The sequence below is a fragment of the Filicampus tigris genome, chromosome 1 (genome assembly GCF_054856515.1).
Source record: "Filicampus tigris isolate MCC_2025a chromosome 1, RoL_Ftig_1.0, whole genome shotgun sequence".
Classification (NCBI taxonomy): domain Eukaryota; kingdom Metazoa; phylum Chordata; class Actinopteri; order Syngnathiformes; family Syngnathidae; genus Filicampus; species Filicampus tigris.
Genome location: NC_141217.1, coordinates 24,132,384 through 24,420,741, shown reverse-complemented (window position 1 = coordinate 24,420,741; position 288,358 = coordinate 24,132,384). Strand labels below are relative to the sequence as shown.

The 288,358-nt window shown below is 40.5% G+C and overlaps 8 protein-coding genes and 1 long non-coding RNA gene across 24 annotated transcripts in view; 1 reads left to right on the top strand and 8 right to left on the bottom strand.

The window, feature by feature from the left end:
• LOC147153352 (neuronal acetylcholine receptor subunit alpha-4-like) overlaps window positions 1-17,973 on the bottom strand; it is a 35,776-nt gene extending 17,803 nt beyond the window's left edge. Inside the window, exons 1-2 of one of the 3 annotated variants that reach the window (XM_086028558.1) lie at window positions 17,883-17,973; window positions 1,738-1,825 (exon numbers count right to left, since the gene is read on the bottom strand). Coding sequence is in view for 1 of the 3 variants with exons in the window: in XM_086028550.1 (XP_085884676.1) it covers window positions 531-612 (82 nt within the window). In the remaining 2 variants the exon portion in view is untranslated. Of the gene's footprint in view, window positions 1-530; window positions 848-1,737; window positions 1,826-17,882 lie in introns of those variants that run through there. The other 2 variants (XM_086028568.1, XM_086028550.1) reach the window with 2 other exon arrangements.
• An 8,922-nt stretch (window positions 17,974-26,895) lies between these two features.
• On the bottom strand, window positions 26,896-42,479 carry tm9sf4 (transmembrane 9 superfamily protein member 4). The gene is made up of 18 exons (XM_086028536.1): window positions 42,412-42,479; window positions 38,627-38,737; window positions 35,401-35,500; window positions 35,162-35,318; window positions 34,791-34,932; window positions 34,247-34,370; window positions 34,054-34,175; window positions 31,677-31,788; window positions 31,332-31,402; window positions 31,109-31,241; window positions 30,598-30,679; window positions 30,432-30,507; window positions 29,797-29,880; window positions 29,456-29,631; window positions 29,294-29,357; window positions 29,016-29,135; window positions 28,527-28,616; window positions 26,896-27,937 (listed from the first exon to the last, which is right to left on the bottom strand). Exons 1-18 carry the CDS (start codon window positions 42,427-42,429, stop codon window positions 27,788-27,790), a joined length of 1,932 nt encoding a protein of 643 aa, XP_085884662.1. The 5' UTR covers window positions 42,430-42,479; the 3' UTR covers window positions 26,896-27,787.
• Window positions 42,480-43,165: 686 nt separating this feature from the next.
• hck (HCK proto-oncogene, Src family tyrosine kinase) lies at window positions 43,166-58,889 on the bottom strand. Its single transcript, XM_086028524.1, has 13 exons — window positions 58,660-58,889; window positions 55,291-55,419; window positions 53,521-53,554; window positions 52,309-52,402; window positions 52,113-52,208; window positions 50,473-50,576; window positions 49,045-49,194; window positions 48,605-48,757; window positions 48,340-48,522; window positions 46,943-47,019; window positions 45,937-46,090; window positions 45,594-45,725; window positions 43,166-45,296 (listed from the first exon to the last, which is right to left on the bottom strand). Exons 2-13 carry the CDS (start codon window positions 55,408-55,410, stop codon window positions 45,094-45,096), a joined length of 1,500 nt encoding a protein of 499 aa, XP_085884650.1. The 5' UTR covers window positions 55,411-55,419; window positions 58,660-58,889; the 3' UTR covers window positions 43,166-45,093.
• A 1,784-nt stretch (window positions 58,890-60,673) lies between these two features.
• On the bottom strand, window positions 60,674-79,237 carry rbbp8nl (RBBP8 N-terminal like). 3 transcript variants are annotated; one of them, XM_086028496.1, is made up of 14 exons: window positions 79,140-79,237; window positions 72,271-72,349; window positions 72,118-72,160; window positions 66,953-67,048; window positions 66,683-66,795; window positions 66,210-66,285; window positions 65,975-66,132; window positions 65,832-65,881; window positions 64,959-65,023; window positions 63,656-64,394; window positions 63,448-63,553; window positions 63,287-63,348; window positions 62,580-62,757; window positions 60,674-62,060 (listed from the first exon to the last, which is right to left on the bottom strand). In XM_086028496.1, exons 2-14 carry the CDS (start codon window positions 72,329-72,331, stop codon window positions 61,999-62,001), a joined length of 1,809 nt encoding a protein of 602 aa, XP_085884622.1. In that variant the 5' UTR covers window positions 72,332-72,349; window positions 79,140-79,237; the 3' UTR covers window positions 60,674-61,998. The 3 variants fall into 3 exon arrangements, with proteins under 3 accessions (XP_085884622.1, XP_085884631.1, XP_085884640.1); XM_086028505.1 differs by having other exon boundaries at window positions 63,287-63,351; window positions 65,975-66,042; XM_086028514.1 differs by having other exon boundaries at window positions 63,287-63,351; window positions 79,140-79,218.
• A 3,690-nt stretch (window positions 79,238-82,927) lies between these two features.
• LOC147153346 (uncharacterized) lies at window positions 82,928-239,767 on the bottom strand. Its single transcript, XM_086028484.1, has 2 exons — window positions 238,822-239,767; window positions 82,928-83,053 (listed from the first exon to the last, which is right to left on the bottom strand). The coding sequence occupies exons 1-2, from the start codon at window positions 239,510-239,512 to the stop codon at window positions 83,037-83,039; spliced, it is 708 nt and encodes a 235-aa protein (XP_085884610.1). The 5' UTR covers window positions 239,513-239,767; the 3' UTR covers window positions 82,928-83,036.
• On the bottom strand, window positions 108,745-121,367 carry gata5 (GATA binding protein 5). 2 transcript variants are annotated; one of them, XM_086044131.1, is made up of 7 exons: window positions 121,115-121,367; window positions 119,783-120,477; window positions 116,652-116,821; window positions 115,087-115,215; window positions 113,476-113,560; window positions 111,917-112,047; window positions 108,745-110,206 (listed from the first exon to the last, which is right to left on the bottom strand). In XM_086044131.1, exons 2-7 carry the CDS (start codon window positions 120,324-120,326, stop codon window positions 110,084-110,086), a joined length of 1,182 nt encoding a protein of 393 aa, XP_085900257.1. In that variant the 5' UTR covers window positions 120,327-120,477; window positions 121,115-121,367; the 3' UTR covers window positions 108,745-110,083. The 2 variants fall into 2 exon arrangements, with proteins under 2 accessions (XP_085900257.1, XP_085900266.1); XM_086044140.1 differs by having other exon boundaries at window positions 115,087-115,212.
• LOC147153347 (uncharacterized) lies at window positions 216,591-222,610 on the bottom strand. The gene is made up of 3 exons (XR_015088569.1): window positions 222,496-222,610; window positions 222,072-222,189; window positions 216,591-217,458 (listed from the first exon to the last, which is right to left on the bottom strand). It is a non-coding gene; the product is annotated as an uncharacterized LOC147153347 (long non-coding RNA).
• slco4a1 (solute carrier organic anion transporter family, member 4A1) lies at window positions 224,980-253,229 on the top strand. Of its 8 annotated transcripts, XM_086028425.1 has the most exons (14): window positions 227,479-227,519; window positions 232,062-232,103; window positions 232,350-232,422; window positions 239,901-240,955; window positions 241,771-241,861; window positions 243,069-243,190; window positions 243,435-243,546; window positions 245,730-245,884; window positions 246,085-246,346; window positions 246,968-247,133; window positions 247,763-247,941; window positions 248,133-248,197; window positions 249,372-249,520; window positions 250,038-253,229. In XM_086028425.1, the coding sequence occupies exons 4-14, from the start codon at window positions 240,157-240,159 to the stop codon at window positions 250,194-250,196; spliced, it is 2,259 nt and encodes a 752-aa protein (XP_085884551.1). In that variant the 5' UTR covers window positions 227,479-227,519; window positions 232,062-232,103; window positions 232,350-232,422; window positions 239,901-240,156; the 3' UTR covers window positions 250,197-253,229. The 8 variants fall into 8 exon arrangements, with proteins under 8 accessions (XP_085884569.1, XP_085884560.1, XP_085884540.1 ...); XM_086028434.1 differs by lacking the exons at window positions 227,479-227,519; window positions 232,350-232,422 and adding an exon at window positions 225,033-225,122; XM_086028414.1 differs by lacking the exon at window positions 232,350-232,422 and having other exon boundaries at window positions 227,414-227,519.
• An 835-nt stretch (window positions 253,230-254,064) lies between these two features.
• On the bottom strand, window positions 254,065-286,326 carry kcnq2a (potassium voltage-gated channel, KQT-like subfamily, member 2a). Of its 4 annotated transcripts, XM_086028364.1 has the most exons (17): window positions 285,888-286,326; window positions 275,536-275,626; window positions 275,315-275,441; window positions 275,045-275,220; window positions 273,533-273,658; window positions 273,307-273,417; window positions 270,572-270,667; window positions 270,382-270,476; window positions 268,325-268,384; window positions 267,915-267,944; window positions 264,617-264,822; window positions 261,546-261,563; window positions 260,799-260,904; window positions 260,188-260,319; window positions 259,306-259,374; window positions 257,147-257,240; window positions 254,065-257,046 (listed from the first exon to the last, which is right to left on the bottom strand). In XM_086028364.1, the coding sequence occupies exons 1-17, from the start codon at window positions 286,193-286,195 to the stop codon at window positions 256,225-256,227; spliced, it is 2,667 nt and encodes an 888-aa protein (XP_085884490.1). In that variant the 5' UTR covers window positions 286,196-286,326; the 3' UTR covers window positions 254,065-256,224. The 4 variants fall into 4 exon arrangements, with proteins under 4 accessions (XP_085884490.1, XP_085884498.1, XP_085884508.1 ...); XM_086028372.1 differs by lacking the exon at window positions 261,546-261,563 and having other exon boundaries at window positions 285,888-286,325; XM_086028382.1 differs by lacking the exon at window positions 259,306-259,374 and having other exon boundaries at window positions 285,888-286,324.
• Window positions 286,327-288,358: the final 2,032 nt, after the last annotated feature.

Genomic DNA, 288,358 nt, shown 5'->3' with positions numbered 1-288,358 from the left:
GGCCAATAGTGCATGAGCAGCAAATATCTATTAGCGGCGTTTGCACTCCGTCGTCGGCAACGCTTTTTAGCAGGTCACCAAAGCAACAGAGGTGCTCATCCTCATCCAATGGAAACTCGAGAAAATTATGCAAATTTTGTATTGTTGTTTATTACACTCTCCAAAATGATTTAGAATAAGCAAGAATAGAGGAGGGTGTTAAACAAATGTTCTTTGCTTTTTAAAATTATAGATGAAAGAAAAACATTTGGGCAAAGGGACAAAAAGAAGCATGGGTCGTCCCCCCACCAAAAAAAATATGATTAATAAAAATCCAACAATCTGCAACAATCTCACAATGATGCATTAATATGATATTTAAGGAAAACATAACACACTTCTCAATTAGTAAACACCTCCAACCAATCATAAAATGACTTTTTTTTAACATGACTGAAAGTTTTAAAAGGAGGGAGGATACCTTGGAAACACACAGTAAATATATAAACACATCTCTTGTTGCACTGTAGTATTTGATCAATAAAAATTACCTTGTGTGCCGAGAGTGAGCAAAAGTAAGATGAAACATTTGTTTACACCCATGGTGCTCCTCAAGCCGCAGGACGTCGCCATAGAAACAGTGTGGTCTTGCTTCAGATGATCTGATTAAAGAGCCAAATATTGAATGAGTCAATGTCAGCCTGGTGCTGCTCGCCCTCATCCATCTGTCCTCTCCTGTCACTCTGCTGTCCACTTTGAGTTGAGACAGAAGGACGCCCGTCCGGATTCAACACTAGCAGGTGCCTCTTCGCTCTGGTGGAATCCTCGAATCACATGAGTTCGCTTCTCTGCTCCTCTACATGCATGACTCCCTCACGGTGACTCTCGTCCCTCAGCCTCCTCCCTCCTTCTCTATCTCTCGCTCTCTTTCACTCTCTCTCTTTCTCACTTGAGCCCTTCTCTAAGAATGTGCGATGGACCCACTGAGGATGAACGGAATTCATTGCACTCCTATTTTGAAACAATTTTCCTACTGGAAATGGAAATAATGCTTTTTCTGGGTCAGATTGCGGTAACAACTGAGTGATTTCTTGTTATGAAAGCAAGTCCCCTTGGAAGAAAGTTCACATTCTATGTACAGTCGACTTAAACGGCGCTTGATGTCAAAAAACAATTATCTCAAGGCAATTTTCATTGGAGTATAAAAAAAAAAAATCTAATTTTCTTTGTTGTTCCATGTACAGCAATTACATGTTGCTCATTAAAGATTATTAAAAACTGAAAAGAAATCTCCCCAGCTACATTTATGGAATCGGTTGACAAGAAAAAAAAAATAAAGTCAAAGTTGTGCATTCGAATGAGGATTAAATGTTTTATTTCTGTCGGGGTTGTGTTGGAACCGGAAATGGGTGGGTCCCACAAACGTAGACAAAGAGAAGTATACAAACAAAAAGTTATTAACAGAAAAATGACTACCGTCAAAAGTACAAATAAAGTCACAGGCACAATGATAGGAAAAACAGGATAACCAAAAACGCTTGCAAAGAAGGCAAGGAAACGATTAACGCAAAATTATCTGCCACCAACAGGAAAACTCCAATGGATGAACAAACAAAACACACTCGACAAAATAACACAACCAAACACTATACTTGGAAAAAACCCACGGACAAGAGAACTAGGTGATCAACGGTGGCAAAGTCAAATCAAACCATGGAGCAATGAGAGCAAGCAAGGTGGAATAATCTGATGACGAACCTTCGACACCTCAGTCCTTTTAAACTCCTTGATGGTGATGTCGAACAGACGCGATGCCGAAGGACACGCCCGCAAATCAGCTGACTCACTGAAACAGAGCAGAACCATGGCAATTTCTTGTATGCAAAAAAATGGATTCTCTGAAGTTTCTTCCCACCAAATAAGTGTAAACTAATTAAATTTGGTTCTTCTGTGACATAACAGTGGGTGAATTTTAAAGGGATACGCCATTTGCAGCAGTAAAAAGTTACTATTTTGTCGATAATTAATTAGATAACTTCATTATTTTTCCTGAACATTTAGTAACTCTAAAAAATGCTTTTAAAAATAATATAGCTGGCTGCCATGTTCATTAGTGCCAGATGGCCTGTGACTGTAAATCACTGCTTGTCCCCGAAATGTTCACACGCACGCCTGCCTGGCCCTTCTTGTGCACACGAGTGCTGGATAAAACTTGCTTAAGTACACTTTTTGTAAAAATTGTGGAATAAAATGCCAGTGTGCAGATTAGATTGTTTGCTGTTTCTGGTCAATCCCTTGCAATCTTTAGCTATGCATTATGGCATTGTTTTTCTTCATGTGCTCCTCGTTGTCCAATGTGTATCTATTGTCCAGCAATACACACGTCACATGACGTCTTGTTGGACCCATCATGGACGTACCTGTGTGTTGAAAGTGTTGCCATATAAGTAAAACATATTAATATAGAGGTGTATTTTTCAGCCCATATGTGTTGTTCCAAGCTAAACTAATTGATTACTACCAATCCGCCGCTCCTTCTTGCCTGCTGCTGTCAGACTTTAACAAGAACATTGTGTAGTCTCTTCAAACTGGCGGACCTTAGTGCAATCGTGCAGTCCTGCACCTGAGCTTATATTGTGCAATACTCAACATTCCCTACTACTGTTAGTCTAGTTTTATTTTTATCCAATGCTGTTCCTTACATTTCGCTGCAGCACTGCAGCACTGTCACTTACTTCCTCTGTACTATGTACAGGCTAAAATGAGTGTTCCTCATACTTTTTATGTAGATGTATGTTGGTGTGTATATACAGGGGTATATACACATAGTTACTGCGTATATTTACATAGGTTTGATCCTGAATGTTTGCCGTTAATGTTATACATCAGTGGCTACATTATGACGCCGTCCCTGTGTGACCTGTATCTTTGCTGCTGTAACACTGAAAAATTCCCCACTGTGGGATCAATAAAGGCCTTCTTATTCTTATTCTTACACGTAAAAAAATGGGTTGCTTTACTTCATAAGTAACAGTTTGGTCATGGTAATGCAAAGCATTATTCTTGGTGGCACACCCCACAGTCGCAGGGGATGGGGTGAGCAGTGGTACATTGTAAAGACAGGACTGCCCCTTCAACAAATTCAACAATTCAACTCAAGAGCTTGTTTATCTGCCGGCTAAGTAGAAGCACCTGTGGCTAAAGACAAACTGTGACAGGGTTTACTTTCTGGACCTGGATTTAGAACAGAATAGAATAGAATAAATCTTTATTGTCCACCGGGGTGGAAATTAGTCTTCGGCTATACAATGGGATACATAGAGATACAATTGGATACATCATAAACACTGATTGTTATTTATTAAGAGCAGTTCATGTCAGGTGTGGGCCGCACCCTATCCAGTCACTTTTCTGTCAGAGGAGGATTTGCATTTTGGCCGTCAAATTGGTTTATTTCAACAGGGGTCGCTAAGGTGTCCTGTATTTCTTGAATCTTGATATATTTTGACTGAAGCATGGCATACACTGAAAAAAAATAAGAATTTTATTTCGTCAAGTGGTGGCACCAAAAATCTGGCTCTGGATGCATCCAGATTTTATTTGGATTAAATTCAACATTTTTTTTCAGAGTAGGCATGTTGTTAAGGCATCATTGTTAAATCTCTGAAAAATGTGCACAATAAGGATGTCTCACACACACACACACCCACCCCCACACACATTTCTTTGCATTCTCAGCCTCCCACATATTGTCTTTTCTCTACAATCCAATCTTCCAGTTGTCTCTTTCTTCTGTGCGTGTGTCTGTGTGTGTGTGTGTGTGTGTTGCAATGTACCTGCCAGCCTATATAGTATACAAAAACAGCAAACCAAGTATGCATGAATGCAGTGAATATCTGTCAAAGTCCTCACTGTTCAAAAGACCAGTGTGTTATGCATAAAATAACAACTTGGATCAACAACTTGAGGCTGAACCCAATATCACCCCCTTATTTGCCGCCCCGCTGACCCTCACTGCTAGCAGGCACCACCCCTCTCTCCCACTTAGAGATGTTTGTGGTGTCAGGCAGTGCCCGGTAGGTTCTACCTGTAGAGAAATGTTATTTACCTAGGTTGCATGAGCAGTGTTACCACAGTTACTTTGAAAAAGTAATGTAGTAAGTGATTACTTTCTTTAAAAAAGTAACTTAGTTACGTTACTGATTACTTGATTTTAAAAGTAACTAGGTTAGATTGCAAGTTACTTTAATAGCTACTACATTCAGCAGATACCGACAACCCTGCTTAGCCCCCCCAAAAAAAAATGACACCCTGTTTTGCCTTGTAATTGGAAGTGCGTTTTTAACAGTGACATTTAGATAAGATAAAAGTTAGTTTTTTATAAAAAATGAAATATAGACAACCTTTTTGACTTAACCTAATTACTTTTATTTAAAAAAAAAAAAAGTCTTCTGGATTTCGCTTAACAAAAAGGTGATAGTTTATATATATTTTTGAAGAGGCTTTTTAGACTTGGCTCAACACGAATGCTAATTTAAAAAATAAAATTAACACAGTATTTTAACTTGAAATATTTATCTATTAGTGTAATTATAAGGAAAAACTCAGCATTTATATTCTTATGAATATAACAAATTTGTGAACCTTCTGCAATCACGCAATGTGGTGGGACTTTACGCTTGAACGCAGACTGTGCTGCTATGCAGCTTTTTATTTCTAATGTGGTGTTATTGGGGCTAGATAACACAGTCATGCAACAAACCTTTATAGATTTTTTTGTTTTTATCCGGCACAAACTCCAAATAAGTGAGACTGTTATTATATAAATTTATTTTGTATCATGAATATGCATCATCGGTACATGCATTCGATCATATTTTTCTCCAAACACTAATGCTGATGCTATTTTGGGAATAAAAATAGAAAGGGCATCAAATGTGTGTTATGTGCTCTAACACATTGCGTGAACATGGTCGATAAAATGGTACTTTAAGACAACTTGTGGACCTCCTTGACCAAAGGAAAAACTGCTGTGTTCAAGTGTTTATTAATGAGCTCATTCCCACCCACCGGGGTTACCAACTGCTGAGTTCCTTTCTCTAATACACTCCTACTGGACTGCTATCAGCTATCAACACACATAATCAGCCAATGAAAGCGCGGTAGTTGTGTTCCTCGGGGACGGCAAGGGGGTGAGAGGCTCACTTAATCTCGGTCACGTCACTGTTAGTCAGGACTGGATCAAGTGAATTGTGTCTTTGATTAGAGAAATATTGATGTGTACACCGCGGAGGCTTTACTCTGTGGGTGCATTGAAAATGTGTTGGAGATTTTTAATGGAAGTAAAATATAGCTGGACTACAGTAGGACCTTTTTTCGTGAAGGGAAAAAAAAAATCATGTAACGGATGTTAGAAAGCAGCAGTGCTACCAAGTTAACTGCTGGCTCATAAAGCTTAGGTTGTTTTTTAAGAGTATCTGCTCTCTTTTTTTCCCATCCAAACATGTTGGGACTGATAGAACAATATAAGGATGAGTATTGGGATGCAATTCTGTAGATCCATTTTCTTACACTTATCAAGCTCGAAGATGTATTTGGAGCCAATCACAGCTGATCAAACTACTCTCTGCATTGGTCTCTAACCAATCAGAGGGCACATACGGACAAATATTCTGCCATGTCTGTGTTTTTTGTTGTTTAGATTATGTTTAGTTTTGTCTTGTGTTATTTTTGCTCGTGAAAGTCGGCCGAAGTTTGCAGTCGGAATCGCTAACGGACGCTCCGGATTAGAGCCGAAAGGGGCAAGACGAGATCGGTCTAACAAAAAACGAGTTTTTAATGTATTTTTTTTTTCCCGTACAAAAATGGTTACACGGCGTACACAATTTGAAATGATCAAAAAACGTATAAAATACGGGGAAAACGTACAAGTTGACGGGTATGATTTCAAACTTGGAATCAACTTACCTGATGCACAAACGCCAGTAGATAACATCACTGCCTCATTTTAGACATGAGATCAGCACAGTTTGAGTACACTGGGGGAAACAGCTGCATTTCATGCAACACATTTTATCTACTGCTGATTATGAAAAAATGGAAAAAAGCAGAAGCAAACCTTTTTTTCCCTGGTGAAAGGAAAGAGCATATTCTTTTATTTGGTAATTTAGTAATCATTGACCACAATATCCCCTGGGTCTTGAAAATGTCAAAATGCTCTAAAATGGTTGGCAGTGAATGTTAATTATAATAATTATCCCAATTCAGAAGCAACTTACGCGTCCACATCATTTCTTGTTAGGAGGAACAGCTAGCCTACCCACTGGGAAACATTATCCTTACATTAATGTAATGTAATGTAAAGGATAATGTTCATGTTAATTATCATCATAATTATGATGATAAGTGGCGACCTGTTAGCATACCATAACATTATGTATTTTTAATAGACATTTGAAGGTCCCACAAGCATATCTGGATGGTGCAGAATGGACAAGCGCATATTACTCTAAAAACAGTTGGGTTATTTCATTAACCCAATTTTTGGATTGTTTGTGTTGGGTCAAAATGCTGGGTTATTTCTTAGAAATTAACCCAATTGTTGGTTCAAATGAACTATATATTGGGTTATATGCCAGTAATGTTTTATGTTGGGTCGAAAATCAACCTCACAGGCCCATACACAGGTGCAGCTGTACACTTGAATTAAGTATGACTGGCGGCCATGACAGCCACCGACATACTGTTCATGTCTACACACGCAGCATCGTGGTCAACGACACTTTTGACATTTGGATTTCTTCATTTATCACACTGTTTTTGTAAGTACTTAACACATTGTAATCTTTTGAAAACGAGATGCTTGTAATTGAGTGTGTGTGTTGGACAGGACGAGTGCTGGAATCGTAAAAAAAAGAAAAAGAAAAAAAAAAGCCATTAGTCTGATGCCATTGTAGGATGTGATACTTCACAAGAACTGTGCGTCCAAATAATGTTCCATATTAACTTTATGTGTTTACTGTAATCCACAGGAACATTTCTATGATTACCAGAGCGGTTCTGGTTACCTTGCTTGGAGATTGAAAACTGTTGAGCGCAACTCTCCTCAAGAGGTCAATATATCTCAACACACTTTTCAAGATGGACCCACAACTCATTACAGCCCGTGTGAAAGTGTGAGGCAGTTGTCTGGTGATGACCGCAAGGAAGCAATGCTTGGTTTAAAGAACTGAAATAAATTGTATACCATTTTACAAATGTATCTATCTCATGCACTGATTTGCATTTCCTGGCTGACAGCCAATCGGAGTGATTGTCACTGACAACACTTTGCAGACTGCTGTTGGTGTCTTATTCATTCAATTCATATGCAGTAGCACCATGACACAAAATATATGACTTTGCCATAATTTTAAACACTACTTTTTCATTTACATTTGTTCTCACTTCCACCGTGAATGTGCTGAACAAAATTCTGGACAGGTATGCATTCTACTTTATGTAACCATGATTGAGGACCGCACAACAAACAATGACCTCCCTGCCATGTTAACATAAGCATATCACTGAGAAGGCTGAGATGAAATTCGCCTGCCTTGTGACCATGTCACACAAATGAGGACCAATTAGTAGGCCGGACTGACATCCGCTTCTGCTTCTGCTTCTGCCCTTGCTTAATTGAGCCCTTTTTTTCAAATGTGTCACCCCTAAAAATGGGTGTCTGACCAGTCTGGCCCTGGGAGGGAGTGCTCAGCTCTAACCAAATGTACATCATCCACAACTGTTATTGTTGCTGAAATGATGTCAATGTCAGGAGTGATGTACATGAAGATAGATAGCCATTTTTTTTTTTTAATTTCACTTGTTATAAATACATTTTTGGAGAAGGGGCAGTATCCTTAGCATTATAAATAAAATGAATAAATAAATAAAAAATAATGGAATAACCCAATTATTTGCATTGTTTTGACCCAATTTGTTGTGTTCATGTAACCCTTAAAGTTGGGTCAAAACTGAGTAACCCAATTTTTTGGTTCAAATTGACCCAAGTCTGGGCCGGTCCTTTTTTAACACAACAATTGGGTCAAATTTAACCCAAAAATAGTTATTTTCGACCCAATTGTTTTTATAGTGTATTATCTGACAGTTCTGAGGTTTGGGGTGCAAATCTCGGTGGTGGCCTTCCTGTGAGGAATTTGCATGTTCTCCCCGTGCTTGTGTGGGTTTTCTCCAAGTACTTCTTCCCACATCCCCCGAAAAACAGGCATGCTAGGTTCATTGAAGACTTATATTTTCACAGAACTCCGGATGTAATGTGAATGGTTGTTTGTCTTTGTGTGCCCTGCAATTGGCTAGCTACCAGTCTAGGGTGGTCCAAGCCCTCGCCCAATTTCTGCTGCGATGAGCACCAGCTCAACCGTCACTCAAGTGAGGATAAGCCGGACAGAAAATGGATGGATGGAAGCTTTATGGTGACAGATGTTTAAATGAGAAAGGAACACTATCATAACATTGAAATGCTCGCTGTCTGTCTGACAAATCAAAATATACAGTATTTTTGGCCTTAGCTGTTGCGAGCAATGAATAGGAGGGTTTGACAGCCCGTGAAGATTATTGGCAGTGTATCCTCCATAGAAATGGGAAAACGAAGGCCACCATTGCGGGTTGCATTTGAAGTAGCCTTCCAATTGGGGCACTATGATATCTGCCTTCAAATGTAACCTCTGAAGGATGCTACCACCTGAATTTAGACACAAGGCAGGGTAGTGGGGTTATCAGTAGTGCCGCATCAGATTGCTGAGCCCCAGCAATTTATTTTCCCATATAAAAAGCAGTGGGAGTTCCGTCCAAGCAATCCTTTACAGACAGGTGACAAAAATGAGCTTTTCTGTCACATGCATACAGTCTCTAAAATGTCCTCGTAAAATGAAGACTTTAGATTTAAGGGTAACTAAGGATCTAGCCATTGACTTCAACAACAATAGTGGGAGTGTGGCTATAGATTTAATGATAATCACACAATGCTCAGAAAGTCCACAGGGAATGAATCGTATGTGACAATAGTTGAATTATTGATGAGTGTCCCATGAAGAAACTTTGCCATTGATCACAACACAAAGAATGACATCCCACTGAAGCCATTCTGTGTGTGGACTATTCCCAAATAAAAGCCCGGGGGAAGTGACATCACTGCAAAGGGTCACATACCTGTATATAGCGCTCAACAATGCATGAATTCTTTCGGCCTTCATGATTCATACCTACTGCTTTCTTTGTTTGTATTCTCCCTCAGCATACACAACACACACATAGGGATACATCCATGCATGCATAAACTTTACCGCCCACTAACACTGCCGAGATCACCTGTCAATCACGTCTTTAAAATAAACCCTTTTCTGCACTTTTTCAGAATTATGGGCCAAACATAAGAAGGTGTTTGCTTTCTACTATGAATGTTAAGTAGTAATATGGCTCCAATAATATAATTGGACTTGACCGCGTTTACTTAACCCAATATATGGTACTCGATGAAGTGGAACCACAAGCCTTTTTACTTTTTACAACATGACTGGAATTGTCGATTTGTTGTAATAAGACAGTGGTGATTCATCACATAGTATTTATTTTTTCGTAGCGAGTGTACCGGTATACCTTGACATTTCTGTTTCTCAACCAATTTTTACTAAATGTTTTAATCACAAGCAAGTAAATTTTTCTAGATTATTTTACCACGGCAATTAGTTAATTAATGAATGAATTAAAGTTAAAAAAAACATGAAAAAATTCACAAGTACCCTATTCTGTTCAAATACAGTTCATGTTCCCGTGTTTGTGCTGCAGCCCTACCCGGCAAGTGAACGTGAGGGCGGGAAGGGGCGGGTTAAGTCTTGCAGTTACTTGCGCATTCGGTTAAAGTTCGCACACATTATACTGTGTGATAATTAATACTGTGCAGAAATCAGCAGCTAAATTTATGTGTGTAGGCCTATTTACTATATAATCCTTAATGTGATGTTTTGGATTCATTTTGTCAAGACTATTTTTTTCCCCATTGCATTGAATAGGTATGGCTGAGCTCCATAAAATCTGCCAAGCACAATGGGTGACTGTATAAAAAATCTGAGCAACTCCGTATACATTGATGCAACTGATAGACAGATACATTTGTGAAGAAATTTAATAAATTATTGTTGCTGGTATAATTACAGATTATGCATTGTTGGCGCAAAATTGTAATTAAATCAATTCAATTAAAAAAATAGTACCGTTTTGCTAGTATATTTTTAAGTGTTTTTTCTAGAAACACCACTTTTCCAGTGTGGTATATTTTAACATTATATTTTCAATATTACCGGTAATATTTTTTAAATAGTTATTGACTGGGAAAAAAATCTATGCTTCTACTGCGCCCCCGTGAGCTGTGTTTGTCCATTCTCATTACCCACTTGACGTCACTAATACATTTGGTTCCCTGAGGATAAAGGGTTAATATTCTTGTCAACACTCAATGTGGACATTGAAGCGTTCATGCATGCTGAGAACTAAACTAAATATTGACGTAGCTGGTTTCAAATGAGAGGAGCTGACATGGCCGCTAAACAGGTATCACCGACAAAGGACATGGAACCATGGACCATGTCCTATTTATTTATTTGTATTATAAAGCAGAGCCTGTTGTGAGATGAAAGCGATGAACGTTTTAAATACTGGTTATCATGGTGTTCATAGCAATTATGATGACCAATAGCTTTGGACCTGGCTGTTTGGAATCAATATTATTTTGATTAAGGTGGAGGCAGGAATCAATCATCGAGCTAAATTAATGCTCCATCCATGTGCACCATCATTACCATGTCTTTATGTGTTCTGCTCTATTGATTATTGCATTACATTAATTGGCTGATTCTTTACATGCTATCACAGATCTTCAAAAACATTACATCAATTGATGTCACATGTTTGGAAAAGTAATTATAGATACAATAGAAGAAAATATCCAATATTGATTTTGGCTACACATATAACGAGGGGAAGAAGACATGACATTTTCGCGTGGGTTATGACTTATCAAAGACAAGATGTATAAATAATATATTGCCATGTCCTTGGTTTGCTATGGGGACAATTCATTGAACTATTGTTTTTTATTGTGGTTACAAAATTGCTTTCTAACTGTTTTGAACTCCTGTTTCCATGTCAGTGTTGAGTAGAGTAATACTGCCTGAGGGAGATGTGACATAGCAGAGGTCTGTGTAAATCTAGCATAACTTCCCATAGCTCATGTTGCCCTTCTTCAGAGGGAAAACATAGTTGATACCAGTTCAACAGTGTCTCTGCCGGTTTTTGTCATGCAGTGCACTCCATTTTGTCTGAATTACAAAGTACTTCAATACATTAATGCCACATGAAATTTCTTCTAATATAATCTAATAATGATTCCAGCCATCCATACATTGAATCAAATTAATTTCTATTGAATTGCAATCATATTTTTTTAATACATCCATAGTTGATACATGTCACCCATATTTGACATTTGAGGTTCATTTATCCTATAGCTTTGAATGTAATTTATCTCCCAGAATATTTATCACAGTTTGACGGCGCTTTGAGCTAGACGTGCGCTGGGCATGAAAATAGGGCCCAGAAACTCCCAAATGGCAATTCATGGAATAGGCTTTGTAAGACCAGGGACGGAGCCAAAATTGACAGACTCGCCCACCCAGTGAGATTCATGAAAAATGATATACTTTTATTTTTGTGTTAAAATCATTAAATTATTTTTGAATTTGTGTTTCATTGTGCTTTTTTATTTGATTAAATATTAAGAATGGAATAATTGTAGTTGTCTAAGGAAGATCTGAATTCATATTATTCAGTTTGTCATTTTAATAGAATATATGATTTGTCGGGACAGGAGCATTATGCTCAGTGAGAGAAATATTCAGGCCCGCTCTAATTTTTCCAGGCACACCCATTCGCCACGTTCGCAGACAGGCAATTTCCTAGGTTTAAAAGTTGGTTAAATAAAGCAATAACTACCACTTCCGTATGTAACTGTGTAAAGAGTCTCTCATAGTTTAATGATTATATGTGCAGCCATCTTAACCAAATATAAAGAAAAACAAATTCTATGTCATGGTTTCGGGATGGAGGACCCAAATGCAGTGAGGCAGGAGAAGCAGGGGGCACTGAAGAAAATATCTATTAACAAAAGCAAGGACTAACAAATCTTGAAAAGTCCAAAACTCAAAGTAGCGAAGAAACAAAACATAACACTGGGAGAAACAAAACAACCTGACAGCGACAAGGACAGAACAAAAACTAGGAACTTAAATACAAGCATACTGACGAGACAACGAGAAACACCTGGACGAGACACACAAGGTAGGAGGGAGCTGATTGGCCAACACTAGGATGTGGAATGCAGACAGGTGGACACAATAATCATTGATTGAGACAGACATACTGAGAAAAAAAAAAAAAAAAAACGCCCAAACATAACATTCTGACTATGATGAACTAAAATTGAAAATGGAATGCGAGTGACGCTGATTGACTTGCGCATGTTCTCCTTGCACAGTGTTCTATTGGTTTTGAATATATATGCTTTCAAAGCTGCAAAATTGCCTCTGATGACAACTTTCCACATTAACAGCTTAACAGCCACATGAGGTATACACCAGCAAAAAACACATCGTAATAAGGAGCAGTTTAAATCCATCTTAATTACTGTACACAATCCTTCTAATCCTCAGCACTCTCTGCTTAGTCTGTTTTTTTCCTTCCAGGTAAAGGTGCCATTAATTATTGCTAAACTGCACAGCGCTTGGAGTGTACTCCTGACAGTAGTGGGATTTTATTTGAGAAAGTTTATTGTAAATCTGCTCATCATGCTTATCCTGTTCAGGGTTGGAGGGGAGCTAGGATCTATCCCATTAGGTCAAAGGCGGACTAGACTTTGGATCCACGAGAAACAACTGATATATAAACAGATTAAGCACCAGGAAAACAACATGTATTTATTTTTTGTTCTCTGCTCAAAGATGGTAATGATTGGAAATACTGTATATACATTTTAATTGGTTGTTTAGCAACAGACTTTTAACCAGAGTTGAGCATTTTACCCTTTTTTGCCAGTGCTTCCTCCGTCCACGACCTGGGTACGCTTCCATCATCGTCTCTGTCCTTATTCATAAAAAGAAATCGTACTTCGACCCTGTCCGTCCTCGTCCTCGCGTCAGTCCTTACATTCCGTCGGTCTGCCCCCCAAAACCCACCTTACTATTACTATTGTTACTACTACTATTTGTCAGTCCAAATTCTTCAGCTCCTATTTATGCAAGAGGATCAAGTGTTAGATAGCCTACAGTTATTGATAATGCCATGACATTGGCCAAGTCACTCGGTAGTCCAATCAGATCGTGCTGATGTCATCACCATACTGCTCACGGGGACAAGGGGGGTAAAACACAATTACAAATATTTTATGGTACAACAAGAGGAGTCATTCAAATGTGACAAAAGTCAAATAAGAATCAAATTTGGTGGTTTTTGGATCCCCCTCCTGAGCCGTTATTTACCATTTCTAATGCCTTAGCCCATCCTTCAGAAAGTTCTTCAAATTCTTTTTTTTTTAAATTTAATTCCGCTTTGGATCATAGATACCCAGATGAAGCGTAGAGGGAGTAAAGCAATACTTTTTTTGCATGCATGTTTCCTATATAGAGACATTTCTCATCCTCTTTTATTGCCTTCTAACATAATAAAATATCACATTAGCCAGCAATATACATAAGCAGCAGTCAGATTCCAATTTTGCCCACATAGTAAATCACAATGAGAAGTGTTTCTGCCAAGCCTCCTCTCAATGATATTACTGCAGCGTGTGATACCGTATAAGAATTGGAATACTGGGGAAGTGTTAAACATGTGTCAGCAAAATGTCAGAAAACGAGAACCAGAGGAAGGCATCTTGGTTAGATGCAAATCCCCTTAACCTTCATGGAAATGACATTCTATTTTTATGAAGAGCCATAAATCCAGTTTACTTCTGTAGTCTATCCTTGCAGACTTGGGGTAAAAGGCAGACGACACCTTGGGCTGGTTGCTAATCAATCACAGATTATGAATGAGGCAAGTGGAAATGTACCCAATAACAGTACAAAGTAAGGCAGTTGACTGAACCACTACGTAACCATTGGCCTTATGAAGATCTTATTCCTAATTGTGCCACAAAGGAGTAACAAAGGCATCCCCCCAAAAAACGTAAACTCCCCTAATGTCACCATACAATGACGTGAGGATGAAAATGTACAGGTTGCATTACTAATGGAGAGCTTTGGGAATATCAGTCTACAGGGTAAAATCGAAACTAAATCCTTACACAGTGGAATCTTTTCACTGGGTATGGCTTGAAGCGCCAACAACCTGTAATTCCGCCACTAGAGAAAATGCTTCCACCAGAATCAAAAATGGAGGTTGCGGCATCAGCCTATTCTACATTCATGGCAAACCAAATATTCAGCTCAAATCTTCATATTTCTTGCCCTTTTTTGTGTGCCCATACAAGATCGATATTAATGGTTTCACACTGGCTTCCCAGTAAATCCCAAAAAGTATATATAGGTATACTGAAATAATAATGATCTCATCTAATTTATTCACAAATGTATTCAAAAGGTCACTCACATGCTCCATTTATACTAAATATTTAAAATGAAATTGGTAGCTCAGGACTGTTTCTTTACGGATTCGCAGGAGACGTTTCCGAATTAACAAGGCATTTCCAAAATGTCAAGTGAATTAGGCGAAATCTCCAGCGCATATTAAAAGTCACTTGTCTGGCCTAAAGGGAGTGACCCAAATGACACGCGAGCTGGAGCAGCCTCCAATGTTTGTGGCATGTTACAAGAGGCGTTCTCATCCATCACGAGTTAAAGGTGGCAGTACACCATGTGCCTGGCGTCTGATCCCTCCTCCTTGCACATCACTGTGGCTTCCACAGCATCCCCCCTACCCCCAAATGCTCATCCATCAATGACATCATTAGTACATGTAACATTTCCTCATGCCACCACCTTTATTATACAAAAGAAAAAGAATGGATGGGAAAATAATCAGTGTGTCACTAAAGAATATCATTTCAATAAATCACTCTTTTTTTCCTAACTCTTAAACATGCAGTAAGCATAATTTGTATTTCGACAATCACAAATTTACAAGAATATCAATAAAGCATTTTGGTTTGTAACCTTCTGTTTGAAAGTGAATCAACCCTTCCACTGCGCCCACCCCCCGAGTCCTTGTTTGGGTCATAAAAGGACAAGTCTTAACTTGTCACCACCCACATTCTTCCATGAAAATTAAATTGTTAAAATTTTGAAAAGTGTCAGATGAAATTGTGAGGAGAGACAATTTCTGCAATCAGAAGTGTGTACTCGAGGCAGTCGATAGCAACGAATGGCTTTTAGCGAGCAAAACACAATAAACTCAACGTAAGTCAACACATACATTGAACTAAATTCAATAGCACCAAAAGGTTCAATATTAGGTTTATTTTTGAGAGGCTGAAATTCCGAGGATTTGGACAATTTTAAGTTAAACAAAGTCTCTAAACAATTAAACAACTATCACAGTACTTGTTGATTGATTTCATAACTGATTAGTTGTTGATTACTCAGTTCATTGTTGCACCTCTACTTCATATTGTGGCCCATAATTAGCTTCCCAATTAATACCATTAATCAATGGTATAAAACGTGTGGGCCGAGATATCCGTGTTAAGAGGCTAATCCTTCTAGTTTACGGAGAATGATATAAGGTAGAAGGTGATGGACGACAGAAAGTGGTCCACCATATTTGCATTGTGTTGTGGAGATAATGGAAGTGGTGGCGGTTCAAAAGTGACTTAAAAGGCAAAAAGAGAATTAAATTCCTCTATCCACTGCCAAAATAAAGTGACTCTTCCTCACTAGTTCACGTAGTTTCCTAAAACATTGTTGTGTAGCTTTTGTTGAATCCTTTTGAACAAAGCAACTCCAATCAAAACAATACCTCTATGCTTCACTTGGTACAGGGAACGAAAGATACTTCCAGGACCTGAGTGGGATTAAAGTCACGCATTGTTTTGTCGCACATTAAGGAGGAATTAAATACTTGCCTATTTGCAGATCTGCACCCACATTTAAGAGGCTCTCCCTTGGCTAGTATCCCACACATTACAAACGTTTCAGAGATATTTGTTGGAGTTTGTATTTTGTATAATACTGCTGCAAACAAGAGTGATACAGATGGAAAACTCACATCGACTTGAACACAAGTATGTCGTAAAAGGATATATGTTTCCTTCACGTTTGTCAATCCATTCTTTCAACTTCAAACTCGAGGGTGTCAGTCTGTCTGTTCCTTCCTTTCTCTTTTAATTTAAAGTTACAAAGCGAGTTAAACTTTTCGTTGCCTCTTTTCATCCATCTCTCATCCTTTCAAAATCCATCCATCACAATCTGTCAGGATGAAAGCACCTGCTGCTGTTCTCATGGCGACAAAGGGTCAGGGGTGCACGTAAGCATGTGTGCCCGCATGCGTGCTTGTGTGTGTGCGTGGCCTATTTTTAACAATGTGCTGAAGACAACAACTAACAACCTCACCATCTGCAAAGCGTATCAGTAGCCCATGTCAAAAAGTTTTCTTGAGGGGAAAAGTAAACTTAGAAACATATTTGAAATCAATCCATCTATTTCCTGTAGCGCTTGGGATTGGATGAAATAGAGCCTGTCCCCGTTGACATTGGGAGAGAGGCGCCATACTGTACAGCCTGAACTAGTCGCCGGTCAATTGCAAAGCACATATATGCAAACAAACATTAACAGCCATGGAGTTTCAAATGAAACAAATAATATCCATGTTTTTGCAATGTGAGAACCTGAGGGAGATTTGAACATCTTAACTGATTATTTTAAATGTGAGCGACCCCAAACATGAAAAGGAAAAAAACTTCATGAGTACTCAGAGTGTTGCGTACTCAAGATACCTACGCTAACAAACGAGTGATCTACCCTCAAAACGGGTCTGTTGTTGTAGTGCCAAAACAGACCAGTGAGAGGCAGCATGGTTACACAGGGTATCCAGAAGACCAGCAAATACAAAGAAAAGAAACACTTGTTGTAGAAGAAGAAATGGAAGAAGCTAAGCTAACTATCTGCTTAGCTAGTAACGTCTTTGCTGTTTCAAACTCTTCTTACCATTTTTATTGTGATTAAGTACTTGGGATCAGCGTCAAACACAATACAAACAATACAAAGTGTCAATACAAACAATTATTACAAACTAGTTGCTCCTATATTTGTGTATCTGACAACAGCCCAAGCTTCAGGTGTCTAATTGTCTAATGTTCTGTTTCATGTCACGTTCAGAGTCCGTGCCTCAGCCAAACATCGTGTTGTCCACACGGTAAGCTAGCCCATTACAAAATATGAGAGTGTGTTTGTTTGTTTGTGTATTTATTCATTTATTTATGTGCTTTTTTTTTTACACAAGCTAACAAAGTGTATATTCATATAGTACTTAGTTGAAACGTTATTTTCATAAATTTAATTGTATATTGCTTACTAGGATTACCAACTTTCTCACTCCTAAATAAGGGACAGGTGCACAGTGCCACGGCGGTGTGAGCATGATGTATGAATTTTGGAATTTTTTTCAAATTTTCACGTTAATGCTGAAACCACATGCACGTAAACATAAGAAAAAACGGAAAGAAAAAAAAAAGGACAATCTTTTTCACAGGACAGCAACCATGTCACCTCATATGAAACCTCATATATGAAACCACAATTTGGCTCTTTTCATCAAAAAACAGGGGTAAGAAATCTGAAATGTAAAAGAGGAGTGTGACTCACCAAATTAATTTTTTCCATGGATATTTCTGGCTGCTTTTGACTGACTCATGTAGTCTTCTGTCATTTTGCGCAGCCAGAGAGAAGTCCTTACATGACAGGTGGAGTGATTGCCGCTTGTTCTGAGGTTGACGCTTTATCTGATCTAGGATGTGTCATGTGTAGTTCCGAGAGTCTCCATTAGGAGCGCAAGTATACAAGTAAAAGACATTGAGGTGACAACCCATCTGTGTCCGTCGTTATTGACAATCGATCGCCATCCAAAGCTTTACTAAAAGCATCTTATATTGCAGGATCGGTTGATTGCAGTTTTCTGTAGTTGCAAGAGTTGATAGTCAATATACGGGACATTTAAGGTCCCGTATGGGACAAACCAAATCAGCCCAAAATACGGGACGTCCTGGCTAATACGGGACAGTTGGCAACGTACACACAGAAGAGTCTCAAAGGGCTTCACAAGCCCACAGTTGACAAAGATTAGTGACATCCCCTGATCACAACTGTCAAACCGGTCAAGGAAAAGCTAAAATTGCCAAGGGGGAAAAACAACAAAAATACAGTAATTTGTTCGACCAAATTACTCTCACCATTCCATGACTGATGGTTGTATTATTTATTTCACACTAACTAGACACACTCAATACTCTGGCAATATGTGTGTTATATTTAACGCAGTGTTTAATTACTAAATCATGCTTGGAAATAAATTAGTCTCATCATTGCTTTTAATTACTTAATTTCTTTTCACTTCCAAGGGGCACAGCACTGTGAGTCCATAATTTCTCATTCAAAGAGCACACTGGGCGTGACTGGTATATGCGGGCCAGTGGCTGCTCAAACATTTGACGTGACCAAGAAAAATAATGTTTGTTACATCTGTTGGGCGACAAAGATGTAACTCATGAAGTTTCATATTGAGTCACAAAATATGTTTGGGGTCTGCAATATGTATTGAAAGATAACCTGAAACAAAAATAAAAAGCATATCATGGGTTGTAGTAAATGTTGATGCCCCACCTATTTTATTATGATTATTTTTTAGTCAAATAAATTACATTTTTGTAGCCATGACAATTATTCTCAAGAGTCAAAGGCTTTTCTTTAGTGCAAGAACAATGGAATCCCACATAGAGTTCCAATTAAAGTAACGAAAGACATCCAGACAAGATTCTGTGACCTGATGAAACGAGGTTTGAACTTTTTGGCTTCAATTTTAAACTGGATGTGTGAAGGAAACCAGGCACTGCTTATCACCTGCTCTCCTGCAAGCACACCATGAAAATTTCTCCTTGCTACTGCTGAACAATGACAATGCATTTTAATTGTTTTAAAGGCAATTGTGAACTCAAGCACTGTTCCATAATAGCATTTGGAATGGCATTGGGGGTAGCTGTTAGGTGTTAAAGTGATGCTAAAGTCTGGACACATAAGCAATTGACGGCAACGTGGCGTTAATCTTGCCAATCATATCACTATTTGGAGCACAAAAACCTACCGAATATGTTATTTGTTGGCAGAGGTGATGAGTTTACATTATCTTAGATATGTATTGTATAGGTACGAGAGCCACAGCTAAAACATAGTCAAGTGAAGTGAGAGAGATGACTAAATGGGACAGGACATTTGGAACATTCCTTCTATATGTGTATTAGTCACCAGCAAACACATTACTGATAACAGCTATCATAAAATTGCAGTTGATTGGTTACATTCAAACTTTGCGCTTGTAGCAAACGCGAGTGACGTCATGCATGCTGTGATAGTGAGATTACAATTTCTGCATCCCGTAAAACTACTTACAAGATTATGCTGAATAGTAAAGAAATTATGACTTTGTTTGAATCTAAAGAAAAATAAGATGTGTACTATTGTTAATTTATATGTTTTGTTGGGAAAATTTCACATCCATAAATGTACATTTCTAAATTCTACCCCGTTATTTAAATTATTTTTGATTGACGTAAATAATTATTTTAAGCCTCTTGATCTAAAACATAATAAATGTAAATCAATAATTACTATACACGCTGAAATGTTTAAAGAGTAACTCAGAGATATCCCTGTTTTGAAAGATGAATTTATTTCATTTTAATTTTATTTTTTTGTAATTCTTGTTTTAATGTAAAATTGTATTTTGGATGGTATTGTGTATGTATGCAAAGATGTTAATTGGAATGCCTGATTACTATGTTGTACTTTGTTATCTAGATTCGTTATATAATATATATATTTTTTTTTAATGCTGCATCCCGGTGCCCTCAAATTTGCCAGTGGACACTGCTTTTATGTTTCTCTCTCTCTTTGACCAACAACTTCACATAATGTGGATACTGTAAAACAGGAGGAAATACAACTTTACACCCTCCTGTATGCAAAATGCCAATATGAAGCGAGCTCTTGTATTTTAATCAAGTTGAGTTGAGAATTTAAAGCAGCGATGTTGATTTCACCTTTTAATGTAGCCCACCATGCAATTGTAAAACCATATAACCATATGAGGAACTGTTATAAAAATCCCCCCAAATTTTACCCACAAGTATTCACAATATAGAAAAAAAAACTTGATCATGAAAGGAAAATTCTCCCTTGGATGGGTTCCCCAGACCTGATTTAGCGATTTGCAGGGTCGAGTTTAACCTACCGACTTAACTGCCAACAGCTTTAGATTAGATCCTGCAAACCCCATTTCATTTCCCTGCTGAAAGAGAAATGTCCTTGTCTATTATCAAAGCAGTCTGCTGTAGCAAGTCAAAGAGTATTTTTTCAGCGAGGTGTACAGTCTATTTCAATGTCAAACACCCACCTTTTTTGCGTTGTGTTCTCTCTGTCAAGGCTGATCTAACTCAATAGAGCCACATGAATAGCACTGCAGAAGTTGACATTTAACTGGAAATTGAATTTAAAAAAAAAAAAAAACTTTTTTCTTTTCCTCAAACTTAACCATAAAGAGACGTGATTAAAGCGTCAATTTGACATATGACTTATTAGTATGGCTCGGACTGAAGTATCTATGCATTCCAGTAGCTCTGTGGTCAAATAATTAATCTAAACTTGAAAGTCAAAATGTCAAAAAGAACTGCACGTTATCAAGCACAGTTAATTGTGTGCATTCTTTTAGCAGTACATGGCAATTAACTTGGCTGAAAGTTACTAAAACATTAGTGTTGCTGTATTTAAACATTGTTTTTAAGATGATATGTCCTGACTCAGTCTACAGTAGTTTTAGATTTTACATCATTGAGTCTTTATTTTGTTTTGACTTTTTTTCAGTCAGTTTTATGTTCGTTATTTTTACTTAGTTTTTACTTTTTTTAACACGTTTGTTTCAGTTTCGTTTCAATTAGTTTTAGTATTACTTTTTTTTAATACATGGAGTATTTGTCAAGTGCAAGATTTTAAAAGGTCAGTAAGTATTGTGCAATAAAGTAAAGTAAGCTACTATTCCCAAACTAGTGGCCTTCCTTCAACTAAAAGGATGCACAGCAAAAACAAATACCGGTAAATGCATTTAAAAGGAACCCCAAAAGCTCATGTGAGATATTAACTGACAACAAAAACAAAGGACATTTTCGCTAGAATTAGAGTTAGTTTTAAACATAAGATGAAAATTGAGTCCGTTTTCATTTTTTTTTCAAAAGCAATTTCATTTTTATTCAATTTCGCTTTCAATTTTAGTTTATTTTTCTAATTTTTGTTAACTAGAATACTCTTGCTCTGAAGTCATAAAATTTATAATTCAACCAGCACATGACAGTAAAGCGGGTGCCTGTAGAGGTGGGCATTGGTCAGTGCTTTATTCCATCTGTGAGTTCTTGTCTATGCTGTATTTCAGGCCTGCCCGGTCAGCGGTCTGAGTCAGCCAAACGGCTGTACCGGTACCACGTCACACGCAGGTGGCGCACTGCTGACACGCAACCAAATAAATAAAAAATAAAACAGTGTTGTATACCTTTCAGTCCCACAGATGCAATGACATTTTGTTTTGATTTCACCAATCACCACGCTACGCTGTGCTTGTGTGTGACTGTTGTTTTTATCTGATATGTTTTCTTTAATCGGCAACGTGTCTGCTTGTGCGGTGTGAAATGATGTTATCGACGCCGATTGGCTGTCGCCGAGGAGGGACGGACTGGGACCACGCACGTCAGCCGGAAATTCAGATGAGAATTTAGCGATGGATAGACAATGCCCACCTCTACGGGTGAGACCTTGACAGATGTGACAAGCAGAGATGGGCCCTATTTTGCTGGTCAGTCCGCCGTCCGCAGCCTGGGCACCCTTCCATCATCGTCCCATCGTACTTATTCATAAAAATAATCATCACCCGTCTTCGTACTTTTAAAGCGCTTCTGCCCTTACATTTCAACAGTCTGTGCCCCCTGAAACGCTGTCGACTGAAAATGACATCACAGTTGCTGAGAGTTCAGGAAACGACCAATCATGGCTCACCTGTTTTCTGAGTTTGGTCATGTAACATTTGCAAGCCGAGCCATGATTCGTTGTTACCTGAGCAATTGTGATGTCATTTTCACACATTTGCGTTTCCGCTGCATTTCCATTATTTTCTTAATGGAGTAAGGATTTTTAAAAAAACAATGTTTGTGTCCCAAGGGTAAAGCCAAATGACTTTTCTCATTCCAAAGGACGTTAGATAAGATGCTCTTTTAATAGAAATGTGTGTTTTTAATGGATTGTTATGTAAATGTAGTGCAGACATCAACATCCCATCAGGATTAATAGAGATATTTGGTGCACCCACTTGTCCAATGGTGATCATTGTCAATATTACCAACTAAAAATGTAGTCTGAAACATCACAGTGGCTCGGTGAACCATGACTCACAATGGACACTTTTGTGGTAGTTGGAACAGAACAATGCATGTAATGTTTTTTATTTTATTTCATGTCATTGAATCCTAATAGACAACCATCATTTTGAGCATATCAGTCATGTCGGTGTTTGTATCAGTACGATTGATGTCTGACAACTTCTGAGAAGAATTGCTTCAGGCCAAAGCAATGAAGGGAAATGAGATCAATCCATTTTGGTAATTGTCTCATGATAAATGCTCCGCTCTGCACACTCATTTAGGTTTAGTCCTCAAAAACCATTAAGTGCATCCAATCCATATGTTAAATAATGGGCACATTTCTATTGTAATCGCCTGCTCCTCACCCTCACAACCTCATTTTGTTTTTTATTGTGTTAGGTACTAAAGCAATGAAATGCTTTTCCATTATATGTTATATAAATAAAGTTGCAGTGAGTTAATGGCAGAAGGCACAAATAACCTTTGCATCCACCTGTTGCCTCTCATACAACAGAACAAGTCATGGCTTCCTGTGAGTGTTTTCGATCACATGATCAGTATTTGTTAGTCCACTACTGTACATTGTAGGTCCAGATGGAAGGCTGAGCTTGGCTTGAAACAGAAAGACAAGTTGACTAACTTGTGCTCCAATCTCAAAATCCGAATCAAAATTTGACTTCATGGTCCAGTATCATTGGCAGCATGGCTTACTTACTAGCTAAAACAGTAGTTACTTTGCCTAACATTAGCCATGGCTAGAAAGGGATCATTAGCATGGTGAGCGTCAGCTGTATCGGCACCAATAGACTGATATACAACGTAATATATCAAGTGTTACTGAAGGGTACTGAACTAAAATTTAAACTGTGAAAATGGAGTTACGCACTGTATGTACAGGATGTTCTCTAACATTGCTATGCTAAGCATCAACGCTTGCCTTCAATGAAGTGTTCAGAACAAACACAGATCTGGATTGGGTGTCTGGCCAGAGTGAGCCAGCTCTGCTAATTCATGAAAGCCACAATATCCGTCTTTTCCTTGACAAATGTTTAGCCTCACCCTCATTCCAAATTGATGCCAGTAAACAGTGAAATGAGACTTTGTCCCTCCCACCTGTATTGATGCAGTCAAACACCAATTTTCACTAATCAAACAATCAACAAGTACACAGACAAAACAATGTACTGTACAGAACTCCAGCATGAGGTGCGTGACGTCACGGAAAAGCCATAAACCAACAGTTTTGTGAAGCCAGCAAAAAAATGTTTGATAAACTATTACTCAATTTATTTAAAAATAAAAAATTATAAGACATAAAATAAAATAAAATAAAATAAATAGATAAATATAATGCTTGCACTATACCAACATTATTAAAAGTGAAGATAATTTGCAATAGGCTATTTATGGTGGCAAATATAAAAGGACTATATTGTTGTCGTGCATTTTTTTACACGTGTATCGTATATACTCTATGTACTGTAGTTTGTGGTATAATGAAAAAGAGTTTCTCTTGTGTTGGCCGTGTTGCTATAACGCTAAAATCAGTAAATCAACACAGCTTGTCCTTGTCACCAGACGCTGAAGCCTTCCACCAGTGTGCCATAAAACTAAATGATGACGTCTGCCCACCAGTAATATTGATACAACTATTCATCCCAACTCCCTGTTGTCATTATCTTCACATGCGTGTTAAGAAAGTCAGTTGTGTTGGCCCGCTTTATGAATTTGAAGCTGATTTTTCTTATGGTAACTAAAACCGTAAAATGTTTACAAAGACAAGGAGGATCAGGCACGCACACAAACACACAGCTGGTGCCAAGGACAAAAAGGTCATCCCGGTCTCAGCTGTGATTGCGCAGAGGCATTTGTATAGGGTCGGAGCTCATTTACAATGATGGCTAAAGGTTATAGTTCAAATAGACAATGAGGATCCATATTTATTGCCGAGCATGTCAGCGCACATAGCATGAGGCTCAGTCCATCTGTTATTTGGGTCCCTCTTTGGACAAGCAAGAGTTGCATCACGAGCTTTCATTGATCACTGCAGGGCCTTTTCATTCATCACCCAAGGGTCATTATGCTGCCTCCATCTAATGACATTGTTTAAACGCCAATCCCTCATGTCTGAACAAATAGCCTGTGCCACTTTGTGTGAGCACTGCGCATATCGTGACAGCCACAAGAAACAAACAAAACAAAAAAAATCTGATCTGTATTTTAATAGAACTATACAGTTGTAGACAATCATTGCCTATCCCACTAGACAGGTTGGGATTTTTTTTCCCCAAATGAATTACAACATATGTGAAGGCAAACATTTGTTGGATGGGTGGATACAAATGGATGGACAGATAGATAGATAGATAGATAGATAGATAGATAGATAGATAGATAGATAGATAGATAGATAGATAGATAGATAGATAGATAGATAGATAGATGGATAGATGGATAGATGGATAGATGGATAGATGGATAGATGGATGGATGGATGGATGGATGGATGGATGGATGGATGGATGGATAGATAGATAGATAGATAGATAGATAGATAGATAGATAGATAGATAGATAGATAGATAGATAGATTTTAATTATTCCAGAGTCAGTCTGTCGTTGCCATCTTAAAGCCTTCATGAACAGGCAATATTTATGTAACCTTTTTATTGTTATACAAGTGCAAAAACAAGTTTACCACTATACTATTTATTGAACAGAAAAAATAACTGTGCCCTCACTTGTGGGAACCAATGTGCAGAGAGAGGATTTACACCCCAAAAATTGTAGCATGCTTTTTCTTTTGTCCAACCCATGTTGACGTGTCTAAATACTGTAGTAAGCATACAAAATGTGTGAAATCGAACATGTTACATACGTGAAAGTAGATAAGCTTTAAACTATTTCCTGCCATTCAAATTTCGTTAATAAGCCTGTGAGCCAACCAAATCCCAATCATCCTTCAATACTTAAACTGGCACACAGGGGGCTGAGCATGTGGCCACTCTCCTGTTCTGCGCAGGACTGCTGTTAAATAGGCTGTTAAGTAAAATGTGTCAGGGTAATGCAATAAATACACCTATTTTGTGCTGACATACAACACAAATGGGAAAGTGCGGATTAATTCCGCAAGAGAGTGTGACCATCTGGCTGCCTGCTCTCCCTCAAAAGAAGGCCCTTGATTGCCCCCTGGTGATAAATGATGTGTATTGCACAATGACGTCTATGCGCCCCTTGACGTTTGAAAGCTTGATCTAGTCTCACATTGATTTATTGCAGTCGTTCTCGACTTTTCTCAGCAAATACCACCTAACAGAATTACTCAGCTGTTCAAGTACCACCCTCGTGATTCATAACATTTGAAATCTAATGGATTTGAGTTAAGTAGTAGATTGTAGGTTCCCAATCGTTGGAGATCCCTACTTTAGAGTTTCAGAGCTGTAATCTCGCGAGATTTGCTCAAATCTTGACAGTCTGACCACTACATTTCAGATGACGTTTACTTTTTCGTGAAAACAAAACCGTTCATGCGCTACATACGTACAAGTGAATTCGCGAATAAACTGAAAGCTAAAACTGCTTAGTTCATTTTAAAGTATTACCACATACTCACTGCGAGTCCTTAAAGGGAAATTAATTCGGCAGCTTGTTGTATACAGGTGCCTCAATACATTAAAATATAATAAAAGTTATTTTAGGAGTCCATTTCAAAAAGTGGAACTCTATTACTGTATACAGATTCATTACGCATCCTGAGGAATAGAAAGCCATTTGCTAGCTAATTTCTATAGTAGTGTATTTATTAAAACAAATTGTAGCATAAAATTCAAAGTTCTTCACATACTGAATTGTGTTGTTTCATTAGCTGTAAACTAAAGGCTTTTAAATTCAACTAGTGAAATCTACGTTTTCCATAATATTTTAATTTTAGATACCTGTATTTTTTGTCTGCGTGCAATTGAAGGGATAAAAACTGACTAATTAGTTTCATTGAGGTTCGGTGGCTTTCTCAAGGGCCTTTTATCAATAGTGAGGACAGGAATCTCTCTGGCAACTGTACAATACAGTACATTTTGCTCACAGCAGGACTTTGTGACTCCCCAGTTCCAAGGCCCCATATGAGTTTATATGATCACACCGTATAGACAAAACAGGTGGAAAGATAATGATCGTCAATAAAGCGTGATTAATTAACTGCCACCAGCTGTCGGAAAATGTGTAGCTTTATTCAAACCCAAAACCATGGGGAAGAAAAAAAAGATTTCTGGATTAAAAATACTGCACCTATCATTTAACGTGCATTAAAACAAATGTTCAAGTTACAACTGGGATGCTTCAAAGGCGTTATTGTATCCTAAACACATTCGTAGTATGCATCTTGAAGAAACCTCAGGCCAGTGCTTTCACAACGTGCCCCGTCCCCAGGCAACACACCAACATATTTGGTACATTGAGATGCTTTAGAGAGCAAAGTGATAAAGTTATGATTTACGTGGTCACACAGATAATGTATGGAATCATGATTTAAAAAATAAGAGAGCATTTAATACATCGTATGCATTTTGCGTCACAATGTAGATCAGTTCAACATAAGACACAAACGCACCACACCACAGTCCACCTCTCTTTCAGCAAAGTCTTTCAAATGAAACAGAGGTGGAAATGAAGAGACTGGGAATATTTGGATGAAAAACAAAGTCAGTTTAAGATGAATGGTGATAGCACAACTGAAAACAAGGATAAATTAGGTTCAAAACACGAGGAAAAAAAAGAATGTGCAGTAAACTATAGTTTGGCCCACTGTGTTGTGTGCAAGGTGAACCAGCTCAGGACGCAAGCAGCTCCATCAGAAGAAACGTCCTCTGCGTCTCTGTCCCAAAAAATACAAAACAAAAAACAAAAAAAGCTGGGGTGGCAAAGAAGGAGACACCGTTTTACCAAATCCTGCTAGTGGGTGTAACTGTTTTACTGAGGGAAAAAAAAAAAAAGCTTTTGCTTTCCCGCCTCAACACACAAGTCAGTGCTTGTTGGACAATAAAAATACTTGTATAAAAAAAAAAAGTGAATATGACAAAAAAGACGACAGCAGCAACTGACTCAGTCTATCTTGACTGCTGCGTAAATCTTCCTGATGAACATGTAGGCGGCGTAGAAGCCGATTGTGCCCGTTAGCAGCCAGAAGGACAGAACCATCAGGGTGGTGTAGCCAAAGTACAACAGCGAGGGGATGAACTCCACAATGTCCAGCTACGGAGGAACCGAGAGGGGAAAACCCGTCAGATCACATTTTGTATATTATGGTTTGTCTTTTTGTTCAAAGTCCTTTCTTTTTTTTTAGGTTAAAATCTATGGACAATTTAGTGTCCACAATGTACAGTGGGTACGGGAAGTATTCAGACCCCTTGAAATTTTTCACTTTCTGTCATTTCAGCCATTTGCCAAAATCAAAAAAGTTCATTTTATTTCTCATTAATGTACACTCAGTACCCCACCTTGACAGAAAAATACTTTTTACTTTAACAAATATGCAAAAATGCCTATATTTCTGTTTTTTTCTGTCAGTATGGGGTGCTGAATGTACATTAATGAGAAATACAATGAACTTTTTTGAGTTTGGCAAATGGCTGCAACGACACAAAGTGAAAAATTTCAAGGTGTCTGAATACTTTCTGTACCCACTGTACGCAATGTGCATGCCTTTGGAATATGGGAGGAAGTCAGATTACCAGAGAAAACCAGCGTGAGCACAGGGAAGAACATGAAAACTGCACACTAGCATTCCAACAGATATTCACTGGAGTAATTGAGCCCTTGGTAACACAGTGTGAACTTTTACCTTGTTGACAAAGTAGAAGATGGCATACACAAGGACATAGAATGCTGACCCTCCTGAAACCAGGAACGTTCTCCACCACCACCGGTAATCCTTTTTGGAATGTTGGGAGAGAAAAAAAAGAAAAAAAATGGTAAAAGTTGCATATGGCAAAAGCAAAATAAGCCCTTTAGGTCAAAGAGGATGACGTAAACAAATCGTGAAAAATTCATTCTGAAATTTCATCCAAAAGCTGAATATATGAAAAATGTATATATAAAATGTAGAAAAAACAAATAACAGAAGGGGTCACTAGGTGGCTTCTGGTTCGCTAACACAATACAACAGTATATGTACTGTATATAAAGCTTTAAATAAATGAAACAATATGTAATACTATATCTTCGATATAGTATATATAGACATAGTATAATAAATACTGTACGTATATTCATATATTTAAAAGTATATATATTTATATATAAAAAAAAAAAAAGATTTTTTTTTTTTTACCTCTGCACATAGCTGGAAATAAACCATGACAATGCTGATCTGAGAGCAGGAGACCACCAATATGATGAAGACCAGAAACAGGAAGCCAAAGAGATAATAGAACTGATTCTCCCAGATGGCCTAAAGATGGTGACGTACACATGGACAATGTACATTATTGCAAGGCAGTGCTTTGCAACAGTTAATCTACCTACTGTCTGTGGGGCGAAAAAACAGACTAAAATGTACATAACAGAGATAGGGCTTTCTTCACAATGTGTAACAGGAATCACGCTTACACTGAAAATGAAGAAGAGCTCTATAAACATGGCACCAAATGGTAGGATCCCAGCCATCAGGATTCTAATGAAAGAGAGAGATAATAAAAAACATTGCAGGATAAACAGACAGGCCTTGAATCCGCCATTCAAAAGAGATGAGTGGAGTTGTTCAACACTCACCCCACAAACTTGTTCATGTACCAGCGCTGCTCTGGGACCTGACGAGGGATCTGGTTGGTGCGTACGGGGTTGTCATACGGCTGCTTGCGGAAACCAAAGTAGTAGCCCAGGTAGACCAAGGGCATGGAGATACCAAACCACATGCACAGCAGAGCCAGCATGGTCGTGAAAGGCACCTGAATAAAGCACAATAAAGATGTGATTGTTCATTTTGTCTTCATGTAGTATACTGTGGGTCTTCTGTTTGTGTTGTATCACCAAATCGATAATATGTGAAATTTTGAGAAGCTATGCTAATAATTCAGCGTTATTAGAATATGAGGATCAATTGGTCTCCTCACCGCCCCAGAGGAGTGCTCTCCCCAGATGAAACAGTTGAGGATGAAGCAGATTCCAAACACCACAGCTGGATACAAAGTTGCGGTCTGCAGGAGATAACACAAATCGTTTTAGGGGTACAAATAGCAAACAGAGTATACAAATAAGCAATCATACATTTCATACATTTAGTCCTTTGAAGCGTTACTTCAGTGAGTCTTAACCCTAGCACCACCTCGACGGCCGCGAAAAACTTAAGCAATATACGTGCATCACTCCTTCCTTGTGATAAAGCTTTACACGCAGCAACTTCAGTTTATTCAAAGGCTTGAAGCGGATGGGGAAGATTATGATGCCCATTATTTTCTCGCGTCAATAAAACTGGCTTGATGCGTTACATTCGTTTGCTCCATTAATAGTTAGCCTGTTTGCCATCTTGTTCTATGCGCAGGTTTATATACATCACACAATGCCATTGTGATATTTGTTATACTTGCAGTGGAATAGAATTTATTTTTAGCTAGTACAACCAGGTTTTTTATTTTATTTTATTTTTTTAACTAAATCAGTAAAATCAAAATAAACTTTGTGCAGGAAAAGTTGGGACTCAAAGTCCAAAAGGTTAAGGGGCCCAGTGATAAAAATATAATACACTCACACAAAACGCTCCTTTCCTCCACCGATGGCCTTTCAGTGTGCGGTACAGTCTTCCAGCGAAGTAGCCTCCAAATACACTACACACACAAAAAAAAAAGAATACAGTTAAACAACAACATCATTCTTGGCAAGGTCTTGTTAAGGATCCAGGAGTCAATCGTTCTCACCCCATAAACATGAAGAGGAAGCATGCAGTGGTCATCAAAGCTCCCCTACTCGAAGGAGACAACATGCCCAACATGGCAACAACTACACGGAAACAGAAGAGAAGCAATCATTCATTATTCACAGATATTTGTTGTAAATGGAAAATGATTTAACATCGAAGACATTTTTATGCAAAGGCTTCATTTAAAAACTAAGGATTTTTGCAAGCTATCCCAAGCTAATTTATGTAAATGTATGAACATATGTACATACCCCATTAGAAATGATGCTGACATTTAGTAAAGGGTATGATAATTCCGATGATGAAGCTCAAGACACACCTTTTTAGTTTGGCTTTCAACAACTTTTAAATAATTTATCTTTTCTTTTGATTGAAGATAATTCTATGTTTTGCTTTGAATGTTTTAAAGCACTTTGAGTTGCATTTTTATGTATGAAAAGTGCTATATAAATAAAATGTGATTGATTGATTGATTGATTGATAATTCCGATGATGAAATAAACACTCACAGATGACAATAAGGATCATGCAAAAGAGCTGGATCCCTGAACCCAGAAGTGAGCTGAGAATCATGGGATACTGGGGAGGCCTGAAGACATCACCATGGACATTCTTCCATCCTGACTCTTCCATTGTGTCTTCCTGATTTATGCCAGGAGGGAAAAAAACAGTCACATGGCTACAACATCCTGGTCTAGCATGCTGAACAATCACATTTCACCACAGACTTACTATATCATCCTCTCTGTTGTAATTAGCAATGTCCTTCCTTAAGGTTCTGATGATGATCATACTCAAGATACCTGAGAGAGAAAAGACGGACACATCACAGACACTTATTTAAAGCATTTGAGCGAGGCGAATTTTTCTGAACAATTTAACCAAACATCCCTCTACTGATGTCGGAAAGGGAAGAAAAAAAGTTTAATAATTTTCATTAGTAACGATGTCTAAGTATCGCACTAACCCAGAAAAACAAACGTTATGGCATTCACTTATGGCCTCAGCTTCACAACGATTTCTACAATGGGGCTGTTGATCGAAAGCACACATTTGTGCAGAATTTGACAACCATACCAGAGAGGAAGAAGACAACCACCACAGAGTTGACAATGGAGAACCAGTGTATCTGCACATCGCTCATGGTCAGGTAGGTGTCCCATCGAGAAGCCCATTTCACCTCACTCTCCTGCACGGGTCACAAGACACTCAGATGTCCATATCATATTTTAATATTTGTGTAACCTGGAAAATGTAAGATGCTTTATCTTTTATATTTATGATGTGGCTCAACAGAACTGGAGCGCCATTACTCATAAGCAGTTTGAGTGCCGTTTAGTGCTTTGGACAACGACACAGCTCTAAAAAATAAGTGGCATCTCACCACAGCAAATATATTTAGCCCATCAGCCGTGTCGTGGTTCGTTCAGCTTCATTTCACTTTCCAGAGGGCCACACATATCCTGTGCTATTTGAGTGCACACTATAATGGTACTCCACTGCCAAAAGTTCTCCAGGTGTACTCCTGCAGGCATTGTGTACTTTGACAATAAAGTTCATGACTGTCAAACTGCTAGGACAATTGTCTTACATACGCTATTCAATCATAACATTGCGGTGGTTATGTAAATGAGGTACATCTCAAACATGGCAGCCTCCATGAACTGGTAGTCGAATCAACATTTGTCCTCTTGAAATTGCTTCTTTTCCAGTGTTATGAAGCCGAAAAAAAGTTGTCAATGTGTATTCATCAAGGATGTGGTAATGGGGAAACAGTGAGTGTGGGAGATTTTATCAGAGTGCTGATAACTGGTTGACTATGGACGGGTCACAGGACTGAACGATCGCTGGAAGAGAGCACGTGGCAAAGGATTCCTCTTTCGTGACGCCTATGTGATGAAATTCAGACTGGGGGGGTTTCATAATGTGTGTTACAAACAATTTCAAGACTCTTGAGCAGGGGTGTCCAAACATTTTGCGAAGAGGGCCAGATTTGGTGAGGTGAAAACGTGTGGGGGCCGACCATTTAGATTTCAGTTGCTTTAATTTTTCACGCCATTCGTTACCAGTCACCTTGTCGTAAATCTGCCATCCTTCATTCATCCTGGAAGCAACTATCATGTCAACTTTTTTTTTTTCCGTCACTACAGTCTCTCAGAAATGGGCTGGAAAGGGCCACACAAAGGTCATGTAGCAAGGGAGTACACGCTGACACCTAACGACTTTGAGAGTGGTGTGTTTGTAGAGGCAGGGCGAGCTCGGAGTGTATTTCCAAAAGCACCCAGTAGAACGCTATGTGGCCAATCAAGGGGTAAGAAGTAAAAAAAAAAAAAAAAAGTAAAAAAAACAACAACAAAAAAAAAATCACTTTTGCTAAATCTGAGACAGAAACATCAGGTTTGTCCCTATCTGTAGTGAGATCTCACATGTAACTGAGAATGGATTACTTTTCTATTGTACTGCCCTCTCAATAGGCCTCATTCACTTACGTGCGTGCATACAAATCATGCTTAAATCATGCATACGGGTGATTGACACACAAATCTGTGATTCATCATTATGTTTGTACTTCAATATGTGTGTACTCTGAGAACAAATTTGGAACCTCCTCAGACCATGCGTGTGCATATACTGTATAAAATGATCGATTAGCTTTTGAAAAGAAACATCAAACATGTCTTTGATGGTCATTTGTGAACTGTACATCTCTAGAAATGTTACTGTGGACAGACAGAGGCGGATACACACAGTAGCATATGTGCACGTGAACGCACTTGAACGGTACAAAGGTAAAAGTCATGAGAAGTTTCCATCATGGTTATTTTAGGATTTGGTCAGCTCATTAGCAAACTCCTGGTTCAAGTTAGTATCATTGAAACCATTATTGATCTTATAAATGAGGGTAGTTCCAATATGTTGTGCATCTTTCATGGTATTAGTGACGCTATGAGATGCGCCGACGCTTCGGTGCTTCTGTCGCGTAATTAAAGGGGCATTTTTGGAAAGTGTGTTTTGATGCTGCTTCATTTTGGGGTGAGGTCAAAAATGATTACATCTGAACTCTCGTTGGCAGTTGCACTGTGTGACTCTTCAGGAAAAAAATGTAATCACTTTAAATCAAACAGTTGAGAATACATTATTTCTGAATAAAAATTAATGCATTATGCTACAAGGTTAGGATGGCTAGCATAAAAAAAAAACGCAAAGATTCCGGTAGGGAACTTTTTGCATAGTGTACTTTGGGTTATCACCATAAAAAAAAAACGCATAAACGGGGGCATCAACAAGGTAGCCCGGCGATAAGTGGAATGAAATCTTTTTAACTGCAATATGCTTCGAGGCGGATGGTCTAATTGTGCGGAAAACAAAACCCTATTGGGCCAGTTGTTGGGTTATCTCAGATCTAAGTAAATGTGTTATTCTGTTTTCAAGGAAAAACTCAACAGTCACTGACCTCCCAGTGCACAGAATACGTGAAGAGGACTTCATTCTCCTTGGTGGGGTCAATCTCCTGTGCAGCAGAGCTGCTGGCCTCCGGCAAAGTGCAAGTCTTCTCTTTTTGCACAGCCATCAGATCTGGGAATACATACAGGCCAAATTCTCATGTGGATTCAGACAAAAGCAAATCAAGAAGTGCTGACAACTACCTTCTACTTTTACACTTTGGGGTACGACCTCAAACCGCACCACTCTGTAGTTGTGCTGGTCCCCCTCTTCCAGCTTCTCCCGATGGAAGTACAGGATGAAGGAAAGGTGATTGTGCAGATAAAACTGTGAGGGAGGGGAGAAAAGGCACAGAATTAGTATGTAATATGCTCTTGTCAAGACCAAAATAACTTTTTTTTTATTTTAAACCAGAATACTCAAAGACATTTTGATTCTGAAGTTTCAAAGTTTAGAAGGCTGCTTTAGAAGTTCACTTTCATTAGACTACTAACCAGAATTGACTGTGTTATGTGTGAGTGCACAGTGCAGTTTCAGACAAAGAAATAAGTAAAGTTACAAAATGGAACTGGAACAACTTGCACAATTGTTGGCATTTTAGCTATAAGAAATGTATGCATTATTACATAAAAACCCAGAGAAATTCAATAATCAACCAGAATATAATAGATGAAATCAGTTAAGACAAGAAAAAAAATACTAAACAACATACAGTACTCGGCATTCCCAAAGACAAATACGATCTACCTTGTTGTTGTCCACAAAGCCCAGCCTGTAGCCATGTTCAAACTGGACATCTTTCACGTCCTTCCTAAGCTCCTCTTCTGCTCCCGCTTCTCTATTGAGATACACCTCCAACCTGGTGGCCACTGGCAGATTATCTGCAATACTAAATGAGTATAGGAAGGTTTTGGGCTTTGGTTTGCTTAATGGAAAACATCTTCAAGTCCCAGGATATGTCCAACATTACTAGCGTCATGTTCATATGCTGCAAATCGCTTGGGCTATTGATGAAAATGTGTTTCATGTCAACACGGAGTTATTGTAATGCAATGTAGTGTAGTCATTCTATTTGCATTGGGAGTTACCGGCTCTGGTAACTGATTAGAAATACTCACAGGTGAACATAATACTCCTCCTGTATTCTCTCTGCAAACAACTTGCTCTCCGCTTTACTGAGTTTTTTCTTGTCGCACACCACCTCACACTTCTTGTCCTTGTTCATTTGCACATTGAAGGGAGTGTTCACAATTCGGTCCCCACGCAACACCTCACCTGCAAAAGAAAAACTATTTTTGAGAGTTGCAACATAAACACAACCTTACTCAGGACTAGGGAGGCTTTGGCCACCACTTACCAAGGTTCTCTCCTTTGTAGACAACAGAATTTGGCTTACAATATGGCAGAGAGTAGTATTCATAAGGAAGCTGAGTATGAGAGCTTGTCATCTTCACAGCCTGCAAAACAAATGAGGAGAATTCAAGCAGGTCCAACACATAGCCAGTGAGTTCTTCACATTCAGGTTGACAGCAACGAAGCAGTTTTGACTATCCTGAGTTGTAATAAATTACCTTGGGAAAAAAAACAGAACCATTATTCGTATGCTACCCAGCAGTTAAGTTTCCACGAATCACACAATGTCAGTTTGTTATGAACTGGTTGAGATGGCAGGGCCTTCTTGATAGATGACTGAGTCTTCTTCATTATTTTCAAATTTTATCAACAGCCATGTTGATAAAACATTACTCTTACAAATATGGTTTTATTTGTTCTGGTGTTTTATATACAGTAGTTGTTATGAAAATATGGATTCTTTACAAGCTTTTCCCCCATTTTCAGAGGCTTTATTTGACTCGTGTTGGATTAGCATTTGTCTCATTATATCAAAGGTGTAAAAAATAAAAAAAAATACCAGACTTGCACTGTAAGACAATCTAAGTGGGATTGTATCCATGTTGAAAGTCCCTGTAAAGTGTGTGTGTGTGTGTGTGTGGGGGGGGGGGGGGGGTATTGTAAATTTGACACCACAGAGAAGGGGGTTGTTAGCAACCCTGCCAAATTTGAAGGATAAATGAGTATTTTTTTGATCAACAATTAAATAAGACTCTTCAAAACAATGGAAAAATCAAGCCTCTCTGCTGTCAAATGCTCTGGGCATGTCCACTGAATGAACTGAAGCCACCCCAGCTCAACTGTCAAATACCACACATCTTTCTTATGCCGACAAAAACCTTTCCATGTTTGAACCATGAAAATATATCCACTTAAAGCCACAGGAGGTTGGAATACATCATACTGGGTGCTCGTGGGACGTTACACGACGCGACGACAGGCACTAGCCATCAGCTAGCTCATAAAATAACGGGGGGGCTGCTCACAGCTGGTGGATGGCAGTGGGCTGATCAGTGACATCACCTCCTCGCTTAGTGCTGTGTCGGTATATGGGTCCACATAACAGGGACACTTCGGGTAAAGTTAACCATTTATTAGACACGTTGGCACACATCATTCAGCCTATGGCTCATACTCCATGACAGATATTTGAGGATATAATTCCTACAAGTTATATAAATGACAAATCACTTTTGGCTTGCAAGGTCTGATATAACTAGCTAAGCTAGCTAACTGTATGCTGTAATGGTGCAAATGGGCCAGGTACTTAAACTAAGGAACTCGCAACTGGTTCATATACTGCTGATGTGAACGAAGAAGCTCAAGTCTTGCATAGTGGGGGAGGGATAACTCAGGCGAGATTCCAAAGTACGTCACATGGCACAGAGTATGCAACACCCCCAAAGAATCAGGAAGACTGAAATGGTGAAAAAATCAGCAATGACATCATACCCAAAATGGCTGACAGGAAGAGGACAGGCTCAACGAAAACGTAACTTTTAACTGCTTTTTTTTAATGGTTGAAGAGTGTTCGACAAAGTTCCACATGCCAGACAGCAACAGACCTTTGCACATCAACGCAAATAAGATTAAACTCATTCACTGCCAGACATTTTCAGACCCTCTTTTACCCTAATGTTTGAAAAATTTTGAAAAAAATATAAATAGGTTCCTGGGATTGACTGGCTGGACTGTGAAAAGACAAGTGAATTTGTCAATGTCTGTGAATGAGTTAATTTCCGACTTTCGTCATCTTAACCCATAAGCCCGAGAGCGCTTAACCGCGTTTCTACCACTAGAGCCGGGAGCGCTGTTGCGTCTTTCTACCTTTCAAACCGGGGGAGCGGATACGTCACAGTCCTTTTTTAATACAATTCTCCGTCTCTTAGCCAACTTAATACCTCAGAATATACACGTGACGGTGTCGCGAGACAGTGGAGGATGCCGTGGAATTTTTTCGAGCCGTAGGTAGGCTAATGCCAGACGCCGTCGATAGCCGGGAGCTCTGATTAAAGTAAGTATAACGGCAGTGATATATAGACGACGTGCACGACCAGTGGAACCAACGTGGTATGATATGGTTTGTAGACAATTACGATATTGATGTCTTTGTAACAGAATAGAGGATGGTAATTACCACTCGATTTTTTGTTAAATTAAAATAGTGCTTCTTTTGCACTGACACATTTTTACATCTTCGATTGAAACAGTAAATAATAAATTCTGCCTGTGTGAAAGCCACATGTCTAAGCTCTTTAATTCTTTTGGAATTATGTTTCTGTCTGCTACAGGGGTTGAGATATTAATCATTTTGTAAGTGTTGAATTTCTGGGAGAACTTCAGGTTTTCAAGGGTAATTCCAAAGGTGACCTTAGGTTTTGGGGAGCTGTTGAGAAAGGCGCTTTAGGCCTTAATGGGTTAACGTACGTCGCTGTCCTGTGAAAAACACGCATGGCCAATTTTTGATTTTGTATTAATTTTCACGTTAATGCAATGTCTGTAACGCTGAAACCCCATTCATGTAAAAATACGAAAATTGAAAAAAAATGGACGTGTTTTTCATAGGAGAGCGACGTTATGTCTACCAACACCGTACAGTGCGCTCCAACAAGCTATGTAAGGTAACAGTATGTTCTAACCAGCGACTATAAACACTTTAGTCTAAGGCTGAGATGTGCAATGGATTGCCAAGTGGATACCTTTCGTCGCAATGGACCAGGATTCAAATCTCGGTCACGAACAAAAACATCTTAGTGCGTATGCTAGACCCCAATTCCCAGTTACTACCGATCACAAACCCGGAATAAAACAGGTGGGTTGCGTCATGAAGGCCATCCGGTGTAAAAACTGTCCCAAACGTATCATTGCTGTAACGACCCATGTCGAGACATCATTGGCTGCAGTATTAATTTTCACCAATAGAGGGTGATAACAGTCTAAAAAAAAAAAAAAAAAAAGTAATTTAGACAGTAGAATGGACGTTTATGTAAACTGTAAATGTCAGTGTGGTTGGTGTACATGGTGTGGGCAAAGCCTTGGTAGAAATATTTTGTGGCGACCTATTTCTATTACGTTTTTCCCCAGCCCCTAATTGGACAGATAATCACATTCATTTCCCCAGTTACTTTCTATCCATAGGAAAAGGAAGATGCATGACTAAAAAAAATGGTTGTAGTTGAGTGTGTTCATACCTTAATATCTACAATATCCCCTTCATGAAAGTTCCGTGGAGCAACACCAGGAACGTAGAAGGGCAACACCACAGGCAACAAGGACAAGAGCAGCAAGGCCCACCACGTCTCCTGTAACAGACACATGACAAGTGATCTCAGGAATCATATTAAAACAAATTTAACAGCGGAAATTACAGTATGTGGTTGTTTAATGCTCTAATCCTCTGTTGTTGAAGGCTGGCTCTTCTATACATTAATTGAGCAATGTATTGAAACATGATGGTAGCAGCAGAATGCATTTTGAAGTCTACAAAACATTTTTTTCTGGAAATTTACAGAAAACCGCATCCAAACTAATTGGGAGAAGCTTCGTCATGCAACAAGACAGTGACCCAAAACGCACTGCCAACGCACCAAAGGACTTCATCAGTGGGCAAAAAGTGGAAGGTCTTTGAATGGACCTCAACCCAAGAGAGCTTTCGTTTCACCTCCTGAAACGTAGACTGAAAGAAGAAACCCCCAGAAATAAGCAAGAACTGAAAGAGGCTGTAGTAAAAGCCTGAAAAAGCCTTTCAAATGAGAAATGCAACAGTCTGATGAAGTCAGTGGGTCACAGGCTTGACCAAATATTATGTTATTCACATTAATTTAATAATCCGTTCCAATACTTTTGCTCATTTGAAAAGTGGGTGGCTTCAAACAAAAGGTGCTCTGTTGATCGGAAACCCAGATATCTTCAGTATACAAAAAAAAAACCCAAAGGAATAGAACTTGTCGCCACAATACTTTTGGAGGGGAATATACATAAAACATAACATTTATGCAACTGGCTGCGACGTCCAAGGAGGTCGCTAAAGTTTGGGTGGGAATCACGGGAGGAGAGCTGGTCAGTCCCTACAGGCTTCCTGAAGGTGAGAAAATGGCCTCTGAAAAATGTGTAGCATTTATGACATTTATAAAAAAATTAAAAGAAACACTGCTTCTTTGCTGATCACAGTTAGGACGAGCAAGGCATTTAACACAAGTCAGAATATTCACAGAGACTGAAGTGGAAATGAGTAGACGTGCACATTTATTTGGTTGAGGAATGGCCCCATTTTCTCAACCGACAACACGCCGTCAAATTTGGAACGTAAATAGCCGAAAAGGTACGTTCCTATGCCAATGGGGCCACACTTGGTTGTGGAGTCAGCCTCGCTGGAACTTTTTGTTCGCTGAACATTGACGCTTGTTCGATGAGGGTTTACCTCACTCTCTGGCGGCTCTCTGTCTGACAACGCACGCGACTGCTTGGGAGGCAACCCCGCGACTTGAAGATCGACGCAGGATGAACGCAAAGTAAGGAGCTAATGTTGTTGCGCTAACACCATTTTTTTAACGACCTATCCTACCTTTAGCCGGGGAGGGAAGGGTGGGGCGTAAAGATCCAATCTGACTGCTGCTGCTGCAAGCCGCCGTCTCTCTCCCTCCTGAGACACTTTATGTCTTTATGAAATTGTATACACTTTTTAGGCATTGATATCTTTGAATGTTCAAAAGCATATTGTAACGAATTGGGTTATGTATCTGTGTTGTGGTCGGATTTGTGTGTTGCTGAGTTGTGATGTTTCCGAGGTTCCTGAATGCAACGTATGGCAAGCGAGTGGAGCAGCGGGGAAAGAAGAGCGCGAGAAGTTGTATTTGGATTAATAAAAACGTGATAATTAAACTACGTCTGACGGCGTGTTCCTGGAAGACGCTACAATATGATAAATCTCGCTATTTAAGGTTGACGTTTTGCTCCCTCGTCTAAAAAACATTCACAGTCGGATCATGCCATGCATTAGACGTGCTACCTGCCGACCATCTCATATAGCAATGTCGGCACACAACTTTGGGACTCCTCAACGTACCTTTCCCCATCTGCGATTTTAACAGGACAGCCAGAATGTTCCCAAACAGGAGACCTCAGTGTACGGGGGGGGACCTTCGAACTCTGGCTCTTTTCTGGCTCTCACTTTTGTGCCGCCACTCTCCTCTCCCGCATGCAGTCAATAGCGCCCGTGCGCAAGCTCGCGCTAATAAGTGAACCGAACCGAACGCAAGAGGACCGAACCGAATATGTCAAACCGAAACGTATTAATACACCCACGTGTACCGTTACACCCCTAGTCAATACAATACACAAATATGTTGTGTATTGTATTGCTAATATTTAGCTTATAGGATACACAGCAAATACATACATACTGTACATATAGTATACACATACTGCATGTTTTCGTAGACTGCTTAGATTAGATATACATTTTCCTTGAGTCCCCCTCAAACGCAGCGTTTGTGTTTGTCTTGTTTTTTTTATTTCTACAAAAAAGGTTAGCACATCAGTCGGTGTTTTGAAGCATGCGTGAATTTACGCTCATTGGTTTGATATTAATATACTGGTTAAAAAGAGCCCTTTGATGAATTCATAGCACAGTACAGTACAGTACAATACATAACACATCGCTGGTGTCGGACCAAACCTTTAATAATAGTAACTAACAAAATAGTAACTTTTCAGGAGACCCCAAAAATGGCAAGTTTGTTCAACCATTAGCCATTTTCAACACTTCAGATTGGTCAATAATGTTTAAAAGTAACATCCACGCATGTGGACTGACCAATAGTATAGATTTTTGCAAAAATATGAAATAAATATAAACATGAAAAAGCTCCTGATATTTGTGTGTGTGTGTGTGTGTGTGTGCGTGCGTGTGTGCGTGTGTGTGTGAGACGGTTGATGGAAGCTCTTTGACGGGCAACACTGTACTTCGGCAATCTTTGCTGACTGGAAATTGAAATTGTCGCACGGTATGCATTTGTAACATCACCAGCAAAACGCTCAGTTTGTGCATCAGTTTTTGTGCCAGAAGTGTCTCGGCTAATTAAATGCCTATTTTGTTGTTTCCTTTGTGTTGATAGTCATTCTTCTCAACTGCAAGTTGATTTAAATCTTAACAGCATTAACTCTTTGTGCCGCTTCTGCCTCTTCATTTCTCCTCCTTATATTTTATGTATTTTCATTGTGTATAGTACTAAATTTAAAATGTATGTGCGGCCTGGTACCAAGTGGCAACAAGTTTAGGGTGTTACTAAAAAATAAGTTATTTACGCTACAAAACAAAATTGTGGTGGTCTATTTTGATATTATAACTTATAATTAAAAAAAAAAAATTACTATTAGATGACAATTATCAAATTTGCCATTTTATTGTAGATGAGTGTTCTGCATTTCTCCATGTATTGCTTCAGTGTGGAAGCTTCATTTAAAGCGGAATATCTTGCATTTTAGCTCACTAAATGTCCAAGTATCTTGACCAACACCGGTTGTGGGAGCACCTTCGGCAACAACTGCTGCACTGTCAGCAATATGAGTGATGCAGCCTGGGATGATAACAGCTAACACAGATCCCAAGTTCGGCTGCCTGTTCTTTTTTGATATATATACTTGTTCTAGAAACATATATGAATGAATGACAGTTTAACTAAATCGTCCCTAGCCTCCTGTACTTTGTCAGCACGGTCCAATGGACCTGACAAATACATCGGATCCGTTTTAGCAGCCACGATGAAAGAAGCTAAGTGACGTTAGCTAACTACCAGGAAGTTAGCAAGCGCGTCTATTCCAAACAAGAGCCAACTCGCTACTAATTTGCAAGCTGTTATCTGCCGAGTCATATAGACACATAAGTGACCCATCAAGACATTGCACCCATCTTATAATTGAAAGAGACAATTGGGAATGGGTGGTTAAAAGAAAAAATATTAGTTCCTACACTCACCACAGCCGCGGCCGCCATTTTGAATACGTGTCATTGGTGACGTCACAGAACTATTTTTATTTTTTTTTTAACCGCCCATGTCCACGTCAAGTTCCATACCCACTGACTACTTTTAGCCATCGCATTTTTTATTAGGTTTTGTTTCATTTTTACAGATTTTCTTTTTTTCTTACAATTGGGACTGCAACTAATGATTATTTTAATAGTCAATTATTGCTGATTTCTCTTTTTTATTATTATTAATCGGATTTTTTTTTTAAAACTTACATTACTTTATTAAAAAACAGGCCATTATTTTGGAATTGGCAGCGCAATTGCACAAAAATTATTGTCTTATTCGTGATCATATACATAACAGGGTTGCATGAGAGACATTCAGTCAAGGCTATTTATGTTATAAAAATCAGAAAAATAGAAATTTGTTATACCCATTCTTTTTGGAAAACAATTTGATGGTGTGAAGTCCAGTGTATCATGTAATTCACTGCTTTTTTTCTTCTTCCATGCTCAAAAGGTTATGGTAACAGGATTGTGTGCATGTAGTAAACATAATTCTATGTTTTGCTTTGAATGTTTTAAAGCACTTTGAGTTGCATTTTTATGTATGAAAAGTGCTATATAAATAAAATGTGATTGATTGATTGATTGATAGCGGGACACAAGGCCCATATTTGAAATATTATGTTTATTAAAACAAATGTTCCCACCGTTACAGACAGCAATGAAACAAATAATACAAAAACTGGAAAAAAAATCATTTTAACTCTTTTATTTGAGATTCAATTACCGGGTAGGTCATTATGGGGGTTTAACAAGAGAAAAATACAATTTTATGGGATACTCCAGCATTATTTGGTATTTTTCAATATATTTTCAAGCTTTCTTTTCGTTTTTCTTTTTTTTAGAATTGGTCTCAGGACAAGTAAATTTACTCAGAAATGACATGTTTCACTATTTGGTATGCAGATTATTTAAAATTTGATGGGTGGGATGTAAAATATCCCCCAATTCTGGAATGACTCATATCTCCTTTCATTTGGTATTGGTTAGTCAGGAGGGCATGCTATGGGTCAAAGGTCGCATCCTTCCATTCTCTGTTCCACTCATCTTCATTAGGGCTAGTCACGTCACGAGATGTGTAACAAGACAGGCAAGAACACCCATTAAAACGTAATAGTTTGGAAGTCCTGTGTAGTACTTCACTTTACATTGTCATCTTTGAAAAAAATTGCCATCTTCCATTTTCCTCCTGTCAAGCTCACACTTCAGGGATCAGTCCTCTGACAACAGGCAGTTGCATGGCTTCCATACAGTTGATTTCAGTATATATGAAGCAGAAAGTAACTTTTGTCAGTTTAGTAACCTACACCGACAATGAATTCACATTCTGCCATCGGTCTCTCCGATCAGCAAGATCTCAGCAACACTATCTGCTTGCGTTAGAATTGGTGCTCCTGTTGAGTTGCCATTCATCGCTGTCCCATCTATCTCAGGAGTACTCGCTGTCCTTTGTTCCCGTTTTCGTGTCTGGAATAGTGAAAGTCGTAGAAATGATGCCCAATCTGGATGTGATTTATAGAGTGTTGTAGACTCCTCATATATCAAGAAATAAAGTATAAAGTATAAGTATGGAATTTCAAACCTGGAACAAATGTTTCTTAAATACTAAAATGTTTTATTTGAAAAGTATTAAGGTCCATTGAATTGCTGCTATGAAAACAAGCAAAGGGACTTCAGGTAAATATACAAAATAAAAATCTGGGCTTTTGATTCTACTAAGAGAATCAACATAATGTTATTCATCACTTGTTTACAAATATTACCAAAAGATCATTGAAAAGCCATATTGTTTAGTATTTTTCTTACTGTGAGCAATTCATTAGAACTTTACATGTGAATATAAGTTATTTTTCCAAAGAGCAAAATGAAGGCTATAGTAGTACTCTATGTGACCGATCTTCTTTTGTTCCCAAATGAATGACTAAATGTTAATTTAAACATAAAAAACATGAATGTATATCTCAACTAAAAGAAAGCAAAATATAATTTAAACACAAGAAAAGGCACAAAGGCGAAGAAATGTTGAAAGCTAGCACATAATAAACATAGTCATAAAATAAACAGATTTTTTTTTTTACTTTTTACTTTACTTTGTTCACCAGTATGCAGTTGAATGCTCAGTTTCAGATTAACAGTTCATTCATTTAAAAATACATTTATCGTGCCATATATTGGTCTTCATTATTTTTTAATTAGATTGGATATTTTTTTTACTGAGGAGTGTTTCTGTTTTGTTACACCTAATGAAGTGCGTATAGTTAAGTGCTTATTGTGCTAATTACAAAAAAGGCCTCATTCTTTCATTCAAAATTTGGATCAACTAGCTACCCTTGAGCTTTCACTACTGTTTTTGCAATTCATACTCCCACATACAATTTCAATCTACAAAAAAAATGTGCAAATTGCGGTGACATGCGACTCTTGAGACTGACGTCTGACAACACAATCTCAGAAAATTAATTGTTAATAATTTTTTTTTTCCAATAAATTTTGTCCACAGCCTGCTGAGACATCAGGTTTTTGAGGGTTACAGAAAGATGGACAGACGACACGTAGGAAAACACTAGCAAGATTTTGTACAAATACTGCATCATCAAATGGCACAGAAACAATGACTGTGAGTCATGGTTGCTGCTGGTACTGGCTCTCTGTGGCTGTGTAGAAATCCTCCAGGACACTCTGCAGGTAATCAAAGGTTGGACGGTCATCTGGTTTGTTCTTCCAACACTCCAGCATGATGTCATAGAGTTCCTTGGGACAACTGTCCTGACGCTGCATACGGTAGCCCTTCTCCAGTGAACGGATCACCTCTGGGTTTGTCATCCCTGCAAACAAGTACACCAACACGATCAGGGTGGAGGGCAGTCTTCAGATGCCCACTTCACAGTAGTGATCTGTGATCGAGATGAGAATGAAAGGTGCCATTTTTGCAGGGACGTAAGACAGCTGTGTTCACAACCACAAGGGCTCAAATGCCCTTTTCTAACTGCATGTGGTTGTGAAAATATCAAACGAAATAAAAGTCCACCCATTGTTTGGTTATATAGAGTGGTGGCTGGACCGATGAATCGTGATGTCTCAGGAGAACACTGTATACACTGCATTAACATTAAAGTAGTTACCTGGGTACGGTGTGCGTCCATAACTGATGATCTCAGTCAGCAAAATGCCAAAAGACCAGACATCTGACTTAATAGTGAAACAGCCGTAGTTGATGGCTTCAGGGGCTGTCCACTTAATAGGAAATCTTGCTCCTAGAGAACCGTGAAACAATAGTCAAGCTTGTAATCCACACATCTTCTCGTACATCAATGGTAAACCTCAGATTCAGGTTCAGCCATTTCGCAAATCTCTCTTCCTTAAAATTAGAAACCCAGGCTGCTGCCGAAAGGTCACTACCGGTATACTCTTCTGCATTCCCAGCTAGTTTAAGACCAAATTAAAGAATATTGTAGTATGTCGAACCTTCTCTTGCTGTGTATTCATTGTCTTCAATGATGCGGGCGAGGCCAAAGTCAGCAATTTTGCATACTAAAGCCTTATTGACCAGGATGTTGGCGGCCCTCAAGTCTCGGTGAATGTAGTTCCTCTGCTCAATGAAGGCCATACCCTCTGCTATCTAGGAATAAACACATCACAATAAAAGAGTAAGAAGCAAACTCCTTGCACTCAGTGTCACAAAATGAAAATAGAAAATTGTTCGGTTAACTGCAGAACATATTTTTAAATTTTTTAGGCCCCCTTTTGTTGGTTTACTACTGCAGTGATACGGTACTACACAATGTGTGTTATCGTATAGAGCAAGGGTCCCCAACCACCGGGCCGCGGAGCTGTACCGGGCCGCAGGCCACTTTGGACCAGGCTCCACCGGGTTGCACAGAAGAAAGGGGAAAAAAAAAAGAAAACGTACAGTACTTCCAGTTTATTTATTATTTTAGGCTGAAAACTATTTTACTTTGAAAAGTGACCGGTTTCTCTCCGTTACATCCATCTATGACTGACTCTTAACGAATGTCAAGTTGTCTCCATCGCGTAACGCTAATATTAAATGCACAAACTAGCAACTGAGTGAAACAAACAGACATATTTGGAAAGTTTCCCCCCCCCCACACACTGAATTATTTCAAACATTACGGTAAAAGAGGGTCTGAAAATGTCTGGCAGTGAATGAGTTAACACACCTTTGGTGAAATCATAAAAAATTAATCACAATCTTCCATGTTTGGAGAACTGATAATAATAAGCACAGCTGACCTTTCAAGGGAATAAGACATGAAAAGCTAATTGTTTTTTTGTTTTTTTTCCTCAAATCATACCTGATGATGGCAGGAAATGTACATTGACGCCTTATTTTGGTCTCATTATGTGCATGGTTGAGCTAATCCCACACAATCATATGCACATTTCAACATTAACTGTGGATATGTTCTAATTTGATGGTTGAAGCTTAGTGTGACTGAGGGACTCTTACCTGGGCAGAGAAGTCAATGAGCTTCGGAAGTGGGATGCGACTGCCTTCATCACTCTTGAGGAAGTCTAATAAACTACCTGTATGCATGAGCGCAAGCAAACATCTTCAGGAAAATGCATGTAAACTGGGCTTCAAATGCATGTTGTAACTGCTAACTTTCAACAGTGGCAGTGAAGAGAACGTTTTCATCTTTGTCTTCTTACATTTTTGTTAAAGGATTGAGTCATTGTTTACCATTTTCCCCAGTAGGGTAAGAACTTACACACTGAATTCAAATTGGAATCTAATAATATGTGTATTTATCATTTGTTGTTTGGTTTTGTTTGCAGATTATGAAAATAACTACATAGACAATTTACAAGGAACTTTGCGAAAGGACCACTTTGTGGTGTCAGGACCGCCTCTATATTTTTGGTGCAAATCCACAGCAGATACAAAGTCAGACTTTCTCTGCTATGGAGCAGCCCCCTGCACTACAATGAGTCAAATATTACAAAACACAGAAAAGAAATTGAAAAAAAAATCTGTGGATATGTGACTCCACGAGTGCCACATTGAGTATGCGGGGGTAGACTGTATCACCATTCACCACTAGATGGCAGACATAGAGTTGTGCTTGCACTGGAATGCTGAATCATTTATACATGCATTGAGAAATGTAACATGAAAAATGACATGTATTCAGATCACGTTTTGCACGTGTGCAGATATTTTGTCCACATTTTTGTAATACATCTGCTAAGAAAGTTCTTGTTACAGCCCTAGCTGTTATGAAATGCGCTATATAAATAAAATTGTATTTTATTGTATTGTAACAAACAAATTTGTCACTCACAACACCCCCACCCCATACTTTTGTTTGAAGAAATGATTTTTCACTATTAGTTCAATCTTGTTGGAGCATTGAGACTGCTAATACTGTGTTTAAAAAAACTAGGAAGTTAGAAATTTCTGACCTTTGACTATATAAACGTACAATGAAATATCCCACAAGAAATAGAAGCCAGGAAATCATTGCGATGAAGAAATCTGACACCACAATGGCAGTTTACATAGTAAATGCAAAACTTCAATTAAAATATAGACTTAAATATATCTAACAACAGGATTTATTACAATCTGTTCTGCATGGAAATTGTATAACGCTTATTATGGTTGGTATGAGTTTTTTTTTTTTTTTTTAATTGGTTGGTCCTCATAAGTTCCAAGTGGGATCCTATTCCCCAGCAGTTTGGAATGCAGCACAAATGCCATTCTGGTTGAGTATTCAGAATATGTTAGATGAAGGGCATATACTGTACAACCTTGCATTTGAGTTAATTTCATTACAACAGTTCTCTGCTTGGGTTTGAACTACAATTAAAACTATAGTTTAGTGTGACAAGCTGTACACATACCTTTTTCCATCAATTCAGTGATAATATAAATGGGCTCCTCCTTTGTGACCACAGCATGGAGTCGCACCAGTTTGTCGTGCTGTAAAGTCTTCATCAGGTTGGCCTCAGCCATGAAGGCTTCGACCGACATGCTCCCAGGTTTCATGGTCTTCACCGCTACCTTGGTGTGTTTGTTGTATGTAGCTGGAGACAAAACATTTAACGCAAGCTATTGAAATGCTTCCCTCCAACAGCAGAGTGGGAAAGGTGCTCTAATGTGTTGTACCCAGCCAGACTTCTCCAAATTGGCCAGCACCAAGCCTCTTCTCCAGCTTAAGAGATGACCTTTGGATTTCCCAGGCATCTTTCTCCCAGGGCTTCTCTGGTTTAGGACTCAGGCAAGGGTTGGTCAGTGTTTGGCAAAGACCATCGCCTTGCTCTGGAGGGAATAAGAAATAGATTTATGATATATGATCTGTTACAGTATATCTTTATTTTATCATATTGACATAATAGATCTTTTTGTCAAAGTTTTATAGTTCACTTAAAGTCAGGTGGGACTGTCAATTTAGCATCCTCAAGTACAACAGATATTGTAACCACAATTGGATTTATGTTAATTTATGGGCTCATGAATGAATTGAATTGTTGTCCCTACTCTGACGAGTCAAGAATGTGTTTATGCCTGCTTCTTCAAGGTTAAAATTTGTTAAAAGTCATACTCACTCTTGTAATGTTTAACCATGTCCTGCAGGGTGCTGAATGTGATCCGGGGAGAGATGTAAAATCCTCCATTGTCCAGCATACGGATCTTATAATGTTTAACAGTGTCACCGGACGGGCCATCACTGTCCCTGACGGACAGGGAGAAGCTTCCTGTGGCCAAAGGGAGAAAAACACAAGACGTTTGATGCTAATGCTAATATTCTTTATCAGTCATTCAAGAATCATATTAAATCAAGCTTTTTACATTGCTGTGCTCACCATGGAAGTCACTTTCCTGGCTTATCTATGACTGCATAGAGTAGACCCATTAAATCACTGCTCAAAATCCACCTGTTCAAACTTGTTTTCAAATATTTTAACTGTATCTGCTGTGTATATTATCTATACCACTGTCCTCTGCACTATTGATATTATTTGCTCACAGGAATTCATGCATTTTGCACTTTTCTATTTATTTTTTTACTCATTCACTCATTGGTGACTATTTTGCCTTTTCCCTCCCACTAATTTTACTTACCGGTCATTGTTTTTGTTTTGTAAAACAAATTTGGCTACTTTGAAATTAAATCAAATACTGTATGTTAATATTTTTATTATTGTATTGTAAGGTGTTTCAACATTGATTCAAATCTTAAGACCACCAAATAATCTATTTAACACAATGGAACTCAGAAATCCACCGATAACTACAACACATTATTTTAACCATAACACTTGTCAGCCAATCATCCCCTTCGTGTCTTTTGTACTGCTCACCCGTATGTATGTCATTTTCAGTTGACAGAAGTGACAAAATGGCTGAGATGGCTAAAAACGGCTAAAAAATATGTTTGGGTTGACTTCCACTTTAAATATTCTAAGCCTGCAACATTGCCTTGCTTTGCCTGCGTCCACCTGCCTTTGCTTCTATTCTAGTTACACGGAACTCCTGAGAAGTCTCAGTTAACAGACCCTTTTTACATACCGTAACTTTATACAAGCATACTGTCTTACGCTTAACAAGAGTTATAGACATGTATATGTCAACTCTGTGCATATAAACTGTTCAAACCAATTGCTTGTGCTTGTAAAACAAGAAAGAACTACAATGGTTATGACTCTACTTTTTATGACCGTCAGATTTTACACTGCTTTGTTTGCACTCTGCATCTACAGGACTTATGTACTTCCTCAATTATATTATTTAATTGAAATTAAAATATGAATAAATATAATACAATTGCAATTTGGTTCAGTTTTTCATGTTTTCTGAAAAAAAATAAAAATGACTTAGGCCATTATTTTAGGAGGGTGACGATATGCAGGAGTTAGGTATCGATCAAGTTGCAAACGTAGTGTGCTATAACAAGTTAGGATCGTTTAGATTTGGTGGAAGTCTTGGCTCTGCTAAGTTTTGAATATACTGTAACTGTACCATACTTGACTCACCCTTGTTGGTTTCACTGTCTCGGATCATGAACGATCCTACTCTGTTCCCGGGGGCCAGCAATTGCCTCTCGGCATCTCTCCTGCTCACGCCCTTAAAGAACCACCTCAACAACAGAAAACACCCATTAGAGCAGAAACAACATTTAATCTATTTAAATACAATCACATTTGAGCTCCCCAAAAACGCAGCGTAATACAAAACAAGAAATGCATGTAGTTTATTCAATTAGGTCTACAAATACCGGGACAGGGGTTTTATGATTTTGTGACACAAAGTAACCACAAACCACTATTTGTAAAACCATGACAAACAGGTTGTACATAATGATTCCATTAACAGCCTTACATGCTCATTAAATAACATAAACAGAACCTCACCATGCTGTTAACCACTGTTGGTTGTAAAATGTGTATTTATACAATATATTCATTAAGGCATCTCTTGATTATGCATTGCAGGCCAAATCTGTCATTGGCTGATCTGTATCTCCTATCCATTACCTATACCGCTTATCCTCACAAGGGTCGCGGGCATGCTGGAGCCTATCCCAGCTGTCTTCGGGCAGTAGGCGGGGGACACCCTGAATTGGTTGCCAGCCAATCGCAGGGCACACAGAGACAAACAAACATCCACCACCTAGGGGCAATTTAGAGTGTCCAATCAACCTACCATGCATGTTTATGGAATGTGGGAGGAAACTGGAGTACCCGGAAAAAACCCACGCAGAACATGCAAACTCCACACAGGGAGGCCGGAGCCGGGATCGAACCAACAACCTCTGAACTGTGAGGCGGACGTGCTAACCAAGTCGACGACCGTGCCGCCCTGTATATCCTAGGTGGTCGTAATTCCTTTTCATTTTTAGGGGTGTCCCGATTCGCTATTGATATTGGTTAATGGTATGAAAAAACACTATCAGATTATAATGGTCTATATTGCGAATACTAGCACTTATATACAAGCAGTCCAATCCAGACTCTGCTCTTGCTCTTCTATCCAGCAGCATCTGGATCTAGCAAGCAGAATTGGAATAAATGTATTTTCTCATACCTACTGTTGCTGACTATTGTTCTTTGTTTGAATAGTATCCAGTGTCTTCTAACATTTCATACTAAAAAATAAATTCCTGATGATATCGTATCGGATGAATATCGGTTTCGGACAGTACTTTAGGCTGCAATATCGGAATTGTATCAGAAGTGCAAAAGTTGTATTGGGACACCCCTATTCATTTTGTGCTCTTCTGACTCACTATATTAAAGTAAAAGTAAGGGACGATAATTGCTATGTAGTAGTGTGTTTTTACTTTTTAATAGCACTGGGGTAAATACACATGGAGAATGGTAAAATACCAGAGCTGGGCATTCCGTCACAGGATGGAACGGTCCATCCGTCCATCTCAGATGGACGCCCATTTTCTGGACAGTCGGATGGAGGACGAGAAATCTTTTAAAAAGGGCAGACTATAAGCAAGGACGGAGGTAGGTTTTCGTTCATTCCTCTAATCGTCCCTCACCGGGTCAAGTCCCGGCTGATGTTTTGTGTTCTTTTTAAAAAGCAAGACTGCCTTACTAAAGCATTATAATGGTTTTGAAGTTATTATTGTAAGGTAATATTTTACTTGTGTGCGTATACTTACTCCTCCGCCTCCAGCGTATCTTTTGCAACATAATTGCTGGGGATGAAGCCTTCTTGACCTGAACAGATGGACATTGCTCGCCACCACTCCCCTGATCTATAGAGTGAGAAAATCAAGGATATTTATTGAATAAAATTCATTTCTATCAACCAATTCAACAAGAAAGCAAAGAAATGTCACTGGAAGCTCTACTCACTCCTCCAAAATTTTAAGTCTGTCTCCCTTCTTGAAGCCAAGGTCTCCATCATGAATGGCCTCATAATCGTACAGTGCTATAGCAATGTTGTCTCCTGCGTCAACATGGAAGGAGAGAATTTCATCATGGATGAATATTTGTTTCATAACAATGTCCACACATAGCAATATCCAAACATAACCCCACCCGCCACCCTTGTGCTAAAGTATTTAGTGTGAACTTCTCTTACACTTAAGCAAAAGCCGGAAGCTGCCTCTGTTAATCATAAATGGAAAAGGAACCTATTTAACATCATTATTGACATTTAATTATAGCTGTAGTCCAGAGAACTACCAAGTCAGAAATTTCAGCCCTCCAACAAGAAAAATATGCAATGGAACAACACCTGAATCTGACTTTTGCTCAGTATAGTAAATAACAGTATTTTGGTTTAAGGGTTGATACTACCTGAAAACTCTGGTGTCACCATGCACATCCCTTGTTATCAAGTAAAGAGAGAGTTGTTTTTTTTGTTACTGTTGTTTAACATTTTATCTGTAACACTAATTAACTTATTTTTCCACACTGTATCAATTCATAATATACCAATATGTGAAGCCACTGAATTTAATTCACATTATGCACCCATCTTCATTTTTTTCTATTGAGATTTTTAGTTTTATTCACATTAAACTTATTTTAAGCTACTTAGACTTGTATAACAATTAAGAATGTTAAACTCCATCCATTTTGTACACCACCTGGCCTCACTTGGGTCACAGGTAGCTTCTGGAGCACATCTGCCTCATGTTTTTTGCCTCTTGAGTTGATAAAGGTGTTATTAGTTTTTTCTAATTCCATTATTATTATTTTTTTTATAGAAACAATGATATTGAGGCGGCCAAAAACAACCAGCGATAAATTATGTTCAATGTTAGCCGTTCCAATGGACTAATGATAGGCACTTGTCACTCATACAACTGACTATCATTTTGTGCTGGCGTCTGTCTGTTAGGCGATGATACTGTATATGATGCCATCCCGTGGCTCAAAGTGCTCTCTTTCCTTAACGTGCTGAACTTGCTTACTTGTGTGTATTGCCTTACATGGTGCTGAGCGCAAGGTTGCATACGTGCTAGGCCATGCAATGTGATACATTGCAGAAAATGCAAATACAAGTAGCCGAGGGTGACAATAAAGCAGAAGGAGAATGTAAAACAGGGTGGTACAAACCATCTGTTATGTTTGCATTGGATGGCGTTTTGCCCTGTGGACCAAAAGTAAAGAAAGAGTCAACTCAAAAGGCGAATTTCAACATTATACATGACATTTGAGTACATGGCATCATGTGAAACAAATATAAGTACAAACATATATTTGACAGACAGGAAGGACTCACTCTTATCAACTTTAAATGTCAGGGTCCTGTTGGTAGTTTTTCACATGCTAAGTATAGGCCCTACACATATAAAAAACAACCAGGAAGTAAAACTAGCTGTGTGTGCTATATCATACTGCATCTACAGGTTGACTGATTTTGGTTGTTGCCTAATAGTGAGGTTTTAATCACGCATCTCCTGCCTTTCTGACACCCTGCTTCTGCTTTCGTCAATTCTTCTTTCTTCACTTTGGGTGAAAGACAGGAAGCAACAGCCAGGGGAACCACACTTAATAGATAGTAGCAGTGCACTGCCACCCATGACACGCACCAAAGTCCTTCCACTATCCAAATTCCCTGGACATAAATCTAGCCATTCTTAATTTGCAACACAACAACCAATTCATACTGACTACCTTTTTGTCATATAACGACATGTTTTTTTTTTTTTTTTTTTAAAGCAGGACAAAGAATAAAAGTGGGGAAATTCCAATGTGTATCTTAAGGGAGGTCTGTATCTTTCTCAAGGACATTTCACAAGTCTGAGCAGAAGTGATAATTTGAAGGGAATCATGAAAAATGGTTGGCACGGTGGCTGCCTGTTAAGGTCGTGGGTTCAAAATCAGGCATCAGCCTTCAGTTTTGGAGTTTGCATGCTCTCCCCGGGCCTACTTTGCTTTTCTCTGAGTACTTCGGTTTCCTCCCACATTTGAAAAACATGGATAGTGAAGACTCTAAATTGTCCTTAAGTGTGAATGGTTGTTTGTCTAATATGTGCCCTGTGATTGGCTGTTTTGGGTGTAAGCCTTTAGTCCAAAGTCAACTTGGATTGGTTCTAGTGAGGATAATAGGGAATGGATGGACGGATTATGAAAATTTTGCTTTGCAATAGCTTAATATAGTATAAAATTTGACAATGCATATAATCAATGCGTTTACCATCTGTATGTGTCCTTACTTTTTTCTTCACACTGTGGACTAGAAGCCCTGGAATCATCACAACCCCCTGGTTTTCATTGTAACAATAGTCATGCTCAGTAACAGCCTAGCTGTAGAGTTTGGCAGTGTGAGCACCGTGGTTCTTTTCTATGAGACGGACCACACTCTCAAAAAAGGCGAAGAAAAAAGGTACTATGAGCTATGCTGAAGTCTCAGCATTTGCGGAGATTTTTGCAGTAGTCTTTGCTTAGAAAATTTGATTGTATTCCAAATTTTACAAACTTTATGGCATTTCGACTGTATTTCAACAACTTCTTTTTATATGTGACAGACAATTACCTAGGCTACAATGTTTGTCGAAAACACTATAACCTATTTCAATGTTTTGTAATGGCAACAGTTCGATGCCAGGAAAGGGTACATTTCTATTACTTCTTATGGGACAATTCTCATTACTTAATCTGAAAACAATTGAAAGGTTGACTAGCTCCCTTGAATGGATTCTTTGAGTTTGTTGAATATGCATGCCCCAACAAGATACTCTGTACAGCGTAAGCGTAGATGGATGGATTACGTCTGCCATGTGAGTTGGGATTGTAAAAATGTACAGTCTTTCAAATGGCTTGGATGGATGTATTTTTCTTAGTCTTAGATTTAACTACATTTTTATCACAGTGATTGCTTACAGCTTTAGAATTTCCTGCTGTGGGATCTTTGACGTAGTGGGTTGTCTGTGCACTTTTCTGCACCTCACTGTTCCCTTTCCCAAGATGCTCCCGGTCCTTCTTTGAGCCCACACAGCCCATGGTGACGTTCTGGTGGTGGGGAAGGAGAGCAGAAGAGATTTTTAGATGCCATCATCTATGCATATTTGTTTGTTGTTGTATGTATCAATGGTTGGATGATATATGAAATGTTATAATATATATACATATACATATATACATATATATATATATATATATATATATATATATATATATATATATATATATATATATTAGGGCTGTCAATTTAGCGCGTTATTTTCAAAATTAATCCAACCCCCTTTTGACGCCGGCATTTTTTTTGATCGCGTGATTAAGGTTTCCATAGCAACCAGCGGCTGCATTGATAATGGGGCGGCATGGCTCAGTGGTAGAGTGGTCGTTTCCCATCCCTTTGATTACCCAAGGTAGAAAAGCGCGATATAAGTGACAGCCCATTTACCATTTACCATAAAGGCTGCTGGTCACCATGATCTATACTTGTATCTTGAAAAAAAAAAGCTTTAAAGTAGAGGAGGCGTTACATCTGCTTCAAAATATTGACGATAAGGATGAATTGCTCGGCAAACACATACACAGCTGTCACTTGCTTAGGGTTGGACACCGAAACCCGAGTGGAATCAGTTCCATCATTCCGGTTCACCAGGAACCGTTCATATTTGAGAATGTCGGTGCTGACTTTCGATTCCTAGTTAGCCGAGTGGAAGAGCTACGAACAAAGTACGACCGATGAAAAAAAAAAAAATGTGTGCGCGCATCCGCGCAGCCTCGGGCTCCTGCCACCAAAGCTGCCTAGCAATGTCATGTTAGCTCGCCACCACTCGTGCTTAACTCTCGGCTCGCTTCGTCCCGGCCAGCAAGCGTGGGCAGCGGCGGCGGCGGCGACTCTGGGCGGGCCAATTCCCACAGATCTCCACAGTTGCGCGGCCGCTGGGAAACCGCTGTGGCAGCAGTCGCCCTTCACGGAGTCTGTCATCCTGCCCGGGCCGGCCCGGCCGGCTCATTCGGCCGACGCCTAGCCATAGAATGACGCAATGCGGCTCATGACCCAAAGTCAGAATCGGCTAAGTACGTCTAATTGCAACGTTGAACCAACAAGTTCAACACACAAATGCACATATCCAGCTAATATTTAGCTTAGATCATACATAGCTGCAGCATATACATAAATACTGTACGTAGAGATACATCCTACGTTGCATAGACTGCTTAGATTAGATAGACTTTCCTTGCTTGCCCTTAAAATGCAGCGTTGTGTTTGTCATATATATTTTCTCTCTAAAGCAAGACAAGGTTAGCCAATCAATTGGTGTTCAGTAGCATGATTTTAGTGACAGCTGAAAGACGCACATATGCGTGTGTGTGAGTGTATGTGTGTGTGTTTGAAAAGGGCTGAGGGGCTGTTCACGTGAGTTCAAACTTTTTTTTTTTTCAAGAATATGTTCTATGAAGGCCCCCAAGTTCAAACAAGGCATTCTGATTAATATTGTGTTTGTGGAATATGAGTTAACTAGTAAAATCCATCCATTTTTTACCATCTCAGGGGTCGGCCATTTTATTACTTCTGTCGACTGAAAATGACATCACAGATGCGCTGAGGGCTCAAATAACGACCAATCATGGCTCAGTTTCAGAAAACAGGTGAGCTGTGATTAGTCGTTACGTGCTCCCTGAGCAACTATGATATCATTTTCAGTTGAAAGACGTGACAAAATGGCTACCCCCAGTGTTGACTAAAAACAGGTGGATTAACTCTTATTCCACAAACGCAATATTTATCAGAATGCCTTGTTTCAACTAGTGGGCTTGCATGGAGCATATTCTTAAAAAATATGTTAATGTTTGGTTTGACTTCGCTTTAATAAAGTATTTGCATAAGAAAATCAATCCTCTTATTCATGTTAAGGGTATTAAAATTCAAGAAAATAATGGGACAGAAAAATCAAGAGATTTTTTTTACAATAAATAAACTGGTGAGCCTATGTGAGCAATGTACTTGCGTGAGCCCGCAGTTCAGTGCTGCCGCCATTTGAGATATTACGTAGTCACGTTCTAAGTGTGGTACGTTCAGGGACACTCTGTAAATGAGGGTGAATGTGTTCTTTTTCCCTTTTACTGTAACTAATTGTAGAATTGTATTCCCAGGAAGGTTGTTGCTTGTAATAGAATGTTCTGGTTAAAACACTATACTGTTATAATAAGGATTTTATTTAATTTAGTTTTATAAGAGCAGATATAATTAGTTTGTAGCGTCAGTCAGAGCTACGAGGAGTGCACAGTGATGACTATCAGACTGAATGCAACTTCATTGCTCCCACCATACTGTGTTGCAGTGTTGAAATAAAGAAACCATCTAAAATCCAGTGTCCGTGGTGTGTTGAAGCGACAGCGACGTGGGGCTGCAAATTGCCACACACAGGAGTGGCCCGTCACATATACATATATATATGATACATATATATATATGACCCGGAGCCTATCCCAGCTGTCTTCGGGCAGTAGGCGGGGGACACCCTGAATTGGTTGCCAGCCAATCGCAAGGCACACAGAGACAAACAAACATCCACACTCACACCTAGGGGCAATTTAGAGTGTCCAATCCACTTACCATGCATGTTTTTGGAATGTGGGAGGAAGCCGGAGTACCTGGAGAAAACCCACGCAGGCACGGGGAGAACATGCAAACTCCACACAGGGAGGTCGGGGCCGGGATCGAACCCACGACCTCTGAACTGTGAAGTGGATGTGCTAACCAGTTATATATATATATATAATATATATATATATATATATATATATATATATATATATATATATATATATATATATATACGATATGATGTTGGCACAAAAAGAATAGTTTTCACAACACACATATAATTTCTCCCATTTGAGATAAATATAGGCTACGTGTTTTTTCAGAGATTAATCTTCCAAAGGTTAAAGCAGGTCTGAGAGAGATATAGTGACTATACAGCCTCATATTGCATGACATACAGTATATAGTCATTGGTAACATTGCTAAAACAATCAAACTCTTTCATGAAACAGAACGTCTATTTTAGTCTCAATGACCTGATAATTTGGGCTCAACCGGTCAGAATCTTTATCCGGTCAGATAAAAAAAAAAGGATAAAATCACTTGAAATTCCTAATTATTATTTCAATCTATGTGTTATTGATTACAACTAATGATGCACGATGTTAATAATTTAATTTTTAGGATATTTTGGCTTCTTTGGCTCAACCCTGACGTCACAATAAAATAAAAAAAAAAACAAGACTCACCGCCGCTTTTAAATGAGCACTCCTACGTCGACTACAAAACTATTTAAAAAAATAATAATGATATAATAGTGATTCCTCTGCCAGAGTCCCGTGGCTGAAATTATTCCTCATTTCGTTTCATTTCGTTCGAGAAGCTTCCATTATTTGCCAATGCGCTTCAAGATGAGTAGCACAGCAGCACAACTGCTACTTGGACAAGGAAGTTGGGAGTGTGTTGCTGTTAAGCTTGAGTGCGCTAACGAAAAGGGGAACCAGCTCTCCGAATCTGCCACTTTTACATTTTTTTTTTTTTTTTTTTTTTTTTTTGCTTTCGTTACATTTAAATACACGGCTGTATTTCAGAGTGCACTTTTACTGGTTGAAAACCAAATTTTCAAAATGTGGTCTTAAATGTTATCTTTAGTCTTTTGGTTTGACCCATTGGACGTCGCTAGACTCGCTACAGAGTCAACATTTTCCATCTAATCTTCCACCTAGGTCTTTCCTCACTACAGTGTACTGTATTGTATAAACATTCCGTTCGTCTTAAGAACGACGCTGTCTTAAAGTCTTCCTAAGTCTTGAGCTCCATCCTCATCGTCCTCCTACCAAGAGATTTACTGTCTCTCTGCTGAACGTGTCCAAATCATACCGCACACTGTCTTACAAACCTTTCCTGTAATTTTGTAATGTTTCTGTTTTCTGTGATTTCAACCTCAAATATATTGTATACATATATAGGCTAATATATATTATACGGTTAATATATTTAATGAACCATGAGTTTGAAATACACCACTGAATTGAATTAAATATTTGCAGGACAAGTTTTTTTTTTCTATGATGCCTTGACAGCTATCTCTGGTAAGTAAACCTGATGTGGGAGGGGTGTTGCATGTGATGTGCAGTCGCACAACAGCAGCTCACCAATGGCACACAAGAGAAAACCACCAGATCACAAGCATAATCCTTAATCAGCAGTCAGGATTAGAAATTCCCCTGAAACCTAGTGGGGGGAGGAGGATGGAGATATGAGCGGAAGGGGGATGAGGGTACAATTTAAATGAGATGAGAGAAATGGAGAGGAAGAGAAAAAGCAGTGAAAGGTAGAATGTAAGCGTTTTCAAATTGTGAAAAGATAATAGAAGATGGGTCAAGGGATAAAGAATTGTGGCCCTGCAGCTGTTTACCAATGCTGATGACCTCATGTTCCCTCAACCACAATGAGCCTGTTGAGTCAGTGCTGACCTGGGGGGTGATGATTCCAGAACTATGGCAATTTAACACTGCAATTTAGTAGTATTGTGGTTTGCATTAATAAGAGGGATACTAGCAGTACATAACTAGTGTCACCACATATAAAGTATTGAAAGGATTAATTATGGCTATATATTTTGATTTTCGTAAGTTTGGGCTGCTATGTCATGCGGGACAGCAGTTCAGCAAGGACCAAAGCAGTAATTCTGCATGTGTTTTTTGTGTTTTCTTTAGCTTTGCGTATCTTTTTTGCAACACCTATTCCAAAAGAAGAATGTGGGAAAAAAAAGTATTTTATTAATACATTGTATAGCCTACTATATAATATATTAAGTCTAAAATGTAACACATATTTTTTTTTTTTTTAAATTAGAATAATGACATCACATCACTTGTATCAAAGGCTTATTCAGAAATATATTCAATTATTGTGGACTCCGGTCTCATTGGGCTCAGTTCCTCTGGACAACAACTTTAAGGAACCAAGAGTCCTGATGACGCTGAGTGCAGAGATGATCTCCTTTCAACAAAGTTCCTCGACAGGTTCAGAAACTTGATGAGATTTAGCATAATCCCCTTACGAAAAAAATGAATTGGGCTGTTACTTCTGCTTCATAACTGTAATTCCCACAGTGTGCATTATGTTGCATTTGTGATGACAAAAGTAACCTGGACACAACATTTCAGTGCATCCAGGCAACATATAATAGTGTATAGATGACAGTATGTTACAGAGTCCTAATTGACTGTTTCACAGTAAACAGATGAACAAACAACAGTAAGTTCGCAATATATCTTTAATTGACTGAAATACAACAGGAAAATATTGACTGCTTATCCACATAATGCTTGCTAATGTATTTGGAAAGATGAACAGATTAGTATCACAGCATCAGGGTTGCTCACGCAAAGGCTATAACGAAGTGCACACAAATACAAAAAATAAGTCAAAAAGTGCAAATGTTAGAGCGAACAAAAATAATGGCTGCTCTTATGGAACCTCAAATGACACGGCGAGTAGACTGAGTACTAATTGCCTAGGTGGACAACAGCCACAGTGACTTTGCAGCAGTCTATTATTAAACCAACATCATAACTGTAGTTTTATCACACGCACCCTTCCGCTTGAACAGATGCTGTCACAGCTGTAAGTGGAAACTTAGTAGTTGCAAAATATGTGCATTTTGAAAATGAAAAAGAGGAAGAGGAAGTTGTTTTACTCATTTTTTTCCCTTTTCGTGGGCCACTTAAGACTCTAAAGGCAGCAGCAGGGGGACTTTATGGTAAGAATATCTAAGCTGTGACACCAATGCCCGGAAAGTGAAATAGTTACAAACATGTTTCATAAACAAGATGACGGTATGTACTGAAACCTAGTGAGGGTGTCTGAAACCATATAGTTGATACTACAACTCTTGGTTAGTTACAACATGGCTAAATGTGAAGTACAATTATTTACAATTACTGTATAATATTACTGCTAAAGTTTCCTAGAGCAAGATAGTGAACTCACAGTTACTCCTGATGCTGTGCCATCAGTAGGTGAGTTAGGGACTGCGTGAAAGCATTTTGAGTAACTTGAAGGTAAAAGAGCACTATACATGAGAAAGCCCATCTACCATTTAAGTGCATTTAATAGACAGAGATCAGCAATCGCACCGCATCCTGCACTGGTGTGATTACAATCTAATACAGTATTTAACTGTGGAAATGACAAGTGAAGATTGCTCCTTACAGCCTCATTTCAACCATTCAAGTCACAGTGAAAGTTTCTTCTTTGCCGTTAATAGTGTTGCATAAGTTTCATGGCAAGAATGGTAATTTGCAAGAATCTCCAGAGAGCTGTACTTTTGAGACTCTTGGGGACTGACAAGGTCTGTTGTCATCGCTAACTAGCTTTATGGTTCCCTTTATTTTTTTGGGCAATCTGGCTGGGTATGAGCCTAACCCTAACTACTTTGAAAATGGCAAAATGTCTTATATACGACTGAAGAGGAGGTACTGTAATGATTTGTGTATCCCTGATTCCAAGTAAAATCTTTCTTTCACGCCTATGAGTTTTTGTTTTTTCTTTCAACGTGAGAGCGCTCCAGTCCATGCCAGTCAGCTGGATGTCTTCTCCGGAGTTCTCACTGTGATCTTGACCTTCTTTTCTTTTGCCATGACTGTGAGGAAAATAGAAGAGCATTAAAAAACTCTGTGTGGACGAGATGCTTTACTTAAAAGGGAACTCAACCCAAACATATTTTTTTCAAGAATATGTTCTATGCAGGCCCACTAGTTGAAACAAGGCATTCTCATAAATATAGTGTTTGTGGAATAAGAGTTAATCCACCCGTTTTTAGCCATCTCTGTGGGCGACCATTTTGTCACTTCTGTCGACTGAAAATGACATCACAGTTGCTCAGGGGTCAGGTAATGACCAATCATGGCTGACCTGTTTTCTGAAGCTGAGCCGTGATTGGTCATTACCTGAGCCATGAGCAGTTGTGATGTCATTTTCAGTCGACAGAAGTGACAAAATGGCCGCCCCTGAGATGGCTAAAAAGGGGTGGATTTTGCTGCTTAACTTATATTCCTCAAACACAACTTTAATCAGAATGCCATGTTTCAACTAGTGGGCCTGCTGGGCGCATCCTTGAAAAACATGTTTGGGTTGTCTTCCGCTTTAAACTGATACTTGCCGTCGGTGTCCGAGTCTTGGTCAATTTCTGTGTCCACAACTAATTTCTTCCTCTTGTAGCTATGGTTGGTTTCCTGTTCTGACATGTTTTCCTCCTCCTTCTCCTCTTCTTCCTCCTCTTCCTCCCCCTCCTCCACTTGCTTCTCTGAGCTTGCTGGCTCGACTACTGGCGGTGATGACTGCGATGAGGCAGATATAATTATTTTATTTTTTGATATAATTGCAAAATCTGTTGCCTGTTGCCAAACATGTTCATAGTTAAAACAAGGCTAATAACAAAACAAAGTGCTTTTGTTGTTGTTGTTGATGTTTCTGCATTCATGTACAGTACGAAGGAAAACACAAGTCAAAAGACACACATACAGGCACATACAGACAAACAACAACATTCCTCATAGCATTTGTACAAACGGTTCATTCACTTTCCTTCGGCAGAGTGATGGGAGAAAGCTCAGATTTTTGCAACACTGTGCAAGTTCATGCTCACTAACGACCTAATTTCTGACACGCCAGAAAATAATGCAATGGCTGGTATTGGTCAATCGATCCTTGTCCCCTCCAGTACAGGTCACACACAGCAATTAATAAGACTTGAAATCGACCCCAAGACAACTGTGGGTTGGAAAACCCGAAATAGGTTAACTTTCTCATATGGTGCCCCTCAACTTATTTTAATATAAAAAGACGACTGGTCTCAACTCATCTTACCTTGCCATTTGTTGATAAGGGGCCATTCATTTGAAGAGCGGAATTCATACTCTCCAGCACTACTACTGTTCCAGAAACAAGACATGACTGCGTAAAAGATCTTCACATGGCGAATGCATGGATTTCAACACACTTTCTCATATTTCTAAACAGTGGGTTACCTGGACGTAATGATATAGTGAGGGCAGGGACCTTCTTTCCATTACTTTGCTCTGTCTTTCCATTGGCCTCTTTTTTCTGCTCCACATTCTCTTTTACCACCTGCGGCTGTAAGATCATTATACAACAGACCAAATGATCTCCATGTATTCTCCCTTTCACTCTTACACAATACAATATTTGTTATCATTCATTGATTGGATTGGGTACCTTGTGTTTTTGTTGCGTAACTTCTTCTTGTTGTGTGACCAGAGGTAAAGAGGGTGCAGAGGATCGAGAAGCGGGAGGTGATGCCGCTTGACTGCGTGCAGGAAGACTCTGCATCAATTCCTTGTCAATTCTCTTGTTTACACCCTCTCCCTCTTGTGAGAATAGAGAAAGTTCTTGTTTCGTTGTTTGGCTGGGTTTTGACTTTCCTCTATCGGACAGATCTAGAGGACCATCGCTGAGATCTCTGAGCCCATCGCCAGAAACCCTTTCGGAGCTGGATGGTTGGATCTCCTTCTTCTCCTGAGGCTTACCCAGTATCCCCGTGTGATCTGGGAAATTATTCAACCTAAATACCACAGTTGGTTCTTTGATGGGTCCTTGGAAGCTGCTATGTTTGTGCCACTGCGACCCATAAACGTGATCTTGATTGCTGGAGAGGCCAGTGTGCTGGCTAGTTGGGACCAAGTTTGGAAATCGAGGAAGGTTTGATTTGGGATAAGGGTGCCTCACTAGGTTTGTGCCTGAAGTGGCCATGGAAGCCCAGGCAGAAGATTCAGGTAGAGCCCAAGGAAAGGGAACAGGGCTGCTTTTGATTGGATGAGGACGACAGGGGACAGGGGCTTTGATTGTATGTCTGGTTGGATTCATATCAGCATTGAGTGAGGACGAGGGCATCCTTAGAAGAAGAGCTTGAGGGGGGACCGGGGGTGGCTGGTCCAGAGCTCCCATGACGTGAGACCTAAGGGAAAATATCACCCATGAGAGGAAAAAAAGACAAACAAAAATTGTTTAAACCAGTTTACAGGATATTTGAGTGAAAGGTCTCAGGGAATAGCTTGAAGATGGGAACACCTTGGAATCCCTTGGGAAGAGCTGTTTGAAGTGGCTGGGGGGAAGGAAATCTGGGCGTAACTGCTTAATCTTTGGTCGTGACAACCTAGCCCAGAATAAGGGGAAGAAAATGGATGGATAGATTCTATTAATTTGGAACACACTACTTCCTTGTCGCTCTCTCGCACTCTGTCTGTCTACTGCAAGATAGTGCTCTCTATCACTCTCTAAACCCAACTGGTCAAGGCAGACTGCAGCCCCACTCTGAGTCTCCGGTCTCTTCGAGGTTTTTTCATTTGAGGAAGTTTTTCCATTGCTCCATTGCCGGTTGTTTGATCATGTGGGTTTCAGTTGGCCCGTTAATGTGTGAGGGGAGTGGTTCAAGACCTGTTCCATCTGTAGTTCCTTGAGATAACTTCTGCTGTGAAATTGCAGCATATACTGTAAATGAAATGTAACTGAAGTGAATTACCTCCTCTCGCCATGTGTGGCACTATTTTCTGTCTTCCAGGGTGGTGAAGTGAAAGTTGATAGAGCCTTAAGGAAAGGCAAACATAGATAATTACTTCTTTTTCACATCCAGAAACCTATATAATGTGTTAAATAGCATTTTTTGTACTGATTGTATTTCCTTATGACTTTCTGTAAATCACATTGAAAAGCAGAATGCCATGACTGTCTTATAATTCAGAGTTCGACCAAAATACCTCTGTCTGTTCAGTATACAATAATTCCACAGTAAAAAAAAAAAAGGAAGATAAAGTAGGCAACACGGGAAACTAAGCTGCGATTAGTCTTTCTGTGTATCGACTCTCCTTCCGGGCACCAGGCATCTTTCTCTGTACATATCATTGCTGTCATCACAGTTTACTAATTTCCCCCTTAGAAGGTCATCCACTTGAAGGATGGCATCCACAGTCCCCAAATCCCCACTCCCATCGATGAAAAAATTTCAGGGCATGTCTGTCAGTGATCATTGATGAAGGGGCATGAAGTCAGGAAATGTTCAACGTAAACGTCAAACACATTTAATGTACTGAGAAACAAATCACTAAAAACACTTTGCAGGGTCTTTAACGTCTTTGTATACATATATGACAGTTAGGAATGTTAAAATGTTACTTAAAACCATACCTTTAAAATTAATAATGGGTTCTATGCTGGCAAACGTTTTGCTCTGGAAGAGATTATTACAACTTCCTTTATTTCCAAAAGTGAATTTCTTTGTTTGAAATTCCCAAACAAACCGATATGGCATTTTATCCTTGTAATCAGTTTAATAAATATAAATAATGACATTTGCGCATGTGGAACTGTATATAGTCAGTGTAAGAATTAAACTTACAAAGTGGCTCTTGTTTATTGCTTGCAGCTGTCTGAGCTCTGACTGAGGTTCTGTTAGGTCAAAAAGAAACAGCTAATAATTTAGAACATGGAAAAAAAATAAGAGAAAAGCTTCCCTGAGTGCTCGGTCATTTTCAACCACACCTTCAGCCATTTGGTTCGTGTCTGTCTTCACTGCAACATTGCCATCTATTGGCTGATCGGAGGTGGCTCTGCCAGTCGTCATGGTGATAAGAGACACGGGTGCAGATAAAGATGAAAGGTCAGGGGAGGTGTTTGGTTTGGCCTCCAAAGGAGTGTGGCTGTATGATGATAGGTCGATTATTGAATCTGTTGCACACACTTTAAATAAGATATCGCGTTGTTACCATGTACTTACTTTAATGCTTCTCTTAGATTATCAATCTCGTCTCGTAGTCTCCTGTTTTCCTTTTTTAGGGTATTAGTCTCTCCAGCTATGACACAGCGACATAGGGAATGCATGAATAAATAAATACATAAATAAATGCGACTTGTAGAACTCTGACTTGCACTCAAAATCCCCGTTCCCTAATTGTCGACGACATCGAACGAGTTCCGTCAAGATTTAAAACCTCCGTGTTTAACTATGGAAAATATTTTCTTTATGGTTTAAAATGGCTTAAAGGGGAAGTCAATGCAAATTGTTTTATTCAAGAATATGTTCTATGCAAGTCCACTATTCTGCATTCTGATAAATATTGCGTTTGTGGAATAAGTGTTAATCCACTCGTTTTCGCAACTGCTCACAATGCCCAATCACGACTCTAGACTCTAGAATTTAAAGACATTCATTCAAGACTATGAAGTTCAGGGCCATATGAGAAAGACTACCCAGTAGTGTGATGTGCTGGATGGTCTGCATCTGAGAGACTTCAAACTCCTGTTGTCTTCTCTTGGCCACCTCCTGAGTGACTGTACATCTGTCACACAGACCTGCTCTCAGCCTGCGAGTTGCACCACACACAAGAGGCCAGAGTAGCATTGAGGAGGAATTAAATGAAATTGAGATGTAATCTAAAGAAACTGATGTTGCATATGTTTGACTGCTTGTTCACTTTCAAACCTTTATTCAAAAGTGAATAAAACATGTATATACTGTACCTGTTTTCAAGTGACTTGATGTTTTCAGTGAGTAATCGCTGCTGCTCCTTCATTTGCTGGTTCTTTGTAAACAGCTCCTCCATTCGCTTTGTGTCACTAAAAACACAAACAGACACACACTCTTATCATATCAAAGCCTATTCCAATTGATTTGGGCAAGAAGTGGGCTGTGCCCTGGACTTGTCACCAGTCAATCACAGGGCACATATCAACAAACATGTCTGCGTCCTGATAGAGATGTCCTTCCTTAGAATTAAGTCACCCACCCACCCCCAGTTCAGCTCAGCAGAGGGCGCTCCTTGATTCGGAGGCTTTGCCATTGCATATCTGCAGTGTGTGTTGGCTGCATCCCTATGTGGTGTGCTGTGTGCAACAAAATACTGTATACACTAGATTCAAAATTTCTTAAATACATCAACATGATTCCATGAGTCCATGATTTCTTACTGGATACCTGATTTGTCAACATGAAGTGTTGGAAGGTTTTTTGCTGATCATTCATTCATTCATTATCCATACCGCTTATCCTCACAAGGGTCGCGGGGCGTGCTGGAGCCTATCCCAGCTGTCTTTGGGCAGTAGGCGGGGGACACCCTGAATTGGTTGCCAGCCAATCGCAGGGCATTTTTGCTGATCATGAAGCAGGTATACAATCCATCCATCCATCCATCCATCCATCCATCCATCCATCCATCCATCCATCCATCCATCCATCCATCCATCCATCCATCCATCCATCCATCCATCCATCCATCCATCCATCCACCCATCCATCCATCCATCCATCCATCCATCCATCAACCCATCCATCTATCCATCCATCCATCTTCTATAGAAGTGTTTCTCAACCTTTATTGAGCCAAAGCACCTATTTCACATCGGAAAAAATCGGCACACCACTTTGCAAAACGATTCAGAAAAATTGGCTGTACAAGGTGATTATGAGCTCTACTCTCTTAAAAATGCTGGGTCAATTTTTTAACTCAACACTGTTGGGTCAGGTGTTGAGTCACTTTAATAAAATATTGGATTAAAATTGGACTAAATTATTAAACCATCCGTTGGGTCAAAGATTATCTGCCCACAACACACAACAAGATGCATTGATTTCTTAAACCAACTACTGGTATAAACTGTTGGCTTTGATCATCAAGATTGGTTTAGGTACACCACTTGTTGGGTTGACAAGATCCCGCCTTCAAGCAAGGTGACTTGTATTTTGGAAGACGCCATTTTGTCCCCTCGCGTTTCTTTTACCTGGGGGACCAGGATTTCAGCTGCTGGTAGCAGTAAGTACAAGAGTGTAGTTACACCGCATTTTACATTAATATGATATAATGTACTAGTTGTCTGTTTTAACCCCTAAACAACCACATCGTAGGTTGAAATCGCGGCAACAACAACTTGTTTAAACCGAGAAGAGTAGAGCGGGGTTCCGCACGGGAATAGTCCCGGAGTGTTTGGTGACCGGCCACGGCGACGGCGTATGACCGGGCCATGGAACTCGTTGTAAAATTAGCCGTTGGAGGAGGAGGAGTGATGTGGTCGTTGGGTCAGTGAAATGAACTAAATTTCATGAATTAGTTATTCTTTTGGGTGAACAACGTGTATTTCTGCTCTGTGAATTATTTTATGAATGCGTCTCTGAGTGTGTTTGAAACGGCAGTTCAGTTTCGCTGGAGTGTGTGTGGGGGTGTGGGGGGAGGGGGGCTGTACTCCGCGGCGGTAAGCGTGTACCACAGATAACTGTTTAAAAATAAATAAATACGTGACTAGTCCGTAAGTCTGTATTGATGGGCACCGGAGTGGTTATTTTATGGCAACGTTGTTTACGAAAATATGTGATTCTAGCTGTCCTGTGGTTCGTGTCATTAGTGAGAAATGCCCCTGTCGCCCTAAACATGTTTGTATTCCTTTCCCAAAGATGGACGACTTTGTAAAGGAGAAGACCAATGCTTGGAATTGGACTGAATACGAGTGCCTCAACAGACCAAGGTTATTTCGCCAGGTACAGCAAGATGTGTTGGATGAAATGGAATGGGCAAATTGCCCATCCATTACAACAAGCACAATTGTTCTTACTTGAAACTGTAAATTGCATTAATGTATTATCTTCTCTCTTGATCAGATGAAACTGCAGCTTTGCAATATGAGTGACTAAAAAAATCCAAGATTGACTAAAACTTCTAGTGCACATTCAAAGCATGGTGATTTTACATTTTATGGAACAGATTTGACTAAGTACACTAATTCTTCCTTGTTACTTACACATTTTTAAAAAAATATCTGCGTCCTATCCATGGTGACGTCACATTTTATGGACTCAGCAATTCTTCTTTCTTCCTTATACGTGTTTTTAATATCTTTCCAAGCATTGTGAGTTTACATTTTACAGAATAGGTTTGACTAAGTAAATTAATTCGTTGATCCTTATACATTTTTTAAACATCTTTGTCTTATCCAGCAGACAAGACATTCTCAGTGTTACATGCTGCAATCCAAGCTTTAAGAAAAACCTCTACACTCCAAGTATGGTGAGTTCACATTTTATGAAATAAGTTTTTTAAATTAAATTAAATTAAATTAAATTAATTCTTCTTTGTTCATTATACATTTTCATACATTATTTTACATTTTTATTTTCATCTTTGTCTCTTTGTCAGTGTTACATCCTTACTGTACTGTAAAATTTCCTCAAAACTGGAGAACTTGAGTTGTCTCCGACAATCAACACATGGCCAGGAAGGAGAATATGCAACTTCTTTGCCGACATAGATTGGCTCTCTGCAGGTATGCACATGACGCATGTCCCTTAAACTGGTTGTAGACATTGCTCTGTATCAGGCCATCATCAGTGTTCAAGCGGTGTTTTTATTTTGTGTGTGTGTTTTTTGCATTAAAATCACAATCATAAATTTTATATGGATTCAGTTATACTTAAATGTTAACTGCAGAGCTGCGGTCCCACAATGACGTGCCCCATATTGTTTTTGTTTTACCAATCACCACGCTGTGCATGTGTGTGTCAGTTGTTTGTGTTTGATATTTTTTATTTGTTTGGCGGCGTGTCTGGTCGTGCGGCATCTGCGTGTGATGGGAATATTACGGTCTCGATGGCGATTGGCTGTCGCCAACGAGGGACAGACTGGGACCACATGGGTCATTTAGATATGCAGACGGGAACTCGGTGGCGGTTAGGCAATGCCCAGCTCTGGTTAACTGTAGGAATTCAAAGAAAAATAGCACATTTACAACCTCACTGTGTGGCACAAACCATCACACCGTGAGCTTTCACATCTAGTTTACAATGTGACATGTAAACAACTGTTTTTAGAGTGTGTACCTCCTGTCATCTAGTCGAAGAAAATGTTATTGTTTTGCCTGTTACTATACGTGGTTGGCTAAACAGTTTTTTATTAGAAAATATATATTTGTAGTCAAAATTATTGACATTGGACAATTTCCCGCGACACACCTGATGATCCGTCACACTAATGTGCCACGGCACACTGGTTGAAAATCACTGTTCTATTGCACTTATGCTCAAGAGGTGGGGCACACACTGTAATGGTTGTCAGCCAATCACAGGTCATATACAGTCAAAAAAGCATTCACACTTACTGTGCCTAACGACAATTTTAATACTTTAATAAACCTACTATGCATGCTTCTGGAATGTGGGAAGAACCACAGCGCTGTGAGGCAGGTGTGCCAACCACTAGTCTGCTAATTACTGTTACACACAAGTGAAATGTATAGAATACACCAGGTTATATGTAACAGGTTAACTTATGTATATATATATATATATATATATATATATATATATATATAAAAAACACAAAAGCACGGGGAAAGCATGCAAAAATAACAACATACAGGACTCAGAACTGTGTAGCGGATGTGCTAGCCACTTACACGTCATGCAACCCATTTTAATGAATTGACGTTGCGTTTCTGGTCAGCATCAGAGTTTTGCACAAACTTTCTTATGTTGTTGACAGTGTGTGTTCAAACTCTACCAACACTACCAACTCTTACTAGAACCAAATTGCTAAATTAATTCGGGTTTTGAGTTCAAATACTGGAAAACCCTGCCTTACTGGAACAGCATTTGCTTCTTCTTGGATACCAATGTGGAGTTGACGGCTCACTTCGAAGAACTGATAGCAATTCAGAAAAATTAATGGCCATTGAAAGCTACAGTTAAAATCTCAAGGTTGACTGAAATTATTGTCAGGCTGTTCCCAAAACTGGACTCTTATCTCCTGGATGTTGATGCTACTGGACACTGGAGTATCTCCCTTACCCCCTCATTCTTCTCCGATTCGAGTCACTGTTCTCCACGGCAACGAGACAATGTGTATCGGCGTGCTGGCTGGGATAGGGGATACAGACTTATGCACACACACTCATATGGTCACACAACACAATACGCAACACTATTCATCAACACATTTTTGTCGGCTTTCCCCCAGTCATAGTTCAGGTGCGCTGTGGATGCGGTTCGTCTTCAAAGGCCGCAGTTACTGTACAGTGTGTCTGGGTTGTTAACGTCAGCCCAACCTCGACAACTCCTCCCCTACCAGATGTATTTGAGTCGTGTTGTTTATGTCTCTATTCATGTGGCATTCATGTCACAGAGGGTTATTTTTGCAATGCCATATTGCAATCCCATACTGCAGACCTCAAAACCTCTCTCTCATTTTATGGGAGCAAAGCTTGGGAATATTTTTTTCCCCTCACCCTATCTTTATGTTTTCCTTTCCATCTAAGGAAATAAGGGCACTGTTTGGTGACTCATCAGACTTCTCCGTTCTGTCTGTGGTCTGGTTCAGGTCTCTGTCTCCCTCTGTTGGCCATTGTCTTTTTATGTCTCGTGTTGCTCTGTACTCGCGCCTGGGAAATGACAATAATTTCGATTCCATTCCATTCTTAAAAAAATGTCAACTTCCAAAAAGGAATCAAATATTTTTTGTGACTCTACACTGGACCCCTTTGAGCAAGAAATAGGCTACCTTGAGAGTTGAACATGACCAAATGTAACAGGTGGAGTGCACAACTCAGTTCCAGTGGCCCTAGTCATCGATTTCTTATCTTGAATGTCAATGTGGAAACAAGATTTTGTCTGCAGACAAGACTGTGAGGTTGAAGCCTTCACTCACCAGCCCTTCTTGTTGGACAATTCTTGCACCTTCATCTGCCACCCTGAAAGTTAAACACAGCACACTCAATTGTGGGGCATTTGAAAACAGAAGGAAAAAAAGGCTTTCTTAAAAAAATCCAATAAAACCACAGTTATTGTTATTTCTTCTTACCCTCAAGCTCTCGCTCATGGACCTCCCTGAGTTTAAGAAGCAGCTCGTTGAAGCTCTCCATCGCTATAACAGTGTCAGTCTGTGGAGTGTCAAACAGCAGAAATATACCGGTGTATATATATTCATTATTTCTGTCAAAAACAAACTCACTTAGCTATAATGATTTTCAGAGCTGGGCATTCGTCTATGCTTTATTCCATCTATGTGTTCCCATCTATATTTCAGATCTGAAATAACTGACACGTTATTTTTACATCTTCGATTGAAACAGTAAATAATACTAAATTCTGCCTGTGTGAAAGCCACATGTCTAAGCTCTTTAATTCTTTTGGAATTATGTTTCTGTCTGCTACAGGGACTGAGATATTAATCATTTTGTAAGTGTTGAATTTCTGGAAGAACTTTAGGTTTTCCAGGGTAATTCCAAAGGCGACCTTAGATTTTGGGGAGCTGTTTGGGAAAGACACTTTAGGCCTTAATGGGTTAAAAAGCAAGACCATTGCATGTTCTCTTCTTCGGAGCCGCCTTCATTAATTGCGTGCACAACGCTTTTCATGTGCTTCCCAGTAGTCACATTGCATGTGCATATTTTGCCATCTAGTGCTTCAACACAAGTAATATCATAGATAATGCCACAGGAGTCAGGACACCATTTAGAAACACGCCCAGCCTGTCTTGTGTGCGTAATCCGGGATAGTAATTTTGTTTTGTTAACTAACTGTTAACATTTAATACATTACCCTTTTGGATGCGAAGTATGTGTGTGGGACATTTTTCTCTACCAGTATATATATTTAAACGACCCGGAAGTGGAAATGTGTTTGTTTCTTCTTAAAATAACCTTGCGTTTTTTTGCAATAATTATTTTAGAAAAACTGAAAACGTCTTGCGTTAAAACGCAATGTTTTGCAATAAAACGCAAGAGTAGTGTGTACTGTACTTAATACTAAATATTTTTCTGAAGTCCCCTGGCTTGCTCCAGTCGGCATCATCATCGTCATCGTTATCTTCATCACATCACGACGGTCTGGTGTTTCAGCTCAATGCTATCTTGGTTATCCATCCATGATCCATACCGCTTCTCCTCACAAGGGTCGCGGGCGTGCTGGAGCCTATCCCAGCTGTTTTCGGGCAGTAGGCGGGGGACACCCTGAATTGGTTGCCAGCCAATCGCAGGGCACACAGAGACAAACATCCGCACTCACAATCATACCTAGGGGCAATTTAGAGTGTCCAATCAACTTACCATGCATGTTTATGGAATGTGGGAGGAAACCGGAGTACCCGGAAAAAACACACGCAGGCACGGGGAGAACATGCAAACTCCACACAGGGAGGCCGGAGCTGGGATCAAACCCACGATCTCTGAACTGTGAGGCGGACGTGCTAACCAGTCGACCACCGTGCCGCCTGCTATCTTGGTTAAACAGTTGTAAACAATTCAATCCACTCACGATACGATACTCCCAGGCGGTAAGTGGATGTGCACAGGAAATTAGCCAACTAATGATCTTTATCTTCAGGAGTGCACAGAGGTTTTTTTTGGGGGTGGGGGGCGGGTTGTGGGTTGTACCGACAGAATGAAAGGACGGAAGCGGTTTGAAAGCATGAGGATGGACGGGGTCGGGGGACGATAATTTTTATGAATAAGGACAGAGGGACGAGGACGGAAGAGTAACCAGGTCGCGGACGGAGGACAGAGGATGGATCGGCAAAAAAGGGTAAAGGTCTGGAAGTACTTAATAAACATCAAAAAACAACATTAATAAGAAACAGGATGAGCAATAGATTATTGAATGAATACATGAGTAAAAAATGTATTTCTCTTTGTAACTCTAGCATGTTCTTTGATGCTATATAACAAAACGTTACGCCCCAGGACTTTGTCATGCACCTGCGTGTATGCACTGCACCACATTTTGGTTGTCAAATTTGGTTGTCATATTGACAATGATTACAACTGGCTGGACCGGTCTTGCCAGGCTTGTGGAAAGCGAGTGTGAACTTTTGTGTATCAAGTACACAAAACTTGTTTTCCCCGAATGTGCAAGTGTCAGCAGAACTATGTGTGTGTGTTTGAGTGTGCGCTGGTAATTTACAGAATGTCTTCTGTAAATAGGAATAAACTTTACAAACTGGCTCACCAAAGCAAAGGCAGAATGAAACATAGAAGAGAGAACTTGACATTTGATGTCATTGCTGTGTTTTACATGTGGCTTGTCGACTGCAGAGTGTTCTGACTCAAGTCACACAATGGAGCACTGCATGTGAGTTGGCAGTGGTTGCAGGTGAGGGGCTAATTAACTTCCCCAAAACTGCTATGATGCCCTTGAACAAGACAGCAAAGACCAAATTGTTTGGGAGCGTTTTTGCATGGAGCCCCGCTCTTGGCTCAACATTAATGGTCTTACGCATGACCCTGATTATATAAGTACAGAGCAGGGGCGGAGCCAGGACGTGGCTAATGGGTGGCCCTGGAAAAATCAGGGTGGGCCTGAATATTACCCTCACTGAACACAATCCTCCTGTCCCGACACAACGGATATTTAAATAAAATGACAAACTCAATAATATGAAGTTCAAATCTTCCTTAGACAACCTCAACTATGCCATTCTTAATATTCAATACAATAAAAAACACAACGAATCACAAATTATAAAATAATTTCATAATAATTTACAAAAAATGTAAAAGTATATATTTTTTCATGAATCTCACTGGGTGGGCAGTCTGTCAATCTGGGTGGGCCTGTGCACACCGAGGCCCACCCATGGCTCCGCCCCTGGTACAGAGTCATACTCAATGTATCTTGGTAACAAGGCATTGACCTCTGCCAAGGCCAGGCAGTTCAGAAATGTGATTTCAAAATGATATGTGTAATACCTCCACCAATTGCCCTTAAAGGGAAAATCAACCCAAACATAGCTTTTTCAATAATATGTTCCCAGCAGGCCCACTAGTTGAAACACAGCATTCTGATTAATAGTGCATTTCGCATATATCCGACATTGACGTCATCCGAAGCCAGGCAGAGGGAAAGTGCTGGCAGCAGGGAGATCGAATCTGCAAAATTATTTTGAGTAACAGTATTGGCTTTATATTTGACTTTAATTTAATCCCACTTGAAAAATGAAGCATAAAGTGGACATTTATGCGATCGTAGTAATTCAGCCACGGTTCAAATCGATTCATTTTTTACGCATGGTTATGGCGTGACGTCATCGTTAGTGATGTCTCCATGAAATAAGATATTAAAGCCTCGCCTCATAATTTCCCTAAAATACTGTATTTATTTCTACCTAATCGCTTCACTGTAGAAATGCCCCGACACGCTGGACCACATTTACTTGGCCATTACAACGTCGGGAGTGACGATATCTCTTCTTCTGCGCATGCGGGTCACTTTGGCGACTCATGTACTGTACTCATACAGCAGAGAAGGTTGCATTCATAATGTAATCTGAACGCTTACACAAAAAAAATCTTTTTTCAAAAAATCTGCATTAAGCATTAAGACCTCCAGTGTGAACCTAGCCTAAAATGCCAACAGAACTGAAGTCAATCCCAAATGTAAATTATTTTAATTCTAGGTTAAAAATGATACTTTTTTTCAGGCCATACCTATGATGAAGGTCTTTCAGAGCAGTTCTACAATCATTTTTTCCCCAAATCATGTTCCTGTAGACCTGCACTGTACGTCTTTTACGTAATTTGAGTGAACACATTTTTACTTCTCTACTTTGCTTTTAAATGTCTTAAATTATTCTGTTTTTTCAATGTCTTAAATTAATTTGCCTTTAAATGTTGGATTTTGCTATTAAATTGCCTTTACATTTTGTTTTGTAACTCTGTGAAGCACATTGAGTTATCTAGTGCAGTGTTTTTCAAACTCTGTGCTGAGATATTGTCAGGTGTGCCGTGGGAAATTATCTAATTTGTGTGCCTGTGCGGTCTAGCGCCTGGCAGCGTAAACATGTAGTTACTACATTGTAGTACTCTTCCATACCAGTAGGAAGCAGCAGCAGGTAGCTAATTGTCTTTGTTTAGAGACAAGCGAATTAGTGACGCAAGTTTATCCAACCAGGCCCATGTTTCACACTGAGTATCAATATGGAACATTATAAAATACTTTTTTATTTGTGTTTATTTAATTCCTATTCAAGACATTATAATATAACGTTATTCTTCAATGTTAAAAAATGGTTATACAGTATAAACAATATTACATTAATTTTGTTAAAATACGTTTTTTTTTTGTTTTTTTTCACAATTTCAGCTGGTGGTGTGCCGCGGGATTTTTTCAATGAAAGAAATGTGCCTTGACTCAAAAAGTTTGAAAAACACTGTGTATGAAATGCACTATGCTGTATCTGTATTCAGGGCTGATAAACAACGGGCTTACGCGGGCTTGAGCCCAGGCATCTGCGATACTCAGAACAAAAAAAAAAAAAAAAAAATTACAAAAATCCAAATTCGTTGATTTTTTTTGTCAATCACTTTACATACTTGGAATGAGCCGACCGACCCACAGGTGATTCTGTGACACGCCGTGACCGTAATTACTGTCTTCATTTGATATTATTCTGCCACTTTGTGAACTTTATGAAGAAGCCCGCTGTGTGGGACCTATAGCCAATTGCCAAAGGGCCTATCAGAGGGCACTAAACACACATATTATTCTACCATTTGTATATTTATCAGTCAGACATATAGTTGCTGCATCCGCAGAGCAATCACAAACCCGTACGATAGGCTCCACCTGCATTTGTTTACACAGGCAAGCTGACAGGACCGTAGTGGCGGCAGTTTATCAGTCAATATTCTGTCCAGGTAAATTCACATCTCACTTTGATAAAAAGGACATAAGGAGTGGACAGGTTGGAATACCAAAGATACACCTGGAGTGCTTTTTCAACTATCACAATGGCAGATGTAGCACTGGTGAGTCCTTGTGATCATACAATCAGAGGGTTACAAAGTTTAGGTTACGGGCCGCTTGGATTTAGGATTGAATGGCTTTAATCATTGAGAAAAGCATACTACCAGGATCAACCGGGTTACTAGCTGCTGAATAAAAATGTTTGAAAGGAATGAAAAAAAATGTTGTATGTTAACAAAACGTTGAATGACTGTCAGTATTAATGCTTAAAACTGGCAATTAAAATCAATGAAAAAATATTTTTTTATAGCGAATTTCCCCATTTCCGAACTGTCATTTTCGGTGCGCCAGCATGGGAATGTCTACACTAGGGTATCTATGTCTACCCAAAATATAATACAATACAATACAATTTTATTTATATAGCGCATTTCATAACAGCTGGAGCTGTAACAAAGCACTTTACAAACAATACATAATAATAATAATAAACAATAAATTATAATAATAATAAACAATAGAAAGGCTATGATACACAAGTGTTGGTCAATAAATTAACATAAACCACTATCTGATCAAAAGCCAGCAAAAAATATAGATATCGTTGGATCTGCTAGGCTTAATCAGCATTATGTCAATCCTTCAGTAATGGCTTGGGTGAAAAAAAAAATAGCAGGAAGCTTATACTTTTAATATAGCATCCTCACAGCCATGCTTTTTGTTGAAGTATGTGATCCATTTAGACTTATTAATTTTGATACTGAAACAAAAATTACAAGCAGATTTACATGGTTTGCCTGATAATTTCACAATCTTATTATTTATACCGTTCTATTTTTCACCCCATTAAGATTGCATGACGATTTGGACTCCATCTGGATAACTGTCATATTAATTAATGTGCAGTTTTTATGAGCTACAACACAAAGCTTTTAATCAGGACAAACACTCACTGGGAACGATTTTAGTCATTCTGAAGGGTAGACATTAATCATATGCAGGTGATAAATGTAAGCTTTTACTATTAGTTTCCATTTAGATCAGTGAGCTGCACACTCCCTCATCAACAAGTCGGGATATGTCAGGCAAAGGCTCATCTGTGTGCTGCAAGAGAAGACCTGTCTGTCTTTCTGATGATCCAACAGAAACACACACACACCCATACAGATATGCGCACGACACTGAAACCACGTATTGACCAGAGCACTATCGCGTCAGGTATAAATTGTAATATTTCAGAGGTAAGCAAAAGTACCCATCCCATCCTTATCATGGCTTTTAAAAGTTTTGATATTCTGACCTCATTCACCACTGATGCATGGTGGGCTAGGGGGAAAAAAAGACACAGTACTGGACAACGAGTTACGACTTCCTTCCAGCCATCCATTATCTATACCGCTTATCCTCACAAGGGTCGCGGGCGTGCTGGAGCCTATCCCGGCTGTCTTCGGGCAGTAGGCGGGGGACACCCTGAATTGGTTGCCAGCCAATCGCAGGGCACACAGAGACAAACAAACAAACGACCACACTCACAATCACACCTAGGGGCAATTTAGAGTGTCCAAACAATTTACCATGCATGTTTTTGGAATGTGGGAGGAAACCGGAGTACCCGGAGAAAACCCACGCAGGCACGGGGAGAACATGCAAACGCCACGCAGGGAGGCCGGGGGCGGCATCGAACCCACGACCTCTGAACTGTGAGGCGGACGTGCTAACCAGTCGACCACCGTGCCGCCCAGTTACGACTTCCTCTGTATTGCAATCATTGACCACCCATTATTGATAAAATTAGAAAAAATGCACAGAACCAGAACTGGCTCTACTTCACCTGCAACACACGTGCTAATGAGCATGCATACTGATGCCTATCGAGTCCATAAATATTTCCTGTCCTCACACCACCAAAGCAGATATTGCCGTTTGTGCTACACACCTGTCGGCAAAGGTGCGACCCTGGCGGCAACACCTTAGCACCTAACAACTCACCTCACACAGTGGGGCGACTCTCTCGGCTCCCCCTCTTTTTTCCCTTACGCTCCAGAGATGGACTGAGTGATCCGGACACGCAGAGAAAAGTACGGCGAGTGAGATTGTCTTACACCCTCCCATCCTTCACCTCTCCACCCCAGGAAACCGGTCCGAGCGGTTGTTCCCTTGAGGAACACAAACACCGAGGCCTGGGCAAGTTCTCCCTTGATATTCCAGTTCTGCTGAAATCTCACATAACCGGCCAAACCGGTCCCATAAAGCCCTGTGGTGATAGAGGGACAGGACCAATTGGGTAACTGGCGCAGGCTAATGCACATCCCTATTGTTGTAAGATATACAGTATATAGATATAGAGTATATTGAAATCATTTTTTAAAGTCATGTTTAATACACTATTCTCTAATAAAACAAAACAAGATACAAATAATCTACACAATATCACAAATTGGAAGAGACAAAAGGTGATTTGCTGATTCCCAAAAGTGATTTTCTCATGACCAACTTGACTGGGATCACTTAGCATCAATTAATGAATGCCTCACGCCATAGTATCCTGTCAAGGATGGCAATTTTTACTCTTGTGAACATAAAACATGACAAGAATGACACTGTATAGAGTGCATACCTCTGCCATAGCTGAACGTTCCTAAATGTGACGCATTAACTAAGTTCCTGCTTAGTGTTTTTTTTCCAACTACTACTATTTCTCCTGTGAGATACCAGTAAACATGTTAAACATGTTTTGATTTGGTGGGACGGAGTAGAACAGCGGTGGAAAATTAATTTTGCAAATGGGCCACATAAGAAACTAGAACACTTGCCAAGTCAACTTTGTCTATATTATTTTTTATGTATTTAGAAAAGCACATTTCATTTAGGACCGCGACCCTCGTGAAGATAAGCGGTTCGGATAATGGATGGATGGAAGAATATTTTATGTATTGTTATAATTAGAAAATATGAATTTCAAACCAAATTATTAGCCATCATTAAAATGATATCTTTACACTTTAAAATTGATATAATCAACTCATATTGCCCGTTCCTCAACTGAAGTCAACTCAAGGGGGCTCTTGAGGACCAGACTTGAGCACCCCTGAGTTAGAACATCTTGAATCCAAATCATGGCCCAGGCCCTCCTGTATGGTATTTGCCTTTGCATTTGTCAACTTTCTCCCACATTCCAAAAACAACCTTTTTACCATTCTTCGAAGGCTCTAAATCAGGGGTCACCATCGTGGTGCCCATATAGGTACCAGTTAGCCCCAAGTAACACATGAGTAGCCCGAGGCTTGTTCCAAAAATAGCTCATCAGTAGCGAGACATTGAGATTTTTTAGGAAAGTTGTAGACGTAATCATTTTTAGGAATTGTAAACACTGGCAGAGAGTTAAAGAAATAAAGTGCTGCATATTGCTATTTTTCTGCTTCCATTATTGTGAAAAATTATTGAAATGAGCTAAAATGTCGCCACATAAATGAATATCATTAACAATTAATAATAACATAATAACACATGATTAATGGTAATTTCAGAAGTGTGTATAAAAATGATGGCCCTTCCCACTTATCAGTAGTCAAGAAGTAGCTCTCACCCTCATTGAGGTTGGTGACACCCGCTCTAAATTGTCCATAGGTGTAAATGGATATTTGTAGCCCATGTTTCCTAGTAACCGGTTCAGAGTATACACAACTTGTTGCCCAAGATCACCTAGGATAGGCTCCAGTGACCCGAACAAGTGGCACCGAAAATAGATGGTTTTCCGGTTCGGTTAATGGATGGATGGAAGCATGAATCAGATTAATTTATAATTTGCATATTTCTTCGTTGAAAGTTCAGTTTCGTTTAATGCAGTCAAATGCCAGCAGATGTCAGTGCCTCCAAATGAAACGTTTTCTCAATCAGTGACTAGGCGGCGTTGATGCAATGGAATTGCTCGGGCGATACCTTTTGCATGTTGTAATTTCACTTTTCTTTCACCAGAGGGCCCGATTACCTTGCCAAAATAAATTATGGGGACGGGACTGCTGAATCCTCTATTTTAAAGGCAAGTTGAAGCTATTTCTGTTTATCTTTTGAGGTGGGGGGTGGTTCCAAGCAGAGAGTTTGGCGTGTGCAGGGTGAGGCCAGGGTGAAAGGTCAAGACTGCAATTGATCACCAAGCAGTAATTCTTCCCATCTCCCAACCTACGGAGGACTGTGTTGAAAAAAACAACAACTTTATAACACGCAAAGGGTAAGATCAACATGCAGTTTTTCAGAAATAGACTGTCAACACATTATCATTAACAGTGTCTTTGCTTGTTTATTTCCCCTCCAGATAGTCATTAGATGATGTGAGAAATGCAACTGGTGAAACGCAACTAAAAAAAGGAACTTGAGAAATTGGAACACTGCAAGTACACAATCCTATCAGAACACGTGTGTGTTTTACAGGGTGAGTCTGTCTCAAGAGCTGTGGTGGCATGCTGTTTGCTGTTTGAAATTGTGCAACATTGTGCATGTGCTCTATCGCGTGAAAAGAACGGTCAATTTCATCTGGGTTGTCACACTAAGCAGAATTTGGTTCAGTAATGTCAACTTTACTATTATGTTTACTGTTTTGTATGTTGTTGAAACAAGAACAAGATACAGCATTTATTTTATCATCACTTTGAATGACAGATTTTACTCTTGAGCTCCTCAAAAGCACTTAACTGCTCCCTGGTGGTTGTGTTGAATGCCTCACAAGTCAATCACCACAATAAAATGATGCGAGGATTAGACAACAGTTAGTCTAGCTGCTGTTTCTTCCTCTTTGCATTTTCCAGGAGCCTGGGTGCTCCGTGGCACCAAGTTGCCTCACAAAGGTTAGTCTTGGTACAATGCCAAACATTTGGTCTTGGGGGAGGAGACCAGAGCTGGGCACAAAAAATTCACAGTCGGTTCATCACCTTCCGCCTACAGCCGGGGTACCCTTCCGCTGTCTGTTTATCCGCCACTTTGTACGGCCGGACCAAATAATAATCTCCAGAGCTGGGCATTTACTAAAAATTGAGCGTCCGTTATTCGTCATCTGTCTGCAGCGTGGGTACCCTTCCGCCGTCCGTCATTCGACTTTTTTTCCAGGGGGAAAAATATAGTAACCGTCTATAGGCCGGTCCACCTCCAATTTTAAACGTCTGTCCGTCAGCGAGTCTGACTAAACTTTCAATAGCACTAGCAATAATGTTCAGTATTTACAATGAATTACCTGAGTAAAACGTTTGACATTTGACAAACATTATTAACTATTTGCACACTATTTAGTCATAATATTGTATGAAGTGCATGCCTGCTATGCATGTGTGTGCGCGCGTGAATGTGTGCTTTTAGGTAATTGCTTCTAATTCTAAATTATCCCTGTCATCTTTTCTCTCTTTTAGTACACTCCCCGTCGTAGATTTAACGTGACAAACACAAGCTGCTTGTCAAGTCAAGTCAAATTTATTTATATTGGCCTTAATCACAGGAAAGTCTCAAAGGGCTTCACCAGATCATATACACGACATCCCCTGATCTTAACCCCCAGGAGGGCGAGGAAAAACTCCAAAAACCCCAACTGGGGAAAAGTGAGAAACCTTGAGAAGGTACCACAGATGGGGGAATCCCCCTTCCAGGATGATCAGGCTTTAATGGATGCCGAGTGGGCAACATTGAACACACATTATAGTACTGTACAGTGTTTGTTAAAGTGATGTGAAAGTTAATCAAATGAAGTGCTGCAGGAAGATGACATCGATGAAGTGACCTGGGGCCCAATGGTCGTCAATGTTGAAATCTCCATAACAGCGCCTCCGAGGATGTGGTCAGCCTCCAATCTTGTAGCAGTCAGTTGCTGTTGGATCGAAACAGCAACCTCCAATTCGGTCGTCATCACCTAATTCCCAAGACTGGGAAAACGGTGCAGAAAAAGAATAGAAGCGGCAGTAAAGAGGTCAAAACACACAGTTCAACTAAATGCAGAATCGTACAAATAAGTCTTAAATCATGTTGTAAACATTTCTACTGAGGTAGTGCCTCTAATATCCGCGGGTAGGGAATTCCAAAGCATCGGTGCCCGAATAGAAAACGCTCTAGAGCCTACGAACTTCTTTTTGGCGCTCGGGATCACTAAAACGCCGGCATTTTGTGACCGAAGGTTTCGGATCGGAACATATGGTATCACTAAGTCGACGAGATAGGAAGGCGGTAAGCCGTGCAGTATTTTGTAGGTAAGTAGCAAAACCTTGAAATCGCATCTCAAGTGGACTGGGAGCCAATGCAAATTGGTTAATATCGGAGTAATATTATCGAACATTGTCGTCCTTGTCAAGGGTCTTGCTGCGTCATTTTGGACTAACTACAGACTTTTAATACTAGACATGGGAAGACCAGAGAGCAAAACATTACAATAATCAAGGAGTGACGTAACAAACGCGTGAAATAAAATTTCTGCTTCACTATTCCACAGAATTGGACGAATTTTAGCATTACGGAGATGGAAAAATGCGGTTCTAGTAATATTCTTAATGTGCATTTTAAAAGACAGAGTTGGGTCGAATATAACACCGAGATTTTTTGTTGAATCACTTTAGGTAATAGTACATTCATCGAGTCTCAGAGTGGTGTTCTTGAATAGGTGCTGATGACGAGCAGGGCCAATAATCAACATCTCGGTTTTATCGGAGTTAAAAAGCAAAACATTGAGAGACATCCATTGTTTAATCTCGACAATGCTTGCCTCTAAATTACAGCAATTAGCCGGGTTTGTTATCTTGAGCGGCATATATAATTGGGTGTCGTCAGCATAACAATGAAAACTAATGTTATATTTACATATAATATCACCAAGCGGAAGCATGTAGATGCTAAACAATAGGGGTCCTAGTATGGATTACTGCGGGACTCCACGTGTAACTTTACAAAACTCAGAAGTCGCATTGCCATGAATTACATGGTGCGTCCTTTCTGAGAGGTAAGAATTACACCAGGAAAGTGCTGAGCCTGAAATACCAACACATCCTTCAAGGCGTTCTAATAGTATGTTATGATCGACGGTGTCAAAAGCAGCACCAAGCTCTAAAAGCATCACTCATGCCGCGCCGCAGTAACTGCGCCCTCCCGCGGGAACTACATTGACTCCAATCGAAACGCGCCGCCAGAAATGCTCCCACCACAGTTGGTGTGAACGTAGCAGCCTCGCCTCCGCAGCGAGCAGAGGGGGAGGGACACAACACGGCTGTAGGCTGCGAAGAATGAGCTGCGGGTGATCGGATGTTTTGATCGGCAATAAAAGGCTTTGATCGAATATTTCGATCACGTCATTTTTCACGAAAATCGTCCGATCATGATTGTTGCCCGTTCGATCGGAGCATCCCTACATTTAACCTCTGAAAATTGCCCTATGGGTTGGTTATTTATTGTTAAATCTAGTTTAATCGATGTGGTTACATTTTCTTGAGGAAAAACAGATAGACATATACTTAAGGTCTTTAGTGTATTGGTGCATGATTTAGATGACAGTTTATTTCATAAAACATATATAAGGTAGAGATCATTGAGAGCGGTGGCCTCACACAAACGTGCTGTAAGTTACGACACTCACGGCCTGAAGGAATTTGAACTTGTACACTTGTTATGACGTTCATGCAGCCTCTCTTCGTCCCCCTTCTCTCCTGCGCCTCTTATTTATGATCATTACCTTGACCCGCACATGCTTGTAAATCACCACCGTCCTTCCCTCTTGCTCTTATGCTTACATAAACAACATTTAACTCATCTATTGAGCAGGCTGCAAGTTTGAATGAGGACTCTCAGAAAAACATTATCATTTGGTTTGCTGGGTCTATGAATGAACATTTTGACCACCTGTAAGAGTAACATGCTTAACACAGAGCTGGGCATACCGCCTATGTGATAGACTGGTCCGCCTATCTATGACTAAAAGATTAGTCGGACTAAGCATAGTCGTAAGCCCATTTTTTCCCATCTATCATGTAATCGGCTATTTTTACGCCCCCCCCCCCCCCCCCATAGTACGTGGTATGAATGCAAAGCTCTGCTTCTCTGTTTTCAGAATCCGTTAGGATTACATTGCTAGCACACACGTTTCATGAGTTACGGTGATATGAAAAACATGTCATCTTTGTCACTTTCCACGATGACGCACTGCTTCCCCCACATAAAAAGAGTGTCAGCTACCATAATGTATGTGGTATCGACAGAGAGCTCCACTTCTCTGCTTAGAATCCGTTGGAATTACGTTGCTATCTTAAACGGTTCATGAGTTACGGTGATTTGAAAAACGTGTCATCTCCTGTCGGAGAAGACAGGTTCGCATCTAGAGGGATTCATTTAACAAGCTTACCCCCAATTCTCCAAACCTGCTGCTTCATTGTCATGATACATTGTTGTTTCACTTTTTTTTTTTAAATTTCACCACAACTTGTGTACGTGTGTGGGTGTGTGTGTACGTGCGTGGGTGTGTGTGTGTATGTTGTGTCCTTATGCATGCACATTGTGTTATAAACAAAATAACACTGCACTGACTGAATTATCTTGTTGGTAACTGAGATCTTTGGTCACGGACCTGACGTGAGACATTGTAGATACGCTGTTGCCGTTCAAACAGGAGTGAAGAAAAGCTATCAATAAGCTCACAGCTGTCCCACATTTTTATTCGTTCAATTAAAGAACACGACATACGACATGCGTGTCAAGAAGAACAAGAAGAACGGAGATGGAATAGTCGTAGGCAGAAGAACTCGACATTAACGTCAAGCAGCTTAAACTGTGAACATGAACATTATAATCAAAGTTTAAACAGTCACTTCAAAAGCACTTTACTGACTACCTTTTGTCTTACTCTTTCTTACTCTTCTCTTTTGTATGCTTTTACTTCACTCAGTATATTCAGTAGAGTATTTTGTGTCATGTTAACGCATCCATCCATTTTCTCTTCCACTAAGTAAAGCCTTGGCCAGCTGAGCTCGGGCGGGAGATACGGTACACTCTGGACTGGTCACCAGTTGAATCATAGGGCCATTCACACTTGCACTGAAATATTACAACATAAAGTACCATAAAATGCATAAAGCTGGTGCTACAGAGGCGAGTGCAAAGCAGACAAGTGTTAAGCTTTCTTTTGAATTTATATATTGACCTTGCATCCTGGCACAATAGCAGCCTTGTTCTGCCCACCGTCTTTTAAAGGTTAAATCACTGTGGAGCTCATGCAGAATTGCTGCATCATATATCACACACAAAGATTTATGGAAGGAGGGTAGTTGCTTAAGGCAGTGATTCTCAACCAGTGCGTGTGTGTGCGTGCTCGGGGGAAAATCTTCAAATTTTACTTCAATGGTCAGAATTTTGGCTCAATAGAGGTCAGGAATTGCTGTCTTAAGGGCAGTCCAATGCCACTCAAGGGTGAGACTCACATTACTTTAATAAGTACTAATATATCGTCGCTGTCATGTGGAAAACACTTATGTCTATTTTTTGTAATTTTCTTGTTTTTACGTGAATGGTGTTTCCATATTACAGACATCGCATTAACGTGAAAATTTATATTTTTTCCAAAATTGGACATTAAGTGTTTTTCACAGGACAGCGACGATATGCTATATGTACATGCTTGTTGCTGAGACTTCTTACTTTACAGGGAACGGTGATAATATGGCGATTGCACGGCTGGCAATGGCACGCATGCACACAGCAGTACTGTAGATAAGGCATCAAAGCCGTAATCTGATTTACAAGACACCATGGAGGGCCTTTAAAAATTACTGCTGCGTAAATGTTTATGCAGCTCTAAGCATGTCAGGCACTAAGGGGAGGAGAGCATGGCTGTGCTGTGAACAACCAGACACTTTGCAAATTAACAGCCTGGAATCAGGCGTTTGCATTTCTGCTCAAGAGGAATGATCACGGCTTTAAATGGCTTTAAATCTCTTCTGCTTAAAAAGGTCTTGAGGCTTTGACGCGAGCATTCTATGGAGGGCACTTTGGACTGAGAAGTGGCAAGTGGGATATTCAAGCTATAGGGGAGCAGAGAGCCATTACCTAAAAAAGTACTTCTGTGGCAAAAGCATCATGTGTGATTCCACTGTTTCTATATTCACAGCACTATGTCTAAACTGTGTGTACATATAATGACAACTAACACATTAACACTTGACAGCTATGGAGCAAATCAACGAAATATATCCTCCTTGAGTGTAAATGACCCACTACCCCCCAACATTTTAAAGCTCCAGTCAATGAGCTCATCATATAGCGGTGCAAACACTGCAAGTCTTTTAAGCAAAATGATCGATTTCCAGTATTATACATTTCAAACCCAGTATACATTGTAAATTGGCTATTCACGCACACATTTTTTTGGGGGGGGGGGGGGGGCGTTCTGTGTGCCTCTAACATACCATATTTAGGCAATCGGTGCTTTGACTGTAGGTAGGATTTACCATGTGTATGCCTCATCGGTCAGCATAGTACGTTATGTCAGGCTTACGTTGACAGGGTAGTATATACATTTATGCTACAGTCACATTGACAGGTATCTGAATAATATCACAATTTAATCCCCGTTTGGATCTGAGGATAGTCAATTCAATGTGTTTTCTCTCTTACACTTTCATGACCCACTCAGACATCAGGGACGTGCTGTCAGGATAGGCAAGTGAGGCAGTACCACCCCCTGCTGTCCTTTCCCCTGCATGTGAGAGTAAAAAAAAAAAGGTTAAAAAAAATAACTTATGATTACCTGGTACATTAAATTGTGTTCAATTTTAGTTGATGTTCTTTTTCAATCCAATAATTATCAATGATCTCATCATTAAAATAGCTGAATGTGCGTTTTTTTTCTGTCGAAATACATGGGCAGGATGTGAAGAGAATCATTGCACGTTCCGTGCCTCTAGAGACCCCGCACACATTAATTGCCTACCCAGGCAGTTGGCACGAGCACTCACGCAAGAGATGTTGCTGTTTGTCTTTTATCAAATTCTTTTATCACACATGTACTGCACATGCTTTGCTTTTTGTAGTACCACATAGTCTACTTCTATCTCCTTCAGTAGTGAAATGTGCGTGTTGATGTGTCGTGAGGAGACTGTCACAAAAAGAGGAAGAAAGTAAACATCACTCCAGTTTCCGTGTGCACAGCTGAGTAGATCTCTCGGAGAACAAAACTGATTTGAACACTCCCCCATCCAGCTCAGTACCCAACAAGTGAAAACCAAACAACTTTTCCATTTGCAACTATGACAGGTTCATACAAGGAAATGCTACTGTCATATGTCTGAAAGCAGGGCCATCAACACACATTTAAAATTGGGTCTAACAGCTTGACAATCCTGTACTGAACATGCCACCAAAGAACTCTTACGTGGTATCCAGATTGTGGACCCAAACATAGGGCCATTCATCATCCCAGTGCCTCTGGGATCAATCAAACAGGTTGGGCACACAGTTAAATATGTCACTTCAGACAACCTTTGTCTACTTGTGTCTGTGGAGCAGTACCCTTAGCCTGGAATTGGGTTGAAAATTCTCTTCGCTAACCACAACACCAAAGAGTTTGGCTCATTAGCGCGGTGGCCAGACTGTGTCCCCATTGCTTGTGATGGCATGCTCCATCATCATCCATTTTCTTATGCCTGAATGGGTCTGGGTCACAGGGTCAGCAGTCTTAGGGATGGACAGACTTTCATAGGCTCTCTTCCCTTTTGCCAGCCCGCTCCCCAGTTCCAGTTCGACAAAGTCATCCCCTGACCAGCTAGGAGACGTAAGCCCATTTCACATCACCAATTAACGATGGTATACGTTCACATTTATCTCAAGTCGCTGACTGTGAACAGATCCGGAGCAGGGACAGAATAGGGGGTAGAAATTTCATAGCTTTGGAGGTACTATGAGAGGAATAACATCCAGAGCTGGGCATTCCGCCTATTTGACGGACTAGTCTGTCTATCCGCCAATGCCTGTTTTGTAGGCGATAAACAATAAACAGGAAACTAAAAAAAATAGTCGGACTAAGCATAATCAGAAGCCCATTTTTTCCCGTGTATGTAATTGTCTATTTTCGAGGCAAGGTTTCTCTAACAATACTATTGTTAGATTGAGTTGTTGTTGTTGCTTGGGGGAAAGATTTGAGTGAAGGAACCGGCGAGAAGTAGTGACGTTTTCCATATGTTGCGAGACTGAGGGCTGGACTAAATGCATCTCCTTAAAATGCGGCAAGACTTCCGAGGTCCTTAAAGGGACATAAAGCTCCAAAAGGTGCTAAAAGGAGATGCATTGAGTCCGGCCATGGTGAGGCTTCCATGCCGCAGTGAGTCAGTCTTTTGTTTCAAATATCGGCCAGCGGGGGGTGGAGTGGAGGTGAGGTGAAGCTTCCATGACATGGTGAGTCTTTCGTTTCAAATATCGGCCAACGGGTGGGGTAGTTTGTCGAAGTTGGCAGTCGGAAAAAGGCGGTTAGACGGATGGCGGAACGGTACCCCGGCTGTATGCGGGTGATAAACGGACCGTGAATTTTTAGTAAAATGCCCAGCTCTGCTAACATCCCAGCGAATGCAAGCAAGCTGCATACCTTTTTGTGCAAATCCCACTAACTACTAGTGACAATGTTGTTTCCATAGCGCTACTTCTGGTAAAGTCTAACTTTCTCAAGCGTTATCAGCCTTGACCCATTCCTGTCACATTTTTGCTATATGCATGCACATAGCCCAGGCACAGTCACCTTTTCAGTTGTTTGTTTATCAGCAGTTTACATTCATGAAAAAATTGCCGACGTTGTTGTGCGACTCCTGCTCGCATCCTGCCCGATACCACCCCATTTCCTGTGTGCTTCCGCCACCAGGACGCCTGTGAACTTCCTGCTTGGGATTACAGTAATGTGTGACTGCTGATAAAAGCACTCTGTTTTTCTGCGTCACTCTATTGCTTTTTTTTTGTTTTTCTTTTGCACTCTCATGTGCGTCACCAGATGATACTCAATTTTGTTGTTGCACCCTTTCAGTGAGGAAATCATGTGAAATGGATGACGGGTGAGAGTATACCATGTCCGCATCCATCTTTATTCCACATAATAGAGATGGGCAGATGGCCTGGGAGACGGCGTACGTAAGTCGCTGTGACACATGTGGCTTTCCAGCAGTCCGGACTGATGGACTGAAGACAGGCTGAGAGAGGTGGCTAACAAATGGCTATCTGATGGTCAATATTAGGCACTCCTTATAAAGTTCCCTGCACCCCCATCATGTTCCCTTCTGCCTGGACAAGACAGATTGCCTGGCCTTGGATGGGGTGAACATGCTCAAGTCAAGGGAGTGTTGGCGGAGGGGAGAAACCCTGATTTAGTTTCTAGGCCATGGCCTTCAGGTCACACCCATTCGTTCCATGGTATTAAACCAGAGAGAATTGCTACCTTTTGCAAAATGTAGTATTAAAAGTCATCTTTGTTGAAGTTTGACACTACAGAAAACCAAAAGCTTGAGTGAACTCAAAATTTCCAGGCAACAAACTTCGATGAAATTTTCAGTTGGGCAATCGAGCAAAATATTTCAAGTTTTGCTAATGTAAAATTTGCCTTTCCTGCATTTCAAACAAAGAAATAAGAGTTTACAGAACTGATTGTTCCTTCAATTGTCGAATTGTTCCTTCAAGATATAAGTAAAAGCAATTGAGAAAATAGTTTTGGAGCTAACAATTTGCTTGCATTGTTTTGCTAACTAATATTGTTGCTATAAATGTCAATAATTGATATGTTAAGGTTGTTCCAACTTAAATGACTGTTTTAGCCCCCCAAAAATACAAGTTTTTTTTTACAGTACAGTCTTTCTTTTCTCGCAGTGATTGTTGTTAATTTTACATCACTCTAAAATTTTCAAATGGAGACATGACTCAGAATTAGACATTGAATGATTACCCCACTTTCATTTCTCATCACAAAAACAAATAAAGCAACATACTGCTTTAGAATGTATATATCGGTTTCCACATTAATTTATGCACCCGCTTGCCCTGTTGGGGCCTCATTGGCTGTCTTTAAAGTCATCTGTCCTGATAGCAGCCAATGAGCAATGATGTCTAAGCTAAGCCAATCAAACGGCATGAGAGAGTGACACTGTGGGAGAATCTGGGAATATCTGGCCTGTTTAGAGTCTCCTGCCTCACTGACAGAAAGCAGAACCCCCGATGGGAGAGAAAAAAAAAGCAATTAGGCAATTACACCACAGAGTCCTATAAGGATCTCACATCACCCTGTTTTCATAGACTCTCTGTGGGCCGATAAGGGACAGCCACCACCATGGTTGCGGTCCGGCTGACAAATGAGCACTGCAAGGGTCTGAGGATGGCAAGTGAAGAGGGATGGCAAGCAAAGCAGGATATAAGAAGCAGGGAGGAAGGCAGGGAGCAAATGGAAAGAGGGAGAAAGTGATAGATCAAGGAAAGGCTCAGAGGAGAAAGCTAAGGAATGCAATAGTATCGAGAATTCAGTGAAACAAAGCTCCAGGAATGAATTGTGTGTCTCGGCTTGACTGAGAGGCTTGAATAGGTTGAAGTGTTCTCATGTGACTCAATGAAAAGTACACATTTTACTTTGATAAGCAATTGCCAGCAATTTCACTGCACCTGTGCTAACACTGTGCACATGCACAACCATTAACGATGATGCACACCGAATACAAGTTCCCTCTTTTCTAAGTGAACAACGCAAACAAAATTCTGGCAAATGCAAGTGTTGAGTGTCTACAAAAGTGTTCAAATTGGATCTGAACACAATTAAAATTGCTTCAATTTCGGAAAAGATGATGATATTCCTTCCATTCAGTTCAACACTGACCAGACAAAAGATTGCTGTGGTGCACTGCCACAATTGGTACTCCAGCGGGAGTGATACCCTCCTAGATTGTATACGATCCGATCCCATTATACTGCACATAAACGTTTAGAAAACACAGTATATGTGGCCTAAAGAGGTACTTTTGAATTGGCCTGCAGATGTTTGACTGAATGAAAGCATTACATGTTTATAGTCCAATGCACAGTTGCAGTCATACGTTCCAGGTAAATGCTGCTGAGTCAGAGAATCAAAGTGAGGTTGGCGATGCACCTAGCAGAATTCTTTCTTGTACTTAGCGAGGAGCACACTTGGGTGGTCCACAAGCATCCATCGCTCCTGCGCTCCTATTATTTCTCCTTTCCTCTGTATTATTTCCTCCCACGTCTATCCAGCTAGTACATTGTCAAGCATGTCGATACAAACATTGCAGTGCAGCATCACAATTCCGATAGAAGCCATAAACACGTTCCTTCAAAATTCCTTCATTCAATTTCTTTGGTCCTCTCCTCCGCATCCCATCATTTGACGCTGTGTTTCAAAGGCAAACTTTCTCCCTTTATGGCGAGAAATATGAGGTCCGCAAAGAGCATCTCCAATGTAATAAACAATTGTCAAGCGAGAGGGAAAGCAGAGCAAAAGCATGGGCCACTTTAAAAGCACATCAAAGGCTTGGTGTGAGACACACATTCGCACACACACACACACACACACACACACACACACAAATGAATTTGTGTCCAGAAATAACTTCAAAGCCTTTGTATGAAAATCATAATAGTTTATGTTTAACTTTGTCACACTTTAATGCGATCCCACTGCAAAGCCACAGACATACAACCCTTTATACCGTATACAGTACATTTTCACGGATGCTACATGTTGTATTATACTGTACGTCGTCGATCTCAGTTATTCCAGGAGATATTCCAGGAGCTCTTGAACAGGTGGGATTTTATTTGACTATTAAATGTGGTGAGCGTGTGGCAGTTCAATGTAAGGGAGCAGGGCGTTCCAGAGTGGCAAAGGCTCTGCCCACTCTTTGTCTTGGGGACGGGGGCAACGAGTGGTTGAGTGGCAATGGAGAAGATCACTCAGGTATGAGGTTACTCAGAGCTTTGTGGGTAAAAACATTTTTCAAAATAAATGGTCCGGATGCTAACTTTGGCACATTTACGCAGATATTTTAGAATCATATGATGACGTACCACATGTAACCCCTCAATCGACTCCCCAGCTCGCTCCTGAGCTACAGCCATTTTCCAGGACAGGTGGATGTCCCGTCAAGAAACACTCCCCTCACACCTCTGTTGGTGTTTTGAACCACACCCACATGATCCCTCCTCCCTGTTGGAGGAGACAGGCTGGCTGAGGAGGAGGGATCCATCCCTCTGTCGGGCCAGCGGAGAGGAGGGAGATAAGTAGACTTCACAGCTTGTGACGTAAATCACATCAAGACATGACAGTGGGACATTGAGCAGGACCACTGATAAACCTCAGCAGGGAGGCAGACAGTGTGAGCATTGTTGAGGACAGAAGAAGAAGGAGGAGAGAAGCTCTCTCCGGTTATTATTACTCCAACAAACTTGAGGTGCTCAGTGAGTGGGTGGCATTGTTTTGGCTCTTACACTCCACACGCCTAAACCAGCATAGTTTAATGATGTCACCTGGAAAGTGATAATATGGTGTAAATTGAGGTGCTGTAGATCTTTCAATGTTTCCACAGCAACATTTCAATATTGGGACCACACCGTATATATCTAATGATAGTGTTATTTGAGAATCTTCAAACACAATCTTTATAGCTAAAATGTAAAACATGTAAGGTCCGTCATCTATTTAAATAATGAGAATTTACCTTTGTGAAGTATTAAATGCTAATCAAATAATTTAAATAATGAAGTCCTATAAGCACATGTGTTTGTGATTGCAACAACATCATAATGAAATTGATGGAAAAGACTAAAGAAAGTTGGGGGATTTATATTTATGGTTAACAAAAATCATTGACTACATTTGAAAAAAAATATTAACCATTAGAAAGTCATCCCCTTTGGAGAATACAATTATCATTTTGCAATTAATTTTACTTATATACAGTCCAATACTATCAGTTTGCATAAAACACTTAAATAAATGTATTTAAATATATTTCAATTTTTTTTTTAATTTTCCTCTATAAAATCAACAATTCTAGAATTGTATTTCTGCAGTTTTTCTTTGTCTTTTCACTGGCCCATAATACAATTTCATAACCTCTGACCACCTATTAAGAGCAGATATAATCTTCACCCTGTTCTTACTACACCAGTGAGGTTGGTACTCAAATTCGAGGCTGCCAAAAAGTGGTGTGGTACACATCAGTTACCTGTATATCTGTAGCCTTTGAAAATGTCACATTGGAACCACCCGCCCACCCAAAAAAAAAAAAGAAATGTGTACCCTACTGAACTCATTTGTACTGTTAGGTGGAAATGAAACGTGACTATTCTCATTGTAATTTTCCCTCAATCTCTCTTTCAGTGTGTGTGTGTGCGTGGTGGGATTCTTCATGCCTGTCTCATTGTCCATGGGCCCTGTAAGACAAAGGGTTAAGTAAATGTTTGGGAAAGATAAGACCACTCAGCCTGACAGGCAGCAGGCCCCACAGCGAAGGGGGACCAAGTCCTACACACGCACACACACATGCACGCACGCTCACAGGTCACATGGATAGTTTCCACTCTGCCCAGCACGCAGTTCTGCTCATCCCTCATCCCAAATGGACGTAGATCAGTTATCATGGTGGCGAGTCATTAAATTACCTTGGTGGGTGATTTAAAGTTCCTGGTGCAAAACGTTTGTTGGGGCGACACATCAGGGTGTTCTGGATTGGTGGTTTGCTGCTTTGTTCCATATAATGTCCATGCATGAACCAGCATTCAAACTTTTACAGGGCAGTAATTCAGCAATTGCCATAGAAAGCTATTAGGAAACTATCTGTTCCAGTGTCAAACTGTGACCATTGTACAACCTTTCTAAACAATTCAGGCAATATTTGAATTAAGGTTTTAAATGTCATATAATTCAATACAGAAATTTGCCAATGCCAATAGTAACACATGATAACAATTAAACATTCGATCTGCAATGCTGAACGAACAAGGTGTAACGTGAAGGTGATTTGTGTTGCAGATGTGCCTGACTTATGTCTGATGTTTTTAACATTCTTACAGGTCGCTCAAGTGTAGGAAGACGGCAATGCTGTAAAAGGTAAAAATGATCTTTACTTTGAAGTTACATATGGTGACAGCAGTGTATATTTTTGTCATCGTCTCACATTCTCACACCATTTGTTGAGGCTGTTTTTGTGGGCAAATGATTGGGAAAAAGTAAAAGACAAAGAAAAACTGAGTTGCTGAGTTAGTCGTCTGATGGTTGCTGAACTGAGGTCTTTCTCCAGACTGTATTTTCAGAAGACCTTATGCATGACTGCAGTTTGAGTTTTGCGCGACTTAAGAAGTGAACTTTTGTTTTCTGACGTTTTGATCAAATTCCGGTTATCTACACAATAATAAACACAAGAATAGACATCTTAATCAGCTTCTTGTTGACTCAGAATATGACTTCATTCAGGTTGAAACATCAGGCTTCCACATAATCAATAATTTGTACCACATTTTCAATCGATTTCAAAATTTCCAAATATTTATACATGCATATAAAGGTGCTTGGAACACTTTTTTCTCAATGGTCTCCCCACAATTATTATGGGATGTCATGTGACTCTAATCAGGCCATTTTGTTTAATTGCTGTCTCTTGTTCTGGATGAGCTGACTGGAAGTATTTATTTTTTCTTTACATTTGGCTGCTGTAAAGACCCTTATCTGTATGTTTTGCTGCTGTATGGAAGGAATGCAGCAACTAGCCTTTGTTCCTGTGTCAGCTTAGTAGTACTGGGATGCAGAGTTTCAGTACTCTGACGAAGTCACATAGACGGAAATACACAACGGCCGGTGCGATGAATAAACACATTATACACTATACTAAGTCACTTGTTAGTGTACTCACTTTAGTTCAGAGACGCAAATGAACGCCGCAGCTCCGAACACATCCTACAATGACTACGACTAATGCCTTTTTCTTTTTGTTTACGATTCCCTCAATCGTCCTGTCCAACACACACGCACAGTTACAAGGCAATTCGTTTTCAAAAGATTACAATGTCTGAAGTACTGTACTTACCAAAACAGTGACAATTGAAAAAAATCAAAATGTCAGAAGTGCCGTTGACTTGACCACGATGATGTGTGTAGATGTACGAACAGTATGTCGATGGCTGTCATGGCCGCCAGTCATACTTAAAGTGCACACCAGCAGAAGGCACATGGACATGGGCCTCTAATGTTGATTTTTGACCCAACAAAAAACATTACTGGCATATAACCCAATAAATATTTAATTTGAACCAACAATTGGGTCATTTCATAAGAAATAACCTAGAATTTCGACCCAACACAAATAACCCAAAAATTGAGTTAATCAAACAACCCAACTGTTTTTAGAGTGAATGATTAGATAATGAGCAAGGTCTGCAGAAGCTGGATAACGATCCGGATCATTTGAATCAGCTGTGTGGCAGTCGAGAGAGATGGAAAACAGGAAGGATATATCATTTTTAAGTTGCATAAATCTTTATTTGTTTAACAAACAATCGCATGTAGCTTTAAGCAACTTTTAAGTCACTTGGCCACGATTAATATGATTACAATACAACGTCAGCGTCCCACTTCACTTGAGCCACAGCTGGGGCTCATAAGCCACATGTTCCTCATCAAAATAAGTTTGAAAAGGTTCCAACTAAATTATTTACTCTAGTTGTAATTCTATGTAATGCATTTAATGAAGGATCAAGCTCTGGTCCTTTGTTAAGGAATAAACGTTTCGTATTCAAATCACAAGCCTTGTTTTTAATTTCATTCTGTCCTTGGGAGCATGGAAAATATTGTTCAACATGGGCAAACATGCTTGAGAATATTGGATTTATACTTTAAGAGCCACAGAGTTTCCTTGTCTCAATGGCAAACTGGATTTCATCCCTTTTATTTACGTTCTCTTTTGTAAGAGGATATTGTAAATAATTTTTATACATTAATCGTCAATTGTAATTTACACTTAGTAATGTAGTTATTTTTGGAGTTTTGCTGATTAGTGTGTCCAGCCCACATGTGACCTACTTGTATAAAAGCAATACCATGACAGTCCACTCAAGTTTTCCCCGACAAAGGCCTACAAAAGCTGAAATGCGTGGGCAGTTTTTTTTTCAACTGGCCATGTTAAATTAAAGACCTTTTAATTCACAACTACCCTGAAAAAAATGGTTAAATTCACTCAATTTCCTTTCGTCAAGTGGTTGGACAAAATAAAATCAGTCAGTATCCAGATACATTTTTAAAGCAGATGTATAGTCTGCATCTATTTGAATTCAGATTATTTTATTTAGTGCAACCACTTGAAATAAAATTGAGTAAATGACACACAAGATTTTTTGCAGTGTACTTTGAGTGTCTCAGTTTCCTATTTTTTTTTTAAGTCCTGCGCTGATTTCTCCACCGAAGAGCACCAAAAAGATTTTTTTGAGAAAATGTAACACATCCGAGAAGCACACCTGTATGCTTTGACTGCTTGAGAAAATCCTATCATTTAAAGTTTAGAATAAAGTCCTTCAACTCAGTCTGCCGTCTAACACAACAATCCAACTCCATTATCCATCTGCTTCATCTTCTTGTTCTGTCTGAGTCACATTTCCACATTAATTGGATGAACCCTGGCATCAAGCCAGGCGTCAGATGTTTTGGGCATATCAATCGCAGCCAATAAATTATCCATCCATCCATCCATTTTCTAAACTGCTTATCCTGTTCAGGGTTGCAGGTTTCAAATTGTGCAAAAGAGCATGTAGCTTTAAAGGTTCCACTGTACGACACTGACCCTTATTATGGTAAAATATGTACACGCATACAGTAAGCACACATCATCATTGACACCTCGTTTGTTGCTGCCCTTAAGTAAATAGCCGTAATTGAACTAGATTGTGTTCAGTTGAACTGGCAGCACACATAGCATAACTTTTTCTCTATAAATCAACAATATCCATTAATGCTACCCGTGATTTCTTGTCCAAAGCTGGAAAAGCTTCAAATGAAAATAAAAGACCAACTGCCATGTACACTGTTGACAGGATACTTCTGAAACGATCCTCATCAGAGTATTAAGCTACATAGCAAAACAAAAACGTTCTACCCACTGAATCCCATCTCGCTCTTAAACTACACCTCGAGAATTGTTTTACTCCATAGCTTATAGGGGCTATTAACTGTATTACATTACTGTTGATCTTTTTCTGCAGCGTGGAGTATGAGGTGCTAGCTGGCCTTCAAATATGCTAATAGCACCTTTACTGATTGGATCCAGGAACATTCCTCGGGTTCTTAAATCAACATGTCCTCACCACTGCAGAGATGTTTTTGTCCTAAAAGCCCACTGATGCATTCCTGTGAGCTCTTGAAATGGAAGATGGAGAAAAAGGAGTAAATTGGCCAAAGACACAAAGTTCCCACGCTATGCTATCAACCCCAGCATGACTCATGAATATATATCGCTCCACCCCAAAAAAAAAAAAAAAAAAAAGAAAAGGAAAAAAGTATCCCATCCCTACTTTACTAAATCCACTGCAGCCAGTCAGTCTTTGGTCTGCACATTCTTCCCCTCAGAAAAACTACTGAAACAAATAGGGTGCATCTCAGCACAGGAAACATTGGGGAGGCTGTGCAGAGGGTTATCCAGAGTGCACATCCAGAAGCTGAGACAGAAACAGATGACGCTAAGAAACAAGAGGCAAAGAAATGAGGGAGACGGATGGAGATGACTGCCAAAGGCCGTGAAGAAATAAATGGAAGAACGTTAACGGAATGTGGAGATCTGGAGGAAAGACAAGAGGCATAGACGAGCCATAGAACCATGAACCAACATAAGAAAACAAAATTGTCAGTTTTGCTCTTTTTTTTATGCTTGCACGATTACCAGCGAGTGTCAATCTAGCCATCCATTTTCTTATTCAACTGTTTTATGTAAACCTGCGCACAAACAATGTTGTGGTCAGGAAAAAGTTACCTCCACTATACCACAGCCATGGACATCTCTTTCGTTGGTGAGACTCATCATCATCAGCTGGAGAAGGAAATACAGAGAGAGGAGGGCTGGCGAGGAACTGATGGGGGAGATAATGCAGAGAGATGACTCTTTACGACGGCCGTAATGATGATTATTTAGTGTGGTGCTCAGGCGCATGCAAGCGATGACTGGAGCTCTGTCAGAAGATCAAACGATGCTTGTCGGGTGGCTGAGAGCCCCCAGCTTCACTCCACTGATGTATCTTCAAAGCTTTAGTGCATCACTGAATACACACCAGGTAGCCTAAATGTGTTTCCCCTCATGCAGTTGTCTAAGAAAAGTTGTTACGTGCGGACTTTTGAGAAGAATTCAATTCGATTTTAATACTTGAGCTCAAGTCTTCTCTCAGACTTAATCTCAGTGTAATCAACCCGACCAGTGTTTAATTGCTCTTTTGTTATTTCAATGTTTAAGTAACCTTAGTCACAGACGTTTCTAAAAAGTGTTGCGCTCTCCTTCCAGAAAGGTTGGAATTATAATGGTTAAAATGTACTAGACAGCAAATGTGTTTTGTTTTTTTCCCTTGCTGATAGACTGTATAAACGAGTGTCTACTAATGCTGTCTACATGTCCTGGTCATTAGGACATTGTGACATATCAATGCATATTTGTGGAAATCTTGAATTTGGGGTAAAAACCATCTGTGCGGAGCCATTTTCAGGTTAAACACTGCACTGCATGTGCATTTGGCTTTCTGTGTTCTGACTGGTCGAACAGGGAATCCTGATGACACTTCTGGAAGCTTGCCGTAGTCACTCTGCCACTGTGGGGTATACAAGCGGCTCAGTCTCGTAAGCGTCTCCATTGGGAAAAAAAAAAGAAAAAACAACTTCTGTGCATGATGTCATGCTGTGGGAGAGACAGTAACGGCAGAGGTTTCATAATTTATAAACATTATTTAAAGCTCATTAGCTGGCTAATTTTCTGTTCACGTCCACTTACCGGCGGGAGTATCTTGTGAGTGGATTGGATTGTTTGCAATTGTTGTCCAAGGTAGCATTTAGGCAGCTAGAATATTTATTTATATGGCCATCACAAGAATATTTAAGTTTGCATTATAACGTAATACTGTTTTATTGCAAAATCTTTGCGTTATAACACAATAAGTTTTCAGTTTATATGTTATCATTATGTTATGTTATTTTAGGAAGAGAATGAAAGACTTCCACTTCCGGGTCATAGCTTTAAGTATACGGCAGCGCTGGCATGAGCATGAATGACAGCTTGGAGATTTTTACACTCTAGAGACGTCCCAGACAAGGACATACTTTGCATGCAAACGGATAAGGTATGTAAATGTTAACAGTTAGTTAACAAAACAAAACGTGTTGAACCACTAGAGGGCAGACTATGCCTGTGAGTGTGGTATCGCAGTAGAGAACATTGGTCTTTCTTTTTAAAAGAACCCAACGCAACATGTGAGCCGGTGCTTGACCCGGTTAGGGACGATTACTGGGACGAACGAAAACCCACGTTTGTCTTTTTTGAAAAACATCTCGTCCTCTGTCCCCAAAATGGGCGTCCGTCTCAAGGACGGGGGATGGAATCTCTGCTTTTTACGTTATAATTTTAGTTAGAACATTGCGTGAAGAGGTAATAAATATGTTTTAATGCCTTGGAACAAACTATTTGCATTTACATGGTAAGAAAACGGGCATTCTGGAATGGATTGTGCTTCAGAGCTTCCGCTGTATTTTATTGTTGTTCTTTAAGTGTGCTTTACCTAAAGATGCATTGGCAAAACACATTCTGCGAGGTCTTATTTTACATCTGAGTGAACCATGTTGCTCTGCACTGCTTCTGGGTTGTGTGGAGATCACGATGAGTCGTATGTGTGTGCTTGTTTGTGTGTGCGTGGGCATGTGTGCGCTAGAGTATTTGTTAAAAACACCAAAATACCCGCAGACGCTTGGAGCCGGTCATCGCTTACCCCACCCTGACATCACTGAGCTGGTGCTTTGAGAACTGTGTGACTGAAGGCTAGTGCCTGGCACACGTCACTCTACACCTCTCTCTCTCTCACTCACTCTCTCTTTCTCTCTCTCTCTCTCTGTCTCTCTCCCTCCCTCTTTCTCTCTCTCTCATGCTATAGAGACAAATTTAGCTATCTTGCCTTTGTACCTATAGGAAGAAAAACATGTCTTTACAGCTATAACATCTTCTACTCTTCTGGAAAGCCTTTCTACAACATGTTGGAGTGTGCCTTTGTGAGAATTTTTGCCATTCATCCAGAATAGGTCAACTGAAAATTCCAGAGAGAGGGCCTGCTGTCGTGCCATCTCTGTTCTAGTTCATCCCAAAAATGAGCTTACGGTCAGGGCTCTCCAGTTCTTCCACGCCAAGCATGCATTTCTTGACCTTACTTTGTGAGAGCATCACACTGGTCATAACGCTGGTGTGCGTGCACAGCGCCATGGAATATTGCCAGCCCTTCCACTCCTGCATAGTCACAACTTAAGCTACCTGTACATCAGAGAAGATTTGGAAAAGACCCTTGGAAAACTATCATCTCACATCTGATCACATTTAGAGGCAAGTTAAAGAGTTTTTAGTCACAGCCAAGTCTCAGAAGGAGAATTTACAAGGACTGTGAAGGCATTTTTCATTTTCCCACAAATGCAATTTTTTTCCATCATCCTCAGTCGCGTTTTCACCAATGTTTGCCCTTCGTCCATGCTACTCTTGTGATATGTTGGCAATGTTTCCTTTTTCCGGTTTTGTTAGAGCTTGGTTGTTGGTTGTGTCACATCACTGCAAAGACTGAAAGACAAGGAAAAGACTGATCCAAAATGAAAAAGTTTATCATCTTCCACTTAAAGATTGACATGAAGGACATGGGAGCACGCTGTGACTCCAGTAAAACTTCCTTCTGACTTTCAGTTTTTAGTCTTGAGACTGTGGAAATAGTTTGGTGTAAGCCCAGCATTAGTAATACCCTCTTTGATTTCACCTGAATCGACAGAAATGACAAAATGGCCGCCCCCTGAGACGGCTAAAAAGGGGTAGATTTTGCTGCTTCATATTCCACAAACACAATATTAATCAGAATGCCATGTTTCAACCAGTGGGCCTGCTGGGTACATAGTCTTGAAAAAATATGTCTGGGTTGATTTTCGCTTTAAGATGTTGCCACTTCATTCAGTTTTTCAATGACTTACCACATACATGCAGACAAAGGCTATTCAAAAGAATGTTTCTATAAATAAATAGTTGGTGTCTCTCTACAAAATGACATTACACCTAGGGGTAATGAAGGACAAGTTTTTGTGGTCGACTATAATGTGATGAGAGTCAAGTTGAAGTCAATCGATCGATGATGTCATTTACATTGGGGTTTTTTTTATCAGAGTTACAGCAGTCCCCAACATTATTTGCACCATGGAGCGGTTTCACATAAACAAGCAGTCGTACGCACTTGAAGCATAGTACATTTATGTTGGTTCATGTTGTATTATGAATGAATTTATCGCATTGGCCACGCCGCTGCCCTTATAGCCCATCACGTGGTCTTGCTGGTATGGCTATTTAAAGTCTAGCGGCAATCAGAATAGCCAAAGCTAGCCATGCTAACCGCTATTCTCATTCAACTTATTTTTCCTGACTGTGTTCTCATTTCTCTTTTACTGCTCCTTCTCTGCTCACACATCTCCTCCTCCTCTCATCAGCTCTTCTTTTGACCTATTCCACACCTCCTCCCCCTACTCTGTAAAATCAACTAGTTCTCCTCCCTCCTTGGCCCTTCATCCTTCATGTGAGGGTGAAGGAGAGAGGAGGAGGAACACCTATGTGGGGGTTGAGTAAGCCTGGACTTGACCCCTGCTTTTTGGGCTCCGAGTAGTCTCCTCTCCACCCGAGCCAATGACTGATGGAGAGACAACCAGGCACGACACAAGCACACACAGACACGCGCGCATGTACACACGCACGTACACACCCCTGCATGCACAGGATTTCTTTAGTGCAAGCAGGAAACATGAAACTATGGGATCGGCGTGCATTTGGGGCCAATAAATCCAAGCCTGTATTCATGTGTATGTTTGCCAGATTATGAAATATGGCTATTTTTAGAAACATAGCCAGGTATGTAGGCTACATGGCTCCAACATAAATGAGTGTATTGTACACTCAATTTGCTCTCAGAATTGATATTTTCTGATCATAAAAATTCTGAAAATCGCTCTTGTGCACACTGAGAAATGAGAATAATTAAAATCTTTCAAAGGGGGTTTATTGTATCACATATTTATGTTGAGCGCTAACTATGTAGAGTATATTAGTGTTTTGTTTAACCGCAAACTGTATTTTAGGCCACAGACTAATGAATTTGTGGAAAACTCCATCCAGGATGGCAATTATCGTTGTTTGCATGATGATGACATAAAACCAATTTGATGTGAGGCAGCTGTGCTCTAACTATACTCTTTTTATTTATTTATTTATTTATTTATTACACAACTAATAATAATAAAAATTTGGTTTGGCATGGAAAATGTTTTCACCCCCTAGTAAGGACAAATAGTTGAGAATAAATGTTTGGACTTTGACTGTGTAGGTGTGCGTGTTCATGTGTGTGTGTGCGCGCGTGTGCCTAGAATCCAAAGCAAGGACATGAATCTTGCTCACAGGCACTTTCACATTACCTCCCTCAAGGCTGACACTGTCAATATTACTTGAGGTGTCTTGGAGGTAATAAGAAGGCGAGGTGTGAAGTAGATATTTGTGAGGAGCGATTCATCTGCGTCACAGCTCTCGGTGGTGTACAAACCTCCGCCAAGGGTAAACAACTTCCACTTTCACCATTCTCTGTAACTTGCCGCATCCACGCGAGGTGGAACAGTAGCATCACAATTTATTCCCTTTCAGTCCGAATTCACTGAAGCGGGACAGCGCCATGTCTGAGAGTATACATTCACAATACTAGAGGTACTGTAATTAGATAAGTGGTGAATTCCAAATCCTGTATTTTACCACTTTAAGGGTGTATATGCATATTTTTTTATGTGCTGAGTGTTTCTCAATTGGTCCCTGCACTCAAGGATTGAGTTCACATCCCTCCCTTCCCTTGTAACTTTTTTTCTTCCTCAAGGAAACAATCAAACTCACGGACACGGAAGTCATCGTTCACAAGTGTCACCGAGCAATCCATCATCCTGCTGTTTTCAGCTCTTATTTTAGGTCTCTCAGACGTTTATAATACGTCTGTGAATAGCAGTCTGAGTTCACGACTAATTATATAAAAGGTTTTGTGATTCATGGTCTTTTCATAGAGAACATAAAAACATCTGCATGTTTCCAGCTCAGCAAATAGTGGAAGTCATCAAGCACGTTGGCTAGCATGTAGGCTCTCTGCTGTACTGCTGCTGTCCAGGTTGAGTATTGTTGACTCAACCTGATAAAAGAGTGAAGGATCACATAGGTTCACTGTGGCCTTACAACAACCTCTTGAAGGAGCTTGACGGGTCTGGGCTTTGGGTTACAAGTTGTCCCAGGCTTTGTTTCTGGCTAGTCGTTTATGCATTCATTGTGGTTGTTGTTGTTGTTTTTCTCCCGCAAAGGAGGCTCTTTTCATTGGCATGTTTAGGTTTGTACGCTATCCGTTTACGATTTAACCAGCAAATCTCGATTTTGAAACCTGTTGGTAAATTTCAGCAGGTCACTCACTTGGGATGTAAGCTCAATTGTCAGTTCACAAACAACAACCATTTTCCAATGCGTGTTCGTTTAATAGTTCAATAAGCATCCAATGTAAATCAAGACTCACACAAGTTGATTGCATTTGCTCATCCATTTCTTTCAATCTCTGAAATACAGGAATCAGACAAAGTCAGATCTGGGCTTCTTTTCTTACCTCGCGAACACTCACACCCGTGGGGGCGAAGTGAGAAAAGGGCGCTGTCTAAGATGCAACCCCCACATATATAGTGTGCTGCTGTCAGATAAGTCTAGTCAAAAACGTTGGTTCTGATCTTCTCAATCTATGGTTAATCACTTCAAGGACCAGGTCGTCTGGTCCGGAGACATCCTTGGCCACAAGGACTTCTAGCTCTGTCAGATATCCCTCAAAGCCACATTCCATTACATTAGACAAAGCTGTATGCGAGCAGTTATGTGAAGGCTTGTTGGTGTGGTTGTTACACAAGACACAAATATTTTTCTTTCTTCTTTTTATTGATCTTTATAACTGCTTATGTGTAAAGATATTTAGCTAATTGTGTATTATGACCATAAATGTGTAATGCAATTACCGTCTGATCAACATATGGCTAATCTTCAGCCATCCATCTAGAGCCAGTAATTACCAGCCTGATGCTAATATTGGACAAATGCTAACGTTACAGTTTTTGCATGCTAGTTTTGTTAGTTGCTGTGTTAACTGGTCAAGAACAAACTTAGCTATGCAGCAAAGAACAAAAACATTTAAATTAATGTCAGTTTATGATTATATGAGTAACAGGTTGGAGTTGGTAAATCCATCATGGCTCAAAGCGTTGAGAAAAAATGAAAAGTTGAAGAGAGGAAATTTGAAAATTTAGGCAGTACTGATATGTTTTGGCTTAGTTAGAACAGAGCACGCTGTCTCTGACATGCAGTTAGTCACTTGGGCCTTGACTTGGGTTGCCAACCCCCTGAAAAATAAATAAGGGACACCTAATCGGCTGGGACGGCCGACCTGACTGCCTTCAACGAGGGATGGGCGTATCGATACCAAAATATCGATATTCCAATCCATAGTGCTCAATTTTAAGTATTGATCCTCAAGATAAAGTAGTGATATTTGCAATGAATTCATATATAATATATTTATTAATCAATAATTTCGAAGATTCTATTGTTATCCAATCGGAATATTCACTGTGTTGGCAAGGGCAAAGAGTTTTCTGCCTTGGCAGAAACGTCTTTGACAATTGCAGAGTAAAACACAGAGCAAGACATGACATAGTTGAGGCTTAAAATGAGCTCACCTTTAATCAGTTCAGCAGAACATTTTCACATATTTGTCCACTTATTGTTTACTATATCTATAGTTTAAGTGTAGTATATCGACTGCCCGTACAGTAAAAATTATGCATATCTGTTTGAACTTGTAGTTAATGTAAGGCTGTGTGTGTATTCTTTATATATTATTCATCAATTTATTACTTTTATGTATCATTAATCTATTTAACATACTTGTCAATCAATTGTACTTGTTTATTCTACCCCCAAATTATTATATGTTGTTTGTCCATACAATGCTGACATTCATTGTACATTCCAAATATTAACAGGGGTGCACATCATTTTTTTTCATGGGTTACTCACATTAGTACCAGGAGATTGACTACTCACTAGTGGTTCAACGGATCACATAAGTCACGTTCAGATCGGTCACGGATTGTGTTTCGGATCAGCAAAAGAAAAAAGGGAAAAAAGATGATTAGAACTTAATTTATTTTATAAAACACTTTTGCCCATTAAAAAAAACTCCTAATGTCTAATATGGTAATTTAGGATTTAAGAATGCAATATAAGGTAGGATACCTTGTTATTTTATACACTGTGCTACGTATAAAATAAGAATGTTCTTCTTAAAAGGTATTATATAAGGTATTATGCCAGACATTTTGAGCTGATAGTTTTAACTATTTAATGAGCAAAAGTGTTTTTATAAAATAAATGAAGACAAGGTTTTGTTTTATTTTTTCGACCTTGAAGTGCAATTTAAGGCACCTTCCTTTACACATGGACAGTGCATTACAAAATAATCTCCACAATATTGAAAAAGGAGTTTAAAAAAAGCAAGGAGCAGCTGTTGAAGTACCAGCCAGGCACTTGTTGCTAATGAAAACAGCTGCTTGCTACTAACACCGGAGGCTTGTGCCGTATCATACAATCACAGCGTAATTAACTAGCGGTTTGTTAGCGACCTAAAGTCGCGACTGAATATGACTTCCGCATGGCGTTGCGTTGATGTAGGTGGCAAGTTGAGACGTCGAAAACGAAAGTCAAGTTAGCTGTCACGCCACCACGGAGGTCAACTTCAAAGTAAAAGTTTTACTAAGGCTTTTGCATTGGTATCAATGACGCAATGTATTATTTGGTAAGCTTTATTTTGAAGTTAGCCTTTGCGGAGGTGGTGTGTTAAAGAACTGTTGTTCCATTAATTTCATCGACATTTCACACATTATTTTTTACTCTGATGATATTACGGGACAAAGTGCATCCCTTTACAACTCAATACGGGACACGTACTTACGTTCCTAAATACCGGGCGATTCCGTTTTTCAAGGGACGATTGGCAACCCTAGCCTTGACACCTGGCCGGGCCTTGCTTTCAGGTCCAAACTCAGTTCAGGGTTTATTTATCTGAAGAAATGAACCAAAGGCAATTCCATATTTTTGGAAATACTTAGAAATAATGATACATATTGGCATTATGCATACTGACTTGAATGGCTAAACTTGAGTTTAATGTTGATGTTGAAATGAAAATACATGTCACCAGAAAAGGATAATAAAATAACTGAAGTTGTACAGCCGCAATCTTAACAGATTCTCCTGAAACATATTTTTACATACTGGCTTCCAAAGGCTTGAACTAACTCTGCTGAGTTTGTGATATGAAAAATGTGGCCTTAAAGAATTGTTTTCTTTGTAGTCTACACCAGTGTACATTGCAACTTCATTTTCTGGTGTGGTGACCGCAGAGCATCTCCTGTACTCGCTGCTGCTTTTCCACTGAACACTACCCACATGGCTCAGCTCTCAGTTCAGCTCGCTTTTGAGCACACTAGGGAGCCGAACTGTATTTGAGAGGAAATTGAGGGTAGCAAAAATGCAATAAAGCGAACCAACATTGTGCAGACTTGGGGTACTATACTGCAGCATCCAGAGCTATGTTGAGTTTTGTCATTTCTAACTGTATCTCCTCAAAAGTTACAATGATGTGAAGATGATGACCAACTGGAAGTGCACGAAAAAGGTTAGAGTCCTGCTGGGCCAGGTGGGTATCTTGCTGTGTAAGGTTGAGTAATCTGTAATATTGTGGAGTAGCCAAGTCACCTCATGCTACGCTAGTTACAAAGAGTTTATGTTAATATACATTATACATCAATTGTATAAGAGATATGTGGTGGCGGGGGGGACGTGATGCTAAACATGATAATGCAACATCTTCACAAGTCATTTCAATTGATTGGCTCCCAACTCCTAAAAACGCCGCTCTTCATTTCGAGAACTTAATTTATTACCCTTTGCTTGACAAGCTGATCACGCTGCACCTGATGAGGCCTCTCCCAGGACTAGCAAGGATGTAACATCTCGCCCGGCGCCATAAAGCAGGGCGGTGTTGTTGGCGCAGTGGTGCCTGCATGTCGCCATGGTGGCAGTAAAGCAGCCTTGTTGCTGACTGGGATGCATTCTCCTCATCAGCATGGATTGATGCCATAAAGCACAGTTGGAACACAACCTTGGAACACAACCTTTGGACAACCACTTGGCACACACACACACACAAACACTTTTCTCTCTGAATGAAGTCATGCGGGTGTGTATTATGCTGCAATTGTGATGTGCAAGTGCTACACTTGCTGAATGTGCATGCAAACAGAGTGAAGTGACTCGAAAACAACAGGATAGTATGCAATAGGATGTTCATCTTTTATGTTATGTCATTTAACACATATCACTGCATTTTGTAGACCAAGAGGGATCTCATAAATATATATATATATATATTTATATCGTTCTCACCAAAGGCTGACGAGCAAAAGCGGAGAAGCCATGATAAATGCTTAATTAACTTAAACTAACCTGTGTTGCCTGGGGCTTTTCTTCATTTTTTATGATTGTTATTGAACACATTTGTAAATGAAAATAAATTATTATGTAAATCAATTACAAACAGTTCTATCCCTAAAGTTTTGAAAAAGCAAATATGGAATGAACAGAAATTTTGGGACAGAAATATGAGCTCTTTTATACAGTGAGATTTACTTTTTATTACATTCATTCTTTCCCCATTATTCAAATTAATAAATAGTAAATCAGTTCAACCTGAACAGATTCGAAAGGACTTTGATTAGAGAGAAGAAACAGAGGGTGACATACGCTTTAAAATATTACAACAACAAAGCGCTTTCATTTTTGAAAATAGCAGACAAAACTAAATAATGACAATGAAGTTACATTATGTTCCTAATTATTTCACTCTAATTTTTTATTGTTTTTTTTTTTAGTGGAGCCATTGCACTTTTATAGTCAATCGTTAGGGTAAACGTCTGATATGTACTCACAACACCTGAACACGAACAATTGGGGATTCAATTTATAACTGTCATATCTCACAAACCAATTGCTCACATAACCCTGCATGAAGGTCACGCAACATTGGCTGACCCGCAAGGGGAAGCGGAGTCAAACCATATTGTCTCTGGTCACTTAACTGCCCTTATCTCAACATAAATAATGCGTCTATAAAAGTCAATCATCTACATGCTGGAGATGTGTTGTGTTCAGCAGCCATAAAAAAAAGTTTTTCTGTCCGTTTTATTTCTGCAGCGACAGTAACATGTCCTCATGGTGTTCGTTAAACACAACAATAACAATTTCAAACCAAATGCTATGGAATTAGAATCTGTGTATGTGTATGTTTTTCATATGATTGTCTTTGCATTGGTGCATATGCTTGATCCATAATAGGTAGTTGTTTGTGAAATCCGGGTACCCTGCATGTTGCATCTTGCAGGTTGGTTGACTCTCATTTAAGTCATTTAAGTTGTAAGACCGGTAGTACATTGCAAGTGGATCACGTGCTCTCGGCCGCCCTCACTTTTGTGTGTGTGTGTGCATCAAATGTCCAGGCCAGTAAGACATTGAGATTGGGTGACTGTGTTTTAGGGCTCATGCTTGAGATAGAGCACACCAGGAGTTCTGTGGGGCCATTGATGTTGGAGTAAAGGCAAAATCCTCATATTTAATGTCCATATGCGCTGATGACACTGTAGTGTTCAACTGGGTAGCCGTCTGCAAAAGAAAAGAAATATAAACAATTAGGATTCTTACAAACCCAACGCGGCTTCCACTCAGGCTGAGGGCTGCTTCAAACTATCGTATGGTTTTGAATAACATTCTAATACATTTCTCTTAGACAAGTGAAAAGATAGGGGAAGTACTTTGTAGTTCGGATAGGGTTATGTAGACATTAGAAGAGAAGAGAAGAGACAGCCGTTGGCTTTCTGGGGCAGGGGGGGAAGTATCCTCTGTGATCCAAATGGAGAAAAGAAAAACCTAAACACGCTCCAAAAATAGTGGACAACCCAACACAAATTGTCTGTATGTGTTTTGATTTATACATATGGATTGAATGGTAGTAAGGCCAAGGTGCTATAAGATGACTCAAATGTTTCGTGTCATTTTGAGATGGAGAACTGTTGCACATAAAAGTTTTCTCTGAAAAAGTGCTCAATTTTTCCTCTCACAAAGTTTAAAACTATCATCAAGAAAAAAAGAAATACAAAAAGAAAGAAAGAAGACTATTCCACCGTTAATTGGGAAATAATTGTATCTTTGTAGTGCCTGCTCACATATCAAGAGTGAAATTAAACAACCAGTAACTCTTTGGTTGGCTGCATATTTCTGAAAATGTGTCTGTTCACTGTTCAAATTTTCCTGCCCAGCCCAAGTCAAATGCAAAGTGCAATCGAACTCTGCGCATGGTTGAGTTTTCTTTCGTTTGGTGTGTTTGTAGACGGGCGCAGTTAGAAATGGGCATTTGCGCCATTGTGGCAGTGAACAAAGCGATCTTGAGTCCCGGTCAATCGAAGCGGCTCCCCTCATTACCTTTAAATTCAGCACAGCAGAGGCATGCGGTCTACATGGCAGAAGCATAATGGACTTTCTGGACTCCGTTCAGGACATTGGTGCACAGATTGTACGTTTATTAGGAACTGCAAGAAGATGATCTCCACTTGCGCATGACCATTGCAAGTTGGCCACTGCCAAGCAAGTACTCGGAGACCGCCTTCAACCATAAATCATGCAAGCTTTTCAACTGGTTCCCTGACCAGAAACCAAACCAGGCTGCAGCAGTGAGAGCGCCGAATTGTAACCACTAAACCAGCAGGGATGCATCTTCCTATGTGTGACTCCACGGTCTAAACTGGTTTCAAATGGTAGGTGTGCAACTACAGATAGGAAGTTGCAGAGCCAGGAGAATGGTCACAGCGACACAACGGCCAAGCTCAAGACAACTACTTATTTGCCAAAGAGGCCCACTCTAATATTCCCAAACACGGTAAACTAGACTTGCCCCGGACTGAAAATGCAGAAGAGCCCGTTTTTATGCGAACACACATACGCATGGCTACAAAAATAGGGTCCAATGCCTCACCCACACCGAGTTAGGCTCCTCTCTAAACTGGGTGGAATGCTTAAATACTATGCATTTGCATGTGGATGTTAATTTTGCTGCATTTCTTTATCCATCATATACTGTGAAGGAAGAATGTCTTTTTTAAGCCAACTGGAAACATTTTAAATTATGAAAAAAAATGCAGCATATCACTTTAAAAGTAATATAAATTAACCTGGGGGCTACGTTAGCGCTGACAGTTGGATTACCAACTTGTGTAATTCAATGTCTCGGTGCATGACATCAGTAGTTCATTTAGTGATTGTATCAACATACAGTGAGGTCAGAGTTGCCATGCTATATATTGATAGGAAAGAGACTACCTGGGAGGCGGATGTGACTGTCTGCCCAGCGTAAGGTGAAGAGGTCAGGCTGGATTCACTCTTGATGGTCGAGGCGTGCTCAGACACCGAGAGTGACGATGGCGAGCGACTGTCTGAGGTTATGGGTGCTCCTAAAGATTAACAATGTGTTTCGGACATTAGACTATTCAGTTCTACTGTTCTTTATGTTTGCCAACAATGAACAATGAAATTCTTCATCATTACTTGCTATGCAATTGTTATCTGATTAGGAAGCAGAAGTGGGAATTTTTTTGACAGACTGCACCTTCATGTTTTTGACTGTTAAACCATGGAAATACAAAGGGCACAGATGTGTTCGAACAGGGGTGTCAAACTCATTTTCTCGAGGGCCACATCCTAGTTATGTGAACCCAATAGAAATGTATGATCGCCTTATATTATCACATATACACAAATTGATGTATAACTAGTTTTGAAATCAGAAGCTAGTAAATAGTTTGTTCAACTATTTTTCAATGTATTTTAAAAGGAGGCATTGGTAACAAATGCTTGCAATATCACATATGTTGTGTTAACAGTGAAGACAATTTGAAAGAATCATGTTAAGTCAACACACATGATTTGCCTTTGTAGGCCAAATAAAATGATATCACGGGCCAGATCTGGCCCCCGGGCCTTGAGTTTGACACCAGTGTGTCAACAAAAAATCTTGATTATACAAAAAAGAAAACTAATTAATTATCATATTCTTATTGCTTAAAAAAACCCTTGCATCAGGTCCAAGGGAGTCATCTGCAAAAAACTGAGAAAAAAATAATGATACCAAAAAATAAAAAGTTGCTAATCAAATTAAGTCATTGATTTGCAAAATTGCTCCGCGTAATTTTTTTTTTTTAAATTATATTTATATTTATAAATATATAGTTTTTTAGCCTTGATATATACAGGGGGGTGCAAAAATAGGTGTACGGTAATAACACATTGGCGTGATTATTGACATATTATATAATTAATGTATTTTTTTTTTAGTTTTATAGTTTAATAAAAACTAAGTATTGTATGTGATTTCTCTTTTTCATAACTGTTTACCTACGTTTGAAGACCCCTACACTATGTATCAAGTTGTCATCATCGTCTTTATCACAAATTATACAACTATTTCTGTAGCATGACTATGCTATATTTATTAATTAACACATGCCAAAATGTTACATCTTCATTTTAAGTGAATTTTTCCTCTGGCTAAAATAATATTAAAACATTTTAATTGCTCCCAAATCCAGCTGTTCTATTTGTTTTAACTTTGATTTGTTGGTGTTGGTTTTTACTTTGGTGGTTGTTCCTATATTATTGATACATAATGTATGTGGATATTGCTACTGTGACAGTCTATTTTCTTTCATGTTTTGAATGAGTATCTTCAAAATTTTTCATCTGGTAAAAACAAAGATGTTATTCTTCTCAGTAAAAGGTAATGCAATACAGCTGATTGTCAAGCTGTCATTTTAAAGGAAAATCCTTTCATGTTGTTGCTCTCATAAAGACTTGTTTTGTACTTCAGTACACTTTTGCCCCACCTGTAGGTAATTTGTTCTTGGGCATCTTGGGTTTGCGCTTCCTTGTCTGAATACTCTCTTTCTTCATGGCCAGAGGTCTGGGCACCTGTAGGGAGGTGAGAAGCAGTCATTATTTGACTCACTGTTACAACAGAGGCCACGGTGTCATGACAACCCACACAGGCTCCACTCCCACACTGCAGCTCTGATAACAACGACTACAGTGCCCTCGGAGAGGCATTATGCTGTACAAATATCAGCCGCTCGACACTCTCAAGCCATCATCACGCCAAACGGTACAGTTTAGTTCAGGTCACAACAGTATACGATTTAGAACAGTAAAAAAAAAAAAAAAAAAAACTAATCTCGTGTTTGCGAGTGAGTCACTAAGTAACGTGACATCATTGTATAAACCCACCAATAAATTCAAGAATGACGAATGTGACATAGTACAGTGCCATGCGCTGGCATCAAACACCAAGAGCTTTGAATCCTCTCTTGTTTGGAATGAAAAATGATGTGTTTGAAATAAGAAGAAGTCCAATTGTCTCTGATTCGTTTTTTGATGAGACATTTTGAGGTTTTCCATTTCTTTTATAACATACAATTAACTGTTATTACGGTAATAGCTATCCATCCATCCATTGTCTATACAGCTTGTCCTCATTCAGGTCACAGGAAAGCTGGAGCCTATCCCAGATGACTTTGGAAGACAGGCGGGATACGTCCTGGACCAGTCCACAGCCAATCGCATGGCACATAGGCTACTGTTTAGAAAAACAACCATTCACACTCACATTTACAGCAACGGACAGTTTACAGCCTTCAATTAAACGCACATGCATGCTTTGGAATGTGAGAGGAACCTGGAGAAAAGCCAGGTGAGCACGGGGGGAACATGCAAATTCCACTTGGGAGAGCCGAAACTGAGATTCGAACCCAGAAACTCTTGACTGGAAATCAAGTGTGCTAACCTATACTAATTGTAGGATTTGAAAACAATAAATTAATTCCTCTTTGGCTTTTATCCCTGAAAACCTTGCAGAAATGTGCCATACATCGCATGAGTGGAAAAAAAGCCAAAGAAAAAGGGAAGAAATATGAACAAGGAGGTAAGGAAGAATATTTGAGGTTGAGATGTTTTTGTTCATCCTGCCTTGCCCCATTTTTGCATACTTCAATCATTTGATTGAGATACAAGTGTGTATAAATGGATGCACATTATGGACGGACGGATGGACGGATGTGTAACTGGAGAAATCTCCACATTGTAAACTCCCATAGTATTCTTTGAACCTAATAACTTCACTAATCTGAGGCAACGGTGCTAACCACTCATTGTGACTAACACACCACACAGGCACCTCCTGTGGGCACCACAACAGTAAGGAGTCAAAAAGTGCCACAGTAATCATTTCTTTGGCATCTTTTGTCAATGTTGATAATAGAAACAATGTAAAAGGTTGACCAAACTGAACACTTTTCCAAAACTCAAATAGGATTTAAAGTAGACTTGACGGAGTAGCAAATTAAAAAAAATGATACGCACATGTAGAAAGAGTTAAAGTACTGAACACCAGTTTTATCCAAGTTGCTTAATAACCATGCAGAGGCCCGTGAGATGCAACGTACCCCGTGCAGTTTCATGTAGAGACCACAGGCGTTACACACTGGTTCTCCTTCAGCGTTGCGTCTCCACAGCGTTGTGGTGGTAGTGTGACAGTTGGTGCAGCACAGGCCAGCTCGGCGAGATGTGGTCTGCTGTGGGTGAAAACAAAAATGAAGTATAGACTTTGGATTTTTGCTTTGGCTCGGACCCAAGACAGGGCTCCCCTTGGACTCCATTTTAAGTCAAACTGCTCCCTTGAAAAAGAATTACAGGATGTCAGTGCGGGACACGAAACATACGACAGTGATGAATTATTGCTGCATGGCTCCAATGCAAAAATAACTAATGAGTCATTAGTTGGACAGCCTTTTAATAGCAACATAAATAAAGATTATTTTGCATACAAAAGCGATCATCTTGCTTTGTAAAGCACAAGCAACAGCAGCCACGTTTGTGCTGAGAATCTCACAAACACCTCATCTAAGGGCAAGGTCACTACGGGACAAATAGAAGCAGCTTGTCAGGTAAGGCGGGTGTTTTTGGGAAGACCAACCACAGCTGCTCCACAAAAGGTAGCAGACTTGTGGGAAATAACCAGCCGTGAAGCCTTGCCTTGACACGCCACTCACTATTTGTAAAGCCTTTTTTTCCTCCTATCCTACATGACTGCCAACTCAACTTTCAACAATGTTTGCATCTTTACATTAAACGTCTCCACCGAAAAAAAGTTCAGCTAAAAGTTAAACAAGTTAAGCAAACCAAAATGAGCGAGGGTGTAGTTGAGGGGGGGCGTAAATACTAAATAGTCAGCGCACAACGACCAAGTACAAATAGCAGATGAGACAGACTCAGATGAATGTGAGTGTGAATGGTTGTCCATCTCTATATGTGCCCTACCACTGGCTGGCGACCAGTTCAGGGTATAGCCCGTCTTTCACTGGAAGTGAGCTGAGAGAGGCTACAGCTGCCCACAAACCTGAACAGGATAAGCTGTGTTGAAATTGGATGGATGGATTTTAGAAACAAACCCAATCCTTGATATTTGCTTTGAATCAGTGCTCACTTATTTGAACATATTTATTCAAACTTTTCCCTGTACCCGCTACTGAAATGATGGCTATGCCCCTAAAAATGAGCACATCCGCACACCCGAGATATGCGCCATAAAAAATAAATGCTTGCGGTAAATAACTGACATTTGCCAAGAAAATTGACATCATCGCTTTCATTCATCCAAATCCTGTGACTGTGTTTAAAAATCAAGAAAATATTCAACTGAGACTAATGAAAATTCAACCAAATGTATAAAGAAATACATTTGAATTTAATTCAATTACATAATAATTCATTCTCCAATTAATTATCAGATTAATTCGGCATTAAAGGTATCGACGATAACAAGGTAATTGAACTTTTTTTTTGTGCTTGCACTTTACATGATATTTGAACATTGAGATTCATTTAATAATTGCCCTATATTAAAGGTACTGTTTCCATTGTCCAAAATAAGTCAAATGTCTTTGCATTTATTGTTGACAAAACACCTTCTTTTGTGGTGAAAAGGCACATTCAAGACTCATACACTTACCAGTCGTTTCTGAGGTTTGATGAGCGGCCTGTTGATGCCGTTCATCTTGTGGTAGAGGCCACAGGCGTTGCAGAGGTAGTGTCCGGTGCCATCTCTCCGCCACAGTGGTGTGGAGATGGAGCCGCAGTTGACGCATTCCCTGCCTTCAGTGGCCATGTCCTCCACCAGATCTGAGCAAACAGTTTCAACACTTTCAGTAAAACAATCTTAATAGAGCACAAATGTAAACATCAGCATTGGAAGCCTTTATGAATACCAGACAAGATGACTGAGAAACATTAAAATGCCTCATTCCACCAAGATGCATTTTTTTCTGTGTGACGAAACTAAAACAACAGCAACATTGTCCCATCAAATACACGCAGCTTTCTTTACTTGTAATGTGTATTTTCCATTTAATGCAGAGCAGTGGTTGTGCCGTGTCTCAATTGTGTTGTTTTTATGCGTGTTTCCCAAGTCAACCATCTGGTTTAAGTTGCTAAGAAAAAAGCATTGTGAAATATCCTATAGCCAAATGAGGTCAATTTCATTTTCATTTCATTTTTTTTCCCACAAATATACACAATTGGTCAGTCAACACATGTCTGCTATGTTTACAAATTAATCACTAAAAGAGTTGAAATGGCTTGCTCTCCTTGATAATGCAATGGCTCAACATGCTGTTTTTTTTCAGTTTTCTTTTGCTTTGAAAAGTGAAGATTTTGAGATGCAAGGTTTACACCCGCCCCGCGACCCTTGTGAGGATAAGCGGTATCGATAATGGATGGATGGACGGTTTACACCCGCTGCCAGCGATTTTTTTAATTTCATGCATATGGGCTTTGAAAGCAGTCGTATGATGTGAACTTTCAACTAAATGTAACATGTAGCCCATCTTTAAACTTATTGGATCTTATTTGAACACATTAAAGGGGCGAGGGTTTGGTTTTGTGACCAGTGGGTGATGAATAGCTGAGGTGGATTTTAAAATAACACCACTCTCCTTCCCTGAGCAATGTGATGGAGAGACATCAAAACTAGCATTGGAGAGACTAATGGAAGGAATAGCGAGGTGGGGTGTTATCAGTAAGAAAAGATCCAGGGGTTTCCCCCATCCATCACAGCCCTGACACACAACGGACTCCTGGCATGAATTGGCCAAAATGCCCAATTACTCATCTAATAAGGGTTGCCCTGCGTGGGGACATTTGAAAATCATCAAAAGTCATTGTGCAAATGCTGGGAGGCCAACGTTTACATGGTTTGATATGTGAAAATGTTATACAGTATAATGAATGCTGAAACAAGCTTTTTCCATTGATGTTATAATATGCCAATATTAACACGATTTGTGTCCCAAAAAAAGTACAGTGACTGAATTCAAAACAACAACAAAAACTACAACAACAACATATCGACAGGTGATCAATTTGGTTTTGCAGACCAAAGACTTATTGGTTCTGCAGTTTGTGAACTATAATAGATCTCAACACATACAGCAAGCCTTTCTTTGATTTTCAAATTATGACATTTTTGACATAACTTTTTTATTCAATATCATTGGAAAGACAACTAACATATGTTTTTCATGTTATACTGTACCTCCACACTGCAGAATGCCCGTGGCTTGTCGTTGTTTATGTCCATGCATTTATTCTTACATCATAATTTAATGTTTTTTCTAATTCATGTTCGTGTCATGTGATTGAATATTTAATTATTATTAGTTGTTGCATATCAATTTGAGTGCCAATAAATAGTGTTCTTTCTATTTATTGGTCATTATGAAATAAGTGTCTGGTGGATTTTGGTCGGTGTTACCTCTACAGTCTTGTTTAATTATAGGTGAAAGACTAGTGACAACAGCAAATCTAGGTGAAAGACTAGTAACAACAGCAAATATAGGTGAATGATTAGTAATAACAGCAAATCTATGATTGGATGAATAAAAACTGCTCACCACGAACATCAATGGAGATTTTAGTAGTGTCAGTGTATTGTCAAACGTGTATGGACATAGACATTTTGAGTATTCTTGATCACAGTCTTTGTGATCGGGGAGGTGATAACTGCTCCTGATGGCTCGGGACAATGGGCTCTTGTGTCAGTGTGTATTGAGCCCTAAAATCAAAACACTGCACTGTTGCTCGGGGATTAGATTAACATTTTAATTGATTGTTTTTACTTGGCTTTTCCCTAGAAGAATGTGTATTGTCCCGCCACAATTTGGGGGATATTTTAAAAGACTTTGATTTAATCAATACCACTCACGTGAGGCCACCACCTTCTTATAAATACTAGCAACATATGATCAGAATTTATTATGGCGAAATTAACACAGAATGCGGTAAAAACAAGAAAACATTGCTGTTAACATTGGTAAAAATAACAATGGTATAGTAAATAAACACAATAGCAACAATAACTACGGAAGTCACTCAAATAGAATTTTGAAATATTAGCCAAAATCTCGAATTAATTGGAAAAACTATGACATCATATTATTAATACTAACTACACACAACTATTAATGTATTCTAACATTAAACGACATTTATTTTCAGTTTGCTGTTTATCTTTTAACAAGATACGATTAAAAAATAGATTGTATTAATCTAATGCAATTATTGTGACGATGATGACGATTATAATTTATAATAATAATTGTTATTATCATACAGAAAATTGTATTATTATTTTAAGATTATTCCTTTTGAGATGGGCACAACATCTTATACCTCTCAGTGCAAAATAATAATCACAATGATGCAAATGTTTTTGTTCACATATATTTGTATTTTTTTTTAATGAATTATATCCATATATTTTCAAGAGTGTAGATTTGAAAATATAACAACAATAATTTATTAAGGCGAATAATTTAATACAGCTCTATTATTGGGTATATAGGGATTGTGAAAAATCATGAGAAACGAAGATTCGCGTATGATAGATTTCTCATTAAAACAATCGTTAATTTAATTAGTTCATTTAAACGTAGTTTAAAGGTAATACTGACATAATGTCAATGTTTTTCACCTAGTCATATAAAAGAAATCACACTTTTCCCATGGGCTGGCGTGAAATATTTCGATTCCGTATTTATTGATTAAATCCACGGGCAGAACTAGTGCACATGACAGGGGGCCTACCCAGACTGGAACGCCGTGTCGACATGCCTCCTTGGCGGCCTTGCAGGCTCATCACTCCGCTCTCGAAGGGTCCCGGCGTCCAGGAGGAGGTCGCCATCTCCGGGCTCATGTAAGCGTACGGGCCGGTGTAAGAGCCTCCCACCGGGCGCACCAGGGCCCCGCCGAGCTGGTCCGCCCTGCCGCTGTTGCCGAGCACAAGTGGGCTCTGGTAGGCGGCGTCCCGGCCGGTGTTGGTGCTCAGCGGCGGGCTGTGCGAGTACGAGAAGCCGTGTGGGGGGTGAGGACTGCTGGGCGCGAACGACGAGCCGTCCGCGGTGCTCTGGGGCCAGCCGTGGTGGGGGTGATGGTGGTGATGGTGGTGGGCACCGAGGCCGTGGGACTGGTGAGGCGGCTCGCAGGTCTGCAGGTAGGGGAGGGTGGGCAGCATGCCCGGGACCCTGCTGGTGGGGACGTAGACCGGCGAGTTGGCCGAGGGGTGCATGTAATTTCCGGTGTCGTGCGTGTAGGGGGACTGGTTGGAAGACAAGGCCAGGCTTTGATACATTTCCTCAATTTGCACGTCTTGGTATTAAGGAAAATGGGGGGGGGGGGGGGGGAATGGCTGAGGGCTGGTCTCAGTCCTTCGTGCGCGTGAGACCTTGTCCACGCTCCTTTGATCTCTCCCCAGGGTCCGTTGCAGCAAAACACCACAGAAACTGCAAAAGACAAAAATTGGAGGACCTTTTCTGCCACCTCGTAAAGTTTTTTCCATGCAAAAAAAATACAGAAGCATGCACATGTTGTGTATAAATTATCGACACAATTTAACTGTAGCGGTAAATTCTAACTGAAATTATAACTCTTGAGCACCCGTTTTTGCCTTGCCTCTCCCTTGATGAGCAACTTCACAAATATAACAAATAAAATAAAGTTCAAAACATTTTTTGTAGGATTTTGATATGACCGTGTAATTGATCAACATTTTGTTTTTATCCACATTTTAAAGCGTGGTCATTATGCTTTGTTGTGCCTTTCAGTATAAAATAGAATGGCCATCTAAGTTTAAATAAACGGATAAAAATAGATCAAAACAAAGCTGTTAAAATAAATCATCCTCATCACATCAGCCAATTCCGCTTCTATCACGTGTATGATGAGCTTGATTTAACTGCGCATACTAATTGAACCTCATATACCATGGAGGCATTCAACTCCTCACAAAAAAATCTAAATCACGCGCAAGCGCGCACACCACGCACACACATATCCACATAACATTGATGATAACACGCGGAAGGATACACGAGGAACATTATTTGGTTCCAAGGGCTCTCTTGCAGTGTATTATCTTACCAGATAAGGCCAACCAGGTGATAAAAAGAAACAAATCCGTCCTGGAGGGGTCCAAATGTCACGCAAAGGAGAGCACCCTGCAGGCAAACGTTGTGAAAGGAAGGAGGAGAGTGACTCCAAAGCATGCGGGCGTTTCAACGGAGTAGTCCTTTCAAGTAAGTCCCGGATTTTCCAATTATTTCTTGTCCTCTCGTGGCCCTGCGTCGCGTGGAGATAGGGACCGTGGCTGATAATTGCTGATAGGCGTGTGTGTCGAGGCGCTCTCCTACTGGAAATTTTGTATACGCTCGGAACACGTGACCTAGCGCGGAGGTAGGCCCAAAGCAAGGCTGCTACAGTGGAGGAGGGCCATAGGTGCCCCCCACCCCCAGAGAAAGGCCTCTTTGGGCACTTACACCTGTATGCTGAATTTCTGTTGTTTTTTTGTTTTTCAAACGAAAGCAAGACATTTACAATTCCAAATTTAAACTACAGAATGAACTATCGATTAATTAGTAACTTGATTTATTTTACTTTTAGCAAAATGACTCGTTTACAGACTGATCTAAAAAAAATGATTGCAGTATTAGGCCTACTATAGCTACTAATCAGATTCATTCATTTAGTAACTTCACTTTCATTTTGCAACTATTGGCATGCGACATGCTGTCCAATAACGACTTAATAATGTATGCAAGATGACGAATTTTGATGTCATGTTCTTGCCTAGAAAGTCACGTGAAACAATTTCGACTTGAACTGGCATTTATATTTATTTATTCATTTAACGACCAGCAGCAAACGCTCGTCTTAAGAAGAAATTAGGTAAAATAAAAATAAATTAATTAATTAAAGTCAACAAATGTGGTGCTAATCTCGCCTTTTTAATGTTTTTCATAAATAGATAGATAGATAGATAGATAGATAGATAGATAGATAGATAGATAGATAGATAGATAGAAAATCTAAAAAATCATAATGAAATAATAGTTTTAGCCCTCATAAAACGACAAAACACTGGACCTCGTAAATTATTACGAGGGCTTCAGGCTTCCGCATGTTTGGAGGATAAAGGCCGTGTGCGCGAGTGTGTGCGTGCGTGCGCGCGAGTGTGTACGTGCGTGTGTCGCGTTCGTTTGAGTTAGGGTTTTCAAAAAGCACCGTGAATGATTTTTCCATTTTAATGTGGCTACAATTCCCCTTGATAAAATTACATTTTGACTCCACTAGTGACATAATAATTTCAGATTTGTACAGAATAGACGTACGGTCATATTTTTATTTATGGACATATGGTCATATTTTATTTATGAAAATGAAGTATTAAATACATAATCTAGTGACGTTTCTTTGGATTGCACTATCATTTTAAAAGTGACAAAATATGAATATGTATTGTGAGTAAACATCAGTCGAAATATGGCAGTAGTTTAAAATAAATACCAAAAATCCTAACCAAGTATAGATAATTATAATAGGTCTATAGAAATAACGAAATAGTTTTTAAACTGAAAGTGATTCTAGTGATGAGAATTGAGACTAATCTCGGACTTTTCTGTTTCGCCACCTCCGACAAGTAATGACATTAATTGTCTGGTCTGCAGTCTTCTAATGACGCCTCACGTTGGTGTCCCACTTCCACCCACATCGACTGGAGTCTGTCTGCTTCCCTTCTTCTTCTTGCTCTCCCAATGGTCCAATATTGAATATTGTGAAACATTTCCACACCCACTGTTGTAAATGCATTCTTTCGTAGCTTTGAAGACATTGCACGCGATGTGTCAACCATTTTTGTATTTTTTGTTGTTGCATGTATGATTTTATTATGTTTCTATGTTTTTTGTTTGTTTGTTTTTTGTTGGGAGAGGGCGGTGGGGGGTGTTGCAAGCCTACCATAAAATATATTTTGCTTTATGTGTATATGGTCATGTGAAACATTCAGAGAGACAGTTACCAAAGTGCAATAAAATTGTTTGCTTGGTGGTTTATAAAGGATTCACGTTTTCATTTATTCATTATTATTATTATTGTTGCCATTGTTTTGCTTTTAACTTGAACATAACAACAGAAAGCAATTACATTGTTAAGTTATAGCAAGCACATGTTTACAGGATGAAGTAAAGTTAAATAAAATCCTAACGTTTGTTTACATTCTTTTTAATGCAACGTCAAAGAATTAAAGTTGTGTAATCGTGTGCAGTAATTGATTAAAGATAACATTATATAAATAAAGATTTGTGTTTTACTGCCGAGATAAAATTAAATTTTACCAAGATAAAATAGCGAGAGCTCCAGTGCTTCTTCTATAGGTGAGAAGTGCAATTGTCTTCATGGCCACGGTTGTACAAACATTTAGATTTAGAAGTACAGTAAATATCAATTTAATGTGCTGCAAACTGCACTGTACGAAGTTTGAACAGTACATAACAGCTATATCAAAGCATGAGGGGTGGTCCACCAGTATAAAAGCTACTGTATGCTAATTCATAGTATCCTTTTTTTTTTAATTTACTCTTCCTTATATGTTTTATCCAACTTGGCTAATTGAGGTTATTCATTGTGTTCAATGACAGAAATTCTATTCTCCTCAGAATGCACCAGTGCATAGCTATGCTTCTAAAGCTGCTATCATAAAATCAGAGTCCATCAAAATGTAATCTTTTTTATTTGGGTTGTTATATACCCACCAGTTCAACATTTAAAACACATAAACCATACATTTGTCTCCAGAGGTTACTGTCTAATCAGAATATCTCTTCCAATAGTAAATGTAAACTCAATAAAAAAGTGATCTGGTTCTTTAGTTATAAAATATAGATATTGTATGTCTTTTATAAATGGTTACATGGCCTATATCAAATTGTAGATACTTCTAGGTCATGAGCTAAATTTGCAAATAACAAAGACGTACAGTATGCCTTGCGTTTCTCAAATTGAAGACGAACAAACAAGGCAGGAGTCAAAATGAAAATTTGCAAAATTCCAACCAGCTCTCATTCCATGCTCTAACATTTTTTATGCTTAGCAACATTTAGAGACTTGTGGGCTGTGAGTCGATTTTCTGGCCGACTGGTCAGTCCCTGCTTGTGCTTGCTGGCACACGTCGACATTGACCACGTGGGCCGCTACCAATATTCTTTTCAGTAGCACGGCATTCTCATTCGTCCAAGATGGTCGAACGTAAACTCTCTAACCTAGATAGGAGTAGACCTTTGGTTTACGTCCATTATGGACACTCAATGAGGGAAGTGGCAAGAATCTTTCTCTGTTCTCTCGCCACTATTTCATACCTGGTGCGCTGCTACCACGAGACCGATGATGTCAAGGGCAGACCAAGCGGACGTCCCCGAGTCACCACTCCTCAGAAAGACCGTAGAATACGAACAATCGCTCCGTGTATGCGATTTATAAAAGCACCATCCATTCCAAACTTGATACACACGGCTCGTGGTAGGGGAGCACGTAGGATTTCGGCCCAAAATGTTCAAAACAGACTGCGCCAGGTAGGCTTGCAAGCTTGTAACGCTGTTAACACTAGGGTTAACCCTCAAATTAGAATCCGTCAACTCATTCGGATTATGCATTGATGATGCGAAGCCATGGTTCGGAGCCGAGGTGGCCCAACCAAATACTGAGTCTGGTCTATAGTGACTAATTAGACTCATTTGGCTGTTGTTACTGTTACTGCTGTTATTGTTATTGTGTTTTTTCTGTTTATTACCCTTTTTATAGTTGACAATGGCTCAATGAAATTTGGAGATTTTTGATTTTGACCCCCACTTGTTTGTTAGCCTTTAACTCAAGAAATGCAAAGCATTCAAAAACGTGTTACTTCTACATTTAGCTTGGCAAATATCCAAGCTTTAATTTGATATATGGCATGCTACCATTCATTAAAAAAAAAAATATTTGTACCTGAAGAACCAGATGTTCAATTACTGTACTTTTTTTGTTGAGTTTTATTAAACTACAGAAACACAATTTATTTAAGACTCAAGACTGGAAGGGGAACAATGTAGTATTTCCCCAAGTTCCATTTTGTCACGCTCTACCTTTAGTAATACACTGATAAAAAAAAAATTGTGCATAGTCTACACAATAAATTTCGGAGAGTACATTTTACTCTAAAAAGACTATATTTGGTCCAAGTAAACTGAGTAAAATTTGAGAGTAAAATGTTCAGCGTAAAATTCTCAGAGTAAATTTTACGCTGACGCAAAATGTACTCTACAAAATTTAGTGTGTACTTAAAAAAAGATACACTTTATATAATCTACTTGAAAAATGTATCTGGATCCAGATGATTTTATTCCGTGCAACCACTTGACAAAATAAAATTGAGAAATTCAACTCACCATGTTTTTCAGTGTACTTCTACGAGGATGATAACATTCAAATCTGTACAGTCGAACCTCTAGCAAGGAAGTGTGTTTCATATTTGTAGGAACCCTCGACAAAAGACACAATGATTTTTTTTGGGGTAAAGCATAATTAATTCCAGGACACATTTTTACCAAGTTGAATACATTTTTACCATATAAAAAAAAAAAAATAAATAACAGAAATTCAAACGACTGACTTTTGCCATCACAAAGCCTTCATTTAGGCAATGTTTTGACAAACCGTTTTTAAGCGCACAAATAAGTAAACGTTAAAGTTAAAGTAAAAAGTTAAAATAATCCATAAAAATATTGCAACAACAAAATAATGTCCACTGAAAAAAATGGTGTGTCGAATTTACTCTAATTTATTTCATCAAGTGGTTGCACAAAAATCATCTGTATTCTGACACATTTTTAAGTAGATGTCTAGTCTACTTAAAAAATGACCATCAACTTAAAAATGTGTCTGGATCCAGATGTTTTTTTTTTTATGCAACCACTTGACGAAATAAGATGGAGTACATTCAACAACAACTTTTTTTCAGTATAGTCAACCTTAATTCTGTTGATGAGTGACTTGTTGTGATAAAAGGGCTAAAAGATGCTAAATGCTTATAAAATGTGTACCGTTAACTTTGATGATGAGTGACTCATGGTTTGGACTGGGCTATAAATCACCTCACATGTACACTTGCACACGCAACTCACGATCTGGCGTACATGTTGTTCTTATTATCTTTTTTATTGTCGATGCATCACTGACTTTGACTCACTGAGCAACCACAAAAGATGTGTGCCACTTTCCTTGTCATGGTCACATTTTTGGTCTTTTGCTTGTTGTTATGTTGTCACATTTTCATCACTATTACTCTTCTGTGGTGCCCTTTGAACAAAATAGAAGAAAAGAGAGAGAAAAAACAAGGTAAAATCTGAACACTTTTGGAGTCAATCCTTTTGATGCTCACTGAACTGAACTCGCACAAGATAATTACTCATGACAGTGGTTCAGGCGGGTTAATTTTACACAACTGGGAAGTGTATTTTTCTTAAAAAATGTGAAATCTGATTTGTTCGTCAGGTGAACCGTTTGAGGTAATGCTGGTTTTGGACTACCTGGATTATATTTCGCACATTTGCTCAGTTTATAAACTCTGCGTGCACCATCTTGCATCACACTTGAGACAAGGCCAGCAAGAGGGTTTAGCACACGGAGTAATTCTCGTCTCTCACTATAGGAGTCAGATAGTGAACATATGAATGAGGTGATTGGTGAGGACTCGCTCCACCACAGCGTCATTTACACCCTCCATCACGCTTGGCGCTCATTGGCCTTGTGTCAAGGGGTCCTGTGGTAATACTGCTCACCGCGGTCACACAGTGGTTATGTCAATAAGAAGCCAGGTCCGTAAATGTGGCGCATTTCCCGCTGCAGGCCACGTATTTGCTGTTTGCGTCAATTTTCTTTTCGGACTCTTTGCTCCAGCCTGTCCTCCCATTTAGGCGTCGCCTTCAGGTCCAGAAAATACCTTTCGACTTCGATCACTCGTGGTGTAACTGTCCTTTGCTTCAACATTCTTTGGGCCTGAGTGGAATTTCGGTCTCTATCTTTAATGTACATGCCTGCAAGATAAGTCAGGAATTCCGCTAAGGTATTTATTGTCTATCAAAGAACATGCTGGTGTGCATGTGCTAATAATGTATGTGCTGTCACTCATGTTTTAGAGGTTTTCCCCCTAATTCTTTGTCATTGTTGCAAATTGATGCAATGATCTTTCCAGATAAGATCCCAACTGGACTTCATTCATCACGAGGGAAAAGCGTTATCACCTCCAGCCTAACCCAAACCCACCATGACCCGTTAGCAGTGACATGCTGGAATAGCTCTGCCGGGAGCAGCCATGTTGGAGAAGACGTCGGCGAAGGAGTAAAAGATATCTGCTATCGCGGCGGCTGATTCCCGCTTCATCCCTCCTCTTCACGTGATGGCAGATGACTGTGTTCACATAAAGCTGAGACTGTTGTTGGCCTCTCTTTCGCTAGGGATGGAGTGATGCTGGATGTGGACAGACAGAAATTATGCATGGTTAGAATCCGTCTGCACCCGGTGTGTGTGTGTGTGTGTGTGTGTGTGTGTTTGTTGGAGGGGCGTAATCATGTTTCAACATGATATTAGGAGAATTTAGTAGGAAGTCATTCAAAGAGTTAAGCAGAACTGGGCATTCCTCCTATGTGACGGACCAGTCCGCCTATCCTCCCATTTTGTAGGTGATAAACGAAAGACAGGAAACTTACAAACGAAACATAGTCGGAAGCCCATTTTTTCCGTTTATGTAATCGTTTATCGTCTATTTTAACGGTGAGGCTTCAATGGCCGCGGCGAGCCTTCCGTTTTCCGTTGGCTGCGGCTGAGGCTTTTTGACAGCTTCTGGGTCCTAAAAGGAGACGAATTTAGTCCGACTGCGGTGAGGCTTCCATTCCATGGTGAGTCTTTCGTTTCAAATACCGCTCAGTGGGAGGGCGGTGCTAGTGGAAGTTGGTCGAAGTTGCTAGACAGAAACACTAATGGAAGGCCATTTAAGGCAATGTATGAGAGGATAACAAGAAACTCCCCACTCAAATACAGTATTGATTATGTTTTTATTTGCCACAGGGGCTGAGATATCAATTATTTTGTCGGTGTTGAATTTCTGGGAGAACCTCAAGTTTAAGAGGGTGATACTATAGTCGCCCCTAGGTTTTGGGGAGATGTTGATCCAGGCGCTTTAGGCCTTAATGCGTAAATAATGACTAAATGAGCTTAATTCATGAATATTTGACTATTTGCATCAATTCAAGGTTGATAGTGTGTTGTAAAGGCTAAAAGTGTGTCCACTCTAATTTAGTCATCTTAAATGGTGCTACACAGATAGGTAGGGGCCTCACTTCCTGCGACAAGTGGTATTTGTATCCATGATGCTTTATGAAAAATGATGTCATCGTCCACATCTTCTATTACAAGTTACCATGAGTGTGACTCAGAGCTGAACGTCTCCCAGAAAAAGGATTTAAAGGGGTCAGAACAGGCCCCATGCACGTGTTGCTTGCTTGGCTGGGGAATGTGAAGTAGGAGTCAGCCTAATCTCCAGCACCCATGGGAGACTGGCTCCTGTCTGCCTGGACGCCATGTCACTATCTGTATGTTTCATTTCAGCCTGTCAGGTCCTATCTGGACTGCTGGTGCTGCTACTACCGCTGTTGGGTCCAGACCGGGGAGTAGAATATACACACATACACACACAGGACTGCCAAGTACTGATAGTAACTACTGAGCTGGTTCTCACGAGAGTTTGGTCGGATTTCACACAAAAATATTGCACTGCATTTAGTAGACAAAGAGGTGTATGTCAAAGGTTTGCTCAGAGTTTCTCTGGCTAAGATGGTATGTATACAGTACGGGTACCTTTTTTTATGGAAAAAACATTCTGTCATAATTTGTGGACATCTTCTGTTGTCAGATTCTGTCAATGTATCGTTGAGATAGAAAGTTATCATCGCTGTCCTGTGAAAACAATTTTTACATGAAAAGTGTTTCCGCGTTACAGACACCGCATTAATGTGAAAATTAAAAAGGTTTCCAAAATTGGAGATAAGTGTTTTTCACAGGACAGTGACGATATGTGTTTTGTTTTGTTTTTTCCAGGGATGATACCGACTATTAGTAGTCAAGGAGGCCAAGGAGGTAACCTAAAAAGTCGAATGTTCTTGAGGCCAGACAATTCAGAATTAGATGAAAGTTGTCACAAATCTCAAACGGCAGTCATGCATATCTTGCAAGAGCCCAGCATACCTTACGTGATCTCAGTTAGGTTAGCATCAAAGGATTAACTTAAAAAAAAAAGACCCTCAATAATAGAAAAATGTGAGAAGAAGAAGACGAATATTCAAAGGAGGTTTTGCAGTAGTTACTTTTTACGATTGTGGGACGATAATATAAAAAAATGAGACACATGAAGGGCTGGAACTTTACATGAAGATAAACTGATATGACATACTGTACAATCCTCCTGTCCCGACACACCGTATATTCAAATAAAATGACAAATCGAATAACACGAAGTTCAGATCTTCCTTAGACAACCACAATTATGCCATTATTAATATTCAATTAAAAAAAACACAAATAATTTCATAATTTACTACAAATGTAAAAGTATATTTTTTTTTCATGAATCTCACGGGGTGGGCAGTCTCTCAATCTGAGTGGGCCTGTGCACACCCAGGCCCACCCGCGGCTCTGCCACTGTATGCCATTTAGATATGTTGAAATGTTACTAAAAACAGTGGCTGTACACTTAATTAAGAGTTTATGATGGCAGGTTTTACAACAGTTTAAACCTGGAACATTTTTTTCCCATTTCCATGATTAAAAAAACCAAAACACTATTTCAGTCAACCAGTATCACACAACAGATTTTGTTACACTTTAGAGGTACAAAGTATATTAAAAACACAAAGGTTGATGCTCACAAAAAATCTACATGCCGATAGCAGTGGAAAAACTCCCTCGCCCACATACGAGTGTATGTTCACTTTGGGTTCTTTCACACAAGTGCCGTTGAATTTGCAGGCAGTCTGTGTGACAGCTGGTTGTGTCGCTATATTGAGCAGTCGAAGTGCTGGTAAATGATCTGTGTAAATTGGCCTTTTATGGGACTGTAGGGGAGGATCTTTCACACCCTGTTTAACTCTTTATCATTATTTAGTCCGAAAGGTCTCAGTTTGCAGCAAACCTAAGTGGTGGGATGCTTGTGCTGATCCATTGGGAGAGAGAGGGACTCTAGCTTACTGGGCAGGCGGCAAAATTGGAAGTTTATGGTGATCTTATAACATTAAAATAAAACATTTTGATTTTACTGTCACCCAAAATATGCGTCACAACCTTCGTCACCTGGCGTCAAGATTTATTGAGCTTTTTGACTCCTGCGATGGATTAATCAAAGAAAAGCATCATTTTGGAAGAAAACAGAATGCCCGATGCTACGTGCTACATGAATTATATTGGAAAACAGACATCACCCACATCTCACAGAAGACAGCTTACAATTTGGTTTTAAGATGAAGCTGATGACTTACAGCCTGATTTACCAAAGCTGTGAGCGAAAAAAAAATCTTTAATTTTATAAATAGGACTATAAAGACTATTTAAAAAAAATACTAATTTACAGTATGTGAAAGTACACTGTAACAAATTGACTGTAGAATTTACAGTAAATAACAAGCAAAAAAGTTGCCAGTTAAGTCTTGTAAACTTACAATCAATTACTGTATAAATATTTTACAACATATTACTGTTAATGTTTTACAAGTTTTTACTGTATGTAAATCACAATTACTTACTGTAACCTTTTTTTTTGAGAAAACAGCAATTCATTGTAATCTGGTTTACAACTCTGTCTTGTATTCTAATAAATACAGTAATTACCTGGCAACTAAAGTTGCCAGTAAATATCTGTAAATAAATAATACAGTATGTTGTTGTATAATGTTTTACTGTTAATGTTTTTTAGCTGCTTTGCAAAATAATGCAGATTGTGAATGAAACAAATAACAGTACAGTTTCAGAGCTGCTACAAAATAATTTTATTAAAAGAACATCAAAATATGTAGAACAAGTCTTATCTTTATCCTACGCAGAAAGCCATTCATAATCCATTGGCCGGGAGGAGACATGAGGATTGATGGTTTTGTTTAGTTTTGATGTTTTTGTGCCACTGCTGGGGTTGCAACCAAACATCTAAAATAAGAAAATAAAACATAATGAAAAACTGTGCCCACAGTTTATTGACAAGCCAGCAAAATTAATCAAGTCACACAAAACAAGACAATTGTTTGACCTTCCATGGGCAAATAGGCAGACAAAAATTACGCTATTTCATCTGACCTCCAAAAACTAATAATTTTTCCCAAAGAACATTTGTGCCAAATCGGAAGAAACTCCCCCCTATTTCTGGAGATATGGTATCCAGTCAATGCATTGCAAACACACCCTAGTGTGTAAGCATTAAAGGAAGTCAACGCAAACATATTTTTTTCAAGAATATGTTCTATGCAAGCCCACTAGTTGAAACAGGGCATTCTGTTAACTATTGCGTTTGTGGAATAAATATTAATCCACTCGTTTTTAGCCATCTCTGGGGGTGGCCATTTTGTCACTTCTGTGACATCACAACAGCTCACAACGACCGATCACGGCTCAGATTCAGAAAACAGGTCATTTTCAATCGACAGAAGACAAAATGGCCGCCCCCGGAAAGGTCTAAAAACGAGTACATTTTGCTGCTTGATTTATATTCCAAAAACGCAAAATTAATCAGAATGCCGTGTTTCAACTAGTGGGCCTGCTGGGAACATATTCTTGAAAAAAATATGTTTGGGTTGACTTCCGCTTTAAAAATACTGCATAGCTTACCGAAGGCAATTAGTCTTGTAGTCAGGAAGCAGCAGTGTTCTTTTGGTGTCAGCTGCAGTTCTCAACAACCAAAAAAAAAAGCAAAACGAAAAAAATGTCAATTACTTTCAGCCTCACTTTTGACTATATCATCATAACTAACCAATACAACTTCTAGGCATACCTCTAAAATTAAGAGATAGGGTAGGGTGTGGGAAAAGAACTGCGGAAATGTCATTAATAGGTTGATTTTTATCAGTTTTATAATTGAGAGGTCATTCCACTTGAGTAAAGAACATGTATACTTCTGCTATCTCTGCAAACTACAATTTCACATACATCTGTCTGCAAAATGAGTCCATCAGGGTTCTCTTTGAAGTGTGCCTTAAGCAGGAGGATCACACATTGGAATGGATCACACTTGTCTTAAACCACAGTTTTTCTTACATATGGTTATGAGTGTGGACCTAAAATTCTAGCTTGATGCCTAGTTTGTGAGATGACGTGCACACAACCGAATGCATGATTTATTGACTGAGATAATAGTATAGTGTTAAACGTGTGTAGGCAAATTTAGTTTACTTGAGGTAACTTGGACACAAACTGAATCCCAAATAAACATTCACTGCGGTTTCTAAATTAGATTTACATTATCTAACAAACCCAGAGGGACAAAAGTGGCTAATTTATTGTAACTTGGATGCAAAGAAAAGAAGCTTTATGCATTGGATGTTTTCATATTGCACTATTGCAGTTTAATTATAAATTGTACAACATGTTTTTACCTCAAAATCCTCTTCAATTGAGTTTGGTCACCCTGGGCTTCAATGGTGGTGCTCAATGTGGATCCCTCCAGCTCTGGCACAATATGAAGTACAAGCTGCAAAACACGCAATATGGTAGATTGTTAATTTATTATTTTTAACTAATTGGACTGTGTATGATATCAGAGGAACAAACGCAGAAAAGCGAGCAAACTTTTAGACATCTAATTTAAACCAAATTCCTACAAAGGTACATTTTCCAGCTCAGTCAAAAACGGTCCTGAACACAGTTGCTGTAAATTTTACAATATTTAACTGCAAAGTTATGTAGCAGGTTACTGTAATTTGTTTTAACCCGTAATGAATTGCCTTGGTTTTCTGTTGGAGGTGGTCCAAGTTGCTGAACACTGCAACCTCTCTTGAATTTTGGTCCTTTTTTGAATGACATGACAGGGGCATTCCACTTTAGTTTATCTTATACTAAGTAGAGTTACTTATTATAAGTTCATTTACTAAGTTTAATAATCACTGATATTACAGTCTAAAAACAGTTGGGTTAAAAATAACACAATTTGGGGTCAAAAATGAACCGATCCACTGCTTAGTTCAATTTGACCCAACTTTCTGGGTTGTTTTTGCAGAAAACAATGCAAAAAGGGGTAGTTTTGTACAAAACAACAAAAGAACGTGGCTCAAATTGACCCAATTAGTGGAGCAGTCCATGAACCAAAAATTGTGTTTTTTTAACCCAACTGTTTTTAGAGTGTAATTCACAACACATCATAGCACTGCAGGTGAGTTAGGTACATGTATTGCCTGTGAAACCACACACTCCTTGCACACACACACGTGCACACAAAGCTGATAGTAAAGTGGGGAAATACTTGCAATAGGCCATTAACTGACCTTGAGATAGAGCGCCTTACAGACTTAAAAATGTTGTTACTACAAGCACACAAAATATAATGCATTCTATACCAATACAAAAAAGTACCATCAAATTAATTCAAGTGGAAAACAAACTAGAAATGTATTTATGGCCAAAATAATGTGATTTGGGCTTGTTTGCAGAGTTTCTCACTAATCTAATCTCTAATTAGCTGAGGTTACGCAATAGCTACCGACCACCTGTGTCAGCATTGCCTTGAATCTCCTAACACCATAGAATATCCACGCACAAAGATTGCTTTCAACAAGTACATTCGTTGTACTTTTCATCAATTTTGTCTTACATTTTTACATGCATGGTCATTTTCCAAACATATCCTTATGCCAGGGAAGTGGTGAACCCTTAAACAGATTATTCTCAATCCCAATTCGGGCACATTCATCCGTCTAAAACACTTGCACTAGTATTATGATTTAACTGGGTTAAGCGTGGCCAGCATGTCGGCACATGGGATTGCACATCTGCCCTGCAGTTCTGAGGTTGGGGATTGGAAATCCCTCCTGCTTTCCTGTCTGGTGTTTGAATGTGCTCCGCATTCGTCTGTGGATTTTCTGCAGGAACTCTGGCTTCCTCGTACATTCCTAACTCGTGCTGTTGGGTATGTAGACTTTAAATGATGTCTATAGGTGTGAATCTGAGTGAGTGAGAACGGTTGTCCAAATATGTTCAAGCTCACCTGTGACCTAAATGATGACAAGTGGTGTAGCAAATGGTGAATGGGCTATTGTTGTCACTGCGCAATGTCATCCTTCGTCAGAAATGGAAAAGTAACAGGGTATTTGTGCTTGAATAGATTTTTCACTACTTGAATATGTGTTTTTCTGACTGTTTTCCCTTTTACTGCCTACATTTGAAAACAGGCCTCTGTACAGAACTTCCTACTCATTACTCTGTCAACATAGGCATGTTACTTTTTTCATGATGTAAAAAACACAGATTGATATCTTGGATGATCAAGATCTTAACCTTGCAGTGTAGGATGTTAAAGAACAGAGACAGCAGTGCCTTGAAGGAACGCACTGACGATGACAGCAACAGATTTGGACAAGCAGGACATTCTTCATCCTTTGAGTATTAAGAGAATTGTTGTTGATTAAAATGGCAATTTCATTGTCACTTGTGCCAGGTCAAAAAACACACATTTCTGGCGTTTGAAAATATTCCGTCTAATCTGAAAACCCCTCACATATAATGTATGTATTTTTTTCCCAGTCGTTAAAAAAAAAGATAATTTAGTGGATGTTGATCCAGTCACAATATTAACAAAGATATGGGCACACCGTTTGATAGCATAAAAGTCGAGTCAGTGCAAGCTAACTTAAAAATAACATGCGACATCCATCATTTTGTTCTTCTCAGTACAAGTTCTACGTGCAAGTTAATAAAAGATTGCATTGCATATTACAGAGTAAAAAAATCCCCTTTACTTTTGTACTTCAGTACATTTCAGTGTATCAACTTTTTAAAATGTACTTAGCAAATTAGTTGAATCAGTAATCCAACTTTTACCAAAGTCTTTCTATGCAAAGTATCTTTTAAGTATCTGTCCCTCAAAGTGTGAATTCAGTTTCGCCACCACTGTCACACCATTGAGCTTCTACTCTCCTGCTGTCGGGAGGCCTGGGGGTGCAGCACACACATCAACCAGAGGGGAGCAGTATGGACTTTCTCACCAGTGGTAAAGATACCATCTGCACTGCGTCGACTGTACTTGCAGTTTAAGGCGCAGTCATGTCACGGGGGCTTCCGAGGACTCCATGTTCAGATTCTTAAGGCTTTTTAGACTTCTAGATCTAGTTATGTAAGTTATAAACAATGTAATAGATACACCGAACATACGGACATTCACACAACAGAGACATTTTATTTCAAATTAAGTTGATTAAGTTTAAGTCTTTATATTTCATTTTAGCACCCTTCAATATAGTCAAAGTAATGCTAGTGATCATTTTATAACAATGCACAATGATGCATGATGCAGTTTCATTCAATCTCAGAATGGACCAAAACAGTGGTTACATTTTCACAAAGTTTCACTCATGTAGTTTACAAATATGTTTTTCTTAATTTCATGAAGGGCTGTTTGTAATTGTTGCATAAACTGCTACATTTTATGCTTGACATTCTGATTGAGGTGGAAGGATCCCATAAAGGTTAGATCCCAGAATAGCCCCTGTGCGTGATGTTGACTAAAAGACTCGCTGAGCAATGCAGTTCAAAATTTATACTGCACCGTGTTCGAAATTCAGAGGGGTTTCCAGAACCACAAGGCTTTTAAAACATGGCTTAATATTTACAAAAGTGTATGTGCATTAAAACATTCCATCCGTTGCAATGGCCTTTTAAATATGACCTCTACAGGACAATGATTGATGCTCTGTCCTCATGCCTGGTCTGTTTTACAAATTAAGGTACCGTATATCTTCACAGTGGGTAGAGGCATATTTATTCAATGGCAGAGAGTACTCGGCACGTCTTGGGAGTAAGCCTTTATTTGGGGGGCAGGTCTTTATTTGCAAAACTGGGCATTTTACTAAAAATTAAGCATCCGTTATTCGTCATCCATCTGCAGCATGGGTACCCTTCCGTCGTCCGTCTGCAGCATGGGTACCCTTCTGTTGTCCGTCATTTGCCGGAGTACCGGAGAAAACCCACGCAGGCACGGGGAGAACACGCAAACGCCAGACAGGAAGGCCGGAGCCGGAATCGAACCCACGACCTCTGAACTGTGAGGCGGAGATGCTAACCAGTCAAACACCGTTCTGCCCTGATCTATTCATTTAACACAGTAAATTCTGTTTGAATAACCTATTAATGTCTGCCAGGCCAGGCTGGCCTCCTTCCCCACCAAGCTAACAAACCACCAGGGGGTGACCATTTGACAGCTCCGCCCCTCTCTTCAACCGAGTGTCCAAGACATGCAGCCGCACTCCGAGGACATGACCATAAACCCAATTATCAAACTGCAGCCTAAGGTGTCCTGGTGCCAAGTGCACATCCACCATCCAGATAACTGGACCCTCTTAGCCTCTCCCACAGGTGGTAAACCAATGGGGAGAGGGACCCATGCTTTTCCTGTCTTAAACCAGCCCCCTATAGTGAGAACTAAAAAGTCCCCAAATTATATTTGGATTTATTTTGGGACTTTTATATGAAATGCAATGCCCACCATATAAAACACATTAACATAAATAGACTTTTGTCATTACTTGGAATGCTCCTCCCTCTCTCTCTCTGTCCTAAATTATAATCTTCATGAGCAATCCAGTCATAGCTTGTCAGTAGAAACTTGTCTTAAATATTAACACATGCTCATGACACAATTGCAAGCTTCAGTCATGACAATGCAAAGAGAAGACGGCGGTGATGTCTCTGACCACCTGAAACATTTCCGAGCAGGAAAAAAAACGTCAGCTAACTCCTACCTAAAAACATAAAACAGTTAATTGCATAAAATATGAGGGATGGTAATGATAATAGTCTGTTGGTATTGACTGATAGAAGACACCCTAAAGTGAGCTAGAAACACCTATGCCTCCAGGCATTTGTCATTGAGCCCAACCATCATGCCTTGCTCCAGAAGGGATCACACTAGGGAGGCGACCCTCGTCTGGCAAGGGAAAACTGGATAGTCCCTCACTTAAGGTCTTTTTCCCTTTGTTACCCTACCAGGGGCAAAAAGTCCCTGCCGACTTAGTCCCGGGGATCACAGGGACATACAAATCCTTCCAATGCTAGAGAAACCTTAGGGTTGTATTCGATCAGGCCATGCTTTTTGATGAACCGCATTAAAACTGTCACGGGTTCTTGCTTTTTCAACATCCAACATATTTCAAAATTTAGCTCACTGTTGTCTCATTCGAAACTAGACATGATCATTGTCTCCTCGGGTTTTCAAGTCATCTATTTTCTACGCTGTGTATCCTCATTAGTGTCAAAGGCGAGCAGGAGTCTGTCTCAGTTGAATTTAGGTGTGGTACTGTGTACACCCTCGGTTGGTCAGCAGTCAATCACAGGGCATTTATGGACACATCATACTCACATTCACCTCAATGGTCAATTTTGTGTCTTCAATGAACCTAACAGGCGTGTCTTTGGATCTGCAGAAAACACAACAAGCACAGGTAATAACAAAAACTCAACACAGAAAGGCTGGAGCCAAGATCTGTACATCAAACCTCGGAACTGTGAGGCAGACGTTCTAATAACATAAAAGCATAACATAAGCCACATCACTTCTTTTCTATCATCATTGCACTGATTCACAGTTAATTTAGGATCAAGTAAAACGTTTTAACAGTCACTTACAGCGCTCGCAATGGTCAGTCCTCCATACTTGGAGTCTTCTAGTGATGGGCATGACAATTCTTTTCAGTAAACTGAATCATTAGAATCAGTTCATCAAAAAGAACTGTTCAAAAGATTCGTTCACCGAATCGTTCGCCCCCACCACGCATCCCCCGCCCCCGCAAAGAAACACACAGCCCACCCACACACGAACACGCCACCTCTCCTCCGGCACGGATGGAGTGAGTTTAAAAAATCTAACAAAAAAAAACTATTGTGCTCACCCTGATGATTACTATTACTATTACTATGAAAAACGTTGCAGCTATAATGTATGAACGAGGATGCCGGTACAGCACGTTCACACACTGAATCGTTGGTGAACGGGAAATGGCAGTACGTTCACTCACTGACTCGTTCGTGAATGGGAAGTTACCTTACTGATTCCTTCGTGAACGCCAATAGTGTGGCAGTATGTTCATAAAATCCCTCCTCCATCTGACGCCGGCTGCTGATTGGTTGTTTGCGAATATTGACGACATGTGCGTGGCTGAGCTGAAATGAACGGATGCTGATTGATTGTGATTGATTGAGAAAAGGACGAATCACTGTTGTGTACCCGTTCTTTGCTCGAATAAAGGTCTACAAAAAAAAAGAATGAAACACTTGAGGAAGTGATCCATTCACTCACGTTCACTGAAAAGATTCGTTCTTTTTGAACGGATTGTTCGAGAACGACCCAACACTAGAGTCTTCTCATTGTCCCATTAGGGCATTGTGATGTACTGACCTTTTAATTTTTTTTCTTCACAAGAGATTAAAAACCAACATTGACAGGGCCGTGAAGTCCATTACCCCCAAACTGTGAAATGTACTTCCATTTGAACTGCGAATTGCATCGTCAGTGTAAATTCTTAAAAAAACAAAACAAAAACAAAAAACAGTTCAGCCAGGCATTGCACTAAGACTTGATTTTCATTTTGCGTTGTCTCATGTTTGCAATCATATTTTACCAGGAGAAGCACTTTATGAGTCCCACAGTATGTACTGTAAATAAAAATCACCTGCGTTGTATGTTGTGGTAACACTTTAATATGGCAACACATTGCAGTCATAGTAAATATAATGACACCATCTACTATTATTCCACGGTGACTAACTGCAAGACTATTTAAGGACATACAGTAGGTGTTAAATTGCAGCAAAAGAAAATGACCCTGGTTTATAGCTATCTTTTTTTTTATCTCCAAAGAGCGGGTTGGCCATTGTGGGTTGTGTTCATCACTTGTTTGTTCTTTGCTGTGGGACACACGCAGGATAATAATCAAATTAGGCAGCACTTCACTAAATAAAGTAAAAGACCTTCCTCATCACATCCAGACCAAGTGAAGTGCGGGGGCATCCTGCTCAGGCATATGAGCATCACATCTTGGCAAGAGAACAAATTGAGGTGCTGATAGAAACCAGCCAATTTATTCTAATGTGGAGAATATATATATTTTTTCATTTCATGTACCGGTAATGATAATTAATGCTTCATATAGTTTTGAGTAATGTGTCCTTGCAGCTGTGAGCTATTCAGGTTTGCTGTCCGAAGCTGTTTTTGACGACAGCCGGTTTGTGTATGAGGGACATTTGAGCTTGTTAGAGATATATAGAGAGAGCGAGAGAGAGAGACAGAGAGAGAGAGAAAGAGAGAGCGAGCAATATGCATACACAGTGCCCTATAGAATGCAGATGCTGTTAAATTAAAATGTGTCACAAGGCTTCGTGCACAAGTGTATTCTTGCTCAACAGCAAGGTTGCATGACAGTAAGATGTTTAGAGGCACACGAAAGGAGCAAGCCAAAAGTTAGAATGGACTCTCTAATTTTTTTATATTGCCATTCTAGAAATAGATTAAAAAATTATCATCTGCTCATCTAATGTACAAAATTTGATGACGGAAATTAGCATTACTACTGAAAACACAGGCAGACCACAAGCAGCACAGCGCATTCTCAAAAACACAATCCGACAAAGTCCGATGAGGGAATCAAGACCCAATAGGATTTTAAGAAGGAAATACAGTCGACCCCGGCATCCTCATGGTTTCGTCCCGAGTGGATTGGAATATTTGTAGATTTTATTTTAAAAAAAATATATTTTTCAGTTTAAATAAAATATTTTATTAGTTTTCTTCCCCATTTCCTCCAAAATATATATTGAATGTTTTTCAGTGTTTTTTGAAGAATTTTGGGGGGTTGAAAAGAACAAGCAAAAAAAAAAAAAAAAAGGAGATTATTTCCTATGCATTTTCATAGGTTGTCAACTGTGATTTTTGCTATTAGCGATCCCTAACCCTCACAAATAGCGGGAGTCGACTCAAATTGGAAAGCATTCTTTTGCAATCCATTCTTACAGAATCATACATAATGATATAACCATAAAATAGCGGCTTCAAATGAATAATAATTACTTGGTCAACTAGAGATTTCATTGGTGATTGATGGATAGCTCACCTACTGTATATCTATGTTACTAGTCTACCGAAGGAAAACCTCTCATGTAATGTCGGTGCTAATATGATGACATCCACCACACATGTCCGCAGAGTTCAGAATCAAATTGACCAAAATCACGCTACACCACCTGCGACAAATCTTTCAGCAGGTGTAAAGTTTAGTCCCCTTTCAGCCACCCCATAGTCAGGTGCGCCGTGGGCATGAAAAAGACACAATGCCCTTCACCGGCCGGAACGGACAGCATTGCGCAGAGCTGTCTGCCAGATTCCCCAAATTACTAAACGAGGCTTTCATTTAAAGAAAAATTAAGATGTGGCAGTTTTTACGCTCGACCGCAACTGTGCTGTCTACCAATATGAAGACCTACTAAGTGTTAGAGACATCTGACCTTGCATGTCTGCATGTGTGTGGTCTGGTTCTGTGTAGTACAAAATATACAGAAAACCGTGCGTTGAATTTCTCCCCGAGGGATTTTAATGAGTATAATGAATTAGTCGAAACAAAAATTACGTCTCAAGTGTTTTACGGATTGTTTGCACATCTGATAAATGACAGCCAAGGATACTAAATGTTACAGATTTCTATGATAGCAGTTTGACCCTTGAATAAAATTTCCATTATTTCCAATAGGAATATTTGTTCTAAAATATGAACAGAACTGATTGTGTTTGTCCTTCGAGTTAATACTGAAACTTTACAGGCTTTGCAGCTTTCCTGATATTGAGATCGTTTGAAGCGCTGATCCTCTCTGCAGTTGGCAATGAAGAAATAACAGAAGACAGCAAATGAGGATGATATGTCTTCACGCTTTCTAACTCACTAATGAAACTATTAATTGAATAAATGCAGAATGTTGTTTTGACTTCAGTGGCCCATGAAATGAGTGACTGTGCACTGTGTATATTTGCATGCGAGTACGTTTGCGCTGCTGCCCTTGCCTGCAATTGCTTTTGTGTGCGGGAATGTGTGTGTGTTGGGCCACAACAGAGTGACAGTGCGCCTAGTAAGCACATTTCCAACAGGCTAATTAAAGCTCCTCCGGAATAAGGCCAGGCTTATTAACATCTCAGCACAGCCACTAAAGTCTGCTCATAACCCAACAAGGATCAATGCTCTTCATTAGGGCAGGACCCGATACTGTGGCCTTGCCAAAGCCACCTTAGCCACCCAAATGAATACTTGAGGGGAGATGCAGAGCTGCTGAAAAGGCAGGAAGTGAGAAGTCGCCGGCAGTATGCTGGCGCATCGCTCTCTAGCTTATAGACACTTGCCGGACACTTCATCAGGTACCCCTGCAAAATCTGGAATGAGATTTCATCCAAGATCCATATCGAGAATCTTCTTAAACTTTGACAGACTCTAGCTACATCAAAAAGCAAAAAGTGCGGACCTTTCTCTTGAAAAGTTTACCAGCCTGCTTTTTCTGACATCAACCCCACAAAAAGCCTCGCCAGCCTGTCAGACCACTGCCGGAATCTTCCATCACACACCTGTTCGTTGTCAAGCCGGCAAGCTACCAGCTCGAGGCCAACAGCGATAACTGCTCTTCCACTGACATGGCGCATTTTAAGGAGCGAGGTGTCTGGGTGGCACTGAGTGTTACAGAAAGCAAAAATAGATATGTTTATCAGTCGAAAGTTGTCAGTTGGGTGACACATAAAAAATGGCGAAAGACGAATCCCCAAAAGGATTTTTTTAGCATGTACAAGGTTGCACTGTACAAGCATAAAAATAGAGCACTTTAGAGCTTCAACTGTATCATTCGTCTTGCTGGTGGACTGGGAGAAGTGTGCATTTCTACAGCTCACAATGAGGCTCCTTGTAAACTCAAATGTGGGTTAGGGTCCAGTAAAGGACTATTTTCTCTCATTTTAAAAAACGTCTTCCTTCATTTTTTTTCGTAAAAAGAAGGGAGAAAATTCTTTAATCGACTTCATCAATTAATGATGTCCCCCATGAACGGTTAAGACTTGTGTACATAAGGACCGCACACACAAACACACGCCCACACACACATACAGATTTTCCTGTTCATAAAATTAGTAATTCATTGTAGGCAGATCAGATTTACTGATGTGTAGGCACGGCATATATCCTGTCTACCCCGAGGGCATCGTTGCTGACTCGTGTCATATTTACTGTGTAATTGATTTTTAAACACACACGTCGCTCCCTTTCAGCACTATAAGTTATTCTATTTATTTTGGGGGGGGCTTTCTTTCCTCCGTTGCCCCCAGCAGTTAATCCTTTTAGTCTGACTCTGTATTTCTATAATCATCTCTTCTTTGTAAAATACACATTATCTCAGCATCCATTAAATATTCCTTTCCGTTATGATACGAGTAGATTATGGGACCCATGGGGATGGAGGGTGGCCAGTAGATGAAAGCGTAGGGATAGTGGCGTGAAGGGAGAGAGCATGGCCGGCGAACATACTGTATAGTACATGAAAATACCATGGAGCCACTTAGAAAATAAGATGATAGTGCACCCATTTTCATGGGAAAAATATATTCTCACAGAGGAAGTTAACTGGCCACACGATTTTGACTGACTGTACCATATTGTGGCTTAGAGCAGCTTTAATTATTCTCTTGATTACTGTAACTCTGTTATTTTCAGTATGGTTTAGGAGGACGCAAATGCAGGGGGGCAAGGCATAAATAAGCTGAAAAAAAAAGAAAAGAGGCGAGAAACTAAATACAAACGAACTGACGAGACAACGAGGGACACCTGGACACAAAGACACAAATGGTTGGAGGGAGCTGATTGTGACACAAGGAACCGTGTTGATGAACAGGTGGGCACAATACCTTTTAGAAATAATAAATAAATAAATAAATATGACACAGAAATTGACACAGACAAAACTAAATTTGAATCAAAACCATATCCACAATACACAGAACAAGACAAAAAAAAGACCACACATTTGTCATGGTAAATCAGTTTTGGCAGTAGGACAAGTCTCATCTCTTGATATACTGTACAGCAACACCATTTAAATAAATTTATTATGCAACCAATTATGTATTTGTATTGAGTAAAAAAAAAAGTCTCCAAATTTCAACCTAGACTCTTGTGAGTGTTCAAACATAATAATGTACGCACTGATGTCTTATTGGTGAGTTTGCAGTTTTAAAACTGTTGGCAAGATTTCAAAGTCACCTCACTTCACTGATGACAAGTGACTAAAAAATAATTGACACTTTGACTTCTGTCTCCGATCGGTTGTTTTTCTTTGGGTGCGGTGGTTTCTTGAAAGTCATATTTTAGGTACAAAATGGGGTCAGGGATGGAAGATTTTTTTCACAGATCATTTTACTAATTTACATGTCAGCTCAGACTGACAGTTTTAACAAATGTGACAAAAAATATTTGGAAAATGGCAATCTCCCACTTTAACACCAAAACCATACACTAACTAAAAGAGAGATGGGCAACTTTGATGACTCATTTTAGCCGTACACCCCCATGGACCAGATTGTCCACCACCAAACATCTCCGACTGCTGTTAGTGTTATGTCTTTTTTTTTTTTTTAACGATTCGCTACCCCGCACCTCTGCTCCATCTAATCAATCCACCTGCCGCCGAGCGCACATTGCACTGTAGAGCGTTTCATTGTCATTACAAGTTGTAACTAATTCACATGGCATCCACCTACTCCGGCTGCCAGTTGCCCAGGCCTGCTCTAAAAGTTTCTAAATTCAACTTGGAAACATAAAGACGGAATGTAAAGGATACATCAAAATGTGCTTGTGGGTTACAACTGCAGGACAAGAGTGAAAATATAAGAGAAGGTAAGAAAAAGAGGACGGGAGGGTGCAATTAGAGGAGAATGGAGCAGAGAGAGTGAAGCCCTCCTTCCTTAGGGGAGGTGCATAGCTCTTCTAATCAATCCATGGATGCATTGTAAAATCAATGCTCTGTATAATTAGGGCAATCCAAGGGTAAAAAAAAAAAAAAAAAGAAAAACACGCTGCTCTGCATTTTGCCTCCGTCTGCACTCAGTCTTTTCTTTCCTCTGTAGTAATGCCTTCATCATAAATGGCTTTGGGTCACAGTTACATTATTCCAAATTGGTTGGAGTAATTGAAAAACCTCTGGGTCTCCGCTACATGACGTGTCACAAAGTGCAATAGCCTTAAAGGTAACAATGTACCATAATAAACTTTAGCACATTTTGGAAGGTGCCTTGTCTTATTTTACAGTAGATTTTCATACCACTCTCACTTTGGCTGAGTTCAAATTTATAATTTATTCATCATATATAAATTTATATATATATATATATATATATATATATATAATATATGTGTATGTATGCCAGGGGCATAAACGTCCATTAAAGAAAATGTTCACAAGCACATCTCTCTCCTTTTGAATGAAAACATGAAAATGTTGCACGTGACGATTACATATTTGTTTGAAACCCTGTAGTGCACACATATATACTGTTGTGTGTTTTATTGGATGGATGCCCAGGGTTCCCAGTTATGTATGGTTACACGCTCTAACAAATCAATAGTAGTTTATCTGTTCTTCCAACATGCAAAAGAAACGTATGCACCTGTCAAAGCAACAGGTGCTGCTATAATCGGTAGCTTGGGCGCCCAATGCCAAGAGCACGTCAAGATTTTGTCTTAACTGCAGCACTCCCGTGGTTTCGTGCATCAGTATGCCTTTGTGGCCAAATGTTTTCAGTAACACAAAAATGTAGTTTCTCTATGAACACGTATGATTGATACACACACGTATAGATTCATTTTGTTACAATACTTGGATTTGTGTTGACTTGACCTTAACTTTGTTTTTGCTGGTAACTCTTAATGACAGCCTTGTCATTGGGAAGGCAAGACAGCTTTGTTTTATACATGAGGTCACTCAATGCGCTTCACATATAGATCTTAAACAGCAACTGTTTAACAGAAATTGTATGGCTTTACATCTGTTTCCTTGCAAATTGAAGACAACATTGTTGGGTGGCATGGTGAAAGAGTTGTTAACAGATCATCCTCACAGTTCTGACATTCGGAGTTGGAATTTCTGCTCTGGCCCTCCTGTGTGGACTTTGCATTTTCTCCAAGTGCTCGTGTCGGGATACGCCAGCTTCCTCCCATCCCACCTTTTGCCCAAAAGCAGCCGGGAAGGGCTCCAGCTCACACTCAATAGGATTGGATTCATATTGCCGACTTGTCGTCATCATTATGGAATCCATCCTCTATAGCCACTGAGTAAGAATTGCATGAATGTACAAGGATTTTGTACGGAAAGTTTTGTAGCCTTGCAGGAATGAAATGTTCGACTTTGAAAATTGCACTGTACAGTTCAACATTATTCAACACTGAACGGTTACATAGTAAATGCAGACTGTAGTGGCATGGTTCTCATTGAAACTTATGAAGACCTCCACATCCATTAATGATAGGTTATAGACACTATATTGCATATATCATAAAAACGGAGCTAACACACAACCAATGCATGATGGATTGGCAGACACACGCACTCTCCCCCCCCCCCCCCCCCCACACACACGCCCATTCTCACCCTCTTTCTCTCTCGTCATACTATCGCGTTTAATCTCTTTGAGTGTTTTCCCACTCCCCTTTCTTTCTTCCCGTCTTCCATTTCTCTCTCCGAGCTTTTGGGGCCATGAGGCTTCACGGTGCTATCACCACGCAAGAGGCCATTCTTCTTCTGGCCGTCATAAATCGCTCACTGGACTGCTGATGCTGATGTCTAGGTTCCGAGATTTGGCACAAGAACACATCTAATTTATTAGATTAGATTGCTGATTTGTGAGAAAACAAATAAATTCTAAGTGTATCCATAGTGGGGCCTTTGTTTTGAAAGGGGCCTCTGTGAACTTTTTGTTCTCTAAGTACTCTATTATTTCTAATGAAGGCCATGCACTTAGAAAGTAAAATCAGGCTCAATTCATATCATTTTCAACAACGTCATGTGAAAAGTTTGAAGAGCTCTCCATTTATTCCTCTTTCTATTGCTATATACAGTTAAGTGTTCATTATATTAATTGTGTGAAAAAAAAAAAATGTGCTCCATAATTTATGCGTATGCATGTTCTTATATTTCCAAGATGATGTCACCACATAAAAAAACACATTTGTAATAAAGAATTAGAGGTTCATGTTACAGTTATATTTGGTATCAGAAATCCACTTAGCAATCCATTTAGATAATACATTTAATACATGTTATATAGACAAATGTGACAGCAGCCAGTACGATGAGCCTGAATAGGAAAATGTGTTGCTTTCCTGGTGTGTGAGTCACATTTTGGGGGAAAATAGTACATTGTAGATATGGATCCATATTTAGTCATCCTAAGTATAATTGAGTTTAGAATTTACCGGTATAAAATAAATGAACACTGGAAAAAATTGTCAGTGTTGTTGCAATAGACGCAAGTCACGCAAGATGTCAGCATATAACGTAGGGATGTGCTTTATGTGTTTTTTGACCGTTACAACACGTATAGATATAAGGACTAACGGTTCGACACAAAGCGATACATTGTTTTTTTTAAACCATACAATTCGATACGATAAAGGCAATTTCGGTACGATATTTTGATATTTTGATACAGCAACAATGGCTTTTGTGGAAATAAGCCTATACTAATTAAAGTAACTCCAAATAAACAATAGAATCCCGAATATGACGTGTTCAAGCGAAAAAGGAACAATAATTGATTAAAAATAACATGCAAATTTGAATAACAAATTAAAGGTTTTTTCCCCTTCGACCTGCCTCCACTGCCCATTGCTCTACTCGCAAAGTGGGCTCATACACACAATGCAAAACTGCTGAATAAGTAAAACCGTCTTTTACAGACACGCACACTGTTCGTTCGCCTTCTAGAAAGACCAATAACTGCAGCTTACTGTCCCTCTAATTTCTATTTATGTGACTGTTTTTCCCCTGGGAGCCCTGTGATGGATTGACTGCTTTAGATTTGCTGCAGTGAGTATGCGATTTTTGTTTTAATGCTCCTTTTCTCCCCCCTCCTTGGACTTGCTCTCACCTTAAAGGAGCAGGAAGGAACAATTTGTTTGATTTGCTCCAGGACATCCCCAACAGTTGGGTACAGTCTAATTTACTGTTAAGCCACTGGTAACAATAAACGTGCAGGGAATAAGCAGTATTCCGGCTGGTCAACTGTTATTGTAGACCACCACAGAAGGTTATCAGGGTCATAGACTAAGTTCATCCATTTTCTATCCCAGCTGACTTTGGGTGAGAGGTGGAGTGTGCCCTGGATTGGCTGTCACTCAATCACTGGGCAATTATTAGGAAGTGTAACATAAAAGTGATTTTAAAGATGAGAATCCAATGTATGACTCACACTCAATCAAAGTACCAAAAGTGCTTTAGAAATTCTGAAAAAACAAACAAGATTCAACGGCTGCACATTTAAGCTTTAGAGCTACCATAAAACTTTGCTTTGCGTGTGTGTGTGTGCGCGCGCGCGTGTGTGTGTGTTTTCAATTTAGAAAAGAACATGTGACCCTCAAGATTAAGTGGCTGATGATGTCCATCATGGCCCACAGAGGGAGCAGTTCCGACACCCCCTCTCTTGGGCCTTCCTTAGCTGCAGCAACCTTGAAACTGGATAAGGAACAATAAACCATAAATCAACACAAAATGGGGTTGAGGGGGTGCGCGGCGCAGGTGAGGAAAACTGGGTGAAGACGGGAGGCGAAGGGGGACCCTGCGACAGCTGTCATTCCCAGTTTGGTTTAAGGACGTCAGTGGCTGGCCAGGTCGTGACGCTCCGCTGTTTGGTGGACTCAGCAAAATGGCAGATAACTCACAAGGGGTTGACCTTCAGGAGGTGAGCGAGAGGAGGCGGGCAGTGGTGGGGAGGGAGGGGGGAGTGGTCAAAGGCTAGTACTGTATATTACTGGACCATGTGTGGGTATTGTGTGACGACTCAATCTGTCACACAGTCAATTGCCACTCTACAATAGGGGTTTTCTTTTCAATATGCATTTTCTATTTAAGGGGGGAAATCAGCCCTAACATAAGTATTTTTTTCAAGAATATGTTCTGTGCAGGCCTACCCCTTTTTAGCCATTTGGGCGGCCATTTTGTCATTTCTGTCGACAGAAAACAGGTGAGCCATGATTGGTCGTTACCTGAGCCCTGAGTAGTTGTGATGTCATTTTCAATTGACAGAAGTGACAAAATGGCCGCCCCCGCAGATGGCTAAACACGAGTGGATAACTTCTTATTCCACAAACGCAATATTTATCAGAATGCCTTGTTTCAACTAGTGGGCTTGCATAGAACATATTCTTGAAAAAATACATTTGGGTTGACTTCCGCTTTAAAGAGAAGCCAAGTCAAAAATGTTTTTTTTTACAATAATCTGTGAAGCACTGTCAGCTCTCTGATCAAGGGTACAGCAATGTCAGACCCTAGTACCTTCAAACAGCCTAGTGGGAGTGGCCAAGTTTTTCATTGGCCTAAGGAGCAATAACAAGTGAACAAAATGAACACACAAGTATTTAAGGACCATTATCAAAGCCCTGTCCAGTATCCACACGTACGTGCGTTTTTAAAACAAAATGCATGGTTTTCGTCTCTCTGGTGAAACTTTGTTAGCGTGTGACTATTGCGCTCTATAAATATCTGACTTCTCAGGGTATTCCAGTGTAGATGCTCTAATGTGGGTATAGATAAGTGAATTCAGTTCAAATTTCTCCTTCCCGTTCAAAATGATAAAATGTCACTAAAGCGCTCTCAATGGTCTGCTATACTGTATTTTCCCCCTTGCTGCTACTTCCTAATGGACTTTCAATTTCTCTGTGCTTAATAGTGTTCAGGCTTTCCTGTGTCTGGTGATTAATTTTACCTGTCATTAAATTCTATGTCAGCCACCTTGAATGTATCAGACCCACAGCATCCCTCATGCAGTCGTAGTCATCAGATACTCATCGTCACTTGTTTTCATCTGGTTGTTATATTTTTATTGACAACAGTCCTTGAATATTTAGCTTTTTGCTGCTGTCATGCAGCAAACAGGGCTGACTTAGCATTGCATTAAAACATAATATTCATCATCCATCCATCTATTTTCTATTGCATTCATTCTGACCTTGGGCGAAAGGAAGACTTCTGGCCTGCAGTCAATCATCACAAAATATTGACAATATAATGAATAATGTACCTGCATTTTCAAATGTGCCTTCCTTATAACGTCGTTGCTGCATACTTTCATCTGTTGTCTAGTCTTTGATTGCAAATCGTTTTATTGACAAGGCATGTAAGCAAGAAAGCTTTGATGAAAAGTAGTTGTGAACACTTCCACAGCTGCTTTAAAGCTTTCTTTATTTATTAGTGTGTGCTTTCCATAGAAGTGAGAGGCTTAAAAGTGAGTTTGTGCTAAACGTACATAAGAAAAAATAAATCAAAGAACAGGGAGGGTTTTATAACAATTATGAAGCGAATATGGCAAATTCAAAAAAAAAAAAAGATTATGATATCCATTGACACACACATGCAAGCACGGATATACACACACACAGTACAGCAAAATCTTTATATCACTGCTTCACTAAAACTGTTGATAGTGCTGTTAGTGATGGAACAGTAAAACAGATTGGAAGGTGTCATTCAGCCACAACTATTTGGCTGACCAGAGACTGACCTCAATATCATTACTCAGCACGTGACAGATATAACTGCCCAACCAATTCAGAACAGTCCTCACACAGTTGATGGTCCCAGTTTGGAACAGCGAGAAATTTGTGTCACAAAAAATGCCCCCTATTTGTCTATATGGTCAGTGTAATTGTGAATTACGGCCAAAGCATCATACTATCACTGGCAAAGCTAGAAGGGTAGTTAGGAGGGGGCACTGGCCCCCCCTGAAATATGCGTGGACTCGACAGGTGCTAGGCCAGATAATTGACTTTTGTGTATTTTCCAATTTTTAAGAGAATTACCCCCCAAATTTACCCTCGTTCTCTGTAGGGAACCTATAATTAATGTTTATTGTTTTTTTCTGAAGATTTTGGGGGGTTTGTAAAAAAAAATTAAAAAAAATTGGGAAATTAATCAAAGGGCCACTCAAAGTGTCGCCTACGGGCCGCTGGCAGTTGCCCATTCCTGGTCCATGTACTTCCATAGCGTTTCAGCTAGTTGTACAGTTTGAATATTAAATTAACCATCTGCATTGGTCTATCTTTCTAGGCTGAAAGTGGAGAAATTAAAAGATGTTATTTATTATTATTATTATTATTATTTTTTAAATTTATTTACATTTTTGCTATTGATTTTTTTTTTTCTGTATACAGTATTTGTAACTGGTGTTGCCAACGCGTGCGTGTTCATGTGTGTGTGTGTGTGTGTGTGTGTGTGTGTGTGTGTGCGCTCGCATGAACTTTTTCTTCAATATAAAAATGGATGTGTTTTGCGGACCCCTGACATAGCCTTGGCCACCCCATTTCCACCCCAAGGGTGAAAGTCTAGCACCGCCACTGTACAATACATTTCAAATATACATAATTGAATCCTATTTTAATGGTTTACCGATGTGTATATCAATGCCAAGTCTGCAAAAATCAATGTAACCATAGAACTGGTCTGGTGGTAATGGTATTAAATTCAGTGCAGATTAATTGGTTAGCGCTTCTTGAACATTCTTTTGGTAGTGAAGGAACTGGTAGAGTATGAATGGTGCATGTCAGAGTGATCCTTGATCGTACTGTATATTCTCATGAGGCCTGATGATACTGCACATTTGACTCACATCCGAGGGTCACACAGACCAGAATGATCCAATCAACATGGCCATGTATTTGTCTGTACGGGCACTAGAGTGTGCGTGTTTGTGGACGAGGGAAGTGCTGCTCTGCTCATTTGAGAATGCAAAGTGGCTTGATTCAGCAATATTGGTGATGTGGGTAAGGATGTCAAGGGAATCCAGACGGCAAAGGCTGTTTATTTACCAAGAAAGATAACTGCTTTGAGGATTTTCAAGTACAGTATGTACACGAAGAGTGATCGGATTACTAATGTTGCAATGTACCGACTAGATTTTCAACAATTTACAGACACACTTTTTATTTTTTGCTGTGAATATGTTGCAGCTTTTTCCATGTTAGGTGTAAATGGTTTCCCCCTAAATGTTTCTAAATGTGTATGTATTTAATTTAGCGCTAATGTATTCATTTTGACAAACACTGTAATGCAAATTTTACTGCCACTTTTTTCAAAGTATACATTTTTGGAATCTGCGAGATAAAAAAAGATTCCCTGTCTGCGATATCATTTTGATGTGCTTTAGAGCCAGTATTTTATTAAGGCTAGGCCACCGTCATCACTTTCTGGCCACCTCTTGCCAACTCGTACATTCAACATCAATCAAAATTATTACTTTCACACCATATCAAGCAAATGATATGGATGAGAAGTCATTGTTTATCATACCATCGACATTTATGGTTTCATGGAATAATATGCACATATATGCCAATGTTACCCGCCACACTAATAATACAAGAAGGAACAATCTACGTTCTAAGTAAAAAATGTAGAATTGTGAAAAATTAATAGACTTTTGTATCAATGTGCTTTATAGATGTTATTTGAAGGAATGAAACATCGATCACTGTGTGCAAAATGGCATCAGCCGTGGGTGACAATTGATGACTGATTGGCTGTTAGCTAACGAATCAGGGCATGAGATGGAAGTAGAACATACAAAATGTTGTGTTTTTTCTACTTAGCCTTGTTCCTGCATTATGAGTGTGATGGGAATTGTTCTGGATACGCGTGCATTTTATTTCATGAAACCCTGACTGTTGATGGCAAAATAAACTCCAATTCTAATGTTGCAGAGGGGCACACAGACACGACGTCCAAGCACCCACCTATGGACCCCCTTCGTAAGGTGTTGTGTCAGCCTGGCCACCACGTACATTGAACAATTTCTGGCTACACTCCTGTAAACACAATATTGCTGTTTTACACTCTACTCTGTTTTTAGTAGCATAAGCACTAAGAAAGTTATATTATACTAAAACCCAACTTCAAAAGTGCACGCTCAGAGGGATATTCCAAATAACAATGCCATCATTGATATATCCGCTTCAGAAGAGCTAAAGTGTAGACAGGTGTGCAGGGCTATTTGTATAGTCATGCCAGTAGTTACCTAAGCGGAAGGTGACACTGTCACAAGCAGGGTCCCTCAGAGGTCTTCACTCATCGATACAAACCTCCAACCCAGTTTCCCTCAGTGACATCTGAGCTGCTTCCCCCTATAAAATCCCAGCCCGTGTCCCTGCATTGGGTCTTTCTTTAGCCTTTGCTGTCCAGCCAAATGCTCAGGCTGTTATATTCCAAGCTATTTGAGAATGCATTGGCAGGGAACTTAAGTGTTCCAGCACCAGGAGTTCCCTGACAACAGCAGATTATACCAGCTGTTGCCACCTTTATATACAGCAACATGTCATTTCTTCTCCCAGCTCATCTGTTTCTCTCTCTCTCCCTCTCTCTCTCTCTCTCTTTCTCTCTCTCTCTCTCTCTCTCTCAATTTAGCAGTTTTTTTCTTTCTCTTTCTGTCTCTTGTTCTTCACTGTCTTTTATGTAATCAACGTGTATTTACCTACTCAAGGATCTGGCGGTTTTACCCTCATGTCTTCCTCCCCACATGTCCATTCATTTTTTGCAAACTTTGCTCTTGTCTTGTTCTCAGTTAATGGAAATACTACACAGCAAATCATAAAAATCCAAGAATCGTACACTGTATAGAAAGTATAGTGTAGTGAGGAATAAACAAATAATCACTGAACAAAATAACAAAAAACAATTGAGGGGAACGCCCTCTTGTATGTGACTTGACTGTGCCCTTGCGGCATGCAGTGAAAATGATGGCAGGAACGTAATCTGAAAGCACTTGCTAAGGGGACCAGAGGGTCAAGACCCACCTCTGAAAAAATTAAGTGTAATTGGGAATCATTGATGGACAGAGGCCAGTCCAGTACCCAAGGGCTAACACGAAAGAAACCTTGAGCAAGAAACTGAACTCCCGACTGCTCTGTTGCGATGCCCACCGTGACATCTTTTGCCGGAGTGCAAAGTAAATTTTCCCTCAAGCGTCAACATCGTATGTAGGATAGCATTTTAAAAGTCCATCGGAAGAAGTGATTCAGAAAAGCCCCTTTTCTGTTGCATGACAGCTACTTGGCAAGACGTGATTCTACTGACTATTGACGTTTTTACTAAACCCCCTACTTTTTCTACTTCTTTGCCAGGCGGCGGTGTAAGCAACTCATTTATTGACCAGATTCCTCATACCATGCTGTTGAAAATTTTGAGGGTATGTTGCTAAAAAAAAAAAAAAAAAAAAGGGGGGGGGGGCAATAAAAAATATATATAATAATGCATACTTAGAGTAAGCTATCGGGGATTGGTTCTGGACAATGCAATAATTTATTCCACTGCCTGTACTTTGTTGCTGTGGTCCCTCTTCCTGCTGCTAAACATTAATAGACGATCCATCAACAGAGGCAGTCAACACAGCACAACACAGCTTATCCGCACATAAAATGCTTGAATATTTGCCACGTTATTGAATATTTAACTCAACATGATCCAACAACTCTCAATGATCGCAAAAAAAAACATGGCATCCATTTACAAATATTTTTAAGATGATAATGCTAATAATTTGTTCAGTTAACAAACACACGAAACTTGACTTGCTCCGACACATGCACCCGTTTATATATCCCGTTTATCTATACAAGCGCATGCCACCAATCAACGAAAATAGGGCCATTTGTTGTCATGATTGCGGGTTAGAGGACACAAATGCAGGAAGGCAGGAGAAGCAGGGCTTACTGAACAAAAAGTAACAAATAAATACTAGGAAACAAAACAAAACACTAGTGGAAACAGCGACAACGACAAGGACTGAACGAAAACTAGGAACTTAAATACAGGCATACTGACAAGACAACGAGAAACACCTGGACGACACAGACAAGGTAGGAGGGGGTGGAATGCACACAGGTGGACACAATAATCATTGATGAGACAGACATAGAAGTACTGAGAAAGCAAAACTTAAAAAAACAACAACAACACAAACCAAACATGACAATTTGTGTTTTGTTTTCTTGGGGAGAGGTGTTAGAGTCTACTGTGGGGGCGGGGACTTTAGAATGGAGTCCAACAACGGTGGAGAATGTGGCGGCCTTCATCATGACCTTTACACTGGCACAACTTGTAGAGTTGTGTCGATCATTTAAGGAGTCGAACAACCTTACTTGCGAAAGACAAATCAAATCAAATGCACTAAAAGGTTCTCTTGTGGACTGTTTGCCCTCATACATTCAAATGCATACATTGCATTTTTGAGCAGACAATGACAGTATAAATAAACACACACACACGCACACACACACATGCAGACACACACCTGTGATTATAGACTTGTGTGTCACTATAATCACTTTATGGCTCGCTACTTCCTCTCACGTCTCCATCTACCCATCATCTCATCTCCAGCGTTTCATTAGAGGGACTTTAAAAACTTTTTCCCACGGGGAGATTATTTTTTCCTCTCTCCCACTGCTTTTGCTTCTTGCGCCATACTGTATGCTCTCCATTAACTTGGATTACAAGCTATAGTACTGCTGTTTTACACAGGAACATTCCACTCTGCTAGTGGTTTCTTTCACCTTAATATTTTATAGTGAGAATCTCCCACTTTAAATGCTGACGATACGAGTACCAAAAAGAGAAAATAAGCCTTATATACTCAGTTCAAGCCAAATTGAGACGTTTTGCATGTATAATGTAATTTATTAATGTGGAATAATAGTCTAAATACATCCCTTGACGAGGTGTTAGCGAGATTGCAATTTTAAAACTTTGTGACAATTTTCTTTCTGTTACACTGTTGTGCAACTCCAGATTTATATGCAGATTTTGATGAAAGATTTTTTTGGAGCGGCCCTGGCGGTGGAAGAAAAATTCACAGAATAGCCGCACCTTTATATATGCCGCATGTTTCAAAACCTAGGAAAAAAAGTAGCGGCTTATACTCCGTAAAATACGGTAATCGCACATCCACAACAGAATGTGGCAGTGGCCGTCTCATTATCAGACAGTGCACAAGGAGTATGAGCTCCTCTGCAGAGGTGTACTTAAACCAATTTTTGAGACAAATGATACTCTTTATAGAAGCACTGACTTAGCCTCACTTACTCAACTTGAACTCAGTTGTTAATTTTCTGTATGCTTTTGAGGTCTTCCACCGAACTCTGTCAAAGTCAAGGTTCCCCCCCCATTCAGTTTCTTTGTTTTCCTGGCTGTCCTTTGCTTCCGACCAAGGTCTTTTCCGCTCGTTCTCTTGCTCTCACTCATACACTGTCTTATCACTGTCCCAACACAGGTAATAGAAAAAACGGCCGCAATATGATGAAGTCTGTCTTTGATAGAACGGGAAATCAAGTCAATTGAGAATACTCTACTTTGTGGACTACATTTCAACAACACAACACTATCATTATATTTTACTATGAAGCATTTTGTGCTTTCGCATACAGTATATTGCACCTTCTGCGTACAGATACAGTATGTCAGTATGTCATACAGTATGTATCGCACCCACAACCAAACGTCTTCTGGATGTTGGACTTTCGGCCAAATCTGGTCGGTCCGTCTTAGACTTGATTTAACCCAGAAATAGTCGTTGAAAATTGTGCTGTGTTTGGGCCATCCAAATGTGTCCAAATGTAGTCCAAAAATAGTTGTTGCAAACTCAGTTGTGTTTAGCCCGTCCAATGTGGTCCAACTTTAGTCCCAAAATAGTCATTGAAAATTGAATATTGTTTTAGCCCATCCAATGTGGTACAAATTTAGCCCAAAAATAGTCATTAAAAACTGGGTTGTGTTTAGCACGTCCAATGCGGTCCAAATTTAGTCCAAAATAGTTCTTGGGTTTTGTTCATCCCCTTCATTCTGGTCCAACCGGACGGACTGCCCAGCTCTGCTTTTCACTTTTCAACCAAATTCAGACTGCAAAAGGATGTCTTTTTAAAGACGTCTTTTCAACGACATGAAAATGACGTCTTTTCACCTTTCACTTTTCAACCAAATTTAGACTGTAAAAGGATGTCTTTTCAAAGACGTCTTTTCAACAACATGAAAATTACGTCTTTTATACCTTTCACTTTTCAACCAAGTTCGGACGTTTTTTGAACAGACACAAGTGATGTCTTTTCTACATATTTTCAACCAATTTTTGCTGGGTGGGATGATATATATTATGTCACCTAATTACGACAGGGGAACTTGTCTTGAGTATTTAACACCGACATGCATTCACTCATGGTCATAAGTGATGTGGCAATATTGGTTCTGTTTATGGGTTTAACAGCTTGTACAACACTCATCTTTATCTTTGGATAGCTTGTGGCATTCTACACAAGTAACTTTGCCAGAGTTCTTCTGATAACGTGATAACTTTATCAGAAAGTAGTCCACTAAGAATAGAACTGCCAATATGGAGTAAAGATTTCCGACAGGGCTATATTGTTTGAACATAATTCAAACTTGTTTGAACGTATTTAGTAAAATCGTATGGATGTATTGATCAAATGTAGGCTAAATACTAAAAGCATTTTTTTTCCCATAATGCCACGTGGTATTAGCTTGCACATGCACAACTGTGCACTACAATCACTTCACAGGCGGACAGAACGAAGCTCACCAATAGTGAAAATTAAAATAAGTAAACATTTTTTGTAGAAAATGCTTCTAATATTGAATGGTTTTTTTTTCTGCATCATTAAACTGTGAGCATAAAAAATCTAAGGTAATTGTGATACCCATATTTTTGTCGGTTCCACGCTTCCACAATCCCTGTTGCATTATGGAAAAAAATAGTATGTTTTAAGCATTTAGACTACGTTTTACCAAGATGTTCAAACAACTTTATCTATATATTCCAACGAATTTGCAGTTCATTCAAACGACATTTCCTAGTCAACAATGTTTATCCACAAATCTTGACTCACTGCCTTTTGGAAGCCTCTTCCCAACCTGGTCAATCACCCAAATCCGTCCCGCAAGCAACAACAACTCACTAATTTCCTCCCAGCGCTCGTCGCGGCCATCGAAGCCTCGCTGCGAAAAATAGACTAATGATGGATTGGTGACGGATGGCGGACTAAACAAAGGGGTTTCCATTTTAAAATTTGTCCCATCATTTGTCGACCATCAGCAAAATGGGCGTCCTTCAGTGACGGATAAACGGACCGGTCCGTCACGTCACTCTGACAAGTAGTATGTTGAGATGACCAAGTGACCAAGCAGCTGCAATCTTCTGTGCAGCAGTGTAATTTGTTCTTTAAACAATAATAGACAAGATTAAATGGAGTGCAGCTGGAAAATGAACCACATGAAAAATGGTACTGGGACTCTATTTGCATGATGAACTCCCTGCATGTGTGTGTTGGCGTGCATGTGTGCGTGTGTATATTCCCTTTTTTTTTCTGTGTTGCATTTAACCATATAGCCAACATTTGTGTACAACAAAAGGAGCCAAGGACAAGGTTACGCAGATAGTCTCTTTCAACGCTCTCCCCATTTAGGCGCGTGCGAACCATAGCGGCGGAATTGAGGCATTAACATTAGGAGCAGAATGTGCTGCGTCTGCCGCATGTTGTGTGCGCGTGTGTGTGTGTGTGTGTGGGTGTGTGTATGTGTTCAGCAAGGATGTGTGGGGGTGTGTTTGTTGGTGTGAGGGTGAAAATTGGCTGGCTGGTGAAGGTCTAGTATCAGTCAAACAGCCTTCTTCATGCAGGAGGGATTGGCCTCAGCTAAGACCTCATGTGGAAGAACGACAGGCAAGTGAGGATGAGGAGGCTGAAGAAGAGAAGATGGGAAATGTTCACCGTCAAATATCAGCCCAAGAGTCACTTATTTGTTGTTCCGTTGACCATTCACTCTTTTCATGAGCCAATCCACTATCATGACATGACCTCACTTTCAACATCTGCTTACCCTTTTGTGTGAGTACTGCTCATATTGTTGTTGCTATCAGACTCCATTGTGAACATACAAAGTGACCTGATTGCATCAATCTCTGGCATCACCAGTTTAAATCTCAGAGCCATGCTTAATAAGCAAACGCAATGGAGGGGAATGATGGCTTTTTCATGCTTCATTTCAATTGTATGTTCTAAACTTGGAGTCATAACAATAATTGAAGGTCTCCTTTGCATACACTTTCATAATCATGTTGAAAAGCACCCTCAAACTCACGTGACTGTCATAAGTCACTCACCACAGCTGGACCGCACACTTCACAAAACATAACATGAAAATGATTAAAATCCAATTCATCAGCTTGACTAAGTGTGAAGTGTTGCAAGAAAGCAATGTGAGTGGACTTCAAAAATACAGAACGCGAGCTGCACTGACTACAACAAAAAAACTCATGTGGCACCCAAAGGTCTTTGATATTGATAACTTTTTGCAGGTTGGGTCAAGTGTCAAGACAAAAATGGGAGCTCATTAAAAGCTCCAGGGTGATTTTTTTTTTCATTGGTATCTGACATTTCTTGAAATTATTTGCTTGCACTCTCCACTCTTTCCAGTTGTGCTGCAACCAACAGGAAATATGGACAAAATGATGAAAGTAAAAATTGGCCTCATACTCTTAAATGTGTCAAGCAGCAAAATCTAGGGCTCATATCACTCAAAACTCACGGGTACCACACAGATCACTATAAAGCTTTCTCTCTATTTTAGGCTCTTGTGAAAGTTTAGTAAACTCAGCTGGCCCTTTGGCCCACATCCTCTTGCTTCCCTCTCCTTAGCTTACATTGGTGTGTGTGTGCGTGTGTGCGCTACATCACAGCCTGAAAGCTCTTTCCTTTAATAGCTGCACCTTAACGTAACCATGCCAGAAAAGGAAATAGGAGGAGCGTGGGGTAGACACTGAGTCACATCTACATTCTTGGCATACTGTACATACTTTCATGTATGGTTGTGATGAGAGCACATTCTCAAACACACAGGAAGATAAAGCACGTGATTGTTCTCATCTCAAATTCTGTCAGTAATAGTGTATGAAGTTCAGCATTTTACAATGCAGATAGACCTATGCAAAACTCCTTGGAACTGCCTTAAAAAATGGCAACACACCCCACAAAAATGAAAATCTTATCATCTTAATTTGACCACAAATACTCGGGATGGCCATGTTTTTACTAACAAGTTCATTTTATGTATTTTTTTGATCAGGAAAATGAAAAGACTTGCCATTTTATATTTTATCCATTCATTTTAGAGAAATTAGGAAATAAGTGACTCCATGAATAACGCCCCTTGTTAATGAGAAGAATGGCCGCACCCCCTAGCGTTCTATCCCTGTTCGGCCGGAGTCATGGGAGTAACAGATTCAAAACTCTCCATTGGAAATCATTGTACTTTCATTGCTTATAACGTCCAAAAACAGCGATCAATTGGCACCATTTATGTGGACATTTCTACTAATGGCCACGTCAACATATCAAGAGGATTAACCTTTCCGTGGCTGATTTATATGAGAATGAGGAAATGTGGAAGTGAGCAGAGCTACATAGCTTTATGCTGGGACGAGCGAGCACTGCTTCTTTGTTTAAAAAAAACAAAAAACACTGCTTCTTTGGTTTTCACGGTTAGGAAGGGCGAGGCATTAAACACTAGTCAGGATATTTGCAGAAACTGAAGTGGGAATGAGTAGACGTGCACATTTATTTGGATGAGGAATGGCCCCAGTTTTTCGACCTACAACACGCCGTCCAATTTGGAACGTAACAGCCGAAATGGTGCGTTCCAATGCGGCCACACTCGGCTGTGCAGTCAGCCTCCTCGCTGGAACCTTTTGTTCGCTGAACATTGACGCTTGTTCGATGAGGGCTTACCTCACTCTCACGTCGCTTCACTCAGGCAGAAGGTGGCGGCTGCAAGCGGTGTCGGACAACGCATGTGACTGCTTGGGAGGCAACCCCGCGACATGAAGACGCAGGCTAATGTTCACCGCCACACGCTGGGCGGACAGTAAGGAGCTAATGTTGTTGTGCTAACGCCTTTTGTTTTAACGGCCTGAAGCTAGTTGTTGCTATTAGCTGTCCCGTTAACCTACCTTTAGCCGAGGAGGGAAGCAGGGTGGGGGTATAAAGCTCCAATCTGCCTGCCCTGCTGCTCGCTGCAAGCCGGCGTCTCCCTCCTGGGAGTTGACACGAGTTTAGCGTAGCTAAATGTCAGAAATATAACCAGTCGGGGTTCGTGTGTGCATTCCTGCTCTTGTCCGCTTCAGCTTGTGAAAGTGGAGAAACGATCGCCACGGTATTTTTGATTTTGTGGAGGTGATCATGACGAGATCACGTTTTATGTAAATAAATCCAAATTATTGTGCAGAACACTTTTATACTTTGCAATTTGTCATAAATCTAATCACAAAAAAATACCTTAAATCACAACAGTCTTTTTTTTGGGGGGGGGGGTCACACTTTGGTACTGATGTCATTTTTACATGCAAACCTATTATATAAGTGCCAATGTTAGTGCTCACCCAAGTGTCCCTTTAACTGACAAATGTAAAGATAAGCTAACTCTGCTTGACCAACATAAAATAGTAGGAAAAGTATTTTATGTTAGAGTTTACATTTAGCGCCATTAATTTGACAACTTGATGGTGTGGATAGGTTTTGCTATTTCTTTCTTCATGTTTAATCATCCAAAAAAAAAAAAAACTGTAAAAGTGACTGATTTTTTGTCTTAACTAACTAAATAACTGGCTGACTTATCTTTAAATTTGTGTCAAAATACGTTACAAAAATTTTAGAGCCCCTCCGGCTCACAAAAGTTTTATAAAGTGAACAGTTTAACCCTGGCTGGCGCTGATGTTTGACCTTTCTTGTTCCATTATTTCCTAGGGGGGGAATTATTTGCTTGTTAGATTTGTCAGCATGAATGACAGGAATAGTTTGAATGGTAACATCAATCTGTCCAACAAATGAGCAATGATTGACACCAGACGATATCACGGTGTGGGAGACATGAAGGGTCCAAGTATTAGAGCGCGCAAATCAGTCAGTTAGAATGTCAAGGTTGTCATAAGGCTCTCTGCTTTTGTGCTGAGTCAAAGCAACATTTTTAATCATCTTATGTATCTTCTGGAGGTCAATCCCCATTTGTGGCTCATTTATTAACCCCAAAGTGCTGCTGCTGGCAGTCTTTTAGCTCTCGGCATTCAGGTGTTGGAAGATAAGCAGAGGTCGGCCATATTTATGTATGAATGCTCAGTGGCATTTTTATAGGGTAAAATGATTATGAATTATATCGCTCCTTTTTTTTTTTATAAACAACTGGAGCATAGAACAAATGTGTACTCAGATAGATAAGCATAGAACAGGTGTTTCGATTTTCTTTTCTGTTATGCAAATGGTACATTTTGTCTCCGAAGCAAAGCTTTAAAGGGGAATCAACCCAAACATACTTTTTTCAAGAACATGTTCTATGCAAGCACGCTAGTTGAAACAAGGCATTCTGATAAATATTGCGTTTGTGGAATAAGACTTAATCCATCCGTTTTTAGCCATCTCTGCGGGTGGCCATTTTGTCACTTCTGTCGACTGAAAATGACATCACAACTACCCAGGGCTCAGGTAACCACTAATCGCGGCTCAGCTTTAAAAACAGGCGACCTGTGATTGGTTGTTCCCTGAGCCCTGGGTAATTGTGATGTCATTTTCAGTCAATAGAAATGACAAAATGGCCGCCCTCTGAGATGGCTAAAAACAGGTGGATTTTGCTGCTTAACTCAAATTGCACAAATGCAGTATTAATCAGAATCCCGTGTTTCAACTAGTGGCCTGCTGTGAACATATTCTTGAAAAAAATATGTTTGGGTTGATTTCATTTTTAAGACTTAAACACTAGCCATTGCTTTCTTGGGACACCACTGGTTAATATTAGGCTGTATTCCAAAAAATAGCACAGTTTATGAGTGGTTTGCGCATGTGCCTCACAGTTCTGAGGTTTGATCTTTGAATCCCGGCTCTGACCTTCCTGTGTGGAGTTGCTCCGGGTACTCCAGCTTCCATCCGTATTCCAAAAAACATGCATATTGCATGATGCATGTTAGTCGAAGACTCTAAATTGCACATAAGTATGATTGTGTGTGTGGTTGTTTGTTTTTGTGTATAATAGCCCGCCTCGCACACAAAAGCTTCTGGGTTAGGTTTCAGCTGAGCCTGAGATCCTAATGAGTACAAGCGCTATAGAAAATGGATGATTTGAAAATATTGTGAATTGGAATATGACATCCTTTTTTAAGTTGCGTTGTTACTCTGACTAACCTACAATATTCCCATTAGCCAGAAATATGCATGTGCTTATTTAAAGTTCTACGGGCATGCATTAATTGTTGGGAGTTTTTGTTGCTCAAGAGCACTTAAGAAGGCCCCAAGATGTGCATCTTGTCCCGATGTTATTTCTTAGATGTGTAGCAGATTTTATATTTGTCATCCTCTGGTTCCTTACGCCAACAAATTGCCTCATTTTGATGAACATCCACTAAGAAATCGATTAATATAATAGCAGCTGCCTTGAAATTATAATGTGCGAGTGGAGAGCGCGTCAAGAAACGGTAAATGTCCTTGGTTGTATCAAATTAGGGAATTAGCTGTTAGAAGATTGATTCCTCATTGATGGCTGGACTTCTTCCAGTCTTTTGAGTCCATTTTGGCATTGGCATGTTTGATTGATAAACGGACTGTTCTTGTTGCCCTGTACAAAATGATATGAGTTCAAGATAAAGAGTTCTGTCGAATGATCAATCTGTGGACTCAACCGTTTGCTTTATTAGCTTGGCTTGTGTGCATGTGACCAAACATATATTAGTGTGTTCCACCTTGCTGCTACAAAGTAGTTTAAAAAGAACAGAGTCCATTAACAGCATTCTCTCTAAAAGGTGATCTGATGCTGACTCAGGTTCTGGAAGGTGGGAGTAATTCTTGAAGGACAGTCAGACAATGATAAAGTCTCCCCTCACAACTCCCCAGTCCCGGCGTAAGGGATTGTGGGATTGGCACCTCAACCCCACCCCTGCCCCCTTGCAAAAGGCAAAAAAGAAGAGTGGTGAAGAGGAATAAAGTGCTGATCAGGGAAATCGAGGCTGCTAACACTTGGGGGTCAAGGAGAAGACAAACCAGTGTCAGGGTACAGTAAATATTTAATTCTGCAGGAAGAAAAGACATACAGGGAGATTGATGTTTAACAATATAATAGTAAGGAAATCGATTTATCTGAGCAAGATAAATATTCATTGCAAGTCATATTTTGATCCTGTGCTTCTTTCTTCATGACTTTCTTTTACTAATTCTTAGTGATAGTAGGGACGGGTGTCAGGGTAACTCACAATACACCCATGTAAACTTAGCTTTTTGGAAAAAAATAAAATAAAATTCAGGAAGACAAATCAGCCCCTCTGAAAAGTTCTTACTCAGGAACCGCCATCTTTTTATGCCTCACGTGGGATTATGTACTTGTATGAATATCACTTTAAGTTTGACGATGTATTTGCCTTAAATGCATGCTGAAAAGGTGGTGTCTTACCAAATAGGCCACCCAATCATCCATTTTTAAACCACTTTTCCTGTTTACAGCTGCAGGGAGCTGGAGCCAGACGACCACTCACACTTGTATTCACAATGACAGGGAACTGAACCCACTCCACGGGCAACAAAGTCAGGCAAATGTTCCAAGTAATCTCCGCAGTGATGCAAAACAACAACTGCAACATCTCGCCATCGTCTTTAGCCCAGCTGTGCATCGCCCAACCGTCACAAAGTTGCCGTCTGCATATTTAGCCGACCCACGTGCTCCCAGTCGGTCGAGTCAGCCGAACGGCGTAGAGAATGGACTTAATCGGTACCACGTCACACACAAGTGCCGTAGACCTGACACGCAGCCAAATAAAGATAAAACAGGAACATTTGTTGTATACCTTTTGTGCCCCCTTTTTTTTTTATTTCACCAATCACCACGCTCTGCATGTGTGTGTATGTCTGTTGTTTTTATTTGATATTTTTTCTTGATTTGACGGCAAGTCTGCTTGTGCGGCGTCTGCGTGTGACATGTACATTAAGTTCTCGACGCCGAGGGACGGAATTGGGACACGTGGGTCAGCTAAATATGCGGTCGGGAACTTTGTGATGGCTAAGCGATGTACATGTCTGGTCTTCAGCCTTGATTAAAGTTTGTCTGACAGCATTAGAGAAATTGAGGACCATGTTTTCAAACTGAACATCTGCTATTATAACAAATCAATACCAACTAGAATAGCACTCAGTAGAATGCACACCTCCTGCAAGTGGAACACTGTATTATTTTTTAATTCATTTTATTTCATCCATCCATCCATCCATTATCTGTACCGCTTCTCCTCACAAGGGTCGCGGGGCGTGCTGGAGCCTATCCCAGCTGTCTTCGGGCAGTAGGCGGGGGACACCCTGAACTGGTTGCCAGCCAATCGCAGGGCACACAGAGACAAACATCCGCACTCACAATCACACCTAGGGCCAATTTAGAGTATCCAATCAACTTACCATGCATGTTTTTGGAATGTGGGAGGAAACCGGAGTGCCCGGAGAAAACCCACGCAGGCACGGGGAGAACATGCAAACTCCACACAGGGAGGCCGGAGCCGGGATCGAACCCACGACCTCTGAACTGTGAGGCGGACGTGCTAACCAGTCGACCACCGTGCCGCCCATTTTATTTCATTTTATTGTATTTCTTTGGTGGCGTGTCTGCTGATAAGAGTAAGGCAGACATTGATTTATTAAATTTACTATAATCTTGTATCATTGCAAATATTTTCTCTACTACTTTTACTTCATTTTCATAACACTGCAAGATCTGGACTTGAGCATGCTACGGATTCCCCTGTGTGAGTGCAGCATCACTGTTTTATGCATAACACAGGTCAGAAGGTGATTGGCTGTAAATTCCCATCCATTCAGGACCTGGAGACATGCAGGTCGGCTTACATCTGACCCTACTCACCCTGGAATCAGCTTGTTTGTCAATCTTCCCTCAAGCAGGGAACCCTTAACCCGAATTTAAAACCCTACTTTGAAACCCTAACCCTAGTTTAAAACCCTACTTTGAAACCCTAACCCTAGTTTGAAACCCTAGTTGGAAGTCCTAACCCTGGTTTGAAATCCTAGATGGAAAACTTAACCCTAGTTTAAATCCCTTTTTTGAAATCTTAACCCTAGTTTTAAACAGACGTGTGATCTTCCTGGGAGGAAACTGGCCTTGAGTCCTCTAAATGATTGTAAATGGAGGGACCTTCTCATTGCTGACCTTTCTGAGATTGATTTTAATGCATAAAGTGGAATAAAGCTGAATTAATCATGTGAAGGGACTAGGTCATGGACAGAGGGGTAACGTAGATAGCAAGGTTTGTGTGTGCATGAATGTGTACGTATGCGTGCGCGTGCATGCGCGGGTGTGTTGTGTGTGCACGCTTGTTTTTTTCAAATACGAAGATGGAAAGTTAACAATGATTGATAATCTACAGAGAGTGAGACATTGGCTTAATAACATCCTGCAATTCAGACAAACTGTTTACACCAAGCACAAGCAAGAAACGTGACATATGATAACAGCAGCAACGAGGCACACCTGAACAAGAAGCGCTTGGTTGACGGGACACACTTGGTTGGTGGACACAAGGAAGAGGGCTGACGAGAACAGTGGAGACGAAACCCAAACGAGGAGATGACATGAGCATTGGGCACAGTAAAACGAGACATAACAAGAAACAAAACTGAATAGAAACTAAACAACAAAAACACCGATCATGATGGGGGTTGTGTATTTTTGTGCATAAAGCTTACACAGGCATATGGATTCTTGCATTGGTGGAAAATATTCTCACTGACTTGATGAAATGTGTTTTTCCGTCAAGATGCTTTTATAAGAGGGACAAAAATATCACTCAAAGTAATTGAAAGACACTGATCATGCAAAAATGTGTGTTGCTAAAATGCACTGAGAAATCAAGGAAAAAAATAACCTGTAAAAATAAAAAGGTCATCACCAAAAATTCTGTAAATTTGCCAAATCCTTGGCCGATGCTCCGCCCCAAACAGAGGGAGGGATAAATGGCTAAAATGTGGCATTGTGCAAATACAACCTGTTCATGTTCTGAATGTATGTGAACATGCAAAAACCAAGGTCAGCCAGTGAGACATAGTGTATGCAGCCATAAACAGTAATGGCTGTGTAGTCGAGTATGAGGCCAGACTAACAACTCTACCGGCCCGCCTGCCGCCACAGATCAGAGCTGCCCTCACCATCGGACGTGACAGCCACAAGCGTCCACGCTAAAATAGCCACCATACGGCTGTTACAAGCCTCAGTAACAGAGCTCTGCTTACGAGGGCTGACGGCATCACATTTCAGCCCCAGCTGGCACAACTCTACGCTAGAAGGCAGGATTGAAAGTAAAAGAGATATATTAAAGATGATTCAAAAATATTGCTTGACCTTCAATTTTCGATTTTGTCACCATTTTTCCAATAGCACATCGAAATCTGTCAAACTTTGGCATTATAACCTTTGTTAACTTTTTGAAGTCACATTAGTGATTCATTACTGTCACAAGTGTAACTCATTCCTCCATTATCAAATTCTTCTTGTTTTAATTCTTCTTGATGAGGGCTACAATTAAACATTAATTGAAGTTAAAAAAAAAAAAAATGTTTTCAAAATTGAAACCTAAAATTAGCATATTGATGATGTAGCATGTATTGATAACGATAATGTGTAAACATTGGAGCGTCTTGTGGCTGTCATGTGAGTCGACAGCTTTTACGTACCTGTTAGAACAATGGCAAAGACAACTATCAGTGCTCGTTACCTCACAAACATAATGTATCCCAGAAGGGACGAATCGTGAAAATTCCTCTACTTGTTTTGTGAGGCAACGTTTGTCATTCAAAAAGCAGGAAATTCTGTTTTGGAGATGAGCAGCGTTCACCTGGCTGAGCTTTTTCACAGAGACAAATTCAATGAACATCAAATTCTGCTGTCATTACAACATGTAGAAGCAATAACCTGCCAGCCTAAACCTTAATTAGACATTTTTAGCACTTTAAGATGAATAACTTAAAAGTGTCACGTCTTTTACAACAAAATGTGATCTTAAGTGGTCTTGGTTCTGCAAACTGAATCTTTCCTCTGCAGCAGCAGTTGTACGACCCATTTTATTTTGACGTTCTTGTTGTATTCTTGTTTGCCGACTGAATTGTGCTGATTTCAACTCTTCGGGACGATTGCCAAAGAGGGTGTAAAATCTTAGTGCTGCCACACACTCAACAACGATTTGAACAGGTGAGAGAGGACAAGAGTGACTGAGTGAGGAGGAAGTGGGGAGAGATTTAAGAGTTTCAAGAATCCACTTTATATTATCAGGCTGCCTCAGGCTCCGCAGAGTCCGCCGCGGGCGCTGAAGCTGCTGTTATCTCACCTATATCTCAACAAATTATCCCAGCCAGACCCCACAGCCTTTCATCAGCCACGTCTCACCGTGTCCTCGGGAGCAGGCCCAAACCCTTAAACCAGCCCTTCCCTCCTCTCCTCTCTCCTTTTATAATAGTCTCAGCACCAGCTCGCTTTATCATTCAGCTGATATTTTGTTCATCTTCTGGGAAGTGGATGTGCACCTTAGAAATCTTTGTCCAGAGGGAAAAGTCTCTGCAATTAGGTTTGTTCATGATCGGCACATTCGGTTTGGTGATACTTCACTCAATAGCACACACACATTGATTGTTTGACTTTTTAACATGGTGTGAAGCTCAGTATTCTGCTTTTGATTTTTTTTCCATTAACATGTACAGTGCATTCATAGTTTTCATCCATCCATCCATTATCGATACCGCTTATTCTCACATGGGTCGCGGGGCGTGCTGGAGCCTATCCCAGCTGTCTTCGGGCAGTAGGCGGGGGACACCCTGAATTGGTTGCCAGCTAATCGCAGGGCACACAAAGACAAACATCCGCACTCACAATCACACCTAGGGGCAATTTAGACAGTCCAATCAACTTACCATGCATGTTTTTGGAATGTGGGAGGAAATTTCTCAGGAGTACCCGGAGAAAACCCACGCAGGCACGGCGAGAACATGAAAACTCCACACAGGGAGGCCGGAGCCGGGATCGAACCCACGACATCTGAACTGTGAGGCGGACGTGCTAACCAGTCGACCACCGTGCCGCCCCATAGTTTTCATAGTTTTTTAAATTTGATCCATCCATTTTCTCAGTAGCTCCATAAGAGCCTCTCCTAGCTGACTTTGGGCAAGAGGCGGGTTACACCTTGGACTGACCTGTCAGTGACAGTGCATATTAGGACAAAACACAAAACACATTCACACCTATGGACAATATAAAGTCTTCAATGAAGCTAACATAGATGAACGAGAGAAGGCTACACAGAGAATACCCACGCAGAGCATGTGCATGGTAACCATGAAGCAACCTTTTAATATCATCATTGTTTATCAAAAATTATTCATACTTCAAAATAATCTACACTCTGTATCCCATTATGACGAAGCAAATTACTTTTTTTACATTGGATCTTTCAACTGTTTGTGCCATTCCATACTAAATTCTCTTGAGAGCGCTTTGCATGTAAATAGACACGTTGACTTCATTGCACAGAGTAGAGGTTGAACCATTTCAGATTTTTTTTGTAGATGACATTAAGAAGTAGATAATTGCCCTTGGTTGCACAGGCCCAACCCTCCAACTCGTTCATCCAAGTTCATGTAACACAACTGCAACGTTGTTACTACAGTATATAGAAAGAATATGCAATGAACAGAATACACAAGGAGTTAATGCCTTGCATTATTGTACTGTAGCAAACCCACAGTTGTCCTACATGGATTGTTTCAAGAGTTATATAAGATCTGACGGTTTGTGAGACCATGAAGGTGTCTGACTTGTGATTGGATGAGTGAGTTGGTGGGTGGGACCAGTGTAAGGAGAAAGAGGTTTGTGAGCGGTTGAGAGAAATCCTAGTTGGATGTTTTTGGTCAACTTTAAACTTTAATTTTCACCCCTAAAATGTTATTGTTTGTCCACCACTGGTCTATGGTTTTCTATTTTTTAGTAGAATATTTCCACATGCTTGATGGAAGGCTGCCATTTTGCTGCAAGAACCAACAGGTGGTGAGTGACATTGATTGCAGCGAGGTGTCGGTGTTGTTACTGGTGAAACACACAATTGGCAATTAATTGACTTCAAGCCATAACTGTTATTGTTATTGTAAAGTCAAATGACTGCAATTTGACTTTTCAACTGGTCGATTAAGTACCGCATAGTACAGAGTTCACTCACACATACCTGTATAGCTACACCTTGGGATTTCAATAAGTTCTTATGCAAAATTGTGACCAAAACACACTGGCGTGACATAGTGAGTATTGAAGGACAGTTCTAAAAGAGTGTACCTGTACTTCCAAATCAATGAGGACAGCAACACTGTGAAATCCAATTTGTTATCATTACTTTGAAAAAAGCATGCAAATGGTTGCACAAAAACAAGTAAAGAAAGCTTGTTAATTTTAGTGGTACTAAATAGAACTTCCTTCGTAGAGTACACTTCAAAATGAGTTTAAGCAACTAAAAAAATCAAGTAGACAACATGAGAATTGCATGGAGAAGACAATATATTTTATTTGCATTTGGAAAACAAGGGCAATTAAACAAAATGCAAGTGTGAAAGATTGTGAAAGTGTGAAAGAATTCACAAAATGGTGGTATCCATTCTGGTGGTTGGGGAAAAAACTTTTTCGCCTTTAGGCAGCAGCAGCAGCAATGTGTGGGCATGCTTGCTCATTCATGCTCAATTGACTGCGTGAGAGACACTGATACAGAACAACTTGCCCTAATTGATTCTACTCAGTTCTAATTCACAGAGAAATGATCACCTGGTGGGTCCTGCTCGGAACCCTGAGCAAAGAGGAATGAACCGCAACTGTGTGATTTGTGTTTTGTAGTGTTTGAACACACAGCTACTGCAAGTAAGACACATTTTCCCCATCCATTTTCGATACCACTTATCCGTATGAAGCCTACAGTATCCAGGTATAGACTGAAAGGGGAAGTCAACCCAAACATACTTTTTTCAAGAATATCTTCTATACAGGCTCAGTAGTTGAAACAAGGCATTCTGATTCAAGTGGTGTTTGTGCAATATGAGTTAAGCAGCAAAATCCACCCCGTTTTAGCCATCTCAGGGGGCGGCCATTTTGTCACTTCTGTCCACTGAAAATGACATCACAACTGCTCAGGGCTCAGATGACGACCAATCACGGCTCAGCTTCAAAAAGGTCAGCCCTGAGCAGTTGTGATGTCATTTTCAGTGGACAGAAGTGACAAAATGGCCGCTCCCAAAGATGGCTAAAAATAAGTGGATTAACCCCTATTCCACAAACGCAATATTGATCAGAATGCCTTGTTTCAACAGTGGGCTTGCATATAACATATTCTTGAAAAAAATATGTTTGTGTCGAGTTCTCCTTTTAAGGTGAGGACTGTAGCCAGGACTGTCCACCTGTCAATCACAGGACTGACACTATGGAGAACAGAATACCATTCCTTTTCACTTGTATGGACAATTTCAAGTCAAGTAACCATTTTAGGCTGCATTCAAACTTGGCCAGTTCTTTCAAACACTTCAGGAAGCCTCCATGCTTTTCATAGCTCGTCCAGGTTGCACACCCATAAATGTGCTCATTCATCAGTTGTTGTGATCCTATATGAACAGGAGTTCTTGCTCTCTCTCACGAAATTGTCTGAATGTGCCTTTAGAGCAGGGGTCACCAACTCCAGGCCTCGAGGGCACCTGTCCTGCAGGTTTTCCATTTCTCCCTGCTGTAACACACTTGTTAAAATGATCAGGATCGTTATCAGGCTTCTCAAGAGCTTGCTGATGAGCTGATCATTTTAACAGGTGTGTTACAGCAGGGAGAGATGGAAAACCTGCAGGACAGATGCCCTCGAGGACCGGAGTTGGTGACCCCTGCTTTAGAGTCTTCAATGAAACCAACATTTGTGGTTTTGGGTTGTGATAGAAAGAGAACCAATGGAAGCGCCGGAAAAACATGCAGGAACAAAATTCGAACACAGAACCTTGCTGTTATGATTTTCTCTTCATCCGTACTTCAGCTACTCATTCTCTTTCTCACTCTTCTTCTAGCCTTGATGGGAGAAGGCACAATTGCGCTCTCCATAACTTCATTCTCATTAGTTATGTTGTCATTGTACAGTACAGGACTGACCTTGACATTAAGTATTGTGCATCTTATGTTATGAGATGTGTAAAGGGTAAGCCAATGCTTTACTCAGCCTAAAGGTCTTTGACTGATGAATGACATTAAAACCCAAATGACTCTCCTGGATATTTTCTACCATCCTCAACAATACAACGGAGCTAATTGCCAACACTCCAGCGCGTAATAGAAGACAGTCCCAACATTTTTAATACCATGTGGTAAATGATTAGAATTGCTAACGGTCTGACCCCACCTCCCAATTTCTAGCAGCTGTAATAGCTGAAGGATGGATCACAGAGACGACTCCACAAACAATGAACAATCAAGTAGAATTTATGTATTGCACGTGAACGTTAAGTACAAAACCAAAACCGAGAACAATAAAAACAGCAACAAAAGGTTGGCGGAAGGAGGGCATGAGTACAATTGACAAAAAAACGAATATAGCCTCCACAAGGTAGAAGTGAAGAAAACGCAAAAATCACAGAAGTACTTACGTAAAAAACAAACAAACAAATGACAGAACTTAGCAGAGACAATACCGGTAACGAGCAAAGCAAAAGCAGCCACGAGCAAGGGAATATTCCTGCACCTTCGCTGTCCACTGAAGCCACACCTAAATACTACTAAGAGTAAGTTTCCTGCAGGTGCGGAAAGAAAGCTCCACCCACCAGTGCTCCCGAAAGGAAGTTGAGAAACAGAAACTGATGTCAAAAGCAGGCACAAAGCCTGAACACGACAGCAGTGGCAGTCTGCACCCTCAGATTATGAACATGAATACAAGAAGGCACAGAATAAGTGAAAATTGAATTATTTTTTGTTAACCCTGAATTCAAATACAATTTACATATACAACACTTCAAAGTTACTCCACTTAGAATGCCTTTTTAAGTAAATTTGCCATTCTTGTTGTAAATTACTTTCTTCAGGCTTTTGATTGTCAACCTAATGGTTAAGTATCATCGGTCCGACTGTTGCTTTAGGATGCGGTTGAAAGTCATTGAGGAAAGTAAACAGCTACAGTACTTCATACAATAGTGAAACAGCATCAGAGGAAAGTCGCAAATCATTATCATGCTCAATGGCACTTGCATGGACAGGAGTACAACGGGACAACCACATAAGCTGATGAAAGTATAGTGTAGCAACTCATCATCTTGACACGTTTGTCACTCAGACTTTGTCATCCATTGGCAAGGTTTGTATTAAAATATAGAAACGGTGTGTGTGGTGGTGGCAGTGATTGTGTCAGCGTTACGTGAGACATGACTATATTTAGGTGTGTTCATTGATTTGCAGCTGACACATTACACTGGGTCTGTCTGCGGCCCATAATTTAGGCTTCCACATATTGTAGATTGGCTAAACCCTGCCCACTAAATCACACAGCAGGGTGAAAGCATCATAAGTGCTTATAAATGGTACATCCCCATCACTTTAACACTCATAGCATGATGGAAACTTACAGCAAGTTATGCATAAAATGATTCACAAGGAGATTTGTAAGGGTGGGATGAGGACAGTATACTTACTGTACTGGTATCGCCCAGTAAAATTCAACAGGACAAATGTCCTACTACTGTACGACCAAACACAATCTGTTCAGAAATGAACTCGGAACCCCAATTAGTTTTTTTTGGAAACAAATTTTCCCAGCAGTATCCTTAACTGTCATTAAAAAATAATAGCCACTGTTCAAAGCAAAATTTAACGATAAATTACATGTATGGTGCTGCTGGTGTTTTACGATCTGATTCCTTCACACAACCTGTGGTGAAAATTCTTCCCTTACTTTAGCATGCAACCAACATTCGTCAATGAAGCAAATCTGCTGACACTGCATCAGCATGCCAGCTGAAATGTCACTCAAAAATGCATCTTTGAATATTAATGACGCTGTCGTCTGCTGTCTCTCTGACTTGAAACATCTCGTTCTTATTACCTGCGCCAGAGAGGATATCATTTAATCACTTCCTGATTCTTGGTAAGCACATTTCTCCAAAACTACAAACATTTTTTCATATAAACTTTGATGGGGTTGGGCGTTGGAACAAGAAGAAGAACAATATATTTCTGTGTAAAGCAGTTAAAATGTCTCCATCCATCCTTTCATCCATCCATTCGCTATCGCTTATCCGGGGCCAGTATTAGCAGAGGAGCCCAGACTTCCCCCTCCTCGGCCACTTTTTCCAGCTCTTCCTGGGGGATCCCAAGGCGTTGCCAGGCCAGACAGCAGAAATATTCCTTATATTTATTCAACATTCATATTTAACATTTTCCTTATATTTTTCTGACCCTATTCTCCCGTGAGTGTTCGTCAGAAATTCAGCATTCTCCCATCAACTCAAATCTGGTATTTATGTCACACCCTTATGTCAGTTACGCACTCTGGCTGGAGCAACCCTAAAATGTGGGTGCCCCCTGTCAAATCTGACCAGGGTCGCCCATGGATTTAAGCACATATTCTCCGCCCTAGTAAACCCAGCGATTATATAAATATTGCAGGTTTTGATTCAGTTAAAGTCCTCACCTCATCCATGTTGCAAGGAAGCTTGGGAACCGATCTTTCCCTTTTTTATTGATGGACCTCGTAACATGTTCGGTCATAAGCGCAGACACTATCCTGATTAAATTACTTTAACTGGATTCATTTCATACAGAATTAAAAAACACATGCTCTTGAATTTATTTCGCATTTAAAGTGTGACATTTTTTCCAAATGGATTTCTATTGCATAGATATGTCCCAGGAAAACTCCCCAATCCAGGAATTACTGCGAGCCTCAAACTTGAATGAGTCCTCTTGGATCATTACACGCACTTGCGCCCATTACGCACAGTGGGCATGACCAAAGTCTGCAAAACAGAACACACTCAAATTAAAGCTGTGCAAGGCATGTTTGTAAAAAAATGACTTGCGCCTGAATGGGAGAATGTGGCCTATAACTTTTTCGACTTTATTCTTGTCACTTTTGAACTTTTGCTCACTTAATTTTACTTTTTGTCCTTATATTCACCTTATATGTATACACACACACACACACACACACACACACATATATATATATATATATATATATATATATATATATATATACATACAGCACTTTATTTAGTCTTTTTTTTTTTTCAGTTTTGCTAAGGTAGCAGTTCCCCACCTGCTCACCTCAATATTGTGTTGTGACAGAAAATCTCTAAACCTATTGTTATATCAATATATTATCTATCCAGTTAAACTAACTACAAAATATAGTCTCACACATTGTATTATGTCTGTCACACATTCTTTTGGAGCTTTGTATTCGCCCCCTGGGTCTTAAATACTCTTTTCACATTTACTTTTTGTAGGCTTGCCGCAGGCAACCATCAGAGAGATTAAAAAGATCCGTACAGTGCGTCCACTCTACTTTCCTGCCATCAGGTAATACTGCAAAAAAACATTAATCTCCTAGACCATTTCTCACAAAGAAATGGTCTCCTGGGAACTTTCACGGCATAACCGGGAGGGTTAGGAGAAGGGCAGATAAAAAATAAAAAAAACAAAAAAAAAAGAAGGCTGAACAAATATGGTAAAAAAAATAAAATAATACAGAACGTGTGTGCAGCACTGACACAGCATGTGTCATGTGAGAAGACCATGAGAGGACAGCATGGCAGAGATGCACGGTCGTATGTGCAAGGCAGTCTTCAATTGCTTGTTACGTGCATGGCCGACGACATCCTCCGCAAGGGGAGATCTTGCGGTTTATCCGCCGATGTCATCCCAGTGAGTCAATTTCTGCTTCCGCAATGTCAAACCTTGCATGCGACCATTCTGATTTTAATGCAAATGTGGGGACCCACTACAATAGGCTTTGGAGTCGGCTACTTTCCATCCAACAATGGCCAGTTGCTCTGTTATGTCCATTTTTACCTGTGCAAATTTTATGAAAATACCAAAAGGTATAAAAATGGGTAGCCATGCACAAAGTTAGACTGCGCTTTGTGCCAGACTTGCGCTGGGCATGAAAACTGGGCCCACGGTTTTGCTTTTAATTGATACATACATTTCAATCCCTATCCCGCTCATAGTTAGCTTGAGTTGACTTTGGGCAAGAAGCGGGGTATACCGTGGGTCGTTGTCATTCAATCACAGGAAACATGTAAACCAGAGCTGGGCATACCGCCTATGTGACGGACCGATCCGCCTATTCGCCTATGACAGACGCCTATTTTTTAGGCAATATACGATTGAAGGGAAACTTTTAAAAAATAGCGGGACCAAGCATAGTTGGAAGACAATTTTTTCCCATCTATAAAATCGTCTATCCCCCCACTCCCATGGGATGCATGGTACCGATGCGAAGCTCTGCTTCTCTGCTTTCCGAATCCGTTGATTACCACATTGCTAGCACAAACGGTTCATGAGTTACGGTGATGTGAAAATCCTGTCATCTTTGTCACTTGTCTACTACTTTAAATGGAAGACGGAAGGGTACCCCGGCTGTAGGTGGAAGGCGATAAACGGACCGCGAATCTTTAGTAAAATACCCAGCTCTGATGTAAACATACAACCATTCACACTCACATTCGCACATATGGGCAATTTAAAGTCTTCAGTTAATGTAACATGCTTTGGAACATGGGAGGAAGCTGGAATACCTGGAGAGATCCTATGCAAGACAGGCAAGTTCCACACCCAAAGGTCTGAGATTTCACCCACAACTAGAAATGTGTGACAATTTGTAGTTGGCTTCACCGACCAAGGTGCTGACACAATATCTGGATTTTGCTGCCCGCTGCTCCTCGGGGACAGGTTAAATGAAGACAACATATTTTGCTTAGCTTCGTACATATGAGAAATAAAATACCTTGAGCTTTACATTAACGGGGATGTACAAGGACCTAAATTCATCCCAGGAATTAGAGATGGAAAGGCCATCTCCTGCCATGCGGCGAGGCTCCAAATATTAATCAATGAGACGGTGACAATGATTTTTAGGTCTTTTAATTTTTGTGGTATACATTAATGATAGTTTAATGACTTTAGGAGGACATGTTGACACTGCCTTCATAAACTTGGTGTTGATGTTACCTTTGCACTACCACTTAATCAAAACGCAATTTAACCTAGCATAAAAACGTGGGGCAGGCTGTAATTTGTGTCTGACATGCACTCAGGCAAGCCACTCGGCCAGGCGTGTGTACACTGCAGCCCCGTGTCATGTGCATGCCTGCTGTCCTTATTGTGGCTTTGATGCGGCCCAGGCTACCCTATAGTATAAGATTTATACTACAGGCCAGCCTGTATCATGACTTATAGGCTACGAAATGTAGGGCTGCACAATATATCAACAAAATATCGATATTGAGATATTGGCCCATGCAATTTGCATATCAAAAATGCAATATGTTTCTTATGGAATTGTATGCTTTATCTGAATTTGATCAGTCTGACGCAAACTTTAATGTGCATCGCCATCCAATAGTTGAACATTATCTAAGGTAGTTACAATGAATTATCTTTAAATAAATTGAGCTTGCTAGTTTGCTGCATGAAAAACATTATTTCTTTCATTCGATAATAAAAGTGCCATTTGTTTAGTTACGTTTTAAAAATCACAATAATATGAATATTGCTATATTTAACAACCATATCGCATTTCACATGTTTTTCCAATATCGTGCAGCTTTAACTAAAAGTAATTACATATTTGCTGAATAATAGGCTGGACTTTTGTTTGATTAAAAGATGGCTGTGTGTATTGAAAATTATTTAGCAGGGAACTTAAATTAAAATTCAGAGGTGTTTGGCTAGAGGAGAACAATGCAAGAATGAATTCTCCCCCCAAAAAGCAGAAATGCAAAGAGATATTTAAACACCCATCTAAACCTTTCACCTAAAGCGAAAGTCAATCAACAAAATGTTTTTGCAACAATATGTTCTGTGCACCTTCACTACACTAAACATGGCATTCTGATTAATATCATGTTTGTCGACTACAAATTAAGCAGCAAAATACACTCGTTTTTAGACACCTCAGGGGGTGACAATTTTGTCACTTCCTGTCGACTGAAAATGACATCACAGTTGCTCAGGTAACGACCGGTCACGGCTCACCTGTTCTCTGAAGCTGAGCCATGATTGGTCATTAATACTGAATACACATACTCTGTGACAGTGGCATATGTGAGAAAAAAATGGTTGCATGACGATGCACGGTCCGCCGTTTGAAGATAACTGTTATGTGGGAATTAGGGCCTATTTAAAAAAAAAAAAAAAAAAAAAAAAAGAGACACTTGACCAGATCAGCCTAGAATAAGAGCAGTCATTCGGGAGTTGTCCCAAAACCACCATCCTTGTGATAAATCCATCCATCCAATTTCTATAACACCTCATTTTCAGTGTCATAAATGAGCTGGAGCCTATCCCAACTGACTTGGGGCAAAAGGCAGACAACACCTTGAACCAGTTTGCAGCCACAAGGTTCATATAGCAACGGACAACCATTCACACTCAGATTCACACAGTGACTGAACAAATGCTCAGCGAGTCAGATACGTGAACGCATACACCGTCACTGGCTATGTTTACATGGACACATTTATTTGGATTAAAAATCTGATTGGAATAAAAATGCTTTGTGTACACACCACATTCAGAATATTGTGACCCTAACACGCCCATTCCGATCAAGATTTTATTCCAAACGAGAGGGGTGGTTAATGTCAATTGATAATATGATCCGCGCGAATGAAAGCACTTATTCTGAAATTTCGGTCCAAACCGTCATTACCGTGCAAGTCAGTATACGTGTCTGTTATTCCCAGAAGCTAGTAGAGACAGAGCAAGTGAAAGACATGGTGGACATACACGTGGTCTTGTGTCTTAAAAATCAACACTAGCAAATATAAAAGTGCGTTCTGGAGGACACATTGCAAGCGTTAACACAATGTAACAGCGCAAACTGGAGAATAAGCAAAATGTCACTAAAGTTTAATGTAGAAATGGATGGAGTGACGTTTTAATAACACCGAACTTGATGCAGCTATTTCTTCTTCTACTACTTCAGGTATATTTGGTCATTGTGCTTATGTCAAAATAATTTGTTTTGATCGAAAGTGTGATGCATGTACACGCAAGTCCTTATCGGTTCAATATTTTTTGTGTCCATGAAAACAGTGTATCCGATCATAATTTTAATCCGAACTCTAATTGGATTAAAGATATCCGTGTCCGTGTAAACATAGCTACTAAATCATTTGATGCCCCTGTGACACTGTTTCTTTAAACTTTATTCAATAGAATTAGATAATTACACAACTCCGACCTTAACCCAAACAAACACCGCAGGGGCGAACTAAAAGAGAGTAGCAAGCAAGCCCGGCCCACTCCCAGGTCCAACATCCGTCACCTCTGACCTTACACATTTTCGACTGGATGAATGAACAAAAAAATCCACACACTCACTCCAAACTTTTTCAAGTAGAATGGAAGGTGTTATAGTCGCCACGTCATCTTCATTTGTCCCTCGTTTTTGAAGCGGAGGCCATCTGACCCAATCAAGTTGTCCATCTCGTGAATAAAGGATAGAAGCTTGCTAAAAGATGAATGGGCTGAAACAGTGAGCATCACCAACAGCAGCAGCAACTTCATTGACTGACACTCTTTCTCACCTCAAGTCTTGCCCGCCCGGACACTCCCACTTTGACACCCTCACCCCACCACCCCCCAAACACTCCCAGTGCCACTTGGGAGGCTATTTTTTGCCACTCTTCACTAAATAAGGCTGTGTAACATGGCCAGGATAGCTGGCTGGTGAAGGGGCTAGCTCGTACCTTGGTATAAAAACGCAGGGACAGCGGGGCTTTCCTCTGATCGCCCTCCACCTCTCTCTCTCTCTTTTTCTCTCTTGCTTGTCCCCCTTTCCCTAAATTAGACCCTTTAACTTCATTCTGCCTAACCCGCTTTGCTCAATTTTTAACACTCTGCTGATCGTGACGCTGATAAGAATTTATTTGGGAGGCTATTACAAATCGACTTTTTTTTTTTGAGGACTTTTTTTCGAAGGGGTGGCTAAGAGGAATATGATGGCAAAAGGATGAGAAGGCCAGCAAAAAGAGTAAGCAATAATTGAGATTCTCAAAGATGTCAATGGTGCTCATCATGAAAAGCAAAAATTTGTTTTAAAATTTTTACTCATGAAATCAACCTACCTTCAATTATGTTCTATGTATTAGTGTAGATGTTTTTCATCCGTACATTTGTGTGCAGGATTATGAGAATGTGCTTAGCCCACTTCTGGCAAAAGAGCAAAAACATACAATTGTGTTGCAATTTTGCTCTGTGTTATAATTTGGGTTATATATTTTTATTATTATTATTTGGAGAAACTAATTTTGTTTTACTATTTTCTGAAAAAAACATGACACTGTCATATTTCATTTATTTTTATTATTATATATTTTTTTCTATTTCACAATCAAATATAAATCCTGGTTATGCACTTGTATCCTGATCTGCACCAAGAAGCCTCTCCCTGACCCATGCCCCACTACTGCACATAATTCAATTTTTATAAAATCTTCTCACGAGCATTTTTCTCCCCCTTAATTTTGACTATTTTTTATCAGTTCACACCCTTGCCCCCTCTTCCCCTCCTCATGCCCAAATAATTGTCCTTTTTTATTTGTCTTAATTGTTCCATGCTGCATGTGTTCTCCTCACCCATAGCCGCCCTCACCACCACCATTCCCTCTTCTCCCCATTTGTCCTTCAGCTCCGTCAGCGTTCACTCACTATCTCACCCCATCTCCTTCTTTCCTTCCTCTGCCGCCTCATCTGCTTGTCCTCTGTCCAATGTGGATGGACAGCTGACACATTTTACTGCTCAGTCATCACTTCACAAACATTCCTCTTACACAAACCTCTCAGTGGTTATTGGCTCCTTTTTTTTTTGCCATCAATTTCTGCCTCCACTGGGTCACCCTCCACCTTCTCGTTTTCCCCCTTCCTTCCTTCCTGCCTCCTCCTCCTCCTCTCTCATTATAACCATCAAGAGAGAGAGAGAGAGAGAGAGAGAGAGAGAGTGAGAGAGTGAGAGAGGCAAGGCAAGTCCCATGACCCTTTCCTCTTCTCTCCTGTCCTCTCTTTCACTCCTTTTCCTCACCGCATCCTTAAACTCTCCATCGCTGATTCAGCTCCCAGCAAGAAGGAGGAGGAGAGCCACCGCCTTCAGCGAGCGCCTCACTGTGTACGGGCCGCCAGCCTCATCTGGACCACTTGGATTCTGGTAGGTGCGGAAGTGTCTCTTTATTTGCATGGTGAAAAACAAAGTGGACATAGTAAGCATCTGTGCGTGTGTGTGACACTGTGTAGTTGAATTTTCCATTAAATCACTCACCTCAGTTGCCAATGTGTGTGACTTGCAGTCAATTTCGCATACATATAAGACATCCTGTGTCAGATTTGTCGCGCAGTGCACGTGGTTGAAAATGCCACCTCGGCACATTTAGTTGGGGTGAAAAGGTGAAGGGTTGTATTGGTGTCTTTTAATTAGCTTAAATAGTACCACTGTTGTGCTTAAGACTCAAGACTTGAAAAAGAAAAATGTGCAAGCTCCTTAATCAGGTTTAAAACAATTTTAACTTCCAGAATAAACACTGTAAGGTGTAAATGCTGCTGGGGATAAGGAAGTTAATTCAGCAGTGTGCCTTGCTTGCATTTTTTAATGAGGTGCTCCAGTGATCCCATCCATCACTCAATCAATCAATGTCATTAATTGGTATTTGTGCATTTACTGTTCTACTCTTACAAAATATCTATGCATAATGAATGTGAAATATGTTTTTTCCCCCCAAATTCAGATCTTAGTGTCCTCACATCCCAATGTGACCTTAATAACTTCTATTTATCTAGACCTCATCTCCATCCACGGACACGTGTGTGTCACTCTCCACAGGGGCAAGAGAGGTTTAATAATAGTCTGAAGCAAAGTTTCTAAAAGTGTAATGCATGTCCCACCATTCCGTTCCCTAAATTGCACGGGCTAATTTTACCCACGTTGCAAATACCGTGGAGATCAGCGGTGGTCAGCTGTCTTGTCAAAGCTCCTGCGGAGATGCTGGAGGTGGCAAAGTGTCAGGTGTCCGGGCCCAATAGGACACAGCCGAGCATGGCTGTGCTGCTTATAGTCCACATGCAGCTGTTAGTGGGCATAGTGTACAGGAACTGTATGTAAAGGGTTAGGCAGAGTGGCTGTGAAACTTAATGTGGAGTTGGACTTTGAATATAAATCCTGAAGGCGCAAGGAAACAGCATGACTGCAGATAATGTCATAACATCTTACTGGAAAGTGTGCAATTTCTTGCTGAATTGGGCTTGCTTGTAAGTTCTGGAGGCTGCCTATTAAGACAAGTTTATTTCTGAATCCCATTTCATTCACAATTTAATGCAATTCGTGTGCTTTAAACAAGTAGATTAGTTTTAAAAAGTTAACCAACTAAAAAAGTATAGGAACATAAAAACATGATTAAAATCTGTTTAAAAAAAATAAATTCTGGTTTGACAAAGACAGCGTTACATCACAATGAAGCTCATTTGAGAATTGGGTTCAATCATCTACATTTGGAAAAAAATATATCTTTATGTCATTTTATTTAATTTTTTTAGAAAAATGTAACCTCCTCCCGGTTGGTTATTTTGTTATATTTTTCCCTTACAGTATCAATGGACTTTTTGAAATGTCTTGAATCATGCAGCATAACAGCGAAAATGTCGCTTTTGTTTTTACTCTTGGCGCTTAACCCATCAGGGAACTGAATGAAAAATCTCCGAATGTTTTTAAATTATTTAAACATTTTTTCCAAATCCTTATCATTTCCAATCATGACGTATCGAGTCAGTCAATGGCGGCGTAGTCGAACATTCAGCTGACTTTGGTGCACACACCGTGGATTCAGTTTCCGCTCAACGACGGAGTAAATCAGAGAGGAAATGTTTGTTCAGTCTCTGCCTGTCACCCTACAATTGACTGGCGACCGGTCCAGGGTGTTGTCCACCTTTCACCTTAAGACAGCTGAGATACGCTCCAGCTCTCCGCGACCTTGAAGAGGAGCGGTATAGAAAATCCATGGATTGACGGATATGTCAAGATCGTTCTGCTGAATTATAGCTTTTTCATTATTCTTGTCACCTTTCTCCGCTGATTCCATAGATAGAGACTCCACCTCATTCAGGTACAAAGGTCCATTTTCACTTAACTTTACCCCATATGCTTCCTGGCCCCATAAATGTGTCAATTATGGATCAATAATCCTGAGAATCCTTTGGTTTACTTAGGTATTGCTTGCATAATGGAAATGATTTGTAGGCTACAAGCACTTGAAAAATCTATGCTGGAAACAAGAGTGAATACTACAATGAACTCATTTTTTGTTCTGAAGTCTTGCAACATCCTTCTGAATGAGCTGGTGCGAGATTAGTGTGTGATTTTGTGCCAGTTAGTGTTGTTGTGCGCATGTGACTCTACTCTCATTGACTAGTTGATTTACTAAACCTTTGTTCCTTCCCCAGTGGGAATGAAAGGAAGAAAGGAACGAAAGAGGATGAGTGTGATTTATGGTAGAGACTTTTCGTTTAATTACTGGGCGGGCAGCTCAGGAGTGCGCTGCCCCCATGGCGGTATTTACACAATGTTAGAAAAAAAACAAAAGGGGGTGTTGTGGGGGCACATATTCATATCGTTTGTGCAGGTGCAGTTGATACACTGACCCAATTTATGTTCAAAGCGTGAGACACAAGACGCAGGAGACAAATTTGACACTAACGCAATTTTCCCAACCTGTCTATAAGTCTATTTGTCATGGATTGAAATAAATGTGCTATTATTCATGAGAATATTGTGCTGTGTCAGCAGTTTCATATTGGCGTTCAAGGTGAAAGGTTCGCACATAAAGACGGCCTTGTCTGCATTGTTGTAAATGTTCTATCGGTGCAATCAAATACTTGATGGGGAAGCACAACTGCAGACACAGTAACAGCTGTTCATCCAATTTCATCTCACAAGCACACACAAACACACATGCAAATTTTGCATCGAATAATTTTCTTTACCAATGATCATTAAATGCCTGATGTAGCAATGGTTCAATTCATTAAAAGCACAGCTTGGCCTTTGTACATTTGCTTATAAATTGGTATTGATCCCGGAGAAAATGGTGTGTGCACGTGTGTGTGTGTGTGTGTGTGTGTGCGCGTATACATTTCGGCTTTCCCCACTAATTCTGTAAATGTTATCGTCATCATCACCACCATCATCGGGTAACTGTTGTGTTTTTAAAACATTGGACCATTTGGCATGCGCGTGTCTGTCTGCTAGAGAGGAAGAATTGAGAACACTTGCTCTCGGGATGGGCTGCGAAAACTTTTGTGCATGGGGAAGAGCAAAGAGGGAAGCAGTGACGAAAGAGAAATACAGACTGCAGAGGCAGCACCTGGGCTATGCTGACTGAAGGAAGGGAGAGGGAGAGTAAATTCCTTGCTTCCTTTCTTCTCTCTACTCTGCCCTGATGCATCACGGAGTGGGTGCAGAGGGGCAGTCGGGGAGGGAGGGAATGTGTAAGTGTGTGTGGCTGTGTGTGTGTGTGATAGTGGGGTGGTGCAATCCAACATCTGCCAGTAGGTAAGTGCAACATCTCCCTCATTTTCCTCCTTGCAGCCCCCCTCCCCAACACTCACACGACTCAAGACTGGGGTGTAACACTCAAGGTGAAGTGTGTGACAATGCTGATGATTGACATGCTCACCAGATGTTATAATAGCACAGAACTGGGCATTCCGTCCCTCCGTGCCGGACGGACACCCATTTTGGGGGCGGAGGACAGGGGGGGAGCGAGTTTAAAAAAAGGGATGGACTAAGCAAACGCGGAGGTGAATTATAGTCCCTCAGACTAGTCATCCCTCATGCGTGTGACGTGGTTGCGAGGCAGCCAAAGTTTATCTCAACCTACTGGGCGAAAATTGCCTCAGAACGTTTCAAACGCGCAACTTACCCAACTGCGCGTACTTACTTGCATTGGGAACGCCCCGACGGGAGCGCTGTGCACTGCACATGTTCGGTCTGCATGGCTGGGAGAAGAAAAAGAAGAAGGAGAAGAAGAATGAGACAAAGAAAAAAAAAAGGAGAAGGAGCGCTAGCGTTTGACCGCGGGAAATTTGAAACCTGAATGCCGCAGTCGCTTCATTCGCGCACATCAGAGAGGGGAAAGGCTTTGCTTGGTAGTAGACGACGACTGGAAAAACAAAAAAAAAGATTTCGACATCGCAATCAAGTGGCTGACACTGTGCTAAAACTAATGGACACAATATTGCCGTCTTGGTAAAATTCAACAGCTGAAAGTCAAAACATACCAGATATAACAAGGTCATGGCTCACGGTTCCCCAAGCCTTATTTTCTTGTCCCGGTAGTGGTAGCTGGCCATGTCATATAGCTCGGGATGTCCACAAACCACAATGTGTATGACGTAGTACTACCCGATGCTGATTGGCTGCCACGAGGCGAAGAGGGAAAAAGGATCGGCACAATGGGCTCAAGTGCCCAGCTCTGTAATAGTAAAGCATGGATTGCCACCATTTATAGCGTTGCAATTTTTAGTCTGGGTTTTAGTCATCCCCCGCACTTTATGCCCAACACTTTTAATAATAGTAGTTTAGTATGCCATGGATGTAGTAGTAGAATTTTTTTTTTTTATGAATCCTATTAGTGTTTCTGTCTATATGCTGAAAAATTTGTTTGAAAAATCGGAGGGCACGTCTAACTTTTCAGTGTTCAGACTGGGTACGTAAAAGAGGATGTCCCAGTCAAAAGAGCAATGTCAGAACACAGCACTGTGTACTGTTATAGACTTTTTTACTAAAGTCCCAAATAGCATGCGCTTAATTGCGAGTTCACTCACTAAAAATGTTTTGATACTTTTGCAACTAGGTGTAAAATGGGCTGCAAAACTAAACAGCGAATATATGGCAACAGTTAATAGTTGAGGGCGGCAGGGTGGTTACCAAATCCACCTCACAGTTCTGAAGTGGTGGAGTTTGAATTTGGGCTCTATCACTCCTGTTCTCTTAATGCTTATATGCGTTTTTTTTTTCCGGTACGCTGGCTCCCTCTCATATTCTAAAAACGCTTAGGTTAATTGAAGGCTGTAAATTGTCCATTAGAATGTAAGTGTAAATGGTTGTTTGTCTGTGCGCTGTGATTGGCTGGCGACCAGGTCATGGTGTGTACCGTCTCTCTCCCAAAGTCACTTGTGTTACGCTCCAGCTCAGCCGTCACCCCAATGAGGATCAGCAGTATACAAGATGAATGGATGAATGGATGAATGGATGGATGGATGGATGGATGGATGGATGGATAGGGAATAGTTGAAATATTCCCAGCAAACAAAATCGGCATTCCTCCTTTCGTGCTGGGTTCAAGTATATCAAGTACAGCATGTCAGACAAGCAGCAAGTTCTCCTGGGATGGCCAATTTGTATCCCTAAGGCCACTTTATTAGGGAATTGTAAATGAGGAGGACCGCAGCCTGGCCTGGCGATAGTGCCTGGTTGGCATCGGCCTTTTAGACACGCTACTTAAAGACGCCGAATCAGCCTGTGCAATTTATCTTGGTTTTGATGAACCACATCGCACAAGCTTAATTCATCTATTTGCATATACTCCTCCCACAATGCGCAACAGCAGACGCAATCCCGGTTGCCCCCGATTAGTAGATCAAGTTTGCGCTGTGTTTTGCACGTACACCACAAACCATTAGTAAATCATCTTTGTGTGTACATTACTGGCAGCCAAATAGTTATAGTGCTGTGCCTTTCATCCCACAGTTTCAGTTATTGATTTTAGTCTTTAGTTTCTCTCCCTGGCTGTAGTTAAAGTACTGCAGTTTTTGTCCTTGGTCGAATGTTATTCCTCCAAAGAAATTCAGATGAAAAGAAGAGAAATTGTGTAAAGGGGAAGTAAGTAAGTAGACATGTGTAAGACTGTGGAAAATTGAGACGGTGTGCTGAGTGGTTTCAGTAGACCGTATGACTGTTTTCACTGATGTTGTCCTGAGGCCCTCTTGCCAGCTGGGATAGGCTTCAATTGGCCACGACCCTGAATAGGGCAGATGGACGGATGTTCCGTGGCTGGGTGGGATCCGGGGAACCAGGACCTGATGTCACCAAGGAGTACGGCCCACTTGGGGGACATACTTCTTTATATGCCCATATGAACAAGAGCAGCTATGGAATGTAAAGAAGTATGTATCTCAGGTCGGGACAAACCTGTCTGCGAAATGACTGTAACATTGTGACTGAAGAATGTGTCGTCTTATATTTCAACAAATCTGCAATATGTGTTTCCGCCCTGATGACGTCCGGTTGAGTCCAGTCAAGTTGGTACTGCAGAAATTCATAGAAATGCTCCAACAGCACTAGTCAGAATTGTCTGCTAGCTTTATAGATAGTTGTTTGGAGTATCCCAACAAGGTACTCTTTACATTTCATTTAATTGCATGTTTCTATTGTGCACTACTGGGGAATAGCATCTCGATTATTCTGATCCGTTTTCACCACCAATAGACATGCCACTGATAACAGTTTCCGCAGTGATTAAATGCTTTCTTAATGGATAGCATGTTCCAAGCATTTGCCGGGAGTGAAGGAAAAGCCATAGTCTAAATGCTGGACACATCATGTACTATAAGTTTAGACTCCTGCCTGTAGTCACCAGGTCTGCAACTGCAAGACTCAAAATACTGGCCCAGTTAAAAGCTTAATTTTACATTTAAACAATCAACAACATTGACCACAATTGGCACACTTTTTCACAACCTTGTTAGCAGAGCTGGGTATTTTACTAAAAATTGAGCATCCGTTATTCGTCATCCGTCTGCAGCGTGGGTAGCCTTCTGTCGTCCGTCCTTTTTTTCCAGGCGGTAAAAATATAGTAGCCCTCTATAAGCCGGTCCGCCTCTAATTTTAAACATTCGTCCGTCGATGAGTCCGACTAAACTTTCAATCGCACCCACCAACGCCCCTCAGCCCCTGACCAACACCCCCACACCCACCCCCCGCTGGACTATGTTTGAAGAGAAATAGCGACTCACTGCTCTTTGGAAGCCTGTTCACAGCCTGGTCCCTCACTCAAATCCGTCCCCCAAGCAACAACAACTCATTTTCTTCCACGCACTTGTCGCGGCCATCGAAGCCTCACTGCAAAAAATAGACTAATGACGGACTGCAAACGAATGGCGAAAGGGGTTTCTGTCTATGCTTAATCCATCTATTTTAAAATTGTTCCCGTCATTCGTCAACCGTCAGCAAAACGGGCGTCCGTCAGTGACGGATAGACGGACCGGTCCGTCACATGGATGGAATGCCCAGCTGTGCATGTTAGATTGTTTCTTCTTTTTTAATGTCACTGTACAGAGAAGCTGTGGTGTGGCTTTGTGTGTGTTTTATTTCACCCAGTTTCGGTTTCACTGCCCAATTACCCCCCCCCCCCCCCTCCCCCCAACAAACACACACTCAAAAATAAAAAGGATAAAGGCAAAAATATTCAGAGAAGTCATTAATAATAGATAATTACTTGTCATGTAAATGTCCGCTTTATTGTTCTAACATTTTGACTTTATTTTTCTTTTTTCTGAAGTGTTACATTGTTCTTGTATCATGCAACTGTAATAATATTATTCTTATTACTCTTTTAACACGTGCATATATTCCATAAAGTAGGGACTTTACTCTGACTACAGGGACATGATTTATCATTTAAATAAAAAAATGTGTGAAATAATTATGTTATTCTTGCAATATTATAACTTCATTCTTTTAATGTTTTTACACAACTTCATTTTAATAACATTATGATTTTTTATGACAAACTTTGAAACTTTGTTTTGTTAGCATTTAAGTAGTATTCTCAAAATTTGCTAAATTTTCTCTTAACAGTTGAAAAAAAATCCCAGTGTGGTTTTAATACGTAAACGCAATCAGAAAGTGGCAATTAAAATGAAATTGACGAGCAAAATTTGAAAAATCCAACAATGGAGGATGCACTTGCCATTAGATTCACAAAGCGCATGGAGGCAGTCATGGTGGGGCAAGCGTGTGATACGAAGCAAGACAAAAGAGGCGATGACTGTATTGATGTAATGTTCTGCGCTGTGTATTATATGGAAGGGGTGGGGTTGGTATTATAGAGGGGATGGGGTTCTGGGCGGGTATTGTTCTGTCACTTTTCCTGTGTCAGCAGGTGGAAGCTCTCATCAGGACATTAAATATGCAACAATGCTGACTGCGGCACCATGCTGAGCCAGCCATAGCCGCATGGCTGGATGTGGGAGGGGGTCCTTTACAAGTGAAACAGCAACATACACACACACACACATGCAGCACACACAGGGATGCCCCGACCTTCTTTCCCCGTTCTCCCTCACTGCCTGGGTACCGGCTGCTTGACTGCTTCCCCATCTGTGAGCCAACTCAAGAGCAACAATGAATAAGAAAGTCCCTATGCAGCTTTAAAATAGAACAATCGGGGAATATATTGCCGCTGTCCTGTGAAAAAAAAACGTATGACCATTTTTTTATTTTACACGTTAACGCGATGTCTGAAACACCATTCAGGTAAAAATAAGAAAAATGAAAAAAAAATGGACATGCGTGTTTTTCACAGGACAATATGCGTGACAACAACATGTAAATGAATGGTTGATTCATAAACTCCTGTCATTGACCGCATACTGTATTTGCGCATTTCCAGAGGTGGGCATATCTGGAGTGTGTACTCTACGGACCATCTCTGTACAAATCCCAGTTATTGATTATGTTGATGCTTTTTAAATTCTATTTGTGATCACATCAGTCCCGTACACCCCCTGAGGTTAAACAGGAGTGATTCTGACAAGCTGGTCAGACTCTGATTTGTTCAAATTTGGAATCAATCCGTCCCGTAGGCTGTAGTGGAAGAATTGATGAATGTCAGTCAAACTGTTGCCTGCATAAAATCTTTATTAACTGCTAATGAAATGTTTTAACATTTGAATACTCCCGAATATCATACAAAGTTAACCTCTGTCTAGTGGAACCACATAAAACTAAAAAGGATATAAAACGACATACTCTTTGATGACAGGGAAAGATGTAGTGCTGAGGGAAATGATTACTCTTTTTGTATGCTTGGTTTGCAAGGAGACTGTTTCTATTTTTTTTTTCATTGTTACGTATTGTTTGTATCATAATGGATTGGTTCCTGTTTTTCTTTCAATATATTGATGAAATAATCACTTTCAGGATTGATCATAAATTTAGTCTGAGTTTGAAACTTGACCCAAAAAATACTCAGACTATTCAGAAATTCAACTAGTTAGTGCGAGTCGTCATTTTGCTTTAAAGTCTTACAATTAAAGTGGACTAGCTTCCCCTTGCTTGATGCAAGCGCACAAACACACACATTGTACCTCCAAGAAGCCGATCAGTCCCCACTCTGGGATGGGGATCAATGCTGAGGTCATCTGTTTCAATCAATTAAACAGACATCTGCTTGAATTAGACTCCATTAGACTGCCAAAGGCCCCACCCCTACACAACACCCATGTTTTCTGTGCGTGTCTGTGCGCACGCTCGTGCATATGTGTGTGTTCGCATGCACGTGCTTGTTCCTGCATGTGCCGACATCAATAGGTGTCGTCCATGTGGACTCTGCAAAAGGTGTGACATTCCTCTATTCTGTGTAACGGAATAACATTACGTTATTGTTGATGTTTTAGATGTTTGCTTTTGTTCATTTAGCGCTAAATGACATACACCATACACTGTACTGTAGCTCCGTTAGATATACAGACAGATAGATGTTGCATATGTAGATGACTACGGTGTAACCTGCTGGACATCCCCAAATATGTCCATGCACAATGAAAATCTTAATATACCGTACAGGTATTGTGACCATGTAGGTGGCACAAAAGCAGCGGCAGACAGACGACGACTGTAAATCTAATGCATCCTCCCACCCACTTGGATACAATGAGTAGCGCCACAGGCAGCTTTGCATGTACGGCTTGCGTATTGTTTATGGTGCAGGGAAAGAATGAGCTCGAAGACAGTTGTGTTAGCCCGAGTTTAATTTAATGGCTCCCCCAAGTGTTTTCTGTACATCACGCAATGCTGCTGACACCAGAGCTGGTCCATTACAGCCGATATGAGGGAGGAGATTGCTGCCTACAAATGAGTGCATCGGAAAATGTTATCCGCTGATGTTGTCAAGTAATTAAAGGTACAAGGGACATGTTTGGTACCCCCCCCCCTTCCCCAAACATGTGCATCTTACCGGCCACATGTTCAATCAGTTTATGTTCTGAAATGTTTACGTTAGCTTGACGACTTAAAATCATTTGTGCGGCCCACTGTCTTGCAATATTAGTGTCTTTGCTGTCACGAGTGTGCGTGTGGTTTAATTAAGGATTCCAAGGAAGACAACATCCTGAATACTATCACTGATATTTAATAAACAAAAATAGCATGGAAACCATGGATACAAAGTACTAAAGTGAAAAAAAAAATAAAATACAACACCGACATAAGGGTGTGTTGTGAGGTAAGTAATGCCAACGATGAATAAGCTAAAGATGCACGGGTAGTAAGGAGTACTTACAGAAAACAGAGAACGGGAACTCCGAACATTACAATAATATGGAAAACCTCCCAAATAGTGTAGAGATGGCAGCAGAGGTGTCAAAATTAATCAATTAATGGACAAATAATCAATTACCAAATTAATCAACAACTATTTTAATAATCGAGTAATTGTTTGGAGCAATTGTTTAACTTTATATTGTCCCAATCCTCTGATTGCAGCCTCTCAACATTAATTATTCTCAGACTTCTGCAGTCCTTATGAGAGCAGGTTGATTATCTTTTGTGTTTAATCAAAATAAGATATTTGCAAACATCTGCTTTTATTTTGGAAAAACATTGACCAAACCAGTAACGGAATGAGATTCAAAAAGGTTGGCGAGTACAACATAAGTCCCTCTCATGTAATACTGCTTAAATGTCATGTACAGTCTTATAATGTGTTTAGCTTTATAAACATGAGATGTAGTTTCAGTTAGTTTTCGTTTTCATTTTAGTTCATTAACATTTTTATTTTTTTTTTATTTTAGTTTATGTCATTTGTTTTTGTTGACTATAATAACCTTGATGGGCACGCAACTGAATTAACAGATGTTTACATTAAATGTGTGTATGTCATGTTGTCCTTACGGGGATGTAAAGCTAGAGACAGATGGAAGTTTGGATTATGTTTATAGTATATAGGTTGACAAAAATACATGCTCTGCTTGTATCATTTCTCTGAAAGCTTTGCTGTATGATATCTCTGTGCAGAAAAAAGGACTTAACTTGTCTGTCCGGCTTTTCTGAGCACAGAGAATTAAAGGGAGAGAGAATTAGAGAATTACGGCAGCGTAAAAGGGTCATAAAGAGCACCCTGTTCAAGTGCCCCATTGTTAAACTTGTGGCATGTTACATAGTGTGTTTATGTTGTCACGCTAACTTGGTCACCAACAAGATGGACCTCAGTAAAAAAAAGAATTAAAAAAAAAATGCACTTGATATAATCCCTGCAATGAATGACTATTGAGTGTCAACGGTCCCGCCTTCTGAATCAGTCCATAATACCATGGCTCTCCTCTCATTTGGGAGAGCCAAAGATGCTCAGCGGGCCCTTCATTGCCCTCCACTAAGTGGACATATCCAAGAGAAGCGGAGGAGAAGAGTGCAGTGTCAGGACAAGGCTACTAGAAGTGAGACACAGGAAGAAATACAGAAATAGAAATTCACAGGTTGCGGCGGGGGGGGGTAATAGAAAAGTACAAGGGACCGAAAAAAAGTAAGCCAAGGTAACATTAAAATACTTTTGTGTGTGTTTAGCGAACAAGAAAGAAATGGATTCAGTGATCAATATGCTGACTAAAAAGAGAAAAACAATAGAAGATGAGAGCTAGGTCGTAAAGGATATAAATTACCAAGTGCACGAGCCCCAGTCCCTCAAAGTAAATCTCCCGAAGCCATAAAGAGTTACGCGTTGTGATCTGTTCCCCAGATCGTTGTGTGCTTTGCGATAATTGCTTCCATTTTGTGGCCCTGAGACTATTACTGTATATGATAGCTGGATCACCGTCTGTACGAGTGAGCGTTCCACACTTGCAAGAAGCGCTGAATCAGCAGCAGAAATGCGGCAAAACTTGGAGGTTTAGTGTACAGAAGACAAAAAAGAAGAACAACCCTTTATTAGTGTTAACAGCGGGAGTGTGTGTGCTGGCCTCAGGCTGTTGTACCACTTATGGGGTCCATTTTGTAGAATAGTGAACGCATTTTCCCCCCAGCGGATCTAATGATATCAGCGCATTACTTTGGCGGGATCAAATTCCATTAGCTGTGAATCAAGTGAGCACACCTTCAACCTCCAATAGGTGTGTGAATGCAGGGGAGATAGTCAATCACGCTGTTATACGGCATAAAAAAATATTTCCTATTATTTGAAATGTCTGACCCTGCGATTGGCTGGCAACCAGTTCATACCCCGTCTCCCAATGACAGCTGGGATAGGCACCGGCACGTGGTTCAGAGAATAGTTGGATGAACTGTATGCATTCTGAGAGAAAATCATTCATACTATTGGCATTGTAAATATCAATAATTGTATTTTTGTTTAATAGAATTGTGTGACTGGGAAGAGACAAACATTCACAGGAGTGTGTATGATGTATGTTGAGTGTGCCGAGGGACAAACATTGTTTTAATGTGTGCACATTATGGGTTGAATATGTTCCTGTTTGGCATGTTCTCCCCGTGCCTCTGTGGGTTTTCTCCGGGTACTCCGGTTTCCTCCCACATTCCAAAAACATGCATTTAAGTTGATTGGACACTCTAAATTGCCCCTAGTTGTGACTGTGAGTGCGGATGTTTGTTTGTCTCTGTGTGCCCTGGAATTGGCTGGCAACCAATTCAGGGTGTTCCCCGCCTCCAGCTGGATAGGCTCCAGCACGCCCCGCGACCCTTGTGAGGAGAAGCGGTGTAGATAATGGATGGATGGATGCTCCTGTTTGGGAATGTTGAGAGACAATCATTTGCACTAAAGCTGTTATGGGGTAGCATATATGTTACTTATTTATGTGTGGCTGTGGATTTAACTGTGGCCTTCCGATAACATTAAGATGCATTAAAAAACTGTTCACATTAATGCTACTTCATATGAGTAATGAGGGACAAACATTGGTCCAATATATAAATATATATTTTGTGGCAATGAGTTAAACACACACACACACACACACACACACATACATATATATATATATATATATATATATATATATATATATATATATATATATATATATATATATATATAGATATATATATATATAGATATATATATATATAGATATAGATATATATAGATATATATATATATAGATATATATATAGATATATATATATAGATATATATATATATATATATAGATATATATAGATATATATATATATAGATATATATATAGATATATAGATATATATATAGATATATAGATATGTGTGTGTGTGTTTAACTCATTGCCACAAAATGGTACAATACAAAATTACACTTGCAAGAATACTGCGAATCCGGAACCTGCAAAAGAGGGGGTTTTACAGGGTGATGTCGTGGCCGGCTGATTAGCATATCCACCTGACATTCCTGAGTTTGGGGGTTTGAAACCAGGCTCTGGCCTTCCTGTGTGAAGTTTGCATGTTGTCCTGTGCTCACTCTAGTTTTCTCTGGCTTCTCGCCACGTTTCAAAAATATGCATGCTCGGATCATTGAAGACTAAATTGTCCTTAGGTGTGAATATACTGTAAGTGTGGATGCTTGGTTTGTATACTGTATGTGCCCTGTGATTCAGGAAGTCAAAAAAGTAACTTCCCGTGTTTTTAATTGCATTGGACATAATGTGTATCAATTACACCTATGTGACCCCACTGCGGCCTCTAATGAATCAAGGCTTAAATAAGTAGACGTGGTGGCCGTTTGAAGGGGGGAGGGGTTGGCGGAGGAGGGGTGGCGCAAGAGCGTGCCCAGCGTATGAATCAGAGTAACCGATACGGACAGGAAGGTGAAGATAAAAGGCAGGGTTGCGGCAGCTTGGCGAGTGTGGCTCATGACGTCACTGTCCCGCAAAATGAAACTGCATCTTCTCCACGCTGACAGTGAAGGAAGTCCTTAAAGGGGAAGAACGTGCAAATACAGTACCTGAGATTGTTTCATTTAACTTTGTCCGTGCCCTTTGTCATCTTAATCCAATCTCATTTGACGAGAGAAAGTGAGGCTTTTCCTTTCATCCCAAGATATCTTCCTTTTATCTCCTTCTGCATTAGTTTGCCCAATGTACAATGCATGTGTGTGTGTATATACTGTACACACACATATATATATATATATATATATATATACATACACTCACATATAGTGCATATTAGATATATAGTGCATAGCCACACACACACACACACACACACACACGCACACACCCACACACCGTACATAGCCACATGTGAGTTGAGTTTACCATCAGATAATTGGCCGCCTCAAGCATCTTTAAACAACAACATTTCCACCATGTTTGAAACTTCATCTCAGCATTTCCTCAACACATAAAATCACAGCAGCGGCAACATTGGCAGAGCCGTTATTCTCGTGTTTGCCGTATTTTTATTTCTGTCATTAATGTTATGGATGGGGTGCTGGTGTGTTGATGACATGTTCAAGCAGGAGTCAAGGCTGGTTGGATTTAGATAACATATTTGTCTTGTTGGGGCCAATATACTGTATACATGGAGATATGATTCATAAGGTGCTTTATTCCTGTGTCTACTTTATATAAAGTTTTAACCTACACAATTCAGCATTCCAAAATAAGTGAAATCTGTGACAGAAATACATTTTAAGCATGTTGTTATAGCATGTACGGCACTTAAATGTTTTTTTTAGGTCTTTATTCCCACTTTTAAATTGACCGTCGAAAATGTTCGCCTGCATTCAGTACAACTGCGCCTCTCAGTCCTTCTACATCTGTGACTTTTTTGTGCCTGCCCATATATGCAGCTCATTACTTCTTGCACACCTTATGTCTAATAACCAGAATTAATGACGTAAGGAAGTATAAGCAAACTGCAACTTTTACTTTGTTACATCCTTTTATTGTATATGTAGCACAATTAAGACTCTTGAACACGGAGGTGTTTTTTAATGGACAAAAATAAATTACATCGTGTGATCATCCTCAAAGAAAGTCAGGAAAAGTGTGCACCAAAGAGGAGTGGATATAATTAAATATAGAATCTAAATAGCTATTGATTGTCTTGGTGTTGCCGATAGATTAAAAGGTTAAAGAATAAAAGCGCTTTGAAGATTAAATCACGAAGTAAACTCAGGAAGATAAACACTGCAATAAGCACATTAATGTACACTCAATAAAATCCTCTACTGTGGCGGATTTGAAGAATCATGACCAAACGTGTTCACAGGTTAGTTTGTGTGTGCTGTGTGACAAACACAACAGTGACACAAGGTCAAGCGAGTGACCCTGGAGGGTAGATAGCATTATCACCAACTGCATTAACCCACAGAGGGCTGTTAAATGATAACGGATACATCGTACCATTTCAGAACCTACGCCCAGTTGCTTTGCAAGGTCAGCATGCATTATTTTAGTTCATTTTTTTCATCCAGAGGACGTGTTTTATCTTCAGCGGGTGTAGAGCGAGGAATAGAAAGGGTTCTGTGACGCTCCCGTCTCTTCCTCTGATTAACCAATCAGGTTGTGAAATGCCGAAATAGTGCAGGGAGCTGCTCCTGTCTGCGTACAAGGGCGACAAGCGGGATGATGGAAAAGGAGCCAGTTGGCTATTGTCTGCAGCGGACTGCACCATTGTTAGCATTACTGACCCAAATGATGAATGGGGCTCTGGTCAACCAGTAAAGCTTGATCCACCTTGAATGTTTGCATGCTCGTCAGTATTGTCTTACACTTCCACAACCCCGGAAAAGTATCAGGCCACTGTTAGTTTTGGACTGGTGGTAGTGACACCCAAAGAGAAGAAAAATCAAGGATGGACTTTGGGGTCAGTGCTCCTTTCTGTGCTTGTTTCACAATCATATCGACATTTACAGAAAATGACGTGAACACTTCAGTTTCTCTGGCTCTCAATGCAGATTCGTTGAAATTTGCCAAATTTGTTGGCAGTAACTGGTTGTTTTGCACTGGTCTCTTCCCCATGCGGATTTATAATTTTGGTCGCTCAAGACAGATTCACTTGAACTCAAAATCATTTTTTAACCGTACATTTTTTTCACGAGTCAGCAATAATAACCCAGAAGACAATGTATACAAAGCAGTCAGAGTTTCCTCCCATTTTCTACAACTTATCTGAGCAAGACCAGCAGGAATAAATACAACGGGGCCCAGAAGATAAAGCTGACAGCCTGACCACAGGTCAACGTTTCTTTCATTACTATAGTGGACCTTGCATTAAGCTAATTACCTACTGGCAGACACTCTCATCAGACATGCAGCATCATTAGGATGCCGTGTCTATCTGTGCTTCATTTCAATGCGGCACTGAGGATTATTGCCTTCTTAAGTGGATTTTAATGGCTATTTTGCAACAGTGGCCTCACTGTTGCCCAGGCCTCTTGATCAGTCGGTCACAGTCGGAGTGCGACAGGAAGTGGTGCCATTTCAGGTTCGCGGGCCTCGCCCATGGCGCTCTCATGCTGTAACTCAACAGCGGGTCGCTCGCTGAGGTTCACTTGGCCTGATTAGGGGAGAGGATTGAGAGGGAAGCGGAGGGAAAACAGAAGCCGACACTCAGCAGCACAGCAGTGTGAGTGATGGGAAGTTGGGCTTGGAGAGCTCTGGCGTCAGGCCATGAAATGAAAATAAGACGGTGAACTAGAGTGACAGAGTCCGCTGTGGGACTGACTTGGAAGTGGCGAACTCGGCGGTAGGCTGGCAGCTGTTCCGTAACACCACACACTTGCGCTGTGAGCGGGTCCCCCGGGATACCTTGCACCGCGACTGACCTTCCCGCTGTGACCCCCTTGACTGACTTTCCCACTGCGTCATGCCCCGCCTTGTCCCTCTCCGCTGGTGTCAAACTGTCCCCACCCAACCCTGCTCCTGCCATTCTTTCAATATAAGGCCAGGAATGCAGTGGACAGCGCACACCCGGAATAGACAAGAGGCCAACCAGCCAATCCTTCCAGTGCAGTTGGGCCTGAGGGCGGGAATCTGCAGGTGCAAGCATGATGCAGCAAAAATAGTTCATAGAGTCTGGAGGCAGTTGGTTGCGCACTTATGCTTTTTATGATGGTCAACCTTGTTCTAAAGTGTCTCTCTATCTACAGTATCTATCACAAGAAGATATCGTGACACATTGGGGAGGGTTTTGTTAATTATATTGATTATCACTGCATGGTGTGAATACAGTTAAAGGGATATCAACCCAAAACATATTTTTTTCCAGAATATGTTCTATGTCTGTGTCCCACTAGTTGAAATACGGCATTCTGATTAATATTGCGTTTGTGGAATATAAATTAATTTCAACCATCTCAGGGGGTGGCTATTTTGCCACTCCTGTAGACTGAAAATGACATCACAATGTCTCAGGGCTCAGATAACGACCAATCATGGCCCAGCTTCAGCAAGCAGGTGAGCAGTGATTGGTCGTTACCTGGTCCCTAGGTAGCTGTGATGTGATTTTCTGTCAACAGAAGTGACAAAATGGCCGTCCCCAGAAAATGCTGAAAACGGGTGGATTAATTTTTTTTCCACAAATGCAATATTTATCAGAATGCCTTGTTTCAACTAGTTGGCCTGCATGGAACATTCTTGAAAAATATGTTTGGGTTGACTTCTACTTTTAACTGCAGTCAATCACTGAGCACATCTAAAGACATAACAACCACTCACATCCACAACATCAAATGGGAACCGAGCCTACTCGGCCTGCAACTGAGTCAGCCAAGTAAATTACAACACTTTCTCGTAGACCTATGAAGTGATGGAACAGAATGGTGTAATACTGCTGCTGCAAATCCAATAAAAGACACCCCAACTAACAAAGGTCTATACTCCTATTATGATTCCGTTTGACTTAACTGTCCATGACTCTGTGCCTTACACACCTGGTTCCCTTCTATTTACATTTTACATTTTTACAATAGTTTTTAAAATGTTAATTCTCATAATGCCAAAGATGCTCAGTAATTTTTTAAACAACCTCACAACGTAATTTTACACAAGAGGAAATAGCGTCACACACAATGAAGGATGATGAAAATGATTATTTCCACACCTTTCTCTATTTGTGATGGTTTACACCTGGCAAGGAATGAAAGTGCTTGATGTTTTCAAAATAATTCCTTACAAACAGGCTCAACAGTCACATTGCTGCTGAAAGTAGGACTAAAGTGTTAGATGTTACTTTTTAACATCAACAAAAATTGAAAAAAAAAAGCTTCTTGAAAAATTTCTGCTAATTGTTGTCCATTTTTATTAAATGGAGCTAAATACTCAAGAACAGGCTCAATATCAACATGTTGATGATATGAATAATTTTGTCACATTAATTTCATTCTGAAAATATGTCAGTATTATAATTATAATTCCATATTTGTTGATTGAAATCATATTGAACTCACACAAACAGGCTAATAAATCTTGTAGTAATAGTGGAAGTGATACTGAAAACTGCTAGATAGTACTTTGATGTTGTTCCGCACTCTTCGAATAACCAGCCAATATTAGTTTCTACCACCCTGTACACTGAAAAGAAAAAATATATTTTTACTGTGGTCTCTTGCATATAGACAGCATTGTGAAAAATAACGCACACAAACACCAGTAAGTAATGAAAAGAAGGTTTACATATTCAGCCAGAAAATATTGACAGCTTACATTGTGGGGTCGATACTCTGTTTGAACGGTTGATTCCCTAACGATTAAATGCTAAGCAATTGGCTAACAGAACCAAGAATTGTGTCCCACTGATGCGAGAGTGCTGAGTGCATCATCTGGGCACTGCAGAGCTCAAGACGCCGGATGGGCCACAGAAATGCGCAGTTGTCGGTGTGCAAGTGTATGTGTTACGGACAAATGCCACACAATGCTGGAGGTCATCAGAGTTAATACTCCGGCTGTCCCGTGTGTGCCTTCATTAGTGCTATTGACAGTTTAGCTGATGAATTGTTTTCTCAACTTTTGCAGCTCCTTCCTTATCTCTTAAGGCGCTCCACAGACAGACACGCACACATCCACTACCTGTTTTTTCATCTTGTTTGCGCTTTCCTTTTCTGCATTCCACTATCCTGTTAATTTTCTTCATCTACTTCCTGCATCTTCACTTCATTCTTTTTTTGTATGCTTCCTCAATGCAAAACAAGCACTCTTTCAAGGGCAACCACTGATTATCAGCGACGGAGTGTTGACTTTGTGTCTGCATATTTGTGTGCGTGTGCGTGTGTGGGGGGGGGTGTTGTGCATGCTTGTTTAGATGCATCCGCCACATGAACTGACATTATTTTAACTTGTCTGACTCTTGCAGATGTCCATCCGGACGAGTTCTCCAGCTGCAGCAACCTTCTGTCCCAGATTCCACTTCCTCCCCATCCCAAACAGCTTTTGTGAATGCTTTGCTAAAGCTGGTAAAATGGAACCAAATCAACTGTTCAATGGATTTGGTCCCCTTCAACCAGCTGTAGCTGTGCATTGATTGCTCCGACTACTCACCCCACACTCCTCTACCTAGCACCCCGTCACATGCATGCGCATGAAAATATGAGGGACCAATTTACAGAAGAGTGTTGTTACACCACCTCCATCAGGCACAAGAAAAACAAATATATTCTATTTGCATGAATATCTTGTTTTGTGTGACTGTAATCTGTAATTAAAATTGCAAAATGATCTTCAGTGACGGTGAACGGGAAACTGTGTTGCTGTAAATGCTTTTTTTTTTTTTTATGTACTGTGACTGCATGCACCAATAACAAGCTTTGATTGTGTTACTAATCTTTCAATCAATAAAAGACAAAAATTCCAACAAATGTTTCACATTATCTTATTTCTTGATGTCGGGCAAGAGGCGGTGAGTTTTCAATGCCTTCTCGATATATTTACGAGATGAAAACCCCATTGCTTCAAACACTACTGCTGTACAGTATGGAAGCTAAGTATTACACTCATATTTATGTTGTCCGTCTCTTACAGTGAAACCCACAATCACACAATTTACACAAGTAAAACAGACTATGACATAAGCGAAACGATTAATGTACTCTTTTTACTTGTGCATTCTCTGTAATGTTGATTGAACTGTTTGTAGTTTACCTTCAGCTTTGTTTAGTTATTCAAAGCGGTAGTCAATCCAAACATATATATTTTTAAATATGTTCTTTGCAGGCTCACTAGTTGAAACACAGCATTCTGATAAATATTCCATTTGCAGAATAAGAGTTAACCCACCCGTTTTTAGCCTTCTCCGGGGGCGGCCATTTTGTCACTGCTGTCGTCGTGATTGGTCGTTATCTGAGCCGTGAGTAGTTGTGATGTAATTTTCAGTTGACAGAAGTGGCAAAATGGCCGCCCCCTGAGATGGCTAAAAACTGCTGGATTTTTTCGGCAAGGGGCACGTGAATTGTAATAGTACCACGTTGGCCTAAACTCCTGGTATTTTATAGACAATTACGTGTATAAATTCCCACGTGTTGGCACTGCATTGAGTATAAGACATATGGGTAGTGTCTCAATGTGTTAGCCTCATGAAGATACATGCTCCACCGTGTTTGTCCCAAGCTGAAAAAGAAACAAGAGGAAGAATGCAAGAGAGCAAGCGAGAGAGTATGAGTAAGGACCAAATATGCACAAATCAAATGATGGTTTGTCACTACAATAAACATGCTGTTAACATGCAAGCGTGCGGCCCACCTATCTGACCATCCTAGGGAGTCTAAATGGCCGGGTAATTAGCCGGTAAGCTAACGAACCAAACCGACTAGCTAGCTGGCAAGCTCCAAATAAAAATGAACACAGGAAGTTATGTGTACAAAATAATTAATTTACCTTGCCAAGAGGATCGGTTCTCCCAGGGGTGGAGATTTAAGTTGATTGGGTGGCTGTGTGTCAGTGCGACTCGAAGCAAAACAATCCATCAGCGGAGCCGGATATGAATAACCCATAATGGGTGAAACATTTCATAACCCAGCAGTTGAGGAGCTCAATTGACCCATCTTGGATTGAGGAATTTTGACCCAGCTGAAAAAAAACAACCTAAAATTAGTCAAATATTTTATAACATTGGACTTGTGTAGATAAAACAACCTAGCATTTTTTGTGTTTGCGGCTTTGTTTACATTTTATTTTTCCAGATATTTAATGTGATCATAAATCTTTCATACACACAACGGCTTCTCTCACAATGGACAGGAGGATATACTGTAGATGAGGTCAAGACAACACACACTGAAACGGTGGATGCAGTGATTTTGTGTTTTTGCTGTCATGGGCAAGTGACTGAGTCATTATAAAATAGGGAGGCTGTAGATATAATTGCAGTGGGGATGAATCAGTGCTTGTCAAAATTGGAAACGCCCCAGCAGAAGTGAGAGAATCAAGCGGAACATGCACATTACAAATAAACTTGCAAATAAACAAGCAAAGCGACAGCATTTTGATTAAGATCGCAGTGTGTTTACAAGCCGTTAAATCTGTGGGATTATTGAAAACACTTGTGCTGCGTTTCAAATGAGTGTGGGGGTAAACAAGGGCCGAAGCAATCAATCAAGTCATAATACCTCTGTGAGCAAAGCACAGGAGCCTTAGGAGAATCTAGTATGAGAGAAAATTACTATAGAGGAAAGTTACACATGTATGGGTTTCACATGTTACACATGTATGGGTTCCACTATGGGCGGAAAGCTACACACGTATGGGTTTCTATTCTTTAAAAATGATATAGAGGAAAGAAATGTCAAACAGACAGGTCTGTATGAAAAGAATCTGAGAGCCTATTGACTATACTATACATATAACTGGGTGGAAAGGGTCAAAATTAAAACCTTTGAAAACTTTGCCAGGAGAGGCTATATAGACCTGTCAGAAATCTGTTTAGCTCCCCTTCAGTCCCCAGCAATTTTTAACTTTAAGTAGACATTCTGTTCCAGTACAACATGTGTTGCAGAGTCTTTCCGTTACTTGCGCATTAGGAACGCATTCGGAAATCATCTCTACGCTCGCACTGATTCACTGAGACTATTCGGAAAATTTAGAGCCTTGCTCAAATTTGGCGTTCGGCTATTCAGAGTGCACCAAATACGGTGCTAGGCACTCATGGCTGCATTCGGAAACTAATGAGAGCCGAGTGCACCGTACATGTCCGAACACACCCACTCTGAAAGTAGTGCATGGATGTCAAAATGAATTCTGAATGGGCATAGGTTAGAGTTAGTTAGCTTTGCAGTTCATTTCAGCAAAGGATCACTTTGTAAAAACCCTTTTGGGCAGCAGTATGTCCTCCGCTCTCACTACATAGTTGAGCCAACTGCTGCCAAACATGCCAGCCAACGCAAGCACACAATAAGGCTGCCCTTTACCGTACGCGCAACGGCAAATTTATCAGCCTACCTACAATGGAGGCCAATCCTGAATGTGCCAAGTCTCATAAAACAATGGGAGACATTTTAATAAAGAAATTGAAATGAAGGTGAGACGGAAGAAAAGTAAAGAGGGGTCCTTCTGCACAGTGGCGGCAGTGTGTGTGCGCGTGTGTGCGTCCTACCATTACCTTGTATTGATACTGGACAACATCCATCAGGCCTTGCTGATGTGACTCTTTAAAGGCAACAACCGTCGTTGCCCCTTTTCTTCATTTTCAACTTCAACTTCATGTCATGTCCCCTTCACACTTTCTATTTGGACTTTCTTTGACATGTACTTACCAGGTTGTCACTAATACTAAGATAACAGTATTTAAGAAAATAAACAAATTTAAAAATAATCTCCAGGGTCAAATTGTCGCCACAATCATGGATTGACTCAGCATAAAGTTGTCTATGTGGGTGAGGTGGGAGACATTGGGATCAGTTTTTTTGGACTGAATGAATGAAGACCCTGACAGATAGATTTACTGTTACGTTATGGGACCTCACGTGCCACTCGCATTGGCTCCCATGAAAAATCTAACCCTGGTGTAGCTAGGGCTTGGGAAAAAGTTGACCACAAAAATTGGTACAAGGAAATGTCGGCACCATTATACGTCATCCACACAGACATTTCCAGGCCACCTAAGTCCATACCGTTTATCCTCACAAGGGTCGCGGGGCGTGCCGGAGTCTATCCCAGCTGCCTTCGGGCAGTAGGCGGGGGACACCCTGAATTGGTTGCCAGCCAATCGCAGGGCACACAGAGACAAACATCCGCACTCACAATCACACCTAGGGGCAATTTAGAGAGTCCAATCAACTTACCATGCATGTTTTTGGAATGTGGGAGAAAACCGGAGTACCCGGAGAAAACCTACGCAAGCATGGGGAGAACATGCAAACTCTACACAGGGAGGCCGGAGCCGGGATCGAACCCACGACCTCTGAACTCTAAGGCGGATGTGCTAGCCAGTCGACCACCATGCCGCCCACCTAAGTCCATTGCATTCTAAAGCACACATGACATTTTCACAGTCTAATACCGCCCCCTCTTGGTGGAAAGTTGACACTGCATGCAGTGAGATTTCCCATGTTAGGGGCACGTCTCGTGAGGCATCGCCACAGTGATTACATATGCCGACCGAGATGCGTTCTCTGCGGCAGATGATCGCAGTTGTACCGCTCACTGGCTGGTCCCCCTCGACTTCCCCAGTTTTTGGACAAAAATAATTTCTTTAAAAGTCTTTACGATTACAAAAGTTACGAAAATTACTTTTGAAAACTTGGGTCTTATATGCAATGATGTGCAAAGATGTGTTGACACCCGGACTGACTCTGTGGGGGCTGGCAACCAATTCAGGGTGTACCCCGCCTACTGCCCGAGGACAGCTGGGATAGACTTCAGCACGCCCCGCAACCCTTTTGAGGATAAGCGGTTTGGATAATGAATGAATGGATGGATAAATTGATGATTTTATGGAGGAGTTGTTTGGATAAAGAAGTTATTTAGATAAACGATTCTAATATAGTTCGATAGTCACAGCCCTAGTTGTAGGTGTTTTACATATATATATATATATATATATATATATATATATATATATATATATATATATATATGAGGATATGTGAGGATTTTGCTTCAGCACAACATGAGGCACCTTTCTTTCTCCCCCATGTTTTTTTCATTAATTCTAAGTACGCACGATCTGTGGAATCAAACAGAATTCTTGATATTCCCTGTTGCTTTGAAACTTTTTTAGGCTAGACTCCCTGCAGTCAAGAGTCAGTGAAACATTACTGTAATGTATATTTATTGTAAATGTATATTTTGATGAGCTGTTTTTGCTTAAACCTCCTCTATTCAGCTGTGTATATCCAATGGAAAAAGTTTCGTTTATGGGATGTCTTGTCTGCTTTATAACTGTAATAGACGCAATATTGTCATTATTATTCAAGTAGGGTTTATCAGTATTGTATTACAGTAGGTATTGCTTGTACAACACTGACTTCATTAAAACGTGTGACTCCGTCAGCTATGCTTTGACAGAGCATCCATCTGTCTAAACCGGGGGTGTCCAAACTCGGGGTGTCCAAAACTCAAGCTTCTTCAACAAGCTCTGAAGAAGCTTGATAACGATTATCAGGTGCGTTGCAGCAAGGAGAGATGGAAAACAGGCAGGACACCGGCCCTTGAGGACCGGAGCTGGACACCCCTGGTCTAAAAGCTTCATCGGCCTCACTTTCACAATTCCCAGAGGAGGAGAGGATGAGCACATTCTGCAAAAGGGTATTAATCGAAAAGTTTTTACTGTGTCCTGCATCCCAATTATAAATGAGAGTTGACAGTAATATGCTCTCATTCAATAACGGAGAATATTGCTGTAAAGTCATTTGCGGTGACATAGTGGAACTAGCATCTGGCGAAGTGCGTGCATGTGTATGTCACTGATGTAAATTGATGACACAGGAATGATTTGGATTCCTCCCCTTCAACTTAGAAGGAAGCACTTTTATTATGTTACCTCATTCATACAATATAATGGCATGAAGAGTGGGTAACAGTGATCAGGGCCAGCTCACCCATTAGGCCAGATAGGGAGACGCTAAGGTCCTCTTGGACTCTATGGGGGCACCAAAAATCAGGTGACAATTAGGGTTGGGCATCGAGAACGGGGAATTGAGTGGAACCGGGATTCACATTCCGGTACTCCTGGAATCGTACATATTTTAAAATGTTGGTGTTGGATTTGGATGCCTAATTCATACACGGAAGAAGCACAAACGAAGAAGGAAATGTGTGCGGACGACGCGCAGCCCCGCCCAGCCACCAAACCCATGGCGCGGGTGCACAGCAGCTCAGCCAGAGTAATGGGCAAAACAGTTATTTTCAGTGAACTGAATTATTACGATAAGTTCATCAAAAAGAAGAAAGAAAGAAGACATGTTCTCCCCGTGCCTGTTTGGGTTTCCTCCGGGCACTCCGGTTTCCTCCCACATTCCAAAAACATGCATGGTAAGTTGATTGGACTCTCTAAATTGCCCCTAGGTGTGATTGTGAGTGCGGTTGGTCTGGGGTAAATAAATATTCATGCAATTGGAGATTGGGAAGAGTGGAACTATTTGTCCTAATAATTTTGATTTGATTTGTTTGCAGTACACAAATCAATTAACACGAATAAGTTGTATAGCTTCAGTTCACGAACGGAGCAACATCCTCCTGAATAAGGTCAAGATGATTGACAGGCCTTTCCTCCTTGCTTCCTTCTCTATTGAACTTCTTCACTTCTTTTCCGTCTCCTGTTTTTCTGCTTCATGTCTCTGTTTCTGCTACACAAGGGCTTTCCGTTAAAATGTATTGATTTATGCCCCCTTGTCCTCTCCTGCCCCCATTCCCCTCTCACTCAGACACAAGCGCACACACATACACACACGCACACACCTAGACGTGCACACACGCACTCACACACATTTCATTCACATGTATCATGTCATACATAATGAATATTGTTTTTTTTTTTAACATACTTAGACGATGTTTAGAATATAATCCCGTGACCCTTGTGAGGAGAAGCGGTAAAGATAATGGATGGATGGATAGAATATAATCCAGTCCAACATTAGATTTTGCAGTTGCTTTGGGACTGTGATGGGCTGAATTTTACTTGAAATGTAAACTTAGATTTAATTTTGTGTTGGTTTTTGTCCCCCCCCAAAGTAGGAAAGATAAAAAAAATTCCTGTTTCTTTTTTTTCATTTTTATTTTTTTTTATTATCGAAAATGTCCCTTAAAGGCAATCAAGAAAGATGATTTGGTGAACACAACGGGAAGAAGTTGGTGCTTGAATGAGACAAAGATGTGACATGGGCAAAACTGTCCATCTAAATGCTTAAAAATCTTTGAAACTCATAAAATGAATTGACAACTTTAAAACTCAATTCCGTCTTTGCAGAGGCACGTTACAAGGGCGTGAGGAGTCTTTCCTCCCCCAGCGCCCCTTTATCTAAATGGAGGTGATGTCATTTTCCTATTTATCTTGGGCTGTCTGTCTTCAGGCCAAGAAGTGAGCGTGTGATGTGTTGGCATGCCTTGCGACATTGAGTCCCGCTGATGCAGTATATGCACAACCACCTTCTGCTCACTTGTCTTTGTTTTTTTCTTCCCTTCCGTGCGTATGTACAGCATTCTGCCTTGTCCTCACCTCATTCATGTCCAAGATGGAGTCATTACCAACCAAGTGCTAAAACAAATAGATAAACCAAGAGGTACTTTATTTTTATGGCGTTGTATAAATTCTCAATCAAGGGCTGTATTTCAATCTTTGACAGTGGAGGGGTAGAAAATCATGGTTGATAGCTGGGGGATTTCCAACCGACTTTGTCTAATACACATGCTAATCTTAATTACTCTCACTAATGTGTTTTTACGTAACATTTACACTCATTAACCTCAATTACCTTCGGGATACACAACTGCTACTCACACTTACTGTTCCTCAACATTTGCGTGTATGAGCGCGTGTGTGCGCGCATGCCTGCGTGTGTTTCTGTGCGCGCACACGCATGCACGAGTGTGTGCGCGCATGCATATATGTACCATAATTAAGGAATTATTAATGACCATGTTCCGCAGCAAAAAACTGCGTTGTTGGTGACACTGTGGATGCACGAGCACAGCAGAGACAGTTTGTGTCGCTTGGATGTTTTCATGTCATTACAAGTGGTAATGTGGTTGGATTTAGTTTGAAAACTGTATAATTTGACATAATTAAGTGAGTTGTTTTATGCTATCCGTGGCGCATATGAGAATCCCAATGGCTATGTTTTAGGTCCTTCACGTGGCATTGCAGTGACGGTTGCTTTCCTTTCCATCTTGGTTTGCAAAATTGACAAAAATACTTAACTAATGATGTGAACTTAGGAACCTATAGTATCAGTACCCAACCTTAAAACCCATGTGTCATTTGCTCTATTATTTTCAATTGGCGATTGAAAAAAAGTTTTCAAACAAATGAAAACGCGATATTCTTTTGATGTTGTTTAATCAAACACAAATTCAAAAACACAAATCCTAATTGTTCATTTTTAAATTTCAGGCCCAGAGCTAAAAAAAAAAAAAAAAAATAGACCACTGACTCTGAATTTTGATAACGAGCATTGATAAAGAAATGTTAGCTTGTCAGCAAACAGAAATCAGTCCAGTGATTCACACCACAAGCATGTTCCATCCAAACTAATTCCAAAATAATGATTCACTTTTTTTGTTTTTTTAACTGCGAATTAAAAAACGGAAAGAACAAATTATACACGGATCCCCTTACCCTAGCATAAACCCATCTTCCATAGCGGTTATCCCCATTGAGGCCCCGGTTAAAATGGAAAATATCACGACTGATTTGACTTTCACCAGCTAATTGCAGTGTGCATTTAGACAACAATCAACACTCACAATCACATCTTGAGTTTGTGTGTTGAATTAACCCTACATGCATGCTTTGGGAATGTGGACAGAAACAAACCAAGATTCCTTCTCACAACTTCAAAACCATGAAGCAGACGTGCTCACCAATAATCGACGCCTTTACATCCTAATTCATACCTTCAATGAAATGTAACCAATGGTTCATCCCTAATGGAAATGTGTACAAATTATGCATGGAGGACGCAGGGCTTTAGTCTCTTATGAGTAGACCGACATGGGTACGATGAACCCCTCAAGCCCTCTTTGAATCCTCCCCCACTGCTGTGTTGGGTGGTTGTTTAAACTGCTGAGGAAGATACTGGTCCCAGTGGACCAGCAGATAATGAATGACCTCCATCCATCCTGCACAGTGAGAGCAATGGAATAAAAGAACAAGTAAAGAATATGCAGTGCTTTCACTTGATATCCATTGCATTGTAACAGAGCCTCTACCCCACCTTGCTTTTTTCATTGTTTCTGTTCTATCACTCCACATCCTCCCGGATCACCTCTATTCGTCTTTTTACCCATGCACCCTCACATAAGAATGAGGCTGAATCCACTGGCCGTCTGCTACACCAAGCCCCCTGACATGTGTCCATATACAGTATGCGGACTGTGACCTTCATCGACTAAGAGAGGTGGACTTTCATCTTGGCTCTGTAAAGTCAAGGCAATGCACTTTTACTTTAAAAATACAGATGCTCTGCACAGTGGAAGCAGTGTGTGTGTGTGTGTGTGTGTGAGTGTGTGTCACGTATGGTACTAAATGCCCACAGAGCAAAAACCAAACAGCTTGATGAAGCGGTAAATTTCACTTCGCTTGCCTGTATGCGTCCCCTGACAATCACTTCTTCGTGGAAAATGCTGTTCCGCTTTGTCGTGACCCTCCTTCATACTTGAACGGCTCTGTTGAGAAGAAACAAATGACAACCCAAACGCAGGCCAGCAATCACGTGCAAATGTCAACAACAACTAAACTGGCACTCAGTAGACTGCAACGCCCCTCATCCACGTAACTCGTAATATTGGTTTTATAACAAATAATAACACGTACAGAGAAGTAGTGGTATTTACATCGTCCGCACTTGCAGATCTTCTTGAAGATCCTTTTAAATGTACTTGAACGCACCAATCTCCTGCATGGACTTGCAGCCATTATACTTCTGACATGTAGATGGTGCGCCTCTCCAGCACTGAATTCAAAGGTTATGAGGGGATCCGCTTCCAATGGATGGGAAACAAGCCGATTGTGTTCACTCCCACAATGGTGCAATTGCCCATTTCTAACTGCGCTTGAAAATACCAAAAGAAAGAAAACTCCACTAGGCGGGGCCCTATGTGTTAATCTGGAGAGTTCAATCAAAACATCTCTGTTAAGTGTATATTTTAAAATCAACACCTAACAGAGTTCCTCCCACAATTCAAACGTAGTGTGAGGTGAGAAGGAAAAACAACCATTTTGGCTTCCACTAGGGATGGGCAATACCAGTGATTTTGGATACGATCCGAATCCGATCACGAATATCAAATATCATGATACCAATCAGATGACGTTTTTTTTTTTTTTTTACACAAAGCTGAGAACTAAACCACATGTGCACTGCCGCTGCGCTCACACCATTGGGAACGCGCACATCATCAGTTGAACCAAACTACTTCAAACTATTTTGTTTCCATTTCCATGTCATCTTGTCAACAGTGACGTGCACTCCAATACTGTGCCGACGAGACGTGGGCCAGAAAGCTCTTTGCCCTTGGCAACACATAGCAAAAATTCTGATTGGATAACAATAGTACTTTCTAAATGATAGATTAATAAATATATTATATCTATCAGAATTAATTGCAAATATCGATACTTTATCTCGAGGATCGATACTTAAAATTGAGCACTCTGGATTAGAATATCGATATTTTGGTATCGATCCGCCCATTCCTACTTTCCACTTAACCACTTGCCTGAAATCAGCAATTAAGGTAAGCCCCATGATTGTTGTATGGACCTTTCTGCTTTCAGGAAGGTCACCAATATCATTACACATGATTTTTTGGGGGGGGGGCTTGCAGAGTGGACACTTTTTTATTTTGACGATCACTTCAATGCGCGCTGTGTCAACAAGAGTGAAAATTTGTTCTGTGTTTTTCCAATCAGGTACGGTATATGATTTACTACAGACTGCATGGCAGTTTTCAAATGGGGAGTCTGGAAAAAAACATTGTCCTTGAGCAACTTTACAAATAGGTCTGTTTATTTTACTCATTTGCTATCTTGTGCACATAATATTAGCGTTACACGAGGGAGTCAACTTAATATGCATTATGGATGTAACTGAGAGACTCCGGTCACTTTAAAAAAATAAATAATTCAGCCTCGGATAATGAATAAGTACTGTACGTTTTTTTTGTCTTTCATCTGTGCAACCCGCCGTGGCTCGGTCCAAAGTGGCCCGGTACCGTTTTGCGGCCTGTTGCTTGGGACCCCTTGCATTTAATAGACTCTTCTTTTATAATTTCTCCACAAAATGTCATAAAATTACAGGATTTGACAGTGTGTATGCCAGGACCTGAAAGAAGTGAATGGGCAGACCATTTTAATTGTGGAGCGGTGGCAAACTGCCAAAGAAACTCCAAAAGCAAGTATGGTTATCATGGGTTCATCCTTTATCCATATGCAACCCTAAAATTGACTGTCAGGTTTCTGCGGCATCCTGTCAACTGACATACAGAGCCCACAACAATAGCAAAAGTCAAAATGACCATCTCAATGGATGAAAAAGACATGAACTGAGGGGGAGAGCCTGGATGTTCAATAAGGGAATGATCAGTGTGTGGCAGGGTGCTAAAGAATTTGAGAAGTGAAAAGAGTGAGGAGGGGGATGAATGAGGGCAGTAGAAAGCTGAAGATTGCTGACAAGGGCACAAAACGAGGCCTCCGTCGAGAGAGTAGCCTGATGCTGCAACAAATGAGGCGACAGGAGAGAGCAGACGGCTCCGTCACACTGAAGCGTGTCTGCCTGTGAGGTCGTGTGTCTTTTTAGAAGTGCAATTATATATATATATATATTGCCCATTTTGTAGGCGGTAAATGATAGATGTGAAACTTAGAAAAATAGTCAGACTTTTTCCCATCTATGTAATAGTCTACATGGGCATGTATGTATTCAGCCTTTTAATAGATCATGTAACATCATTTAGTGTCCCAAAATGTTTTCTCTTGACTCTGTTTTTGTCGTTTATCCAAGCCCCTAATATTAGTCAGTAACTTCTTTAAACATTCTCTCTGCTTTGTCTCAACTTTACCGTCTTGTATCTTTACATCGGCGTGTCGGTGTCTCTTAGTCAGTAGTGCTGCGCAGTTCCATTTAAGGCTGCTGTCAGTATGACAATTAGGCCAGTAAATAAAGATAATGTGAGCCATCAGGTTCTTTAACGGCTGTGATGCAGTTCCCAGTGCTGAAGGTGATGGGGAGGTTAAGTGATGAGACCAGAACTTGACAATGATGCTTTGAAAGAAAAAAAAAAGAGAGATGAATAAAAAGAAGTACACTTCTGTACCCGTTTTCATCTGGTGTGTATACATCTGCAGTAGGTTTAATGCAGACAGGGAAAAAAATGTGTGTAATTGTATGTGTGTATGATCCGTGGATTTCCATCCATCTGATGTCTGGTTTTTGGTCTTCTTCGGATGATATCATGTGGTGGTTCATTGTCACAGTCTGTCTTTTGAGTTTGTTTTTTGAATTTAGTTTCATGTTTTTCCTTGTGTTCCTTTGTCTGTCTCTTGTTAGGTTATTGAGTCCACCTGTGCTTGTCATCCCGCTCCCTGGTGTTAGCCAGTCAGTACCCTCCTTACCCTCTGTGTCTTGTCCAAGTGTTCCTCGTTGTATCGTCAACTTGTCTGTATTTAGTTTTCGTTCAGTCCTGGTTGCGTCGTTGTCATTTGTCAATGGTGTGCTGTCCAAGTCAAGTCCTAATGTTTTTTTCGTGTTTTGTTGTTTTTGGACTATAGAATTTTTGAACATCCCAGAACCTTGTTTGCCTTTAATTTTAATTAAATACCTTATATTGCACTTAATTTTTGCCTCCTGATTTTTGGGTCCTCCTCCAGGCATTCCAGTTCATTGCAGCATGACAGTTCATTACCTACTAAGTCGGGGATTCTGGATATTTTTTTTTTTTTCATTTTGTTTTTGATTTGTCAATTTTCTTCAATTTACATTAATATTAATAATTGAATGTGTTTATCAGCAATTTTCTTTCAGTTACTGACTGGACCTCAAAGTCAGAGGTGATGGTAGTGATGGGATGATGATGCCTCAAAGTGTGTATTGGCACATTTAACAAACTGTGTTGACACTGTATTGACACTGTGTTGGTCACTCAACAGTGACCTCTGCTGTACAGGTAGATCTAAAATCAATGCAGGTAAACAAAATGAAAATATGATGGAACAACTTGCACGCTGACTCAACATTAGCCTATGAAATATTAAATCTTTATTCAGTTGCTCGTGTTGTACTCAAAATATGATCTTTGTGTAATTGTATTTGCTCCAATTGTTAGTTTAGTGAAGTTGTTGATGAGAAGAGTTCAAAATCTGCCTGTTTGTGTAAATACTCAAATGAATTTGCATGTAATATATAGCAAATTTGTGTAATAAAATTCAGATATAACGTGTAACTAATGTATGGGATTTTGTTAACCAACGTGTTCAATCATTTGAAATGAAACAGCTCCGCCAGTGTTTAAAACTAAAAACGATAGAACAGGTTCATAAGATACAAGCTGAGTATAGAATGAGTGTACATAAATAAAACATGTTAAATCATTAAGAGCTGTTTCCATATACTCCAACACACTGTAGACGGTACCAAGACATTTAAGAGGAGGCCTTTATTTGTACCGATTCTTGTCTAAGGTTGGCGCTAATCATGCTGTTGCCCACTGGTTGGTCAATGGCGAACTGTTACTTCCATGTTACCATTGGAGTGGAATGTGGCACACTAGTCGTTTCTATTAATCTGTCCTTTTATTCTTGACCCCTGTCAATATTGCAGTGCAGCCAGAGGCGGAGCAAATCCTTTAGTTTAAGCACATCACATATTATCGATGCCCTTGCCTGAACACCATTAGCCAAAAGAAGAAAAGAAAGAGGCCTCAGCCAAGGTGACGACACAACCAATATTTAGTCCATGACATCTATGACGTATGTTAAAAGTCCTTTGTAAAGTATAACAATATTGTTGATTCATAAGCTGTTAGCCATATTGTGATGTGTTCACTCCAGTTTGCCCTTGATGCGTGGCTATGAGACTACTGTGAATTTTGTTTCCTTTCCCAGTCGTGGGTTTCCATCCCATTGTTCTCACAGGTTGATTTTAGTCTCAAACATACATGGGGTCACTACCAAATGGGGAGGAAAGAAAAGCGTTGTTTAATAAATACGATAGTGCTACAGACATTTTCTGTTTCTTGCTTATAATATCCACGCACATCACTACACTGTCAAGTTCTTCTTGAATACATTGATAAATTACATGTAATCCTACTGCTATGATGTCACACCAGGGATGACGCTACACCGGGGCTAGGTGGTGCCATAGCCCCGTCAGAAATCTGTGTAGCCCCATTTAAGATCCTCAAGCCTTTGATTTGATCATTTCATCCATCCATCCATTATCTCCCGCTTATCCGAAGTCGGGTCGCGGAGGCAGCAGCTTCAGCAGGGAAGCCCAGACTTCCCTCTCCCCAGCAACATCCTCCAGCTCTTCCGGAAGGATCCCAAGGCGTTCCCAGGCAAGCCGGGAGACATAGTCTCTCCAGCGTGTTCTGGGTCGTCCTCGGGGTCTCCTGCCGGTGGGACATGCCCGGAACACCTCACCAGGGAGGCGTCCAGGAGGCATCCTAATCAGATGCCCGAGCCACCTCAACTGGCTCCTCTCGACGCGGAGGAGCAGCGGCTCGACTCTGAGTCCCTCCCGGATGGCCGAACTTCTCACCCTATCTCTAAGGGAGAGCCCAGACACCCTGCGAAGGAAACCCATTTCGGCCGCTTGTATCCGAGATCTTGTTCTTTCGGTCATGACCCACAGCTCATGACCATAGGTGAGAGTAGGAACGTAGATCGACCGGTAAATTGAGAGCTTCGCCTTTCGGCTAAGCTCCTTCTTCACCACGACAGACCGATACAGGGTCCGCATCACAGCAGACGCTGCACCGATCCGCCTGTCGATCTCCCGTTCCATCTTACCCTCACTCGTGAACAAGACCCCAAGATACTTGAACTCCTCCACTTGGGGCAGAATCTCATCCCCGACCTGGAGAGGGCACGCCACCCTTTTCCGACTGAGGACCATGGTCTCAGATTTGGAGGTGCTGATCTTCATTCCGACCGTTTCACACTCGGCTGCGAACCGCTCCAGCGAGAGTTGGAGATCGCGGCTTGAAGAAGCCAACAGTACTACATCATCTGCAAAAAGCAGAGATGCAATACTGAGGCCACCAAACCGGACCCCCTCGACACCTCGGCTGCGCCTAGAAATTCTGTCCATAAAGGTTATGAACAGAATCGGTGACAAAGGGCAGCCTTGGCGGAGTCCAACGCCCACAGGAAACGAATCCGACTTACTGCCGGCAATTCGGACCAAACTCTGGCAACGGTGGTACAGGGACCGGACAGCCCTTTGATCATTTCATGTATATTTATAAATAATTTTCACAGCTCCCCCCCCTGTATATTAGCCAAGCGCCCCCCTTTAGCCGTGGGACAGTAAAAATCCTGGAACCGTGCCTGTGCCACACTATATGTGGACTTTTCCTGCACACACATTTGCGATGCAACCGCAAACCAAATCAGTGTTTACTGTACCAAACCAAACCGTAGACATATGGCTCAAGTACAGTGATTGAAAGCCTCCCTGAGACTATCACGCTTTTCAGCAGTTTTCATTCACATTGTCGACACGTGGCGTTGACCCCCTCTGAAATGCGCAGACAAACTCCAATGCAACTCTCACTTTACAACGCACACGGACGCACGCACGCACGCACACACCTGACCTCATCACTCATGTTACACCAAGCAATGGTGCAGAGCAATTCAGGATCACATCCATTTCAATCTAAAATAATAATCCTTGTGGATAGAATAAATTATGGAGCCAACTCTCGCTGTGTTAGCACCAAGCTAATGATGCACGTCCAGGTTATGTTCTTCATGCTCCAACAGATTAATTTTACTTGGACCAACTCGGTCTTCTGACGTTTAATCAAAAGCACTTGTCTTCATTTTCTGACCCCTGCGCTTTTAAAAGGCAAGCTGACACAAGATGTTTCAGGCAGTTGGGGTCAAGGGTCGGACCAGGGACAAATATTTCGATTTCTTTACCTGAAAACCGAGGCCTTACGTACCCGACTGAATTATCGTGCAGAGTGCGGGGTTTCATAAATAGTTTTCACGAGGACATCACAGATGACCCAGCCAATCAAAAATGGCGCGTTACTCTTGTTTCCTATACGTGCTCTGTGATTGACTTGCTTTTTGTATTCTTTGCTGGAGCTCTTTGGGTTTCTGGATTTAGGCAAAATAGAAGCAGGTGTCAGGTGTCATCATGGATTGTGTATGAAGTCCCGCACACCCCCTTCACAAACACACACTTATACAGCACACACACATGCACAGCTTTCTCTATAGTGGCCTCTGGGTGAATGTATTTACCAAGGAATAAAATAGGTAGAGAAACCCATTCATATCTTATCTTATAAATGTTCCCGCACCGCTGTTAGATTCGCTTCCAGTCAATTGCGTGACAAGCCATCACTGGTGCTCACCCTGCCTGAAATAATGCAAGCACACATTCAAGCACCTTATAGATCACACAGTTATAAATATACAAACACAATATGAGGGTAATCAAGGCTCAAGTCGTTTAAATCTGACATCGGCATAAATGCATATTGGGTGTTGAAATGGAATTATCCTTCTTCCTATTGATTAGCTGGGTGACTCATAATTAAAGCGGATCGGGCCTCGGGGCAACTGCAGTGTGTATGACTGAGTGTGATGAATGCTGAAGTCCCCAACGTCAAGATCCCTCCACTCAGCACTGTTGGGTTTTTGCCCGCTTCAATAACTGAGCACAGTCCAGTTATTCCGTTAACAACCATCTTCTTTCCACGCCTTGTACTACACTTCTCTTGTCAGTTGTTTGTGGAGCAGTGTCCTCAGAGTGGTATTTTATCACAAATGTGGTGTTCCTAGAATACGTAGTTGGTCCCGTCCTTCTTGATTACCTCAGATGGTGTCTTGTCGAATGTTGTGGAGAATATATCTACTTTAACTTTTCTCAGCAGAACTTGATCTCCAACAGCCACGTCTGAGTGTTTTGCTCTTCTCTAATTGTTGTCGGTGTAGAGTTTTGATTTTCCTTTGGAGAACAGAAACCACAAACAAATTTATATCAGTGAAGGCTTGTCTTTGCAGCATCAGTTGCATACTTCCGTCAGGTTATTGTTACTGACTGCACAACATGTTATGACTGGTTGTCACGTGATGTATCAGTTGCTATGCAGTTGCTAGTTCTTTATCCTTTATGATGTCACATAGGCCTGAAGTTTTACAGTTTAAAAACTTGAGTTACTCAGTGACACGTTGTCAGTAGGTCAAACCTTTTTTGAGTGAGGACACATTCCAGTAAAATAAAACAAAATGACAAGAGAAGAAAATGCAATAATTCAATTGAATGAAAATTTACACTGAGTCCGTGTTAATGGGCAGTCCCGTCCAAGGTTATTATCGTAAACGAAAAGGAACGAAATAACGAAAACTGAAATTAAAAAAACATTTTCGTTTACGAAATAAAATAAAAACGAAAATGTTTTTTGAAAAACGATAACTATAACGACATTGTCTGCTCACAAGACTAACTAAAACGAACCAAACGAAATAAAAACTAATCTAAAATGAAAAATCCAAAACGATAATAACCCTGGTCCCATCTCATGCAAATGAGTCATTGCTGACCCCATGCCCCTTATACTGCAGGGCCATTGACGAGTATGGCTTTCATTACAATGAGGGTGAGCACTACTTGTTGAGCCCTCTTTCTAGGAAAAAAAAAAGGGCAAATGTAAATTAGATTACTTGTGAAGTCACATTCCATAAAATTCAGAACTGCTTGCTCACAGACATAATTTTGGAAACAGACGGTTTCAAAAGATTTACTTGGCTGTGTAATTTTCTACCTGATCGCTGGGCAGGTATACACATTTCAGGATTTAACACGAGAGAGTTCTGCAAAATCATTATGTACTTTGCATGTGGTCACTGGTCACAGACAATGAATTTAAAAAAAATCATTAACTCCTACCTATATGTGTGAGCCTGAGCAGTCTGTTCTAGAGGTTTCAATATGTGGAGCAGAGTGCCCTCTTGTGTTTTTAATGAAGAGAAAAACATGAACCTTTGAGAGTGACGTTAGGCATGCAATGAGTAGAGGAGACATAATCATGTCTGCACGTAGCACGTCATTTATCAAAATATCATTTCATTTCATGTAACATCACTCAACTCTCACGGCAACGGCCCTATAAAAGGCGACAGATGTCTGCATCTCCAGACTGGGGCATCAATCAGATTCAGTAGGAAGCAGAATTCCTCGTGGAACATGACATCATTCAGCTGTAGGTAATACTTCACTTTTACATGCCATATTATTGCCGCCGTATAATGCACACAGGGTCTTCTTCTCAGAAAGCAATACACTAAACTTTGCCCTCCTCCACCCTACACTGATATAGCCGTAGCAATGACTTGAAATGTATAAAATTACAGGGGATGAATTCAGAATTGAAACATTAGGGAAGCTTATTGATTGAGAATGTCATGCATGCAGTAATATTAATAATAATAAAAAGAAGTGTTTAAGAAAAACTGGGAGTGAAACAGCAAACAATTTCTATGAGTTGAGTTATAAACTGCTTGCAGAAATACTTTTTCATCACAGATGCTCAGGGCTCAGGTAACAACCAATCATGGCTCAGCTTCAGAAAACAGGTGAGCGGTGACTGCTTATTACCTGAACCCTGAGCAACTATGATGTCATTTTCAGTCGACAGCAAGTGACAAAATGGCTGCCTCCTAAGACGGCTAAAAAGGAATGGATTTTGCGGCTTAATTTATATTCCACAAACGCAATATTAGTCAGAATGCCGTGTTTAGACTAATGGAGGCGCATACAACATATTATTGTAAATAATTTTTGGGGGGTTGCCTTTTCTTTAATTTCATTTCGCAAATCAGACCTTGACACACCACTGATAGTGTAGTGGTACACACGCCTGAGTTGTGTGCGGGCAGCGTGGGATCGATTCCCGCTCAGTGACAGTGTCTATGTGTGCCCTGCGACTGGCTGGCGACCAGTTCGGGGTGTAGTCTGCCTTCGCCCGTTGACGGCTGGGATAGGCTCCAGCAATTCCCCGCAACCCTGTATAGGATAAGCGGTTTGGAAGATGACATGACATGACATGACCTTGACACAGACAGCAGAAAGTTCTAGTTTAAATCGCTATATTCTAACCCTAGTTTACAACCCTAATTTCAGACCCATACCCTAGTGTAAAACCTCACTTGCAAACAATAGCGGTAGATTAAAACATAAATTTGACTTTGAAAACCTAACCTTCATTTAAAACCTTGCTTTGAAGCCCTACGTACATTGAAACCTGAGGTCACACATTCTGACGGTATAAATTGTGACCGTACTTTGAAATCCTAACCCTACTTTACAACTCTAATTTGAAACCCTAATCTGAGTTTAAATTTAGTCTGTTGTTGATGCCCCTCCTAAGGTAGATACACTGCCCTTTTGGCACCACCCTCTGCACGCCCCTGACTCAACATTTGTTTCCGGTAACTACAGGAGCTTCAGGCTATCATTCCATTTCACATTAGAATATGTTTCTCCTGTGTTGACCCCCTCAAGGTTTTACTCAAATATTGAATTGGTTTGTGACGTGCAAAGCACAGTGGGTGCCCGGGGCCAGCGGCTGATTTGGATGCCCCCGAAAAACTTGTGGTGATGGCTTGTGCAGGTGGAGGACTGTCAAACTTGATGCCCATCAATCACAGGCGGAAAACCCTTTACATTTTTGGATGCCCCATCATCGATGATCATCAGCTCTGATGGATGCCAGGGCACCCCCACCCTGTCGACCCCTCCCTTTGCACGGCCCTGAATAGGGTCAACAATTTCAATTGTTACCGTCAGTGTTTGCACGAGCACATCAGGGAGGAGACTACTGTCCCAAGATAACATTCAACTAAAGACGGGTCAAATAAGTGGCCACACATTCAAAGCCAGAATAACTAAATCATCACAATATATGTAGTCACTTGATTGTTTTTACCTTTTACACGGGCTATATCATCATAAAAGACTGTAATATTGTTTTTGTTTTAGTATTCCCAGTGGTTATGTTGTATGCACTGGCGGAGCCAGAGAGGGTGCCGGGGTGGTAATGGACCACTCTGAAATCTGCCCTTGCCGCACTGCAGCCAGTCAGCATTTTGAAATCATTTGCTTGTCTCTCTTGTACAGTCGTTGGCTCTATGTACCATAAAATGTTTTTATCCGCCCTGTTAAGGGAAGAATCACCCTGAAGAATGAATTTACATTTTAGTAGTTTGTATTTGACTAACCCAATTGATCCTTTGACGTTGATGGCATGTGAATTCCGAAGGGGGAGATGTTTTTTGGCAACAAATTCAAAGTAATAGCTGTCAATCAACGGCCCTTCCTTGGCCGCTGGAGATTGGACAACGGCAGACGGCAGGGGGGCCCTCCCGGGCTCCATTTGGTTGAGCCGGCTGCTGACCGACCGAGTTCAACGAAATGACTTCTTGACCCGCGCTGACCTTTCTGCTCTCTTTGACGTGCCTCATAAGGCCTCGACTGTGAGGCCGAAAAGTGCGTCGGTCCTTTGTGATGTGCCTGATCAAGGCTTGGCTGACACAACACTGTATGGGTGCTTTCTGATGACGTTTGATGCCTTATAACGACGGTGGTCCTTTGATGCGCCTCTCAAGGACTTTCTTATGACGTCGGGCCAGAGAGGGCAGGAAGGAGGAGAGGCAACCGAGCAGACGGCAGCCAGTTAAATTCATGGCAAATGCACAATTGCTCTTTGGACATCATCTGGGGAGCTCCTCAAACTGCTGCCGTCTGTCCGGCCTACAAAGTCAATCCGAGTACTGTCATTGTACTGCCCCTCAAAGCAATTTCTATGAGCGACATTTTGCGTTTTTTGCTCACCAGCTCAAGCGCAGCAATGCTACGAGTGCGCTGATGAGCAGGCCTGCCAGGCTTGTATTGGCAATCCCCCAACCTGTACCCCTAAGACCTGTCCAACGGGGGAGCAATGCTTCACAGACCAGGGTGGGTTTGGCGTAACGCCATGCCGACTGCCTGGCGGAGATCACGTGATGGGACCACTCATCTCTTGGAGGGGAAAAGTTCCAAATGTCTTTTGTAATATGTCCCGTGCGCCCCCACTCGTCTAAATGTGTCATTCTGATGGTCTCTTTGTGGAATCGAAATGAAGGAGCAAAATAAAAAAGATGACCGGAAATGACATCGTAGTTGCTCAGGTAACGACCAATCACGGCTCTCGGCTCTCCTGTTTCCTCAAGCTGACCCACGATTGGTCCTTAGCTGAGCCCTGAGCAACTGTGATGTCACTTCCGGTCAACGGTAAGTGGCAAAATGGCCGCCCCCTGAAGCCGATGAAAACTGCTGCATTTTGCTGCTTCGTTCCTATTGGGCAGAGGAACTATTTTCATCAGAATGCCGCGTTTGGTCGAGTGGGGGCGCATCGAGCATATTCTCGCCAAGAAAGCGTCTGACTTGCTCATTCTGACGCCTCGCAGGCGACGGCAACAAAGTGACGTTGGGCTGCGAAGCAGTGTCAGAATGTCGCAAAAAATGCTGCGACACTGACCTCTGTAACAAGGGCGAGAAGCCCAGCGAGGCCAAGGCCTTACCTGGTGGCGGCGGCGGCCTGGCGGTGTTTCTGCTGCCGTTGCTCTCCGCCTCTTCATGTGAGAAGACGACTGCATTTCCGCTCTTCCGATTGACCGAGCAACTGTGCAGCATTTTCATCTTTCCAAATAAAGTTGAAAATCAAGCGGCTCTCACCGATGTGCATGCCAGACAGAACAAGTCATGTAGGTACACAACACATGCGCGCACTCACACTTTGATTTCAGAGTGTTGGAAATTTGAGCAGGTCACTTGAGATGTAAGCTCGATCATCAGTTCACCAAAAACCTTATATTTGTTCCATGCGTGCTCGTTTTGTCTTTCAAGAAGGCATCCAATGTAAATAAAGACTTGGCAAGTTGACTGAATTGCTCATCTATTTCAATTTCGGAAATACAGGAATCAGACAAGGGGTTCTTTTCTTACCTCGCAAACACGCAAAGTGACAAAAGAGGCTGTGGAAGACGTGACCATCACATATATAGTGTTGTCCTGACAGATAAGCGTAATCAAAAATGTTGGTAGACTCTTGAGCTTCTCCAATCTACGGTTTATCGCACAAGGACCAGGTCGTCAGGCTGCAGACACCCTTGATCCCAAGGACTCCCCTGTTAAACAACCCTCAAAGCCACATTCCATCCCACTAGACAAAGTTGTATGCGTGCTCTTATGTGAATGCCTGTTGGTGTGTCCGTGGAAGTATACGTGTGTGTGAGAGGCAAGAGTTTTTCTTAATTCACTATTGATTTATATGCCATCTTAATTGTTAAGACATTTTGCTGTTGGCCTGTGATGACCATAAATTAATGAATCATCAATTATGTCTGATCAACATATGGCTAACACATTGGCTAATCTGATCAACATATGGCTAACAAATTGGCTAATATAAAGCATCCATCCATAGTCCGTATTTACCATCCTGAGCCAGTGTATTTTTTTTCAGAGTATGAGTGCAAGTATTTTGTTCTCAAAAACAGCTGACCTTCGAACTGTAGCAATTATGAACAGCAATATCAAAATACAACAGATTTGCACAAACAAGAATGAAAACGAAGGACATTTCACTGTCGTTTTAGTGACAAGGCGTGTTTTTTTTCTCTACATTCTATTTAGTCAGACCCGGCTGCAGAAAGAAATGAAAGGTGACGGGGCAACCTAGTTTTGACGTGCTAATTCAGCCATTTCTGTTAAAATGTCCAAATGAATGACTTGGTGACGCCACCACCCACCTGAGATTGGCTAGCAGTTTACTTCATTCACTGGTTTGAGGTCTGCCACTAACAGATCTCATTAGAATGGATTCTTCTAGCTATTAGCCCATTGATTCCTCAAGCAATTGGCAGAGAGGCCAAGTCCCAATCACGACACAAACATCCTGACGGGTAGGTTAGAGACGAATTGCAAGCCACTGCCAGAGTTAAAATGAGTGGCATCCGGTGGCAAAACGATGCCAAGCACATAATTTCTGGGTCCAAAATAAAAACAAAAAAAATCTGGGTCGCGGTACAACAATACGTGCCCGTGTGCAAAAACTGCTTACACCGCAGTGTCAACGTTCCACCAAAAGAGGGTGCTATAGGGTCACGATTAATGTCGAGAAGTGTACAATGGGTTGTAGATATAGGAGCGTCTGTAAACAATGAACGCCCGAAACGCCTCGGCGCAAACAAACCAACAAACAAACGCGGATTGACGACCGAAACGGAGTAAACAGCTCCCGATCCAGGGCGGTCACGGAGCCCCAATGCCCGTCCACGACTGCATTTAGTGAGGCCGTATGATTTCATAAAGTACACTATTATGTAATATTGTTCTCCTTGTCTAAAGCTAGAGAGCTAACTTTAACACACACCGAACTGGACGAGGTGAGTACCTTTAAATGCAGTTATTTATTTAGACAAAAAACACATTTATCTTGTTGTGAAAGCGAGTAAAAAGCAGTGCAGTCTACTCTGGACGCGCAGAGGTGAACGTCTGCTCTGACTGGCAGCTGCACATTTGGCTGCGAGAGGACTCGGCTGCCTGTGAGTGCTCTGGGAAGGGGGAGTGGCCGACGGAAGCACCCGCTGCATGTCGAGCACAAGTCTCCAATAACACCAGAAAAAGTCGCTAGTCGCTTTTTTGGAAAACAGTCGCTATAGCGGTCTGAAAACACGCTAAACATAGCGAGAAAGTCGCTAAATTGGCAACTTCCGATTGTTCTGTAGGGCGCAAATACGTTGTTATACAGTCTCTTAGCTCCCTCTACTGGCAAAAGGTACATATGACAGCTTATCAAAGATTACCTCCACTGTGTCTGCTACGTGAGAAGTTTGAATATAAAATTTAACATTTACAGTAGTCTGTTTTAACTGACTCTTTTCAGGCGGGAAGTTGGGATTTAATTACAGCTGAATGTATTTATTTTCTTTTTTTTTTGCTTCTGTATTTTTCTAACTGGGGTTACCAATGTTTGAGGTGAAAATCCAGTGTTTGTATTAAGATTAATATTAAAACAGATGTTGATTGTGGATGAAGTGTTTCCAAATGTTTGTTTTTCGAACCCCCTGCAATAGCCTTGGCCACCCCTGGTCACGCACCCCAAGGATACAAGTCTAGTTATCCGCCACTGCTTGTATCTTAACACTATGAATATTAAAAAACCCGATTTAAAAAAAATAATAATGAATCGGTTTAAAGAACCGAGTGTTCAACCCGGCAACATTTTATTTATATTTCCATTATTTCCTGTGTCAAAAACAGAGGTAACCTCTAATCAATATAAAATACATTTTGCACTACCGATGGTGCGTTATTAAAATATTGTTAGGAATTCATTTTGAAACATAATCATAACAAGTACAGGACAGTGAACTGCAATTTTGCAGTTTCACGGTTGATGTCACTGTAGCATAAAGTACCCGCCATATTGACACTTTCTCGAGGCTGCAACGTGCTCTGAGCGTCCCTGCGCCGCGGTTGTCAGCATGCAGCACTTGCACCCTCACATTTCTCTCAGGAAACCAGACGTGGTGACACGAGGAAGGGTGTATATAGAGGTTCTCTTTCAGGTAAGCGCCGTTCGTTTGGAGAGAGAAAACAGACGTTCCATGCACAATGGTGCGGAAGCTGCCGAGACGCACCAGACATGCCTCAAGCATGCAACCTGCACCGGGTTTTGCGACAACGCTGAACAAAAGGAATGTTTTTGTAATCCAGTGGCTATTGTGACTTGCTTTGCCTCGCAAAATGAACGCTATCAGCCTCAAAACAAATCCACAATTCAGTCATCTTCCATTATTACTGTTCACACGATTCCCTCCTACTGCAAAGATATTAATTATAACGCAGTTGTTTACTGTGTGTCGCGTCGCTGACCGTCGATGCAGAATAATCCTTACTACCGCGTGTTTTTACGCATGATATGTTACCTTTGTCACCGCATGGCCGCAGACGTGAGGGTGGTTCCCGCCTTGCAGGGTTGAGGGGTGCACCAAGACCCAGACCCACATTGTCATGTTTATTGCACCCGTTTCATCAATGCTCATAGATTATGTTCATAATGGCGAACCTAAACTTTAGGATGTTCATCTCACCTGAGAGTAAGGCATGTTTTTTTTTATGATGGATGGATGGGCAGGTGGGATTAGACAGACAGACAGACAGACAGACAGAGAGGTGATTGATGTTGAACCGAAATGTGTGTCATGATTGAGTTAATTCTTCCACACCCAAGCATGCTTATGGATCTTGCTTTGTGTATTAGAGAACATAAGATAGCCTTTCCCAAACCGTTCACACAAAGTTGGAAAGCATACTGTTGTGTAAAAGGTAATTATTGGAGGAGTAATGGGTGGTCTAGTTCAAGCCCCAATCGATCAGTCATCAATTGACGAAGTCCTGTGTCTTAAAAATGTTGGTCCACTTCAACCTGTGTATGAGCACATCAAACTGTTCCTTTATGTCCTGTGCACTAACAAAACAGTGTTAGTATCAGCAGTCAACAGGAAGGCCAGATGTACTGTAGAGCAGTGGTTCAGAACGCATGGGCTCCCTCTACTGGTAGGTGAAAGAACGTTTGCCCAAGTTTGTTTCAATTGTATTTAACATTCAAGTTTAATGTATTTGCATGTAGTGTTTAAGAACTGTTTTTCAAAATATTGTAATGTAATGTATTTAATAGGGATGCTCCGATCATGATCGGTCGATTTTTTGTGAAAATTTACGTGATCGGAATATTTGATCAAAGCCTTTTATTGCCGATCAAAAAATCAGATCACCCGCAGCTATGAGAGATAAAAATGGGAGCAAAAACGTTTATATTTTTGTTGAGTGTATGTTTCAGAAAGTAAGTACTTTACTGCGCAACTTTGAGAGAATATGAATGAAGTGACTTGAGTATATCCCAATGCAGTTTTAGCATCACTACAGTGTAGGCTAGTGGTGTCTCAGTACCAAATTTGTGACAAAGATATTGTACCTGCCAACTGTAAAGTATCTTGGTACTGGTACAGAAAGGTTACCACGGCAAAAGCTATTTGTTGGCCATTTAGGCCAAATATCAGTTGCACGGTGGTCGACTGGTTAGCACGTCCGCCTCACAGTTCAGAGGTTGTGGGTTCGATCCCGGCCCCGGCCTCCCTGTATGGAGTTTGCATGCTCCCCTCCATGCCAGCGTGGGTTTTCTCCGGGTACTCCGGTTTCATCCCACATTCCAAAAACATGCATGGTAAGTTGACTGGACTCTCTAAATTGCCCCTAGGTGTGATTGTGAGTGTGGCTGTTTGTCTCTGTGTGCCCTGCGATTGGTTGGCAACCAATTCAGGGTGTCCCCCGCCTACTGCCCGAAGACAGCTGGGATAGGCTCCAGCACGCCCCGCGACCCTTGTGAGGAGAAGCGGTATAGATAATGGATGGATGGAATATCAGTTGACACTTTCTGCGTCTGGAAGGGCCGCTGGATTGAACATTTATGGTGAATGGGCTGTCACTTGTGACACATCTATGCGCCCTATTTCTCCATCTTGAACATGTCAAAAAAGGCTATGACACTACAGACCCTTAGTTGGAGAGTGCTATGACTGCAGTTTTTTTTTCTTCTAGCTGGTGCTTATAAAATGTGTTATAGTTTTGGTTTCGTAGGTGATACTTTTTTGGTGCTGGTACACTGCGCAACACACGTACAGACACTGTTTGAGAGAAGCGATGTCCATGTACCAAATGTACTATAAATAACTTTTATAGTATCAGACAGAGTTTTGGGGGCATGGCAACAAACAGCGCATTACTTTAGCGTACTCCTGTGACAAACCTAAGAACAACATCAAAGCATCAAAGACAAAGAGGCAACAAATACAAAGTTGTTAACGTTCATAGACATGAAGGAGTTATGTAAATAGCGTAGAATAAAAACGATGTATATCAATTTCATGTGAGAGTCCTGCAAAAGGGATCCACGTCACAGCTTGGTAAGAACATGTAGATGATGACAATTATGACTATGGTTTGTTAAATGTAGGTTTTGTACATGTAAGGAAATGAAATACATAGCTTGTGGTTGCTGAATATTTACTAACTCTATGGTTTTCTTAGTAAGCAAAGCGGGCAGGAGTTGTGTGATACATGTCACATTCTCGCAAACTTGCACTCTTGCAAGAGTGAAAAAACTTAAAGTGAAAATTAACCCAAACATATTTTTTTTCAAGAATATGTTCCCAGCAGGCCCCTAGTTGAAACACTGCATTCTGATTAATAGAGCAAGATGAGTTAAGCAGTAAAATCCACGCCATTTACCCATCTCTGGGGGCGGCCATTTTGAATAGATATCCATATTCCAAAAAAAACCTTTGTACCCTTTAAGAGAGGAAACATATACTTACCATTACCGCTTCAAAATTACGTTTCATTGCTTTCTATTATTACTTTTCAAGAATATACCGTACTTTTAAGATGGAGTGCAGTTTTCTAATTTATTAGTTTGCCACTTACACTTCCAGTCTGCTCGTTCATCGTTCATTTTTTACACCACTCGCAGGTGTGCTGGAGCGAGGCAGGTTACATGTTATACTTGTCACCAGTCATTCACAGGGCACATATAGACAAACAGCCATTCACATTCATTTACACACTTTTAGACAGTTTTGAGTTTTCATTCAACCTAACATGCATGCTTTTGAAATGTGGGGCAAACCCATAGAGCACTTGAAGAAAACCCACAGAAGCATTGGGAGGAAACGCCAACTCCACACACGACTGTGAGACAGACGTGCTGCTAACCTCTCGTGCACAAGTTTGCTAACCCATTAGGCTTATACACACTGAGCATTCAAACATTTGAACTCGCCAAATTAACACTTGCACTTTGGATCTCAGGACTATTCTAGTTGTATTCTAGTTCTAGAGGATGCTATTCACACGGTTAACACGTATGCCTCACAATTCTGAGTTGGTGGTTGCATGTTCTCCTTGTGCTTGCATGAGTTCCTTAAAAGTAGTCTGGCCTCCTCCCAGAATAGAAAACATACATTTAAGTTGAAAATTCTAAATTGTCCATAAGTGTGAATGGTTGTTTGTTTATGTCTCCTGGTGACCAGTCCAGCGTGTAGCCAGCCTCTTGGGTCACGTTTGCTTGAATAAGGCTCGCGTTCATCCGTGACCTTAATGAGGACAAGCTGTGTAGGAAATGAACAGTGTCCAGAACATTCTCACTTTCAACCACTGTTATGTTGCAGGCACATTCAAACACGCACACATACACACACTTGTCACACACACACACACATTACACAACATTGTCATAACAAAACTTAACATTTTAGACTGTTGAGTTTTGCTCCCGGCCGGGGTCGCAGCAGCGAGTCACTCGCATGTGTTTGGCACAGGTTTTATACTGGAAATCCTTCTGGACGCAACCCACCCATTATTATCCATCGTATGGCCTGATTGGGATCTGATCCAAGTTTCCTGGGTCTCAAGTCAGCGGTGTTACACAAAAAGAAACTAACAAAGAACATATTCCGAGAAACACTTAGCACTGTAAGGAACCCGGGGGCAGCTTTTAAATTGAATTAACTCACATTATTGATCTCAATGATTTAAGCATGTGAAAATGTAGGACAAATAATAAATACATTCATGTCACAAGGGATAATATTTACATGAAAAACTGAATAAATATCTCTACATTACAAAAAAAAAAACCACACCATTCCTTTGGGACAAAGTATTTATTTGATGTGTTTGTGAAGCAAGTAGAGTAGGAAGCACAAGAACAAAGCCTTTATTTGACTAAAGAGCTAAGAACACAAACATGTTGCAGAAAGTCCAGTCGGAAAGGACAACTCATTTTATGAAAAACGGCAGCCGAAACAAAGCACTGTATATACAGGTACATACAAAAATACAAATACCGGTATATATTATAATTAAGGAACAATAAAACAATAACAAAGTCAGAACAAAGAAAATAAGAGTCTCAAGCAGTGTTAAGAGCTACGGAATATAAAATGGCTTCTGAGTGAGACATCAAATTTAGAGTAGTGACCCACATTCAAAATTAAGGTACAGTATTCTCCTTTTTAAAATTATTATTACTTTGCATGAAGAAACTTTTGGGTAAATTGTCTTTAGCCATGCTAGCAAGTTACTACTGATTTAATGCAGAATATGAAACTAAAGGGAAGTTACCTTTTATTGCTAAGTCGCTGATAGTGTAGTGGTACACACGCCTGAGTTGTGTGCGGGCAGCGTGGGATCGGTTCCCGCTCAGTGACGGTGTCTGTGTGTGCCCTGCGACTGGATAGCGACCAGTTCAGGGTGTAGTCTGCCTTTTCGCCCATTGTCAGCTGGGATAGGCTTCAGTACCTCCCCGCGACCCTGTACAGGATAAGCGGTGTGGAAGACGACACACATCATTACAACTAATGAGCAGTGGTAAACCTGCATTTGATAAGTAAAAAAAAAACCATAAGAATCCAATGACCACATGTCCTGAATGCTATATCATACAATACAATACCATTTTATTTATATAGCGCATTTCACAACAGCTACAGCTGTAACAAAGACATTCAGTCTGCACGGAGGGGAGAAGAAAAGGAAGAAAGAGAAGAAGGAGATGAAGTAAAAGAAGAGAAGATGAGATCACCTTTATTACACACACAACACTCATATCAAAACTAACCTTTTTATATCTGCACAGCATGATGCAATATACTGTCTATCTGTCATCAAACTGTGGAACATTTATATTTTGGTTCACAGTACTTCCATTAAACAGTTTCATAACTGTTAGCTAGTTCCCATAACACTGCTGTCTAATAATCAGAGATGGGAAATCCAGGTCCAGAAAGTAAAAACCCTGCCACAGTTTGGTTTTAGCCACAGGTGCTTCTACTCAACCGTCAGGTAAACGTGCTCAGTTGAATTTGCCGTCCCTGCTAATACAGTTTTTGTCCATTACTTGGTTTAAGCATGTGTCTATAGTGTTCAAGCAATGGGCAAAAACTGTAATATACAACTATGCATTCTTTTTACACAGTGGGAAGTGTAGCGTTACTTTGTGTGACTTTGTAATGATTGTCTCAACGTTCCCCATAATGAGCTGGTACTGTAGTTATTCTAATCAGCAGAGCTGGGCATCACCTATTTCCCGTCTGCATATTTAATCGACCCACGTGGTCCCAGTCGGTCCGAGTCAGCCCGGACTTAACCTGTACCACGTCACACGCAGGTGCCGCACTCCGACTAAGGAAAAAAATTGAAAATAAGACAGTGTTGTGTCCCTTGCAGACGCAATGACGTTTGCCCCATATTGTTTTTATTTCACAGATCACCGACGCTGTACGTGTGTATCTGTTGTTTTTATTTAATATTATTTCTTTGTTTGGCGGCGTGTCTGCTTGTGACGTGAAGATTACGTTCTCGATGTTGATTGGCTGTCGCCGACGAGGGATGGACCGGGACCACGTGGTCGATTAAATATGCGGGACGGAACGCCGTGGTGGTTAGGCGATGCCCAGCTCTGATAATCAGAGTTATACTGTCATAGGGTAACATAACACGTAGAAAAGAAGAAAAAAATCAAACAATGCCTCAGTTGACTTTGCTTCTTCTTCAGTAAACCCAACGCTGTTATACTTGCCAACAGTACCACAGTTTTAGATGCATAGAAAGCAACTTGTGGTCACTGTTGGTTCACTCAACTTCAGTTCCTACTCAGTGACGATTTAAATGTGAGTGTGAATGGTTGTCTGTCCCTTTAAATACCTTGTGAATGGCTGGCGATCAGTCTCCTGTAGGGTGTAGTCTAAGTTTTATCTAATTGAATGGCCTGTAGCTCACCCATAACTCTCAACAAGATAAGCCATGTAGAAACTGGATGGTTTGATAAAGCAACATGTTGACTTTTACAGACATTTTTGGGCTGTAACTGTGTCTCTGCCATGACTCCTAAATGTGAAATGCCATGTGAATGCGAGACCTACAGAGCCTAACTGAATTTGCTGCTCCTGCGAAGCATAACCTCATAAGCATTTCCTTGCTTCTTCAGAAGCCTTTGTTTACGGCAAAGTAGGAAAGCCCTCCTGACGATCCAAAGCCGATGAAAACAGCGTGAATGTTTCTTTTCTAGTCGCTGCTGGTGTGGTGGTACATTGGCCTGATTTCAGCGCATGCGGCCTGAGTTCAATTCCCACTCAGTGACGGTGTGAATGGTTGTCCATGGGTATATGTGCTTGGATAGGCCCCAGCTCACCTGTGATCCTAGTGAGGATAAGTGGTAAATAAAATGGTTAATGTATAGCGGATTGAATCAGAACGTGCTGCTTCCTGAGCAGTACCAGCAGTAAAGGACCATCTTGCAGGTGGTGGTGGTGTGTAGCACCAGAGCAAGCACGGCCCGCCCCCTGGGCGTGTCCTGATGTGCTGCCTCAGCACTGCATTATAAGAGGCTTTCTGAGATGGGCTTAGAACTTGTTTCACTTTCATCTTTTCCTTTCATGCCTCAACAGACCCTTATCAAGAGCGGTTGAACGGGACGTGTTGGAGTGGAGGTAGGCAGCTGTAACTCACAATATTTTATAATTATCAAATCTTGTGTTTTTGAGGACAGTCTAAAGAATCTATTTCATATTTTTTGGCTCTACTCAAAATATTATACTTAGCTGTGGCTAGTGGCTCACTCGCTCATCATGCATGCAGCTTGTGTTCAGTTCCCACTAGTGATGGCGTGAGATGTGAATGAGTGAGAATTGGTTTCTTCTATCTCTATGTGTGCCCTGTGATGGACTGGTGACTAGATTGACGGTGTAGTCAGCCTGTTGCCCAAAATCTGCTAAGGTCGGCTCCAGCTCATCACCACCCCTGCACAGGGTAAGCGGTGGAGTAGATGGATGGATGGACTGTTAGCCTCCTTTAGAGCATTGTTTTTCCATCAATATTAGGGTTTTATTTAGGTCAAAAACTATGGAAGGTTATACCTGGTGTCAAAGCAAAAGTTACCCTACAAATGATTGATGAAAAAGACAATTACTCAGTCATATTTTTATTTTTTTCTTACAAAGGTAATACAACCGATGTGCACATTCCTTCGCATATCTGTGGTAATGTTCTACTGTGTTACTGTGTTTCAATGGACGATTAACTTTCCAAGAATGGTTCATTGGTCAATGAGGTATGTCATCACATCAACATTTGAAGGTACAAATAATAAACACATATGCTAATGTTTCTTTGAACATTTAATTTGTCCTTTGTTAGCAGGTCTTGTTTTCCAACTCAAACTTGTGCATTTTCCCGTTGTACTATTTAAGTGGAAAGCTGACATCCCCAAAAAGTCAAACCTCATAGGTCCCCAAACCAAGCCGATACCGAAAAGCGATCATTTAGTCACCCAATATATTCCTTGACCATGAAAAATGATGGGAAAATGTACTTAACGTGAGGCCGGCCCACAGAGTGAGCATTTATGTTAGACAATCGTAGATCAAAGAACAAAATGGCGACTCAACGTAACGACGTCATAATTCGTCATAAGTCACGCACGGAAATGTCCAACTCCATCAAACATGGTCCCATTACATCGACAAGGGTCCAGTCAAAGTATTCCGTGAAATAGTGAGTCCATGCCAAGCTTTACATCCATAAAGCCACGTTATCTGCAGCTGCAAAAGTTACCAATTTCCATCAAATTTTTGATCCATTTGTGATCGTAGCTTCACTTAGCATGAGCTCATTAGCCACTTACACATATCAAACAAAAGCTGTAATCATTGGCATTTGATTGAAACCTCACTTTAGCCAATCTGCAAGGGATTTCCCTTCAAAGAGACCTACAGAAGCCAATGAAGGGCCGTGCGTAAAAAAAAGTCACTCCCATTACATATCCTTACGTAGCTTTGGCCAATCACAGCGGAACTGACTGGTGACTGACGCATTGGATAGCCAATAAAATTCTTCAAAAACCAACATGGGCTGTGTCATACAAATTGCCTTTGAATAAAAGAAACCTCGTTGTGTAAACGCCTCCTTTTCGTGCTTCGGTCTCCTGCGCCTTGTGCGTAACAAGACTCTGCTATCGCAAAGCCTCCTTTGCTGTTGTTTTTTTGCGTGTAAACATGGCAAAACAACAGCAAAAAAAGAACTACACTATAGTAGCATAAAAAAAGCATAGCAGCCTTTTTTCCACAAGTATTCACACAAATGGGTGCACAGGTCATCCAAATGGATTGGGGTTCACCTGTACCTTTCCTTAGGAAAACATGTGTAAAAAGCTCATTTTTTGAAGGATTATTGTCAAATTTGAACTGGAATTTGGGGAGACATCAAGCTTTGATCCTGTAGTGTTTTCGAATCCTAATCAACATTCTAAATTCATTTTCAAGGCAGATTTTGTGAAAAGAAATAACATAGATTCGCCTTTAATTTTTCTGTTTTCAAATATCCATAGTTCAGTGACAGGAGCACTTACACAGATTCTGACTATCTGGGAGAAAGGTTCAAAATGTTATCTTCAAAAAAGAGACCAAAACTATGCTCATACTCCAAATGGTTCAAGAACAGCTACAAATTTACTTTGGGTGCACCTTTTTTAGGCGTTTTTGGCAAAGTTGCCCTCTGCTTAAGAGGATAAAGGAGAAGTCAACCCAAAACATATCTTTCTTAAAAGGAAAATGTGTTGAATTCAGTGCCATCTGGTGATCAACTAGTAGAATGCAATGACCTAAGATGGAAGCGCGTGTATTTTGAAGCAAACACACTATGATGCCTCTGAGAGACCACACGTCATAAGATTACCAACAGTTTCATCAGCAGAGGTGCAAGTGAAATGTTATCACAAATGACTTCTAGTATTCCCTCAAGTCATGAAGTAAGTGCATTGCATTTGTTACACATGCAGTAGTCATGATGCTTAGGAACGTTCGCTAAGTTGGTCTCCTTCGAGTATCCGTAGCACAAAGATGGCAGCGAAAGATGGCAGTCTCCTGTAGGGGGGGCACACCCTATGTAATATCATTTGGGATTGCTTCACCTCAGAGTATATAAAAATAATTACATTGATGTGATAGAGCATAATTTTTTGCACATTGTTGAAATGAATAGTGGGTTTTTAGAATAATGATGATTGAAAAAGCAAAACATTATACACGTTGGCCCCTTTAAGAATATGTTCCCCGCAGGCCCAGTTCCCCAGTTGGAACATGGCATTCTGATTATTCTTGAGTTTGTAAAATATGAGTTAAGCAGCAAAATGCACCCGTTTTTAGCCATTTTGGTGGCCATTTTGTCACTTCTTTTGACTGAAAATGACATCACAACTGCGCAGGGCTCCGGTAACGACCAATCACGGCTCACCTGTTTTCTGAAGCTGAGCCATGATTGGTTGTTCTCCGAGCAACTGTGATGGCATTTTAGGTCGACATAAGTAACAGAATGGCCGCCCCCCGAGATGTCTAGATTTTCCTGCTTAACTCATATTCCACAATCGCAGTATTAATCACAATGCCCTGTTTCAACTAGTCAATCAATCAATCAATCAATCAATCACATTTTATTTATATAGCACTTTTCATACATAAAAATGCAACTCAAAGTGCTTTAAAACATTCAAAGCAAAACATAGAATTATCTTCAATCAAAAGAAAAGATAAATTATTTAAAAGTTGTTGAAAGCCAAACTAAAAAGGTGTGTCTTGAGCTTCCTCTTAAAAATATCAACAGTCTCTGCAGACCTGACATCCTCTGGCAGGCTATTCCAAAGGTGAGGACCAAAATGGCTGAATGCAGCCTCGCCATGCATTTTGGTCCTCACCCTTGGAATAAATAAAAGGCCGGCGCCAGAGGACCTCAGGATCCGCGAGGGCTGGTATGATAAAAGCAAATCAGATAAATAAGATGGCCCAAGACCATTAACACATTTATAAACTAATAAAAGTACTTTAAAATCGATCCTGAAACACACAGGGAGCCAATGCAGCAATTTCAAAACTGGCGTAATGTGCTCCCGCCCTCTGGTTCTCGTCAGCACCCGAGCGGCTGAATTCTGCAGTAGTTGCAGTGGTGAAATGCTCTTTTTCGGGAGGCCAGAGAGCAGGGCATTACAGTAATCTAAACGACAGGAAATAAAGGCATGCATCAGCACTTCCGTGTTAGCCTGAGAGAGAAACGGGCGGACTCTGGCGATATTCTTAAGGTGATAAAAACCAATCTTGGTTACATTTTTAATATGAGGAATAAAACTGAGCTCAGAGTCAAAAATGACGCCAAGGTTCTTCACACAGTGTGAGGGATTAAAAATGTGTAGTTTTGGTAAAAGCTTCTCTCTCTGACCTTCGGGACCGATAACTAAGACCTCAGTCTTGTCCTCATTGAGCTGTAGGAAATTATCTGCCATCCATGACTTGATATCTAAAATGCAATTTAAAAGGGTATCAATGGGTCCTGTGTCATCAGGAGACACGGCAATATACAGCTGCGTGTCATCAGCATAGCTGTGAAAGCTGATGCCGTGTCCCCTGATGACATCCCCGAGGGGAAGCATATAAAGATTAAAAAGTAAGGGGCCTAAAATCGAACCTTGAGGAACCCCACATTTAATTTCATGAGTTTTAGAGGAACAAGTATCCATACTTACAAAGAAATATCGGTCTGTGAGATAGGAATAAAACCAGTCAAAAACAGTACCAGAGATGCCCACTAGATTTTTAAGTCTATTTAATAAAATTTGGTGATCTACTGTATCAAAAGCAGCGCTTAGATCCAGTAGCACCAAGACTGTGAGTTTTCTCACGTCTGCAGTGCACCTAATATCATTTAAGATCCTTAAAAGAGCAGTCTCCGTACTGTGGTTCATCCTAAAACCAGATTGATATTTCTCCAAAATATTATTTGTATTTAAAAAATGATTCAACTGGATGAAAACCAGTTTTTCTAAAATCTTACTTAAAAACGGTAAGTTGGATACGGGTCTGTAGTTATTAAAAACGCTCGGGTCAGAACCGCTCTTCTTCAGAAGGGGCTTCACCACCGCCGTTTTAAAGGCAGCTGGGAAGACGCCTGTCTGAAGAGAGCAATTGACTATATTTAAAATTTGTTCTTCAAAAAATCCATAAAATGTCTTAAAAAGAAATGTGGGAATTGGATCCAAAAGGCAGGTTGTTGGGTTTACCTGGGAGAAAACTCGAACAAGTGTCCTTGCATCAACCAGGGCAAAACTTTCCAGTGTTTCCTCATGTAAATATGATTGTCCGGGTTTATTAAAACTTGTGTTTTGACGGGCTAAAAGACTGGATCTTATGTCATCGATTTTACTTCTGAAGTGGTCTGCAAAGTCCTCACAGAGAGCATCTGTTGGTCTCTGTGGGGACTTATTAAAATCAGAACTAGTTAAAAGTTCAAAGGTGGAGAAGAGAACCCTGGGGTTGTTTTTATTGACTGTAATGAGGTTTGAGAAATAGGAAGATCTTGCTAGTTTTACTGTTTTATTGTAAGATTTCAGTTGTTCGCATAAAATTTCATAGTGTACTGTAAGTTTACTTTTTCTCCACCTCCTCTCTGCACTCCTGCATTTTCTCTTTGATATTTTGATAGCATTGTTTCTCCACGGGGGTACAGTCTTTGTTTTTGTTGTTTTAATTAAAAGTGGAGCTACTGAATCTAATGATGATTTAAGATGTAGGTTAAAATTGTCAACAATAAGATCACAGGGTGCAGGTAAAATGTCAGCAGGAGTGTTTTTTAAGATCTCGATAAAATTTGCTGCCACCTCAGAAGATAGGTAGCGTTTCTTCACTGTTCTGACCGGGACTGCTAGATGGTTAAAACTGGCGATGTTAAAATAGACACAGTAGTGGTCTGACACTGCCAAGTCAACAACAGAGGACACACCAGCAGACAAGCCATAGGTTATAACCAAATCCAGGGTGTGTCCTCTGTTGTGAGTTGGCTGCAAGACGTGCTGTTTAAAATCCAAGCAGTTTAAAAGGTTTGAAAAATCTCTGGATAGTGGGTCCGAGATGTTGTCCATGTGTATATTAAAATCGCCAGTTATTAATATTCTGTTATAACTGGAATATAAAATGGATAAGAATTCTGAAAATTCTGTAATAAAAGAAGTGGAATGATGGGGAGGTCTATAGACGGTAATGCAGAGAATAGGGGGACTGCTAAAAACAAAGGCATGGTGTTCAAACGATAAATAGCTGCTAAAAATGATCTCCTTTGATAAAAGAGTATTAATAAAAATTGATGCAGTCCCGCCTCCTCTTTTGCCATCCCTTGTAGAAAATAAAAAGTTAAAATTCGGTGGGCAAGCCTCGTTGAGAGCAACTGGAGCATCTGTACCAAGCCATGTCTCAGACAAAAGTATACCATGTAAATTATTGTCTAAAATCAGGTCGTTTATGATAAAAGTTTTGTTTAAAAGGGAGCGCACGTTCAGCACGGCCAGATTAATTATTGTGCTGGACGTGCGCTCATGGTGGTACGAATGAGCAGTATTAACATATACTAGATTACCACTGTTAAAACCACGTTGTTTGTGTGTGCAAGGGAAGCGTCTGCCGGTGATGGTTTCAATGGGAAAATTGTCCGATAGTGGTAATGATAATGAGGGCCTGCAGGGGGAGCTAGTTAGGGTGGTGGTACTGTGAGCAGCTGGTATTGGCCTGTAAGTGATGGTAGTGACATTGTCATTGCAGCGTTTATGAGTAGAAAAAGAAGTATGATTGGTAAACAAGAGTCAGCTGGGAGTGGAATTGGTTACGACATGGTGGATGTTAGCGGCTAAAATCTTGCTACCAAGAGAGTTCGGATGAACACCATCCGGCTGGTAAAAAGACGGGCGATTCCAGAATAGGTTAAAGTTGTCAATAAAAGCAAAGTCAAGGTGGCCACAAGTGCGTAGGAGCCACGTGTTCAAGCTTAAAAGGCGGCTGAAGCGCTCGGCTCCGCGAGACAATGCCGGCAAAATGCCACTCACCCAGACCGAGAGATCGCAGGTTCTTAACAAGGCAAAGAGGGCGTGAAAGTCTCTCTTCGTCTGCTCAGACTGTCGGCGTATTGTCTCGTTTGTCCCAACGTGAACGATGAGCCGGGTAATGGATGATGGCAGAGAGTCAAGAACACCCGGCAGGATGTTAACTATGTCCATGACTTTCGCTCCGGGAAAACAGCGGGTGACACAGCCGGGATAGTGAGTACGTCTAATGGTGCTGTCGCCAATTATAACGGTGGTCGGTGGGTGACGTGAGGAGGGAACGCCAAGGGACTCACCACCGGCGGAAGATTCACGACCCCACTGTCCAGGATGGCTCCGCCGAGGCCGAGTGAAGACGGTGGATGACACCGATGAGTGTCGCCGATGATGCTGGTGATGACGACCACCCTTGTACCGGGACACCGCGTCCCGGAGCAGCCCGACGCGTGAGTGGACGGCCGTGTCACCGGCGGACCCGCCCAACATGGGGTTCCCGGCCGAGGTCGTCGCCGTGGGTGGCGGGGAATCCGAGGGAGCCCCTGGGAGCACAGCCCCAGCGTCGGACGCTGGTAGTGCAGTGATGGGAACAGGAGACTCACTCGCCAGGGCGGCGAACCGATTCCCCAGGACCAGTTGGGGGCGGTGGGGTTGCTCCCCGGCCCTCCGGCCGCGGGACACCACCTTGACCCAGGTGTCACTCTGCAACGGTGTCGAGCAGGATGGCCCCGGGCAGGCAATTGGATCCCACTTCGCCGTGTCCGAGAGGCCAGCCGCCTCAGCCGTCATTGTCGCCGACAGGATTTCACGAGCGCGCCTTCTCATGACCACCGCGGAGAGTTCGGGGAAACGGGTCGCGAAGCAAGAGATGACCGATTCCTTCTCATGGAGCTCCTCTGAGAGACGACGAATATCCCTTCTTAGGTCAGAGATTGTCTTATTTGCCTTCTCCAGCAGGCCATTGTGTTCGTCGCTGTCGTCTGAAGGCATTTTAATACACTAGCTCCAAGCTAGCCCCAAGCTAGCCCGTTTCCGTCTCACGCTAGCTGTATGCTAGTCCGCGAGATCAAGCGACCCAGAGATTAACAAAAATTTAAATAAATAAAAAATAAGATAAAAATAGTCTCCAAAAATTAAAAAGAGTAAAAACGCAACGCGCAGGTGAGGTAGATTCGAAGGCGAAAGTGCAGAAGTGCAATCGATACCATCCACGTCCAAACTCTGACGTGGCAGGAGAAACGCAAACGGAAGTGACGTCGTATGTCCTGTGGGCCTGCATAGAATATATTCGTGAAAAAAAACATGTTTGGGTCGATTTCGCTTTAAGAATATACTGTTGTGGATACCTTTTAAATAATCTATTGTGTTCTCTCTGTAGGAGGCCATGCGTCAACCAATTGTGTTGCCTTACAAAGCACCAGAACAGCCTTAGGAAGCACTAAGCAGTGTGGATATATGGAATGCACGACACAAAAAAGACTTGTTATTTTTTAACTGCAGACTGAGACCAGATGGATTAAGACCCTGGAACATTTCAATTTGCCCCCCTGGATTCAGCTGTTCCACAAGTAGCGTACCTTCTCATCTTCGTACAGTGTCACAATTCTCAGCCCATCTGCAGCCCAAGACTCTCAATGCTCAATGCCGATGCTTCCTTCAGCTCCAGGCAGGAGCTCCTTGACCTTCGCGGCATCCCTCTGAGCAGGGGTCCCTCTCTGGACAGCCCCAGCCCTGTGGACTGTCACAGAGACAGCATCGCAGACTCAGGAGACAGACACGCTGATGGTCCCATTCAACCATGCATTCTCACTGGAGTTTCCACCTTTCCAGGACGGATGTATGGGGCACAAACGACCCACAAACAAACCCCCACAGACTCAGATCAGCTTTGCGGCTGGGGGGCTCTGACACCCAAAGCTATCCAAGTCTTCAACACTCCCCGTTGGGTGTTGTTTTTCCTGTGCGTGGCCTCTTTCCTCCAAGGGATGATCATCAATGGTTTCATCAACACAGTGGTGACAACCATCGAGAGGCGCTTCGACCTGCGAAGCTACCAAGCGGGCCTCATTGCCAGCTCCTATGACATAGCGGCGTGCATTTGCCTGGCCTTTGTCAGCTACTTTGGCGGGACGGGCCACAAGCCTCGCTGGCTCGGTTGGGGGGTGCTTCTCATGGCTCTGGGTTCTCTGGTCTTCGCCTTGCCTCACTTCACCACGCCACCTTACCAGGTCAGTCTGTCCAAGCAAAGCGGAATGTGCTCTGCCAACCGGACCAGCCCTTGCCAGGACCAAGAGGGTGGCGGATTGTCCAGCTATCGATTTGTGTTCATGCTGGGACAATTTCTCCACGGGGTGGGCGCGACACCCCTTTACACGCTGGGAGTCACGTACCTGGATGAGAATGTCAAGTCAAATTACGGGCCTGTTTATACTGGTGAGTCACATTTTGCAATGAATACAGCACAAGCGGGTTGGAATTTGCCTTGTATGGAACATTTTCAAGTCGCATTTACTAAATTAAAATGTAACATTTGCGGATCTTCTCATCTTTAGTTTGCTATAATGTAGACTGCAATAATCTTGTGAAAGATAAAGGATTAATGACCACTAATAAGTGCTTTATGAAGTGTCTGCCTGTTGATCTACCTACCTACCGCCTCACTGTTTTGTGTGTCCAACCTGTACACATTTTGCACAGCCATTGTTAACTCAAATGTACAATGTCTTGGGGACTAGAATTTTCCACATGTTGTACTCGTGTCTAACTGCACGGTGACAACCAATGTTTGACTCTTCCCAATCATTTACTCGAGAATGAAAGAGCATGTTAAAGTTACTTGAAACCTATTACACTCATTCTTTGCTTTATATTACAAGAAATGTACACTTTTAAATCTTCATCCCTTTGGAATTAATTTCTTTTTAATCACAACGGACAGGTGAAGTAAAGTTGTCTTGTCAGTACGCTGGTCGTCTCACTATGTGTTAAAACCACCATCAATAGCAATGTAGTCTGTCTTGAATATCTCCATGTAACTGTCAACGGTACGATCTCAAAATTGCAACTTGCGTGATAACGATGCCGAAACTTTCAAATGCAACCTCCTTTATGAAATCCGATCCATTTTTTAACAAAGAAGGCAAGTAACAAAAGTGACCCTTTTATCACAAACAGGAAGTTCCTGTTAGAAAACAGCAAAGAGAAAGTACCTGAAGCGACACACCCATGTTTTCACTTTCTGTCCTCAGGGATCTTTTATACTGCAGCCATTGTGGGTCCAGCAGCGGGTTATCTGCTAGGGGGTTACTTCCTCAACATTAACACTGAGCTCCACCTCACGTGAGTCTGCTATGTGTGTGTTTTGGGAGAGTTATGTTATTAAGCAATTATCCGACTGCATAGTTTTCCATAAAATAAGAGAAAGGAGGGGGAAAAAAGTGCATTTTTTTATACATAATGTAACGATGCACAGTTAGAACATTAACACTGCGCTTAATTATAAGGAAAAAAAAATGCACTTTTTTTTCATTTTTAGCAACACCAGAAGAGTCAAGATGCAAACCCAAACTTCAGAAATATGAGACCCGATTTGCTAACCACCAATATAGATGTAATCAATTTTTTTACGATGTACCACCTCAAAAAATACTTTGCTCATGACCGTTATCAAAATAGTGGTATAGTAGGCCTAAGTGTTCATCAAAAACAAGACCTACATTTTAGTCATAAAAATTTTTTTTTATTTATTTATTATTTATTAAAATTAATAAAATGATTTTTTTCCCTTATCATTAAGCGCAGTGTTAATGCTCTAACTGTGCATCGTTACAATGGCTTACGATAATAAATAAAAAAGAATTTTTATGAATAAAATGTACGTCTTGTTTTTGATGAACACATAGGCCTACTATACCACTATTTTGATATTGGTTATGAGCAAAGTATTTTTTTAGGTGGTACATCGTAAAAAGATTGATTACATCAAGATTGGTGGTTAGCAAATCGGTCTCATATTTCTAAAGTTTTGGTTTGCATCTTGACTCTCTTCTGGTGTTGATAAAAATGCAAAACCTACACCATTTGTTAAAGAGAAATCAACCCAAGCATATTTTTTACAATATGTTCCCAGCAGGCCCACTAGTTGAAACACGGCATTCTGATTAATGTTGCGTTTGTGGAATAAGAGTTAAGCAGAAAAATGCACCCCTTTTTAGCCATCTCATGGGGCGGCCATTTTGTCATTTCTGTCGACTGAAAATGACATCACAACTGCTCAGGGATCAGGTAACGACCACTGCTCAGCTTCAGAAAAGAGGTCTGCCATGATTGGTTGTTACTTGAGCCCTGAGTAGTCGTGATGTCATTTTTAGTTGACAGAAGGGACAAAATGGCCGCTCCCAGAGATGGCTAAAAACGAGTGGATTAACTGTTATTCCACAAACTTGTTGCAACTAGTGGGCTTTGGATAGAAAATGTTCTTGAAAAAAATGTTTGGGTTGACTAAATAATTCCTCACTGTAATGTGCGCATGTATGTGTGGTAACAGGACAGAGATGACTCCAGAGAACCCTCTGTGGGTTGGCGCTTGGTGGATTGGCTTCCTACTCGGAGGAGCAGCAGCTCTGTTGGTGGCGTTCCCTATTCTGGGATACCCAAGGCAGCTGCCAGGTACTCGTAATGCACTTTCACAACTGGATATATGCACACACGTATTATATACATGTATTTAGTATACAGTTGAGACAAATGGCTAATGTATTGAGATTGAATTGTAATTGCTTAATAATTTGTTAGCATTTTCAAATGTCTTTTTAACATAATCCCCGCGAGATACATCTTTGTTATGCCTTGCTTGACATCATCATTGAATTTGGTTCTTTTTTTGGTCATATCTCACTCGGTCTGCCTCCAGGTTCTCAGGAGCACAAGGCCATGCGGGTGTCTGAGGCCCACCAGCTCAAAGATGGCAGTCACACCACAGCTTCAGACCCTCAGTTTGGCAAATCAGTCAAAGACATGCCAAGGTGAGTGTGGATCTACTCTGCAGCTTTTGGAAGTGTTCATATCCAGATGTGAACAAGTTTCTCTCAATATTTTTGGTTTGTATGTTATCAGGCTTACGTACAAATTATTCAACCCATTTCCCCCGATACTTGGTGAAAGAAATATTGGTGAATATCCAGATAAAAATGCAAAGACGGTAACCAAGAATATTTTCTCTTCTCACTGTTGGAGTAAAAATGTAATCCCCTCACTCACCCCAGGATGCAAATGGTAGTGACTTAAACAATAAGCATGTATCTCAAAATAATATACGGAAGGACAAACATAAATAGAGCACAATGTCGCGTAATTTTGTTAGACCCATTTTTATTGGAGAAATGTTCTGGTCCTTTTTTAACCCTGGCAAGGTCTCTGATCTATTGAGTCCCATTGTACCGGTAGTTGTTATTGCAACTTTTTAAAAAAATTTTTTTTCTTTAAATCATTTTTTCTAGCTTCTGATGGGCAAAACTGGACTGACAATTGGGGGTCATAGCGCCATCTGTTGCTTTGGCATGTGTTTGACGGTTTGCCTATTAAACTATTGTAAAATTCAATTTGGCCTGGTGTGGATTTAATTTTTTTTTTGTAACCCCTTTGAGGCAAAAAAAAGTTTTTTGGAAAAGTGTTATAAGAAAGAATCACACATGTTTGGACAACTCTAAAAGAAATTGCAGACATTATTAATATGTCAATGTATTCAAACATTTGCGGTTTTACAGAACGTTTCGAGATTTACATTATTTTAGATAATCCACAGTGGTTAAGCAGGGTACATTATGTAACATGAAAATCTCTTTCAATGTAGTATTATACAACTGTAACTGTACCAAGAATAGCTCAGCTGTTAGGATTAGAGCAGCAGGTTTTAATTAAAATGAAGTTTATTCACTTAGCTGAGCCTTAATCTCCAGTCCAGTTCACACCCATTTATCAAGCAACACAACACTTGGACGGCAGTGGTGACCTTTTGTAGCCGTTTTACTACCAGGAAATAAATGGCATACATGGCTGACAGAACATTTTTCAAAGTGATGTCAATCCTCTCATACGTTCATTGCTCATTAAAGTGGAACTCAACCCCAAATGATTCTTTACAAGAATGTTTTATGCAGGCTCACTAGCCAAAACATGGCATTCTGATTAATATTGCATTTGTGGAATATGAGTTAAGCAGCCACCCATTTTAGTCATCTCATGGGGCGGCCATTTTGTCACTTCTGTCGACTGAAAATTACATCACAGTTACTTAGGGCTCAGATGACGACCAATCATGGATCAGGTACAGAAAACAGGTGAGCCGTGATTGGTCGTTACCTGGTCGTCAGCTTGAGAAAAACGGTTTTATATATATAAATATATATATATATATATATATATATATATATATATATATATATATATATATATATATATATATATATATATATATACACACACACACTGGTGTCAGGCCAAAACCTCATAATTTTGGTGAATTTCATATTTCTTCAAAAATAAAAAAAAATTGACCAATCTAAAGTGTTGAAAATGGCTTGCTCTCTTTCACGATGCATTGCTAATGGTTGAAGAAACGTGACATTTTTGGTGTCTTGGAGGTACAAGGTTTTAGCCTGACGCCAGTGAGAGATATATATATATATATATATATATATATATATATATATATATATATATATATATATATATATATATATGTGTATATATATATATATATATATATATATATATATGTATATATATATATATATATATATGTATATGTATATATATATATATATATATATATATATGTATATATATATATATATATATATATATGTATATATATATATGTATATATATATATATATATACATATATATATACATATATATATATATATATACATATATATATATATATATATATATACATATATATATATATATATATATATATATATATATATATATATACATATATATATATATATATATATATATATATACATATATATATATATATATACATATATATATATATATATATACATATATATATATATATATATACATATATATATATATATATATATATATACATATATATATATATACATATATATATATGTATATATATATATATATAGTGACATCATGTGTGTACTGTCCTTATTTTCCAGATCTGTGCTGCTGCTCCTAAAGAATCCTACCTTCTTGTTTTTGTGCTTGGCTGGTGCTACGGAGGCCACCCTCATTGCTGGCATGTCTACGTTTGGTCCAAAATTCTTAGAGTCCCAGTACAGCCTCAGTGCATCTGAAGCTGCCACATGGTTTGGTGAGTCATGAACAAATGACTGAATGAATGAACAATTGGGGTGTTTGTGTTCAGTATTGCCTATACTTGAGAAAAAATACAATTTATTTGTATGCCACCCCTTTGTCTCTGTGAGCTATGGGGTGCGTCCCCTTTTAGCAGTATATACATAGCATTAGCATTCATTCTATGAGTGTTGTTTTCCTTTCTTCATTTTCCAGGCTACATGGTGGTACCCGCGGGAGGCGGGGGCACTTTCCTTGGGGGCTGTATCGTAAAGAAATGGAACCTCCGCTGTCGAGGCATCATTCGTTTCTGCATGCTTTGCGCCACAGTCAGTCTGATCACCATTTTCATCTTTCTCATCCACTGCCCCAATGTGCCCTTGGCCGGCATCACCGCTCCCTACCATTCTGCTGTCAAGAGCCCGGTGGACCAGTTCAAACAGCTTTATGACCAACCTAATCTGGGTCCAGGAAACAGGTACACAGATACTTGTATATATGTTAAAATTGTTGGGTCGTCATTGCAAAAAAAAAATAAAAAAGGAAAATAGCTGTCTCCTTTTCATGCTCAAAAGTACTGTTACACAGTGAAGGGTGAGACTGAACGCTAATGGTGGTCTAGCTCTGATTTGTTGTCTATTGTTCAAAGCTAACATCACCTATACCGATTTCTGGGTCAATTTCCATTAATTCCCACACATCTTAGATTCAATCAATGTTAAGAGCCAATTTACACAAGACTATTTTGAACTGAAAACAAATATAAGGGTGTAATTTTGGATTCATTTTGAATTTATTTTTATGACAATATAATTTCTGAGCCTGAAAATGCAACATAAATAAATAAATGCAACATAAACATCAAACATTAAACATACACATACCGACTAAATATTGAAAATGGTTCTCTATGAAAACAGAATTTGATACATCGCGGCAAAGCACACTTTGGGCGAAAGGACGTAAAAACCTCTGCTATTAAAAAAAACTAACCAGAAGTACATCTTGTCTGATAGTTTAGTTTATAGTTTAGGAGAAACGGACGCACCATTTAACCTTGTCTTCCTGTTCCATCCTGGCTGCTGGGTAATTCCTTCAGCAGCTCTTCTGTAACGGAGAGCTTGACTGTGGGCTGCAATGAAGGTTGTAGCTGTGTCTGGGAGCTGTATAACCCCGTTTGTGGTGCTGATAACATCATGTATTACTCCCCCTGCCATGCTGGCTGTACCTCCATCAACCACACAGAGGACTCCACGGGCAAAAAGGTAACAAGCACACCGATTTTACAGGACAGACGGGTTTTTTCAAAAGCGTCACTCAAAACATATCATCCATCCTGCTTACCCTGTTCAGGCTCAAAGGTGACCTGGAGCCTATTCCAGCTGACTTTGTGGGGAGGGAACACTGGAGCAGTGTTTCCCAACCACCGGGAAATGATCACATTTACGTAACTCATTCACTGACATTGACAAATTTATTTGTCTTTTAACAGTCCAGCCATTAAATCCCTGGAATCTTTTTTTTTTTTTTTTCAACTTTTTTCAAACGTTAGGGTAAAAGAGGGTGTGAAAATGCCTGGCAGTGAATGAGTTAATTCATCTGAAAATTATTTATTCACTGGGGGAAAAAAATGTATCTAACTGTACCAGCGACATATAAGTGACTGCCAGAGCAAATAAATGCTCTTCCAAAATGGCAGGTGGATGGCAAATATGTGTTCATCCGTTTTTTGCGACATATTTGTAAATGTGTCACATGACATCATTAAAAGTAACCCTGAACAGGTTAAACAGTATAGAAAATGGATCGAGTGCAAAACACTGTTTAGTGGTTTAAAAAAAATTCTTGGAGGATGATCCAGTGTGTCACATCGCATCCTGTGTCATGCGCTTAGGTGTACTCTGGATGCAGCTGTGTGGTGGTGGCTAATGCCTCCTTGGATCAGAATGGATTCGCTACGGCAGGAAAGTGTGGCAGCAGCTGCCAACACATGTCAGTCTTCCTCTCATCCTTCTTCATCATCATCTTCTTCACCTTCCTTTGTAGCATCCCGGCACTCACTGCCACACTCAGGTAAGGTAATCAAATGTTGAATTTTTCCCAGGAAACTGTCAATTTTGTTTTACCTTGGCAAGAGTCATAATGCTGTTTTCATTTGAGTTATTCAATTTATGATCTGTTTTGAAGGTGCGTATAGTGTAGACTTGCGCCACATCATACTATCGTGGTGTGTAATGATTCTAACTAGTATTGTACTGTTTTAGGTGTGTGCCCGACAGTCAGAGATCCTTTGGACTTGGCATTCAGTGGATTGTGGTACGCACATTTGGTAAGATTCATGTAAACTTTCAGATTTACTTTAATGGAGTCAGAGAACAATTTGTTTTTTTGTATCTAGGCTGACCTACAGTTCCCGAGTATAATTAGCTTTTCACTCAAGCTCATTACAACAAGGGTTACGGATGGTGTAGTGGTACACACGCCTGAGTTGTGTGCGGGCAGCGTGGGATCGGTTCCCGCTCACTGACGGTGTCTGTGTGTGGCCTGCTCTGTGGAAGATGACACACATCATTACAACAAATGAGCAGTGGTTAAGCTTCTTTTGATAAGTAAAAAAAAACATAAGAATCCAATGACTACATGTCCTGAATGCTATATCATACACTACAATACCCATTTATTTATATAGCGCATTTCACAACAGCTACAGCTGTAACAAAGACATTCGGTCTGCACGGAGGGGAGAAGAAAAGGAAGAAAGAGAAGGAGATGAAGTAAAAGAAGAAGGAACGCAAGCGTTTGACCGCGGGACATTTGAAACGGAGATGGGAGGTGCTTTGCTTGGTAGTAGACGACTGACAAAACAAAAAACAAAGGTTTTGACATTGTTTTGACAAACAATGTTTCTGTCTTGGTAAAGTTCAACAGCTGTAAAAAAAAAAAAAAAAACTAAAGAATAAAAGGGAAAACATAACAGGTTTAACAAGCTCCTCAACCGCGACGATAATCTTTTTACTCCATTTTGTGCTCTCCACAAGACCCGCCGAGTGTACAGGACGCTGTGTGTGACACGGTACTCCTTGATGTCGATTGGCTGCTGTGAGGCGAAGAGGGAAAAAAGTGCATTTGTTTAGTCGGGCCGAGTGGGCTTCGTTCCACATCCCACCGTTCCAAACGCATCATCCACGCCGCCCCGCGCTAACTACATTGACTTCAATTGATCGCGCCGCTGATGTAGCAGCACTGAAAATGCTCCTGCGCAATTTGTTTCTCCACACATGGCCTGAGGGTGTTCCAGTCGGAGCTCCGGAAGAGGAGGGGAAACCTGCTAGCCAATCAGAAACTCAAAGGGCTGACCAATGGAAGCGCTCCCTGGACCGAGTGTCTCCGCCCATCCGTTCAGAGACCGACGTGTCAAAACTTGAAACTTAATTGCGGCTGTGTGATTTTGACTTTTGCCATTCAGATGTTTGTCTAATCTGTCAATTGGTGTTTCATCACAGGTGGTATTCCTGGACCCATCGCATTTGGCTCCATGATTGACCTTTCCTGCCTGCTGTGGCAGGATCAGTGTGGAGAGCAGGGCTCCTGCTACATCTATCAGAACACAGCCATGAGCCAATACACGCTCTTTGCTGGCATCCTTTATAAGGTAAATCCTGACACATCAGTGCTCGTCATTTTCTTATATCGGCGCATCATTTATATGTGAAATACATCACTCAAGAGACTGTATGAATTTTACACCCAATTGTGGGTTTTACCTAGGCAAACATTAAGCATTTGGCATGGTGTCAGGAAGACACAGTGTTACTGTCCAAAGAGTGTCAGCTTTCTCTTCCACTGTCACTGTTAAAACAGCACAGACGTCAAAAATCAAGAAAACAGCGCCCCCTGGCCCCCTGACGCTCCAATGACAGTATGAAACACAATAGAAAGAACTTTATGTACCTATGAATTAATTTTGCAGTCTCAACAGTACTCGGTATTGAGTACACAATGAATATTAGACATTGACATCTGATGGGGCAGTGAGCGATTGTAATGTATGTATTTTTTGTGTGGCGCTATTTTACATTTCCATAGTAAAGCCATAAATACTACACAGTTTACAATTGACTAAACCGCTTGGTGGAAACATGGCCGAGTTGACATTTTGTTGTGTTTAGGTTTTGGGGACAATCTTCTTCTTGCTGGCCAGCATCTTGTACAAGCCTCCTCCGGAGTCGCCTAAAAGCAGTGACCACGAAACCTGCGACAAGAGCGACTTTCCTGTGAAAGACCTTGCTGCAGACGGTGTCATCGTCAACCCGCATGCCAGGTTTTGACAAGACGCTTTCATCTGCGCAGTGTAGGTTTAAGTGGCCGGTGCTTCTTTGATACCTTCAGCCATAGGGAGGCTATTGTTCCCCAACACTTAAGCATAACCTATCTCTGTTCTTTGTAATCAGTTTCACATTTATACATCACCTTCAAATGAGTGACAAAGTAAAGGGAAATGACTTCACGTAATTTCCGGACTATAATGTGCACCTGATTAAAAGCGCAACCGCTAAATTTTGCTAAAAAACAAGCAAACGTGTATGGCAGCATGAAGCTCATTAGTAAAAATACATAAGTTGCAGGGTTTAAAGCGTGGTGGAAAAAGTAGCGGCTGTAGACCGGAAATTACGGTACTTACAGATGATTTTATTGCACCGGTGTCAAACTCAAGGCCCGGGGGCCAGATCCGGCGCATCTCATGTGGCCCGCAAAAGCAATCAAAAACAATATATAATAATTTTAAGATATTGTAAGCATTTTTTTTTTGTTACCAAGCCACTTTACAGTGACTGGAACAATTATTGTACTTGACTATTGATTTCAAAATGAATTATTCTTCAATTTGTTGTGTATATGTAATATGTGGCAATTACATGCGGCTTCTCAGTCATAACAGCTCTCTGAGGGAAACCGTACCTTCAATGCGGCCCGTGACAAAAATGAGTTTGACGCCCCCTGTTTTATGTAAACGATGAAGATTGCATGAATACTTACAAGAGAATCTTCAGTCCCGGGAAGTGGCCAGACTGCATAGGATATAGTCCAGGTCCATATACGCATCCATCATAATCCTTCTCCGACAGAATCAGAATACAGTGGAACCTCGAGTTACAAATGTCCGTTTTTCACGAACAAATTGGGATAAGCACAAAAGTGTCTTACAAAAATGACCTCTATTTATGCACAATTTTCAGTCTTGGCATGGACGAGCGGATTGGATATATGTTGTGCTTTTTCTCGCGCTGTTTACTGCTGTAAACCGAAAACTAGTTCTTACCCTCCGTGGCAAAGGGCGGTAAGCAGTTTAGGCAGAAGCTCCACCTAAGCATCAACCAATCACAAATGATTGATGTGGTAGCCTAAACAAAATTATTTTATTTTTGTCAGAAAATCCTATTTACAGTGCAAGTTATTGAAAATGTTAAGTTGTTGAAATGTAGCATCTCTTTAAGACACCGAATGTTAAGTTATTCAAATGTAGCGTCTCTTTAAGACACCAAACGGTTAATTTTGTGGAAATTCCACTTATGTACAGTATGTTCGGCCAATTACGAATGCCAGAAGCAGCCGCGTTATGAATGAATGCGGTAGGTCCCATGTTGATACGTTTGAACTTTTATGAAACAAGTAAGCAAAACACTTAACAGTCTCCTAAGAAAAGGGAACTGCTAAATGGAATGTAGCCAGGCTGTATGCATCACGCAAGACAACGTAGGCACCGGTACTGTCTCGTTGTTGTTGTTGTTGTTTGCACTTGAAAAAGAGCTCGCTGGTGATAGTGTGAGTGAGGCAATCAAAAATATTCTTAAATATAATCAAAAGAAATCTGTACTGAATTATTAAATGACAATTTTTGGAACAGAAAAGGACAACAAGTTTCTTTGGACCAATTTGCCAATTTCAACCATTGAATTAGAAACAAACAATTTTTAAAAATATACTTTTTTAAGGGTCTTATTTCTTTATAAAAGTCTGTTTTCATATTTTTCTATATTGTGTATGTATTTCTATCCTCACACTGATAAAAAAAAGAAAAGAAAAAAGGACAACCCCCCCAAAAAAACTCAAATTTTGGGGCTGAAATGAATTAATGGCATTCCCATTCATTTCAAATGACGTCACATACCCAATTAAGTTTGTAACTCGAGGTTCAACTGTGTTTTCAAATTGATGGTGGCCTCGGTAGCAAACAACTGAAGTCTGATTACCAGCCCATGTCTCAGAAAGTCCCTAAAACATTTGATGATAGTAATGTACAGTATCATAGCAAGAATCCCATCCCAAGTATCCGAACATCACCCCCTCTTCAAGATTCTAAACAATGTAGTAATCCAATAGATCTGAAGTACTTTAAAAGGTGCATGAGAAAGATCCATACTGACTTTGAACTTGGACATGATGACTGAGGTAACTCGGGTCTTCTGATATAGTTTTGCATGACATGCGTAAAGTATGAAGCATTTACTGCTTGCGAAGGCAAAGCAAAGCTATCCATTTGCATCTTTTGTCTATGCCTCAGTGCCAGACGATACTGTAGTCACACTTCCCTTAACTGCTCCGCGCAAATAAAGCCATGACTTGGACGCTCAGTGTCTTCCAAATCATTTTTTGTCACTTTCATACGATATGAAAGCATTTGGAAAGGTTGGGTGACCACAGCAGTTCAAACATGCAATCAAAACTGAAAAGCACATTTGTATTTATGATGATGATCTATTTGAAGACGTGGCGGTGAGATTGACAGCCACTTGCTGTTGCTGAAATCATAAACCACCATTGTTTAAAAGGTTTCTCTCATTTTGGTTCATTATTTGGGTTTGATTTGCCCTACTCAGCAGAGTGAAGAGGTAAAGGCTCATTAGGTTCTCCTTGACGCCCTTCGAACCACAGAAACTGCACTTTAATAATAATTTTAAAAAGCATATTTGAAAAATTGCAATGGGAGTTTATTGCAGCTTCTTCACAGCAATAGAAATGTGATTACAAATGTGGCTTTATACTTCTTCACTGCTGTACCAAATGCAAATGTATGTTTTGTATTGTATACCACATTTTCAGTACAATCATTGTTTAATGTTCGAATGAATTCTGCTTTCATTCCCCTCTATCTGTTGTTGACAAAGATAATGTCTCTTGTTGTTCTGGATGGACTAACTATTGTACTTTGCCAGTGTTGTACTTAACAGCTAGCTGTGCTTTTCTGACTTTTCTTTTTTAAATGTACTAAATGTTTTTTAAGGAAGCTGAATTTGGATATATTTTTATGCGCTGTTTCAAATGTGTCAAGTGTTTTATAAGTAAAGCTTCAGATAAAATTGTCTCGGGGTCTTTTTTTGTGGGAGCTCTTATTTTAACAGTATGAAATAAAGATTTGTAAATCTGGATACATTTCATTTTTAGAATACAACAGTTGAGTTACAAGTTTTGTACAAAACAACCCCAAAAAAATAGATTTGTACAAAACAACGCAAGTAGGTTGGTCAAATTGACCCAATTAGTGGCTCAGTTCATTTTGACCCAAAATTGTGTTATTTTTAACTCAACTGTTTTTAGTGTGCAATCACTTTTTTTGCAAGCAAGCAACATTGCTATTTTGTAATGTCAATAGACACACCTTGGACCATCATTTGACTTATTAACAATACAACCAAATCCAATTCAACTAAAGAAAATACTGACGTTATCGTGGACCAGACATCATGTAGGTCAGAGTTTTAAACCTGATTAGTTCACTCGTGATTGTGAAGGCCCTGCACGGATTAGAATGACATGACAGTCCATAGAGGCTGAAATGAAATCTGATTGGACGGCAAATCCAACAGCCACATGCACACATTGAAATCAGTACAGCCAAGAGGAAAGCTACGGAATAAGGGGATGAATGAATAAAATATCACATCTATTAGGAGGAACAGTAGGTCAGTCAGTGCTTTTGATCAGGCTTGACTGGACCTCTCAACCCATCAATGACTGAGGTGAAGGACGTCACAAATTAGCTTCAGTGGTGTATTCAACACTAAAGTAGTCTGCAGCCGTCTGTAATCTGTTCCTCTGAAACGAATGCCCCCTCTATTACATCATTGTAAGCCATCAATGTAAAGAAGAAGCAACCCATTTTGGAGATGTACAAAAGTTTATTATTGAAGAGGAAGGTACAATTACATGAAGGTGTTGAGTCGGTTCTTTGGCTGGTAGCACACATGCCAGGGAAATGCTTTCTTTTTATTTATCAGAAATGTGGATTGTGGATCCTGTGAACTATATCTCTACGAAGTGTTATTGAATGTGTGTTGTGTTCATGTTACTGTGTTAAGCGTGCAGTTGAGCTGCTTTGTTGTGAATGAGGTTTGAACATGCTTTGTCTCCTTACATCCCATGCTTTTAGTGCTACCGTGAAGGATTTTTTAATTTGCAACAACTGCCCACATTGGAAATTTACTTTCAGATGCCAGTTATTTTGGAACCAATAAATCATTACTGTGAAATAAGGCCATATCGATTTTTTATTTGAAGGATGAAATGCCTTGTTGGCTGCATTTTATTGCATATTCTCTAGAGCATCTTACCGAATGGATGCATGGAAGGCAAAATGAGGTCTGAAAACCATAATGTATAAGACTTTTTTTTTTACTCAATCCAACAAGAAGAAAGAACATGAAGAAGAAGCAGTACTCTACATGCAGCACAATTTAAAATAATCTGCAATCTCTTATCTAAAATGTCTATAGGGGCTCCTGAAATCAACGATTTACATGCCATGCAGGGGCCTCATAAATAGCCAAATAAATGATGGAGCTCCTCTGTAATATTTGGGAAAAGGCGGGCTGAATAATGACACTGAAAATCCCACATTTTTAATCTGCAATTGATGTATTTTAGCGAATGTTTCTAAATTAGCTAACGTTATCAAACCACTATTCTACTGACACAATGACACGCACTAATCACAATTATCATCATGTTTGCTTTTTGGAAAGCACGATTGAGGATGTTTTTTCCTTTTTTTTTTTAAATGTGTGCGAAAGCCAGAGTCCGCAGGTACGAATGTGAGTGTGAATGGTAGTTTGTCTATAAATGCCCTGCTATTGGCTGGCAACCAGGCCAAGGTGTAACTCGCCTCTTGGCCAAAGTCAGCTGAGGATCCAGCATGCCCAAGACCCTACTAACCATAACTGATATAGAAAATGGATAGTTACATTTTGTTATTATTTTTCTGCTGTCATCAAAAGTGTTTTGATTTCATTTGTCCAGTTGCTATGCTAACAGTAAACTACTTTAATGTTCCTGAATATGACCAACCATACCATTTTACATTCCGGGGTAGGGGCATGGCATAAAAAATTAGCAAAGCGAATGAAAAGTGAAAATATGTATTCCTCTAATCCTTCTTCTTTTTTTTTTTTTTAATCTGGAATTTCTCCTGAAAAGTATTGTGTTCTTCCTTGCTACAATATGTATACGTGGGGTGTTCAGTGTAGGGGTTTGATGAAAAGAAAAAAAAAAAGATGTATTGGAATAAGGCTGTAACACACCAAATTGTGGACAAAGTTCCTGATGCACTGTACATGTGCCACAACTCCACTTTACACAATTTGTGCATTTGTTTTACAAAACAAAAAACAGGGGACCAAAATAATTCCATACTCATACTTTTACAATAAGTGTTTAAATTCCTTCCTTGAAGCTTTAACACAAAATACAATTAAATACTTCAAATGAAAGCAATCACGATTTATGCAATGCAGTAAAGCTCAGGTGTCAAACTTAATGCCCGGGGCCCAGATTCGGCCCTCCACATCATTTTATTTGGCCCGCAAAGGCTAATAATGTGCGTCAAATTCATGTATCTTGCTAAAATATCGAAAATTGCAAGTTGTCTTTTTGACTTTTAATAACATTGAGATATTGCAAGCACTTTTTGCTACCCCCGACTCCCTTTAAAAATAAATTGAAAAATAGTTGAACACTTTTTGACTGGCCTCTGATTTCTAAATGAGTTATCTATAAATTTGTTGTATATATGTGCTAATTTAAAATCGATAATCCATTTGTATGGGTTCACAGTCATAATGGCCATCCAAGGAAAGCCATACTGTAAATACAGCGTGGCCCATGACAAAAATGAATTTGACACCCCTGTATTAAAGCATTGCTGGCCGTGTTACGGTATATCCCAGACAAATACTGTGTTCCGAGGGCATATTGTTTCCGCGTCCAGTCGTAATTCATTGAATCAAAATCATGAGCAACATTGGCTTCTGGGTCACGTGACCATTTTGGCGTCTTTGCCAAGCAAGGCCGCGGTGGGCGGAGCTACTTGAGTCCGGGCCATCCTCTTTCCCCACAGGAGGCCTCGCCAGTGAAGGACAGGGGCGAGGGAGCGTAGAGGTCCGAGTCTGTGTCGGATTCGCCCTCCGCTAGGAATGGCCTCACCTTGGCACAGAGTGGAGGTGGGGCTCCGGCTTCAGTCCCTGCTGTGGACCCTCCTCCGCCGCCGCCACCGGAGCCTGGAAAGAAAGACACCCCGAAAAAGTCCTCCTTGGCCTGAGAGATGCTGAAGCCACTGAAGGAGCGCTCCAGCTCCTCGTGGTCCACGGACGGAATGGAGAGGGAGGTGTCGCTCCCAGCATTGGCGGCCTCCTGCGGACGACGCCTCTGCCGCCGGTGACGTCTCCTGCTCAGGGAACCGCTCTCTTGGCTCGAACGGTCATGGAGCGGGGCGGGCGGAGGGGGAAGGCGGAACAGTCGTGGGGAATCGCTGCCGCAGACGGGCGACGGGGTATTGGCCACGCTGCTGTTCCAGGCCGGCTGGCTGACGGGGTGCTGCAGCTGATGCTGCCACGAGGTAGAAGGGCGACTGTGACTACAAGAGGGGGAACCCACTGATCCCGACACATGCGCCTCCGATAAAGGGTCTTTCTGCTCTAAAGCCCCCTCATTGCACAAGAAGTCCTTCGTCTCCCGTTCCTCCTTGTCCATCCCCTCCTTCTCCTTGCTCTCCACTGGGCTGTGGTAAGGCGGCGCCGGATATGGTTCTTTGGAGTTAAAAAAGGCCTCAGTCTCAGAGCGAGGGATGCCCATGCGCTGAATGTACACATGGACCAGAAAATCCAGCTTTCTGTCCATGCAGACCACCTGCGGGCAGAAGGAAAGCACACCAAAACAGGCCGGATTGGAGGAAACACGCGAGAAGAAGCACCGATCCATCCAGCCATTGTAGAGCCGCCGTCCTCACCTGTTTCTCAACTTTGACCAGACGTCCCATCATGCTCGGGTCCTCCGCAGCCTCCGCCTCACCTTTTGAACCTTTACCCACTATTTGGTCAACTCTAGCATTAGAAAATGTCAGATCTGAGGTTACAAATACTGTACAGTTCTGTAACATACAGCAAGGTAAAAGGTCATTTGTGGATTTTCTGCTCTCCAAGAATGCCAAAACGTCAAACGTCTACTCTCCAAAATTAGTGAGTTTCCCAAAACTTGGAAATGCACAATTTTAATAAACAAAAGGTGTTAATACTGCAAGTTTCCATGTTCAAGTTAAAAAACAAAAGCATTATGGTTTTGAGTGGATCTCTGCTCATATTTGTAAACAGAAAATTCCACAAAGACTACCTTTGAAAAACACAAAATGTGACTTACTTTTTATATGGTAAATATTTGAAAACAGAATTGAATTTGATGATGTCATGCTAACGATGAATAAACAGATAAAAATGACTGGAAACAACAGTGGAACCTCTAAATTCAGGTTCCCCTATAGTCGCACAGTTCGTCCATCCATCCATTATCGATACCGCTTGTCCTCACAAGGGTCGCGGGGAGTGTTGGAGCCTATCCCAGCTGTCTTCGGGCAGTAGGCGGGGAACACCCTGAATTGGTTGCCAGCCAATTGCAGGGCACACAGAAACAAACAAACATCCGCACTCACAATCGCAATTGTCGCAAACCAGCAGTTGTGCTCCTTCAAGCGTTTTCAAAGATCCGAACGTGAGACCATTTAGGTGAGTGTGATTTGTGATTGGAGACCTTGCCGTGTCTCTGCTGGATGAAAGCCTGAGCAAAACAGTAGTTGTCTGCCAAATTCTTATATTTTTGAATTAAATTCATTCATGGATTATTTTCGCAATAAACAGGCTCTTGATCAACCGCCACAGATCTTTTTTTTTTTGTCATCTAAGGAGATGTTACAGTATAATGTCTGCCTTTCCGGTCTTACAGAAGGCATTTGATGAATTTTCCGATTGCTGACATGAGAAGTTAGTCTGTTGGCAGCACTGATCTCCTTTTTTTGTTCATGCCAAAACATGCGACTGGCCATTCAGCGATCTCAACTGTAATCGTCATTTTGGAGTGGTTCAGTTAACACATTGATGAGTTGGCTCAACCCCTCATGGTGGCAGTTAACATGGCACAAATAAAAAAATATATAAGTACATTTCTAAACATGAATACTCTGAAGTTGACCAGCAATTCAGAAGAAATTGCTGGACTTTTGAGGTTCCACTGTATGTGAAAATGAAGTGAGCACACCCAAAAGTGTAATGTATTGATCTGAATTGTGTATACATGCATAACATACAACCAATCACTATTGTATAGTGCCGAGTGAGAGAATAGGGCTGTGGCCCAAAATGCAACACGATGCATTCAACATGTTCTCACAAGAATTTTGTAGGAAATCGTACAAAAAATGAGGACTACCTAACATCAACAAAATGGCTATTCTAGGACTATTTAAATAGGAGTATTTAACAGGGCAGGCTAAAAAAGCTGATTCAGCAACACACTCCACACAACTACAGTGGCGACTATGCATGCACTCAGAACATACCATTTTTAAAACATAATTTAAAAGCAAGGATTCCCATATTTTACTTTGCCTGTTCACCAATTAATTGTAATTATTAAAAACTTTCAATTTATACCAAATTTGGATACTTTGTTAGCGTTTTTTTCTTAATGATTAAAAATAAACTTTTTAAGCAGTCCCAAAAATCAAACAATTTTTGTACAGTATCATCCTAAAAAAAACGTGAGAACGTGCTCTTGCATACTTATTTGTGGTTCCATGCGTCATTAACATTTCATCCTGTTGGTGGGGTGCTTTTTCCATCTGTCTCTCCAGTTTGACACCAAGCAAAGGACCCCCATCTGAGAGAGGCCACGGTCACATGACTCATTGCTTTGATTTTTGTCCATATTCATCTTTGTTACTTTGTGTCTGCATGCATTCTCTATCTGAATGAAATATACTGTACAAGTGGCTTGAACTCAAAAGGGGGTCTTTCTGTCAAAATATTAAGATAGGTTAGCATCTAATGTAGCTGCGTCAACATTGAGGACAAAGCTTGCAAAATGATCACTCTAGATGTACAAGTCTATTGACCTAACCTAGGACCTTCAGTGGACTTCTTATGGCGAGGTGTTGATGGGGGAGGGGCCCCAACAATCATATCTATCCTGGCAAGGCACACAGAGACGATATGAGCGCAATCCAGAAATGAAGCCATGTGGGAAATCTTCGCTTTCAATATATTCCCAACACAAAAGACATACAGTGAGTCAGGTAAGGAAGTCTGCATGAAAGTGCAGACAAACTATCACTATTCAGGCAACCCAAACACAGCATGTTTGTTGAGCAATTAACGTTGCATCATCAAAGAGGCCAGGCCATTTTCAACACTTTAGAGTGGTCAATAAGTTGTGGGAAAAAAATTAAATTAAATTAAAAAAAAAAATAATAATAATAATAATAATAATAACAACGGACTCATGTGCAGACTGTCCAATAGTACCGATTAGTGAAAAATATGACAACGATAAAATGCGGACATCAGCGGTTTCTGCTCGACAGCAACAGTATGTGTTTTCCTGTTGGAATATACTGAATATATTGTTTATGGAAGATCTTTAGTGGACAGAAACATGACATCTTGTGCAGGAAAGGCTGCTGCAAACAACGACATGTTGCAATCCGAGATTAGAATGAGTGAATTGTACTTTTTACAATGTCACTAATGTAAAGAACTGAATACAACACATGTCTGATTAATGAAACAGGCAAAATGGCTTATGTGCACATGTGTGTAGACAGTAAACATGGCCTATATCAAATAACACTATCATCGTCATTTCACAAAGATGTTGACCTCAGTGACTAGAAGAGTCTACGTTTCATACTGGACATAGCATAACCTGAGAGATGCTTGTGTGCATTCTTCAGCCTGGGTTGAGGATTCTCAGGTTTGCCCTGGACAGTGAATGTGTGCTTGCCTGGATTGAAGGTTCTTGATGCGGGTCAGCATGTCCAAGTGACCTGCAGAGTACTGCTCGATCACATCCATGACATCATACGGTCGTAGGCTTTCCTTGAATCTTCTTTTTGACACCAGGAAAGTCATGATGCTGAGGGAAGACACATATTTCCTCATTCAGCGTTGCACTGCCCTCCAACAGTATTTGAATAGTCAGGCAATGCTTCACTTTTGCTGAGGGAAAACATTTTTATATTTAAAGATGAATATGAAACAAGAGATCAACATTTCAGCTTTTACGCCAAGGTATTTACATCTGGAGCAGATACACAACTTCAAAGACATCACCTTTTGTTTCAATCACCTCTTAAAAGAATGATCAGAATAATTCAAACACTAAACTATAATTTAAAAAATATGATGTAAAAATACAAAGGAAATGTAAAATATAATGTAAGAAAAATTGTTCCTATACAAAATAGAATAGAAGATTTTTTTTTTTAAGATTTTTTGTTTGAGTGCATGCCGAAACTTGCTTGCCCGGATGAAAACAGAATGCTACGAACAACACCTTGGACATTTCCCGGGTGAAGCTAACGTAGCAGAAGAGAACCGAATGTGAGCTCTTACCATATTGCTCGTATTGCTACTCTTAGCCCCGGCGGCAATTCTGGAGCGAGAAACTCACAGTGACAACTCTTGTCGTCGCCAATGTCCTCTCCTGGAAAGCTCGCCTCTACAGAACAAAGAGAAGGACACTTTCAAAAAAAAGATGACTTTGGCCCGCCCACTACCTGCATCAAGAGAAGCAAAGCAAAGCTGTTGCTTTTGTCTTTGACAGAGAATTGAATGATAAGTGATTTTAGTAGCACGTTTGTGAGCAACGTGTGTAGGCTTTGTGAAACAGAATAAAATCAGTGCAGAATCAAAGGCTTGGACAGACGGCGTGAAGCTCCGTTGAAACCTTTGACAAGTACTCGGAAAGTAATTATTAAATTCAGTTGAGCCAGGTGGTGTTTTGATGGATTTGACGGCAGTCAGGCAAAGGTCTCGAGACTTGACCGCTGTTGACAGATGTGAGCAAGGAAAGTGAGGACTATTCATGCAAAATGGCGACCCGGGCAATTTGGAGGCATTTTCCCTTTTATCTTGACACCACTTGACTTGAACCCACTGTTAACTTACGAAGCGACTCCCACCGTCAATGGCAATTTGTTCACTTGAAATTTTCTGGGGCAAAAAGGCAAATATGAAAGGGGTTCATGTCAAGTGAAAAAAATCTCAGCAGATTTCAGCATGCATGTTTTCCAAATAGATGAAGCTTGTCTTGACGACTATCCCCCATATAAGCCAACCAAAAATATCCCAATGTCTTACTTATTAAACCTTCAATTGCTGCAAGGAGAGAGAAAGGGAAGACATGGAAAGCAATTTATTATGGATTCAAGTGAGAACATCGGCAAGAGACAAATGTGACAAACAGTTCGGATTGGAATTCCCTGGCAAACAAGCTGCACATATGAGACCACAATGAATAGAATATCATTTTTATATTTCAGGCAACTAATGTAAATTACAAATATGTCATCAATTGAATTCTTTGGTGAAACCATTCAGACGGTGATGGTTGTGGATGTACTGTATCGAGTATACTGTAGCGTTAATTAGAGAAATTGGCTATGGTGACGAACTCTTCATTTACTATAAAGTGACAGCAGAAATATGAAGGCGAAAAATCTATTTTATACGCCACTGAATGGAATGTGACTGCTATTGGGCCAGCCAGTAATAAATATTGTCGACAGATGACTGCACTGCAACGCCTGCATGACAAAGCACCCGCTGAACAAAAAGATTCCAAATACTGTATTGTAATTCCATTAGCACTTCCTGATTACTTATTGACCTACAAGTGCCTTCAAGAGGCACCTTCCTTATTTTCCGATGATGTCTTCTGTGCTACCATCACAGAATCTGGTTCGATTATTTTGTTAGTCAACCTCAGTTGTACTTGTCTTTTAACCCAAAACACTCAAATCTCGAATTATCTTTCTAGTAGTGTAGTAGTGTTGACATAATTAAACACATTGAATGCAAATAATTAAACCTTAAACCTTTGTTTGATTAAGTTCAAGTGACACTGTGCTGCTACTTCTGGTGTGCGCGTCATTGCCACATGGGGGCAGTATTTCACAGACATACAGATGTACATAGAGCTGAAGTAGAAGTCACAACTCCTCAGTTTTATTAGTGGCCACTCTTCAAAAAGGATAAAGAATATTTGCCGATGAGTATTATTATATTACGCTGGTAAACAGCAAATTTTAATCAGAGATGGCTTTGTGTGTCCCTAAGCGTATTTCTGACGCTGATTTTTTTTAAAAATATTTTTTTTTGTAGAACACCAAGTTTTTGAGAGTTTGACCTTTAAAAGCCAGAGTAATATGGGTTTTACCTTGCATTGTATGACATTTCAGAAAAAAATCCATCTGTTGCTGAACTTAACACTTCATTCATAGTAATATTACTAAAACTATTACTGTGTTACATATTCTATTATGATTATTACTATTATTGAAACCTGATGTGATAGAGAAAAAAAATAAGGCCACATTTGGAATCAGCGCAAAAAATAAATCAAGGAGAGTTTATTGCATCTCTGATTAAATCATTCGAAAAAAAAATGCTGACCTGTGTTATCTGTTTACATTTGTTGCTCCACCATTTGTGTTCAAACATTAATTTCTTAAAGGGTTACAACACTATGACCCCAATGCTTTTCATTAGCCAGTCTATGGGATTTTTCATTGTTTGTTAGCATTTCTTAGCTTTCCTAAGGCTAAGCTAAGGGGTTGTTTCAAATACACAATGTGTAATGGTTTTTGTTTGTACAGTACAGCAAACTTCAAAAAGGGGTAGCAACCTGGTGCTTGTTGTGAAGCGAAATACACTGAGTTGATTTCACGACCATCACTCAGAGCTTAACAAAATGTTTGCCCGCAAGTCAAAAAAAATCAACCTAACGATGAAACCCCGTAGTAGCACTTGAAATGTTTATATTTCAGTTAAATACATAAATTAATAAATGAAAATCACATGCCCGAAAGTATTCAGACCCTTTGATCGTTTTGATCATTTTTAGATGTTTGTTAGTTTATACACCTTGAAAGGTACATGCCAATATCTTTAAAACACTTGATAGATCAAAAATCCTATCAAAGCAAACACTAATGCCTGACATCAAAATAAAGTAGCTACGACCTGAAGAGCTCTGCGACAGGATTGTGGCAAGGCTACAAAAATAATTACACAGCAATTGAGGACAACCACACAAAGCAAAATGCCGATTGTGTATTTGAACTTAAAAATGGAAAAAATGATGGGGTGGGGGGAGCTGTTTTGTGCTAAACTGTGTTTGTCATGACAATTTATTGTAATTATTTGGGAAGTCCTGCATTGTTCACCAATTTGATATGGACAAAAAGGCTTCCAGAAAAGATACACTCATGTCTCCTGAATTCGAGCACCTTAATGGAACCTCTTAAGTTGCCATCGTTGACAGTGCGGCTGGGTGAACTCGACTTCTGTGCAGCCGGCAAAGCACCAATGACAAGTGATTCTGCATTCACGGGTTTGAATGATATTGTTCACACTTGAGCAAAACCGCACTATCGGAGGAATGGCACCCGAGTTCATTTTAACCAAATCAAATGTGACAGACGTCAACACAGGAAAAACAAATGAGATGTTCTCCACTCTTAACTTCCCCAACACTGATTCTTTATCCTTCTGGGACATCATTGGTTGTTGGTCATCAATTTTTGTCATAAATATATTTTGTGCTATCATTCTAGAGGTTTGGGAAATTTCTAAAGGCACAAAACGTGTTTTTGCAAAGCCTTAAAGCAACACTGTGTCATATGTCAGTTTTTGTTGATTATGGCGGCGCCACGTGGACAAAATTAGTAGTGTTAGTTAGTAGTAGTTGTTTTGAAAAAAATCAACCACATTTCCCATGCGTGCCAGCGCGTGGTGTCGTGAAATCCTGAGCCGTCCTTATAACGAAAGGAGGAAGTGAGTATGCCGTAAAGCAATTGTAGGATATTTGTATTTTTTTCTGTGCCAGGGTTGATCCCATCCTCTTCAATGTTGCTTTGTGCCAGTAAAAATGATACAGACCCCCTCAGGGCATGAAGTCATGAAGTTCAACCGCTGTACTTGAAAGAGTTGTGAAAATGTTTTATTAATGTCGATTTCTTGCCTAGTGCTGCTTTAACACAGTTTTGTTTATCTTCATTTGCCAATGAGATGAGTCCTTCAGATGTGTTTTTGCTCTGATGCCTTGTCAGCTGTAAGGCTCTCAAACATAAAGCCTCAGACAATCAAAAATTCAAGGGGGTCTAAGTACTTTCTGAATGAACATGTACGGTGTATAAGAGATGCTTTACCCTCTGAGTTTTGGCGTGAGGCGCTGCCCCGAACCCTGAAAGAATGCTTGGGACCTCGGTTCTTCTCCGTAAAGCTCCAGCTCTTAGTGACCTTGCCGGGGCTCGTCGCAGCACCATCTTCTGGCCCAGGAGACTGGTCTTTGCCTTTGGCCAATGGAGACTTGGAAGGACTGGGGAACACCTTGTCCTTCAAGCTCGCCTTCCGACTAGAAGGACCAAGTCAAGAAATGGTGAGTCTTTGTGAAAATAATTGTATGGCATCTTTCTGTTCAGTAACGATGTGTAAAGTAAACAACATATGTCTCGTTATCTTCTTGCTTGTTTAAATGTAAAAGGTATCACACTGATGTGACGCTTACCTCAAGAGAACCTACAGCAGTGGAAGCCATGTCCATATAGGAACATAGTGGGGCATTCGGCAGTTCAGGCAAGCAGCAGGAAGCTACAAGCAAGCATGCGCGGGAAGCAAAGTGACATCTCAACAGGATGAGCTGTGGTGTCTCTTTCTAAATGTGCAAAACATGCAAAGCAATAAAGGATCATACTCAATGTCCCTTGTGAAAAGAAGACAAAAAGAATCAGTCAGAAGATAGTCAGTAGTGGCAAAAAGGCAGCAAGCAAATAAAAAGCTTTAACTACAAACAAATTCAATGGAATACTAAAGCTAAAAGGTAATATCTTTGACAGGGTAGTAACCAAAAAAGTGTGTTTCTTTGTAGGGGCTCTGTTTACTTGAAGACAACAGAAATGTTGCAAAATAAAACAATCCCTTCGCAATACCTAATTCTGCTTGTGTCAATATTGCAATACAATCATACTACACTTTTCTTTAAAGTGGAAGTCAGGCCAAAAATGTTCTTGACAAGAAAATGTTCTATGCAGCCCCATTAGTTTAAAAACAGCATTCTGATTAAGATTGCGTTTGTGGAATATGAGTTAAAGCATTCAAATCCACTCGTTTTTTGTCCATCTTTCGTCACTTCTCTTGACCGAAAATGATATCAGAGGCTGCTCAGGGCTCAGGTAGCCTAACGACCAATCATGGTTCAGCTTCATAAAACAGGTGAGCCGTGATTGGCCATTACCTGAGGTCTAATCCCAATACCCACACTTGCACCCTTGTGCCCCTCATTTGCACATTCCCGCCGAGGGTACGATAGTGGGTGTCCCACTTCTGCAAAGTGCTCTGTCGCCCCGCCCCCTCTGCGCCCTTGTTCCGCACTTCGGCTGAGCCCGCATTCATGGCCCCTAAGCCGAAGCATATTAACCAAAATTCACTGCGGATTTGTTTTTTGAAAAAGTGACATTCAATGGAATTTCTGTGCCTGTGCCGAAAAAAAGTCTCTTCAAGTGTAAAGAACGAATTATTACAAAGTTTATCATTAGTGTATGTGCATTTTAATCAATGTTTTAAAGTCACCGTTTACCCGTTACCGTCTGCCTCCATATTTTGTCCTAGTGTAGCTGCCGTGCTTAGCAACCTTCTGCGCATTTGCCGCATATCGTGCAGGAGCAGCAAGTAGTCAAAATAATGGAGCCATAGCTCCCATCGACTGGAAGACCAAGCCAGAGTTTTACTTTACTACGACTTTACTGAAGTTTTAATATAATTTTAAACAGCAAAATTGCCAAAACAACAACCTGTGCCTCCATGCTGGCTGACGCGGGGGCATAAGTCGATGACGTCACGCAGTGTCCCAATTTTGCAATTTTTGTACACTTGTAACCTTCGCCCTCAAACCCTTCTTGTACTTCGACTACATGTGGGTATTGGGGATTGGGCCTGTGATGTCATTTTCAGTTGACAGAAAGTGGCAAAATGGCCACCCCCTGAAATGGCTAAAAACGGGTGGATTTTGCTGCTTAACTCATATTCCACAAACACAATATTAATCAGAATGGAGTGTTTAGACTAGTGAAGGCACATAGAACATATTATTGGAAAGAAAATTTGGAGGTTGGCTTCCCCTCTATACTCCCCTGCACTGTCAACTTTACAGATACCACGCTGGATGCTGGTACCGCCTATTATTCCTGCTGTGTGTAAGAAATGAAGGTGTATTCTTAGATCAAGGAAAAATGATTATTTCTTCAAGTTGGTGATTCCTTGATATTAATTGTGTCATGCAGCCTATTTGAGAAATGATATTGTATATTATATTCTAAAGTAAATGTAGAACATAAATATTTTTCTAATGCCAAGGCAGAGTTAAAGATGCTAAAAATCTGCCACTTGATAAGGAATATGTTTCCACTGACCCACACAGCACTGAAAGGACAGAGGGGGATGCCAGTAAAACTGTTGTGATATCTCAAACCTAATCTATAAGATTAAGAGACAATTATAAGAAATTGAATATTTATTTTCATGTTTGTATTCAATAATTAATGTATTTTATTTACAATTCAATCACGTCCTAGGTTTTATTCTACCACGGTACGATTTGCTGCATCTAGCGGTGCACTTAAAACGCACGACAACAACTAATGAAAATTGCCTTAAAACGGAACCGGCTATTTTCACATGACCCAAAGTCATCACATTTACAAAATAAATAAATAAATTGTGTTGAAGGTGGGATTGGAACTGAGGTGCGGGAGGTGACACACAGACTTGCAGTGCAGTGGGGTAGTATCTGTGCAAAAACAATACCTAAAAGTTCTCGGACAGCAACCACAAAGTCTGTCTTTGTGTGCATTCTCATTACTGGAGCAGTAGAGGAGACAAAAACAAAGCAGTGGATACAGTGCCAAAATCAGCAGTTATGCGCGAAACTGTGTTTGATTAATTAATTATCATATCTCTGCGAGCGTCAACACACCGTATGATAATTTTCAACATTTTAGTGTTTTAATCTCACTCTAATGCCTGCAGTCACAATAAAGTGTTGATGCCATGTCATCCAGCCTGTTTCCTTTGTCAAAACACAGTGTGGGTGGAAATAAAACAAGCAAAGCATTGAAAAGTGTTTAAAAAAACAAACACTTTTTCCTGTGGTGATGAATGCTTCACTATCAAAAATCAGCTCTTTGATGAAATGTACAGTATAAGGAAGCAGTGAGCACTCATCCCTGAGCATCATACTGTATATGCAAATGCAGCATGACCATTCTTGAAGGAGGCATTCGGACTGCACAACCACACCCATAGCTGCCAAACAGACACGCACGCGCGCGCACGCACGCACACACGCGCGCACGCACTTCCGCCAAGAAGAGTGGCTCAGGGGCAGCTAAAAGCACAGTTGAAGAGAAGCCAACAGGAAGAAGAGACAACTGAATCAATCACATTACAGACCTGGGAGAGGTTTCTGTTTGGGACTCCTTCCTGTGAGTAGAATGAACACATTTCTCAAAAAGTAGTAATAAAAAGGTCATTTAATCAAACGATGATGTCTTTAAAATCAGACATTGATTCTCACGTTCATGCACATTATCTACATTTGCACAATCTGATGAGGTTCAATACAAAAATTGTGTCAAATATTCTGTTTCCAAGGACGAAAATGCTCAGTTTTGAGTGACATACCGGTAGTCAGAAGGGTCAAAATATCAGAAACAGTTCTAATTTTAATAGCTAAATCATACAGATTGTATAGCATTGAATCAATTTTGACATGATTGATTAACTACTCCGCCGTTTTTCATCATCACTGCTACATGTTAGTTATCCCAATGACCATCATTCTCCACGTTCGAATACCATACCTGAAAGACCTTCCTTTTAGATTCCTCAGCAGGTCCAGTTGATTCAAAGGCGGAATTAATCTGAGAGAGAGAAAGACACTTTAACCATGCAGCTATTCTGTAAAAACGTGTTCACTTCAATGCTGACCAAAGGTTGATTTTTGCCTGCAGGTGCTAATTCCATTCAGCCTGGCAGTTGACTTTTACGCTGCTCATCACCTTTTCACCTTCATTTACAACTTGGATGAAGTAGAGGAGCTCTAACCAGAACAGACAAACTGCAATATCCTGCTCGGGAATAAAATCTTGCCTGTGACGGTCACTAAGGCAGCTTGTGTACTGCAACGTTTTAAAAGGAGCCTTCAGGGGAAATTTGTCCTATCTGCAGTCTACTTGTTCATGCAAAATAGGTGAGGACAGATTTATGTAAATTATTAGTGACTGACATGCCATTTTTAAAGTAAAGTTTGAAATGTATCACAAGCTGTTAATACAATCTTAAAAAGAAAGAAAAAAATACCCTAAAATTACATCAGTCTTTTGTTGAACTGGAGAGAAAGGAAATTAGTTATTGTTTGTATTTACAAAGTGTGTCTGAAGGTCGCAGGGTTGGTTTTCAAAAGATACATTTTAAATCCAAATTACAAAATACAAAATTTGTCTTGGAAAGTTATCCCCCTAATGCATTTCCCCAGCTATTTTCTTCCACGATCCCCCTCAGCAACATTCTCACAAGCATCTTGATGTTGCCCAGGCCTTCATAACAGATTCTCTTGATCAGGGGTGTCCAAACTTTTTGCAAAGAGGGCCAGATTTGGTGAGGTGAAAATGTGATTTGTTTTTGGGGGGCCGCCCATTTAGCCTGATTCTTTTTTACATGGAACACCAATAAATCAAAGCACATTTTAGCAAACCAGTCTACCTTTCGTTATGACTTTTGTAATTGAAATTTCACGATTCTTAAAGTGGAAGTCAACCCAACCATATTTTTTTCAAGAATATATTGTATGCAGGCCCACTAGTTGAAACACTAGTATGAGTTAATCAGCAAAATGCATCCGTTTTTACCCATCTCAGCGGGCGGCCATTTTGTTGCTTCTGCTAATTGAAAATGAGATCACAGTTGCTCAGGGCTCAGATAACGACCAATCATGGCACAGTTTCAGAAAACAGGTGAGCTGTGATTGGTCGTTACCTGAGCAACTGTGATGTAATTTTCAGTCGACAGAAGTGACAAAATAGCAGCCCCCAGAGATGGTTAAAAACGGGTGAATTAACTCTTATTTCACAAACGCAATATTTATCAGAGTGCCTTGTATCAAATAGTGGGCTTGCATAGAACATATTTGGGTTGACTTCCCCTTTAAACATGTCTTTTGGTCCATTTGAAACATGACATATTGCTGGCAATTAAATGTTCACTGAACTTTTAGATTTAAAAACAGGAAAATAAGTAACAGTATTCATCAGTGCAAATTACATTACATTCATACATGAATAACAACTGGCAATTAAATGTTCGCTGTACTTTTTAATCCAATAACAGGGAAATATGTAAAAAACACATATATATACAGTATATCCATCCACCCATTATCTATACCGCTTATCCTCAGAAGGGTCGCGGGCGTGCTGGAGCCTATCCCAGCTGTCTCTGGACAGTAGACACCCTGAATTGGTTGCCAGCCAATCGCAGGGCACACAGAGACAAACAACCGCACTCAAAATCACAGCTAGGGGCAATTTAGAGTGATCAATTAACCTGCCATGCATGTTTTTGGCAGGAAACCGGAGTACCCGGAGAAAACCCACGCAGGCACGGGGAGAACTAAATCAGCCGGATGCTCAGACTATTGTGAGCAGATGCGTTGTCATTGCGAGCCGCAAGTTGTCATGGCACAATTCTTGCATACTGAACGAAACAAACGTCTCAGAATCTCTTCGTAGACACGCTGGTTGACCGTCTGGCTCACAACGAAGGGGGCAAACCCGTAGTTTGTGAAATCAGCCCTGGAATCTTTCTGACACAGTTGTGTTCATACTTTTGCGAAAGAACATTTGATTGAATGTTAGCCTACCTGTACATTGGGGTTGCTACAGTCTGCTCATAAAAATCCCAAGTGGATATCAGATCCGTGCGGGAAAGGTTGGTTGCATAAAACCTCCACGTGGCCTGTAAGAGGAAGATGTGGCACAAAAGTCTAGTGGTGATGGTGTCTGACAAAAACAACCGGGCCAAGAAAAACATTGCTACGTTCAAACAGGTACCTGGATGAGGCTTGCCGCAGGATTGCGTCTCTTTTCAAAATGTTTCTGCCTGTGCTGCTCTTGGACTTTGAGGGCAAAACCAGAACCAAGGATGCCCTAACACAGAATCACAGTGGAATTTTTTAAAATCCTAACATAGTATGTTGTATTTAATGTACCGTAATGTTAGTACATGATGTATTTTAAACTAATGTTTTGTTTTAAACTTTAAATGGGTTTACATTGTATGTTCCTTGGAGAGTTGAAGCTTTTTCTTTTGCTTGCTGTGGCTTTTTTGCAACACCACGTGCCATATTTTTGTAGACAAGCACATGTGCACTCTGCATAAAAACTGGTGCATCTTCATATTAATGCCTTGGTAAGTCTACTTTACCAAGTTTGGGAATTTGGCAGACCACACTACGCCTCGATGGCCGCTCCCACAGACCAAAGGCATTTTCTATTACACGTTCCCAGCACACCTGACAATTTGGTAGCAGAAAGCAGACTAGACTTTAGACCAGGTAAAACCAGGTCTAAGTTGTGGTGCAAGTGGCGTAATGCGATTTGGATGGATTTGATACAGGCGTAGGCTGATACGGTATATGTGGTGGATGGCATCATATTTCATTCATAAATATGACATCACCATGAATCGAACCCGAACAGAATCATTCAATCAATTAATTAAATGCATTATAGTCATTATTTTCATCTGAAGGCATTCACCAAGTACCCACTTTGCGCCGGCCAACTTAACATCATCCACAAGTGGAGATCTTCTTGCATTTCCTTAGAAACACCATTATGCTTCCGACGGGACTGAAGGGAGCCGATTGACCGGGAATCAAGTTGGCTGTGTTCACTCCCACAATGGCGCAAATGCCAATTTCTAAGTGTACCTGTCTACGAATATACCAAAAGGGAAAAAAAAACTCCTCCCATGCGTGCAGTTAGACTACACTTTGTAGTAGACTTGTGCTGGACACAAAAATAGGACCCTATTTGTTCGTGACCACTAGCCCAAAGGCAGCTGGTAGGCTCAATCTCACACGTGCTCCTAATGAAAATTCGCGATATATACAAAATGGATGGATAGTTCCTGGTACTTTTTGAACATATCCTTAATCCAGCAAAAGTAGTGAAAGTGTAGATTTTGATTCACAGGCAAAAAATCCCGTCAGCTGAATGCTGACATTGCATTATAGTGTGTTTTTTTTTTTTTTTTTCTACAAAGGGTACAATGAACCCATATAACTGCTGACTCTGACATCTTTGAATCAGAGGTAAAAAGCTGAGCGTGTAATAATGAGTAACAAATACATCCGCAGTCGGCATTATAAGACCACAGGGGACTCAGGGGAGGTTTGTGAATGTGAAGGGGACAAAGAAAAATATGAAGTGTTTTTGAGGAATTTGCCTTTAAACCAACACAACTGATTTGAAATTTACGAAGTAAATGAGGAAATGGAAAGGAAATGACTTTCAGCTTCGCTTCAAGAGGTTTCACAATAATATGTTGAAATAAAACCGCACTAAATGCACTCGTTTTTAGCCATCTCGGGCGGTGGCCATTTTGTCTTCTGTCGACTGAAAATGACATCACAACTGCTCACAACGACCAATCACGGCTGACCTGTTCTCTGAATCTGAGCCGTGATTGGTCCTTGTGAGCAGTTGTAGTGTCATTTTCAGCCCCCAGAGATGGATAAAAACGAGTGCATTTGGCTGCTTTTACTCCACAAACTCAAAATGAATCAGAATGCCGTGTTTCAACTAGTGGGCCTGCTGGGAAAATATTCTTGAAAAAAATATGTTTGGGTTGACCTCCGCTTTAAATGTTTGCCTATTTTCTGACATGTTATGGTCCAAACCAGTAACTGAATCATAATAATTTTAATGTTTGTGCATTTTTTGCACTGTCATTTGGAATTATGTCCTTATGCTTTTAATAAAGCAATGGAAATTAAAAAATGTTTTTTATCCGGTTCATAGAGTAATAGAAAAAAAATAATTGACAGATTAATCGATAATTAAAATGACCGTTAGTTGCAGCCCTAATTTTTAATACTACCTATTTATTTCAATGTCAGAGCAAAATTACAAATACTCTACAGCTAAATATGAGAAAGAAAAGACTGTTCTAGGTATGTAGAATTTGTTTAGTAAAAAAAAAAAAAAAAAAAAAAAGTACTGTAAATAAAAGTAATGTGCATTGGGCAATATTAGAATCTTTTTTTTGTGTGCGTGACTTCAAAAACATGGATTTCTTTATATTATATATACACTGACGCTGAACCCCATACTGCATTTCAATCCACATAAAATATTCAGCAAAATACTCAGAGCCACACAATTGCACAGTCTATGGTGATATAGCGGCTACTAAATTGTCTTGAGAACACGTCGCAGACAAAGTGACATTTGATGCTCATAGCCTTGCACCATTATTACAAAATAAAAAAAAAACAGGGACACTAATCGGAACAGTGGGTCTGTCTCAGTGCTCATTTTCGGTCGCGATCAGTCATGCATTCAAAACCTCCCTGCTACTGATTGGCGACCAGTTCAGGTCATGACGATTCCATATGGCTCTAATTAGGATCAGAGATACACCCAGAAGCTGGATGGAGTCACATTTTACATCCTTGGACGGCAAGCAAACCAAATCTTACTTCATGATGCATCAGCTTAAGAGCTCAGTTTCAATTTTATAACAAATGATTTGACAAAGCACATGCAGTATGCTAACTCACTGCAGGAAGTGCAAAGAAGGCCACGCCAATCATACTGAAAGTGGCCGCCAGCAAGCGCCCATTCCAAGTCTTGGGCACCTTATCTCCATAACCAATGGTGGTAAGAGTTATCTGGGGAAAGATTTGAAAAATACATAGCTTTAATGAAATGTGATGTAAGATGCTAAAGCAAATGAGCAAATAGGTTTGACCATTGCTATGACTGAGAAGTTTCGGTAAGTCCTACCAGTCCCCACCAAAGGGCATCAGCATAGGTTTCAAACTCTTTGTTGGACTCCTTCTCCACCGAGTAGACCAGGAACGAAGCCAAGATGAGACACAGGAATCCGATGTACCACGCCGTGATGAGCTCCTGCACACAAAACCAACTCAACTCAACTCAACTCAACTCAACTTTATTCATATAGCACTTTATGCTGCATACAAAGTGCTGTACATGGAGTAAAAGTCAATCATAGAGTGACAAACAGTAAAAACTGTAAATTAACAACATAAATCAACCAAAATGACGCCCCTTCTCACCACCTCACATAAACGCAAACTGGCTTCTGTGGGTTCCTGCTGCCTTTTAGTGCCTGCTAATAGTTCACTTTCAAGCCACATTAACCGGCATAGACCACACGAATGCATGTTTGCATGTTAAGTGGATCAGTCAGGCAGCAGATTACTGCTTGAATGATACCTACAATTTGGTACAATAACAGCAGTAACGATTGACGAAAGACGGGATAATTTTTAAAAAATGACGGACTGAACACTTACGGAAGTGGACTTTCGTCCGTCAGAGTAATCATCACTAACTGTGTCCGTCGGTGACGTTCCACCAGTCGGTAACGACGGACGACTGTTTTGCTGACATTTTTTTGGGAGAGATGGAGCGACTGACTGACGGACTAATGTACTGACGATTACAATTTGGTTTGTCACGAAAAATGACGGACTGATGAATGACGGACCAGCAAAATTGAGTAAAATGCCCACCTCCGGTTATTTGTTAAGTACCGGTAACTTTAAAGGGTACTTGTTAGTCCTTGTATGTTGTTAGGAATCAGGTGTCCTCCTGTATTTTATCATTTATTAAAGAGTTTTACATTACAATATGTGCATGTGGGACCTCCCTCAGAAAGAAGAGTGCCAATTCCTTCTCACTGCTGCCTTCAGCAGGTAGTTAAAGGGGAAATCAACCCAAACACATTTTTTTCATGTTCCCACCAGGCCCACTAGTTGAAACACAGCATTTTGATTCATTTTGAGTTTAGTTAGTTAAGTTGAGTTAAGTTAAGCAGCAAAATACCCCCCTTTTTAGCCATCTCAGGGAGTAGCCATTTTGTCACTTCTGTCGACTGAAAATGACATCACAACCGCACAGGGCTCAGGTAACGACCAATCACGGCTCAGCTTCAGAAAACAGGTCAGCCGTGATTGGTCGTTACCTGCTGTCAACGTTACCTCCTGTGCAACTGTCTACGGTGGGAAAAGGTGCGAGTGTCCAAAATATTGATGTTACTTTCAGACTTTGCGCAAGCAAAAATATTGAACAAAGTCACATTTTATAATATTAGGAGAGTAACTGTAGTCAGATTACTTGAATGGAAAAGGTAATGCATCACTTGGAAAACGTACACATTGTGGAGTAACCGGCATCACTGGGCACGACTGACGTTTTACGAGTTAAACAGCATTTTGAAATTCGAGCAGCATCATGTCGTTCTACAGATCATCCTGCACGTCTCCCCACCTTGCTGTGGGCGTACACGACCGATCCGAGCAGCTTCCAAGTGCCTCCACGACGGTCCATACGCAGCATGCGAAGGATCTGTAGGAACCTCAGACTCCTGATGGCCGACGTGGCAAAAACATTGCCTTGAGATCCAGCAGCCAGCACAGACACCGAGGCGACCAGCACCATCATGTCTGACGAGAGCGGCGCATTGCCACATTGAACACTGTTGTCGGAAAACACGTTGACAGAGAATCTATGTGGCCCTTTGATGTAACTGTTTCTCACCTATGACACAAAAAGGCTTCCTGGCAAATTTGAGCCTCCCTCTCCATCCTCTATATCGACAGCAGCAGCCGGCAGCCCATATCCTCACGATGTACTCCACTCCAAACACCACGATGGTCACGATTTCCTGTTGAGAGCAGGAAGAAAAGGGTGGCGTTAACGCTTTGGGCTGAAGGCGCACACAATTCACTTGTGCGTTAAATGCTGGAATGAATACCCACCAGGATGTACAAGGCACTCTCTGAGCTATTTTTGAACTCTCTAATGGTGGCAAAAACTGAGAGAATGAGACAGGAAAAGACCAGGAGGAATCTAGGAAGAGACAGGAAAGAGCACAAGAAGAGAAGACCGTAAGTGTGTGATAGTTATACCAGAGTGAAGAAATCGTGTTTGTTTACAAGGGTCGAGAAAGCAAACTGTCAAAATATGTCTTTTCACTGACATTTAAATCAAAGAAAATGACAAGGGGAAACTGACTGCTTGGCAAGATGCCTGTTTGGTCCGAACCAACAAACATGAGTTCACTTTAGATCCAACACTGGGCTTTGGTTGGTCAATTTAACACAAAGACTGATTCCTTGAATTTGAAGAGAGAAAAAAAACAATTGGAAAATGAAGTGAATTAGCAAGAAAGGAAGGACGAAAAAAGTTTGATAGAAGAGAAGAAGGTCGGTACAACAAGCTTTTGGTTTCAGCATTCTCCATTAGGCTTTTACGCCATATCGACCACTGCAGGTGGTAAAATAATCAAGAGCAATCAATCCATCAATGAAATCTGAAACAAGCACATTATGTGTTTTGCGTCACGAAAGTAGCCCAAAACCCATTTCAGCAAACGCCCCCTTCCATTCCAAAATGACTTCCCGCTAACATTTCATTGGCTGTGAGATAACCGGATTAGAAGAGCACGAGACACGGCAGGACACATCCTCAGGGAGCTCCTACAGAAAAGATCTGCTGGAAACAATCCAATGCTTAGCTAATGGAGAACACCTTGTGAAATTCGAAACCGGGACCGATGCAGCAGATGAAACCGAATCTGGCATGACCGGAAAGAATAATGATGGCACACATCACAAAAGCTCGATATCAGGTGTCACCTGTGCATTGCGGAAAGTGTTCATGTTAATATACATGACCTCATTTCCCAACTCGTTTGTTTTTGTTTTAGGTATTGTAATGGTAATTCTCCGTCTTTCCAATCCATTTTCAATAATTCTCTTCTTCGAACTTTGTGGAAGCAGTTTTGGGAAGGCCTTTTTGAGAGCCCTTGACAACAACCCCATTATGTTGGTGATGAACTCTGGTCCAACAAAGTTCTGGTTTTATGGATAAAACACAAAACCCAATTTGGGTTGGGAATCATTAAGTTGTCAAAGGGCTGATTAGTAGTTGCACAAATTAGGCACAGTAATGAATATCCTAAATCCGCAGTGGGGATAATCACAGCTACAATGGAGTTCTCTAAAAGTGGGGCTCAACTTCCCAGAAAGGACGTCCTTCCATTTTTCTAGTTGAAACCTTTGCTGGTTGCGACAGAATACTGCACTACATGTTGCATTAATTGCCTTAATACAAGATTCATTGGCAATCAATTCCATACAATTGACAAAATTCCAAAAGATGAAACAGTCAATTATTAAGCATGAGATGATCAAGATGCTGTCCTGCAAAACACACGTGCGAGTTTCGCTGTTAGCGTTTCCACCGCGCAGTTCGGTTCACTTTGGTATCCGTTTCGGTTGTCAAGGGTACAATACAAAACTTGTACCATCACATTTGTTCGAATTGTGACCACAATGGCACAGTAGTGAAAAGGCAAATGAGGAGGGTGAGGAGAAAAAGCCTAACGGGTTTGACATCACAGACACACCCGGCTGGGAAACAAGAAAGATGAAAGTTCCGAATAAGCGGTACAGATCAGTTTGCAACATCATTCGAAGCCAGACATTTTTTTTCAAAGCCGATCCACTGAAGTTTGCTTTAGAACGCGGACTAAGTTATTTTCTTGTGGTGACTGGCAAAAATAGAGTGAATGAGACAAAACAGTCGAATTCCTGCGATTGTGCTTAATCTGTGGTGTGCGGCGCATTTCTGAGTACACGTCAAAGTGCATTTCCTGCACACACTCGGTTGTTTTAGTCAAGTTACAGTGAGGTCAGGTCATCCTCCGTAATGAACGTGTGTGTTTTTAGCATCTCATACATCATTGATGGCCTCTGTCGTCAAAGCTCGCTGGGTCAAAGATACTTCTTGCAATGTGTGAAAGAAGCTTTTGTTCCGCCTTACCATCTAAGAGTTGTTTTTTTTTTTTTTTAATGACTTTTCTTGTATTGTAATTTGTTGGAATGAGCGTAAAAATGTCTTCACATTCTTTCTAACTTATCACATGTGGCACGTATGTGTACAATATTACTTCTGGCAGCGTTTGCACATTTACACACATGAACACTTCTCGCTCCAGGCTGAAAGGCCTTACTGCATTATAACCATTAAGTAAATTTAGTTATCCATCAGGCCATCCGCTACCGGGACTTCTCGCCCGGGCAATGTCAAAGAACATGAAACATTATACGGCAAACTCCATCATCATTAACTACTGATGAGGATATTTTCCGCCAAACAATTAGCGTTTACTTTCTCCCCACCCATCCTCATAAAACCTCCAAACCAGCTTGTCAATGTGTCATGAAAGTAATATGATAAACATGTATAAGACCCGGGCGGCACGGTGGTCGACTGGTTAGCTAGCCCGCCTCACAGTTCAGAGATCGTGGGTTCGATCCCGGCTCCGGCCTCCCTGTGTGGAGTTTGCATGTTCTCCCCGTGCCTGCGTGGGTTTCCTACGGGTACTCCTGTTTCCTCCCACATTCCAAAAACATGCTAGGTTGATTGGACACTCTAAATTGCCCCTAGGTGTGATTGAGAGTGCGGGAGTTTGTCTCTGTGTGCAACCAATTCAGGGTGTCCCCCGCCTACTGCCCGAAGACAGCTGGGATAGGCTCCAGCACGCCCGCGACCCTTGTGAGGAGAAGCGGTATGGTTAATGAATGAATGAATGTCTAAGACCCAAGGGTGTGGTGGCCATCGGGAATTTCGGGAAAACTGCGGGGTTTTTCAGACGGCCGCCGTGCATATTTTTTTCCCCCCAAATTTTGGTCAATTTCTGAATTGCATGACCTGTATTCAACTTATTTTCCACAGTTAACCAATATTGTAAATACAGAATAACAGAGTTTACATCATGTCAGTTCACAACAAAAGTGATCTCAAGAGGCTCTCAATGACAAAGCTTTTTGCACTTTAGTGAAGTTGTGTACTGAGCATCCATTTGCCTTGACTTCCCGAGTAGGCGATTTGACTACATCATGCCATTCCGTTGCAGTTTTCCTCAGCCTCGGAGGCTGCTCATTTCTTGACATTTTTTGGAACGCAGCGATACGGAGTAATCTAGAAAGTAGAATTGTGAATATTGCTCAATCAAGCAGAGTATCTGTTGCTGGAAGCAGAAAAGTGCACATTTCTTGCTGAACTGCAGATCAAGCACTCAGGGTTACATTGCCTCCCTACACATGCTCGTCCGAGCTAAATATAGACTGCGACAAACTCGAGCTGAGGAAATCGGTCAATTGTTGTGGGCTTGGTTGGCGGGTTCGGCAGGCCCAACCGAAGCAGGCGTCACTCGGAAATTAAGAACATTTGCATGAAAAAACATTTGATTTGTCTCATCAAGATGAGAAGACCAACAGATCAAAATCTTAATATGTTTTAGAACATGACACTAAACCACTCGAATAAATTAGCAACAGTTCATTCCTCACTTCAAATTTTTGTCAGTTTGACTTCTGCTCTGCGCCACGTCACTGCTAAGCCGTATTTCCACCAAGTGTGCCTTTTTTGTGTAGTACGGAACATTCGCCTTTCCAATAATAACAGTTCAGAACCGTGTATTGAAAAAAATATTTCCATGCACGTTCCCTTGCGTGGTAGTACTACAACATACTATGGCCATGTGCTACACAAGAAGTACTGTTAGGCATTTACTAGTGATATGTCATAAAAAGTTGTGCAGGGTACCAAAATAACAACTCTGTGCCATAGCAGTTTTGGGCGCCCTGCTATTGGGGTATCAACCACGGTGGCTGTGAGGGTTCAATTCGACACAATGCACTGGAATGAGAAGAAGACAAAATGTTCTGAACTGAAGCTTGCCTTCATGTATTAACAGTCACATACTACAACAAAGTACAGTTCATGGGTGTCTTGGGTCATGTACTTGAGCAGTTCAGGATTGTCAGTGTCCACTGTCACCCTTAGTGTAGGCCAACAACCACGTAAAAACAGGAAATTTGCTTTCTTTGCGTTGTTGAAAGATTCCCGGTACAGACTGCAACAATGCTAAAACAACTTTAATCTACTTGTCCCCCCCAGTCTTTATCCATAACTCTAATTTTAATGCTCTACCTTGGGTTAAGAACTTAACCAACGGGGACAATGTGCCGGTAACGTGTCTCTACTGGTGACAGTAAATGTACACTTCACTGTCAAAACATAATGAAGCTCATTATCGTGAGCAGCACACAACAGCAACAGCCTTTTTTCCAACATTGTTGTTTCAAATGTGATGTACTCATGAGGGAGAAATTTGAAATGATAGCGATAATGATGACGATCCATCAGATGATACACCCTACTGTATTTACACAAATCGTGTCCGTCACTCATGTGCAGTGGACACATGTATCGTCACGTCACCCAGCTCTAGTTGCTGAACAAGACAGCAGCACCAAAGCACATCAACAATTGTTTCAGATAGATTCAAGTATATGGGGTCTTGTCACATTGCAAACAAATTTTGTGTTCCAGTAGAGTCTGGAGTGATTGCTCCTCAATGTCGGTACATGTTAATGTTCTGGGAAACAGCAGGACCATAATGACAATTTTTAATTAAAGCGGAAGTCAACCCAAACAGATTTTTTTTCCAGAATGTGCTCCCAGTAGGCCCACTAGTTGAAACAGGGCATTCTGATAAATAGTGCGTTTGTGGAATAAGTGTTAATCCACCCGTTTTGAGCCATCTCTGGGGGCGGCCATTTTGTCTTCTGTCGACTGAAAATGACATCACAACTGCTCACAACGACCAATCACGGCTCGGATTCAGAAAACAGGTCAGCTGCGCGCAGCACTCAAGGATGACGCTGGCACATCAAGATGGAGTTCATGCACTTCTTCTGTCTCGTCTTCCCTACTTCCGGAAATACGCCGTAGCAAACCTGCTGTGTAATGGTTTGCTGGTATGCTTTTATTTTGAAGGCCGGGAAGTGTGAAGGAGGGGAAGTGTAGAAAAGTGTAGAAAATAAGTAACTTGTTGACTGCGACTTCTGGCCGTCTGTTGGACCCAAATAATTATACAATACGACAAATCCAACCCCGGGGCTCGCAATGCAAGTAGGTACACGCAGTTGGGTAAGTACTACTGGCGCATTTGAAGCGTGTTCACAGGTTCGAATTGTAAATTAGCCAGCCAATGATCTTTAAAAAGCCTCCGCCATTAGCGTCTCTCCCGCGGCGACGTCAATCACGGACGCTTTTTTTTTTTTTTTTTTTTTTTTTTTGGGGTCAGGGGTCGGAACGGGGCGAGGGCCGACAATATTTATGAATCTGGCCGGGGGGTCGCGGTCGGAAGGGTCACCAAGTCAAGGCGGTAAAAAAGGGTCAAGTGCCCAGCTCTGCAAATTTCATGATGCTGGTAATATTGTTTCTCATTAGGGATAAACCGATTATCGGCGCTGATATTCAGGTTTTTTTGGGCCGAATATCAGCATCGGCCTTTTTTTAAAATTCTGATAGCAGATAATACATCAGTTTAAAACTGTTAAAACTGCACTTTTTGTTATTGTTTGAAACAAAACAAAGATTAGTGAAATTTGAACAATTCTTTCATTTTTAAATTTTGGAGGACTTTAGTTACTGAAGAAAACTATATGGCGCTGTTGTTTAAGTTTTCATTTAACTTTTGAAGACACGCTGATGAGCCTGAGAGCTCCCTTTATGCTCGAATATTACAACAAACGTTTATAATAAAATGAAAATAAAAAAAAATCAACATTATGCAAATCTGAAAAAATGTTCAGTAAACATGCTTGAATACGTTTCAACAAAATTAAGAGTTTAATTTTTTTTTAAAGATTTTGACGCCAATACTTTCCTTTTTGCTGAAAATGAATATCGGCTCCAAATATCGTTATCGGCATCCTTGACAAATAATAATTGGTATCGGTATCGGCCCTGAAGAAAACACATCTCTATTTATCATCATTCCATTCATGTTTCTGTATACATAAAGACCACTAACATACTGTACACCTTCCGCAATTTGAAGGTTAGATAAATAGATGTCTCTCTATTTGTTGAAAAACTGTAATAAAAGAATGACAGAGGTTACTGACCGTGTTTGTGCAGAACAGGTCAATGCGAAACAAGCTTTGTATCAGGCACAGTCTTTGCAGGTAGCATCTGTTTGCCTCCACAAAAGTTTTCAGCTGACAAGCTCAGCAAAAAAAAAAAAAAAGTTCAAACCGACCATGTCCTCAGTGCCCTTTCCTCCCTTCCTTCCTTCCTGTCTGCCTTTAGGGTGCAGGTGACCGACTTTCATCATCCCCACTGAAGAGGTTTCTCTAGTTTGTAAAAAGAACATAATGACGCTTCAGACATGATCTGGCCTCACAGCCAGAGCGCCATATTAGCTGCCAACACACAAATTGATTAGTGTAGGAAGATAAGCTTGTATATGATGTTGGATTTAACACTTATCGACAACCAGCTTCTTTGAGATCAAATAGTTGAACCTCAGTTATTGATCGGCATGTCTTAAATTTACAAGCCACAAGAATGACCTTCACAGTGCATAATGGTGTCTTGATGCTGGACCACTACAGAATCGGGATCCCTGTAGAAGAAGTGTGAAGGAAGGAGTTTAATGCATTGGGTTACATTCCCTATTGGCAAAGCCACAGCAGCATAAACTATCAGAAAAAAAAAATCACTAAAGCTGAACCTTTGAGAGTCCAGTGGCTTGTCACTGGGGCAGTGCCAGTACCCTTAAGTGTACACCGGGTAAACTTTAAAGTGGAAGTCACCCCAAACAAATTTCTTTCAAGAATATGTTCCCAGCAGGCCCACTAGTTGAAACACGGCATTCTGATTAATATTGCGTTTGTGGAATAAGAGTTAAGCAGCAAAACCCACCCCTTTTTAGCCATCTCAGGGGGCGGCCATTTTGTCACTAATGTCGACTGAAAATGACATCACAAATGCTCTGGGCTCAGGTAACGACCAATCACGGCTCAAAATAGTGAAAATTAAGGAAATGGACAGTTCTCGAGACAAAACAAGGGTAACTAACAACACAACACAACCCTCCATCATGAATAAGTCATGCAGCCATGGCTTAGGGCAGTGTGTTTCCTGTGCACGTTCTTACAGTCACGCACATCTCGTGCACGCTCTTGTTCACATTGACACCGGGGGTGAAGTGAGGTTACTAGAGGTGTGCATCTCTCCACAAAAGATGATTCTATACAATTATTGGTACATGGGCTACGATATGATTCAAGGATGTAACGATTTCAAAATGTACAGTAACTATCCGATTTGTTTCGTGCACTCAAAAACAATTTCCTGATTAGAACATAATTTGGGATTTCTGCTGCAGATTGGATCCAAATATTATACTCTTATTTTTTTGCATCCATCCTTGCATCCAACTCATCCACGACACAAAAAAGGCCATCTGAGGACTGCGATTGCCCAAACTGGTAAGGATGGCGTTTTAGTCGACTGTTAAGGTATTACAGTAATATTTCAACAACCCAGACAGTTTGTGTGTTCGTGTGCGTCTGTCTGTGTTTTCCCATGAAACTATTCCTTCCAAGGCAGTCAATTTGCCATCCACTGTAAATATTTCAGTAGTTGGTCCAATTTGACTGCCAACTACCCAAGCGTGCATTTTCACTATCACAATAACTTATTCACAGCCAGACTGTGAACATTTCACTATTATTATGTTACCTATAGGCTATAATCCAGTCCAGCGTGGAATAGACATTTTAGACACTGGGGGGGAGGCGTTGCTGGCGGCCCTGGTGACTAGGACCAACCCGAAAATACACATGGCCATTTGGGAAAATTTTAATATTTTTCCGAAATTCCTGATGGCCACCCCGCCCCTGTTTGCGATGCATCTAAATTTAGAAGCGGTATTATGCCCTGCACTTATTGTTATTCAAAGTCTGTGTACTGTTATACAAGACCTGTATTTGATTTGTGTATGGATGGTTGTTTTGGAAATGTATTTACATCATTTATATCATTTTTAAATGTTTACTTGTTGTTTTACTTGTTTCTTACTTCATTTTAACCTTGCACACAATACATATAATAACAATAATAAAATTAACAAAACCTAACCTTAAACTATAAAAACTAATGAAGCTGCTTTGAAAACTAACAAATAATAACAAAATAAAAGAAAGTTAAAAATGAAATAAAAAGAAACTACAATGACAATTCCAAAACTAGACCAACCCTGGTACGCACTGGCACTAGAACGATTATATTGCATTACCATTCATTTCGATGGCAAACATTATTTCAGTTTGCAAATATAATAGTTTTAAAACAAAGTCACAGACGATTCAAATTTGTGAACCAAGGTTCCACTGTGCAAAGAAAATATACAAGCATTGTGAGACACGACTTCCCCTAAACTGCAAATGATTGCAACCTCACTCTGTTGGAAAACTGTCAAAAAACATTGTCAGTATTATAGCTTTACCCACATTTAATCCTAGGCTACATCAGTGATTCCCAACTATTGTGCCGTAGCACATTAAGAGAACATGGACAAATATATTTTGCTCCAGCTGGTCATAAAGCGAACGCACGAGGTTGGCACCGGACAGTGGACTTATGGTGCAAACAGAATGTACAGTGCGCACACACGCTGTAGGTCATGTAGGCTACCAAGACTGATACGTGGACGGAGCGACCATGATTGAACCCAACAATCGTTTCAAGTGGGCTCTTGCTTTATGCTGAAGCTGCTGTCCGCAGTACTGAAACCTCAAGTCAGAATCTCTTGGTTCCAAACAAATATGAAAAGGCTAGCTATCCCTTGATGGAGCGATCCAAATCCAAAGTAGCTTTCTGTCATGTATCAAAAAACAGAAGTGGCAAAAGTACTCGCACTCTGCACTCAAGTAAAACTCAAGTATACTCAAAAACAAAAAGTAGAAGTTCTGATTCAGCTCCCATGGAGAGTCAAGTACAGACTCGGATATTTACTTTAAGATAAAAGTAAAAAGTAAAACATTGTTTTTTTCACTGTCAGTTACACAGTATAAAATACTGTATCTTTTTTGAGAACTTGTCATAATTGGGTGTGGGGGGGCGGGTTTCTTGGCACACAAAACATGCAGCGTTATTACGGACTTTAAAAATCACAAGACAGGGCACATTATCAAAACGTGTTCCCATAGCTTTGCTATTCATCCATCCATGATCTTTTCTTATATTATCTTATCAATATTTGTACCGCTTTTTCCCAGATTCACTGGGGTAATTTGTGAACATCGTACGCTGGTGGTTTTTAGACTTTAGACAGCACATTCACCATGAATCATTCTTGGAGTTGACAACATCAAAAAAATTCCCTTAATTAAGGTCAAGGATAAGGAATTTCTTCTCTGTGATGTTATATTCGTCAATGCTCCCTTTTTCATGTTCCGCCATGTTGCCATTGAAGTTGATCTGTGTGCGTGTGTGTGTGTGTGTGTGTGTGTGTGTGTGTGTGTGTTGGGGGGACTTTCTGGGGGCAGAACATGTTGGGGGCCTCTGTGAAGCTGATCCCGCCCCCGCCCCCACCCCCTACAAACATTTTTTGGTGACTGGTTAAGGGTCTGTCAGTCCCCCACCCTCGACACAAGGGTCAGGGGCTCCTCCCCCACTAGTAGATCATGTGATGTAATATTCACTGTACTTTTCGTTTGTGATATGTGTCATCCGGGAAATATCGGTCAGCCCACGCACATTCCCCCACCACAAGCATCACACTTACCGCGTTGATGAATAAAGGCTAGGGGCCCTTCATGACGCTTATGGGGGCCCAGATTTTGGTGCGACAACCCTGCTGTACGTCCCGAATGAATCAGTTTTTGAATCTTTTTTTTTCTTCATTGACGGAGGCTCAAGTAACGAGCCTATTTTGACAATGTCAGGAATAGAAAGTAGGCCTATAGGGATAAGAAATAGAGCAAAGTACAGACACCTGAAAAATCAACCACTCATCAAAATGTCACACAATGACAATCAAAAATGAAGATACATGAGAAGTGATGCCAACTCGGCTGCTGAGCAGAATCAACACACATGAACTTTTTACCCCAAAAAGCGTCATCAGTCAAGAATATGCATCCCATAATAACACCTCCTTCCTTTGAAATGGCCCAGAAACAGCAGTCTGCTAGTGCCCCCCTCCCAACGTAAAAGGCCAAAAAGCAGCAGCATCACTCACACATAAGCGTGGTAGATGAACGCCCATCCCCGCGGTCTTTCCAGCGCATTGTAGAGGAAATTCTGCAGCTTGCGGTAACTGGCGTTCTTCTTGGGGGGTCTGACTCTCCCCCCGGCGGAGATGCTGCCTCTGGGTCTGCACAGGATTCCGCTGCCCCGCTTGGTGCTGCTTTCCACGCCTGCGATGAGCAGCGCCCCGTCCCGGCTCGATTCGGGACCCCCCGGCTCCAGACCCACGAAGCCGACTTTGTGCTTCCTCTCGCCGGCTTGAGTTGGGTAAACGCCGCCGTTGAGGGATTTTTGCACCATCCTAAAAGCGGGGCGGCTCAAGCGAGGAGTGGTCCGTGGCGTCGGAATGCATCGCCGTGGCTGAATGAGGAGTGTGTGAGAGGGCGCGTGTGTGTGTGTGCACGCGCGCGCGCGCGCGCGCGTTCAGTGCTGCGGCCAATGCGGTCCGTGCGAGTGAGCCAAACGGAATATTCTCCTCGCCAATCTGTAGTTTGACTTTCACCCAGTCTTCTTTCACTTCCGCCTGCCTGGCAGACAACGGTCAGGAAAATGCACAATGAGTTTTCCTTTAGGTTGCCAGCTCATCAATTATTGCTGTTTCCCGAGTGATCAATGTTGCCTTTTAAGGGAATGAACACGTCTTGTTTCATCCAGTTTCAAAGAAATTTGTAACAACAAATAACAGTGCACAAATGCTGAATCTGAGCTCAAGTGCAATATGAAAAATGATTTGAGGACACTTGTTAGGACCACGCACTTGCCAACCAGATGGATGACAAAAAAAAAAATAACGGCCGGGACATGGGCATATGTGCAAAATAAGTGCACTTAGTACATTTCGTTTTTGAGCTCCGTACATGTCTAATTCAATGCATGTATAAAAGATCCACTATTCAACAACAAAGGGTTTGAGGCAAGTAACAACCGCATTCTGTGATTTTTTTTTTTTCCAAAGGCAAATGGTTTTTGAAATTACCATTCAAGAATGGGACAAAACTGCTAAACAGCAGACCAACATTAAGTGCAATAACTCATTTTGTGCATTTTTTTTTAATGTTTTCAAATAAACTCACTCAAAATTTTAATATTATTGAGGTGGAGGCTATGTTTGTCCTGCATGCCAATCCAAATCCTTGTTTCCATTCCGGTTCCTCACGATTCCGATTCATTTGTTTTCCCCTTTCTGTATTTTGTTTGGGGGTCAAGAATTTGTTTCATGAACTTTTCTACTCTACAAAATTCCACCTACACACATGATGAAAATTTCAAAACATAAATGTAAATATTTAGTCTTCAACCATCTGTTTCAGCCTCCATTGAAGAAAGACAAAACGCTGGTAGTAATGTCACTGAAGATCACAGGTTTCTTAAAGGCGCAATTTCCCCATTATGACAGGTTAGACAACAATTTCAGAGACACGTGCAAATTGATCAAGAGGACTATGACAAATAGAACATATGTTATGATTAAAATGACTCATTTTATCAAACAACTTGTGGACAATAAAACTATGTAATAAAATTGAATGATCATTTAGCCACATATTACATACACTGTAGTTGGCTGTGTGTTGTGGGACATGCCAAACTCACACACACGCAGTGAAAAAAAATATTAAGTGAAGGAAATGCATCGTGAGAGCCTTATACAGGGATTTGTGCAAATGTTTGACGAAACGCTCAGTGGGCTGGATTAAAGGGAGCGGCGTACGTGGCCCGAGGGCCATGCTTTGCCCAACGTGGCTCCAAATTGTCCACAAGTGTAAATTTGATTGTGAATGGTTGTCTGGGCTGGATCCAAAATTCGAATTCCAATCCTCAAAACTGTGAGGTAGACATAATTACTAATCTATCGTGCTGCTGAATAGATAACCTGTACAATCTAAGATGAAGATGAAGCAACGTGGTTTACTATGTGCACTCTGCAAAACAACTACATAATTTAAGCGCCTTTGCTTGAATGGCACCATTGTGTTTTTGCGGTAATGTGTGTCATTATTTGCCCACGCTTCCTTGCAAAACTGCCTTTAATGTGTCAGATGGTGAGGGCATCTCTTGTGCACTGCTAATAAAACATCCATATACAAGGAAGGCTTTTATTTGATGGCCAATATTTATAAAATATCAACAAGCGTGTAACTTTCTTTTCTTGGAGTAATCTATACTCATCTGACTCTGGTTCAAACTCTGGTAGTGTATATGGCCACCCAGCTGTACTCTCTCAATTGTTTTTCAATTGTTTTTCAGTAGGGCTGCACAATATATCGAAAAAATATAGTCGCCACGATAATGGCCCGTGCAATATGTGTATTGCAAAGACGGGCAATACGTTTCATATGGAATTGTATGCTTTTATCTACCTTTGACTAATCAGACACAACCTTAAAGGTGAAGTTAACCCAAACATATTTTTTTTCAAGAATATGTTCTATGCAAGCCCACTAGCTGAAACAAGGCATTCTG

Bases quoted from the DNA above. Each gene is read 5' to 3' on its own strand.
- gata5 (XM_086044131.1), bottom strand. From the start codon at position 120,326: ATGTATCAAAGCCTGGCCTTGTCTTCCAACCAGTCCCCCTACACGCAC. The intron at 115,216-116,651 runs GTAAGTGTATGA...TTTCACCCACAG, and splicing joins TCAAACCTCAGAAACGACTG to CAGACCACATCTCGCCGAGC. The intron at 110,207-111,916 runs GTAGTCTCTTTC...TTTCTTTTGCAG, and splicing joins CAGTCACATCCGCCTCCCAG to ACGGCTACCCAGTTGAACAC.
- rbbp8nl (XM_086028514.1), bottom strand. From the start codon at position 72,331: ATGGAGAGCTTCAACGAGCTGCTTCTTAAACTCAGGGAGGTCCATGAG. The intron at 64,395-64,958 runs GTAATTCACTTC...ATTTTCCCTTAG, and splicing joins GCCACACATGGCGAGAGGAG to GTCTCACGTCATGGGAGCTC. The intron at 62,061-62,579 runs GCAAGTATCAGT...TTTTCCTCACAG, and splicing joins CCAAGACTCGGACACCGACG to TCATGGCAAAAGAAAAGAAG.
- hck (XM_086028524.1), bottom strand. From the start codon at position 55,410: ATGGGCTGTGTGGGCTCAAAGAAGGACCGGGAGCATCTTGGGAAAGGG. The intron at 49,195-50,472 runs GTGAGTCAAGTA...CTTTGGCCACAG, and splicing joins AGACAGTGAAACCAACAAGG to GAAGCTTCTCCCTGTCCGTC. The intron at 48,523-48,604 runs GTACAACACATT...TTTTGTCTCCAG, and splicing joins ATTTGGAGAAGTCTGGCTGG to CTACATACAACAAACACACC.
- slco4a1 (XM_086028443.1), top strand. From the start codon at position 240,157: ATGCTCAATGCCGATGCTTCCTTCAGCTCCAGGCAGGAGCTCCTTGAC. The intron at 243,547-245,729 runs GTGAGTGTGGAT...CTTATTTTCCAG, and splicing joins TCAGTCAAAGACATGCCAAG to ATCTGTGCTGCTGCTCCTAA. The intron at 245,885-246,084 runs GTGAGTCATGAA...TTCATTTTCCAG, and splicing joins TGAAGCTGCCACATGGTTTG to GCTACATGGTGGTACCCGCG.
- tm9sf4 (XM_086028536.1), bottom strand. The intron at 34,371-34,790 runs GTAGATCGTATT...CCTCCCTCACAG, and splicing joins GCTTTGTGGACAACAACAAG to TTTTATCTGCACAATCACCT. The intron at 34,176-34,246 runs GTAGTTGTCAGC...ATGTATTCCCAG, and splicing joins CCAAAGTGTAAAAGTAGAAG to ATCTGATGGCTGTGCAAAAA.
- kcnq2a (XM_086028364.1), bottom strand. From the start codon at position 286,195: ATGGTGCAAAAATCCCTCAACGGCGGCGTTTACCCAACTCAAGCCGGC. The intron at 275,442-275,535 runs GTGGGTATTCAT...TGCTCTCAACAG, and splicing joins AGAGTGCCTTGTACATCCTG to GAAATCGTGACCATCGTGGT. The intron at 259,375-260,187 runs GCAAGCACACAT...GTGCCTTGCCAG, and splicing joins ATCAAGAACCTTCAATCCAG to GATAGATATGATTGTTGGGG.
- LOC147153346 (XM_086028484.1), bottom strand. From the start codon at position 239,512: ATGCCTTCAGACGACAGCGACGAACACAATGGCCTGCTGGAGAAGGCA.